At 48.5% G+C, this 278771-nt stretch overlaps 12 protein-coding genes, 2 long non-coding RNA genes and 6 other non-coding genes across 35 annotated transcripts; 6 read left to right on the top strand and 14 right to left on the bottom strand.

Moving 5' to 3' along the window:
- Window positions 1-9744: 9744 nt before the first annotated feature.
- Window positions 9745-12880, bottom strand: EPOP (elongin BC and polycomb repressive complex 2 associated protein). The gene has a single exon (XM_066364369.1). The coding sequence runs from the start codon at window positions 12437-12439 to the stop codon at window positions 11297-11299; it is 1143 nt and encodes a 380-aa protein (XP_066220466.1). The 5' UTR covers window positions 12440-12880; the 3' UTR covers window positions 9745-11296.
- A 25936-nt stretch (window positions 12881-38816) lies between these two features.
- Window positions 38817-40843, bottom strand: LOC136392282 (uncharacterized). 2 transcript variants are annotated; one of them, XM_066364368.1, is made up of 2 exons: window positions 39036-39462; window positions 38817-38939 (listed from the first exon to the last, which is right to left on the bottom strand). In XM_066364368.1, exons 1-2 carry the CDS (start codon window positions 39304-39306, stop codon window positions 38920-38922), a joined length of 291 nt encoding a protein of 96 aa, XP_066220465.1. In that variant the 5' UTR covers window positions 39307-39462; the 3' UTR covers window positions 38817-38919. The 2 variants fall into 2 exon arrangements, 1 of the variants encoding a protein (XP_066220465.1); XR_010748930.1 differs by lacking the exon at window positions 39036-39462 and adding an exon at window positions 39962-40843 and having other exon boundaries at window positions 38857-38939.
- MLLT6 (MLLT6, PHD finger containing) lies at window positions 39497-58942 on the top strand. Of its 3 annotated transcripts, none has more exons than XM_066364365.1 (20): window positions 39497-39653; window positions 40850-40929; window positions 41389-41443; window positions 41681-41790; window positions 42625-42728; window positions 42991-43084; window positions 45521-45691; window positions 46374-46472; window positions 49013-49226; window positions 49630-50244; window positions 50697-50878; window positions 51108-51216; window positions 52407-52473; window positions 52686-52831; window positions 53319-53516; window positions 53606-53694; window positions 54809-55158; window positions 55583-55673; window positions 56665-57021; window positions 57636-58942. In XM_066364365.1, the coding sequence occupies exons 1-20, from the start codon at window positions 39545-39547 to the stop codon at window positions 57675-57677; spliced, it is 3282 nt and encodes a 1093-aa protein (XP_066220462.1). In that variant the 5' UTR covers window positions 39497-39544; the 3' UTR covers window positions 57678-58942. The 3 variants fall into 3 exon arrangements, with proteins under 3 accessions (XP_066220462.1, XP_066220463.1, XP_066220461.1); XM_066364366.1 differs by having other exon boundaries at window positions 45518-45691; window positions 49013-49148; XM_066364364.1 differs by having other exon boundaries at window positions 45518-45691.
- A 257-nt stretch (window positions 58943-59199) lies between these two features.
- Window positions 59200-62128, bottom strand: LOC136392284 (uncharacterized). The gene is made up of 2 exons (XR_010748931.1): window positions 61946-62128; window positions 59200-59712 (listed from the first exon to the last, which is right to left on the bottom strand). It is a non-coding gene; the product is annotated as an uncharacterized lncRNA (long non-coding RNA).
- A 32-nt stretch (window positions 62129-62160) lies between these two features.
- Window positions 62161-65449, top strand: CISD3 (CDGSH iron sulfur domain 3). Its single transcript, XM_066364367.1, has 4 exons — window positions 62161-62377; window positions 62721-62756; window positions 63292-63411; window positions 65039-65449. Exons 1-4 carry the CDS (start codon window positions 62339-62341, stop codon window positions 65216-65218), a joined length of 375 nt encoding a protein of 124 aa, XP_066220464.1. The 5' UTR covers window positions 62161-62338; the 3' UTR covers window positions 65219-65449.
- A 209-nt stretch (window positions 65450-65658) lies between these two features.
- PCGF2 (polycomb group ring finger 2) lies at window positions 65659-77792 on the bottom strand. Of its 8 annotated transcripts, none has more exons than XM_066364356.1 (10): window positions 77764-77792; window positions 71034-71184; window positions 70357-70453; window positions 70027-70082; window positions 69652-69702; window positions 69318-69426; window positions 69103-69157; window positions 68926-69021; window positions 67864-67944; window positions 65659-67318 (listed from the first exon to the last, which is right to left on the bottom strand). In XM_066364356.1, exons 2-10 carry the CDS (start codon window positions 71143-71145, stop codon window positions 66941-66943), a joined length of 1035 nt encoding a protein of 344 aa, XP_066220453.1. In that variant the 5' UTR covers window positions 71146-71184; window positions 77764-77792; the 3' UTR covers window positions 65659-66940. The 8 variants fall into 8 exon arrangements, with proteins under 8 accessions (XP_066220453.1, XP_066220456.1, XP_066220458.1 ...); XM_066364359.1 differs by lacking the exon at window positions 77764-77792 and adding an exon at window positions 77445-77546; XM_066364361.1 differs by lacking the exon at window positions 77764-77792 and adding an exon at window positions 77013-77036.
- A 3636-nt stretch (window positions 77793-81428) lies between these two features.
- Window positions 81429-81502, bottom strand: TRNAN-GUU (transfer RNA asparagine (anticodon GUU)). Its single transcript has one exon. It is a non-coding gene; the product is annotated as a tRNA-Asn (tRNA).
- An 800-nt stretch (window positions 81503-82302) lies between these two features.
- On the top strand, window positions 82303-93579 carry PSMB3 (proteasome 20S subunit beta 3). Of its 2 annotated transcripts, none has more exons than XM_066364351.1 (6): window positions 82303-82420; window positions 82747-82931; window positions 86024-86131; window positions 90301-90478; window positions 92492-92586; window positions 93467-93579. In XM_066364351.1, exons 1-6 carry the CDS (start codon window positions 82418-82420, stop codon window positions 93513-93515), a joined length of 618 nt encoding a protein of 205 aa, XP_066220448.1. In that variant the 5' UTR covers window positions 82303-82417; the 3' UTR covers window positions 93516-93579. The 2 variants fall into 2 exon arrangements, with proteins under 2 accessions (XP_066220448.1, XP_066220446.1); XM_066364349.1 differs by lacking the exon at window positions 82303-82420 and adding an exon at window positions 82427-82567.
- Window positions 93580-94612: 1033 nt separating this feature from the next.
- On the bottom strand, window positions 94613-126904 carry PIP4K2B (phosphatidylinositol-5-phosphate 4-kinase type 2 beta). Of its 2 annotated transcripts, none has more exons than XM_066364346.1 (10): window positions 126626-126904; window positions 114621-114718; window positions 110593-110689; window positions 108103-108255; window positions 107140-107286; window positions 105691-105729; window positions 105053-105166; window positions 99786-100044; window positions 99194-99297; window positions 94613-98572 (listed from the first exon to the last, which is right to left on the bottom strand). In XM_066364346.1, the coding sequence occupies exons 1-10, from the start codon at window positions 126782-126784 to the stop codon at window positions 98492-98494; spliced, it is 1251 nt and encodes a 416-aa protein (XP_066220443.1). In that variant the 5' UTR covers window positions 126785-126904; the 3' UTR covers window positions 94613-98491. The 2 variants fall into 2 exon arrangements, with proteins under 2 accessions (XP_066220443.1, XP_066220444.1); XM_066364347.1 differs by lacking the exon at window positions 126626-126904 and adding an exon at window positions 126393-126526.
- Window positions 126905-127843: 939 nt separating this feature from the next.
- On the bottom strand, window positions 127844-147790 carry CWC25 (CWC25 spliceosome associated protein homolog). The gene is made up of 10 exons (XM_066364345.1): window positions 147632-147790; window positions 144087-144259; window positions 139786-140022; window positions 137302-137371; window positions 136476-136603; window positions 135780-135843; window positions 134614-134816; window positions 134136-134234; window positions 130489-130650; window positions 127844-129277 (listed from the first exon to the last, which is right to left on the bottom strand). The coding sequence occupies exons 1-10, from the start codon at window positions 147647-147649 to the stop codon at window positions 129163-129165; spliced, it is 1269 nt and encodes a 422-aa protein (XP_066220442.1). The 5' UTR covers window positions 147650-147790; the 3' UTR covers window positions 127844-129162.
- Window positions 147791-157078: 9288 nt separating this feature from the next.
- TRNAC-GCA (transfer RNA cysteine (anticodon GCA)) lies at window positions 157079-157150 on the bottom strand. The gene has a single exon. It is a non-coding gene; the product is annotated as a tRNA-Cys (tRNA).
- A 1219-nt stretch (window positions 157151-158369) lies between these two features.
- Window positions 158370-161459, bottom strand: SPMAP1 (sperm microtubule associated protein 1). The gene is made up of 3 exons (XM_066366393.1): window positions 161253-161459; window positions 159417-159516; window positions 158370-158538 (listed from the first exon to the last, which is right to left on the bottom strand). Exons 1-3 carry the CDS (start codon window positions 161457-161459, stop codon window positions 158375-158377), a joined length of 471 nt encoding a protein of 156 aa, XP_066222490.1. The 3' UTR covers window positions 158370-158374.
- A 4549-nt stretch (window positions 161460-166008) lies between these two features.
- RPL23 (ribosomal protein L23) lies at window positions 166009-174905 on the bottom strand. Of its 4 annotated transcripts, none has more exons than XM_066364343.1 (7): window positions 174835-174905; window positions 174161-174244; window positions 173735-173863; window positions 168252-168347; window positions 166471-166584; window positions 166253-166350; window positions 166009-166142 (listed from the first exon to the last, which is right to left on the bottom strand). In XM_066364343.1, exons 1-6 carry the CDS (start codon window positions 174845-174847, stop codon window positions 166268-166270), a joined length of 519 nt encoding a protein of 172 aa, XP_066220440.1. In that variant the 5' UTR covers window positions 174848-174905; the 3' UTR covers window positions 166009-166142; window positions 166253-166267. The 4 variants fall into 4 exon arrangements, with proteins under 4 accessions (XP_066220440.1, XP_066220439.1, XP_066220437.1 ...); XM_066364342.1 differs by having other exon boundaries at window positions 166265-166350; XM_066364340.1 differs by lacking the exon at window positions 166009-166142 and having other exon boundaries at window positions 166223-166350.
- Window positions 173994-174129, bottom strand: LOC136396108 (small nucleolar RNA SNORA21). Its single transcript, XR_010749527.1, has one exon. It is a non-coding gene; the product is annotated as a small nucleolar RNA SNORA21 (small nucleolar RNA).
- Window positions 174906-186956: 12051 nt separating the features above from the next.
- On the bottom strand, window positions 186957-187061 carry LOC136396544 (U6 spliceosomal RNA). Its single transcript, XR_010749815.1, has one exon. It is a non-coding gene; the product is annotated as a U6 spliceosomal RNA (small nuclear RNA).
- A 2050-nt stretch (window positions 187062-189111) lies between these two features.
- On the top strand, window positions 189112-189183 carry TRNAC-GCA (transfer RNA cysteine (anticodon GCA)). Its single transcript has one exon. It is a non-coding gene; the product is annotated as a tRNA-Cys (tRNA).
- Window positions 189184-190606: 1423 nt separating this feature from the next.
- On the bottom strand, window positions 190607-190678 carry TRNAC-GCA (transfer RNA cysteine (anticodon GCA)). The gene has a single exon. It is a non-coding gene; the product is annotated as a tRNA-Cys (tRNA).
- Window positions 190679-191356: 678 nt separating this feature from the next.
- LASP1 (LIM and SH3 protein 1) lies at window positions 191357-233530 on the top strand. Its single transcript, XM_066364338.1, has 7 exons — window positions 191357-191579; window positions 198803-198897; window positions 208602-208686; window positions 215309-215416; window positions 225748-225898; window positions 226494-226603; window positions 230492-233530. The coding sequence occupies exons 1-7, from the start codon at window positions 191511-191513 to the stop codon at window positions 230663-230665; spliced, it is 792 nt and encodes a 263-aa protein (XP_066220435.1). The 5' UTR covers window positions 191357-191510; the 3' UTR covers window positions 230666-233530.
- Window positions 233531-236004: 2474 nt separating this feature from the next.
- LOC136393749 (uncharacterized) lies at window positions 236005-237704 on the top strand. The gene is made up of 2 exons (XR_010749124.1): window positions 236005-236367; window positions 236960-237704. It is a non-coding gene; the product is annotated as an uncharacterized lncRNA (long non-coding RNA).
- Window positions 237705-245380: 7676 nt separating this feature from the next.
- FBXO47 (F-box protein 47) lies at window positions 245381-270552 on the bottom strand. The gene is made up of 10 exons (XM_066366391.1): window positions 270372-270552; window positions 269737-269907; window positions 265730-265806; window positions 262630-262707; window positions 256453-256561; window positions 252150-252326; window positions 249490-249636; window positions 248697-248839; window positions 246147-246306; window positions 245381-245493 (listed from the first exon to the last, which is right to left on the bottom strand). The coding sequence occupies exons 1-10, from the start codon at window positions 270550-270552 to the stop codon at window positions 245381-245383; spliced, it is 1356 nt and encodes a 451-aa protein (XP_066222488.1).
- Between the last annotated feature and the right edge of the window lie 8219 nt (window positions 270553-278771).

The following is a 278771-nucleotide window of genomic DNA, read 5'->3' as shown; positions in this document are numbered from 1 at the left end:
CCCCCAATCCCTGGCTTCCAACTGTCTTTGTATAGTTAACAGATTCATTCTCTCTGTCTTCCTTTTTTTTTATTATTTCTATTTATTGATTTGAGAGAGAGAGGAAAAAAACATATCGATTTGTTGTTCCACCTGTCCATTCATTCGTTGGTTGGTTCCTGTACGTGCCCCTGACCAGGGACGGAACCCAAACCCTGGCAGAGGGGGCCAACGCTCCAGCCAACCGAGCCACCCAGCCACAGCAGCAGACTCCTTCTTCCAGCCTCACAGCTAGGCAGTTCTCAGTCCTCTGCCCAACTCTCTCCCCTCCCCCACTGTATCCCTCACCTAGTCTCCCACTTCTCAGAGAACATGGAAGCTCTCTAGAAAGTACTTCTTCTCCCTGCTCCCACAGCTGCCAGCCCACCTGTCTCCCCTTTAATCCGCTCTTCTGCCTCATGTATGTACGCATGCGTGCGCATATGCGTGAGTCACAGCGTGCTTGTGAACACACAGCTTCTCCCTCTCCACCTGGTCCCAGCCCTGCCCCTTCTCATAGGCCTGCCTCCCTCCCTCATCCTTTTTCCAGGGTCTTCACCCCCTTTGTCTCCTCCAACTCCATTACACTCACCTTTTTTTTTTTTCTTTTTCATTTTTCTGAAGCTGGAAACAGGGAGTGACAGTCAGACAGACTCCCGCATGCGCCCGACCGGGATCCACCCGGCACGCCCACCAGGGGCGGTGCTCTGCCCCCCAGGGGGCGATGCTCTGCCCCCCAGGGGGCGATGCTCTGCCCATCCTGGGCGTCGCCATATTGCGACCAGAGCCACTCTAGCGCCTGAGGCAGAGGCCACAGAGCCATGCCCAGCGCCCGGGCCATCTTTTGCTCCAATGGAGCCTCGGCTGCGGGAGGGGAAGAGAGAGACAGAGAGGAAAGCGCGGCGGAGGGGTGGAGAAGCAAATGGGCGCTTCTCCTATGTGCCCTGGCCGGGAATCGAACCCGGGTCCTCCGCACGCTAGGCCGACGCTCTACCGCTGAGCCAACCGGCCAGGGCTACACTCACCTTTGATCTTGAGTTCCCTTCTAGGGCCTTCCCTGTTTCTCTTGCCTTCACACCCAAGTTCCTCAAAAAAGACGCCCGCGTGGGCTGTATCTACCTTTCTACCTCTGATTTCACCCTACGCCCCTGAAGGAGGGTCACTAGAATCACCAGTGACTTCCTAGTTAGTTTTCAAGGCCAAGGGACCTTCTTTATCCCCTATTTTATCTGACCCTTGTGCAACATCCAACACTGTCCCCGCTTGACCTTCCTGGATGCCTTCTCCTCCCTTGGTTCTCCTAACAGTTAGGATAACGTATATCAGGTTAATTTTTTTATTATTATATTGTATTTTAATTTTTTATCGTACTAGTTAGGCTAATAATTTTTGTTAAACTAATTAGTTTTATTAGTTGGGTTGTGTAGCTAAGTTGTATTAGATAAGCTAAACTCCTTAACAGAGAGCTCCAAATAAGACAGCGGCTTAAAGAACGGAAGGTTCTGCTTTCTCGTGTTCCCAGTGAACATTCCGGGTCAGCGGGGGCTCTGCCTGCACAGTCATTGGAAGGCCCAGGTTCCTTCCTTGGTGTTGCTGCACCGCCCCCTAGAACATTAGGCTTGGGGGGGGGGGCAGCCATGCAGGGCTCTAGCGCTGGAAGGGGAAAGGGGGTGTAAGTGGTATGTGTAGGGTCTCAAAGCTGAGCGGAAGGGCCCACATCACTTCCCCTGGGCATCCCACTGGTGGGAATGAAATCACACGGCCACAGCTGACTGTGAGGGAAGCTGGGGAGCGAGTCTACCTGGGCAGCCAGAGCACAGACTGGTGGACGACCAGCAGTGGTCACCAGGGTTCCACAGTGTCCCGCTACCTCCTGCCATTCCTCTCACCTTGGTAAATGTCACTCAGGATTCTATTCTTGGATTTCTTCTCACTCCTTCCGACACACATCCTTGGTCATTCCTGTCCAGTCATATGCTGATGACTCCACACTGCCCACCTCCAGCCTAGACCGCCCGCAGGCTGCGGACCCAGGGCCAAACGCTGGGGTTCCAGCCCCACTCCTCCTCTCCCTGAGAATTCATCAGCGAGGCTGGCGATTCTCCCTCACAAAGGCCTCGCCTCTCCCTCTCCCGGCCCTCGGCTCCTTGACCCTCACTGGTGCTCACAGCCTCCACCCCTCCGCCATACTTCACACCATCCCTCATTAGAATGCAGGGATTCAAGGCTCAGTCGTGAGCCCTCTCCTCTTCTCACCTTTTAATCTTTCCCAGAGCCCCACATCCAGCTCCCAATGTCCATTCCCCCAGACACCCAGCTGACTCTGATCTTCCCTCTTCTCTGAACATCAGACCCAAATAGCCACTTGGAGGCCTCATGGTCATCTCGGACTCTACATGTCCAAGTCTGAACTCAGGATGCTCCCCCTCCCCCCTTCCCAGACCACAGCATTTCCTGCCTCGTTATTAACCCAGTGTCTGAAGCCAGACTGCCAGGACTTCCTCTTCACCTCCCTCGCCCTCATCCCCCATCGAACCCTCACCATATTCGGTCAGTTGTACTTGCACCCACTTCACTCTGCTGTTGCAGCCCCACCCCTGAACCCATGCTTGGTCCATGACTGTAGCCTCCTCACCAATCTCCCCACATCTGCTTTTGTGCCCATTGTCCACGCTAATGCCACAGTGATGCTCTCCAAATCTGATCATCACAAGCCCTGCTTAAAGACCCCGCTGGCTTCCCGGTGCTGTCAGAACAAGCCAGAATCCTTCCCTTCATGCTGCAAGGTCCTGCCAGCTCCGCCCTCCCCTGCCTCCACCCAGCCTCTCTCCATGACTCCAGGCTCCAGGCTCCAGATCCCACACCAGGACCCACATCCACACTGTCCCCTCTGCCTGGAACAGTCCTCCCACCCTTCTCCTTGTTGTTAATTCCAAGCTCATCTTAAGCATCGCCTCCCCAGGGAAGCCTCTCCTGTTCTCCCTGCCCAGGTCTGCCCCTGGCACCGCCCCCAGGTCCTTGCATACCTCTCCCACCCAGAACTGCTTCAGCCATGTGGTTATTGATTACCATCACCCCCTCCACGGCCAGCTCCAGAGGGCCAGGACCCTACCTGTTTTGCTCGTCATTGTTTTGCTCGTCATTGTCTCTCAGTGCCTGGCACAAGGACTGGCACATAGTAGGGGCTCAATTAATATTTATTGAACAAATAATATACGCAAAGTTTATGGCCACCATAGTCTGGCTGGGTCATCCCTCAGGGGCTCCCCATTGCCTTCAGAATAAACTCCTTACACTGATATACAAGACCTTTTGTGATCTGGCCTCTGTATACCACATTTCTTATCATATGCACCCCGTTCTCTAGGCAGGGTCTGTGCCTTTGTGTCTAAGAGTCCCACTGACTGAAGCTTCGGTGCCTTTGCTCTGCCCTTTCTGTCCTGAGCACCTCCCAGGCCTTTCTCACTTCATGAACCCCTGCCTACCCTTCAAGACTCAACTCAGATATCTCCTCCTCTGGGAAGTCCTCCCAGATGCCCTCCCATGTTCTTCCCACATGCCCCATTGTTCCCTCAGCCTCACTGATTCCCATCTCTATTGTCACGCTGTAGTATGTCTGCTCATATGTCTCTCTTCCTTTCCGAGCTGTGTGCTCTGGGGAGACAAATGTGGGGTTTTAGTCATTTCTTATCTCCAGCCCTTAGCCCACTGTCCAGGACAGTTAATGCTTGAGTGTTCATTCTCCTCCTGTCTCTTCACTGCCCCTCCCCATTCCTTTAAAACTGTGCCACACAGCTTTATACATAAAGATGAAACCGGAAATGACCCAAGCATCCATAAAATGAAATACTACATGGTCATGAAAGAAAAAACCACTGTTACCTGCCACAGCAAGACGAATCCTTATGCATAAAGTAGAGGACAAAAGAAACCAGAGCCAGAAAAGTACCTTCCATTTACATGAAGGTCAAAACCAGGCAAAATGAATCTGTAGTGATGGAGGTGAGCATGGTGGCTACCTCCTGGTGAGGGGGACTGAGCGGAAGCGGGCCTGACGGAGCCCCCCAGAGAGCTGGCAATGTGGCTTACCTGGGCCTGGGTGCTGATCACACACGTCTGTGCCTGGTAAACATTAATCAAGCCAGACCTTTTGTGCACATTAAATAACATGACCTCTTTTTTTTTAATGCTATGATTTTTGCAATAAATCATCATGAATAACAAACTTCCTGTATCTGAGAGTCACTTCCTGCTACAGAGCCCCCACAATTTTGAGTAATAATTCTGAAGTGCAGAGAGGGTAAATCACTCAGCTAGAGTCACCCAACACATCTGTGGGAGTCCACACCCTAAGGGGAGGAGTGCAACTAAAGGCTTCCGAGGGGCAGGGTCTGAGCCCTTGTGTCTCTGGCACAAAGCTCTGTGACCTCCAAATATCAGGAGCTACCTCCTGCTCATAACCGACAGCAGCTGGGTTGGTGCTTAAAAGCACTAACTAAAGGCCCTGTTCTGTGCCTGTGTCAGCTTAACCTCTCTGCCCCTCAGCTTCCTTATCTACAAAATGGGGATAATAATAGTACTTTCCTCATAATGCTGTTCTGAAGATCAGATGAGTAACTGAGTATAAAGCACTTAGAACAGTGCCAGGCTCCAAGAAAGTGCCGTGTGTTTGCTATGATAAATGCTATTAGGGGAAAACTCAGTCAGACCGGAGTTAAACTTTGCTTCTCCACTGGCTGTGTGACCTCAGGCAAATCAATTAACCTCTCTGAATCTCCATTTCCTTGTCTATTAAACAGAGATAATAACAATTATCTATTGTTATTAAGGCACAATAATGCATGCAAAGCACCTAAGTCCTTGTGTGCAAGGAGCAGTCTCACACATCCCTCTAACCAAACTGGGCCCAGGGAGGTTGTTCAATTGCTTGGAAGAATTAATCCCTTTTCCACCCACCCTTCCCCTGCCCGGCATCCTCCTTCCAAGTACTAGCAGACAGCATCATCTAGTGGAAGGATCTGGAACTGCATACAGTCAAGTGCCATTGACCAAACCGCTGTGCAGTCCTTTAAATAAGCCTTTTAAATTACGTATGCACTCTGCACTGAACAAGTAACCGTTAGGTGCCTGCTGTGACAAGACACGGATCCAGGACCTAAATAAAATAAAGATATACAATATTACTTAGAGGAGTGCAAGAAAAAAGTTCCAAACAATTATTATCAATACCCTTTTTTTTTTCCATCTTAAATTATATAATACCATATAGAAGGACTTGGAAAACTGGCCAGTGTCTTCTTGGGAAGTTTTTACAATTTCAGAAGTTATTTTGAAGGGACCGTTTTGTGTCAATGACTCTCAGTTAAGGCCGAAGCAGTGAAATGAAGCTTAGGTCAGAAAGGGAGCCTGGCTTAGTTTGCCAGCTTCTCCGTGGAGGCAGAAGCAGAAATGTTTGGCTCTAAAGGCCATACTCTTCTACCACACTCCACTGCCCCGCCCCTGGTGTGTAGAGATCTAGAGGTCTTCATAAAAGAATAAAGGCAGTCTAGAGCATGATCACATCCAGCATACTTCATGGAAGAGATGGCATTTCAAATGGGCTTTGGAGAATGAAAGTAGAGAAAGGGGTGGGTGTGCAGGGGAGGAAGGGCATTCCAGCGTGATGGACCAAGTGGAGTATAGAGTGAAGGAGCAGGGACAGGCTAGACAGCCGAGTTAGGACCAAAGCATAGAGGGCTGAAAATGACAGGGCAAGGAGAATGCACCGAATAAAGTCAGGGGACCCACTGAGTAAGAAGGTAATCTTGAGGGGATCAAGAAGAAACCGAGTCCTGGCCGGGTAGCTCAGCTGGTTAAAGAGTCCTCCCTATGCCTGACCAGGTGGTGGCGCAGTGGATAGAGCGTCGGACTGGGATGCAGAAGGACCCAGGTTCTAGACCCTGAGGTCGCCAGCTTGAGCAAAGAGCTCACCAGCTTGGACCTGCTCACCAGCTTGGACCCAAGGTCGCTGGCTCCAGCAAGGGGTTGCTCGGTCTGCTGAAGGCTCGCGGTCAAGGCACATGTGAGAAAGCAATCAATGAACAACTAAGAAGTCGCAACGCACAACGAAAAACTAATGATTGATGCTTCTCATCTCTCTCTCCGTTCCTGTCTGTCTGTCCCTGTCTATCTCTGCCCATGTAAAAAAATAATATTAATAAATAAATAAAATTAATAAAGCCTTAAAAAATATTAAAAAAAAAAAAAAAGAGTCCTCCCTATGTGTCAGGGTTGAGGGTTTGATCCCCTGTCAGGACACATGCAGGAGTCAGCCAATGAGTGCATGGATGGGTGGAACAACATTGATGTTTCTCTCTCATCCTCTCTCTGTCTCTCTCTGTCTCTCTCTCTCTGAAATTCTGAAATTCATTAGTAAATAATTTTATTTGGAAAGAGAGAAAGAAAGAAAGAAAGTGAGAACGAAAGAGAGGGAGGGAGGGTGGGAAGGAGAAAGGGAAGGAGGGAGGGAGGAAGGAAGGGAAGGAGGAAGGAGAGGAGGAGAAAGAAAGAGAGAAAGAAAGAAGAAAGAAGAAAGAAAGAAAGAAAGAAAGAAAGAAAGAAAGAAGAAAGAAGAAAGAAGAAAGAAAGAAGAAAAAGAAAGAAAGGAACAAATAAAGAAAGAAAGAAAGAGAAAGAAAGAAGAAGAAAGAAAAAAAGAAAAAGAAAGAAAGAAAGAAAAAAGAAAGAAGAAGAAAGAAAGAGAAAGAAAGAAGAAAAAGAAAGAAAGAAGGAAAGAAAGAAAACAGAGATACAGAAACTAGTTAGGTGGCTAGTGCAATAATTCAGACTAGACTCCTGGGGGCTACACTATGATGAAGAGGATACAGGAGATACTGGTAAGATATGATGACATCAAGAAGATGGTGCAGCAGGCATCAGAGGGCCCTTCAAGGGCATCCTGGACTATATGGAGGACCAGGTTGTTTTCTGAAATTTTAACAGTGACACCCACACTTCCACCTCCAATCTTAGGCTGGCATTGCCCTCAGCAACCAAGCTCATTTCCTGGTTTGACAATAAATTTGGCTACAGCAACAGGGTGGTGAAGTTTATGGTCCATGTGGCCTCCAAGGAGTAAGAGCAAGAGGAAGAGAAGCCCTCAGATACTGGGTAATCCTTGCCCCAAATAGATTCTCCAACACACTGAGAATCTCCTGACCATGGTTTCCACCTCTGACCCCCTGAAGAAGGGAAGGGACTTAGCAGCCCTACCTTGTCATGAGCCATCAATAGAGTACATTATACCCAGAGGGAGGGGCAAGGCAAAAGGCAGTGGGATGCTCAGAAATATAGAAGCAGTGGGTCAAATGAGAGAGACCTGGATGAAAATTCCAGGGGCTGAGTCTTGGGGAAAGAATGGGGAGAAAAGCAGAGCTGTGACCAGAACACAGATATGATCCGGGGACTGATGTGGGCAGGGGTTGGAGACAACCAGCTTGGTTTTCCAGAAGGAAAATGAGTTGCCAGTATTCACCGGAGATATGAGACCAAAGCTCAGGAGAGGGGCTGGGCTGGAGGATGAGGAGGTAGGGACAGTCCTTTGGGAGTCACCTACCTATGCTAGCTGAAGGTTTGGGAGAGGAAGACAAAGAGAATCACCTGGGGAGACTTGGGCTGCAGGGTAGACACCCTCCGGATATCATTAAAGTCCCCTTTTTTACAGCTTCCGGAGGACAGAGGAGGAAGAGGACACACAGAAGACAGGAAAGGGACCTTAGAGAAAGAGGACCAGGCGACGTTGGTGACATCCAGCTATGCCATACGTCCTGGAGAGATCCAGGGGTCAGAACAGCAGGGAGGCAACCATTGGATTTGTGGTTGGAGGTTGTCATGAGTGACCCCGGAAAAAGCAGTTTCAGGGGGCAGAAGTCAAACCAGAAAGATTTAAGAGGCAAGAAGCAGAAGGTGTGGGGACAGCCGAGGCTCCCAGAAGGAGGGAGGCGTTAGTGAGCAGGGCTGGATTAGGGTGCGATTGGCCCCAAGACGCCTTGGGGACAAAATTTAAGGAGGCACTCACTCTCAGGCTTGTGCGGGTGGCCCTGATAAAGAGGGGCAGACACACGCCCCAAAGCTGTCAAGAAACAGAGGCCCATAAAGAGAGACCCTCTGGAACTAAAGGGAAGGAGATAGCCCTGTAGGAGAACTTAGAGACCCAGACAGAAGCCAAGTCCCTCGATCTCCAAAACACAGGCTGGCCAGTGGTAGAGGCTCCAACCTCGGAGGGCAGAGGGTGGGGGAGGGGCGGGTGGGAGGAACGATTCACATTGATAATTTGGGAACAGGGGCTAGGGACACCTGACCTGGAGGAGCCAGGAAAACACGGAGGGAGGGAGAAAGAGCTTCCTCGAACCCTCCTGGGGAGATGGAGCTTCCCTTCCCCCATCAGTGAGTATTGGGGGGAGGGGAGTTTTACCATCCTTGGGATCAACAACGAGTCCAATTCTACCTTTTCTCTGGGCTGCTCCAATTCAGGGAGACTTGTGGGCCCAACTCAAAGAGGCAGCTCCTTACACCAACCCAAAACTCGTTTTCTTCTCCCAGAAAGTATGGTAGGGCAATACCTTTCCGGGACTTACTTTCTGTAGTGGGCTGATGGTAGCACCCAAAAAGGTATGTCTGTGTCCTGACTCCCTTCCCTCCAGACCTGTGACTGTGACTTTATTTGGAACAAGGGTCTTTGCAAATGTAATTAAATTAAGGTTGCCAAAATGACGTCAAGCTGGATTATCCAGGAGCGCCCTAAATCCAATGACAAGTATCCTTATAAGAGACAGGAGAGGGGAAGGCCATGCGGAGAGGAGACAGAGAGCAGGGATGCGGCCACAGCCCAAGAAAAGTCTGTGCTCCCCTAAAGCTGGAAGAAGCCGGAAGGAATTCTCCCCTAGAACCTTCACAGCGACCATGGCCCTGCCAACAGCTTCATTTCAGACTCCTGTCCTCTAGAACTATGAGAGAATCAATTTCTACCATTTGAAGACATCAAGTTTGTGGCGATTTGTTATGGCAGCCCTAGGAAACCAATATAGTCCCTATTCTGTTAAATGACTGGAAAGTTCCTCGCATGCTTCCAGCCCTGAGCTCCTCCAGGTTAAACCTTTCAGCAAGGAGGGGAGTTCCAGGTCTAGCCAAAAGGTGTGTTTTTAACTCACAGTCCCAACCCCCTTCTCAGGTTGAGGTTTTTAATACGTTCACTTGAGCAAGGACAAGGGAAGCTGAATTAAGGGCCCACCTTCCACTCTCCAGAGAAGGAGAGTCCGAGAGAGTGTTTCATGACCCACTACCCCTCTTCTTTCACCCAAAGCTCCTGCCCAGGCTGGTCGAAAGGGCCAAAGCGGACCGGGCCACATTACTAAAAGCAGAGAGCTTTTCAAAAACAGGACTCAGCCTTTCTGACTTGTCCTTATGAATGAACGTCGCCCCCTCTTCACAGTGGCTCGCCCCACCCCTCATGTCTGCCTTCTTCCTCTGCCTTCCCCACTCTTGGGGGGCAGGACAAGAAGGATACCCCCGAAGCACAAGAGTGGAAAGCACTCTCCCGCCCTCCTCTCAGGACACAGCTGGGGGGGAGGGGAGGTCAGCAGGGTTCATAAAGGCCAGATGTTGAGGAGAAAGAAAGCAGTGCCCACCCACGCCCACCACCCCACCCCCACGCTCACCCCCAGAGGAAAATAAAATTAAAGGACACAGTTTTTAAAACGAACAAATTTTTTATGATCCAAAAACAGTTTTTCTCAAGAATCTGCTCTATGCAAACAATAACTTTTTACAAAGCGTTTTCACAGAAAAGGAGACAAGTCCTTCCCCAGTATCGTATGTGGGAATTGTTCCTCCCTCGCCCCGTCTTGGGGGAAAGGAGGGCATTACTCACTGGTGTGGAGAGAAGGGTCACTGGGTTCCCCTCACACCTCAACTTGGAATCTCCCTAAGACTTAACCTCCCCTGACCTCACCTGGGTGGAGAAAGCGACTCCACCCCTCCCTGACTCTAGGGGATCCTCCCAGCCGAGGGCGTGGTTCAGGCCTAGCTCTCCCCTCCCCCCCAACCCCAGAAAACAGAACCTCTGACCTCAAAACTAATCCCCTGGCCCTGCCCCCTTCGGATCCATCAGGTCCCTGACAACTCTCAAATGCTAGTAGTTAGGTGGGGGGAAACTGAAGGTACCACAGCCAAGTTCCCATCCAAACCCAAACTTTGCCCCTTCAAACCTCACTCACTGGACCTTGTGGTTAGGCCAGGAGCCCTTTCATTTATCCCTCCACAAAAAGCAGCTTGTCTTGTATCTCTCTACTCCTCAAGGGGTCTGAGTTTGGTGTCCAAAGAATGGACCCTTCTACCACCACCCCCTCCCGTCCATAAATCGGTGGAGAGGACCTCTAAAGGCAACTTGTTTGGTCTGATTTTATTGATTTCTTCCACCTTCCATTACTTTCCCTGGGACAGTGTCCAGCTCCTTCCCTTCTGGAGGGGAGGGGGTTCCCTCAGCCCCTCCCTTCCTAATAAGAGTAAACTGGGGAGGGGCTTGGTTTATTAAAGGGACTCCTCCTTTAGCCATCAGCAAACAGGAAAACTGAAGGAGGAAACTCCAAAACGACAAAAGAGAGAAAAGTTGGTGGCTGAGACTGAAGATCTCGCCAATTAGGGGTCTCTTGACTTGGGGACCCTTAGGAAGGGGGTGATAGTCCCCTTGCTCAAGCTGCCCCTCCCCCCCCTGAAGGCGGTGTGGTGCTTAGAGTGCTGGGGAAGGCCTGAGGGGAGTGAAGAGTTAAAGGCCTAGGTGGTGGGGGTGGGGGATGCCCCCAGGGAGCTGCCAATCACCTCCCCGCCCCCAATACAGCCCCCTCATCCCCGGCTCGCCCACAGAAACAACCGGTTTGTCCATCACCTAGGCCTCTCTCCATCTTTTTTTCCCCGTCTTGTCTTGGAACGGTAGCGTCCTTTGCTCCCCCAGAGATGATGGCAGTGCCCCCAGAGATCCGCGATGGAAGAGGGGAGGGGCTGGAATTTCTGTCATTAAGCCCTTTTCCGTTCAGCCTTCTCCTGACTCTGGCCCTTAGTTCTTCGCCAAAGGATGAGGGAGAGGGGGTGTCACCCAGTCTGTTAGGTGCTTGAAGATCACTGTCATTTGAGGTCCCGCTGACCACAGCCCATAAAACATAAAGGAGTCAGGCCAATGTGAGAAACCAGCCCTCAGTTTGGCTGTGACCCCAACTTTTCCCTCTTGACGGAAGAGGTTTCGTGCTCAGGGTTCCTCCAGGTTGAGCCCCCAGAATTTGACGCCGGGGGGCTCAGGGACAGCGGGACCTCCCATCTGCCACCTCCACAGCGGGTGGGCAGGCGGGGGCTTAGAGTCTCCCTGGAGGCGAAGCGAGGATGCCGGCCCTAAGTCTCCGTCCTCGCCCACGACCAGGGCCGGGGGGCAGGGGAAGCAGTCGAGGAGGCTGAAGGTGCTGGTGGTGGGGAGCGTCGGTGCAGGGCGGCGGGGCTGCGCGTTTCGGTGGGGGGGCGCCGGCCTTCGGCGTTTCTTGGCTGCTCCCCGGGTGGGCCCTTTTGCTGGCGGCCGCTCGGGCCCCCTGCGCAAGCTCGGAGTGTCGAGGGCGAAGCCCTTCGCATAACACCAAAGTTTCGACCGGCGGATCAGACGATCGAAATGTTCCTGGCGGAGGTTGCCGGGCGCGGCCGGAGCTCCGCTGGCCGTCGAGGGGCTAGTGGCGGGTGCCTCGGGGGCGGCTTGCGGGGGGGTTCCATCGACTGCGGCAGTCTGGTCGGGCAGGGGAGGCTCCGGCGCGGCCCCGGGCCCCGCGGGCTCGATGGAGAGGCCCGCAGGTGGCGGTGAAGGCCGGGAATCGGGCTCCCGATGCGGGCTGGCGGCGGCGGGGCCGGGCTGAGAATCGACACCCAGGGCTGGCCTAGGCGGAGTTGAGGCGGAGTTGGTCGGAGATTCCCGAGGGCTTCGGGGCGCCGGGCAACGGCCCGGAGGTCCGCCGGAGCGACAGCCGAAGTGCGGGAAACTGCCTCCGCCCTCTTCCTCCTCTCCGCGGCCCCGGCACACTGCGGCGTCGGCATCCTGGCCGGCCAGGGAGCTCGGAACGCTGGACCGCCCGGCCTGTCCCGCGAGGTGTTTCAGGCCATCAGGGGCCCAGCCGCCGGTGCACAGGGGGTCGCGAGGGCCCAGCAGCAACGGAGCCCGCGGCGCCGGCTCCCCAGGCCCCAGGCCCAACGAGGACGCCCGGGGTTTGGCAAGGGCGCAGAAGGCAAGGGCACGCAGGCACAGCGGAGAGAACTCCTGGGTCCCCAGGCGCGGCTTCCTGGGTGTGGGGGAGCAGGGCGACCCTCGCGGGGACCCCGGCACTGCGAGGCGGGGAGCGGGGCACAGAGTCTCCATGGAACCGCCTAGGGGGGTGCCCACTGAGGTGGCCCTGGTCCCAGAGGCGGGATGCCCCGGCTGCCCGAAGAGCCCACGGGCGAGGGGAACATCGCCCCCCCTCGACGGGGAGGTCTCTGCTCACGGGCGCCCCCGGCCCGCACCCCTGGGCCGCGAAGCTCTGGCTCCCTCCTCGATCTCGTCACGCGGCCCTCCCGGCGGCCGGACTCCTGGGTCCCTGTGAGTCCCTGCACGGTCGGCCGCCCTTCCTGCCGCCGCGTTTCTTGAGCAGCCCCGGCGGGAGCCCCTCTCGAGTAGCCAGAGCGCAGAGGCGGGGGAAACAAAGCGACCGGCGACCGCGGGAGGCGGGAAGGACCCCGGGCCCGGCACCCGGTGCCCGGGCCCAGGCGGCGGGGAGGGCGCCTTCCGCCCGCTCGGCTTCTTTCTTCCCCGCTGGCTCCCGGAGACCGCGTTATAGAGAACTGCCCCCTCGCTGCCCCAATACCAGCGCCGGGGCCGCGAGCCCGTCGCTGATTGGGCGGCACTGTCTGTGACGTTAGCCCGGACCCCACCCCTCCGGCGGCACCGCCCCCGTCCCCATTCCGCTCACAGACACACACACGTGGAACTGGCGCGACTGAGGCTGGGAGGGAGCGAAGGAAGGAGCGTGCGCGGGTGGGATCGCAAGGGGCGAAATGCGCCGCTGCACGTGGCCAGGTGACTCCCGGCATGTAGTCGTCGCAAAATAATTCCTTTTCCCCTTTGCACCCACGGTTTTCACATCTGTAAAATGGGAATGTTCGTATCTACCTTCTTGGGGCTACTTGAATGAAAATAGATGAATCTCAAAAACAATGTTTAGGGAAAAGATGAAATGAGGAGATGGTGGCTTACTAGCTTTGCACAGCAAGGACTCCTGCTGGCAGAGAATGTTCCAGTTCCGTATAACAGTGCCTGGTACACACAGTGGGCTCAAAAAATGTTGAATGAGTAGTTGGGAATTAAAAGTGTGCCAGGTGAACAAAGGAAAACATAAATTAAGCGACGGGGTATTATTACTCCACGGAAGACGATAGATGTTCTCAGTAACTTTTTTTCATTTCTCTAATGCAGTTTCTAAACGCCCTCCTGGCCAAATTCTGAATGGCTGCCTCTGCACCCCCGCTCGAATCCCAAGACTCTGCCCTCCAAGTCCTGAGCTGCGAAAATAGGTTGAGGAAGCCAGAGGAGGGGACACACGGAATCTTACTATTATCTCCCCCAAAAGTAAAGCTAAGAAAAAGTGAACCCCCAATTTAAAAAAATCCCCCTCATGGAGAACCACCTCTCCAATAGCACGGTCTATTTCCCTGCCCTGCTTCAGTTTCTGTGTAGCTTACTGTGATAGGAAAGCCTGAATGTATTTATTCTTTATTGTCTGTCTCTCCCATTAGTCTGGGAATGAACTGATGAGAACTTTGTTTTTATCACTACCACATTGTCACTCCCTAGAACCATGCCCAGAGGTAATAAGTGCTCAAAAAATATTTGTAAATGAATGAATGAATCCCCAGGATATTTCTCTCTGGATAAAAATCAGGTTATTGGAATATGGCTGCCTCCCATCCTCAGAAATATGAAGAGAGCTCAGTATGATGGCTTGGAGTGAAGGTGTGGAAGGAGGCTGAGGGGCTGTCACAAATAGAAATATCTCACTCTGGGGCTGGGGTAAGAGAGGATTCCTGTAAGGGGACAGATGATGTGGCTTACATCCTGGTCTTCCTGGCCTTGACAACAGGAAGCATTTTTTCCCCCAACATGTCATCAAATATTTGGGAGGAAAGGAATCAGTAAGGTCGATCTCGCCCCCTCCCTTTGCAGAGGCCAGAGGTAAAGAAAGGACCCAAGGCGGGGCTAGAGTTTCAAGAATAGGGGAGGGTGTTCTGTTGCTTGAAATTCTCACCCTCTAGCATCTTCTACAGGTTTCCAGGGTAGTTGTCATGAGGGGAGATCCTAGGGTTCTGTTGGTCTAGACTTCAGGGTTCCTAAGTGAACCAAAACCCTGACCCCGCTCCCCAAACACACACACACACACACACACACACACACACACACTAGGAAAGTTCTGGAAGGATGATGATTTTCACAGCTGTCTCTTCTGGAGGACAGTGCGGAGAACTCTTATCCTGAGCCAGCAATGCCTGCTTTCTTTTGCTGTGGGGCAGAGGGGCATCTGCTTTAACCCAACTCCACTCCAGCCTCTTTGCAGCTGCGAAGCCTGGGGAGGAGGCTTGAGCCTTACCTGCAGGAACCTGGACAATGCAAATCAATGGCTTCCTCCTTCTCCCACACCAAAAGCCACCACTCCCTCAAATCTGAGTTTGGAGGCTTTATTGGGAAACTTTACTATTGGGAACCCTTCCCTGGAGAAGGAATTCCCTTCACCCCACTGTCCCTTCTTTCCCTTCCTTGAATCAGGCGCCCCAGAATATATAGCCCAGACTGAAAAGCTCTTTGTGGCATAGAAGCACTTTGCAAACGGTAGGAATTGGTGTAATCATCTCCAGCTGAAAGGACTTAGATAATCAAACCTCAATTTTCAGAGCACTTGGATTGGGGGTGCCGTCTGTGCAACTCTGGGCAGGTCACCTAGACACTCTGAATCTCAATGTCTCTGTCAGTGGAAAGGGGATAACAGTAGCTGCCTCACAACACTGTCAGGACGGTAGAAACATGATGTGAGCGAGCTGGCTCCGCTGTTGCAATTCCCATTTCCTACGGTAGAGGACACTCGACCCCGTCCTTAGCTAGCGATGAGAAGGCAACAACACCCTTCTCAGGAACCCCTGAGATGTCACTTGAATGCTGGTTTCCAGCTGACATCTCCAGAATAAGGTATAGGAAAGGTCCTGAGGGACCTGGAAGCCAGCCCTTCCCTGTCCGTGGCCCATCTAAGCCTCTCCCAAAGGCCTGTGTTCAAGAATTTCCTGGAGGAAGAAGGCGCAACAGGGAACTGGTCTCAGAGGTCCAGCCCAATAATGACCTCTACAGCAATGACTACATTCCAGTCTATGGACTAAGAACTTTATGTTATTTAATCCCCATAACAATGTTATAAGATAGATACTACATTTTACAAATTTTACATACCATACCTAACCCAATGTTGGTGCCCAATTCAATGATTTTTTAATTAAATTTGCAGCTCTATGACGATCGCCACAATGCAGTTTTAGAACATATCCTAAGAGACTCCCATCCCCCCTTGCAGTAACTCCACATTCCTACCCCCAGCCCCCGGTGACTAATCTACTTTCTGTCTCTCTACATCTGCCTTTCCTGGACATGTCATAGAAGTGGAATCGCTCTATATGTGGTCTTTTGCATCTAACTTCTTTCAGAAAAGCATAATGTTTCTGAGGGTCATTCATGCTGCAGCAGGTATTAGTAGTCTGTCCCTTTTTATTGCTCAGTAGCAGCACCCCATGGTATGGATATACCACAGTTTGTTTATCTACTCACATTCGGGTTGTTTCTACTTTTCAGTTATTATAAATAATACTGTTATGAACTTCCAGGTCATGTGGTAAATTTGCATTTAACTTTTTTTTTTCTTTTTAGATTTTATTTATTTTAGAGAGGAGAAGGAGAAGGGGGAGAGGAGGAGCAGGAAGCATCAACTCCCATATGTGCCTTGACCAGGCAAGCCCAGGGTTTCAAACCAGCGACTTCAGCATTCCAGGTCAACACTTTATCCACTGCATCACCACGGGTCAGGCTGTGTTTAACTTTTGAATAAATAGCCAAATTGTTTTCTAAACTGGGTAAACCATTTTACATTTCACTAATATCTATATTATAAATGAAGAAAGTGAGACATGGCACTTTAAGTGATTTGCTTAAGGTAACACTGCTAGCAAGTGTCAGTGGCTGGACTCAACCCCAAGTCCGAAGTCCATACTCTTAACCAGAAGTCCGCCCCATGACAATGACAATGAATCTAAGAGGGAAACCATTTCTCGCCCAACCACACCGTAGCCACCACCATTTTACCTATCTTGCTTCTAGTATTCCCTAAATCAGACTCTATTCCAACTCAGAAGGGCTGCATCACACACACTTTGCTCTACCCCTTCTGGAAATTTGCACCCAGGGTAAATAGCTTAAGTTCTGGACTCAGATGGGTCTGTTCATCTCTCAGATTCATTGTTTTACCAACTATGTGATTTGGGGGCAAGTTACTTAACCTCTGCCTTAGTTTCCGCATTTGTAAAACAGCAATAGCATCTTCCTTCATGCCATTTAAAATAATTTATTATGTATAGTCAATAATATTGCAATAACTACTTAAGGTGCCAGGTGGATACTGGAAATATCAGGGGGACACTTTGTAAAGTACATGATTGTCTAACCACTATGCTGAACACTTGAAACTAATATAAAATAATATTGAATGTAAACTGTAATTAAAAATAAATTTTAAAGTTCTTTTTAAAATTTTTTTAATTTATTCACTTTTAGAGAAAGAGAAGAGAGAAAGAGAGAGAATAAGAGAGAGAGAAAAAGAGAAAGAAGGGGGAGGAGCAGGAAGGCTTGACCAGGAAAGCACAGGGTTTCAAACCGGCAACTTCAGTGTTTCAGGTCTATGCTTTATCCACCACAGGTCAGACCTAAAGTTCTTTCTTTAAAAAAAAGAAAAAAAAAGAAAGAAAAAAAAAAAGGCCCTGGCCGGTTGGCTCAGCGGTAGAGCATTGGCCTGGTGTACGGGGGACCCGGGTTTGATTCCCGGCCAGGGCACATAGGAGAAGCGCCCATTTGCTTCTCCACCCCCTCCCCCTCCTTCCTCTCTGTCTCTCTCTTCCCCTCCCGCAGCCGAGGCTCCATTGGAGCAAAGATGGCCCGGGCCCTGGGGATGGCTCCTTGGCCTCTGCCCCAGGCGCTAGAGTGGCTCTGGTCGCGGCAGAGCGACGCCCCAGAGGGGCAGAGCATCGCCCCCTGGTGGGCGTGCTGGGTGGATCCCGGTGGGGCGCATGCGGGAGTCTGTCGGACTGTCTCTCCCCATTTCCAGCTTCAATAAACAAAACAAAAAAAAAAAAGAAAAGGAAAGGAAAAAAAAGTTTATTTATTGATTTTCAAATCAGTTTGAAAGAGGAAGAGAGAGAGAGAGAGGGAGAGAGAGAGAGAGACACCAGGAACATAGATTGGTTCTTGTATGTGCCGTGACTGGGGATTGAACTGGCAACCTCTGTGCTTCAGGGCAATGCTCTAACCAACTGAGCTAACCGGCCAGGGCCCTAAAGTTCTTTTTAAAATGTTTATTATGGAAAATTCCAAACCTATACAAAAATAAAAGTAAGTAGAGGAGTATAATAAACACTGAGCTTCAACACTTATCAATTCATGGCCTATTTTGGTTTATCCTTATTACCACCCACTGTCTCCCCATTCCAATTTTTAAAAAATCAACTTTACTGAGGTATTATTTACACATTATTTTCTTGTGTGTGTGAGAGAGACAGAGAGGCAGAAACAGGAAGGGAGAGAGATGAGGAGCATCAACTTGTAGTTGCGGCACTTTAGTTGTTCATTGATTGCTTTCTCATATATGCCTTGTCGGGGGGAGGGGAGGCTCCAGCTAAGCCAGTGACTCCTTGCTCAAGCTAGCAACCTTGGGCTTCAAGCTGGCGACCTTTGGGCTCAAGCCAGCAACCATGGGATCATGTCGATTATCACGCACTCAAGCCAGTGACCCTGTACTCAAGCTGGCGAGCCTGCACTCAAGCTGGCAACCTCAGGGTTTTGAACCTGGGATCTCAGCCTCCCAGGTCGACACTCTATCCACTGTGCCACCATTGGTCAGGCCTGAGGTAGGATTTAAATACAATAAATGTACATTATTAGTATACAGTTCAAATAGTTTTCACAAATGAATATGCCTGTATAATCACCACAATTAAGATATAGAACATAACCCATATCATCTTGATTCAAATCCCAGACATCTCATTTCAATCTTAAATATATCAATACTTATTTCTACAAGATAAAAACTCTTTAAAAATGAACATAACTGCCTGACCAGTCAGTGGTGCAGTGGATAGAGCGTCGGATTGGGATGCAGAAGACCCAGATTCGAGACCCTGAGGTTGCCAGCTTGAGCATGGGCTCATCTGGTTTGAGCAAAGCTCACCAGCTTGGACCCAAGGTCGCTGGCTCGAGCAAGGCGTTACTCGGTCTGCTGAAGGCCCACAGTCAAGGCACATATGAGAATGCAATCAATGAACAACTCAGGCAAGGGTCCCCAAACTTTTTACACAGGGGGCCAGTTCACTGTCCCTCAGACCATTGGAGGGCCACCACATCCAGTGCTTCTCTCACTGACCACCAATGAAAGAGGTGCCCCTTCTGGAAGTGCAGGGGGGGGGGCGGATAAATGGCCTCAGGGGGCTGCATGAGGCCCGCGGGCAGGCCGTAGTTTGGGGATGCCTGAAGGTGTCACAATGAAAAACTGATGATTGATGCTTCTCATCTCTCTCTGTTCCTGTCTATCCCTCTCTCTCTCTGACTCTATCTGTAAAAAAAAAAAAAAAGAACATAACCTCAACGGTATTATCAAATCTAAAAGAATTAACAGTCATCTTTAACATCATCAAATAGCCAGTGTTCAAATTTCTAACTATTTAAAAACATATATATAGCTTTTAAATATTTTATTTATTGATTTTGCCTGACCAGACAGTGGCGCAGTACATAGAGCAGGGGTCCCCAAACTATGGTCCGCGGGCCACATGCGGCCCCCTGAGGCCATTTATCCGGCCCCCGCCACACTTCCGGAAGGGGTACCTCTTTCATTGGTGGTCAGTGAGAGGAGCATAGTTCCCATTGAAATACTGGTCAGTTGGTTGATTTAAATTTACTTGTTCTTTATTTTAAATATTGTATTTGTTCCCGTTTTGTTTTTTTTACTTTAAAATAAGATCTGTGCAGTGTGCATAGGGATTTGTTCATAGTTTTTTTTGTTGTTGTTGTTTTTGTTGTTGTTCATAGTTTTTTTTATAGACTGGCCCTCCAACAGTCTGAGGGACAGTGAACTGGCCCCCTGAGTAAAAAGTTTGGGGACTCCTGACATAGGGCATTGGCCTGGGACACAGAAGATTCAGGTTCAAAAGCCCAAGGTCACCAGCTTGAGCGCAGGGGCATCCGGCTTGAGTGCGGGCTCACCAGTTTGAGCACGGGGTCACTGGCTTAAGTGTGGGATATTAGACATGACCCCATGGTCGCTGGCTTGAGCCCAAAGGTCGCTAGCTTGAAGCCCAAGGTCGCTGGCTTGAGCAAGGGGTCACTTGGTCTGCTGTGGCTCCCCAGTCAAGGCACATATGAGAAAGCACTCAATGAATAACTAAGATGCTGCAACAAAAAATTGATACTTCTCATCTCTCTCCCTTCCTGTCTGTCTATCCCTATCTGTCCCCCTCTCTGTCTCTGTCTCTCTTGCAAAAAAAAGAAAAAGAAAAAGACTTTATTTCTTGATTTTAGAGACAGGAGAGAGAGAAGGGAGGGTAGCGAGGAGCGGGAAGCATCAACTTGTACTTGTTTCCTGTACATGTCTTGACCAGGCAAGCCCAGGGTTTCAAACCTGGCGACCTCAGCGTTCCAGGCCGACATGTTATCCCCTGTGCCACCACAGCTCAGGCTGTTGATATGTCTCTTAACTCTCTTTTAATCTGTACATTTCTCTTTTAACTCTCTTTTATTTCTCCTTGCAACTCATTTGTGAGGATACCAGACTATCATCCAGAATTTACTAATCACATCCCCAGGGTGTCATGTTATCAAGGAACGTTTATTCAACAATATTTACTAAGCATCTACTGTGTACAGGACTGCTGCATTTTGCACAAAAAAATACAGAACATATTTACACTAAAAATTATTTATTGTTTCTCTGTAATTCAAATGTAACTGGACATCCTGCAATTCATCTGGCAAACCTATCTATGTGCCTAGCTAGTGTTGGAGACACAGTGGTGAGCAAGACAGACAAACCTCCCACCCAGAAGTTTACATTCTAATACATTGGAGGAGCCAGGTAATATACAAGCAGACAGCATTTCTCCTGGGTATACTGTACAGGTTAAATGAGAAACCCATATGTTTAGCACCTACTCCATAGACGCCCTTGATAAGTGCAAGTGCTGTTGGTGGTATTAGCCTTTTCCTCTTCTGTTTTTTCCCTTTTCTCATCCTTGCTCCACATTCCCAGGAATTACTCCAGGCTTGCCCTCCTGCTACACTTCTTTCACATGTCTACGGTGAGTTCATTCACACATTTATCAACAGTCACTGAGCACCCACCTTGTAGCAAACCCCATTGCAGGCTCCAAGGACTCAGAAATGATGGAGAGATGCAGTCTGGTGGGAGAGATGGAAGGTACAGCTAATTTGAGAAGTAGCAACAGAGAATGACCACAGTCCAGGCAGGGTGACCTTGAGGAGGGAAGTCTTTTCAGAGAAGGTAATCTTCCACTTAGGTTCTAAGATAAACAGGCGTACACAAAGGAGGCATGCGAGAAGAATTCCTACTGAGGAGACGGTATGGGCAAGAGATGAGGTAAGCAAGCGCCGTCCTGTTGCTGCCAACCACCAGCCATCAACAGCCATCTGCTCCTGCTAAGTAGAGAGGATGCCCTGGCCTTGGTCCTGTCCCATCTGCCCTCTCAGAGACATTCCTTATCTCTCATTCATATCTCTTCTTTGAAAAGCCAAATCTTCCCTTGACCCTGTAGGCTCTAGCCCTCGTCTCTCCTCCCCTACCCGCAAGAGCTGTCTACACACTGTCTTCCTTTTCTCACTTCCCACTTACTCCTCAACCACTTCCATCTGCTTCCACCTCCACTATCACCAAAATAGCTCTTGCTGAGGTCCAAGAGGCCTCCGTCTCATCCAAACTGGCAGGCTCCTGTCAGCCCTCTGGTCTTGACCTCTCAACGCTGTCCCACATGATTTGGCCACTTCCTCTTTCTAGGAATTTTCTAGTCCCCCGCCTTCCAGACGCCGTGCTTTCCTAGCGTTCTCCTGCCCCGCTCTGTTCCCCCTCAGTCTTCAGCGCAGGCGCAGGCTCCCCTCCCCAGCCCAAACGTCAGGGTTCCTCAAGGCTCGGTCCAGAGCTTCTCCCTTCTCTCCTGAACATTCTCCTGCGCCCCTCCATGGAGGGGGGCTCGGCCTATACCTCTCCTCTCTGCTCTGATCAAGACACCTAACTGCCCACTCAGCTCCTATTTTGGGTATTTCATGATTGGATTTTTGTTTCTTTTTATTTATACATTTCAGAGAGACAGGGGGAGGAGCAGGAAGCATCAACTCCCATATGTGCCTTGACCAAGAAAGCCCAGGGTTTCCAACCGGCGACCTCAGTGTTCCAAGTCGATGCTTTTACCCACTGCGCCACCGCAGGTCAGGCCCATATGTGCCTTGACCCGGCAATGCAAGGGTTTCAAACCGGTGACCTCAGTGTTTCAGGTCAACACTCTATCACGCACCACCACAGGTCAGGCATATTTCAGGCATTTCAAAAGCCCAGCAAATCAAACTCAACCTGTTCTAAACCATCAGCGACCCTCTTCCTCATCTCTCTCCTGTGCTGTCTCACTTCCACCTCCCTGTGCCGTCCTCTCTCCCTTTAGCCACCCAGACCTCCTTTAGTGCCTAAAGCAACATCCATCCTCTCCCTCCGTTAGTGCATACTGTTCCTTCTGCCTGAACTCTCCTCCCTTCTCCTGTGCCTGGCCAACACCTGCTCCAATTCGGAGCTGCACTGAATCATTCCTGCCTTGGAGAAAACCTCTCCCACCTCTCCAGAGTGTGAGCAGGTCAGCCTCTCGTTATTCCCCTGGAGACCTGTGTACCTTCCTTCACAGCGTTCTCCCTCATTTGTCACCATTCGTATGTTAGTGTGATTAATCGAGTATTCATCTCTCGCCTACCACACTCCACGTTTCATGAAAAAAAGGATTACATTAGATTTTGCCTTAGCTCAGTGATGATGAGTACATAGGTGACACTGATATCCATATTTAAATATCTTATTTATTATGCACACTTAAAACTGAAAGAGTAGAGTAGTGAAATAAACCCATATGCCCATTACCTAGATGAGTAATTATATTAATAATTATTAACATGTCTACCGAGATATTTTCAAGTGATTGAGTTTTTATGACTATTCACTCCTAGATACTTCAAGAAGTTTTCTTACTATAATATTATAATCATACCTTACAAAATTAATTATTTCCTAAAATCATCTAATAACCAGCCTATATTCAAATTTCCCTAATTGTGCCCCTCCAAAATGCCTTTTATTTATTTATTTATTTATTTATTTATTTCTTTTGTAACAGAGACAGATAGGGACAGACAGACAGGAAGGGAGAGAGATGAGAAGCATCAATTCCTCGTTGCGGCACCTTAGTTTCTCATTGATTGCTTTCTCCTATGTGCCTTGACCAGGGGGCTACAGCAGACCAAGTGACCCTTGCAACCTTGGGCTCAAGTTGGTGACCCTGCGCTCAAGCTGATGAGCCTGCATTCAAGCCAGCAACCTCAAAGTTTTGAACCTGGGTCCTCTGTGTCACAATCCAACACTCTATCCACTGCACCACCACCTGGTAAGAAGCGTGGGATCATAGACATGACCCCATGGTCACTGGCTTGAGCACAAAGGTCATTGGCTTAAGCAAGGGGTCACTCGGTCTGCTGTAGCCCCCCCTACCCCGCCGCAGTCAAGGCACATAGGAGAAAGCAATCAATGAGAAACTAAGGTGCTGCCTGACTGGGTTGTGGCGCAGTGGATAGAGCATCGGACTGGGATGCGGAGGGCCCAGGTTCTAGACCCCGAGGTCGTCAGTTTGAGCATGGGCTCATCAGGTTTGAGCAAAGCTCACCAGCTTGGACCCAAGGTCACTGGCTTGAGCAAGGGGTTAGTTACTTGGTCTGCTGAAGGCCACGGTCAAGGTACATATGAGAAAGCAATCAGGCCCTGGTTGGTTGGCTCAGTGGTAGAACGTTGGCCTGGCGTGCGGAAGTCCCGGGTTCGATTCCCGGCCAGGGCACACAGGAGAGGTGCCCATCTGCTTCTCCACCCCTCCCCCTCTCCTTCCTCTCTGTGTCTCTCTTCCCCTCCCGCAGCCGAGGCTCCATTGGAGCAAAGATGGCCTGGGCGCTGGGGATGGCTCCTTGGCCTCTGCCCCAGGCGCTAGAGTGGCTCTGGTCGCGACAGAGCGACGCCCCGGAGGGGCAGAGCATCGCCCCCTGGTGGGCGTGCCAGGTGGGTCCTGGTCGGGCGCATGCGGGAGTCTGTCTGACTGTCTCTCCCCGTTTCTGCTTCAGAAAAATACAAAAAAAAAAGAAAGCAATCAATGACTAATTAAGGTGTTGCAATGAAAAACTGATGATTGGCCCTGGCTGGTTGGTTCAGTGGTGGAGCGTTGGCCTGGCAAGCAGGAGTCCCGGGTTCGATTCCCAGCCAGGGCACATAGGAGAAGCGCCCATCTGCTTCTCCACCCCTCCCCCTCTCCTTCCTCTCTGTCTCTCTCTTCCCCTCCCACAGCCAAGGCTCCATTGGAGCAAAGTTGGCCCGGGCGCTGGCCTCTGCCTCAGACACTAGAATGACTCTGGTTGCAACAGAGCAACGCCCCAGATGGGCAGAGCATAGCCCCCTGGTGGGCATGCCGGGTGGATTCCAGTCGGCGCATGCGGGAGTCTGTCTGATTGCCTCCCCGTTTCCAACTTCAGAAAAAATACAAAACAAGCAAACAAACAAACAAAAAACCTGATGATTGATGCTTCTCATCTCTCTCTGTTCCTGTCTGTCTGTCCCTATCTATCCCTCTCTCTGACTCTCTCTCTGTCTCCGTAAAAAAAAAGAAAGGGAAAAAAAAATTAAGGTGCTGCAACGAAGAATTGATGCTTCTCATCTCTCTCTCTTCCTTTCTGTCTATCCGTCTCTCTGTCTCTGTCGCGCACACACACACAAAAATTATTTTTTGGTTTTTAGAGAGTAGGGAGAGAGAGAAAAAGAGAGAGAGAGAAATTTCTATCTGTTCTATGAGTGTCCTGCAGGGATTGAACCCACAACCTCTGCACATCAGGGCGGCGCTCTAACCCATCAAGCCATCTGGCTAGGGCCCCAAATCCTTCTTTTGTAGTTTCAACCTGGATCTAAATAAGGTCTGCACATTGCATTTGGGCATATTTCTTTTTTTTTTTAAATTTTATTTATTCATTTTTAGAGAGGAAAGAGAGAGGGAGAGAGAGAGAGAAGGGGGGAGGAGCTGGAAGCATCAACTCCCATATGTGCCTTGACCAGGCAAGCCCAGGGTTTCGAACCGGTGACCTCAGCATTTCCAGGTTGACACTTTATCCACTGCGCCACCACAGGTCAGGCCACAATTGGGTATATTTCTAAGTCTCATTTAAATCTAGAATAACTTTTTCCCCTATGCCACTAAGTTGTTGAATTACTAATGTATTTTAAGTAAATTGCAGACATTATGTCCCACCTTCTAAATTTCTCTGATTGCTTCCTAGTTGTGTTGTTTATCCTGTATTTTCTGTAAACCGAAAATTAGATCTACAGGCTTGATTAAATGCAGATTGACTGGCACAAACACTTCATGGATGACGATGCTTCCTCCATGCCTGAGCTCCACCCGTTAGTGATGGGTGCTGATTGGGAGGCTCCCCTGAGGGCAGCTGACCCCTTTACAGAGAGGTTTCTTCCTTAAGGGCCAGTAAGTAATCCCTGCAGCTCTACTATGAAATGACTGTGTTTTTAATAGATGGATGGAGTAGGTCAAGGTGGCTGAACAGTGGTGAGGACGGTGGGCAGGAACCAGAACTCAAAGGGTCAAAGGCCTTGATAAGAAATTTGGGCTTGCCCTGGCCGGTTGGCTCAGCGGTAGAGCGTCGGCCTGGCGTGCGGGGGACCCGGGTTCGATTTCCGGCCAGGGCACATAGGAGAAGCGCCCATTTGCTTCTCCACCCCCCCCCCCCTTCCTCTCTGTCTCTCTCTCCTGCAGCCAAGGCTCCATTGGAGCAAAGATGGCCCCGGCGCTGGGGATGGCTCCTTGGCCTCTGCCCCAGGCGCTAGAGTGGCTCTGGTCTCAGCAGAGCGACGCCCCCTGGTGGGCAGAGCATCGCCCCTGGTGGGCGTGCTGGGTGGATCCCGGTTGGGCGCATGCGGGAGTCTGTCTGACTGCCTCTCCCCATTTCCAGCTTCAGAAAAATACCAAAAAAAAAAAAAAAAAAAGAAAAGAAAAGAAATTTGGGCTTTATCTTGTAGAATGGGGAATTACAGACCGCTTTTAAGCAAAGGAAATCACATGATCCCACTTGGCAAGGCGAACGGAGGGGAAGCATGAAGAGAACAGGGAACGAGCATTTCCTGAACGCTCAGCCTGAACCCAGCCTTCTGCTATGTGTTTGGCACACTAAATCTGAAAGAAATTTTCCCGGGCTTAAAAGAAGAATCCTGTTTTTCAGATGAGGAAAAGGGAGCCCCAAATTCTTCCAGTCACTCGCCCAGGGTCGCAGCAAAAGATGATGATGATCTACGGAAGACAGTGACCCTGTGTGGGCAGGTATTTGAGGCAGAATCAGCCATACTTGTAAGCGAGTGGCCTTGGGAGCGCAGGAAACGGGAGCCCTGGCTGAAGCTGACTCACGGGTGGTGGGATGCAGGAGACAAGCAGGTTGGAGGGGAGATAATGAGCTCAGGCTCCCAGCTGCCCAGATGTCTCCAAGCCACTCTCTTGAGTAATGACGTTTATAACATGACAATGTCTATAATTTGGCTTCCGGCATGACTCAATGATTAGCTTAAGTCCTCCCTCATTGGCATTTTGTTCAAAGCAAGGACACCCTTCCACTCATTCTGATGAGGTCTGTGTTCTGTGTTACAGGGCGAATGTGCTCCTGGAGCTGTGCGGTCTTGATCTTGGCTCAGGGGGGCCAGAGACTGAAATCACGGGTGGATGGGTTGTCTGTGCTCTCAGCTAGAGTCTGTCGGTCTCTGGGGGGTGGGCTCCCTGTCAGACAGAGAGCTGCCTGAGGGGGGAGTCCTGGAACTGCCCAGTCAATGCCCAGCGGGAGTGTGGTCCAGAGACTGGTTCCAGGAGCCACACGCAGGATACAGTGACAGCTGGGAGGCAGCTGCCGAGGTCAGCTACAAGGAGGCTTAGGGCAGAAAGAGGAATCAAGGAAACTTTTTAGATTTAAGAGGTGTTGACAAGATAGATTTTATGAGACTTGGTGGCTGATCGAGAGGTGTGAGGAGTGAGGAGATGAAGAGCTAAGTGGGACCCTCAGGTTTTATCTCTGGAGAGAATGGAGGCTATTAACTGAGGTGGGACCCTTGAGAGGAGGGCGGTCCAGGGATGGGGAGATGTTGAGTACAGTTTGGGTCTCAATGAGCCAAATCTAAGTGGGTGTGGTCTGAGGAGACCTGGCAAAGGAGTCCGGGCCTAGAGAGCAGATAAAACTAAGTCACAGACACACAGGTCAGGATAAAAACTGCAGGTGTGGGTGAGCTCTTCCAGAGAACGTCATGTGGATCCCAGTGACTCCTTTGGGATGGGCACGGGAACAGGACCCCAGCAAAGGCGGCTGAGAAATGTCAGAGAGTAAGACTGTGGGGAGGTCATGGGGATCAAATGCCATGGAGAGGTTAAGTAGGACAATGACCGAAAAGTTATTGGCCTTTGTGATTCTGAATGAACCAGTCAGGGGTCTAGGAAACTGACTCTGGCTTATTGGCAAAAACAGAGAAATGGGAGGGATCACCCGGAGGTAGAGCTGAAGAAGCAAACAGTATAGCTGTCTCTTAGCGAGACATGGAACAGGACAAGTATTCGACACCCACTGGCACTACTGGCCAAACCAGCAAGAGGGACCCCACCCGCCTCTCTTCTGGTTACCTGCTCCTCAGAGCAGAGAATGAAGGCATCAGATCGTCAAGACTTGGGCCGCATGCCCATATCTCAGTACCTGGCGCAAAAAGACAGAGGCTCAAAATTTCTTCTTTCAGTAAATATTTATTGAACATCTTGTATGTGCCGGACACAGATCTAGGCCCTTGAAAACAGTAACAGAATCCACAAAGATCCTTGTCTTTAGGGTCCTGACATTAGAGGAGAAAGACTGATAATAAACAACAGACATAATTATGTGAATAATGTAGAAGGTTAAGGACAAAGAAAAAGTACAAGGAAAACTGGAACAGTGTAAGAAAAGTATAAGGAGTGTGGGGGGAGGGCACAGCCTGCAACTGTGCATCGTGTGGTCAGGGAGAGCTCACTGAGAAGGCAGGCGCATGGCCGGTGTGCACAAGAAACAGCAGGGAAGCCAGTGGCTGCAGCACATGAGCGAGGGGAAGAGAGGGGAAGAGAGAAGGCCGGAGGGATTGGGGCAGCAGCTGGACAGGACCTTGTAGGCTCCCGTAAGGACTGAGGCTTCTCACTGAGTATAGTGGGAACTCTGGGAGGATTTGGACTCCAGGGGTGACTTGATCATCCCATAGTCTAATAGGATCTCTTTGGCCACTGTAGGGAAGAGATGGCAGGAGCAAAGATGGAGACGAGGAGACCAGTCAGGAGGCTACCACAATAACCCGGGGAGAGAATGATGGTGGAGATGGTGGAAGTCATCAGATTCCACAGGTTTTCTAAAGGCAGAGCTGGTAGGGTTTTTCTGACAGAGCAGATGTGGGTGAAGGATAAGAAATGATTCCAGATTTGGGTCCCAAACAACTGGAAAGATGGAGTTGCCATCAACTGAGTTGGGGAAGGCTGTGGGTGAGGCAGGTGGCACCACGGGTAGGGGTGGGGAGGAGAGGGTAGATCACCCAATGGGGCACTCCCCTGAAATAAGAACAGGACATTGGACAGCCACAACCTCCGAAAACATCCATGACTGGTGACCTTTGGCAGATTGGCTTCAGCGGGGGAACGGGGAGCCAGAGAGTAAACATGAGTCCAGCGCTTGGGATCTCCTGACTTACCAAGCAGAGCAGGGATGGGAGACAGAGGGACCCGGAGACAAGGCCAAGGGAGTGGCCTTTTGGATGGAGGTGGCCTGAGTCCGTTTGGAGGCTGCAGGGGAAGAGGAAAGTGAGGGAGAGGTTGCAGATGGGGATAGAGGAACTGCACAGGAGGGGGGAGAGATGGGTCCCAGCTGAAGCTTGGCTCAGGAAAGCTGAGGTTCAAGCTCAAGGTGAACAGAGGAAAGAACTGCAGATACGGTTTGACAGAAGAGGTGGAGGCTCAGACATCAGGTAGGTAAAAGGAGTCAGGCATGACCCCAGAATGTTGACTCCCACTCCCACCATCATCCTGAAGGCCTTCCACGTGACTGCTGAGTTCGGGTGTCTCATCGTCCCACCGCTCCAGCCCCGGGGCCCCACCTGGCCCCTGCCATGAGACCGTCCGCCGCGCCCGGAATCCTCGATGCTCTGAGCAGTTTCATACCTGAGTCCAGACCCACACAGCTCCTTTCTCTGCTTCCGCCTCAGGCCACCATTGGGAGACACTGCTCACATGCTGTCCCCGTCCCTCCCAGTCCCTCCATGCCCCAGCCCTGACTCCCTCCCCTGCTCCCCACCTGACCCCCCAACTCAACAATGGCTTTTCTTCCTGTTTCAGAAAGAAACTACAGTGCTGACTGAGAGAAGCCAAACACAAAAGAGAACATAGTGTAAGATTCCATTTTTCTAAAGTTCCAGAATCAGCAAGATGATTCTATTGTCATTTATAGTGATAGAAATCAGGTCAGTGTTGCCTGGAGCTGGGGCAAAGCAATGGGATAAGAGGGAACTTTCTGGGGAAATGGAAATGTTCTATATCTTGACTGGAGGTGGTGGTTACACTTGTCACACTTAAAATGTGTCTATTTTATTATATGCAAATAACATGAAAGAGTTTATTTTAAAATAGTGATAGGTGTTAACTAAACTTTATTTCAGTAATCATTTCACTATCTATACATAAATCAAATCATTATGTTGTACACCTTAAACTAATGCAATGTTATATGTCAATTATATGGCAATAAAATTGAAAAAATAAGAGAACTAAAAAAAACATTTAAGAGAAAATACATGCTATCAAGCAGACAAGTCCTACCCACAGATGTTCATCTGTTCCCATCCTTCACTTCCTCCCTTCTCACTGGGGGAAGCAGAACAGCCCCCTCTGGTCCACCCAAGCCCTGTGTTAGAGACTGTCTGAAAAATTTGGGGCCCCACCTCCTTGACCCTGCATCCTCCATCCTTGCTGTCCTGTCTCCCTCTAGCTCACAACCCAGCCCCTCAGAAGGTTGTCTAAATTCACACCATTTCCTCTCCTCCTGATGCAATCCACCCCTCCCCACCATGCTGAACCAGTCACCCCTCTCTGAGACATCTGCCCTGTGGACCACTCCTTCCTTCTTTCCTTCCTCCTCCCTGATTTCCCCGACACCACTTTTTCTGGGGGTCCCCCTGCATCCCTAGATAGTCCTTCTCATGCCCCTTCCCTGGCTTCTCTCCCTCTGCCCCCTCTTAAATGCAGGTGTTCCCTGGACCACTGGCCTTGGCCCATCTATTACTGACTCAAAGATATCTCTGAATATTTTTTTTAATATTTTATTTATTGATTTTTAGAGAGAGAGGAGTGAGAGAGAGAGGAAGAGAGAGAGAGAGAGAAGGGTGAGGAGCAGGAAGCATCAACTCCCATATGTGCCCTGACCATGGTTTCGAACCAGTGACCTCAGTGTTCCAGGTCAACGCTTCATCCCACTGCGCCACCACAGGTCAGGCCGTCTCTGAATATTTTTTTAGAGTATCAAGGATATGGCAGAAGAGGCAGACAGAATATTACACATGTTTCAAAAGCATCTTTACATTTTTTTAAAGTGATATTAATATCCAACTCTCTTCTGGGATAATCCACTGGACTTCAAATTCTGTATGCCCCAACCTGAACTCACCAACTCTCTCCCAATCATGATCCTCTTCCCTTCTTCAGGAGTCAGAAACTTGTCTAAGACAAAAAAACTTTGGAGTCACCCTCTCACTCCAAGACCACCAACTGTGAATTACCCTTCCTCTTGATTTTAGCCCCTGCACGTCCCCTCTCCATCTCCACTGACACTCCAGTCCAGGTCCTCTGCCTCACGCCCAGCGATGTTCCAGCATTCATCCATTCACTTGTTCATTCACTGACTGAGTATTAACTGAGTACCTACTACATGCCAGATGCTGACTCAGTGCTTCAGATACATCAGTGAACACAACACATATAAACACAGGCCTTACGCCTGACCTGTGGTGGTGCAGTGGATAAAGCATTTACCTTGAACGCTGAGGTTGCTGGTTCAAAACCCTAGGCTTGCCCAGTCAAGGCACATACAACAAGCAGTCAATGAACAACTAAAATGAAGCAACTATGAGTTAATACTTATTACTTTTTATTTATTTATTATTTATTTATTTTAGAGGAGAGAGAGAGAGAGAGAAGGGGGGGAGGAGCAGGAAGCATCAACTCCCATATGTGCCTTGACCAGGCAAGCCCAGGGTTTCAAACCGGCGACCTCAGCATTCCAGGTCAAGGCTTTATCCACTGCACCACCACAGGTCAGGCTCTTATTACTTTTTTTTTAATATTTACTTTAGTGATTCTAGAGAGAGGAAGGTAGAGAGTGAGAAAAAGACAGGAATATCGATCTGTTCCTGTATGTGCCCTGACCAAGGATAGAACTGGCCAACTCTGTGCTCCAGGGTAATGCCCCAACCAACCAAGCTATCTTGCCAGGGTGAGTTGATACTTCTTGAGCCACCCCCCACCCCATCTCTCCTCTCTCTGGAAAATCAATAAATATAACATGTTTAATTTTTTTAAAAATCCCTGCCCTATAAAACTTACATTCTAGCACTTGCAATACTTTCAGAAGTCGCCCGTATTCCACTTGAACGCTCTGACTGCCAACTCCACTGTGCCTACAGTGAACCTTGCGACATGGTCACCATTCAGCATCTTCCACAGGACCTCATGATCCTGGGATCAAGTCTGGGATAAAGAAGAGGTGCCCTGGCCCCTTCCCTCCCGTCTGCTCTCATCTCACCAGGCAGACTCTGGAGCTCCTTCTCCAGGGCTCCCTCTGCACGTGGCCCAACCCCCATTATAACACACATCACACTGTATACTGCAGTTTGCCTGTCCACCAGCCAGCCTTTCCTCTCCACCCCAACGCCTGCAGGGCTGCAATCGCTTTGATCCATTCTGCATCACCAGTGCCTGGCCCATTATCTGGCATGTAGTAGTGGTTAAAAAAATGGTGGTGGATTAAATAAAAGACAGTGAATTTGTAATAGTGTTAAATAGGGAGAGACTTGGGGAAAAAGAGAGTGAGTTTTGAACTAGCCCCAGACCAGCCCCCTTACCGATAATTTGGACTGACCCTGTGGTTAAAGGCAAGGTTCAGATCTGGCTTCTACACCTACTTACTGGCTGTGTTTTCTGAGGTTGTTTCCTTCCCCATATAATGGGAACAAGAATACAACCCATCTCAGTGTATTTTGGATGCTTAGTACAGAGCCTGGCATATCGATTCTCAAAAGGTGACCAACTTTTTTACAATGAAAAGGAGGACAAAAATAAATTGAAGAAAACAATGTCATAAGTTAAAGAAACATTTTATTCATTACAACAATAATACACTATAATATAATAATAAATGCATAATAAAAACATTTGTAATTTTTTTTTTTTTGTATTTTTCTGAAGCTGGAAACGGGGAGGCAGTCAGACAGACTCCTGCATGTGCCCGACCGGGATCCACCCGGCATGCCCACGGGGGTGGGGGGGATGCTCTGCCTGGGGCTTCGCTCTGTTGCGACCAGAGCCACTCTAGCACCTGGGGCAGAGGCCACAGAGCCATTCCCAGCGCCCGGGCCATCTTTTGCTCCAATGGAACCTGGGCTGGCTGCGGGAGGGGAAGAGAGAGACAGAGAGGAAGGAGAGGGGGAGGGGTGGAGAAGCAGATGGACGCCTCTCCTGTGTGCCCTGGCCGGGAATCGAACCCCGGACTTCCGCACGCCAGGCCGACGCTCTACCACTGAGCCAACCGGCCAGGGCCCCATTTGTAATATTTTATTGTAATTATGCTTACATGCCTATTAATTTTTAATAATAGTTATAATAAAAAAAGTACTCATTAGATACAAATACATCACATCACACACAATGGATTGACTCTGCATCGATCGAATACGGACATTTACAGATTAGTATTCCAATATCAAAAAAAAGGACATGTAGGGCCTGACCTGTGGTGGCACAGTGGATAAAGCGTCGACCTGGAAATGCTGAGGTCGCCGGTTTGAAACCCTGGGCTTGCCTGGTCAAGGTACATATGGGAGTTGATGCTTCCAGCTCCTCCCCCCCCTTCTCTCTCTCTCTGTCTCTCCCTCTCTCTCTCTCCCTCTGTCTCTCCCTCTCCTCTCTAAAATGAATAAATTTTTAAAAAAATTTTAAAAAAAAGGACATGTAGGAGGACACTTTTTGAGGGAGGACGGAACTTAAAAAAGGACTGTCCTCCCTAAAGGAGGATGATTGGTCACCTTAGTTCTCATCCAGAGTGAGCTATTATTGCTATTGTCATCATCCTCATCTTTATCCCCACCACTGGGGGCCATCCTTTCCTCCTGACCCTCCCACACCCCTAGGGCTGTTCCTCCCTTCCCATCTCCCAACCCATGTTTATCCCACTGCAGTTGCCTCCACCCCCACCAGTGCCTGGAACTTTCCAGGCTGTGGTCCCCAGGGACCTCCTCTTTGCAGAATCCTTTCCTCCCTTGACCTCTCAATGGCATGTGACCCTGGAATTGCTTCCTCCTTTTCAAATGAGGAGTCAGGGAGTGCTCTGACTTCATGATATGAAATCTCTTGCTTCTCAGGACAACTTCTGCCCCTATCACTCTGCATCTCTCCCGCCCAGGCTGCTCATCTAGAGCCAAACAACTGACTGCTTACTGAGTTCACCACCCCGTGTTCCACAGACACCTGATGTCAGCATGTCCAAAGCAGTTCCTTACCAGCTCTACCACCCACCCCCACTCCTGGGTTCTACTGGTAAGTGGACAAATAAGCCCACCCAGCAAACCTCTGGGTCTGCCTTGGCAAGCAATCCCTGTCCTGGTCTTAAGATGCCACCTTCTTAACATCCTCATACCCAGCTCTCCTCTCATTCCCTTTGCTTCTGCCAGAGTCAAACCCTCATCTCTCAACTGGACCCTTATAAATAAATCTCCTACCATTCATTATTCAAGTGGAGCTTGTTTAAAAAACTGGATCTCAGACCCCCCCACCCCAGACCTACTGAATCAGAATCTGCATTTTAACAAGACCCCCAGGGGATTCACATGCATCTTAAAGATTTAGAATTGCTATCCTAACCAATCTCCCAAACTCTAGCCTCTCTGCCACCCTAACCAATCCCATATTTAACAACCAATGGGCAACTATGGCTATGCATCCTTACTTAAAAGCCCTTAGTAGCCCTTAGTCCCCCACTGCCATCCAAACTTCTTAGCAAAATATCCAAGTTCCCCTTAAACTGGTTTTGCCTTACAGCAGCCATCCCCTAACCACCCCTCCTGCTCTCCTACTACAAAGACATCATGTAATTGACACAATGCACATGGCTTTAGAAAGGCGGCTTCTGATCTCATTTTCCTTCATCACAGATACAGATGAAATGCAACACAGTTATAGCAGTAAAAATTATGCACCAAAAGTGGGTGTTCCTGCTGCAGGATGTCAGGAGTTTGGCCATATCACTCACTTCTGCACTTATGAAGTGAAGCTTACGATATGCCTTTCTTCATATTTACCTTCAGTAGACACTTTGCTGTTTCCTACCTCTGTGCCTTTGAACATGCGCCCCATCCCCCAAGAATGCTCTTCTGCTCCTTATTTGCCTGCAGACCCTCCTTCACCCACTTGATCCCAGCTCAGGCCTTGCCTGACTCCGTAAACAGTTACTTCCTTCTTGTCAGCATCACTCTCAGAACTATCATAGAACTAGATCATCTTGAAGTTACTTCTTTATAGATATGCCACTCCCACCATCCCAGGTGCTAGCTGTGTATTCGCTATGGCCTGTCCATGATAATTCAGTGGTTTGTTGAAAGACTAAATAATACAACTTTTCAATTTCTGTCCTGATGGTAACTAAAACAAGAGGAATAAAGATTAGATTTCAGCCCTGACCAGTAGCTCAGCTGGTTAGAGCGTCATCCAAATTCACCAAGGTTGTGGGTTTGAACTCTGGTCAGGGCACGTACAAGAATGAAACAATAAATGCCTCAATAAGTGGAACAACAAAACAATTTCTCTCTCTCTAAAAAAATCAATCAATACAATTTTTTAAAAATTAGACTTCAGAAGGGACTGGTGGAAAAGAGGAACACAGCAGGGCATATGTGCTATTATTGATCTGTCATCCTGCAGCATGGAAATTTCCCCAGGAGTAGAGTCATCAAACACAGAATGTTAACTCCAAAGGGAATTTCAAGATCCTGTACCCAACCAAGTGCCAGAGAGGGCAACTGCTCTGCATAAGGTCACACAGCTGGCTAGCACAGCTGGGACTAGATTCCAGGTAGCTCTGGAAAAAGTTTGGGTAGATGGCTACCTGACACCATGAACAGCTTCCCTTTCTACTCATCTTAACTTCCTAAAGAGACTACCTGGGCTCACTCACAGCTCTTAAAACACCTGCTGGGTGGAGTTGCCAAAGCCGGGTAGACTGGAGGAGATTCAATTTCCCCCATTTTACGGATTGGCAAACCAAGGCAAGACTGTGTCACGCTGCTAGCTAATGGCAGAGGCAGATTTGACAGTAAGTACCACGCTTTTCTTGTAGAGAGAGAGAGAAAAAGAAACACCCACCCTCCTGCAGAGTCACTATTTACAATAATGATGACTGGGGCCTCCTGATGCCTGGGGAATCCCCTCACTCCCACCAGTTCCTCTTTAAGTTCAGCACCCATCCCACTTGCATAGGAAAGAACCAGTACACCCACCCTTGCACCCCAACTCGGCCTATTGGAGAGTCCACCTCCGAGTCATAACCTTTGACGGGGAAATCACCCTCACCTTTCCCCGTGCCAGGCACTTGACACTTGGTACTACGGTCTGCATTCTGAGAGGCGGAAACCGAGGATCACAAGGAATTATTAGCCCATAATCAAAGTCAGTAAGTGGCGAGGATGGATCTCAAACCCAGGTTTTTCTGAATCTAGGGCCCACCTTTATGTAATAGGCCATGCCAGGCACTCCCACGAAGTCAGGTAAACCACCTGAAGCCTCTTACGGCTGGGTTACTTCGGGAAAGTAACTTAACCTCTCTGGACATTCCCAAGGTCAGAAGCTTTGCTTTCGGGGAAGAAATCGGTATGCAAACGAGACGCAAACTAAATGCAAATCCACCGGCGCCAGCGCAGTCCTTGCTCCCAACACAGGGCTTTCTAATGAGAGGGCGCGTCTCCCGCCCCTGGAAACTGCGAAACCAAGCGCCGGCCGGCTAGCAGAAGCGAAACTTCAATACCCTTCAACCTCCCCCGCTTGGTTCTGGGAACCAGCGGCCCAGGCTTCGTGGAACCCGCGTCACGGCAGCTGTCCCGAGCCCCGGGACCGCCCCGACCACAGCCCGCAACCCCGGGCCGGGAGGTGCGGGGGCCGGCGCGGTCGGGCCCGAGAAGCAGAGCGATGCGCGTTTCCGCCCCGCTCAGCTCAGGCGGCGGCCGCGGCGGCCCCACAATCCCCTTCTGGCTCCGGGGACGGGCGGGGCGGGGCGGGGCGGGGCGGGCCGAGCGGGCGGAAATAATTTTCTGTTTGGTCCTCTCTGCCCTAGTCCCTTAGTCGCGGGACGCGCGGGATCCGCGAGGATGCCGGAGGCGGGAAGAGGGAGCGGGAACGCGCTGCCCTGGCATGCTTAGAGGGGCGGGGAGGGGGCGACCGGGGATTGAGCGCCTACTGTGTACTTTTAGCGCTTTACAAAAGGATTTTCGTTAAATCTTCCCTACGGCTCTTGCCAGAAGCAGGTAACGCCCCCATTTAAGAGGGACAGGCTGAGCCTCGGATAAGTCAAGTCACTCACTAGCCGAAAACTGCGCACCCAGTAACTGGGTGACACCCCAAATTAGCGCTCAGTTACACCAAGGAGAGCACGCCTTATTTGAACCACTTCTTGACTGAGTCCTGCTCTTGCTTTTTTTTCTTTTCTTTTTCTTTTTTTGATAGACATATAGTAAGTGCTCAAATATTGGAAGCTGTAGAATAAGTTTGACCACTCAGCCTTGGGAGTTTTCGCCACGAATCCAACTCAGCTCGTGGGGCACCGGGTTTACCCAGACCTCGGACAGGAACTTTTGCGATGGGCGGGCGGACGTCCGATTTCGACAGGCATTCGGCGAACAAGTGGTGACGGAGCCCCAGCCCTAGCGTGGGACAGATTAAGTTCAAATCCCGACTCTGCCTCTTTTAGGTTGTGTGACTTTAGGCAAGTCATTTTATTTGCTGGGGCCTCAGTTGCTCCATCTGTAAAATGAATATATTAATACGCACCCCCAACGAGGTGTGAAGAGTATTAAACGAAACAATGCTCCTAATACACTTACTAAACGCACAAGTATCGTCACACGTTCATCCCATAAATTTCGGGCAGTGCATCCGCACCGGATGAGGACCCGAGACAAAAGCTCCTCGGTCCCAGTTCCCATGTCGCCCACCCCTAGTTGTAGGGGCTAACGGCCCTTCGAGTGACCCTCATCCCGCGAAACCCCGAAACTACGGACATCTCGGCCGTCGTCGGTCCTGAAAGCAAATATTCAAATATTTCGAAACTGGCGAATGGGTAAGGCTGACATTTTTGCATTTAATTTTCTTGAAGTTTTATTCTTGTAAAGGTATTTTCCTGAGACTTTCCGTCTGTGTCTTGTTTAATTTTTCGTATGAGCGAAGCTCACAAAGCGGACCAAGAAACCCGCGCGTGGCAGTCCTCGCGGCGATCCCAATTTTGGACCCGCCTTCGATAATGCTCTGGCTTTTGGCCCCCTCCCCTAGGCATGGAAGCTGCAGAGACAAGCCTTTTCCCATCCCGCCCGTTTAGACAGAACCTCTTCGTCCTGGCAGCCCCCCGGAATTCCCATGTCCCTGCAAGAGCAAGGGAAGGTGGTGGCTGCAACCCAGAACTCGGCTTCCCCAACCTCCTCAAACTCCAGCCTTGCCGGATTAAGGGAGTAAAATCCTTGACGCCACAGGCCAGGTCAAGGACAAGTTCTCCCCGCCCTACTCCCCCCACTAAGGCGGGGATTTACCCCCCCCCCCTTCCCGGATGAAAGGTACTAAATAGACGCGAAGGGAGGGGTGGCGGCGGGCCCTGGCCCCTTGATGTTCCGGTTGAACAGGTGCTGGTGAAAAGGGGGCGGTCCCGGCGGAAGAGTCGGCCAGGGGGGCAGTGCGCGGAGGGGGGGGGGGCGACCTCCTCCACCCTCAGTCCCCTGCGGGTCTTCCCCTCTACTTTCTGTCTGCCCTTCCCCCGCAGGAAGCGTTCCTGGCCGACAGGTCTTTGAAGTGTCGCTGAAGACCCCCAGAGCTGCCTTCTCTCCTCCGCCACCGCACCTTCCAATGAGGGAGTGTGACCTTTGGTCCCTTTAGGCGTCCACCCTCTTTGGGAAGTTTGTGGGGGGTCAGATTTCATCTCCTTTGCTCACACCGGTCTTGGGGATGAAGCCTTCGGGCTGACACCCCCTCACTTCTTCCCAGATCCAATTTCAGGGGCTCTAATTCTTTGGGGTCCTGTGTGTGAGTTTATGTTGTGTGTCTGCGTGCCTTTGAGGTCAAGTGTAACTCGTCTGCGACTACTTCCGTAGGCGTGGGTCTCTAACTCGCGTGGGTCTCTAAGCGCGCTGTGGGACTGGACCTGGGGTTTGAATGTCCCTGAGTGGGGCAGGTGGTGTGAGTGGATGAGACTGTGAGTGAATTTGTGTGTCAGGGTGACTTGGTGTGCCTCTAAGGGTTATGAGTCTCTGTGCGTGCGGGGGTGTGTCTCCAGGAGCTGGACCGGAAGCTCCCCGAGGGCAGTAATACCTGTTTTGTTCGCAGCTCTACCCAGCTGCTGCACGCAGTAAACATTCAATAAATACTTGTTGAATGAATAAATGTCTGCTTGTTGGATGGAGTGTCTACTCTCCAGAATGGTCTCCGAAGAAAGTGCGCACGAGCGAAATCCAAAAAGCCCCCCCCCCCCCCAGCCACCAAGGAGCAAGTGACCCAAGTTGTTCCTGCTTCTTCTCGCTCCCCTTCCCCTGCTCTCCACTCCCGTTTGCTTGTGTTTGAAGAACAGCCGCAGAAACTAAGACCTGGGTGTACGATGCTGGAGAATCGGACCAGGGGCGGAGACCCAAGGGCAGACAGAGGGAGGACTCAGGGGCACCAACTGAGAACTACAGAGAGAAAGAACGAGAGACAATTAGTGTGGAGCGAGCAAGCGAAAAGCTCCCTACCAAGCCAGGCTTTGTTCCCTGAACCTAAGACTTTACCCGGCGGCGGGCGGCGGGCGGCGGGCGGGCCGGGAGCGAGCAAGCGGAGGCGCGCGGCCATGGCTGCCGCGGCCGGGCAGGGGGGCCGGGGGGGCGGCGCGTGAGCGGGCGGCGCGGGGCGGGCGCCCGCGATGTGCCACTCGGCGCCTCCCCCGCCGGGCCCGGGCTGCGCGGCGGCTGGGCGGCCCTGGTAGCAGGGCGCGCGGCGCGGAGCGGGCGAGTCCGGCGCGCGGGTCTCATTGTTGGGGGGCGGGGGGGCCCGTCGGGGCATGAGGGCGAGAGCACGGCGGGGGGGGCGGCCAGACCAAGCGAGCGAGGAGGAGGAGGAGGAGGACGCCGAGGAGGAGGAAGGAGGCAAAGAAAAGAAGCGGCGGCGGCGGCGGCGGCGGAGGAGGAGGAGGAGGAGGGAGCGAGGAGGCGCGCGGCCCCCCGCTCCCTCCCTCCCCCCCTGACCCCCGACCCCCGCCGGCCGGCCCCCCGCCCCAGCCCCGGAGGGAGCTCATGGGAGTATGAAGGAGATGGTAGGAGGCTGCTGCGTATGTTCGGACGAGAGGGGCTGGGCCGAAAACCCGCTGGTCTACTGTGATGGGCACGCGTGCAGCGTGGCTGTCCACCAAGGTACGGGGTGGCCCATGGGGGGCGGCGGGACCCGGGGGCGGCGCGCGCTGGGCGCCCTCGGCCGCGCCCTCCGGAGACCTCCCGGGGCTCGGGCGCCCCTCCCCCACCCCACCTGAAAGGAAGGGAGGCGTCGGGGGGTTCCTCCCGCCCTGTCCTGGAGGACCGGGTCAGGCATTGTTTTCTTGCCTATTGTTCCAGTCCCGCGCCCCCACCCCAAGTTGAGGGAGTTTGGAGACAGTCTAGGGGGCAATGAGTGCACTCTCCGCGCCCCGCACTGCCAGTGTCGGGGCTGTTAGGGGAATGTTTACCTTAGAGGTGTCCCCTCCTGGCTGGTTATTTTGGTCCCTGCTCTGGGAGGGAGAGGTCAAGGGAGAGTCATCCCCCCTCCCGCTTCCGGATACTGGGAGGAGCGTATTGGGAAGAGAGGAGAAGGGTCCCAGGGGAGAGGGGACTCCTAAGATCCTCCGGGTAAGAGCTGCGAGTAGGAGAGAGGTTGTGCAGGGGGCCGGAATCGAGAAGAGGGAGGTGTGGAGTTTCCCCCAGCAGCACATGGTTCTGGAGTTAACTCCTTAAGGAATCTTGCCGAGGGCGCAGGCTGGCATCTCCCGCCTGTCTGGCACAGCCAGCTGTCCACCCCCCCCCCTTCTTGGGAGAGCCCTTAATACTGTCGCTGTCTGCTCTTCCCGCCACTCTCCTATAGGTTACCTGTACTGCACCTGCCTTCAGCCTTGACTTTTGACCTCTATTATAGCTATAGGCAGAAAATGAGGTCCCTAGACCCCCAACTCTTTTGCCTCTTCCATTACTGGCCCTTTAAGAAATGCCCCCCCCCCCATAACAACAAAAACGTGTTTGACTATTGTAATGTCCCTCTCTTTTTCTCTATTCTGGATGATTTCCAGCAGAAGCTTTGCAGGTCCTGAAAGATTATGGGGGAGGGTCTTCTAGAGTTTAAGGTCAAGGACTCAGACTTCTTGCCCCTGCTTGGAGTGTTTGGCTGTGTGGTTGAAGGCTGGCCTACGCAGCTAGTAGGCATTCTCTGTGGTCCTGCTAGCTAGTGAGTGACTCCCAGACGGGGGAGCAGCCCCCCCTGCTGGAACTGGCTCTAGTCCTTTAACCTCACCCCCTTCCCCAGTTACTCTGGGAAAATCCACTGCTGACAGATTTGCTCCATGACTATCCTCCCCCACCCCTAGCTTGCTATGGCATCGTCCAGGTGCCCACGGGACCCTGGTTCTGCCGGAAATGTGAATCTCAGGAGCGAGCAGCCAGGGTGGTGAGTTTGAGATTTCCCTCCCCCCTTTCACCCATACACCTGAGCATCTCCTTGGTTAAGCTAGGGGACTCTGAGCTTGAGACTAGGGTGGGACTGTCACACAGGACTTCCTGTTTCCTGCACACCTATCACCAACCCCATCTCACTCTGCCCCACCTCAGGCAAGGGGCTCTTTATTTTTGTTTGCTTGTTTGTTTGAACTTTTTATTATGGAAAATTTCAAACCTGTATGAAAGTAAAGGGAATAAATACTGTTAGGAACCTCATGTTCCCGTCACCCTCTTCAACAATTACCAGCTTGTGGCCAGTACTGTTTCCTCTATACCCCAACTCATTCCCCCACAGACAGCTATCATTTCCTCCTGGGGCCTCTTGAATGTATTGGGGAGGGCAGGTGAGCAGATCCCCACTCCCTTTTGGAAAGGCCCCCTCAATCCCTGTGCCCCCTTGCATTGGCAGAGGTGTGAGCTGTGCCCACACAAAGACGGGGCATTGAAGAGGACTGACAATGGAGGTGAGGCGGGCCCTGAGCTCCAGGGCTCATCTGCTGAGGTCAGCAAGGCCCCCTGAGCAGGGTCTGGGAAGGCAGGAGTGTGTGTGTGGCGGGGGTGTGCTGATTTTCCTTTCCCCGGCTGGCATGGGGATCTGATGGGAAGGCCATGGAGGAGGGGACTGTCTGCAGTGCGGGTCTGTGAGGGGTCAGGGTCTCAGGCTTGTCATAGCAGCTGAGGCCTGCCCTACACTGCCCCAGGTTGGGCCCACGTGGTGTGTGCCCTGTACATCCCTGAGGTGCAGTTTGCCAACGTACTCACCATGGAGCCCATCGTGCTGCAGTATGTGCCTCATGATCGCTTCAACAAGGTCAGCGGTCCCTGCCATGCCCTCATACTAGTCCCCTCCCTAGCTGGGTCCCTCCACCTCTCTTTTCATCCAGTGTAACTTGATTCTATCCAACAGACACTTTCAGGGAACTCAGGAAGTGAGTAGGCACCTTCCACTGACAGATACGGTCAGGTTCTGGAATTCAAGTACTGCCAGAGGGTAGACCTTAGTAAGCAGTTCATTAGTTCATGCACTGAACACATTTTACTGAGTACCTATGTGTCAAACCCAGAGCAAGGTACCACCAGGCACTCAGTGTTCAGTATTGATCAACTCTACCCCATGGAATTCACACTCTTGTGTGGGAAGACTAAATATAATTAAATAGGCAAATAAAGTAGATGCAGTTTATGTTAAATGCTGTCAAGAAAACAAGGTACTGAAAGAATACCTTGTGTGGGGCTTTCTTTAAATAAAGTGGTGAAGGAAAGAGACAGTTAAGCTGAGACCTAGAGGATGAGGAGCCAGCCCTGTGGGGAGTGGGATTGCAGGTTCTCTGAGAATAAGCTCACCAGTGAGCAAGACAGACGCAAGACGCAGGACGGAGCTATCCATTATAGTAGCTGTCAGCCACACGTGGCTATGTAAATTAACTAAAATTAACTATTTAAAATTCAGCTCCTTGCCACATTTCAAGTGCTCAATAGCTCATGTGGTTCGTGGTCACTGTATTAGTGCAGTATAGAACATTTCTATAGCATCATCACAGACCGTTCTAGTGGATAGCACTAACCTAGGCCAATGGGGAGAGGGTGGAATTGAGGGGTATCTGAGGTGGAAGGGAGGAGGGGATGATTGTGGGGTGTCCTGCAGACATGTTACATCTGCGAGGAGCAGGGCCGGGAGAGCAAGGCAGCCTCGGGAGCCTGCATGACCTGTAATCGCCATGGATGTCGACAAGCTTTTCATGTCACCTGGTGAGACCCCTGCCTGCCCCCAAGCCTCCCACTCCAGGGTTCTCTGGGATCCCAGGCCAGCGGTACCAACTCTCTCCAAAGTTTGCCATAGATGGCCACTGGACAGGCTCATCCTAGCTGCTGTCCCTTTGGTGATCATGACAGTACTTTTCTTGGATGGCTTTGGCTTTGCCCAAGTGGGGTTCCAAGAGAGGCGGGTAGAAGGGAGGAGGCTGGTCTGGTTTGTGGCCACACCCTTCTCAGGCTGATCTCTCTTGATTAGTGCCCAAATGGCAGGCCTGCTGTGCGAGGAAGAAGTGCTAGAGGTTGACAATGTCAAGTACTGCGGCTACTGCAAATACCACTTCAGCAAGATGGTGAGTCTCATCTGCCAGGGCATAGATGGGTCAGTCAGCCATGGTTTAAAGGTTATGGGCTCTGGGCCAGGCTGGTGCCTGGTGCTGAGAAGACAGAGATAGGAGAAACCCCATCTCTGCCTTGAGGAGCTCTTCACTGAATGAAGAGTAAACTGAAGTATAGCCTGGAGGGTGTGAAGCCTAGTTAAACTGAGCAGCCCCTTCCAGAAGACAGAGCTCAGACCCTGCCTGTCGTCTGGCCGGCTTCAAGGAAGAGGCCGCACAGAAGCTGATAGAGGTGGGAATAATAAGAGCCACCATGTCTTGGTGGGGGGGCGTTGACTCTTTCTGGCGTCTGGACTAGGTTCCTTACTTGTGTTATTTTGTATGATCCTCCCAACCGCCCTGAGAACTAGATGTACTGTATTTTCCCATTTTAAGGATGATTAAACTAAGATCCAGCGAGGTGATACAACTTATCTTACAGTGTGTGTGGGATTCAGAATGGGCAGTCTGATCTGAAAGCTCCGTAGTCTGCCAAGCAAAGAGAGACAGGAACCCGACAGAGGGACAGGCACGGGCCAAGTCCTGAGAGGGGAAAGAGAAGTTTGTGAGCAGCAGAACAGGGTGTTCGGTGGGGACGAAGCAGAAAAGCTCAGGCATGGCCTGTGCTTCCTTCTGTCCCTGGCTTCAAGGAGCCAAGGAGAGGCTGGGGAAGGGGTATTCTCTCGTATTTGTGGGAAGACCTGCGGGTTCCAAGAGCCGTGGGGTGTCGTGCAGAGGTAGGCTGTGGCCTGACTGGGATTGCAGCTTGGACTTCACCCCCAGGCCAGAGGCTTGTAAGGCTGCTTGTAAGCGGGAGGGTAACACGATCAGATTTGTTTTTTAGGGAAGATTACCCTGGCAGGCACTGGAAAGCTGGATCCAAAGGCTGAGGCCAGCGGCTAGGGGACAGCTGCAGCAGGGGGGATGGAGGGATGAGGCCGAACTCCAGAGCATTTCTAGGTAGACTTGCCTATGTGTGGGGGTGGCTGAGGAAGAGGAGCTGAGGGGGGCATAGAGGATCAGGCTCTCAATCCTGGGTGAAGGGGGCTTGGGCACCTGGGGTGCTGTGAACAGGAGTGCACCAGGCTTGTGTAGCGTTCACACCTGTCTTGGTCCACCCCAAACAGTCCCAGTTTGTGTCTGTTGCCCTGGTGTACTTACTCATAGTTCCCCGCTTTCATTTTCAGCTGTGTCCTATTCTGGATTATAAGTTATATGGCCACCTTAGTGTTAGGGTTTGATAAGGACTTAGAACAAGGTAGGGAGCTTGGTTTGGTTTATAGAAGGTGCCAAGTGGGAATGTTTAGCTTTGGTAGCTGTCAGACACCCCTGCCCCCAGGGCAGGTGATAGTGCCAGTCCCAGGTATATAAGGCTGGGGCTAGAATCCCCAGGTGGGTTAAGGTGTGAAGGAAACTATGAATGGGAGAGTTTGAAGAGTTTGGCATGGTACCCTGGCTGGATAGCTCGGCTGATTAGAGTGTCCTTCCGATATGTAAAGGTTGTGGGGTTCAATCCTAGGTTAGGGCACATAACAGAAAGAGACTGATATTGCTGTCTCTCTTTCTCTCTTTGCCCCCTCTCTCTCTCTCCTTCTCTCTCTGAAATCAAGAAATTAAAAAAAAAAGTTTGGCATGGTAAGAGCAGTGCCCAAGGGAGCAATTGGGTCAGATGAGGTCTGAATTAGTCCTTGGGTTTAGCAATTGCAAGGTAGTGGGTGACCTTAGAGGGAGCAGCTGTAAGTCTGGGACAGATAGAGCCATGAGACTGGGCAGCGGGGAGTCTATTAGCAATGAGGGGAAGGAAGGAGCGGGCCCTGGCCGGGAGGAGAGGCAGCGTGAGGATCATTTGGGTTTCGCTGTGGATGCGTACCTCCCCCATTCAGGGCAGCAGTCCTTTGGGACAGAAGGGACCACTGTGTTTGGTGGAGGGGGGGGAGGTCAGGAACGAGGGTGAAGGGCTGATGGGTGGGGCAGTGTGTCTGGAGGGAAGGATGGGATGTGGAGCGCAGAGGAGCAGGGTCCCCGACAAGGGTCTCCCACACATCCTCCACCCCAGGAAAGGAGGCAGAGGTGGGTCCTGGCTCAGGCTGCCTGAGGTGGGCCAAGATGGCGCTAGAAAGAGGTAGGTGGAGAGCAAGGACCTGTGACCCAGTCCTACCTCTGCTGTGCCTTGCGTTGCGGCCAAAACACCCCTGTCTCTTCTGGGCCTCGGCTGTCAAGTTTGCACACTGGACGAGCCGGGGAAGCTCTAGGGAAGGCCCTTCTGTTGAGCAGAGCATCGCTGAGGCCGCAAGGCCCCCTTGGTGGGCAGGACATGGGGACTGGCCCCCAGGATCACTTGACCTTCAGGAACCTTTTTCTAAGCTAAGGAGAGGAGAGTTTGGCAACTCTTCTCACTTCTCTCCCCAGAAGACCTCCCGGCACACCGGTGGGGGAGGCGGAGGAGCAGGAGGCGGCGGAGGGGGAGGCAGCGGCACAGGGGGAGGCGGCGGTGGCTTCATCACGGGCCGGAGAAGCCGCTCTGCCTCGCCGTCCACCCAGCAGGAGAAGCACCCTTCCCACCATGAGAGGGGGCAGAAGAAGGTAAAAGTCTTCCCCCTCTACCTGTCTTGCCCATACTCACAAATTCACCCCTCTTTCAAGAAGCCACCACAAGGTGCCCCCAAGGCCTTGGGGCCTGCCCTCTTCTTCCTCCTGGGCCGTGGAGGCCTGGGAGGGGGCTGAGGAAGTGACATGTAAGGAACACAGAGGGTGAGGTGAGGGCCTGGCTTCCCTGGGGCTCTTGGTGTTTGTGTGGTTCCTCCAGTGTCCTCCCCTTGCCGTCAGTGTCCCCAAAGCACCCAGCACATGGCCCTGCACGTTTGCACGCATCTCCACGGTCTAACCTGTTGTCAGCCTGGTGTGTAAGTGTACATGCCTGCATCCCCTAGTGCCTCGTGTTAGTGGGCCTGGCTCCCATCCCTCTGCGCAGCTGCTCGGCCCCAGTGGACAGCCTCGCAAGTGTGCGCTCACCTGTGTGGTCCTGTGTGTCACTGGCATGACGACGGGATGGGCTGTTTTTAGCAGGCAGAGAGGATGAGGACCTGTTGGCTCTCGGAGGAACCTGCCGGAGCCACTCCTGTCCAGCCAGAGCCCCCAGTCTCTCGTAGGGGGAGACGATGTCCATGAGGCCCATCTCTGAGAGGGGTCCACTCCCCATGTGCACATGTCATCTTCACCTTAAATGCCCCCCAACACCAGGATCTGGTCACCTGTCCTTTTTCAGAGTCGAAAGGACAAGGAACGCCTTAAACAGAAGCACAAGAAGCGGCCTGAGTCACCCCCCAGCATCCTTACCCCAACTGTGGCCCCTACTGCTGACAAGGTATAGCTGCCCACACCCAGGAGGGACTGCCATGGCTGTGTGGGGTGGGGGCAGAGCGCGTGAGGGATCAGGGTGGGCCAGGGACCTGGGCACCCCCCACAGCTTCAGGTTAACATGCCTCTGCTCCCACCTCAACTCCTCTACTCCTCAGCCCTACCAATCACTTACCAACCAGGAGAGCAGGGGTGGGGAGGGGGTGCCGCCCTGCCTGCTGGCTGCCAGATGTTCACATCTGCCTCTGTCCAGACACAGGGCCTCACTCAGCACTGGGCTCTTGTCTGCAGGTACAGTATTCAGGTCAGTTCTCCAAGTTCTGGGGCCCATTCCCCAGAGATAGGTAAAGAGGACCCTCTCCCCCCTCCCCGTTCACTTCTCCCCCATGTCAGGAAGATGCCCATAGCCGGTGACCTAAGCAAAATCCTACTCTCTGCATGTTGGATGGGCTGAGAGTGTAGCCCTTGGCAGGCCCCTGACACTCATCCCAGGAGGGGCATGGCAGTCCTGTCTTTAGAAATGGGCAACATCTGGATAAGCAAATAGCAGGCCCTACTCGAGGCCAGGGAGTTGCTAATCCAAGCCAGAGCAGCCTCCTCTGCCCCTCCTTCCAGCCTGCCCTCCCCAGGAAAGGTGAACAGGGGCCTGGAGAAACGGCTTCCTCCTGTTGCCATTATTGCCCCATTCACCTCCACTACCTAAGGAGGTTGGCAGAGCCCTGGGCATCTTAGCTGAAGGCTCGGGTATCAGGTTTCTGAGAGGGGGGGGGGATGTTGCTGTGGCAACTGTCCCAGTAACAGTCTCCCTGCCCTGCTTCCCTGGACTCACCTGGAAAATCTTGTCATCTCTGCCCTCTGACCTTCCCTCAGGGCCTGCAGACAGGTGGAAAGAGAGGGCCAGAGATCTGGGAGTTCCCCAGTGCCTGGCTATTCCCTGGACATGGAGCATTCTGCCCATCCCCCTCCACCCACCCAAGCATTGCAGCTACCCCGCCCCCAACCCCTCTCCTCCCTTGCTCTCAGAACCACATCTGGCACCCTTCAGAACTCCAGCTGTTAAAAAGAACAAAGAGGAAGAGGAGACAAGGGCCGCCCCCAGGGAGGGCAGCACAGGGTGGCTCTCATTTCCCCATCCATTCTCCCTCTGGCATTTGTTGGTTTAGCAAACATTTACCTGGTCTCCAGCAGGAGGAAAAGCGCTGTCCCTGGCAGTAATATGGCCACATGCCAGCCTCTCTTCTAGAACAGGGGTGATCTAAGGGGTGTGTAGGGGTTAGCTCATTTAATTCTCAAAATAGTCCAATGAAGTAGGTATTTTATTAACCCCATTTAATAAATGAAGACACAGGTACAGAGGGGTTAAGTAACTTATTTGCCTCAAAGTGCACAGCTAGTAAGTAGTGGAGTCAAGATTTGAACCCATGCAGTCTGACTTGAAGGCCTGGACTCTTAAAAGACCACAGACACTGTCCCCAGTATATTATAGCGGCTGCAGCCATCAGAATCATTGTCATGATCGACCCCACACTATGTATCTGGCATTATGCTCCTCATAACTCTCCAAATAGGCATAATTAGCCCCATAAGGATACGGCAGCTCAGTGAGATTGAGACCGGCTACCTGAACGTAGCAGTGAAGGGCAGAGCCCGCCAGAGCCCATCCTCCAGCTCCTGCCCTCTTACCCTCCGAGAGATTACTAGGGGCCCCAGATACGGTGACAGTATATTTCAGTATAGTGTGGCAACTGTTGGCATGGCTAACGTGGGTACACAGTGCCCTGGAAATAAAGAGGATACCCCCCCCCCCCCCCCCGGTGTCCAGGGGAATTCTGAGCTGGATTTTGAAGGATGAGAAGTTTTCCGGGAGGAGTCAGAATAGGCTTTCCAGGCACAGGGCTCAGCACTGAAAGCTCAGGTTGCCTAGGATGGGCATGGAGTGGCCAGGGAATAGGGAATAGGGGTCAGCCAGGTGGCAGAGCTTGTGAGCAGGGAGGGAGCCATGGTGACTTAGGGCCCTAGGATGCCCCACTTCCTAGCATGAGTCCAGCCCTCTGAGGCACCTCGATTTTTTTTTTAATGTTCTATTGATTTTTTACAGATAGGAACATGTGTTCCTTTTTGTGCCCTGACCAGGGATGGAACCAGCAGCCTCTGTGCTCCGAGTTGATGTTCTAAACTAACCAACTGAGCTATCCAGCCAGGGCCCCCTGAGTATTTCTCAAGTGAATGAATGAACAGATGAGTTTATCAGTACAGACTCGGGAACTGTGTTCCTCTCCTCTACCTGAGGGGAAGGACAGACAGCTTCCGGGATTCCTGGTGCTCGCCTCTCCTCACCTCCAGAAGATGCACAGCTGCTTCCCCATCTCCCTGGTCTCAGGGCTCCCACCACCATCTCCCTACCTGGAAGTCCTTCCTGCAGCTAATTCTGCATTCTCCTAGTCGAGCCCCACATCCTGTGTGCTCCTGTTCCTTGGAAGACTCTCCCAAGTCTCCGTGAGCCCAGGCTCAGGCAGCTAGTCTCAGGCCTTCCTCTCCCTCCTTCAGGTCTCCTCCTCAGCTTCCTCCTCCCACCACGAGGCCAGCACTCAGGAGACCTCTGAGAGCAGCAGGGACTCAAAGGGGAAAAAGTCTTCCAGCCATAGTCTGAGTCACAAGGGGAAGAAGCTGAGCAGTGGGAAAGGTGTGAGCAGTTTCACCTCCGCCTCCTCCTCTTCCTCCTCCTCTTCTTCCTCCTCTGGGGGGCCCTTCCAGCCTGCAGGTGAGTCTGGGCAGGTGAGCCTCCTGGAGGAGGCTGCGAACCAGACAGCCTTTGGTCCTGAGCTTTCCTAGCAAGGGCCTTTGCATATTGGTTTGCATCTCATTTGCTTCTTAAATTGATTCAGGTTAAATATGGGGGATCCCCACCAAGTTACACTTCTCCAAACCCCTCAACCCTGTTGAGCTGGGGCTCTCCTCTGCTCCCATTTTGTCATAAGCAGGGAAGCTTGGGGAGCGGGTGTCACTCATCTTAGACACAGACAGTGGCAGAGCTGGGACAGGACACCAGGTTTCCCCATCGTCTGGCCAGAGCACCCCCTCCCACTAGTGCCCACTGGGACTGGGAGGGAGGGAGGGAGGGAGGGACCCGGGTCCCGCTGTAATTCCATTTTCCCTCTGTGCAGTTTCATCCCTGCAGAGCTCCCCGGACTTCTCTGCCTTCCCCAAGTTGGAGCAGCCTGAGGAGGACAAGTACTCCAAGCCCACAGCCCTCACACCTTCAGCGCCCCCCTCTCCCTCAGCCCCCGAGCCCCCCAAGGCTGACCTCTTTGAACAGAAGGTGGTCTTCTCTGGCTTTGGGCCCATCATGCGCTTCTCCACCACCACCTCCAGCTCAGGCCGGGCCCGGGCCCCATCCCCTGGGGACTATAAGTCTCCCCACGTCCCGGGGTCCGGGACCTCAGCAGGCTCCCACAAGCGGATGCCCACACTGAGCGCTGCCCCTGCACCTGCTGAAGAGACCCCAGAGACCAGCCTGAAGGAGAAGAAGCACAAAGCCAGCAAGAGGAGCAGACATGGGCCAGGCCGACCCAAGGGCAGCCGGACAGAAGAGGGCGCTGGGGCCTCAGCTGCTCCCTCCCTGCCTGGTGCCCAGCTGGCTGGCTTTACCGCCACTGCTGCCTCACCCTTCTCAGGAGGTTCCCTGGTCAGCTCTGGCCTGGGTGGTCTGGTCTCCCGCACCTTTGGGCCTTCCGGGAGCCTGCCCAGCCTGAGCCTGGAGTCCCCCCTGCTAGGGGCAGGTTAGTGACCCTTTGGAATGGAGGGCATCTGAGGGCTCAGCCAGTCAGTCTAGTAACAGGGCAGGGACATAAACATGCAGCTGGAAGGAGATGTGATAGAAACGACTCCAAAGGACAGAGATAAAGGATGGAAGTGGCAGTCATTTCTAAGATTCTCCCCCTTACCCGTCTTCTGCATGGTTGTAGTAGGAGAGATTAGGTTGTCAGGAGGACATAAAAAGCTTTGATTGGGGTATTAGAAAAGCTGGGAATTCCCCAGGCTGTGCCAGGCCAGGCAGTCTAAAAAGTAGTCATGCCAAGCAGAGATCACCCAGGCAAGAAGTGGCATCTTTGCAGGAAGATGGTTCGACTGTGTTCTCACCAGTGAGGTGAGAGGCTGCCCCGGCCACCTGACAGGAGGGGCTTGGCAGAGTGGTGACTGTCTGCTTCCCTCTGTGTTCTTGTACCTGTAGGCATCTACACCAGTAATAAGGACCCCATCTCCCATGGTGGTGGAATGCTGCGGGCTGTCTGCAGTACTCCCCTCTCTTCCAGCCTGCTGGGGCCACCAGGGACCTCTGCCTTGCCCCGGCTCACCCGCTCCCCATTCACCAGCACCCTCCCCTCCTCTTCTGCTTCTATTTCCACCACTCAGGTGAGGACTTACTCCTGGGCTCCTTCATCCCTGGGCAGGTGAGGGACAGGCTGCCAAAGACCCCAACTCTCCACGGGAACTTGAAATATTGGGTTTGATCACCAGGACGTCTCCCTCTCTCTGGTCCTTTCTCCTCCCCAGCACATCTGGTCCCCTCCACTCGGTAAACACAGTTGTGCCCTAGATCCATGAATAACCACCAGGCTGGACTCTACCTCCTTTCCCTCAGGTGTTTTCTCTGGCTGGCTCTACCTTTAGCCTCCCTTCTACCCACATCTTTGGAACCCCCATGGGTGTCATTAACCCCCTCCTTACCCAAGCTGAGAGCAGCCACACAGGTATGTGAATCTCTGATCCCATTCCCCTTTCTTCCCAAAGACTTAAGGGGCACCCATTACCCACATGTCACCCACACACACACACAAAAGATGGGAGGGCTTTCTGGCTGCCCCCTCCCTCTGGCTGTTGCCCACCCTGCAAAAAAAAAAAAAAAATGTTCACATACAACAAACTAGGGTATTCTTTCACATTAAAATCCGGTAAGGAGTTGGAGCAGGATAGGGAAGAATTACTACTGCTCCAGTTCACAGAAGGAGAAAGGCAGAGAGATTAATGTTTAAGGAAGTTCAAGTAGGGAAAGGCATAGCCTGAACTCAGATTCTGGTCCTCTGACTCCAAACCCGGTTCTCTTACCGCCCGCTGGCCTCTTAGTGAATCCTTGGGATTAGCGGTTACAGATATAAAAACGAGCTGGGAAACCTGCTCTCCGGGCATGTAAGAGTTAAAGGGGTGGGTCCGAAGCGCCCCACCCTCTCCCTGGAGAGTCTACCTAGCCCCAGGAAGCTGATTGGTTCAGAGACACCACCTGGCCCGCTGGGGTCGAGGCCTGCCTCCCAGCCACCAGTTCAGGTAGACCTTAAAGAGACTAAATCCCACTCCAGAATTAAAGACCCAACAGAATATGGTGACCCCCCCCCCACACCCAAATTGGAATTCTGTGTCCTAGCCAAGGGTTTTGCCATCTAATTTGTGAATTTATGAATATAAAAAGTCTTATAAATCATAATAGCTACAATTATTAAGGGCTTACAGCACGCAGCTTAACACTTCACATTTATTACCTTATTTTAATCCTCATAATCACTAAGGTTAATTTCAAGCCCAAATTCACAAAGCAAGTATCAGTATCAGTTACAAATTAAGCCCAGGACTGTCTAGACCCCAAATTTCTATAGCATTAAGCTTTCAGGAAAGAAATTGGAAGGTGGATCTAAAAGTAGCCAGGCAGCAGGATCTGCTTAGAGAAAAGGGAAAAGGCCAGATTCAAGGCTTTACTTCCCAGGGGGCTGGTTCTTTATTCCAGGGCTGCCAGCGCCTTCTGAGCTAGAACTGCTAGTCTGGGGTCGGGAGATCCTGGGGAACGGGGTCTTGCTAAAATTTTAGATCCCACACCCATTTAACCAGGCGGGGATCGGGAGGCCGACTGGCACCCATTCCCTTCTGATCCCTGCTCCCTTAACCTTCCAAGAGCCAGACCTCGAGGACTGCAGCTTCCGGTGTCGGGGGACCTCCCCCCAGGAGAGTCTCTCTTCCATGTGAGGGAGGGGGCAGCTTGGGGGAGGGCCTGGGAGCAGGGCTGGAGGGCCCCTCCGGGAGGAGGGGGCAGGAGGGGGCGGAGAAGCAGGCACCTGGAGAGGGTGGGGCCTAGAGGGGGAGGACTGGAACCCTGGGGTGGGGAAGGAGGAAGAGGGAGACTGGAGTGGGGGCGTGAGTTATGCCTGAACCCGGTGTTCCCTTCTGACCCCAGGTCCCCCATCAGCAGCCTCCCTGCACTCTTCGATCAGACGGCATCAGCGCCCTGTGGGGGCGGCCAGTTAGACCCAACGGCCCCCGGAACGACTAACATGGAGCAGCTGCTGGAAAAACAGGGCGATGGCGAGGCCGGTGTCAACAGTGAGGAAGGGTGGCTCAGGGTTGGGAGACCTACCTTAGAACCCCTATACTCGGTCACCCTTCTCCCTTAAATCCCCAAACGTCTTTAAGGTTCTGCCCCTTGGCCCTGCCCCAGTTTTAACTCCTTCCAATCTTTAACCCTTGCTGGACTGTGCCTGGCCCCTGGCCCCTGGCCCCGCACCCTCTGCACCCTGCCTTTGGCTTTACGGGACTTCTGGCCCATATTTAATTAAGCCCGAACTTCCGCCTGCCCCTTCTCTTTCAATGACAAGGCCTCAACCGGGCCTCAGACCCCGCCCCTGGTCCTCACACCTCTGGCTCCCCAAGTCCCGCCTTTATGCTCACCTGAGCCCCTTGCTTGCCCGCGTCTTCTTTTCTAGGTCTCATTTAGATTTCCTCCGCCAGGCCCCACCCTCTAAACCCCGCCCCCAGGCCTCGCCCCGCCTCTACAGGCTATTAGGTCTCAGGCACTCTCCTCTCTCTGCAGTCGTGGAGATGCTGAAGGCGCTGCATGCTCTGCAGAAAGAAAACCAGCGGCTTCAGGAGCAAATTCTGAGCCTGACGGCCAAGAAGGAGAGGCTGCAGATTCTCAACGTGCAGCTCTCTGTGCCCTTCCCCGCCCTGCCTGCCGTCCTGCCTGCTGCCAATGGCCCTGTCCCTGGGCCCTATGGCCTGCCTCCACAAGGTAAGGGAAGCCCACCCAGCCCGGGAGTGGGAACCTCTGCCGGGCGGTAGAAACTAGCCCCGACTTCATTCTTGACTCCCCTCCCTCAGCCGGTAGCAGCGATTCCTTGAGCACCAGCAAGAGCCCCCCCGGGAAGAACAGTCTCGGCCTGGACAACTCTCTGTCTACATCTTCGGAGGTGGGCACCACGGGGAGGGGCGCTGGTAAAGGGCAGGAGATGGGAGGCGCTAGGGCCTCCTGGTCCCACCTCCACCCTGCAGCTATTGGAGGCTGGGCAATGAAGTGATTGGCTGAGCAATGAGTTGACTGATCTATTCATTCCTTCATTAGATAAGGTAGTAATTATGGAGTGTCTACTTAGTGCCAGGTACTGGCAAAGCAATCAGTGAGCAAAACGGATACAGTCCTGATCCTGAAGATAGGCTAAATCCAGAAAAACAATCAATAATTACAAACGAGGGAAAAGTACTAAGATGAAAATAATATGAGGGCTGTAAGGAAGAATGGGGGTGGGATTCTTCTATAGATATAAATGATTAGGGAAGATTTCTGTGGGAAGGGTTTGTGAAAGGTTTATTACAGTGATTCACACAAAAGAATTCCTGTGTAATTGGTGGTAGATGGAGTAGCAGTGACTACTGTTAAGTTGTAGTAATTCTTTAAAATCAAGCAAACTAGTTTCTTGTTCTCTCTGCCACTTACTAACTGTGTGATGGGCAATAATAATCATCATAATAACTGATATTAATAGTACATCTGTCCTTTGTCATGTCCCGTGCTGCGGCTTTTAAAGCATTGTTTAGTCTTCATTATGGAATAGGTACTACTGTTACCTCTAACTGAGAGGTAAACTGAAGCAGAGACCCACCCAAGCCATTGAACTGTGGACATAGGGTTTGAACCTGAGCCTGTCACTCTGGTTGTCTGCACAGTTACTTAGCCTGTCTCAGTGGTTCACCTATAAAATGGGAATAATGAGATTGTGCAGGTCAAGCATGGACCGTGGGTCTGTTTTACTAGATGCTCACTACCGTCCCTGATGTTTAGTATTAAACAATGATGGCGAGGGGTGATGGGTCCCAGGAACTGACCTGTAAACGTGATTTGTGTCGACGCTTAGGATTCTTTGCCTTATTCCTTGAGCCTTGCTTCTTCCTCCTGGGTGGCTCTACCTGGGGGTGAAGTGGGGGTGGCTGTGCTCTATGAGAATGTTGGTGGGTGCTGGGCTGGGGGCCAGAAAGGTCTTGCTGGCCCCCTGCCCTCTGACCCGCCCCTTCCCCCTCCCTCCCCAGGACCCGCACTCAGGCTGCCCCAGCCGCAGCAGCTCGTCGCTGTCCTTCCACAGCACGCCCCCGCCGCTGCCCCTGCTTCAGCAGAGCCCTGCTACTCTCCCCCTGGCCCTGCCCGGGGCCCCCGCCCCACTCCCGCCTCAGCCACAGAACGGGCTAGGCCGGGCACCAGGGGCAGCAGGGCTGGGGGCTATGCCCATGGCTGAGGGGCTGTTGGGGGGGCTGGCGGGCAGTGGGGCCCTGCCCCTCAATGGGCTCCTGGGGGGGTTGAATGGGGCTGCTGCCCCCAACCCTGCAGGCTTGAGCCAGGCTGGTGGGGCCCCCACGCTGCAGCTGCCAGGTTGTCTCAACAGGTGAGGGAGAGCTCAGCCCAGGGGAGGGAATGGGGAGGCTGGCTCTGGGAGGGACTCTCCCCAAACGCCCAGAGTTCCCTGAAAGGAAGAACCACCTCCGATTTTACAGAATATAGAGTCTAGTCACCTCTTAGCCCCAGGCACTCCCCAGATGTTAGATATGAGTGCCCTCAGGATGGCAACTCTCTAGGATAAAACCGTCTATTTATTTCTTGTACCCCAGTCTAGGTTTTCCTTATGGGAAGTTCTTCCATCTAACTTACCTCCCACTGTACTCTCTGAGTCCAGTCTGTTTCTCTTTAGTCTTCTAAAGTTGCACATCCCCGCCTCTCCCCAGCTGGGTTTGAGGGAGTCTGGGAACCTGGGGGGCGGGGAGTGTTTCCCTGTCCCTTCTCATGGTCTGTGTTTTGTCCCCCTGCCTCAGCCTAACGGAGCAGCAGAGACATCTCCTGCAACAACAGGAACAGCAGCTCCAACAGCTCCAGCAACTACTTGCCTCCCCACAGCTGACCCCGGTAACGTCCTCCCTTCCCGGGCCACCCCGCCCAGCTCTGCCAGAAGGGGACATGTCAGAGGGCCTGGGCCCCCCTGCGGAGGAGGGCAGCCTCTGGCCAGGCTAGCATTGTACCCGTGGAACCGGAGCATCCCCTGTGGGACAAAGGGGATAGGGGCTGCTCTCAGGGCCCCCGAGGCATTGGGGCAGGAATGCCGTATGGCCCTGATCGCATCCTAGAGGGGGGCTAGAGGGTGGCAAGGCCTCAGTTACTGGCAGCTCCAATTCCAGCCCCAAGGATCTTTGTGGGTGGTAACTTCAGAGTCTGTATGGAGAGGTGGCTGAGCAGGTGACAGACACCCCTCAACCAGAGCAGCCCCTTTCGGGTCTGTCTGTCTTGTGTGTTGGGCTCTGCTAAGATTACTTTGGAGAAAAGGAGTTGTGCCTTTCAAAAAGGAGGAAACTGAAAATATATAAAAATATAATCATGTTTACATAAGAATCATTAGAGACACGAGAAACCGATTCAGCTGATCTGTAAGGGCTCAATGGAAACAGGTAGGAGCAAGATTTCCTAAGATAAACCTTGATAATATTATTTTGGTTTTCAGAACCCTTGAACATTCTTTGCCTACTCAAAGCAAAAATAAATGAATCTTAAATGAAAAAATAAAAAGATGGAGAGTTAAAAACTATTAACCTAGTTTATAGTGTTTTGCAGCTTAGGGTCTTACTGCCTCTGGGAGCATTTGTTGTTGTCATAGCAACTGAGGAACTGACTCACTGAGCAGGGTGGGGCCGGGGATGTTAAACACCCTGTGCTTGGCCAGTGTTGCCCACTTGATAATGTGCTACCACTTTCTTGTCTGGATAGGGAGACTTGAGTCCCAGAGTGGGGAGTTAGAGACAAGAGAATCTTGACTCCTTCCTCCCCTGTGATGGGATAGGGCCTGAGCCAAGCAGGGCAGCTGGCCTCAGGGACCACAGGCAATGAGCAGTCGGCCCACTTGCAGGAACACCAGACCGTTGTCTACCAGATGATCCAGCAGATCCAGCAGAAGCGGGAGCTGCAGCGGCTGCAGATGGCTGGGGGCTCCCAGCTGCCCATGGCCAGCCTGCTGGCAGGAAACTCCGCCCCGCTGCTGTCCGCGGGCACTCCTGGCCTGCTGCCCACAGCATCTGCCCCACCCTTGCTGCCTGCTGGGGCCCTGGTGGCTCCCTCTCTCGGCAACAACACAAGTCTCATGGCTGCAGCGGCCGCAGCCGCAGCAGTAGCAGCAGCGGGCGGCCCCCCGGTCCTGACTGCTCAGACCAACCCCTTCCTCAGCTTGTCAGGGGCCGACGGCAGTGGCGGCGGCTCCAAAGGAGGGGTGAGTCGGGTCTGGGGCTACCCTGTCTTCCTTCTCCGGGATGGGCAGAGGTCGAGCATCAGAAGGTACAGCATCTGATGCATCATCAGAAGAAGGAAGGAAGTATCCCCTAGCTCAGCAAGGTACCCCCTCCAGACCCCAGGGCCTCTGCTAGCGTATGGGGACCCTCCTCCTGCAGAGCCAAGAAAGGTGCACTCTGAGCATGGTCTAATAGTAGGACGACCAATTAGGAAACAGAGTTCCTCTGGGAAGACCAATTAGAAAAGGCCATTTCCTCTCTGAGTAGACAAATTAGAAAAGATGATGCTTTGGGTGGGCCATTTCCAGAAGGCCCTCCTTCCTTCCCCTGAGGGCATACAGACAGCACACGGTGTGGCTTTGGCTGGCGCATGCCCACTTAGCTAGGCACCATAGTGCAGGGCAACCCCCCCTCTACACACACGCAAACGCACACGCACGTAATTTTGGTACCCGTGAGAGCCCAGGCCAGGACCTTCAGCTGGGCTCCCTCACTGCATCCTACAAAAAGCTTTCTTGACCCAAGGGGTTGTTCTCAACTAGGTGTTAGGACTAGACCCCTCCCAAACCCCCAGCCTCCCTTCCTTTCTTTCCAGACTGCTGACAAAGGAGCCTCAGCCAACCAGGAAAAAGGTTAAAGCTACCCACACCCCTCCCGACCCCCAAAGTGGAGGGGGTCCTAGGCTGGAGCAGCACCTGCGCCCAGACACTGGAGAGGCCCAGCCCAGAGCACGTGCTGAGACCTGGGGAGTGTGGGGCACCCCTGGTGCTGAGGACTGAGACTGAGAGGGGAGCTCCTTCCATCTGTCCCCCTTCCCCTCTGCACAGACCCTTTGTGAGGGGCTCAGAGGAAGGACCGCCTCCACGACCACCTAGGAGCCGCTACCCTCAGCAAATATGTGGAGGTCCCCCAGAGAGCAGTGTGGGCCATGGCGTAAGTGGGGGGTTGGTTGGACCCACCACATAAAATGGATCAGCACTTGAGTAGGAACAAGTGGGGGACAAGGCCCTGGGCCTGCCCCTGCGCAGAAATCTGTTATGGAAGAAGGGGTGGCCCTACTGTACCTGCATTTTCTTCCCAACCTGGGCAGATGGCAGGAGGGATCCCTTGGACTGTTTCTCACCAGTTCCCTTCCCCTGTCCCCCAGCAAGGGTCACAAGCTGAGCTTGTAAAAGCCCACAGGCTAGGGGGTTAAGGACGGGACAGGATGGCCTCATACTCAGCCCAAGCCTCCGCAACTCGGGGGGAGCCCAGTGATGGGTTGGGAGAGGCTGGGGGAGGCCCAGCCCCCTGGGTGTCCAGCCCCTTTTTGCACTATTGGATTTAGGAGTGCCGAGGGTGGGGAGATGGAGCTAGTTGCCTGACTCGGAGAGCGTGTGCGTGTGCGTGTGCGTGTGCGTGTGTGTGTGTGTATGTGTGTGTGTATGTGTATGTACGTGTGTCTCCCCCTGGACCTGGGGCAGCTGAGGGCAGGGATAGGAGCAGTGCTCCGAGGGGGAGGGCTCCCAGCTCTTGTGTGCACCCTCCCCACCTCACCAACTTTGGTCCCTTTCTGGGGCATGAATGGTTAACAAAAACCAGAACAGTACTCCAATATTGGAGAGTAACTGGGGGCAGAGGGCTTTGAATCAGGGTAATATCCTGCCCTCCCTTCCCCAGATCCAACATGGTCTTGGTGCCCTCTCAGAGCTCCCCTCCCCCACTGATAGTTGGTCCTGCTTCCCTGGCACAAGGGGAGCCCCAGGGATTGGGGGACAGGGCAAGGGAGGGTAAAGTGCCACTTCCTTTAGTGAAGTCCCCCCTCCCAGAATTAGCCAACCCACTTCCCGCACCCTACCCCCATACCAACCAGGGGAGACTTAAGCTGACCTAACAACTGTCCCTTCACCCACCAGCTATTTCCCCTGGGGTATAGTGGGCAACGCTTAAATTCTCACCTTAAAGAGCCCCTGCCTGCCCATAGTCTTTGGTGGCAAAGGCCTAGGGGCCAGTGGGACAGCCAGAAGAGGGGCAAGGTTGAAGCCTGTGTCTGTGTTTCAGTTGCACTGGGGTTGGAGCCAGGAGAAGGCATTTCCAGCCTTCCCTGATGTTCATGTCTCGTCAGTTTCTTTGCATGTGTGGATTTTTTTGTGTGTGTGTTTCTGTTTGGGTTTTTGTTGTTGGTTGTTTTTTTTTTTTTTTAATAAAGAAAAGAAGATGTGTATATTTTTGGCAATGACAGAAACGTAGTGCAGATATATTTTTGCCTGTGCTGCTCAACTGGTTTTTTTCTGATACTGAAAATAATATTATTACTGTTGATAAGACTTTGTAAGATGTTAGGGAGCTGATAATGGAGGGGGGTGGGTGGGACTCCTTCAGAGGCAATTTCTTAGGCACTTGCAAGGGCTTGGTGGGAGGGGGGAGACCGTTGTGATGACCTCAGAAATACTCACTTTTTATTAATGCTAAATATCAGTTAGAAAGAAATGATAGAACTCAGCATTTTATTAATCTTCACCTATTAAGCTATCTAACTCCCTGCCCCCCAAATCACTGAAAAGAAAAATAACCATCAGAGATTCTTAGAAGAGTTGTTCGTTCACAACCACGCCCTTGTCCGAGGCCGACAGACTTAGAGCTGAAGTCAACTTCTGTTCTGGGTGGCAGGGAAGTAAATCCACCCAAGGCTGCTGTGGCAGAGAGAGAGAGAGAGAGAGAGAGAGGTCCAAACGATTTAGTGCACTGGAACCAAGGCCTCCTCCCTCCAGCACTGCAGGGTCTGGGGTCCTCATCTCCAAGAGCCTCTTGTTTTCCAGCTTTCCCCAGGCTGGCCAGGTGCAGCAGCAGGTAGTCAGGTTGGACTTGAATATGGGACCTAGGCTGGGCATGGATCCGTGCTGTCCCTCGAATTTGGGGGTAGGCAGGAGAGAGGTAGTACATTTTCATCTTTTAGGGAGCTTTATAATAAACATCTGGAGATCTTCAGGAAGGAGCAGGGTCCCAATGTGGGGAGATGGCCATACTGACCTAACCCTCTTCTCCCAGACTCAGCCCCGTTTTCCAGGATGAATTTGGGTGGGCAGTGGGAAGGGCTACAGATTTGTAGATTGCTCTGACTAGGGGAGGGGAAGGATGTGGTTTTCAGAGCGGAAGTGGAGTCTGAAAATGCGTGAGTGCAACTTCGTGTATCATCACCCTCCGCTTGGAGATGTGAGTGGGGTGTGCATGCACAGTGACTGTGGCCTTGAGGTCACAACTGGTACATGAATGTCAGAGCTGGAAGGGACCTGTTTTTAGGGGTCATCTGAGCCAGCTCCTCGCTTCAAAGGTGATACCTTCAAGCCTAAGGAGGGGCAGGGGTTCGGGCAGAGCCAGGAGCAGCCCTTAGGACCCTGGTGGCCTGGCTCTCTGCGCTCTCCCTTCACGGCACACCTCCACCTGGCTGGCTGGCTGTCCTTGTGTGTGTGACGTGTGGTATGAGTGCAGGGCTGTGCCAGGGTGCGAGGGCATCTGTGTAGCACTGTCTTAGCTCAGAGCTGATGGATCCTCTCCATAGACAATGACACTTTAAAGGTTGCTTTTAGAAAGTTTTTCCTTTGTGAGTTTTTTTCCCCTCAGGCTCCTGGGTCTGCTGCCTCCAGGTGTCCTTACCTTGAGGCTGGTGAGAGCACCCTGCCCTTCCAGTTCTGAGTTCTAGGGAAGTACTCCTCGAAAGGGCCTAGCAAGTGAGGGGAGCCAGAGCCAGAGGCCAGTTCTGAGAAAGGGTCATCTCCGCAGGTCCGCTTCCCAACTGGAAATGCAGACAGGAGTTCACAGGCGCAGGCTTCCCCTGCTAGCTTCCAGCATCTTCCTTGGTGTGTGGTAGGCCGGAGTTCGGGTTAGGCAGCTTACTCCCAGTTTTCCTTTATTCCAATTTAGTTTCTTGGGGAGAGGTGTCTGGAGGGATTCAGGTCACCTCAGTTGGGAATGTGGAGGGAGGTGGCACCCTGGCGCCCCCTAGTCACAGCACTCAGATTACAAGTGTCTAGCTCCGGGCCGCTCTGACTTGATCTACTGAAAAGTTGGGGGCAGAGGGGTGCCTTCATTGCCCGTTGTTCACTTCCTCCAGCCCAACCTGGGACTTAGGTGGCAGGACTGGAGACCCAAACCCTGGTTCACCCCACCCCCTTCCCATCCCAGCCTGTCTCAATGTAGCAGACTCTTCCTCGGGGGGCAGGGAGGGGAAGCCATGGTTTGCTAGCCCAGGGCTCTTTTTTCATTCTTTCTAAAACCTCCTTTATATCCTCAGCCCAAAAGACAATGCCCTCCCTACCACCTGCAAGCCTGGAATTGTGCATAACCCGGATCTTGTATCTTTGTATAACGGATGTTATTTGTACGAAGGGCAGTTCGTAAACAGCACTTGTTCTTTTAATAAAAGAATGTTTTGCAAAAAAAAAAAAAAAATCCAGAGACCCTGCTTTGTCTGGCGTTACTGAAGGGAAAGGGAGGTGGCCCGCCAATTGTGGGAGCCTTGGGGGAAGGGGGGGGAGATGGTCTATTACGTTTCTAAAAGTGCTCAGGCCTGACCTGTGGTGGCGCAATGGGATAAAGCGTCGACTGTTCGATACCCTGGGCTTGCCTGGTCAAGGCACAAACGGGAGTTCATGCTTCCTGCTCCTCCCCTTTCTCTCTCTCTTCTATGAAAATTGAATAAATTAAATCTTTAAAAATAAAAAATAAGAGCGCTCAGAATAGTAGTTCGGCAGAATGCACAAAATACCCAGGCTGCATATCCAACGCTCAGATACCTGTGTCGTGTCCCGCCCCCGCCCAACCGCCGCCGCCACCACCAAGGATGTGATGTATATATAGGCCGGGCTGACGGGAATCTGTTGAGAAAGAAGGTCCCTAGGTGATTAGATGTACCCGCCCTGCACTTACAGAAACAGTGTCTTAGACTCTGCAGGAGAAAACGGCTCCCAGGAGGGTCCCTGCTCACGCGCGGGGCCACGGTGGGGTGGGGCGGGGGCAGGGAGAGCAGGTAGGTAGACCAAAGGCGATGCTCTGCGGCCCACTCCGCAGACTTGCGGGTACCGAAGGCGGCGCCCGCAGAGCCCAGTCCACACGGTCAGGCACTCGGCTTGGCTTCCCGCGGTTGGGGCCGGACCGGACCACTCAGGTCTTCGGTCCCCATCCGCACGGAACTCCCGGCGTCTTCCGGGCCGAGGCGGGGCCGGCCGGCCCGCCGGGAGGCGGGGGTAAGCGGGAAGGTGACCCGGGCGCGGGGCGGAGCCGGCGCGGCGTGGCGTGGCGTGGCGTGGCGGCGGGGTCAGCATGGACCGAGTGAGCGCGCTCCTGCGACCAGTGGCCTGGGTGAGCATCCCTGCCGCGGCGCGGCGCGGCCCCTTTCTCTCCTCGCCCAACGGCTCTCCCAAGCTCCGTCCCGCCTGCCCCTCGGCTGAGCGTCCCCCTCCAGTCCCTTTGTCGCCTAGTGTTTTTCAGACCTCCCTGAGCGCCTGCTGCGTGCCAGCACCTCCCCAGCGGCCCCCCTTCCCTCTTGTGATCCCCTTCCCTCTTGTGATCCCATTTTCTCCTGCGCTCATAAGCGGTTGTCCCTTCCGTCCCAGATGACTTCCCTCTGGAAGTTCTCTTCTTTCCACTGACTCAATGTTTCTGATCCCAAACCACCGCCTGGTGATGACTTCGTGCCTTGCAGAAGCTGAACCAGAGCCGTGACATCTCTTCCTGGCTGGTAAGAACCCCGTTTCCCTTTCAATCTGCCCAAGTTTCCCAGGTCCAGAGAGCCCATAGGTAGAGTCCAGACAACAGAACCGAGGGTTGGCCCTGCTTCCGGGACTCCAGCCTGTGAATGCCTTGCCTGTAGCCACCTTCCAATGGCTCAGGAGAGGCAGGCTGGACCAGAGGGCACAGGGCAGGGAGCCAGGCTTCTGGGCTGGGAACAGCGGTGCCTGATAAACCAAGCCCCAGGTGCAGTTGGCCTGCTTAGGCTGGCAGGATTCTGGCCTTCCCCACCCTAGCACCTGGGTGGAGCCAGGGTTTGCAGAGAAGGCAGCTGGGCCCTCAAACCTGCGTGGCCTTGAAACCCTTCCCTATCTGGAGCTTCTTGTGTCCTAGGGAGAATATCCTTGCTGGGTGTTATCAGATCAGCCTCCTGCAGAGGAAGCTTGCCACAAGCTAGGGCCAGTGGGAATTGGGACAAGGCCATAAACAGGAAAGTGCTTCCAGGACCCAGGCTGACCCCAAGCCCCTCATCTTCCCCGCCACAGGCCAAATGGTTCCCCAAAACCCCAGCCAAGCCTGTGGTGGCCCTGAAAACACCCATCAAGGTGGAGCTAGTGGCAGGGAAAACCTACAGGTGGTGTGTGTGTGGCTGCAGCAAGAATCAGGTGAGAGATCCCTGTCCCCTCCCATTGACTTCTGACATCCTGGTTGGGAAAAATAGGGTGTCTTTTCTGGGAGCTCCCTCTCAAGAAAAAAAGACTCACTTGACCTGTGGTGGTGCAGTGGATAGAACCTCAACCTGGAGTGCTGAGGTTACTGGTTAGAAACCCTGTCTGGCCAAAGCAATTTGAGACGAGACTACCTATGTGTTGATGCTTCCCACTTCTCTCCACCCCTTTCCCCACGCCTTTCTCTCTCTCTCTAAAATCAATAAATAAAATCTTAAAAAAAAAAAGTTAAAGGACTAAAGGAGTGAAAGATAAGTATTTTTTTTAAAAAGAAAGAAAAATACTATCAGGTTGATGCCACCCATAGCCTTGAGCTCTGTTCGCTGCATCCGTCCTTTGAGATGAGCCCAGAAAGAGAGGAACCCAGTCACACAGCCAGGAGGGTGGAGCCCTGGGTTCTGAGCTTTGCTACTGGTGCTCCGTCCTCAGTGGCTTGAGTGGCTTGTTCCAGGCTCCTACTCTAAGCGAGAGGCCTGCCTGGCTCTCTCTTCCTCTCCCCTTGCTCCTAAGAAGCATCTGGGCCATCCCAGCCCTGGGACCCCAACATTGGGAAGACTCTGCTCAGCCCCGCTGCCCCCAAGTGCCCCTTCCCAGTGTCCTCTCCTGAAATCCATGCCTTTCGGTGTATGTGGCTTCCCCGGTTGCCTGCTGCAGGCAGCTGTCTTCTCCGCCTGGCTGCCCGCTCCCCTCACTCTCCCTTCTGCCCCAGGAGCCTTTAATCCAGTAGCAACCTGCTCCCTAGGAGCCGCCAGGGCCCCGTTCCCCGAGCTGAGCTCGGAACTGTTCCCCTCCAAGCAGTGTGGCTGCTGGCAGCAGCACGGCTTTGCCAGGTCTGACTTTGGGTAGGTTCTCCTGCGGGTGCAGCAGCCTCAGGGAATGCCAGCTAGAGTGGCGGCAGAGGCCTCCCTGCCTCATGCCCCTGAGGCCCAGAGGCTCTTTTTATTGGTATGTTGCCCTCATTCTCTTCCTACCCCACCCTGACCCCAAGGTCAAGAGGCCTACTAATAGCCAGTCATAGCACCTCTGCGGGCCTTGGTTCCGTTACCCAGTCTCTGCTTGAGCACCTCCTGGGCTCGACGGGGCATGTATGCTGGCACCAGGCTGCCAGGTCCCTCACTATGGGACATCCCCCTCCTCCCTGTGACCTCTACTCCCTGTAATATGCCCAGTTGTTCCCTGGGGCTCTGTGATGCACACAGGCTCCCTCCAACCCAGTTTTGGCCCAGGAATATGGGGAAGAAATGAATGTTATCAAACAAAAAACAAAAACAAAACATGAAAACCTATCAGTGTAAACTGCTGATACCTAAGGCCCCATCTCACCTTGAAAAGTCTGTCTTCGTGCCCTAGAGGCTAATGCTGTAATGACTCTCTGTATGTAAAGTGCATAATAAATGGTTATTTCCTAGGGACAGCTTGACTCTTAACTACCCTTGCATCACAGATGAGAGGTAAACTAGTGTCACCCAGGAGCCTGAGCCCTAACCACTGTGCACAACTCCTCCCAGACCTGCCCAGCCCCATTGGGTGGGGCCAGGTCTCTAACTTCTCTTTTCCTCACCAGCCTTTCTGTGACGGCTCCCACTTCTTCCAACACACTGGCCTCTCCCCACTCAAGTTCAAAGCCCAGGAGACCCGAAGAGTGGCCTTATGTACCTGCAAGGCCACCCAGAAGCCCCCGTACTGCGATGGCACGCACAGGAGTGAGAGGGTGCAGAAGGCAGAAGTGGGCTCCCCACTCTGAGCAGATGGCTGCTGCCCAGTTCCAGGCCTCTCTGACAGGCACCTCTTCGTGGGGAAGGAAAGTGAGTGCCACACTCCCAAAAGGGATCATCTGGAGACCCCAGTACCCGCAGTTGGCTTGTAAAGGACTTGCTCCCCATAACCTGAAGTCTTCAATCTGGGGCAGCCAGGAACAGTCCCTGGTTAAACACCTGCTGGTGGGGATGACATTAAACATGTCTGCCCATCCTGAGTGGTATTCTTGTGGTCCTTGGTGTGAGGCACAGGGCCTCCCCCCTGCTCTGGGGGTACCTGACTGGCCACAGAGCAGAGGCAGTTCAGGTTTATTACATATGGGGTTCCCCAAGGCAGGCTGAGCCCAGAGACAAGAGGCACAAGGAGGCGGCCAGGGGACCCACCCATCCTTTCCCTGTCCCGTCTGCCCCAAAGAACTAGAGGCTCTGAAGAGTATGCAGCATTTATTACGAAGCCAGGAGATACAAATGTCCCGGGGTAGGAGGGTCCAGTCATAGCACCTCAGACACAGGACGAAGCGTAAATACAGACAAACCTGCTGGGGGGACCCAACCCCAAACACCTAGGTTGTGACAGTCTTGCCTCCTCACCTCCTCCCCCACCTGATCTATGTACACAAAGCAAACAGGTGGGCAGGGACCTATTGGGGTCAGCCCATCACGGGGTGGTCCCCTGACCTCAGGATGGAGTTGAGGACAGAGCTTACAAGTGTCCGTCATCTTGTGCTTTCAGACGCCCGAGGCTCTTCCTCACTGGGCCACAGCTAGGGGTCCGGAGGGGACCGGACGGCTATTGGCCTCTGGCAGAATCTGGGGTCTGTGCTTGTCTGAGGTTAACCCCACTCCACCTCTCCACTCCAGGTCCCCAAGTGAGACTTGATCACCAGGCTTGCTGGTGAGGGTTCCTGGGTAGGGACAGAGGCACGGGCAGAAGGGGACGAAGCAGTTCACAACGCTAAAGCCACAGCAGAACTTCAAGGACCGAGGCCTCCCATGGCCTGAATCTTCTCTTCCACAAGAAAAATGATGCGAAGGCCACATACGCAGGAAAAAGAACAAAGAAAGGCAGAACTATCTATTCTTTGTACAAAGTTTCCACTGCAAGAGGAGACAAGAGAGATGCCATCTCCACTGCCCACTCATTCCTCAGAACCAGGGGACAAACTGTATTTGTAAAAGGCACTGTCTTAGCAAGTCTCTGGACATTCAACATGAGGGCGGGGGAGACCGACTGGTCAGGGCAGGACAGCAGCCAAGATGGGCAGAGAAAGAAGATAGACTCCATACAGTTCAAGTCGTGCCTAGAGCTTTGGGGGCGGGTGGGCTCCCCAACACCCCATCTGCCTTGGGAAGCGGAGGATGGGGCAGAGCTCTACTGAGCCTTAGGTGGTCCCTCCAGTCTACCTCCAGGCACCCCCAGGAAAGAGCAAATTATGCAAGACCCCATAAAAATGAACCCCCACCCCCACATACACACACACACAAAAAGTTTGTTTCCTGTGGCATTTAAATTAATCTGGTTGGTCCATAGAAAATAAGTATGTATATTTGGTTTTTCCTATGTACATATATATAGATTTATTTATAAAACCCTCCCCCCACCCCTAAGGTGGGAGGAGCTGGGAAAAATATAAGAGGTGGAAAAAAGAGCCCAGAAAAAAGAGGGGTGGAGAGGCATGGCTGGAAAAGGAGGGAGACGGTCCCTTTCCTCAAGTTAAGGGGGGCACAGGAGCTCCATTGACAGTCATCTTGCGCCCCCTGCTGGTTGAGGATGGTGTCTGCAGGCAGTTCGAGGTGCCCCCGTTGGTAGCTGTGGTGACCCCGCCGGCTGCTGAAGGGGGAGTGGGGGAGGTAGGGTGGGTGGCCGGGGGTCCATGGGAGCTGGGAGAGCCATGGGAGGGGGTGGCTGGGCTGGGCAGAGAGGAAGAGGTGGCCGGCAGGGTGGCAGGGCTGGGAGCCTTGTCGCTGACTGACTCACACTCTGACGCCCCACTGGTGTTGGTGCCCTCGGAGGGGGTGGGCGCTGTAGGCAAGGTGAGCCGCTTGCAGGCTGGCTGGACCCGGTACTTGAGGGGGAGAGGGCCGTTCTGCAGGGAAAGTGGGAGAGGAGAAGCAGGCATGGGGTGGGTGTCAGGAGAACGGCTAACTGAGCAGCCACCTACCTTCACCCCCTCGTGCCCAGAGGATGACAGGAAAGGGTCAAGCCTTGGAGAGAAAGACCCCGCAGAGTAGGAGGACAAAGGCAAAGCTTGACTGAGTGACTGTGCAGCAAGGCTGAGAGACAGGGCACATGAGACCCAAAAAACATGCCAACTGGAAGGGAGAGAGGGAGGCCAAGAGCAGAAAACAACATTTACTCCCCCACAGCCACCAGGTCAAAAAAAAGAGGTCAAGCCACCTCTTTCCTGACCCCACACAGGGGCATGTAATCTGCCCAAGGACACTTTTCTCCTGAGTGTGGGAGGTCATCAGTGAGAGGCAGCCCCGAGACCTAACTGGTAGGGTAGGCCACCCTGGACACGGCCAGCTCATGGGACAAGAGATGAACTGTGATTCGAACAGGGGGGCTCATGTGGTCACTGTGGGCACAGACCAATGCCAGACCTGCCGGGGTCCCTGCAGTCCTGCTCACCCGCCGCCAGGGGTAGATGTAGGCGATGTCCATGAGGGTGTAGTATTCCTTCAGGGGCTCATCCTCATAGAGAACCTCTACCTGCAGGAGGAGAGCGAGAACACTGTGGCCCTGGCCATCTGGCAAAGAGGATCCAAGCTGGGGGTCTTGCGGGGTGTGGGGGAACAGCGGCCCAAGTGGACTCTGGGGGTCCCTCATTACTCTGGGGTTTCGCGGTAGAGCTGATCCCCTATCAGAGCTGTCCCAACAGAACTGCAGACCACTAGGTAGAAAGGGATCCAGAAAAGATACCCACATCATTAACAACCCCCCGCCCCAGCCATCCACCCAGCCCTCTGGGTCCCCTTATGTCACCGGCAGGTCCCCCAGAGGAGCCAATGGGCAAAGAAAAGGCCCAGGTGAGAAGGATCTCCTGGAGCACTGGCTTTCACCCAGGCTGCACAGAATCACCCAGGGAGCTTTAAGGAATACCAATGCTTGGATCTCACGCCGAGATTGTTTTAGCTGAGAAGATATGAATGGAGTGTTAAAGTCCCCCACATGATTCTGCCATGCAGAGAAGTTTGGCATCCACTGTCCTAGACTCTTGAAACGCAGTGTGCTCTGTAGACCAAAAGCATTGGCAGCACCTGGAGGCTTGCTGGAAATGCAGAATCTATCAAATCAGGATCTGCATTTTAACAAGATCTCTAAGGGATCACAGACACACTCAAGTTTAAGAAGCAATGTCCTAGAGTTCTATTGGAATTTCAGACTAGCCTTCCCTCAGCCAGCAGGGCCCAGGTAAGACTGTTTTTGCCACAGTTCTGAGTGTGTAAGCATTCATGTGTGCGTACGCACACACCACCTGTTCTCATGTACCTATGCACACTGGTTTCAACAGATGCACACTGCCCCACCCTAATTCTGGTTTCAATTACCTTTCCACTTGGGCTCAATTACACAACCAGGTAGGCCCTTATTGACACCCAGCCAGACCTGAACAATGGCTGAGATGTACAGATTGTCAGACACACCCAACCACAGGCACTCAGTTTTTCAAAGGACCCAAGGGACTCTCACCTTGTACTTGCTGGGCACATCCATCTTGTTGCGGAGAAACTTGGCGAGATGCATGACGGTCATGGCTGCTGGACAGCGCAGGAAGCGCACCCCTGTCTGTCGAGGGAGAGGCACCTCAGGGCTGTGGTCCGCCTCTCCCAGCCCACACCCCACTCCTGGGCAGGCCCCAGCACTCACCTTTTCCTTGTCCCCATCCCCATTCTCCAGGGGGCCCTTCTTCTCCTCCCGATCCCTGAGGGGGGAGAATAAAGCTAGGGAGGCCCTGGTCCAGGCAGGATTCCCTAGTACACACATCCAGAAGGCCCTCCTCTCCAGGAGAATTGAACCATGGTGGGATAAGAGGTTACCCAGCCTAGGACCCCCCCCAAAAATCAGGTATATGACAGACTTGCCTGACAGCTTCATAGAACTCAATGGAGAGGCTGACAATCTCATCGTCACTCAGAGCCCCCTTCTCCTGTTCCAGGACTTCACCACGGTCCTCATTGGAGCCATTGGGGACTGCAAAAGGAGAGAACTCGGTGGGGCTGGCCTAGGACGGGAGAAAGGAGCCCCACCACAGACCCAAGATCTCGGAGCTCCGGGGTGAGCCTAGCCATCCTCTGGGCTGGGCAGGCAGCGTGGTGGTGCGTGGAGAAGGCCAGCCCGGTGCATCCAGCCCTCGTGGCCGGGCAGCACCACATACTACGTGGTCCCAGGCCTGGGAGCACACACACATGAACTCACCTTCCGTCAGGGGGTACGCTGCATAGAAGTCCCGCCGCCGTTTCATCTCATCTGAAAGAGAGAAGGAAACAGGATGAGGAGGGAACAAGAAGCTGGGAAATGGGAGGTGGTGGGCAGGAGGAAGGGTGTGTGGGCTACCTTTGTTTTTATTACTATTATTTTTAAAGAGATTACTTATTGATCTCAGAGAGAGGAGAGAGAGAGGAAGGCGGGGGGGGGGGTTTGCGGGCAGAAAGCCTTTCATAGGGAGTTGCTCATAGATGGTTGATTCTCACATGTGCCCCCACTGGGTAAACCCGGGGCCCCGAACCGGCAACCTCAGCCTTCCATGCCAACACCCCATCCACTGCGCCACCACGAGTCAGGCGTGGATACCTTTAAAAAGCCCAGGGACCAATTTGTAGACAATGTCTTGGAGGGTTTTGTCAGATCTGGAAAAAAACAAACATACAGGGCCCTATCAACACAGCTCTTACCCCAAACTCCCCAGCCAGGGACCCCACTCTCACCGCCCTGCCTGGGCCTCGCGCCCAGCACGGGGTCCTAGGAGACCTAGTCTTTACCCCTCCAGTACTTCTCGGCTAGATTCGACTGGAGAGAGGGAAGAGGCCCAGTGCTTCCCCACCTGCCCCCACCCTGGCTACAGGAACAAGGAGGGCTGAAGGACAGGGACGCGGCCCGGAGGACCCCAGGGGCCGGGCCCACCTGATACTCAGCAGCGGCCGGGTCTTATGGACCTGCACGTCACACATGGGGCAGTACTTGTTGGTCTCCAGGTAGCGCACGATGCAGGTTTTGCAGACTTGGGGGAGAGGGAAGGAGGAGGGGTCAGAGCCCCCTTCCTAACCAGGTCCAGCCCCACACCCTCCGTTCAAGTTCAGGTATCCCTTCTCCACCGTGTCCCAGCAGTTCAGGCCTATTCAGAGGGCCAACGTGATCCTGTTTTGCATAGAGGGCATCTGCGCCACATCCATCCTTGGGACAGGACAGGACGTGTGTGTGTGTGTGTGTGTGTGTGTGTGTCAGGCCAGTGTCATGTGTCATGTGTACGGTGAGCCCCCAATCCCAAATTCCTCTCATGAAGTACAAAACCATAGCCTGTTACACACCTCTCAGGGTCCTTAACCCCTTGCCCCCAAGCCCACAGTACACACCAGGGGCACTTGCATCTTCAGGGGGTGACGTTTCAGCCACAGAGATCTCAGATTAGAGTCCCTAAAATGACACTTCTGGGCTGAAACCTCTAGTCTCTCCTCCGAGCCATCTCTTTGTGACCTAGGGACTCCCACTGTCACAGGGACTTGTTCAATCTTCAGGGCAGTAACCCTCCAACCTGGGCAGAGGCTGCCCACCCTGAGAAGCAGCCCTCCCACCCAACTCACAGGAATGCAAGCACTCCACGATGGTCGTGGCGTCAATGAAGTACCCCCCACAGAGGGCACACATGAGGTGAGGGTTCAGCTCCGTGATTTTGATCCGTGTGGTCCGATGCATGATGCCACGGAGGGGGCTGGGGGACTGGGGAGTGTCACCCTGGGGAGTAAAAGTAGAATCAGAAACCCGGAGATCCAACATCCTCTCTGAGCCCAAGGCCCCTCCTCTCTGCCTTGGATTGGGTGCATGTAAGGATTTGGTTCTTTCTGGCCCCTTCTGGGTGTTTCCTGGGTGCCAGAGGCTCTGGAGATTCACATCATCTTGAGCAACAAGGTCAGGCCCCACTTCAGGAGCAGCAGGAAAGACTGAGGTTAGACCATAGGAAGTACTACCCAACTCTCCAGAGGATGTGAGGAGGCAGGAAAATGGAAGAGAACAGACTTTTAAAACATCTCCATAATCCCAATTCATATTCACTCAAGTGAGTGCTGGAAACTATGATGAAATTCAGATAAATAAGCCAGTGATCTGAACCTAAGGAAAATAAAAGAGAAAAAAATAAATTGTCCCTGCCCCTTCACCCCACTCTATACAGGTGCAAGGCCCCTGACTTGGTCTTTCTACTCCATCCTACCCTCCTTTCATTCCATCCACTCCTCCTCCAGGAAGCCTTCCTGGAAACACAAGCTGCTTTACATTTGAAGGGGCACCCCATCACTTGTCCTTCTGGCTCTGCACCCCGCCCCGGCCCCAGAGCAGCAATCTGGAAATCCAGCGTATGCTGACCATACAGGTCCCAGGCCTGGTGCTCACACAGGAAATAGTGAGGAGCACACAGCTCCACCTGTGCCCACAAGCACACGCATCCAGGGACCCGTCCCGCTGCACACACAGGAATTTCCTTCTGTGAGCACTGTCACCCACCATGTCCCGCCTGGCGACACCTCCTTTGTCACCTGTCATGGACTATCCAGCGACAGACAACAGGCTCTCAAAGAAGCCGGCCAAAGCCGGGCAGAAAGTTCCCTGTCCCCAGCCCACCTGAGCACCTGGCCAGGCTCTGGCAGGGTCTGGGGAGGTCAGGCAAAGCCCAGCTCTGGACTGGCTGATGTTTTTGCTTCTTAGATAAAAATCAAAGCTGCTCGGAGAAGCCACGGCCCCTCCCTTCTTCCTCTTTCCCAGAGTAAAAGCCCGAGGGGTGGAGCTTGGGAGGGTGGCCAAGCCCCAACGGCTCCTTTACAACATACACCCTTCTCTCCTTTCCAGAAACGTTTCTAAAGCCACCACATTGGGTTTTCTAGGACCAAAAATTCACCGCCGGGCTCAGCAGTTTCTATAGAGACCCCAGGATGAGTTTGGCCAGGACCCAAACAGCCAACAGAGGCTGGCTAGACACCTAAAGCGACAGAGAGACACTAAGGCCACACGTGGGAGAAACACCAGCTTGCAGGGCAGACAGAGGGGAACAAGCAGCCAGCCCAGCGAGCCAGTGGGGATGCAGCTGAGAGCTGCAGAGCTGTCCAGAGGAAAGGGGTTCCCGCTCCACACAGGGTGGCCTCCTTCAGCCTTCCCTGCACGGGTCCCCCCTTCACAATTATGTAGCAGGCTTGCTGGTGACTCCACTCTTTGGTCGTTTCCATAGTAACCTCGTTCCTGGCAAGATGCCCAAATATTATTACAACCATCCAGAGGAAAGAACAAACTCCAACTGGCCGTCTCACTGACTGTGTGTAATATTGGATGTGTACGTGTTGTCTAGGCCTCCAAAGGGACTTTGTATGACCGCTGTCCCGTGAGTGTGTCTGTGTCCAAAAGAATCTGTGGGCGTGTACAGCCAGAAACAAAACGTTTTGGGCTCAGATAATGCTGGGAGTCCAGGTTGCTACCAGTGAATGTCATACCCCCTTTTCTTTCTCTCGCTCCCTCACACACGATGTGTGTGCGTGCATGTGCGCGGCGCACACACACACTCGTAGGGCTTCACACTGCTTTAGCCACCTCATTCACACACCTGTGTTTTCAAACAGACACTTGCTCTTAAGAACTCCCATCCAGTTCCTGCCTGGCAGACAATGGCCTCAACCCACAGAAGCTCCCAGGCACATGGCCACGGCCCTCAGCCTCACTTCCTCAAGCACTTGTGAGCATTCAGACCCAGACTGTCCCTCAGGCTCTTTTCTAGACAAACGAGTGAAGGGAAGAGCTAAGGTGCTTACTGAAGGTATGAAATGTCCCTCCCTCTCCCCTTTAAGGAACGAGCCCCCTTGTGACACTCCCTGCTCCCCCCACTACTCCATCTCCAGAGCCTCAGACTCTTACCTCTGGGGCTGGGGAGAAGCCCTAGTTAGTTCTTTACCTGATTGTCATGGTTACATGTTCCCCCAAGCATGCCCTCCTCATCTCATCCCCCCCCAGGAAGCCTCAGGGCCCTACAACTGACACCCAATTCCTCCCCAGCCGCAACTGGCTGGTGTATTGTGAGAAGCAGAGGGAAGAGGGGAGACAGGTGGCTAGACAACCAGTATCATCACTTTAGGGAAGAGGCTGGGAGATGGGAACAGCCTGAGGAAGACAGGGAGGGAGAGACAAATCCAAAAAGCAGAAAAGGGAAACCAAAGGCCACTGGGAAGTAGCCTCTGAGGACTTCTGGGGCTCTAACAGGTCAGTCTCAACCATGTCCCCACAGTGGACCTGAGGACCACCTCCCACCCCGACTGCCTTCCCAGCTGGGGGCCAAGTCCTTCAGTGTCTTCTGTCCCCAAACCACTGTCTTAGCAAGGGCACAACAGTTGGTCAGCTCGTGCTTCTGGCCCTTGGGAAGCCCTGGTCTCGGCTACAGTGGCAGGAAAGGAGATAAATCTGCACCCAGCACCCAATTCCAGTCCTCTTTGCCACTCAAGCCTGGCATTGGTCTTCCCTTATCCTCAAAGTCTCCTACTGATGCCTGACCTGTGGTGGCGCAGTGGATAAGGCATCAACCTGGAAATGCTAAGGTCGCCGGTTCGAAACCCTGGGCTTGCCTGGTCAAGGCGCATATGGGAGTTGATGCTTCCAGCTCCTCCCCACCTTCTCTCTCTGTCTCTCTCTCCTCTCTGTCTCCCTCTCTGTCTCTCTCTCTCTCCCTTTCTCTCTCCTCTCTAAAATGAATAAATAAATAAATTAAAAAAAAAAAAAGTCTCCTACTGATAAAGACCACCCCCCCTCTTTGTTTTAACCAAGCTCTTTCTGGAAGTTCCCCAAGGGTTAGGCCTCTCTCGCTGTCAGTTTTTTCATTTCCTCTGCACGAACAGCAGTCTCTGCCAACTCAGAGGTCCCCCGCTTCTCTGGACGCTCAGTGACAGCACTCATGGCTCTGCCTTTCCGCCAAATGGGATTAGCCCAACTCCCTCACTAGAAATAGAAAGCCTCCAGGTCTTGGGAAATGTCACTCAAGGTCACATCCAGACATCTAGAACTGCAAAAGTAGAAGGGATCTTAGAAAGCATCTTGTCCAATCATTTCATTTGATAGATGAAGAAACTTAGAAAGTGACTTGTCTAAGGTCACGCAGCACCGCAATGACAGTGCTGGAACTAGAAACTGCCTGACTCCCGGTCCAGCGCTCTTTACACCCTGGCACCTAGGCCAAGCTCCTTACTAGTTTAAGAACCAATAAGCCTGACCTGTGGTGGCACAGTGGCTAAAGCATTGACCCGGAACCCTGAGGTCACCAGTCGGACGCCCTGGGCTTGCCAGGTCAAGGCACATACGAGAAGCAACTACTACTGTGAGTTGATGCTTCCTGCTCCCACCTCCTCTCTATCTCCAAAATCAATAAATAAAATCTTAAAAAAAAAAAAAAAAAAAAGAACCAATAAGTCTAGCCTGACCAGTGTTGGTGCAGTGGATAGAGCATCATGGGTCCCAGGTTCAAAACTCCTGGCTTGAGTGCAGGCTCACCAGCTTAAGTGTGAGATCATCAACACGACCCCATGGTCACTGGCTTGAGCCCAAGGTCACTGGCTTGAGCCCAAGGTCACTGGCTCAGCTGGAGTCTGTCATTGTCATCCGCCCCCAAGGCACGTATGAAAAGCAATTAATGAATAACTAAAGTGCCATAACTACAAGTTGGTGCTTCTCATCTCTGTCCCTTCCTCTCCCCGTCTCTCTCTCTCTCTCTCAAAAAACAAAAAACAATAAGCCTGGCCTGATTCCATCCAGGGAGAAGGTAGAAGGACTCCACTCCATGTTCCCTAGATCACTCAGTGAGTGAAGGGAGGGATCCAAGTCTGGCCACAACATAACCATCAGCACACATTCTCACCTTGAAGTACGCAGAGGGAGCAGGGGCCTCCTCCTGCTTCCATGGTACAGACAGAGAAACTGAGGCTGCACAGAAGCACAGTGAGCCAGAGTGCACTGTCAAGACTCGGATCCTAGTTTCCAGAAGTCCATTCCTCTTCCAACTACGTGGTGCAATCGTGCAAGCCCGTGTGTTTGTGCAGGGAAGAGGTACGTGGGGGTCCACCTGGAATCACTGTCAACCGCTCAGTGTTCCCTGATCTTTGGCCCTGGCACAAGGATCTACTCCCCCGCCAGCAGCATTGAAAAAGGCTTCTAGCCTCCTGAAGCTGGGCTCACTCTACCCTCCCCTAACCTCCTCCCAGCTTGCTAAGATCGAACAAAGACAAAAACCCAAAACATGCACACAGAACTACAACTACCAGATACACACATAGCCAGACACACCCCCTCCATCTCTCTCACACTCAAAACACACAAGGCCAGGCAGACACAACACACACATACATAGTCAGCCAAACAGATATTTGGCCAGACACACACACAGACACATCAGCCAGACACACCCCATCACACATACAGCCCCCCCAGACCCACATCTGCCAGATGCATAGCTGTCTCCACCCACATCATCTAGAAGCACACAGTCTGACATCCCTGGCTGAGACCAGAGATGCAAACACACACTAACCTTTTGTGTATCCCTGGTCCACCCAGTGTAAATTATAACCTAAGTCTTCTGGCAACAAAGACAGTGCAGCTCCTAACCTCCACTCTGGGGGTCAGAGATTGGAGGAGTGGGGTGGGCATCTGACCTGCACAAAGATATAACCTCATCCTGTCCAGGCTCTCTCCATTCCCATGGTAACAGCTCCATCCACCAAGATCTCTCAGGCAAGCCCAGGACAGCAGAGAGCTATCTTCCTGCCCACCCCCCCAAATTCTTCAACTTGAACCCCAGCTACACAGTATCTGGATCCTAAGTCCCAGGTCTGCTTCCTGCCTCATTCCAAAGATAGTTCTAAGACTGTAACCCCCAACTCTAAATGAAGAAACCCCTGGGAAAACCTCACCACCAAAAAACTGCAACAGAGCTGGCTTTACGCTTCTTTTCCAAGTCCCAACACCCTGGAACAGAGTGGAAGCGGGAGGAAGAAGAGAAAGTAGTTGTAGGAACAGATACAAACTACAAGAGGCCCAGAAAAGGAGACATCAGAATGGAGCGCGAGACAACCAAGGGACACCTACCCCCAGCCACAGGAAGCCCTGGACAGACTGTGGCAGCATGGGGTGGGGCTGGGGGGTAACTCTGAGAAACAAAGACCAGGGGCAAGCTCGGGGTAACACTTCCACAATATTTACAGGCAAATTTACCACCCCAGGCGTCCAGCCATCCGGAGCAATTCTGGGCAGATGGGGGCTTTGGGGGAGGGGGCGAGGCATGCCTGGGCCCAACGCGGAGACAGGAGGAGCAGGGATGTCCACTTACGGAGGGGTCCCATCCCCTCAGAACTAGCAGCAGGAGGGCCTGGGGAGGAAGGGGGCAGCCCGGCTCCCCAGTGGTAGAGGGGTCAGTAGGTCAGACCCCCACCTGCCTCCGCTGGTGATGGGGAATAGCGCGATAAATCTCCCCCGCATTTCCATTCTACCCATTCCGTCCCGGCTGCCCCCGGAGCCTGGGTCAGAGGATCAGGGACCCCAGTTACCAGGTGGCCGCTGCTATCTTCCCTAGAGCCAAACTTTCCGCGGGGCCCAAGGAGGGGTGTTCCGGAGAAAGAGGCTCTGCTTAGGTGGTTGGGGAGGAGGCGGGGCGCCCAGTGCAGGAATGGGGAGGTGGGGGGAGGGCCAGGCTGGGGGAGGTGCCCGAGAGGACCCGGACCCGGCAGGAAAGAGCGCCCTCCCTCGGCCCGCAGCAATCAAAAAAGCACGTCCCCTTATTCCCGGCCTCAAGTACTTGCACGTCTATGACGCCCGGGTGTCCACAGAAAAAGCAGAGAGCGACCCCTCCCCAGACCGAGGAGGGTAGTGGGGTAAAGCCAGGGCTTCTCAGGCTGTTGGGGTGCGATGGAAGGGCAGAGATCCACCCAACACGGAGCCCCAAAGCCTTTGTGGCTGCCTTGGTCCCTCCCCCTCGCTACCTCCGAAGCAGGTCTAGGAGGGGGCTGAGGCACAAAGAGGTGATGGTCGAGGGAGACGCCAAAGCGTTAAAAGGAGAATCCACTTCGGCCATCTTGGAAGGGAAAGAAGGGAAAAGGGGAGAGAAAAAAGGGAGAAAGGCGGACCGGGCGAGCTAGATCGGGGCTGGCGGGGGTGGGGCGCAGACGCGAGCAGCAGGCCCGGTTCGGAGCCTCCTCCTCCCACAGGGATGTGTAAAGGGGATGCACCAGCCCCCATCCAAATCCCCAGACGATTATGGGATAGTAGGAGAAAAGGCAAGGGCAGTCTGCGTCCGCTTACCTGGGTTCGGGGTCCGGTGGGTCTCGGGGAGGGGGGGATGGGAGGGAGGGAGGGAAGGGAGGGGAGGGGGAACCCAGCCGCGTCGCCCGCTCCGGCGGCAGGAGGGGAGAAACCTACGGTAAGAAAGGAGTTTGTGAAAGCGGCTTGGGGTGGAAGGGAGAGAGGGGAGGGGAAGGGAGGGGAGGGGAGGGGACACACAGGGGAGGGGAGGGACCGGGGCTGGGGGGGGGGGCACAAAATGGCTTTTTTTCTCCGGACTAGAGTAGGTCCCGCCCACTACTCACCCACGTGACCTCATTCCTTCAGGGTGTTTGCGGAGAGGGGCAGAGGAGGGGGGAAAGAGGCTAACTCAGTTGCCCCTCAACACGGAGTGGGCCCCCCAAAACTAGGACGTGACTTTACCCTTCCCAAACAGTCCCTGAACCTGGAGGATGAATCCTCTCCTCTGTTACCCTCTGCAACTCACCCCTCCCTCCCCAAAAATATGTGTTTGCCCCCCACTCCTTGACCCTGCGATCCCCGCCCCTAGCTGGGCTCTTAGAAAATGGTGAAATGAAGACTGGGCTATATGCAATGTGGTTGGCTTTGCAGTCCTCCAGCCTTGGCGAAAGGGCGCTCTGCCCGGGTGGGGGACCCGACGCCTCTTCGGACACACGTCCGGATTATTTTCATTCACTCTAAGTAACACTCCCTTAAAATTAATAACTGCATTTGGAACAGCGTGTCCTCCCCACACTCCTAGCCTCTCTTGGCGGCCGGATCACCGGCTCTAAAACGCAGCAACCGGGACCAAGCCGGGTAACCTCGTGGGGCAAACCGCCTGGGAACGCGGGGAAAGGCGGCAGGGGTAGGTTTCGTGGCGGGGGGCTTGGTCGCGGTGGCGAAGGCTGGCGCCCCGGACGTGGAGAAAAATTGAACGCAACCTGGGCCGGAAGAAAAGCTGGAGATCCCGAGCCCGGGACACAATCACCCGACCGAATGCGAAAGGCCTGAATAAACTAGAAAACCAGACGCGGGAGGTAGAAAGTGGGCCCGCGCTTTTTCCCGGCCTCGCGCTGGTTCCCGCATTTTTCGCCCAGGCGCGGGTCGCTCTCCGCGCTCTGCGCGGTTGGTGCGCCTCCTTCGTGGCGGCGGCGGCGGGAGGAGCCTGGCGAGCGTGGAGGTGGCGGGGAGCCGCCGAGTCCGACCGTTGCTCCCGGCTCCACCCCAGGGTTCGGGTTCCCGTCGCCGCTGGATCCCACCAACGGGAGAAAAACGAGGAGGGAGGCTTGGACAAGCCGGGAGGAGCGGCTGAGCGTGGCGCCGGGGAAGCTAATCGATACTACGTTCCGGCGACAACCGCGGGCCTGCCTCATTAAGACGGTCGATTCACTTATTCATTAGTCAAGATTTATTGGGGATCGTCACTGTGTCTGTCCCTTCAAAGAGCTCGATCATCCGGCCAGAAGCGCCATTAATCGCACTGACAGTGGCTGGCTCGAGTTAGGAAATAAGGAAACGAATCTTCGGCAGCTTCGGGCGCCTGCCTTCTCCACGCTTTCTCGCTCGCAGCCCCGGCCAGCCCGAAGCTTGGGCCCGCGGACTGCATGCTTTCACCCCTTGGGCGGCGACCAGCAGATCTGAGGACACTGACTGCCAAGTGAACCCAGCTTCAGCCTTCAGCCCGCACCGCCTGAATAGGGGCCGGGAGGAAGAGGAAGGAGAGAGAGAGAGAGAGAGAGAGAGAGAGAAAGATTTCCGCCCAGAGGGTGATAGTCTGAGAACCCGCGGGAAGAAGGACCGGGGGAGGATCTGGTCACCTGCTCCTGTGTTTGCATGCGGAGACCCGGAGTTCGCCACTCCCCTAGGAAAGGGGGCTCCTGGCGTAGACACGCCCACTGTCCCTAGGGCAAAGTGAGTCACCTGCATCTTGGATTCTGTCTAGGAAGACCCATGCATCCTTCTCTGTCCTGCAGTCGCTTTTCGGGGAAGAGAGCGCAACGGAGACTCCTGGTCTGCCACTCCTTACGAGCGAGAAGGTCCCAAGCAAGAGAAACCTGTAGGGTTTTCAGAATATCTCAATCTCACCCACGATCCTCACGGGCATCCAGGAGCTGCTATTGGGTTTGTGGGCATGTGGGGAGTCTCTGCTGCTATCTCCGTCTGAATCCCCACTGTGACTCTGATCCTGGGCTGCTGCTGGAAAGGACCACTGTGCTCACCTGGCGTCCATTCACTTGTTCCTCAGTTGTTCCAATCACCAGCAAACCCTAAGATGGAACAAGACCCCACTACCCACTAAAACTTTATTTTAATCATTTTTGTCCTAGGTAACAGGTCCCCATAACCCTCGCCTTTCTGGTTCAGCAGGAGAACCTTCTGACCCAACTCTCCCCACATCTGGATTTGTCTAGAGTCTGGAAAAAAGAAGCACCTGTGGTGTCAATGCAAGTACTGCCTAGGTACAGGGGACCTAAAGCTGATGAGCTGGGTTCCCCCCCCCCCCAGGGCACTCACAGGCCGATGGGGACAAATCCAGAGGGTTATACACCTTGTCCCATTAGCTTCCATGGCACTGTGTACCCTGTGGTTGCCCCCACCAGCTTTGTGAGAGCCTGGTAGGAATACATGAGCCTGGGCAGGGCTTTGAGAAAAGGCCTCCTTTGAGCCCAATCTTGAGAAGAGACCGGCTATTGAAGAGAATTGCTTGAGTCCTTTGCTTAGCTCTTTCATAAAAGTGGAGGCTTCTACCCTGCACCCTCTGATGCACCTCTGGCAGAGGTTAGATGCCAATGCTTCACCTCAGCCTTAGTTGCAGTATTTCACGTGGTCCTCTACCTGACAGCTACTCATCAGAAGAGTCATTGTGTCTGTCACAGACTAGAAGCTTCTAGTGGGCAGAAACCTGGAAATCTAAGTGCTTATTTTGGGCATATACCAAGAGCTACTGCCAGCACCAGATCCCCTTGAAGACGATGACAATGGTAGGAGCGAGGGACTCCTCTAATGATTTTATGACTGTCTTTACCTCTGTCCTTCACTTCTATAAAGGCAAGACCTGTGTCTCCCAAAAACAACGCCCTATGTCAGTTCCTGCTTATTTCTCAATCCCCCTCACTTATGTGTGTGTGTTTCCAGAAAAAAATTTTTTGTTGTTTTGTTGTTTTCCTTTTCCTGATGCTTCTCTTTTCCCTCTCTCCATTTCTTCTGAGTCTTCCTTCCACTCACCTTACCTATTTTCTCTGTCATAATCCCCTCTTTCTGTGTTTGTATATCATAGCTATGTTTTTCCTTTCTCACATTTCTTTTCATCCTTGTTTCTGCCTTTGTCTCTCGCGCTTTCTTCCCTTCCAATGTAATGTTTCGAGATTGTAACATCGACTGAGGCCGATAACGGAAAACTGTCCGACCTCCACTGCGAATTCATTCTTAGTCCTACGAAAAATGCAACCTGATAGGTATTACACAGTGAGACAAAAACCTCTGTCTGCTCTGCCTGCAATTCAGTTTGGAGGCGGAGCGGTGGAGAAAAGTGCCGGAGAAATTATCCCGTCATTGACTAAACAAATTTTCAATCACAATCACCCTCTGATTTGCCTCAGAAAAAGTATTTCTCTGTCATTTCAATACCAAATTTGGTTTTTCAGCAGTTGGGATAATTACACTTAGAAGGGAGGAAAAGAGAGCGTCCCTGGGTGGGCTCGAACCACCAACCTTTCGGTTAACAGCCGAACGCGCTAACCGATTGCGCCACAGAGACTGTGGTAGCCAACTGGGTGGCAGTAAGCCGAGTCAATAGGATTGAGCCTGCGACGAAACGCGTCAGGACAGAAACCTGGCAATGGTACACAAGAAATCGGACGCCGGAGAGAAAGAAAGGGAAGAGTCCCGACTCAGGGAGGGAAAATGGCACGATGCGATTGCCTCTCCTCCATCAGCTCTGAAGGGGTCAGCACCGGCTCCTCCGGATCTTAGATAAAGCTCTGAACGTCCCTTTTCAGCGACCTGAGACTTGGGGATACTTGAAGTCGACCTGCTGGGTGCACCTAAAGCAGAACAATTTTCCGCTTCCAAACCTACCGTTTGCAGCTGAACCTCCTGTTGCCCCTCCCCTTCACATTATGAAATATGCACTTAATGGGCGCCTCCTAAATACCAGGTACAGTTCTAGACCAGTTAATATCCAGAGCTTAGTTTTAGCACAGTACCTGGCACACAACAGATGTAAGGATTTTTGTAATAGATAAATGAAACAAGCTAGCATGAGTAATCAGCTCGACCCATACAGCTTGTGGATAAGCAACACTGTAGCGCTTCAGTTGGGGCTGCCGCCCTGTATCTAAGGCTTCAGTAACCCACGTGCAAGCACAACTGGTCCCTAACCTTCCCAGTCCTAAGACCCGGTCCGCCGCGATCCCAGCCTGCACCGCGACGCCAGGTTCTTCCGCACTCACAGTGACTTTTCACTTTCCGCATTCGCCGTCTTCTTTCTGTTTTCTCAATCAAACATCGTGCTGGTGACTGACAGCGGTGATCAGCCAATAGAAAGCCAAAACATTACGGAAAGGCCGGCCTTTCGGCCAATAGAGAGAAAACAATGAGAGTGGTTGAGCAGTGAGGGCCATAGCCGGTTTGCTGGAATTGGGGAGGTTGGAGGTGCTACTACATCGCAATCATGGTGAGATGGGGAGCGAGGAGAAGGGATACAGGGTGATTGAAAAACATGGAGGGGGTCATGGAAGGTTTAGGAGGCGGAGAGGGCCTTGTGGTCAACTGGAGGAAGCGACTCCGGTTTGAAGGGGAGCGCACCGCGGTGAGGACCATGGTGGGTGAATGCGACTCCTCGCGACTCCGTAGGGCTGATCGCAGAACTGAATGCGGGGCGTTCAGGCGTCTCCAGAATGGCGGACTGTGTGTACAGAAGCCTCCGGATCAGGGGTTGGGTCGGAGGCTATGGCTGCGTTTGGCCCCTCGCGCTAAGTCCTTCCACTCTGTCTGCTCCAGTCTATTATGTCCTATAACGGAGGGGCCGTCATGGCCATGAAGGGGAAGGACTGTGTGGCCATCGCTGCCGACCGGCGCTTCGGGATCCAGGCCCAGATGGTGACCACGGACTTCCAGAAGATCTTTCCCATGGGCGACCGGCTATACATCGGCCTTGCCGGGCTAGCCACCGACGTCCAGACTGTGTAAGTGTTGGGGGTCCCCGCCCACACCCAGGCCTGTTCATGGGCCAGCTTTGCCTGACCTCGTGCGTGGCCAGCTTCAATGAATTTGAGTCTTTGCGGGACAGCATAAGCAACACAAGTTGTATACTAACTAACATACCAGCGTTTACTCTTATGCCAGACTCTGTGGAAAGCACCTTACCTGCGTGGACTCATTTAATTGTCATGGCGCTGTCCTATTTTGCAGATCAAGGAACTGAGGATCTCCAACATGACAGCCAGAATCACACACAGGCCTCTCTGAAGCCAAAGACTGCACTTAGTACTTAGTCCCTGAAGAACTTGGGGTCTAGTTGGGAGACAGCAGGCATACAGAAAGATAACTGACCCATGATGAGCTGGTGCATATTAACTGCTAGATTAGTTATCTAGTTGGCAATGGTTCTATGATTTGAGATAAGGGAGAGTGATATGATCCAGGTGTAAGGGTTATGGTCCAAATGAAGTGGTGGTGATAGAAAAAGAAAGGAACCCTTTCTGAGAGTAGCCTTACTGGCTACTTGGATATTGTGAGGCCAAAGAATCACTCATTGAGGTTGGGTTCATGTCTTTTATCTTTTTCTAGTGTCTAGTTACCTGGCATGCAGCCAATCCAGAAATGTTTTAAGGACAATTTCTGTTTTGAGCATGTTACCTGAAATACAAGAATTAGGAGTTCTAGTTTTAGAGGGAGGTGATGACTTTGATTTTGACACTAATTTTTGAGGGGACAAGTAATGGCAAGTAGAAACATCTTGTGAGAAGTTGGGGTATGAAATTCTATCTCAGAGCTGGAGAGGCATCGGTAAGCTTTTAAATCTGTGGAAACTGATTCTGGAGAAACAAAACAGGGGAGAAAAACAAGCTGCAGTTCAAGAGCTGAACAGTATAATTAACAGGGATAAAAGAGGAGGCAGAGGAAAAGAATCAAGATAGGGTTTCAAGAGGGAAGGCATGGTCACAGGTAACAGATCCTGAAGGAAGCAGGTAGTCTAAGAAGCCGCACAGCTCCTGGACATTGTTCCTAGAAGGGTTCATTAATGTGGATGGCAGAAAATTTTCTTTCTCATCTATCTTAAAGCTTCCTAAGTCTCAAGAACATATAACTTAGAAATTCTTCCTGAATTCTTCCAACCAATGACAGCTTAGTGTTCCAGTCAGTGTGAAGGCCCCCATGAGCCTTCCTCTCTCCAGTCCCTGCTGTTTGCCTCACACCATTTCCTTTTCTTCAGGAGGTTTTTCTCACTAAGCTGCTTGCTCGTGGGCAGTAATTGCTAATTTTGTAAGATGGAGCTAAGGTTGTGTCTGAGGCTCTTGGTTCTGGTGGCCTGTGACTGCTTTGCTTCAGCAGGTGTGTATGGCATTAGTCTGCTCCCTGCAGGGGCCTATTCCTGGGCTCTCAGATGGCACTGGAGGAATTGTAGCCTGTTTTCTTTTTTCTTTTTTTTTTCACAGAGAGAGAGTCAGAGAGAGGGATAGACAGGGACAGACAGACAGGAATGGAGAGATGAGAAGCATCAATCATTAGTTTTTTGTTGCGCATTGCAACACCTTAGTTCATTTATTGCTTTCTCATACGTGCCTTGACCGCGGGCCTTCAACAGTAACCCCTTGCTCAAGCCAGCGACCTTGGGCTCAAGCTGGTGAGCTTTTGCTCAAACCAGATGAGCCCTCGCTCAAGCTGGTGACCTTGGGGTCTCGAACCTGGGTCTTCCGCATCCCAGTCCGACGCTCTTATCTGCTGCGCCACCACCCGGTCAGGCTGTAGCCTGTTTTCTTAGGCACCTTCCAATCCCTTAGTGTAGTAGCTGCAGCTTAAGACATATAAGACTTTGGCCCTGGCTGGTTGGCTCAGTGGTAGAGCGTTGGCCTGGTGTGCAGGAGTCCCGGGTTCGATTTCTGGCCAGGGCACACAGGAGAAGCGCCCATCTGCTTCTCCACCCTTCCCCCTCTCCTTCCTCTCTGTCTCTCTCTTCCCCTCCCGCAGCCAAGGCTCCATTGGAGCAAAGTTGGCCCGGGCGCTGAGGATGGCTCTGTGGCCTTTGCCTCAGGCACTAGAATGGCTCTGGTTGCAACAGAGCGACGCCCCAGATGGGCAGAGCATCGCCACCTGGTGGGCATGCCGGGTGGATCCCAGTCAGGCTCATGCGGGAGTCTGTCTGACTGCCTCCCTGTTTCCACTTCAGAAAAATACAAAAAAAAAAAAAAGACATATAAGACTTTGCAGTTTTCCAAGCACCTTGTCATATATCCATACATTCATTACTTCACCACCACATGGTTTATTTTTTCCCTCTTTTTTTTTTGTATTTTTCTGAAGTGAGAAGTCAGGAGCAACAGACAGACTCCCGCATGACCCAACCGGGATCCACCCAGCATGCCCACCAGGGGGGATGCTCTGCCCATCTAGGGCGTTGCTCTATTGCAACCGGAGCCATTCTAACGTCTGAGGCAGAGGCCATGGAGCCTTCCTCAGCGCCCGGACAACTTTGCTCCAATAGAGCCTTGGTTGTGGGAGGGGAAGAGAGAGAGAAAAAGGAGAGGGGGAGGGTTGGAGAAGCAGATGGACGCTTCTCCTGTGTGCCCTGGCCAGGAATCAAACCCAGACTTCCACACGCCGAGCCAACACTCTACCACTGAGCCACCCAGCCAGGGCTCTTATTTTTTTCCTCATTTTATGGATGGAAAAATTAAGTTGCAGGATGAAGGCTTAGCCCAGATATCAGCTCTCTCAGTTGTAAGCTGCCATGACTGAGTCAGTAGCATACTCCTGCTAGAAGTGTAGAAGGAAGGAGCTGTGCATTTTATTGTATATACAATAAATTATTTCTCAAAAAAGGGGGGGAATCCCCCCTCAAAAAATATGGGAATAAAGGTTAGTAGGACGGTGTGTTTACAGGTGTTGTGGGGGGCAAGTCCTGGAACATGGACATGAGGCTGGACTTCTGGTTAGAAAATCACAGGGAGGGGCTTAGAGGAGGCCTTTCAGGGGCGGAGACGTGTGTCCTGACCTCACAGATTGGATGCTAGCAGACATTCAGCAGTGACTTACTGATTTTTCTCCTCCTTCCAAGTGCCCAGCGCCTGAAGTTCCGACTAAACCTGTATGAGCTGAAGGAAGGTCGGCAGATCAAGCCTTACACCCTCATGAGCATGGTAGCCAACCTCTTATATGAGAAACGGTGAGTGAAAATATCGCACGTACTAGGATAGCATTTTATTCAAGGTTGTTTTGTAATAAGGATGAGATGCCATAGGAACTTAACTCTTGTATCAGTCTGTGGTACAGTTGGTTTCATTATACATCATTTTGCTTAAAGTCACAGAACCTATCTACAATATTAAGTGAGAACTTCCTGTATAGCCTGGGACTCAGAGAATCAGACACCTTTGATTGGCCAAGTAGGCATGTAGTATAGAGGGGTGCCCAGAAGAGGATCCCTCCTCATTCTGTCCTTTCTTATTTGCAAGACAATATTTTATGGGTCTGTTTTCTGTGGGTCTGACCACCAAATAGGAAAGAAACAACTACTTCAGAAGGTAGGGAATGCAAAGAGCAAATAAACTTGCTTCTAGGCAACAGATTTAACCATCCCCAGAGAGTGCCCTGCAGTCGCCCAGCCAGGAGCCACTCGTACTCCAAAGCTAATTCTGTGACGGAGATTCTCTGGAATAGCAGGGAACCTAGGAATTGGGTTGTTGATTTTTGTCCATTCTCTTTAAAGACTTTATGATGAGAAAAGAAGGGGTCTAACTTCAGAATTCATTGCAGAAGCTGGGATAGAATTGAAGAGGGAAGAAACCCATAGGTACTTTCCCCACCCACTCTGGGCAGAACTGGGTGGCAAGGAACCAAGTGGAGCTCTTTTTTTCTTTTTCTTCTCTTAAACTTTTTTTTTCTTGGTGGCAGAGACAAAGTCAGAGAGAGGGACAGATAGGCACAGACAGGAAGGGAGAGAGATGAGAAGCATCAATTCTTTGTTGCAGTTCCTTAGTTGTTCATTGATTGATTTCTCATATGTGCCTTGACTGGGTACTACAGTACACTGAGTGACTCCTTGCTCAAGTCAGTGACCTTGGGTTCAAGCTGGTGAGCTGTGCTCAAACCAGATGAGCCCGCGCTCAAGCTGGTGACCTCGGGGTCTCGAACCTCCAGGTTGTCCTCCACATCGTAGTCCAACGCTCTATCCACTGTGCCACCGCCTGGTCAGGCATCTCTTAAACTTTTTAGAACAGATTTTATAGAAAAGTTGCATGAGTACGCTTTTAAAACTAAGTCTTTGCCTATTTAGTATTAAAATGTTAAAACAAGCCCTGGCTGGTTGGCTAAGTGGATAGAGCATCGGCCTGGCATATGGACGTCCTGGGTTCAATCCCCAGTCAGGACACACAGGAGAAGAATCTACCATCTGCTTCTCTTCGCCTCCCTCAACCCCTCTCTCCCTCCTCCCCTCTTGCAGTCAGTGGCTCGATTGGATTGGTTTGAGCATCTGCTCTGGGTGCTGAGGATCTCTCGGTTGATTTGAATGTGGGCCCCAGACATAGGTTGCTGGGTGGATCCTGGTCAGGGTGCATGCAGGAGTCTGTCTCACTATCTCCCCTCCTCTCACTTAAAAAAAAAAAGTTAAAAAAGGATTACCTTTTTTGGGGGTGTAAGTTAATATCCTCAGATGTGAATTCTCTGCCATATGTGGTAACCACATTTATCAAAATCCCACATTGAGAAAGGCTTAATAGCCTGACCTGTGGTGGCGCAGTGCATAAAGCGTCAACCTGGAAATGCTGAAGTCGTCGGTTCAAAACCCTGGGCTTGCCTGGTCAAGGCACATATGGGAGTTGATGCTTCCAGCTCCTCCCCCCCTTCTCTCTCTCTGTCTCTCCCTCTCCTCTGTAAAATGAATAAATAAAAAAAAATTAAAAAAAAAAAAAGAGAAAGGCTTAACAGAAAATGTTTTAAACTGATTAATATGAAAAGGAGTCATAAAGTTAAAAACTTAACTCACATTAAAGTATACATTTAATAGTTCATGTTTATTGAAAATACAAGACATTGAGGCTAACCTGGAAAATTCTGGATTTTTACCTGCTATAGCCAGGAGCTTTCTCTATAAGCCCAACTAAATCATTGACTTTCCAGCAGGATAAGCTAATGCTGTGATTTGCAAAGTTGAGCAATGTGCCAACCCTTTTTAAAAGGACAGCTTCTCATTGACCCCAGAGAATCTATATAGGCACCTCTGTTTGTGAAAGACTGCCAGAAAGACTAAACACTGACCTTCAAGTGGTACCTGGTCAGGCAATCTAAGATATTCTTATACTATCTTTATTTTCAGTTTATTGAGAATAAATACAAAATTTTAGAAATTAAAAAAATTTTCTAACTGATTTTAGAGAGAGAGGAAGAGAGAAACATCGATTTATTATTGTTCCACTTATTTGTTCATTCACTGGTTGATTTTTATTTATTTATTTATTTTTATTGACTTTGGCGAGAGAGGAAGGTGGGGAAGAGACAGGACATCAAGCTATTCCTGTACATGCCCTGACCAAGGATCGAACCCCCAACCTTGGCATATTGGGATGATGCTGCAACCTACTCAGCTACTTGGCCAGGGCCCAAATTTTGAAATTTCTTACAGAAATTGATACCCAGGGATCTGTTTAAAAACACCAGATCGCCTGACCAGGCGGTGGCTCAGAGGATAGAGCGTCGGACTGGGATGTGGAGGACCCAGGTTCGAGACCCCGAGGTCGCCAGCTTGAGTGCTGCTCATCTGGCTTGAGCAAAGCTCACCAGCTTGGACCCAAGGTTGCTGGCTTAAGCAAGGGGTTACTCGGTCTGCTGAAGGCCCACGGTCAAGGCACATATGAGAAAGCAATCAATGAACAACTAAGATGTTTCAACAAAAAACTGATGATTGATGCTTCTCATCTTTCTCTGTTCCTGTCTGTCCCCATCTGTCCCTCTCTCTGACTCTTTCTGTCTCTGTAAAAAATAAAAAAAATAAATAAATAAAAACACCAGATCAAAGCACCTTACCCCAACTCCTTCCTCCCCCTAAAACTTACTTTTTTTTCTTTTTTTTTTTTTGCGAGACAGAGACAGAAATGAAGAAAGATGAGAAGCATCAAGTCATAGTTGCATTCCTTTAGTTGTTCATTGATTGCTTCTCATATGTGCCTTGACCAGAGGGCTCCAGCTTAGTCAGTGACCCCTTGCTCAAACCAGCAACCTTGGGCTCAGGCCAGGTCATGTTGATGATCCCACACTCAAGCCAGATGAGCCCACACTTAAGCTGGTGACCTCAGGGTTTCAAACCTAGGACTTTAATGTCCCAGGTTGACACTATACACTGTGCCACCACCAGTGACATCTAAAACTTAGTAGTTTAGAATTCTTTATAGAGCTATAACTTAAGGTCATTCTTATAAAAATTTCTGAGAGCCAATGTAAGACGTGGATTATTGCCTCTTTGTTTAGTTTTTATTGAGGATAGTAGCCATTAGTTTTCAAGTATTTTATATATAAAGATCCCGAAAATCGATTCTTCTCAGAGCTCAGAGTCTAAAACAAATTTCTGATGAGCTGCTAGTTTGTGTTGGTAGACAATGAGAATGAACCAGCCCACTGAGTATCATTTTTTGCTTTGCCTTCTAGGAACTCAGAACAAAACTTTGTGTTTAGTCTGAGTGTCTTATATCCTGTTTTAGTGGTTTCATTTTGTTTTTCAGTGTTTTTCTTACAAACTACCTCTTTTTTTTTTTTGAAAGGAGTAGAGGTATGGGATGTATGAACAGATGACTGAGAAGAGAGGGTCAGGGATGGAAGGATATGAAGGTAAATGTCATAGAAAAGAAGAAAAATTTTAGAGCACTGCCAGATCCTAGAAGAGGGAGAAAGTTCTTCACAGCCGGCCATGGGGAAAGAGGACCTTTTTTTTTTTGTGACAGAGAGATGGACAGACACAGGCAGGAAGGGAGAGAGATGAGAAGCATCAATTCTTCATTGCGGTATCTTAGTTGTTCATTGATTTATTTCTCATATGTGCCTTGATGGGGATGGGAGGGGCTACAGCAGAGCGAGTGACCCCACACTCAAGCTGATGAGCCCACGTTCAAGCCAGATGAGCCTGCGCTCAAGCTGGTGACCTTGGTGTTTTGAACCTGGGTCCTTTGTGTCCCAGTCCAATGCTCTACCCATTGTGCCACTGCCTGGTCAGGCTAAAGAGGACCTTCTTAAACAGGCCCTCTGTTTTCCTCCCCAAGTCTGGGCCAGGGCCTGCCTTAATAGGCTTGAACAGGAAAGTTTGTGTTCTTGACTTCCGGTTTCTCTCTGCTCCTGGCCCCACAGGTTTGGCCCCTACTACACTGAGCCAGTCATCGCTGGGTTGGACCCGAAGACTTTTAAGCCCTTCATTTGCTCTCTAGATCTCATTGGCTGCCCCATGGTGACCGATGACTTTGTGGTCAGTGGCACCTGTGCTGAACAAATGTATGGAATGTGCGAGTCCCTCTGGGAGCCCAACATGGTGAGTTGGTGGCATGCAGTGGGGCTGGGCTCTGAGACACCAGGAAAAGAATGTGTGTACCTTGCAGGTAATGGGGAGGATGGTGCAAGTCGGAGAAAAGCCACAGCTGTTGAGCCAGAAACTCCACCCGCCAGGGTCTCGGTATGGGCTGGGTGCTCTGGGGGAGAGCACCTTGTTGGGAGACCCCAGTCAGATACTCGCGACAACAAATAATTCCTCACATTGGGTTTCCAGGGTTTGCGCATTCGTTATCCAATAGGTGTAAGGGGTACATTTAGAGGCAGCTCGACAGAAGGGGCGCTGGAGCCAGGTTGTCGGGGTTGAAGACCAACTCCACTGACCACTCTGTTAGTTATGTTCTTGGGTAAGTCAGTTTACTTCTCTGCTCCCATTTCCTCGGCCTGTAAAGCGGGGATAATAATAGAGCCTACCTTATAAATGGAGGAGTGAGGGAAACTCACGAAAAGACTGGAACAGAGCCCGACAGTAGTGAGGGTGTCCGCCGTGCCAGCCGTCAGACTCTGGGGAGACCAGGTGGCCTGTCTTCAAGGGCTTCCTTCAGTCTGATGAAGCAAGGTGACACCCAGCTACCTCTGAAAATGCAGTTTGCTAGGAAGAGGAGGAAAGAAGGGCTGGTTGGCAGAAGGAGCAGCCTGTGTGAAGGTACAGGCGGGGCCCAGAGTGTGCAGAGACTGCGGAGGGGGGCTCTGGCGGCCGTGGGGTGCGGGGTGCAACGGTGACCCAGGATGAAGTTGGGATGAAACTTCAGAGTGCTGTGAAGGCTGGGCTGAGGAGTTTGAACTTTTTCTTTTGGTGTGGTGTCAAAAGCTGTAAGGACCCCAAGGGAACCAAAGGCCTGCAGATAGATGGGACAGGCTACGTGGTCACCAACAGGAGGCGCTCAAGTCCTGGCAAAGATTGTGGTAGTGGGTGGGCTGGGCGGCCAAAGGACTTGGTCATTTAAGTTTATTTTTTTTATTTTTTTCTTTACAGGGACAGAGAGAGAGTCAGAGAGAGGGATAGATAGGGACAGACAGGAACGGAGAGAGATGAGAAGCATCAATCATCAGTTTTTTGTTGCAACACCTTAGTTGTTCATTGATTGCTTTCTCATATGTGCCTTGACCGCGGGCCTTCAGCAGACCGAGTAACCCCTTGCTTGAGCCAGGGGCCTTGGATCCAAGCTGGTGAGCATTTTTTATTTTGCTCAAGCCAGATGAGCCCATGCTCAAGCTGGCGACCTCGGGGTCTTGAACCTGGGTCCTCCGCATCCCAGTCCAACGCTCTATCCACTGCGCCACCGCCTGGTCAGGCAGGACTTGGTCATTTAAAACTGGTGTGAGGGAGGTAGAGATACTGAGGACTCCTGAGTTTTCTTTTTCTTTTTCTTTTTTAAGATTTTATTTATTGTTTTACAGAGATGAGGGGGGTGGGGGTGAGAAGTAGTTGCTTCATTCAAGGTGTTCAGTGGTTGTTTGTGGTATGTGCCTTGACCAGGCAAGCCCAGGGCTTCGAACCGGTGACCTCAGTGTTATAGGTTGGCGCTCTATCTACTGCGCCACCACAGGCCAGGCAACTCCTGAGTTTTCTAGCTAACCCAGCAAAGATAGAGTGAAGAAGGAACAGGTTGAGGCAGAAATGTGTTGTCATGGCTGGACAGGTTGAGTTTCGAGGAACCTATGGGACACTTGGGGAGAGTCCATCAGACAGCTGACAAGCACATCGAGCCAGATTGGGAGTCCTCTCCCCATTTACAGGAGAGGAATTGATGCCATGTGACTCGTCCAAGGTCACACTGCTGATCAGTGGAAGAAGGAAGTACAGGGAGGGTACATAGAAGCTTGAATTTTCGCTTATATGATCCTGCTTCCTTCTGGTAAGAAGCTAAGGGGCTTTTCACTTCAGGCATTGGAGGGCCACAGTTAGGAACCTTCAGCTTAGAAAAAGAGTTAAGGAGCCAGACCAAGTTAAGGTCCGAGGTTCTGGGGATTAAAGGGCTTCTGCTGTTGGCAGGATCCAGAACACCTGTTTGAGACCATCTCACAAGCCATGCTGAATGCTGTGGACCGTGATGCAGTGTCGGGCATGGGAGTCATCGTCCATATCATGTGAGTATGAGCGGGCCGTCTGGAAGCTCTGCAGATGCTTCCTCTCCACTCCCGCACAAACACCCCATCTTCCAGTCCTCTGGGCAGGTGAGATAAGGCGTTTGTGGCTGGCCTGGGGTAGCAGAAATCCATGCTTCCCGAAGGGTGGCAGCTGGGAGCCTACCCAGACTCCCCTGGCCTCTGTCAGCTGAGGCTCCGTGACCGCAGGACTCTCCCCTTGTTCCCAATAGATATTTCTTTCTTTCCTGAGTGCCCGCAAAGTGTCCGGGACCTCTGTTTTGTGATGAGCCACAGCAGAGCTACTGCAGATGGATGGAAATACCCCCCTCCCCCAGCTCCCACTGGTGTGGCCGCCATGGCTGTGTGAAGGCCTGAGCTCTGGAAGCTGTTTCCAACCTCTAGCTGCTAACTGCATCCCTTTTTTCCTCTGAATTGTTTGAGGCTGTCACCAGGAACCCTACAAGATGAATAGGTGTCCTCCCAGCTGCTTTCCTTGGGTGCATCCCAGAATAAGTACTGGGACCCGTTCATTACGGGGAGCCTGCTTAATTACCATGAAAGACAGATTGGGACTGACACAGAATTTATCACCCCAGGGTTCTTTTATGTTCCTGGGGCAAAACCCATCACTGTCCTTCCTACGCTCCTTGTTCTCTAAGCCTGGGGGAGCACCTTCCCTTCTTTGGAAGGCTTCTCAGTCTAGCCCTGAGTTGCCTCAACTCCCGATGGTCCCTTCTATGGAAAGCCTTCGCCCAAGTGTCCCCATTCTCCCCTCCTCGCCACAGAGGAAGGCTAAGTTCATGTGCATGAGCAAGCCAGTTAGCCCTGGTAGCCAGTGCTTGTTCTGAAGTCTGGATGTTTTGATTTTCTCCGTCTGCAGTGAGAAGGACAAAATCACCACGAGGACACTGAAGGCCCGGATGGACTAAACCCCTGTTTCCAGAGCCCCCCCCCCCATTTTTTTTTAATAAAATAGTTTTTCTTTCACTCCTACTTCTTTGAGTCTTTTACCACAGATCTCTGTCCCCAGCTGGGCAGTGACAGCTCCTCGGGACAGCTCAGCCCGCGTGTCCCTGACTGGCAGCATGGCCACGCGCACCCCAGCAGAGATGATGTCCACATGGCACTGGAGTTCCTGCTGTGTGCTCGGCCCTGCACAGCGTGCTTCACACGGTCTGGAATTTAATCATCATGACTAAGGTAGCCGACGTCATCTGTGTTTAAGAGCAGTTAAATAACTTGCTCAGGACCTTTAATAAGAGGTAGCACGGTATGAACCCATGTTCCATTTGTTGACTTCAAAGCCTGGAATCCTTTTCACTCAACTCTCTTAGAAAACCCTTAAATCTTTCATTGTTTCAGGAAGAAATTTGGCCAAGTACCCACAGTACTTTCCTGTGGATTAGTGTTTCTTAACCTTGGCTGCACATTAGTCACCTGGGGAGCTTCTAAAACAGATACTTTGACCTCATCCCTTAAGATTCTTATTAATTGGCCTTTTAAAAGGGCCTGAGCACTGTCTTTTCTAAAAGTTCCCCAAATGCTTCTGCTCTGCAACCTGTAGTAGATGCCCTAATAACCAAGTGAGACGTGTGTATACCATAGTGGTTCCCAAATGTTAGCCTCCAGCAGGATCACTGGGAAGGCTTGTTAACAGTTTCTGACTCAGCTCTGCCCAGGGACCTGGCAGACAGTTTACAGTCTGATTCCCAGGTGCTTCTGACAGAGTCCACACTGAGAACCTGAGGGACAGTGAGGTGACTGGTTCAAAGGCAGGGAGAGCAGGTGTGTGGCCCCTGGCCAATGTCCACCCTCAGCGATGGCTGACAGACCAGCTCCAGTGCCCTGCCCTTAGCCGTGCTCATCAACCACATCTGAATGTGTGGCCAGAGTCTAGTTTTTCTCCAAACTTCAGCCATACATTGATTTAGCTCAGGCAGCTTCGGATACTGGGACCAAAACTTTCTAATTTTGAAAAGAGTATACGAAACATTAATTTCCAAAGGACTCACACATAACAGATGTGTACACAAAGCTTTCTGAATTTTATTTTCCTCGGGTTGGAGATTTTAACACGCATGCATTTTTAAAACAGTAACAGGGTCTCGAACTGTTCCGAGCAGACATTAGACAAGCACAGGGGACTGAAAATTTCTATTTAAAAAAATGGAAATTGCAGTGGGAAATGGAGAAGTCACACACATACGGTGGGGTGATAGTTTATCCTGCTCCCCCCAAAACAATCTGTACTTAATTCACATTTTTTTTTATTACAATGATCTGACCTGATACCTGGGTGTGCTGAGCAGCGCCGGGCCTTCCCCAAATGTTATTAGTTCCTACTTCTTCACAAAACGGCTCTGCGCAAGGGCAAGGGGCTCCTCTGGAAGGTTCCTCTCTAGCCTCCAAGGACTTCCGCACAACCACAGGAACGCTGTGTCTCCTCGTCCCTTTGAGGGTACTCTTCATAATGGCACGTCTCAGAGGAAGGCCAGGGCCATGTCGTTGCCCCCTGCTAGTGGCTGGTACGTTTGGGGGCATTTATTTGAATGTTTTCCCTTTGATTCCTGTGCTCAGAGTGGACTCTCCCTCCACATACTTCTACCAGAAGGAGGTGCCACAGGTCTAAGGCCAGAGCTAAGGGTTTAAACGCTTCCTGCCCCTCAGACTTGAGTAACTGAAACGCTGGGGAGTGCTGACGTTTTTTTCTCTCCCAAGTTGAACTGGTAAAAAGACGACTGGGGGGTGGGACTGGCTACTGAGAAAAGTCCTGGGTTTTTGGTCCACCTCCCCAGGGCAGACCTGGCAGACTGGAGAGGGAAAGTCACTAGGGCAGGAGGCTGTCACCTAAGCCCTGAGTACTACCAGGGGACCTGCGTAAGGCCTAACACGCAGGCAAGAAACAAGTGGAGTAGGAAGAGCTGCCTCTGGTGGGAATTTAGGGAGTGCCACTGAGAATAGCTATGGGGTGACTTGTGGCACCTGCCACGGTCCAGTAACCCCTGAGCAAGATAAAGAGACGGAGTACTGCCTCAGTCTGTGCTCCCAGAACGCTGGCTTCCCAGCCCTGTCCCCTGTCCCCTGCCCCCACTGTGGGGCACAGGAAGGAGCTTGCACTGGGACAGTAAGACTCAGTGGTTCAGGAACAGCAACAGGCCTGGTCTCTGCAGTTTTCAGATAACCCCTTGCTTTGGCTGGGAAGCCTGGGAGACCAGTGCTTAGCTGTAGACATTCAAGATGGGCAGGAGGGGAGAAGCTGTGACTGGTTAGGTGGTAGATGGATGGACGAGGAGACGAATCCCACCCCTCTCCCTCTCCAGACCTCACCCAGTCAGCCATGACCTATTCTTACACCTTTGTTCTTGGGAGACCCAAAATTATTCTAGGATGCCCTAAGGTTGTGATTCCATGGCTCCAAAGAGTGAAGTTGAGAGTCGTTACTTCCCTCACATGCCTTCTACTGTTCCGAAACATAATGGTGAGATTTGGGGGTCAAGTGGGGGCAGGCAGACAAAAGTTTGGAGATCAGTTCACTTTCTCTACATTCAGACTGCAAACCAAATATATCTTCATCATTATAAAAAGAAGAGAAAGAAAACTTGTATAAACCAGGATAAATAGCTTTTAAACATCTGAATGCCAAAGGAAGTAGAGGACCAAACCCAAGGTTTTGAAAATAGCACAGAGAATGACCTTTTTAAAAAAATCTAAAATTCACCAAACCACAGCTCAAATGTTCTGACCCAACCAACACTGGCAGAAACACAAAAGAGCATTTGAAATTGGATGCTACCTCTCAAAATGTAAACAATATACAAAAAAAAACAAAAAACCACAAAAACTCAATGTTAAAGAAGTTAGATACCTGGTAGCTCCTCTTTAACTGATAGGGTTGTGTTACACATTTCATACACATATGGCAACATGATCAGCAGACCAAGAGCAGGAAGCCAGTGGGAGGCCGAGGCCGTGGAAGCCTCCACAGCACAGCCTGCCAACCTTTGGAGATACTGGGCCTATGAGCAGATCCAAATTTTCATTCTTGATTAGAAGGTGGGGAAATCAAGTCCAAACATTATTCCTATATAATCCCTTCCTAAGTCAATTTTGTTTTCTCCATGAGCCACTTGGTTTCAAGTCCTTCTCCAAGTCACCTCATGGTCCTACTGCTGATGTTCAGAGCTATCTATGGCCCTTTCCTGGGCCAGGGCAGTCTGACCCATCTGCCTCTTCCAGAAGGGTCCCAGCAGCCCCAGAGGAGTCCAAGAATGCTGTCTTCATTCCTTCCTGACCTAAATGCTGTAAGAAGGGCACAGACACTGTGCTGGTTCCCACTCCAGAAGCTGAGCTCAGCCAGGTTCGGAGGGAGCCACAGGAAACCAATCCAGTCATTCAAAATGCTTCCACAAACTTTCTTCACATCTGTGCAGTTACCTACATGTTTTACCATATCTCATCCTAAATCCCCAGTTCCTGGTGAGGGTTGGGAAAATACAGGAATGTACCTTCCCCACGCAGGGCTGTTTTCTCTCCTAGCCAGACCAGACTGCTCTGATGTCATCACAGGGTGACACAGCTCCACTCTGAGGCCCGGATGGCAAGGCTCAGAAGTGAGAGGCGATTCTGAAGGAAGCTGCAGAGGGCCACTCCCGAGGAAGCCTATGGGTGGTAGGTCTGCTAAAAGTCTAGAAGGGAGCATCAAGGAAAAACAGCTCTGAGGCTGGGGCCAGGTCCACTCCCACCTCAAGCCTCCAAACTGGATTTCCTGGGCCACATGCTCAAGTGATCCAGAAACAACCTCAGACTTGGACACCACACTCCAAGGCCGGAGGCATCACTTCCTGCTGGCCATAATGTCCGGGTGACAAACCACAGGCACAGGGAGTCACATTACCATGGTAGCCCGGAGATCTGCCCCAGCTAAAAGCTCACCACAGGTGAGGGTGCCTTGGAAAAGATCAGAAGGAAGGAAGTAGAGAGCACTAGCCCTCATTTGATGCTCATCAGTTTCTGTGATTTCTCCAACGGGAAATAACCGTTTAAGCACAACGGTCCTTTCTAGTTCCTCTTGACCAAGTGGGAGGCAGGCTTTCTAGAGAAGACATCTGAACTCCAGGGGCCAAGAGAGCCCAGGGGCTCGAGTGATGATCATGGGGTTCTCTGAGAACCAGCTGTCCGAGAGCCCAGCAGCGGCCCCCACTCCTCACCATCCCATGAGGATGAACTCACTGCCCTCTGAGATCTTTGATTCTGATCCAAGGTGACGGCTGTTGAACTGGAGAGTTCCTTCAGGACAGCATTTAGATGAAGGAATCACTTGGAGCCAGAGAGGAAAGGTAAAAGAAGTTGTGCACAATACTTCATAAAATTAAAACGTTAACCCAGCAGGGATGAGTTGTCTGACCTCCTCTCCTCGGACATCAGAGCGCTTGGCTCCGAGAGGACCCTTGGCTGGTCTATAGGGCGCCTCTGTCATTGAAGGAGCTCAGGGCAGGGATAGGGAAGTGGACAGGGTGATGACATACATCATTAGAAAGAGCAAACCTGGAGCAACAACATTTCGGAAAAACCCAAATAAACCCAGTCCCATCTAGCCCCAAGGTATTTTAAAAGGCTACAAGGTAACAAAATGGAAACCCTTTTTTAACCTGGGTCAAATGGGAAAAACAACAAAAACAAAGGTAAGCAGGAGATGAGGCTACATCCTGTGAGCTCCTGCACACACAGCACATCCCCGCCTCCCTAGAAGCTCTTTCAGTGTCACAGGCTGCAATCTCACTGCTAAAGCCCTCCCCGGCCCCCTACTCTGCTCCCACCCTTCCCATCTAGCTCCAATACACCCTCTACCCCTTCCAATCCCAACCCCATATCTCCTTCTCTGGCTCTGGCTGAAGGCAGAAGGTCACTACGTCAGGATGTTGGACATGAACTCGTTGAAGCGTTTGGAGTACTGCTCAGGGTTCACAGTCGAGATCTCAGCCCCCGCCTGTAATATACAGAAGCCAAGTCAGGTCTCGCTCCTCGGCCCCCACCAGCAGGCTGCACCTGGGAGGGGCCTGGGCCTTCAGGAGCCTCTGGATCAGCACCAGAGCTGAAAACGACCCCTCAGACCAGGCAGGCCACCTTGAGAAGTGGTGGCTATGTCTCGAGATTTCCTGGCCCCCTCCTCTGATTCATAACCAGGGCTGCACCCGCTAAAATAGAGACAAGTGGTGGGGAAGTAGTAGAGAGACTCTGGATCTCTGTGGGAGCTGTCTTTTGGAGCGACTGAACTTGAAGTCCACAGGGAAATGGGCCTCGGGGGAGTGGTGTGGGCACGTAAACAAAGCTATTACTGGCGGTCAGCAAGATGTACGCAGGCCTAGCAGCCCCAGGGAAAGGCGCCAGAGGGCTTGGGAGTCTTGAGGGCTAGGGAACAAGGGAAAAGCAAGTTGGGCATATTACCCGGGGTGGAATATAGATGGCAGAGAGAAAACACCAGGCAGCAGGCAGGCTGCTCTTCCTGCTTCCTGCCCGGGGAGAGTGGGAAGGAGCATGTCCCCTACAGCAAGAGGCCCGAGTCTGAGGGCTCGCCCGCTCGGCCCAGCGGGAGACGGGGAGAACTCACCCCGTGTTTCACTGTCTTGGCAGCATGTGCAGCCTTCTTCTTAGTGTCATACGGTGTGAGGATATCAATGATGGCCATGAAGTAGACCTCCTTCTTGGGGGCACCTGGAGGGGAAGCAGGCAGTGGGGAGGGGGAGGTGGCAGGGACAGGAGCAGAAAGTAGCTGGGTCCACAACCTTTCAGATAGGAGATCCAGATTGAGCCCTATCATTTTGGATCTGAGGGAAGAAAATGACTAATGGAGTCCTTCACAGAAGCTGTCACAGCTCTTCTCTTACTTGGTCCTGCCAGCTCCCTGTGAGGTGGGTATGAGGGAATCAAGGTTTTCCATCCATAAACCAGAGAATCAGGACTCTGACATCCAGGACAAGCAGAAAGGGGGAGAAAGGCCTAACAAAAAGGACCCCAGGGCCAGGGCCCAGACAGTTACTGGTGATAACTCGGTTTGGGAGGGAGCCTGGAGGTAGAAAGAAACCAAAGGCAGCAATGAATAAAGGGGAGGCCCAGATACCCACAGGGACGTGCAAACAATGGGCCTGGGGCGGGGAGGGCGGGGCCACAGATGGGCAGGGCAGGCACAGGCTCCTACTTACTTTCATGGCTTTTCATGGCATAAACATCAACAGAGGGATCGAACTCCCCGGGACCGAAGAACCGAGGAAAGCTGAGCAGGTTGCCGGGGCTGTCCGGGGGGGTGCCGTAGGAGCAGAGCAGGCTGCTGCCCACTCCGTCGTTCTCATACTCCTCGTCCTCCGCCCGCTCCTCCACCTCCATCTCCTCCTGCTCAGCCCGGTCCACGTCGTGGATGCCCACCAGCAGACTGTAGTCCATGATCTTCAGCTGAGCCAGAAACTGGAGGAGGTACGGGAGAAGAGATGTAAGGAAGAGGTCATACAGGACATCTCAGTGCATCCAGAGAGGGGAGGAAAGGCCATCCTTTCAACTCAATTCTCCAATTCTGAAACACACAGAGAATAAGACGTCAGAGTCTCATGAGCCCTCGATGAGCCAGCCCTCAGTGAGGCATTAGGACTGAGCGGAGGAATGCAGGGAAGGGAGGGAGGCAGGCAGGAAGAGGCTGCGGGAGGAAAGGTAGAATAAGCACTGCAGGAGCGGGAACAGCCATGTGGTCCGGGACCGAGAGGCCACAGCAAGTGTGCAGCCAGACAACGGAATGCCACGCTCCGCGAGACGCTGCGAAGCTGGATCCAGCACAGCAGCGTCCCAAATCTTGGGCCTCCATCCGTTGAGTCCTCAATCCAATTTAGTGGGCTGGGACTAGGATTTTCTAAATTATTATTAAATACTATAACACAGGGGTCCCCAAACTTTTTACACAGGGGACCAGTTCACTGTCCCTCAGACCGTTGGAGGGCTGGACTATAAAAAAAACTATGAACAAATCCCTATGCACACTGCACATATCTTATTTTAAAGTAAAAAAACAAAACGGGAACAAATACAATATTTAAAATAAAGAACAAGTAAATTTAAATCAACAAACTGACCAGTATTTCAATGGGAACTATGGGCCTGCTTTTGGCTAATGAGATGGCAAATGTCCGGTTCCATATTTGTCACTGCTAGCCGGAACAAATGATATGACATGCTTCCGAAGCTGTGACGTGTACATCCCGCGTCACCGGAAGTAGTACTGTACGTGAGCGACGCCACGCTTTGCAGGACTGCCATATACAGTACTCCAGGAGCACTGACCACCAATGAAAGAGGTGCCTCTTCCAGAAGTGCGGCGGGGGTCAGATAAATGGCCTCAGTGGGTCGCAGGCGGCCACGGGCTGTAGTTTGGGGACCCCTGCTATAATAGAACTTAAAAATATGTACATGACACAAAGTAAAGGTCGATAGTATTTCAGTGTGTGTGTGTGTTTTGGGTTGTAAGGGAAAATGCACTCTTAACTGGGGATAAAAGGCAGTTTGGAAAACTATGCAATTTACCTCCTTTACCAATTAGGGTAAAAATAGGGAGAAAAAGAAAAGGAAATACTATACAAGAACGACAGAGCCAACCAACATCTCACCCCTCCCCTCAAAGTTGAGAGGCTGCGTGGTGCCGGGGGAATGCTGGTGCCCCCCCTCGCACTGTGGCTTCCCCTCGCAGAGCCTCCTCTTCTCATCTGTATATGAGTGTTGGGAGCAGAATGGTGCCCCAGCTCTCCTGACCTAGGACTCCATGACTTGGAGAAGAACAGAGTATGGAAATGAAACAGGGTGAAAATGGCCAGCCAGCATTCTGGTCTGGCTAATAGTGAGGCCACAGTCACTGGTCCAAATCCTCTGTGGACCAGCCAAGCAGCCACCAGCAGCCGCATGCCAGGCATTCTGCCATGGTCACAAACTGAGCCTGCAGCACTATGAAATTGTCCAACCGACCACTGTGACTAAGGAACGAGGAGGAGAACTGGAAGAGACCAGAGGGGCTCTACCCAGGCCCAGAAATCAACAAAAAGCACAGGAAGCCCTGATGACAGATCAGAGAATCTCCTTGGCAGAGAAAGGTGGGGGGCAGGGGGCACAGGGCACATTCCAAGCACCACTGGACAAAGCATTTTCAAGGCCCAGGGAGAAGGGCCAGGATCTCAGAAAATGGAGCGTCCATGAACCACATCTCCTCCTACCCACCTGAGGACATTTATAAAGCAACATGCAAGCAAAAATAAATGAACTGTGTAAACTGCCTTAAGTTCTTCTTAGAAGCAGAGTAGGGAGAAAGCGGTAAGGGAGGAGAAAGACTCACTGAACATCAGAATAAAGGCACAAACATGGTAGGGAATGCTTAAGGAAAAGCTTCCCAGAAAAAAAGAAGTTTGTAAAATCCATGGTCACAGCAGCATTATTCACAATGAAGCAACTCAAGTGTGATGGTTAATACCACGTGTCAACCTGACTGGGCCAGAGGTGTCCAGACATTTGATCAAATATTATTCTGAGTGTGTGATGGTGCTTATGGATTAATTAACATTTGAATCGGTACAGTGAGTAAAGCAGACTGTCCTCCCTAATGTGGGGGGGGGGAGTATCTAATCAATTGAAGGCCTGAACAGAATAAAGAGCCTGACTTTCCCGCGAGAGTAAAAGGGAACTTCCTCTGAGCCTGAACATCAATTTCTTCCTCTCTTCAGAGGCAGGCTGAAATAGCCACTCTTCCTGGGTCGAGCTGCTGGCCTCCAGACTAACACTATCAGCTCTCCCGGGTCTCTGGCCTGCCAGCTGTAGATGTTGAGACTTGTCAGCCGCCAAAATCATGTGGGCCAATTCCTTATAATAAATACCTATCCATCTATCAATCAATTTATCTCTCCACCTACCTGTACCGTATTGATTCTGTTTCTCTGGAGAACCTTACCTAATACACCAAACGCCCATTGGTGGACGCACAGGTAAACAGAACACACTGTGCTGCCAACACACACAGGGAGTGTCAGCCTTAAAAAGGAAGGCCATTCGGACACATGCTACCAGATGGATGAGCCCTCAAGACATTACAGTAAGTGAAATAAACCACACATAAAGAACAAATACTATATGATTCCACTCATATGAGGTCCCTAGGGCAGTCAATTTCAGAAAGACAAAAAAAAAGGTAAATGCCAGGGCCTAGGGAGGAGGGGAAAGGGGGAATTAATGCTTAATGGGTATAGACTTTTAGTTTGGGAAGAAGAAAAAGTTCTGGAGGTAGATGGTAGTGATGGTTGGACGATGTGAATGTACTTAATGGCACTGAAACGTACACTTGAAAAAGATAAGATGAGCCTGACCAGGCGGCGGCGCAGTGGATAGAGCATTGGACTGGGATGCCGAGGACCCAGGTTCGAGACCCCAAGGTCGCCAGCTTGAGTGCAGGCTCATCTGGTTTGAGCAAAGCTCACCAGCTTGGACCCAAGGTCACTGGCTCGAGCAAGGGGTTACTCGGTCTGCTGTAGCCCCGGGTCAAGGCACATACGAGAAAGCAATCAATGAACAACTAAGGTGTCACAATGAAAAACTGATGATTGATGCTTCTCATCTCTCTCCGTTTCTGTCTGTCCCTATCTATCCCTCTCTTGACTCTCTCTGTCCCTGTAAAAAAAAAAAAAAAAAAAAAAAAAAAGGGATAAGATGAGCCCTGCCCGGTGGCTCAGTTGGTTGGAGGGTCGTCCCAATGCAACAAGGTTGTAGGTTCAATCCCCACTTGGGACACATACAGGAATCAACCAGTGGGTGCATTAATGGATGGAACAACAAATCAATGTTTCTCTTTCTCGCTCCCTCTCACCCTTCCTCTCTATAATTAATAAATAATAAAAAAATTATTTTTAATTATTTTTAAAATGTTTTAAAACAGCTTGACTGGTGGTAGTGCAGCGGATAGAGCTTTGACCTGGGATTCTGAGAACCCAAGTTCAAAACCCTGAGGTCACAGGCTTGAGCACGAGCTCACCAGCTTCAGCACAGGGTCACCAGCTTGAACATGGAATCATTGATATGATCCTATCGTTGCTGGCTTGAGCCAACGGTCTCTGGCTTGAGGTAGGGGTCACTGGCTCAACTGGAGACACCCATCAAGGCATATATGAGAAGCAATCAATGAAAACTAAAGTGACATAACTACAAGCTGATGCTTCTCATCTCTCTCCCTTCCTGTCTGCTTCTCTCTCTCACTGAAAAAAAAAAAAGTTCAAAAAAATGGTTAAAATGGTAAATTTTGTTATACATATTTTACCATAATAAAAGAATAAATTAAAAAATTTTAATTTATAAGGTTTAGTTTTAATGAGCAGGCTCCCTAATTTATTTAAACAGAAGGAGACAGTGGTGGTCCGGATGCCACATTCACTATTTAACACCTGTCCTCCTCACAGCTTCTGCACAGAAAGTCCCACTCCATTCGGAACGTTACCAGGTAAGTAGAAAATCAGAGCCAGTAAAAGGCAAGGTTGGTGGATCTTACTGGCTGGTTTCCTGTCGCTCTAATGGCCGATGCCCCCTCCACTTGGGAACCGTCAGAAAAGAAGTTTGAGCCTGACCTGTGGTGGCGCAGTGGATGGAGCATCGACCTGGAGATGCTGAGGTCGCCGGTTCGAAATCCTGGTCTTGCCTGGTCAGGGCACATATGGGAGTTGATGCTTCCAGCTCCTCCCCCCTTCTCTCTCTCTGTCTCTCTCTCTCCTCTCTCTCCCTCTCTGTCTCTCTCTCTCTTTCCTCTCTAAAAATGAATAAATAAAATAAAAGAAAAGAAAAGAAAAGAAAAGAAGTTTGAAGGGGAGTAAAAAACATGTTGAAATAGACAAAGGAAAGCATTCCGAACTAAGGAAGGTTCAACTGGCACGAATTCTGCCCCCCAAATGGAATGTTCATTTATACTAGCTTTAGGTGCAAACAACTACCAACACTGCACAAATCATCACCGCCCTTCCTTTTGTCTACACTCTTGGAAAGCAGTGAATTCAAATTTTCTTTCTTTTAAGTGAGAGGAGAGATAGAAAGACTCCCTCATGTGCCATGACTGGTATCCACCTGGTGAGCCACATCTGGGGCTGATGCTCAAATTAATCAAGCTATCCACAGCGCCTGGGGCCAATGCTTGGAACAGCTGAGTTATCCTCAGCACCCAGGACCAACGCCCAGACCAACTGAGCAACTGACTGCAGGAAAGGAAGACAGAAAGAGAAAGGGAAGAGAAGCAGATGGTTGCTTTTCATGTGTGCCCTGACCAAGGCTCAAACCTGGGACTTCTGCACACCAGACCAACACTCTCTACTGACCCAACCAGGCAGGGCCTCAATTTTTTTTTTTAGAGGCTTCTGCCCTGGGGACAAGAGAGGGCCTGCTCAACCAAGGTGGAAACGAGGTTAATAAGTACCTCCACGTCCCGTTTCAGTTTCTCCAGGAAGTTCTTTTTACTCTCCTCTCCCACGTGCAGCTTCTGCCCTTCGTTGAGGAAGTCATTGTCTTTGAATGTTGGCAGGTCCTTGGCCTGGGAGATCAACAGCAGTGTTAGCGGGGCAGCCGGGTTCATTCACCCCAAGGATCCCTGCTGGGGCAGTGGCACAGAAAGGGGAAGGGTCTGTAGAGCAGACGGTCCACCTGCCAAAGCAACAGCTCCGCACAGGAGGCTGTCCCAGGCTTCGGGCAGGCAGCGATGGCGAACGTGGCATATGCTGGACAATGAGGATTGACCAAAGCCTGCCTTCCTGCTCAGCCCAGACTAGCTCAGGGCTCAGGCAGCCCCTCGCTGACTCCACCGGGACTACACCATGGACACTGCCAGTCCTCCAGGACTCTGAAGGACCGAACAAGGGCAGAGGCAAAAGTCTGGGGGCCAAGGCTGAGGCCGAGGCTAGGTAGGTAGGTGCTTAGTGACAGAGAGTACTGACAGACTGTACGTCTGGGCAGTGGACTAAGGGCTGTGATAAAGGAAGGGACAGGATGGCAGACAGGTAGGTGTTCAGCCTTCCAAGCAACCCACTCTACACTTGATGAGCACTGGTCCCAGCATACCTTCTCCTTGTCACTCGCTTCTCTGGCGACAGTAGAACCCTGAAAGGATAAGAGCCATCAGGAGAAGTCCAGCTGAGGCAAATTCCGCCGAGAAAGAAAACATGCACCAGTCTTTGGGGACAGGCAGCAAGTGCAGTGGAGTAGGCTGGTTAGAATCCTAGAGGGGCCAGGAGGCAGCAACTTGTTCACTTCCTCTGTGACAGACCGTTTACAGAGCTCTGACTACGTACAAGACACATGCTCAGGAAACAGGGCTGTACCATGAAACTCAGTGCCTGCCCTTAGGGAACCTTCCTTCTGACAGAGGATACAGGCATGAAGCAGTAGTGACACTATTAAATAATTCATTAATCACAATGGTGCTAAGCGGCAGGAGAGGAGACAGGACACTTTGCGAGCACCATGCACAGGGGAAGAGGCCTGGATTGGAGACAGGCAGTAGTCAAGGCCTGCTTCCAGGAACAGGTGAAATTTGAGCTGAGCTCAGAAGGGTAAGCAGGGCCCTGGCTGGTTGGCTCAGCAGTAGAGCGTCGGCCCAGCGTGTGAAAGTCCTGGGTTCGATTCCTGGCCAGGGCACACAGCAGAGACGCCCATCTGCTTCTCCACCCTTCCCCCTCTCCTTTATCTCTATCTCTCTCTTCCTCTCCCACAGCCAAGGCTCCATTGGAGCAAAGTTGGCCCAGACACTGAGGACGGCTCCATGGCCTCTGCCTCAGGCACTAGAATGGCTCCGGCCGCAACGGAGCAACGTCCCAGATGGGCAGAGTATTGCCCCCTAGTGAGCATGCCGGGTGGATGCTGTTCAGGCGCATGCGAGAGTCTGTTTCTCTGCCTCCCTGCTTCTCACTTCAGAAAAATACAAAAAAAGGAGGGGGGCAAGCAAGAAGTAATAGGTGGAGGAAGGTGGAGGTCAAGAAAAGGGCAGGAGTATTCCAGGCAGCCAATGTGACATGTCAGGGAGGAAGAGACCACAAACACCACGGGAGTGGACAGGAACCCAGTGCAGCTACAGCAGAGAAGGACAGGGAGTGTGAGGTGAATGAAGGCAGGACGTGAACAACAGAGCACTGTGGGCCACAGGCACAAGTGTTTTCTTTCAGTGTCTAGAAATGCACTTGTGCTGTCTGTCAGTCCATGGGGCCTGGACAGGTGCCAGCGTGCATGCCTCAGGACAGCCTGTCCCATACTGCTGCCCTCACTAAGTACATCCTGCTGACAGAAGTGAAAGAACATCAATTGTTACATAAATGGGGGCTTAAATAACCTACCGTCACTGTCACCTGGACTTCAAACAGCCTTTGGCCCATAAGAATTAGGTCTATCAACTCCAGAGTCACCTGTCTGCGCCAAACACATGTCTGGCTTTCCCACTACGTGACCGCTGGAGCCGTGGCCCTTGCACGTCTCGGGGAGAGAGCAGCCAGAGCTGGGAGACACACAGCCCTTTACCTTGAGGTCATACTTGCGGTGTACAGTGAGCCGATGGCTGAACACGTTCCTGGTGACCACCATGTAGGTCTCCACACCGTCCACGGTCAGGCGGTACATGCCCAGGAACTGTGGCAAAAGGGTGTTGCCATGACACTCCACTATGAACTAGGAAGGAAGGGAGAAAGGCTAAGGAACACGTGAAGGTGCCAGACGGAGGGGGCTCTCCTCAGGCTAAAACGCTCCCTGCCAGGGGACCTAAATAAGGTTATGTGAAGTCAGGGGTTCCTCAGACTTGCAGCAGGCAACAGCCACTGCCCCCAACTAGCATCGCAGGATAAGAGGCTGGCTTCACGTGACTGGGGTCCCACCACAGGACAGGCACTAATTTATATAGACCTTGCATCTCCTTGTGGCCTGAGTGAGACAGCCACAGGGCAGGAGCGGCTGCAGGGGCAGGCCTATGATCTGGTGGGAAAATAGTGGCTCCTACCTAAAGCTCCTCCCCACGTGCCCCAGGGTCCTCTGTTGTAATTCCCCAAAGAGCAGAGTGCCTTTCACCACTTCTCAGGTCCCCAGGCAAAGCCGGCAGCACTCAGACAATGCCACCGAGCTCCCCGCTCTTCTTCTGGACAGGTTCCAGACAAGTGGGGCAGAGCAATGGGAAGGAAAGCAACCCTGCGAGCCAATAGGCCGCTTTTAGAAGACACAAGGCAGGTGCCAGAGTGTGAAAACTTCCCAGCGCTGGCAAGAAACAGCTGCTCAACTGGGGCTGAGTCAGTAACATGCCTTCGTTTTTCCTATAAAATGTTCTCAAATAGGCACTTTTCCTCGCAGAAACGTGGTACTGGGGAGGGCCAAGAGCTTGCTTACACACAGGCACCTGCCATTACCGGGGGCAAGCTCACTCCAAGAGGCTTCCCTGGGGCTCGCTTCTCCCCTTCCCACCTGCCCCCTGCCGCCCAGGCTCGGGACTCACCATACCTGGTGGTACTTCTTTAAGATGTTGTGCATCTCGGCCACATCCTCACTGGACACAGTCTTGATGACAAAGCGCCGGTCATAGGTGGTGAGGAAACGAGTGCCACATCGGCCCTGGCTGTCACTGTTGATAGGAGCGCTGCGCGTCACTGAATTCTGATGGACCAAGACAAAAGCAGGCTGATCTTGGGAGGGAACAGGCCTCTTGACTTTTATTCTGAGTCTTCTTTCATGAGCCAGATTGCTCTACAGCCGATGACACTGAGAAGATGGGACCTGCCCCAGCCCTTTTCTCATGGGAAGTTCGTATCTCTCCCAAAAGTCTTCCTTAAAGAGAGACAAGCGTTGTTCCTAATCCTTGCCTGGGATGGAAGAGGATTTGCTATGGAATTTTCCTTTCATTCTGAGCCCAGACAGCTAGCTACCTCAGATGTTAGGGAACTGGGTTCTAATTCTGCCACTCACATGCGCTTTGACCCCTGGTGAGACATTTAACTTCTCTACTACTGAGTTTCCTCACCTGGATCACAAAGAGACCGAGATGATTTTCCCAGCCTTTTGAGGCGACAAAACAAAGCTTTGGAGAGAATTCAAGAAGTCTAGCATAAAGATGATGGGCCTGACCTGCAGTGGTGCAGTGGATAAAGCATCAACCTGGAGTGCTGAGGTTGCCAGCTGAAAACCCTGGGCTTGCCTGGGGTCAAGGCACATATGTGAAATACTCCATGAACAACTAAAGTGAAGCAACTATGATCTCGCTCCCTCTCTCTCTCAAATCAATAAATAAAATATTCTTTAAAAGAAGAAACAATAAACATAGTCATAAACCCTTGTACGCACCCCCTGATGCTAGAAACCCTCGCAAAGCAGGAAGTTGGTCCTCACTTCTCTGCCCAGCACCCCTCCCTTGACCCCCAACTCCTGCTTTTCTGTGCAGGGTTATGAGACAGTTCTGGGGAGCTTTCCTGGCTCTGTCCCTGCGCCTCATGAGGCCCCACTGCCATTAGGATCAGAGAGCTCCTCCGCAAGAGGAGCAGTAGGGAAGGTCTGACTCAGCCAAAGGGATGTGTACACCAGCAGACTCCGGGAGAAGGCCTTTGGCAGGCAAGGCAGGGAGGGTCCCTGCTCCCACGAAAACACGTGGTTACCTGCTCACAGAAATGTCTCCTCTCTAAGCTCTTTCCTCATCTCTTACCTAGCACCTGACTCTTTACCTTCACCTAATGCCTCCTCAGAAAAAGGGAGTACCACCTCCACGGGGGACCTGAAGTCTGAAGTAGTGAGAGGCTATCTAAACTAAAGGAGCGACCCCAAAACAGGGGATCCCACAAGGCTGAGCAGGCTACATGACTGAGGGCCTCACTTTCCTCGGCTGTTCCTTCTACCAGGATGCTTTAGGGGCCTCAAGGCCAGTGGGAGGTCTAGTTTTATCCCTCCCTCATTTTCAGGCAGCATTTTCTGATTCTCTAAATTAAGAAGTTTTCAGAAAGTCTCGGGCTCCAATCGGGTCATGATTTCATTTAGGATCTGGTCCTATCAGAGGGGTGGGAGACCCCCCAGTCCCTCTTAGACATTCCCGGTCATCCGAGTGCCTACACTCACACCTCCCACCCCCCTCTCCAGGACACCATCTCCGAGAGGCCTTCCACAGTGGAAGGGGAGGGAGACTCGCCCACCGGCTTGTCATAAACTTCTCTGGGAGAGGCTCACTGGGAGCAGGGTGGAGGGATTACTGTGTTTTAAAGGACTGGGGCATCCAGTTTAGATTTCACTAGGCTCTACACTCCTTTTCTCACCACAAGACAATTGAAAGTCAGCTATATTTCTTACTAAATGAGTGGGAGTTTCTCCCACCTTCACCACCAGGCTGTCCCAAGGGAAGAGGGTCCTGGGAAGGTGCTAGATGGAGAAATAACAGAAACCATAGCTATAAGTCAGACTATAATGTCCTGATATTGCGACCGATTCCTCCCAACAGTACAGAGTCCTCTGTGGCATTATCACCCCCAAAGAGGGCAGTTTCCCTGCCATGATTAGCCTCCTCCCAACATCAGGACAGGGGACAAGTTTAGGAGGTGGTATTCGTACCTGGCAAGAAGTTCCACTACCCTTGAAGCCTTCCTTGTCTAATGTCTTATCTGCTTTGAAAGGCCTTATCTCCTGCTGGCAACAATTTGCTCTCTTTTAAGTCCAACTACTAAGGAGAAGAGTTCTTCAGCCTAGACTAAGAATGTCAGACCAAGAGGAAGCAGCTCCCCCCACGTGGCTACCCCGCCCCCAGGAGAGCAGCCTGAGCCCGTAAGGCACCCTAAGAAGCACATCCAAGCCCCACCCTCCCTGAACCCACCAGCACAGAGGAGAAGGCTGCCTGGGCTGGAGACACAACAGGAAGACACAGCGCAAGAACAGCAGACACCTTTTCCTCTACTTGACCTGTGACTTCCTGACCCCCTCCACTTGCTAATCCCTCCAATTTTGCAAAGACACCCGTACCTGGTAATCCTGATCGTCAATCCCAAACCTTTCCCGAAGATTTCGAAACACCATGGGGCAGTACTCCTTAAACTTAAAGCGGCTGGGGAGGTTCTCCCTAGGGAAAAGCAGAGAAACGTCTTTGTGAACGTCTTCTTGCTCATCACAATTCTCACATCAGAGCTCTCAAAGTGCAGGCCACAGAGCTCTGGGGTCTACAATCTGCAGTGCTTGAAATGCAGGTTTCGAGGCTCCAGAACTCTGGAGGTGAGTCCAGAAAGCTTCATGTCTAACAAACACTCCGTGATTCTGAGCACATAGAAGTTTAAAAACTTTACATCCCTGCCCTGGCCGGTTGGCTCAGCGGTAGAGCGTCGGCCCGGTATGTGGAAGTCCCAGGTTTGATTCCCGGCCAGGGCACACAGGAGAAGTGCCCATCTGCTTCTCCACCCCTCCCCCTCTCCTTCCTCTCTGTCTCTCTCTTCCCCTTCCACAGCCAAGGCTCCATTGGAGCAAAGTTGGCCCGGGCGCTGAGGATGACTCCATGGCCTCTGCCTCAGGCACCAGAATGGCTCCGACTGCAGCGGAGCAGCTCCCCAGATGGGCCGAGCATCGCCCCCTGGTGGGCATGCTGGGTGGATCCCAGTCAGGTGCATGTGGGAGTCTGTCTATCTGCCTCTCCCCTGCTTCTAACTTTGGAAAAATACAAAATAAAAGAAAAACAACAACTTTACATCCCTTGTGTTCACACTTCAAAAAATTAATATAGCTGTATACTTTTGACTTGTGTATTTTTTCTAAGTGTATGGTATCTTTTCAAAATTGACATTAAAGATAAAAAGCCTTACCTTCCAGGAAGTGAGACTGAGTGTGGGCCCCGCTCCACAACGCAGTACACAACACAGCGAGTTCAGCTGTTGTAAAGTCAATGTCAGTCTGATGGCTAAAGGGGAGGGCCTTTTACAAGGGGGCCTTCCTGCTGGGGACGTTCCTATCAGAACATCCTGGCTACATCCAGGGAGCCCTGCCCTTGGCTTCCCCTGGAATGGAGAAGGAGGGTACTCAAAAACAGAAATCCTGCCCTGGCCGGTTGGCTCAGTGGTAGAGCGTCGGCCTGGCGTGCAGAGGTCCCGGGTTCGATTCCCGGCCAGGGCACACAGGCGAAGCGCCCATCTGCTTCTCTACCCCTCCCCCTCTCCTTCCTCTCTGTCTCTCTCTTCCTCTCCCACAGCGAGGCTCCATTGGAGCAAAGATGGCCCGGGCGCTGGGGATGGCTCCTTGGCCTCTGCCCCAGGCGCTGGAGTGGCTCTGGTCGCAACAGAGCGACGCCCCGAAGGGGCAGAGCATCGCCCCCTGGTGGGCAGAGCATCGCCCCTGGTGGGCGTGCCGGGTGGATCCCAGTTGGGTGCATGCGGAGTCTGTCTGACTGTCTCTCCCCGTTTCCAGCTTCAGAAAAATACAAAAAAAAAACCCCAAAAAAACAGAGATCCTCAGTCTGTTGACCGGGATCCAATCTTCTCAGGGAGCCTGCTGCCGGCACCAGCCTCTATCCTCCCACGCCTCAGTCAATCCACAGGCTCCCGGGAGGGGAGAGAATCCTTGAAGAGATGCCTCCTCCAAATCTTCCACACTGACAATAGTCACCCTGCTTGGGAACTCCCTTTCAGAAATATTTATGTCCCTCTGACTCCTCCAGGATGACAGAGTCCAAAAAAATCAAAAGCAGTGGCTTCCAACACTCAGATCTGGCCAACTACCATTTTGGTAAATAAAGTCTTATTGGCAAACTTTAAAATGTTAAATAAAAAGCAGTGCCCTCTTGTGAAGGCAGACTGGTCTGCCCCACTGTACCCGTCTTCTAGTAAATACTGCTGTAGTTTAATAACTAGAACATAACAGTCATTGGAAGGACAAAAGGAATAAGGAAAGATAAAAAAAAATAATAATAAGAGATTGGATGCTCTGCTTTAGGCCAAGATGTCAAGGTGATGGAACCTCACCAGAGGTCCTGGACCCTAAAATGGGCAGTGAAACAATGCCCACTTCCAGAGGCCTGACCTCTGGGGCAGAACAACCTCCTTTCTTGCCCCCAAGCTGAGGGCTGCCTCACCTTCCTTAGGTGGTATGATACTGTGATGTAGTAAGAAACATATATTTGGCTTTTGCTCCTGTTTTTGGCACAGAGCTCCTCAAACCCTTGGAAATTCCTAAGTGATAAGAGCAATAAAGGTATCTTTTGTTATTCATAACAAGCCCCTTTTGGCCCTGGCCGGTTGGCTCAGTGATAGAGCGTCGGCCTGGTGTGTGGATGTCCTGGGTTAGATTCCTGGTCAGGGCACACAGCAGCAGTGACCATCTATTTCTCCACTCCTTCCCCTCCCCTTCTCTTTCTCTTTCTCTCTTCTTCTCTCGCAGCCATGGCTCTATTGGTTCGAGCGCATCAGCTCTGGGTGCTGAGGATGGCTCTGTGGAGCCTCCTCCTCAGGTGCTAAAAATAGCTTGGTTGCAAGTATGGATGGCCCCAGATGGGCAGAACATCAGCCTCAGACAGAGGTTGCCGAGTGAATCCTGACAGGGGTGCATGTAAGAGTCTGTCTATCCATCCTCCTCTCACTTGAAAAAAGAAGAAAAAGGGGGAGGGGAAGCCCCTTTCAACAACACCTGAGTTTATGTCAGTGAGATGACTTTTGAAAAACCTCTAAGGATGGGTGCTGGTTGCCAGGGGAACCAACCAGGATTACAGGGTTAGAACTTTCAGTCACATACCCCTGCCCTTTAGGGAGGGGCAAGGGGCTGGAGGTTGAATCATTCAATGGCCAATCATTTAATTAACCTTGCATTCATAATAAAGCCTCCATAAAGACCCAAAAAGACTGCACTGTGGAGCATCCAGGCTGGTGCACACGGGAGAACACGGAAGCTCCGCACCCCTTCCCCACACCCTGCCCCATGCCTCTCGCTGTCTGGCTGTTCTCGAGTTGTCATCTTTTATAATAAACTGGTAATCTACTAAGTAAACTGCTGAAACAAACTAATTGGATCCAGGAGAGAAGATCATGGGAACCTCCAATCTACAGAGGTTGGTCAGAAGCACAGGTGACAACCTGGACTTGTGACTGTCATCTGAAGGGGGTGGGGAGGGGGCAGTCTTGCGGGACAGGGCCCTAATCCGTGGGACCTAATGCAAACTTGCAGTAGTGTGAGAGCAGAGGAGAAAACAGGAGAGATTTTCCTCTGTACAGGTGGCCACTCAGTGAGCGGCAGGCGGCTTTGAAGACAGCCTCTCCCAGCTTACAGTCTGAGATAGGCGGGGTGGCAAAGCCTGGCTGGGGAGGTGGTGGGGACTGTGGAACAGCGGAGCGCAGAACCAGCATTCAAATGCAGAAAAGAAGGGAGTGCAAGCAGCAAACAGTTCCTGGGTGCCCAGAGCAGGATGAAAAGCAAGGCCTCCAGAGGGCTCAGAGCAGGTCCCAACAGTGCCAGGGGAGGGGGCTGCTTCAACAAAGCCTCAGACAACCTTCAGACCCCAGTGTTAATCCAAGAAGCCACAATGAACAAAAGTGCGAAGAATTACTTTGGATAGCGCCTCGGACACCAGGCTCAGCCTGTTGTTCACACACCAGTTGGGAAGAAAAGAGCTTGGCTGCACCCCAAGCCAGGATCACGGCCGGCAGCTCCTTGCCTAAAACTAAGATCAAGATAGGACCACTGCTGTCAGCTTCATGCTAGATACCTCAGCTCCTGAGCAGCTCGCTTCTTCCTAAACTGGCCCTAGATGAATCACCCCGGGTTGAGCCCCACGCCCCAGGGGACACTGGAGGCAGGCTGATAAAGGAGTGAGATGACAAGACAACCGGGAGAGAGGCACACAATAAATCTCGCTGTCTGGCTGTTGTCGAGTTGTCATCTTTTCCAGCCAGTGATCCAGGCGTCGCTGTCACACCCCGCCAGGTGCTAGCTTGGCCCTACCTTACACAAGGTTTCAGAAGCTCTCTGCCTTGAGGGAAAGGATTGCCCACAAAACCTGAGCCCACTCATAGGCCACTTACTTATTGAAGAGATGATTATCCACCTTGATCTTGCTGTATGCTTTGAAGTCATCTGGCATTAGCATGACAGGGACAGGGACATTGCTCAACTCATTGATCTGTAAAGCAAGGGGAAAGTGAGGGTCTCAGTGAGGAAGCCACCTGCTTCAGAGACAATATGCTACAATGTGGATGCCACCATCTCACCAAAAACATGTCCATGGGCTCCCTCATCTTTATTACCGCTCTTCTCTTCAGGTAAGTTTCCAACCTCATCTCCACCTGCTGAAATTCTCCCCACTTGATGTGGTCCAGCTCAAAAGGCACCTCCTCCATGAAGCTTTCCATGGCTCTAGACCACAAATGTCCCTTCCCATCTTAGAAGTCCTGGTGTGTCCATCTTTGGCCATCTCACAGTCCCCTCATTGTAGTTAAAGTTTATAAACCTCATAAGCCGCTAGACTATAGCCCAGGCAGGGCCACGTTACTGATCTTTGTAAGCAAAGATTACCTAACTGATTTTTGGGGGCTCCAGGGTACTTGGCCCCATGATGTCCACATGGCAGGTACTATATAACTATTTGTCAAATGCAATGATAAATGGATCAATGAATGTCAGCCAACCTACGTGAGCAGGGAGGCTTTTGAATACCTTCATACAAATTGTGGGTCACTCAAGAATTCAGCTTTGGGCACAAAAAGAGCTGGGTGTAGAACTCTTTATCTCCAAAGTAAAGGATTAAAGTGAGAAGAGGTGGACATCTGACCACTGGCTAACTCTTACTCTCCTGATTAAAGCAGGGCCAGTTCTGAAGCTGTGCCTGGCCTCATGCTGACCTGGGGAGAAGCAGTAGGGTGCTTTGCTCCAATGGCAAACAAATCTCAGCGTCTTTCATCCCTCTTCAAGGAGCTGGAGCCTGGACAGGGAGCTGGCTTCCCATTGGCGCAGAACGGAGAGGGCAAATCCTGCCCTTTTCCATTCCCAGCTTGCCAATTAGTGGGCTAATTAGCCACAGATGTCCTCTCCCATCACAGTAGAGAATCTGACATTTGACTCTCAACCCTGCTGCCACTAATGCATTCAGGATTTTCAGAGGAAACCTTAGTCCTGACTTAATGGACAGGGGGTGGGAAAGCACAGCCGTGGGTCTCCCAGATGCTTTCCCCGCGAATCCTATCATCTCAGCGAGCCCCATGTGGCAGTGAGGGAATGACCTGGCCGTTAGGACTACTCCAGAAGCATAAATGGGGGGAAATGGCGTTTAATTTGCCGTCCCTTTTATGTTCCAAACCTTTTTTACTTAGAAGTATCAGAAGATAGCCCTGGCCGATTGGCTCAGTGGTAGAGCGTCGGCCGGGCGTGTGGAAGTTCTGGGTTCAATTCCCGGCCAGGGCACACAGGAGAAGCGCTCATCTGCTTCTCCAACCTTCCCCCTTTCCTTTCTCTCTATCTCTATATTCCCCTCCCGCAGCCGAGGCTCCATGGGAGCAAAGCTGGCCCAGGAACTGAGGACCGCTCCATGGCCTCTGCCTCAGGTGCTAGAATGGCTCCGGCTGCAGCGGAGCAACGCCCCAGAGAGGCCGAGCATCGCCCCCTGGTGGGCATGCCGGGTGGATTCGGTCAGGCACATGCAGGAGTCTGTCTGTCTGCTTCTCACTTCAGAAAAAATATCAAAAAATACAAAAAACAAAATAAAACAAAACAAAAAGAAGTATTAGAAGATAAAGGAAGTTCAAGTTAATGCAGTAACTGGGCTGAGTGATACCTTCCTGGAGATGGTGAAAAGCCCATGTGACACATGGAGAAGTTAAGGAAAGCACAGGAGCGTAGGCAGAGAGGGACAGTAGAGTAGTACTGTAAGTTGGCGGTGGGGCAGAGACCTGCTGGGATAAACTGACTAGCACAGACACACAAACAGGTATGAGTCCATTTATATGATATTCTAGAACAGGACTCTACAGTGAGAGAAATGCAGTAAAAGGTTGCCTGGGTTGGGGGGAAGCTAACTGTAAAGGAACCTGAGAGGTGTGACTCTAGGGTGATAGAATGTTCTATATATTGTCTGGAGTGATGATTAAATAGTAGATATATTATATTTGTGGAAATTCATCAAACTGTATACATAACATTTCTAGCATCTAGGTCTGTCATGCCTGCCACCGGCTAAAGGCCACACACACAGACACAGCCATGTCAGTTCCCATTCCAAGGGCTGCCCACATGGAACCTGATCGTGAAGTGTGTGCCTATGGAGGAAACCATTCCACTTCCTTGTTTTTCTGCCAACAGAAACAATTCATGGTAGCTGTCCCATTTCCTTTTTCCTGGCATATTAAGCTTGGCTCTGAGAGTTAAAGAAGTAGTTCATGATTCTTATACAATTCTGCCTTTTCTAGCTCTTATCATCATGCTAGGAAGAACGCACCCCTGGCTCAAAGAGTATGGTTTTCTATCAAACCGTTCTAGTATGTGCTACTAATTGATTCTGGGTAGTCTAATATCCAAGCTCAGAACCAAGGCCAGGACTTGATACTGCATAACTAGAAAAGACTAGAACATTTGCTTGAGAGGGGTCAACTGCCCCTTAGCCAGGATGAAATAGTCTAACAGGAGCTATTCAGGAATTGTATTCATCAATCCTCTGTGCAACTCTTAGTGCAGCGTAGTTTGAATGGTTGTTAAGTTGATCAGATGAAGCTCTCGCATCATCTCTATTCTTGACTATATAACCTAATAACAGGAAATTTCTAACGAGCTAATGTACAGTGAACAATCCATACAGCTGAACTATGTAGACTCACCCCTCGTTTCCACATGACCACATGTAGATGATTCACTCAAGGGATTAGCTGTACATTTTTTTTTTAGTTGTGCTAAATTTTATACCCTTCAAGAGTCCTATTCAATTTCAATTGAACATGCACTTACTGAAATACCTACTGCATGCTTTTGTGTAGGGAGGAGGGGGCAGTGGGGAAACGTGGCGCACTGTGCACACAAGAGTAGGAGGCATATCCTCTCGTCAGGGAGATGAGACATACCCACGGGACAGTGGAACTGGAAGTCAAGTAGTATACAAGTTAGTGAGAACAAAGGGACAGACACCAAGGACAGCTGATATTCAGAGTGTAGGTTAGTATGCTCAGAGAGTCAGCCTATCAGCCTTACGCAACAGGCTAGACACAGGGCACCTAGTGCCCCTCCTGCTATTGCCAAGAACACTTGACACTGGAAGAATCTATCAGATCTTGTTACACCCCTGCCTAAAAATCTTCCAGGGCTCCTCATGAACCTCAGAGTCAAGTCTTACTCCTTACCCTCGCTTTTAAGGTCTTTCCTGATTTGGCTCAGACTCTGCCAAACTTCTATTTAGTTCACTTCTACTCAATGTATTGAGGACCTTACTATCTGCCAGCACCGTGTCAAAGCTGGGGATACAAAAAATGAAAAGACCCTGTCTGTTTAACTGAGAAGACAGACAACAAGTAACGAATACAATGTGATGACTGCTGTAGTCGTGAATAAAGGGAGATGAAAAAATAGATTAAGAAATGACTGTGAGCCTGACCAGGTGGTGGTGCAGTGGATAAAGCATTGGACTTGGATGCAGAGGACCCAGGTTCGAGACCCCAAGGTCACCAGCTTGAGCATGGGCTCATTTGGTTTGAGCAAAGCTCACCAGCTTGGACCCAAGGTCGCTGGCTCAAGCAAGGGGTTATTCAGTCTGCTGAAGGCCCGCAGTCAAGGCACATATGAGAAAGCAATCAATGAACAACTAAGGTGTTGCAACGAAAAACTGATGATTGATGTTTCTTTCTCCGTTCCTGTCTGTCTGTCCCTATCTATCCCTCTCTCTGACTCTCTCTGCCTCTGTAAAAAAAAAAAAAAAAGAGAGAGAGAGAAATGACTGTGAGCCTGACCAGGTGGTGGTGCAGTGGATGGAGCATCGACCTGGAACGCTGAGGACCCAGGTTTGAAACCCTGAGGTCGCTGGCTTGAGCACAGACTCATCAGCTTGAGCACGGCTCACTGTCTTGAGTGCAAGGTTGCTGTCTTGAGCACAGGGTCAATGGCTTGAGTGCGGGATCATGGACATGACCTCATAATCACTGGCTTGAGTCCAAAGATTGCTAGCTTGAGCCCAACGTTGCTAGCTTGAACAAGGGGTCACTGGCTCAGCTGGAGCCCTCAGGTCAAGCACATATGAGAAAGCAATCAATGAACAACTAAATGCCGCAATGAAGAACTGATGCTTCTCATCTCTCTCCTTTTCTTGTTTCTGTCTCCCCCTCTCCCTCGCCTCTCACTAAAAAAAAAAGAAAGAAAGAAAAAAAAAAAGAAATGACTATGAGTAGGAGTGAGAGAGTTGGTTGCTAGAGGAAGTCCCAGAGAAATAAATGTGAGAAAGGCTTAGGATGGCAGTTCTAAAAAAAATGAGAGGAAGGGAATCTCCTCGATTGTGAGAACATCCGAACTAAGGCTCAAAGTTGTGAAAGTATATTGCCCATTTTAGGCACTGGGGGAGGGGAATCCATAGGTGGCAGGGTAGGACAGAGGTACTAAGAAGTGGAGGGGCTGTTGGTAGTCACAAAACAGCCACGGGATGTAAAGTACAGTACAGCACAGGGGATATAGTCAGTAACAATGTAATAACTATGTATGGTGCCAGCTAGGTGCCAGAAATATCAGGGGACCGCTTTGTAAAGTATGTGATTGTCTAACCACTATGCTGTATGCCTGAAACTAATATAAAATACTGAATGTAAACTGTAATTATATAAAAATTTAAAATAAAGTGGAGAGAGATAATACAGGAGAAACAGATGAATGCTCTAGCATATTCTCAGTGAATAAATAACAGCTGCTTTATTTATTGTGTCTGGTGCTTTATATTATTATGAATTATATGTCACATATATTCTGTTCTCTGCTATTATTTCTACACTTTAAATAGTCACATAAGGTAGTATTAATTTGATTTTGCAGAAGAGGGTCAGGTACCTTGTTCAAGGTCACACAGATAATATGTGCAGAGTGAGGATTTGCTCCCAGGTCTGTCTGGTGCCAAAACCTGGGCTCTTATATGGTGTTATCAACCCTTCTATGGACAGCCACCTTGACTAAGGCAGTGTTTCCCTTTCCTGGCCTCAGCCCTAATAACCTTCAGGGAAAGTGTTGTGCTTACTGTATAAAAAAGGAAAATAAAGCTCAGAGAGGAAAATCACTACTCAAAAGCTATACTCATAATACGGGGCAGAGCATGGATTTGAACTTAGGTTTGTCCACCATATGATAAATTTGGACTCGACGAGGCAGGCAATGGGAAGTCCTCCCAGGTTCAAATCTGGGAATTCATACGATCAGATGGGTGATACAGAAAAGTAATTCTGGAATAAAAATCAAATAAGGATTGAAAAGGGTAAAGATAATAAGCATCAGGACCATTTGTGGGGACAGTACAATAGCTCAGGTGATACACTGTGGCAGCAAGAACAGAAGAAAGAATAAAGCTAAGAGAACCATTCAAGATCTGGCGAAATGACACTTCCTCTGCCAGAGCCTCCTTGTCTTCCCGGGGTTGATTTCATGATTCATTCCTCTGGGTAGCTTTCTATTCTATATATGACATGTTTAATTTCTCCACTAGGCTGTGAGCCCCTACAAAGGAAGACTATCGCACCCATTATTTTGTTCCTGGCATGACTGACACACAGCAGTTGCTCAGTGATGATGGGTGGAGGGATGAACGGCTAGAAAAAAGAGACTGAAGGATGGCTAACATTAGGATAAAAACAAAAAGATACAGCAAAGCTGGTGTGACCATGCCGAAGGGTCACGATCTGGAGGATGAGAAAGAAGACTAACGTTAGCTATTCACACTATGACCAGACTGTAAAGAATTTTAAATGTCAGGGAGAGAATAAACTTTATTTGGTGGACAAAGGGGAGTGATTAAAAGTTTTGAAGCATGAATGGTTTCAGGAAGATGTGCCTTTCCTTTACTATCTATCATATTTCTGAGCTAACCTCCTTCACTTTCAGCAGAAGTGCACTTGTGGAATGCAAACTCATTCAAATGTCACACCAAATACAACATATTAGAATGCTAAGTTTGCTGTATCTCACATCATAGAAGTGGTTTCGGGATTATCCACACGATTAACTCCATGAGTCATTAGCATAAACAATGAGGAGGTCAGCCAAGCTGAATGAGGAACAAGTTAAAAGCAGAGAGTTCTATGCTGATCCTACTGGAGATGAAAATTCAGTCACCAGTTCTAGACTGGTGGCTTTCTGATTCCAGCAGCTTCCACTTCCCTGTGTGACCTTCACTGGAACTGTTACCCAGGAGGCATGGGCTGGGCATACAGGCTTCCTGACATGTCTCAGGATTCCATGGGTGACTCAGCAATGGGCTGGCCACCACTAAAATCATCTGTTACCTGCCACCATCAGAAAACATAATGCATTGGGAACCATACTCTCAAGACCAAGGAGCCCCAGAAAGACCTGAAACTCCAGAGAGGAAAAGGCAAGAACAGAGAGCCACAGGTGCCAACAAATTCGTTCCTGAGTTTAGGCCTCCTTTCTACACCTTGGTTTTCCTTCTCCTCCTGTTGAGTCCCCCTGCTCTCTATGAAGTGGGAAGGCCTGCTAAAGGACAGATTCATCCAAAGGCCTCACTAGAGCAGAAATCCTTACTAAAGATTTTTAAAGACACAGGGCAAGAGAAAAAAAGCGGGTAAAGGGGGTTCTGGGTCAGCATTAAGCAAAGAAAACGCATGGACAGGATGGGGGTGAAATGTGGGAGAGAAATAAGCAGACTTAAGAATGAATCTGTTCCTCACACCGTACACAGACATTAATGCAAAATGGCTTACAAACCTAAATGTAAGAGCTAAAACTGTAAGAGTTTTCCTTAGAAGAAAATGTACGAAAAAACCTTCGTCACCTTGGGTCAGGCAAAGCTTTCTTAAATATGACACCAAAAGCACAAACAAGCAAAGAAAATACATAAGTTAGACTTTAACAAAATTTAAAATTTGAGCTTCAAAAGAAAACATTAAGAAAGTGAAAAAGATAACTCAAAGAATGGGATAAAATATTTGCAACTCATGTATCTGATAAGGAGCTTGCATCCAGAATATATAAAGTACTCTTATAACTCAATAATAAAAAGATAAATAACCCAATTAAAAAATACAAAAAGTTTTTTTTAAATGCCCAAAGGGGCCCTGGCCGGTTGGCTCAGTGGTAGAGCGTTGGCCTGGCGTGCGGAAGTCCCAGGTTCGATTCCTGGCCAGGGCACACAGGAGAAGCGCCCATCTGCTTCTCCACCCCTCCCCCTCTCCTTCCTCTCTGTCTCTCTCTTCCCCTCCCGCAGCCAAGGCTCCACTGGAGCAAGGATAGCCTGAGCACTGGGGATGGCTCCAAGGCCTCCGCCTCAGGCGTTAGAATGGCTCTGGTCGCAACAGAGCGAATGGGCAGAGCATCGCCCCCTGGTGGGCGTGCCGGGTGGATCCCGGTCGGGTGCATGTGGGAGTCTGACTGCCTCCCTGTTTCCAGCTTCAGGAAACGAAAAAAAGAAAAGAAGAAAAAATGGCCAAAAGATTCTTATTTCTTTTTTAAAGGCTCTTAATAGATATTTCTCCAATGAAAATATACAAATGGCCAATAGGCACATGAAAAGATGCTCAACTTCACTATACCAAGAAAACACAAAATGAAATCACAATGAGGCCCTGGCCAGATGGCTCAATGGTAGAGCGTCGCCTGGCATGTGGATGTCCTGAGTTCGATTCCTCAGTCAGGGCACACAGAAGCACTCTCCATGTCTCCCCCCTTCCCCTTTTCTCTATCTCTCTCCCTCCAGCACATGGCTCCATTGGTTCAAGCACGTTGGCCCCAGGCACTGAGGATGGCACTGTGGAGCCTCCACCTCAGGTACTAAAAATAGCTTGGTTTCCAGTATGGCCCCAGATGAGCAAAGCGTCGGCCCCAGACAGGGATTGCTGGGTGGATCCGAGTTGGGGCACATGTGGGGAGTATGTCTCTCTATATTCCCTCCTCTTACTTGGAAAAGAAGTAAAAAACGAAAGCACAATAAGATAGCATTTCACACCCACCGAGATGGCTATTAAAAAAAAAAAAAAAAGACAGAGAGCTCTGGCCACATAGCTCAGCTGGTTAGAGCATCATCCTAATATGCCAAAGTTGCATGTTTGTTTGTTTGTTTTGTTTTTTTATTGTTGTTGTTTTTTCTGAAGTTGGAAACGGGGAGGCAGTCAGACAGACTCCCGCATGCGCCGGACCGGGACCCACCCGGCACGCCCACCAGGGGTGATGCTCTGCCCATCTGGGGTATTGCTCTGCCGCAATCAGAGCAAACTTTGCTCCAATGGAGCCTCGGCTGCGGGAGGGGAAGAGAGAGACAGAGAGGAAGGAGAGGGGGAGGGGTGGAGAAGCAGCTGAGCGCTTCTCCTATGTGCCCTGGCCGGGAATCGAACCCGGGACTCCCGCACGCCAGGCCGACGCTCTACCACTGAGCCAACCAGCCAGGGCCACATGTTTGGTCCCCAGTCAGGGCACATACAAGAGTCAACCAATGAATGCGCAAATAAGTGGAACAACAAATCGATGTTTCTCTGTCTCTCCCTTCCTCTCTCTAAAATCAATGTGTGTGTGTGTGTGTGTGTGTACATATACTATGTATATATTTTTAAGACAAATAATAACAAGTGTTGGCAAGGATGTGAAAAAACTGGTACGCCCCTACACACACACACACACTGCCGGTGAAAACGTAAAATGGTGCAGCTACTTTGAAGAACAAGGCTAGCAACTTCCCGAATGTTAACATAGTTACCATCAGCTGCTCCTATTCCTTCTGATCAACTGGGTGAGTCTTCACACACACCTGGTTCCTAAAATGGCCAACAGGTCATCAAGCCAGGTCTGTCTTTTCTGGTCTCCACACCTCTCTCAAAGGCTATCTCTTTCCTAACTCCAGGCTCTTTGAATTGTATTTCATCCATTAAAACACTGATTTCTTCTCTTTATCAGTTCTCCCATGACAGAGCCAAAGTATTCTGATTTTTGTCCGTTTCCTACCCAGTTTTCCTCCACCAAGTCCATGGACTGCATCTTTATCCATAAGAACAGCTCATGCGACGACACTGACCTCTCAAAGGCCTCTCTTTTCCAACCTAGCCGTAACTCAAACACCTCATGAGAGTAATTTTACTACAGATAAAGACATATCCATCCTTCATCTCTCACATACACCATCAGCCATAGACCATCATGGCCTAAACGCCTAAACTGGTGGGAAACTGAAGAATCAAAGAAAAGGTGATAACCGAAACCTCAGATTTGTAAAGCATTGCAACAGGGGGCTTCTGAATGAAGTAAGGTCATCTCCAAGAAATGCTAGCAATCCACTAAGAACAATGTGGTCCTGATCCCCAATGGTAAGACCTTTTTTTTTTTTTTTTTTTACAGAGACAGAGTCAGAGAGAGGGATAGACAGACAAGAACGGAGAGAGATGAGAAGCATCAATCATTAGTTTTTCGTTGAAACACCTTAGTTGTTCATTGATTGTTTTCTCATATGTGCCTTGACCGTGGGGCTACAGCTGACTGAGTAACCCCTTGCTTGAGCCAGCGACCTTGAGTCCAAGCTGGTGAGCTTTGCTCAAAGCAGATGAGCCCACACACAAGCTGGTGACTTCAGGGTCTCGAACCTGGGTCCTCCGCATCCCAATCCAATGCTCTATCCACTGCGCCATCGCTTGGTCAGGCAAGACTAGTGAGATTTTATACTCTTCTTCTGGGGAGATGCCTCCATCTCCCAAATGGGGACGTTTAAGTACCAGACCTTTTGCAAACTGAGTTGAAGCAATAAAACTTGGAACTGACTGACCTTGGAAGCTCAGCCTGTGCAGGGCAGTGGTGCCTGGAGCATTCCCCCTGAGGTGCTCGCTCATTATGTCCAGAGGCATGAGTCTTGCTTACAGTCAATGCCTTTCCAGCTAGCCCTCAAACTTTCTCAAAGTTAGCAAAGGAAAAGGGAGGACTGCTGAGTCCAACAGAGTAGGAACAACAGATACCTATCCTCCTGCCACTCAGAGGCTTCCACCTGATGCCCCCATTTGAGCAGGCTGATAACCACCTATCAGAAAACCAAGCACCACACACACTCCCGCGGACCGGCATGCACAGGAGCATATACTTGAGCATACATTCAGGTTCTCTAACAAGACCATAATTCCCCTGTCCTGGCACGTGGCTGAGAGATAGGACAAGGAATGTGAGGCAAAAAAAAAAAACAGGACCTGCCTCTCAAGCCCCACTGGCCAGCACAGCCCACAGTACTGGACAATGAACTGCATCTTTTGGTGTAATCACAACACAGCTAATTCTCCACCCGGGCCCTCCATTTCTTCATGTATAAAATAAGGGACCCAAGATCACTTTTAGCTAGCTGTAATAATATTCCTGACTCTTGGATCTTTCCCAGCTCTCTGCACAGACAGGGATGCTTTCTAGTGAGAAGCAGGCAGCAGAACAAAATCAAGGACTGACTTTTGGGCAGGGACACAGGGTTCACATTTTGATGACCCAGATTATGTTATCAAACGACTCCTGAGGCAGAAGGAACAGGCAAGAAACATCCCCCAGAGGTCTGGGCATTAAATCAGTGGTACTTTCTACCCTGGCCAACCCTCACATCAGTACTGAAAACAGTTAACTGCCCAAGACCAAGAAACCAACAAAGACCTCACCATACATAAGTGCTTTTCTGTATTAGATGTAAAGATCTAAAATCCTGGCTCAGACTATGGTTTATCAACCTCCAACCAAAGGCTCCTCTACCAAAGCAAAGCTAAGTCTTGCTGGCCCTGGGTCTTCCGTCATCATTTGGTCTTAAGGGCAATTTCAAATGCTCAGAAAAGTTAGGGGGATTAAAGAACTGAAATGCACAGCAAGCCATTAGCTTCCTCATTCCAAACTTTATTTGGTGAAGTTGGTTGTTTCAGGTCCTATTACTTATTCTGCTCATTCCTGGGGTAGGGACTCACAATGAAATGGTCAGAATGCAAGGGGCAAGTGGTTGGAAGAGAAGAAGAAAGACCCTAAACAAATAGGACATAAAGTCCACCAACTCAGACACTGGGCTGGGCCCCAACTTCCTGACAGGGACTGCTGGACAATCTCAAAGCACCCCAAGGATCCAGGGGACTGCTCTCTCTTCCTAACCACTACCCAGTATCACACTCTTTATGTCAATCCAACAGAGAGCTAAATAAATGAGAAGTCAAAGTCTTTGACATGAACACCATAGGAGAATGCAAGAAGACATTATTTCTACTATGAATAGTCCTTATAATCCAGCCTCACCTTCTATCAAATGGTTACATTCTCTCTTCTCCCTAACCCAGGAAGACACCCTTAAAGTGTCTGGTTCAAGGAAGCCTGAAATTCGCCAGTTGATACATCTTGATCAAGAAGAAAAAAACGAAACCCAGAAAGGACTTCCATAGCCACGGGTAAGGTGGTCTGTAGGATGGCAAACTTTGAGCAGCCACACCAACCAAACGCCCAGAAATAGTGGAACAGTCAAGCAGGCCAATGCCACTTGCCCTGTCAACTGGACAGTGAGCTGGCAGTGGGTTATAAAGAGGAAAAACACATGCAACACACGAGGTGGGATAAGAGAGAGGGGAGATGAAGACGATTCCACCGCACCCAGGCCTAGCCTCGGCGATCCAGGACACCCGAAGCGAGCATACCAGACGCAGGACGCCGGAGGGGCTGGAGGGAAGGAGAGGCGGCGACGGCATACCACGGAGACACCAGGCCTCGCGTGGCGCGCGAGGAGTGAACACCCGGCCGGGACGGCGTGCCAGGGTGGGGTGGGCGTGCAAGTGTCTTGGCGAGGGGGTTGCAGGCGTCACTGGCAGGGCCCGCGGGGCGAAGGCAGGGGGTGGCAGGGGGCGTGGGAGAGCGCGGGGGAGCTAGTTACCGTGTGGTTCACCCCCCACATCAGGACGCTGAGGATCGGCTCGCTGGCCCGGAATAGCTTCACTTTCTGGCACACGAAATGCTTCTTCTTGGTCTTGGTCTTGCTGGCGCTTAGCGGCGCCACCGCCACCGCCGTGGTGCTGGTGCAGTTGGACGACATGCCCGGGGAGGCGGCGGCGGCGGCGTAAGGGGGGGCGGCCGAGACGGCGCACAAGCCAGCGGCCCCAGGCCTCCCCCGGACCGATCCCCACCCCCGCTCCCTCACCGCGCCATGGTCGCGCCCGTCCCGTTACCTCCCCACCCCGCCCGGGTGGTTCCGTCCACCCCACGCTCCGCCCTCCCTGCCCCGCCCCCAGGGAGCCGGCCGGCCCGCTCCGCACCCCGCTCCAGGGCGTTGCCACCGCCCTGCAGTCTCCAGGCTCTCTCCTCCCTGCTGGAGTGGTACTGCCCGTCCCGGGGAGGCAGTGGCGCCCCGCCCGCCCCTCCTCCCCGGGCCTGAGGAGCCCGGCTGGCCTCCGCGCGCCTCAAAGCCTCGCGCCGGAGCGAGGAGGGGAGAAGGGCTGGGTGGGTCTCGCTGACTCCCGGGGGAGGGGCTCCCTGTCCGGGCCCCCAAAGCCAGGATTTGGCTCTTTCCCGCAACCTGACGTGCCAAGATGGCGGCGGCACCACCACATGGGAGGGGAGAAGGGGCGGGAATGCGAGGAGGGTGGGACGTACCATCCCCACCCCGGGGGAGAGAGGAGGAACAGAGCAAAGGGAAAAGGAAGTCCTGCCGGGAAAACCGAGGAACGCCCCCTCGCCCCACCCAAGCGTGGATCTTCCCACTCCCCAGGGCCTAGGGCGGTGCTCCACCCACGGGACACGCCCCTCTCCCCCAGGGCCAATGAGAGGAGCCGGCCGGGAGCCCTGGGTTTTATGAATGGGTTACGCACCCACCAACTCACCTGCTGCCCGGTCTTCTCCCGCCAACGGGTCAAGTTAAAGAGACTGCTGGCACCTTAATCACCTGTCCTACAGCAGTCATAATCGTCTTATTCTCTGGCTCACTTCATGAAATCCTTGAGTAAACTGCCCACTCTGTTACATAATTCCTTTCGGACCATGGATCTCCAGATATTTGACCCCAGTGACAGGTTAGTGTTCTGTACAGAAATCCGTAAATTTGGTTCTCACAACATAGTCGCTCTTTAAACAGTTAGAAAAGTAAATTTACCCTTTATTACAAAGTAACATAATAAAATACATAATTAACCCTAACATAGGGGAACAGGAAGAGATGAGTAAATGAATGACAAGTGTATGTTACTTTCTCTTTGGGGAAAAACTGCGTTTTAAATATTACAGTGCCTGGCATCATTACAAGCACTCAAAAATATAAATCCAAATTCATTTTAAGCAGAATTAGGAATTACCAGAAAAGGAACTAGCCCAGCTAATGTGTGGGTCAAGAGTGCCCAAGATCGAGTTCTTGAGTCAAATGAGGGCTTGTGGTGAAAGAACAGAAAAGGGAAAGGAGTAAAGACAGGAAATTGGTCCCATATGGTTTTGGTTTTTTTAATAAATGACTAAAAAATAGTAGCAAACAACTCCAAGAAATCTAGACTTATTGTAATAAGATCACTACATGATAAAAGGTAAGCCATGAAATAAACAGCTTCCATTTTCTTTTCTTTTAAGAGCCAGTGAGCATACTGGCAATTTGGTGCTGACTCATAAAATCATTTGACTACATCATTGCACTTCCCACATCAAAGACTAAGCAGTATAAAAGGATAGACACCCTAGGTCCTATCAATAAACCCAAGCCCCTCCTAAACTAGCTGGATTTGAGAGGGAAAAAAAAGCTGACCTGCCTTACTATATTACTCAATAACATACAATGTGGTTTCACTATACAGTCAAGTCACTTACAAACAACATATTGGAACAACATATTGGTTACAAAGGTAACTTTTTTTAAAAAAGCATGTAAAAATTACCATTTGTATATATACACACTATACTTTTAACAGTTTGAAAGAAGTCCAATGGTTCAGCAGTTCATGGAGGGATTTTTAAATATTTTCCCCTTTCAGATTCTGTCACTGCTTTGGCCCTGCCCCCACCTGACATCGTTCTGTCACAAATTTACTAAATCAAGTAAATGTTCATTTATTCCAGTAAACACAATCTACCTCAGAGACTCTAGAGAGTGAGATTTCTAAATGGTCCGGTATATGCTGAGGGGGTGGGATAGGCATAATCAGAATCACGACCACCGGGAGCAGCCTTCCAGAGCAGGAGTGCTGACACCTAGATGGTCCAGTGCCCCCACACTAAAAACACTCAAAACCCACTCTGCAAGAGTTGCTGAGGGTCCCATAAAGCACATCACACTAGTTCTCAAAGTAGCTGTTTCAGGAATCAATGGAGGAGAGTCACTTTGAACAGTGGTGTTTGACATCTGTGGAAGAAGTCACTTGAGCTCTTATAAAGAGAATTTTTAAGGGATTAGCAGTTTCCCTGGAAAATTCAGGAAAACCAGTGAAAGGATGGTTTTCATCTTTTCATGAAGTTCTTCTCCTGAGCTACTGAGGTTCTCTGTAGAGAGTAGATATTCCGCTTCACCCGATCCTCTAGGGAGGAGGTAGATGCACTCTCTAGCTTCATGCGGCTAGGGAGAGAAGACAAACGAATGTGACAAATATGTGTCAACTGGTCATCTAGCAAAATTAGAAGTAACAGGTTGCTTCTTTTTTACACAAGGCAGCTGTAAAAACACAAGTTCTTTTAAGTCTACACAGATTACTTTCGAGTGACTCCATTTGGAACTCAATTTTTTAAACTCGTTTCAAAGGGAACATTTATCTGTTTTGGACAAGTCAAATCTTCATTAGAAAAAGACTTCCTGAGCCATGAATTCTTGTTTAAAAGGAAGGCCAAGCCTGACCAGGTGGTGGCGCAGTGGATAGAGCGTCGGACTGGGATGCGGAAGGACCCAGGTTCGAGACCCCGAGGTCGCCAGCTTGAGCACAGGCTCATCTGGCTTGAGCAAAGAGCTCACCAGCTTAGACCCAAGGTCGCTGGCTCCAGCAGGGGGTTACTCGGTCTGCTGAAGGCCCGCGGTCAAGGCACATGTGAGAAAGCAATCAATGAACAACTAAGAAGTCACAACGCGCAATGAGAAACTGATGATTGATGCTTCTCATCTCTCTCCGTTCCTGTCTGTCCCTGTCTATCTCTGCCTCTGTAAAAAAAAAAAAAAAAAAGAAGGCCAAGGAGCCCTGGCAAGTTGGCTCAGCAGTAGAGTGTCGACCTGGTGTGTGGAAGTCCCGGGTTCAATTCCTGGTCAAGGCACACAGAAGAGACCACCTGCTTCTCCAACCCTCCCCCCTCCTCTCCTTTATCCCTTTCTTCCCCTCCCACAGCCATGGCTCGATTGAGCACATCGTCTCGCACACTGAGGAAAGCTCCATGGAGCCTCTGCCTCAGGCACTAAAAATAGTTTGGTCTTTGTTGCGAGCATGGCCCCAGATAGGCAGGCCCTAAATGGGGGTTGCCAGGTGGATCCCTGTCAGGGAACACGGGGAATCTGTCTATCTCCCCTCTTCTCATTTAGAAAAGAAGAAAAAAGAAAAAAGGAAGGCCAAGGAGATTCAATGAAAATACCAATTCACTTCTCTTCCTCTAAAATAAAAAACATCCTACTCTCTGGCCAGCTCTGGCCAGCAGCTGGGAGTGGTAATAAAGATGATCTGGAGACTGAGCTCCATGTTCTCCCTGCACAGACACAGAAACACTGGGAACACAATCAGTGAACCAGCTGCCCAACTGCCTGCTTGGCACCATCACCATGAAAGCTGGGCAGGAAGAAGATGCACTCACTGGATAAACTTCCTGTCCCGAGAGCCCAGCTTCTCCAGCCTCTGCTCTCGTTCATCATCCTTAGCGTGCTTCTTAAGAATGTTCAGTCTCTCTTCCTCCCGCCACTTGGCGTTTTCCATCATCTCTTGCCGTTTTCGCTCGAGTTCCTCTGATGAAAGCTTTCTGTTGAACACAAAAACCATCCTTTCAGGTCTACTCTACAAGCAAAAAAATGGAGTCACCAAAGGGAGAACAGAAATTAGGTAGGACTCCACGTTCTCCAGCTCACTGCTCTTTCCATGGATATGCCCAAACTATCATCAAACTCAGCATGAGTTTCCCTCCTTCCTAACATCTTGGTCAGTGGTTTCAGCCAGATTTCAAAGATGTTTAGTGAAAGATGCCACACCCTCATTCAATAATTTATAGAACAGAGGACTAAGTTATCCATGTGACTGTTGACATCTACCATCTACCCACCCACCGGAGATGCTTCGAATCCATGGACACAGTCTATGAATATACCACTTCAGGACTAAGTTAGAAGCCATGTGCCTAAAGAATTTAATTTGCCCTGGCCAGACAGCTCAACTGGTTAGAGTGTCATCCTAATATGCAAAGTTGTGAGTTTGATCACTGGTCCGGACACACACAGTAACAAATTGATGTTACTGTCTCTCACTCTCTCTAAAATCAACAAATTAAGGGGGGGAAAAAGAATTTAACTTAACCTCAGAAAGTAATAGCTGAGTCTTCTTTCTATCACTCACTGCAAATGAAGTTAGAGTAACATGTTGGTCATGAACCAGCTCAATCACTATTTAACAATGTCAGACACCCAAATCCATTGCTTCCAAATGGGTGTGATGTACAAATCCCCCTTTAAAAGGAAACATTATTGCCTGATCAGGCAGACACAAAAGAAAAAAAATTTTTTTAAATTCTCACAGGTCTTTGCAGAACTATTCCATGTCTCTCAATCTGAAAAATAATGATTAAATCGTGCTATGAAAGGATTTACAGCCATAATTTTTCTCTTTTTTTATTAATTTGCATCATCTTAGTTAAATAAAACAACCTCAACCACCTGGAACACCAAATCAAAACAAAGACATATCACAAAATCCATGCATTAAAGTTTCTGTGTTTTTACACCCAGAAGAGAGAGGTCTTGAGACCTCTAACTCATTTTAAATTATAAAGTTCAACAAAAACTCTAAGGGCAATAAGAAAGACTGACAGAGAAAGACAAGTTCACGTGACGGCAGACAGCAAAAGAGACAAAATCAAAGCGGGATCTCAGCACAGTCATGTACTGACCATAAGCCTTAAAATATAAAGATACAGGTCCTGGCCGGTTGGCTCAGTGGTAGAGCGTCAGCCTGGCGTGCGGGGGACCCGGGTTCGATTCCCGGCCAGGGCACATAGGAGAAGCGCCCATTTGCTTCTCCACCCCCCCCCCTTCCTCTCTGTCTCTCTCTTCCCCTCCCGCAGCCAAGGCTCCATTGGAGCAAAGATGGCCCGGGCGCTGGGGATGGCTCCTTGGCCTCTGCCCCAGGCACTAGAGTGCCTCTGGTTGCGGCAGAGCGACGCCCCGGAGGGGCAGAGCATCGCCCCCTGGTGGGCAGAGCGTCGCCCCTAGTGGGCGTGCTGGGTGGATCCCGGTGGGGTGCATGCGGGAGTCTGTCTGACTGTCTCTCCCCGTTTCCAGCTTCAGAAAAAAATAAAAATAAATAAATAAATAAATAAAGAAAATACAAAAATAAATATATATATATATAAAGGTACACACTCATGAGCATCCATCCGTAAGAGTGGCATGAATTACAGCACAGCTGAACAACTGACCCAGGGTCACCCGTAAAAGATTACATTACATGTAATACACTCTATCTGGGAAGGCACAGAAATATGTAACATTAACAGATTTTGGAAAGTTGTCAGTCAAATATAAACCTTTTAAAAAAGTTTGTTTCCTGGAAACTTAGAAAATCAGGCAATTAATAGTTAAAAAGGACCTTAGGGTTCACCTTTCTTCTAGGAATGTAGTGAATACAAGATGTTGACTCTCAGTGGTTCTCAATGTTAGCTGTACATCAGAACCACTAGTGAGCTTTAAAAATGTGGATGTCGCCTGACCAGGTGGTGGCGCAGTGGATAGAGCATTGGACTGCGATGCAGTGGACCCGGGTTCGGGACCCCGAGGTCGCCAGCTTGAGTGCGGGCTCATCTGGTTTGAGGAAAAAACCCACCAGCTTGAACCCAGGGTCGCTGGCTCCAGCAAGGGGTTACTCGGTCTGCTGAAGGCCCGCGGTCAAGGCACATGTGAGAGAGCAATCAATGAACAACTAAGGTGTTGCAACACGCAATGAAAAACTAATGATTGATGCTTCTCATCTCTCTCCGTTCCTGTTTGTCCCTGTCTATCCCTCTCTCTGACTCACTCTCTGTCTCTGTAAAAAATAAATAAATAAATAAATAAAAATTAAAAAAAAAAATAAAAAATGTGGATGTCTGGGCCCTGGCCGGTTGGCTCAGTGGTAGAGCGTCGGCCTGGCGTGCAAGAGTCCCAAGTTCGATTCCCGGCCAGGGCACACAGGAGAAGTGCCCATCTGCTTCTCCACCCTTCCCCCTCTTCCCCTCCTGCAGCCAAGGCTCCATTGGAGCAAAGTTGGCCCGGGCGCTGAGGATGGCTCTGTGGCTTCTGCCTCAGGCGCTAGAGTGGCTCTGGTCGCAACAGAGAGACGCCCTGGATGGGCAGAACATCGTCCCCTGGTGGGCGTGCCGGGTGGATCCCGGTCGGGCGCATGTGGGAGTCTGTCTGACTGCCTCCTCATTTCTGGCTTCGGAAAAATACAAAAAAAAAAAAAAAAAATGTGGATGTCTGGGCCCACCCCCAGAGACTATGATGTAACAGGGCTGGGATGTAGCCGGGTGATGGGAATTTTTTTAAGCTTTCCAGATGATTCTAATATGCAGCCAATTTGTTGGGGCAATAAAAGGAAGTTCACAAAAGTTGCTCATTTCATCCACAGTTCTACTAAGAGCAAGTGAAGACTCTTAGGGACAGCATTCCAAGGGCACAGCCTCAGGCCCCAGGGCTGCCTGCTTGTATTCTGTCTGACTCACTCCATAGCCAGATCAAACACAAAGCCGTCTTAGGGTGTCTGCCCTTAGGAAAGCACCCTGTTGACCTCACAGCTGATGACTCAAGAAAGGAACATTCTCTCAAGAAAAGCTTCTCTATGGAAATCTCGAGAATTAATATGCTTACAGATGTTGACAATTTGTCCTTTCAATGTGCCTCCCCGGTGAGGAGGCAGAGCAGACTGTTAAAAGTTGGCAAGAAGAGCCTGACCTGAGATGGCACAGTGGATAAAGCATTTACCTGGAATGCTGAGATAGCCAGTTTGAAACCCTGGGCTTGCCCAGTTAAGGCATATACGGGAAGCAATTACTAAGAGTTGATGCTTCCCACTTCTCCCCCATCTTTCTCTCTTTCTCTCTCCCTTCTATCCAAAAATCAATTTAAAAAAAAAGTTGACAAGAAGAATAAAAAAGGTTAGTTGGGCAAAACAGTGACATAGATTGTTCACTTGCCCCAGTTTGAACCACTCCTAGACTCAGGCGTGCAGGGTCGAAGCTTATCTGCTGGGCTCTCGACTCACCTGGTATATCCAGGTGCATGCCGCCTTTGGTAGACTTCTTTTTTAGGTGATGGGCTCTTAGTTCGGCCTCTCTCTCTCCGGTTTACCTTAGAGCTGTGCCTGTAACAGACACAGAGGGCAGAGAGGAGAAAAGCTTTTTAATACAAGGCTCTGATCATGTCCCTCAAACGACAGAAGACAAACTAACTGGGTTAGACTTATAATCCAAACTGAAGAAAATAGAGGCAGAAGAAGAAGAAAAACAAAGACATAAAGATACATAAGAGTTGATATTAAACTCACTCTAGAGATTCCAATTATATCCATATGTAGTTCTGGGGGGCCTGACCTTTACATTGAGGTGGAGGGAAATGATGTAAAGGGAATAACGAAGCAAAGACATTTGGAAAAATTAATGAACACGTATCACCAAAAGCACCATGCTGTGACCAGACCCCTGCATGCACAGGTTATTTCACAGTGAAATTCCCAGACTCACGGTTTGCTTGGCCTTGGGGACCGTGACCTTCTGCCCGGGGATCGAGATCTCCTGTCCCGGGACCCCACTTCTCTAGTGCTCTTCTTGCTGGCATGTCTGGGAGGTGAGGGGGAGGAGCTTCTGGACCTGGAGTGATGCTTCCACCCATGAACTCCCTTTGGCTCGGCCATCAAAGGACCCTGGCTATGGTCGGAGTCCCTGATCTATATCATCACGGAAAGGAAGAAAGGCTATTCATAGGAAAATCCAGCCGCTCAGGAGAAAATGCAGTGAAACAATAAAATGAATGAACACTGAGGTTCTATAAAGAGACAACTGGGTAAACCCATGCCCTCACAAAGAACCATACAAACTTAGGAAAGTTAAACTTCAGATACTTTAAAATAATATATCCGCCTGACCAGGCGGTGGCGCAGTGGATAGAGCGTCGGACTGGGATAAGGAAGACCCAGGTTCGAGACCCCGAGATTGCAAGCTTGAGCGCGGGCTCATCTGGTTTGAGCAAAGCTCACCAGCTTGGACCCAAGGTCACTGGCTCGAGCAAGGGATTACTCGGTCTGCTGAAGGCCCACAGTCAAGGCACATATGAGAAAGCAAGCAATGAACAACTAGTGTTGCAATGAAAAACTAATGATTGATGCTTCTCATCTCTCTCTGTTCCTGTCTGTCTGTCCCTCTCTCTGACTCTCTCTCTGTCTCTGTAAAATAAAAAATAAAATAATAATAATAATAATAATAAAATAATATATCCACCCAACCACTGAAATTGGCTTGGCTCGTCACTGCAGCCTAAGGCAGAACAAGAGAGCATGGAGGACAAGACCTAAGGTTAAACAAACTGAAGGCCAAGAAGGAATGCAGAGGGGTGTGCATTTGTCAAAAGTCATCAACCTGTACGTGTAAAATGCCTGCATTGCATGTAAATTATTTGCGGAGGGAGAGACAGGAGCCTAAATGCTCCACTGGGGGTTCAGCCTCTCTGCTCAGAGAGCCCTCAGCGCAGGGATAAGGCATGGGCCCGTTGCCCAGGAGCCCCCTCTTGGTTGTCCAAACTCCCTGCTGCCCACATGATGTCTGACTGGCTGCTAAAAATGCTCTATATCCGAAAAGGCTGTCAAATTGACAACTGGACAGTCCCACTCCCTTAGAGAAGCTCATGTCCTTACCTGTAAGCCATACCCAGGAACTCTGGATAAAACAGAGGAAGAATTTGCCATCTTCTTTTGAGATCTAAGAGATTAAAACACACATTCAGTGAGAAGGCAAATGCATAAAGGTCCAGTTTAAACCTCTGTGCTGAAATGTGCTTCCTGCTTCCCTGGCGACCTTTCCCACCTCCCAGCTATTACCTGGGAGTGGGTCTCTCTATCTGGACTGTCTGTGCTGGAAGATCCATCAGCAGAAATGTTTTTCCTGTGAAAAAGCGTGGGCCCAGCTTTGCAGCCCCAAAGCCTGAACACATTCTCCTCTCACCTCGTGCTGCTATTCCAGGGACTAAGCGTGAGTCAGCAGTGACAGTGCCAACTGCTCCCACAGAGGAGACATATAGAATGCACCCAGATGGGCCCATTAACGCATTGAAAAATAAAAAGCCTACATAAAACTTGCTTCAGTCTTGGAGGAATCACAGACTGAGAGGAAAGTCACATCCAGCATGTCTGACCATAGACCTATAGGGATTCGGGGTCATGCCAAGATCTCCGAGGATCCCTGGTGCTAGAGAGCAAGCCGGGCGAGGATGCGCTCTGCACCGAAAGCCCAGCATCTGGCAGCTCTGGCACGGAGTAGGAGTTCAGTTAGTGTCTGTGGAACGAATGCGTGAATGAGTCCGTGAGGAGGGAGGCCCGCCTCCACATGCTCACCTCCCCCAGCTGCGCTCATCCTCACTGCTGCAACGATCGCTGCTGGAGCTTCTGTGCTTATGTTTCTTGTGCTTCTTTTTCTTCTCCTTCTTTTTCTTCTTCTCCTTTTTTTCCAGGCTCATTTGCAACTAGAAAATGCCCAGATCATAACCAGTTCGAAGGGGACTGGGTTATGCACAAACCACCTGACTCCAAGCCTCTGGATCTACAGTGGGGGGTCAGGGGAGAGGGGGTGGGGGCAGGACATTATCAGAGCTTCCCTGTCAACAGGGGAAAGGTCTTAACTCTGGTTGTGCACACAAGCCCCCTAGACTAGTGAATAGAATCTGGTGGGTAGGGCTAGGAATTTGTGTTTTTAAACTGTCTCTGGATCCACTGCCTAGCAATTTCCATTATCAAAAGAACTCCAACTAATTGAAAGCAATTGGGGGCTGCAGGATTGATCTTTAAATTTTCCTTACCAAATGATCCAAACAACAATCCCATAATACATCACAGAAATGCTGACCGGGCCCTAGAGGCCTGCCACCTGATCTCCTGAACATAACGTATGAGCCTGCTTTCCACAGGCATATCCCATACCCCTCTTTTTCTGGAAAAATGACATCACATGGTACTTTCCCAACCAAAAGGTGTAAAAGAGGAAATCAAGCTTAATTAAACTCTATACACTAGGATTGAATAAAATCACCAGGAAAAGGTCTAAAAGACAAACATTTTTAAAGCCCTTCTGTTTTCCCTCCTATCATGTAAGAGTAAACAGAAAGAAGTTCTCGTGTTAAGTAGCTAAAAGATAATCCAGGTGTTTATTTGATGCACTACTTACCAATTCTTTAATTTTCTTCATTTTCACAGGATTATTCAATACCTCTCTTTTTTTCTCTTCTTCCTTCTTCCTAAAGAAACAAATTCATAAAAATAATAAGTTTCTTTTAGAAAGGAAATTAAGTCACTCATTCTGTTCTCCACAATTCTATAGTGTGTCCGTAAAGTCATGGTGCACTTCTGACCGGTCACAGGAAAGCAACAAAAGATGATAGAAATGTGAAATCTGCACCAAATAAAAGGAAAACCCTCCGTTTCTGTAGGATGATGTGGCAGCATGTGCGCATGCACAGATGATGATGTAACACCATGTATACAGCGGAGCAGCCCACAGCCATGCCAGTAGAGATGTGGATGGTACAGAGGAAAGTTCAGTGTGTTCTGTGACTCGCTAAATTCAAATCCGTGACCAAAGTGCACCGTGAATATCGGCGCATTTATAACGAAGCGCCGCCACATAGAAATAACATTACTCGGTGGGATAAGCAGTTGAAGGAAACCGGCAGTTTGGTGGAGAAACCCCGTTCTGGTAGGCCATCAGTCAGTGACGTGTCTGTAGAAGCTATACGGGATAGCTACCTAAGGAGCCCTAAAAAATCTGTGTGTGAGCCCACATTGAACTGCACTGAATAGGTATGAAATTGGGTGAGTTTTCCTTTTATTTGGTGCAGATTTCACATTTCTATTGTCTTTTGTTGCTTTCCTGTGACTGGTCAAAAGTGCACCATGTAGCGATCTTTTTTCGAAACACATACAGACAGGCCCTATGTTGAAATCTACAGGGTGTGGAAGCCACAAATCCTCCCCAAATTTGCATAAGGGTTTGAACATTGTGGGAAAGTCCACACTGGTTCGCTGTAGTGCAAGAGAGTCTAGTGTGTTTCTTTTTTTTTTGTTTTCCTCTTCATTGAATTTATTGAGGTGACACTGGTTAACAAAATTATACAGGTTTCAGGTGCACAACTCTACAAAACATCATCTGTACACTGGATTGTGTGTTCACCGCCCCAAGGTGTGTTTCTTGTTAGGCTTCACACTCAAGGCTTTCCAACTAGTCAAGTAAATAGATGCTGTGGAGAGAAAACTAGATAGAGGGTGACGGAGGACAATCTGACTCTGGGCGAGGGGTATGCAACATAATTTAATGACAAGATAACCTAGACATGTTTTCTTTGAATACATGTACCCTGATTTATTAATGTCATCCCATTAACATTAATAAAAATTTATTTAAAAAAAAAAATAGATGCTGTGGATCAGCTGGTTGCAACTTTCCAATACTACAGCCACTGTTTAGCATAATAACTGCCTGAGAAATAAAAAGAATGGATTCCTCTTTCAAGTAGTTGCATTCTTGGACCTGGCTGGAGGATAAATCGTTGACCCAACACAAAGAGGTTGTGAGTTTGATCCCTGATCAGGGCACGGACAAGAAGTAATCAATGAGTGCACAGTAGGTGGAACAAGTTGATACTTCTCTCCCTTTCCCTCTCTCTCTCTCTCTTTTAAATCAGTGGGAAAAATTTTTTTGTTTTTTTTAAAAAGAAGGAAATTGCACACTCATATATTGTTCATAAGTGAGTAAATTGGTCAACCTTTCTGGTGAACATTTGGCAACACTTATCACATACTTTTTGGTCTCACAAATTTGTTACTTAAGGAAATAAGCAAGGAAGGTCACTACAAAGGTGTTCATACCATAACAATGAAATCTGAAACAAGTTAGGGATCCAACAAGAGCATCTTAATAAATTATGGTGGACCAATACAATATAGACATAAAAATGGTATTACAGAAGCATAATTAGTGGCATAGAAAGATGTTCAATATATGTTCAGTATACATGATTAGGTGAAAAAGAGTAGTTTATGAAATAATATGCACCACATTGATAACATCAATATTCACAGCAGCATTATTCACAATAGCCAAGAGGTGGAAATAAGTCCATCTACAGATGAATGGATAAACAAAATGTATACAGTGAAATATTATTCAGCCTTAAATGAGGAAATTCTGACACCTGCTACAACATGAACAAACCTTGAAGACATTATGCTAAGTCAAAGAAACTAGTCACAAAAAGACAAAAAATTGTATGATGTCATTTACATGATGTTCCTGCAGTAGTCAAACTCATAAAAACAAAAAATAGAATAGTGGTGCCCAGGGAATGGGGGGAAGAGGAAATAGAGAGTTGTTTATTGGGTAGAGAGTCTCAGTTACAAGATGAAAAACTTCCACACACTGGTTGCATAACAATATGGACATGCTTTACAGTACTGAACACTTAAATGGTTAAGATGGTAAATTATGTTATGTATACCTCACTACAATTAATTTAGAAACTAACAGAACAGGAGACAAATCCTTTTATGAAATAGACAAAAACTAAGAAGAAACCAATTGTGAAGTGAGAGGCTATGTAATACCTCTACTCAACATCTCTGTAACAAAACCCCGTTCCTAGCCCCTCATCAGTACCTGATGATGAACAGTGGGTCCTCCCGGATCTTGCTGGCCATGTCAAGAAGGGAATTGGCTCCCGATGGGGCAAAGATAGAGCCGGGGAGGAGTCCTGTCTCAGAAGAACAGCCTGCCTCCTTCTCTTCCATCTTCTCAAAAACATATTTGTCGATGGGGCGTCCCAGCAAGTACTCATCACGGTTCACCATCCCACCAGGACCCTGGTACATCCAGTCTAATTTTTCTTCTTTTTTCCTAGTTCAAGAAAAAAAAAAGAAAATGTAGACTTCTTCAACCTACACACAAAACCTGAAGATGACGGAAAAATAAGCACAGCTGGTCAGAGCAGGACTCTCTCATTCTACAGGCACCTAGCATGGGTTTAGCACAGGACTCCACGTGGCACATGGGAAGAAATGGTGCTTGCTGACATGAAGCTTACCATTTAGCGGAGAGATCATATTCACCACCTAAAGTAATTTATGAGGAAAGTGTTCCTCAACCTGGGGCATGGATCTTTGCTCAGGGCCTCTAAAGTCTCTTCTACAAAGTCTTTATATTATCCTTTCATTTCGAAGATAGTCTAAAACAATAAGCATATTCTGGGTCACCTCATTACCAAGAACAATTTCAGTGACCACATATGCAGTTGTGTTCATTGTGTGCTTTGGTGCCTTTTTTTTTTTTTTTAAGTGAGAGGAGAGGAGATACAGAGATATGCACCCGACTGGGATCCACCCAGCAACCCCTGTCCAGGTCCAGAGCTCTGCACATTTGGGACCGCTGACAATCGAGCTATTTTTAACACCTGAGGTGGAGGCATCACAGAGCCATCCTCAGCACCCAGGGCCAACCCACTCAAATCAATCAAGCCAGGCTGCAGGGCAGAGAGAGAGAGAGAGAGAGAGAGAGAAAGAGAAAAGGGGGAGGAGGGGGGAGAAGCAGATGGTCGCTTCTCCTGTGTGCCCTGACCAGGAATCGAACCTGGGACTTCCACACACCGGGTTGATACTCTACTGCTGAGCCAACTGGCCAGGACTGTTTTGGTGCTTACTGTCATACTGGCACAAGCAGTAGTAATATTAGAGTTGAAGAGATCATGGAAAAAAGAGCAACAAACAGATAACTTAGTAAGAAAATTATGCTCTCAAGACAAAAGAGTGGGCCAAATTATGTCACAATATCATGCCAAACAAATAGTTCCCTGGGGTTCTGAGAAAAAGAAAGTGGTGAGAGGCCCTGGTCAGGTGGTTCAGTGAATAGAGCTTTGTCCCAGTGCACCAAGGTCATGGGCTCTATTCTTAGTCAGGGCATGTATAAGAAGCAACCAATGAGTGCACAACTAAATGGAACAACTAAGTAGAAAAATGAGTTGATGCTTCTTTCTCTCTCTCCCTCCCCACCAATGGAAAAATTAAAAAAAGAAAAAGTAGCCTGACCAGGCAGTGGTGCAGTGGGTAGAGCATCGGACTGGGATGCCGAGGACCCAGGTTCAAGACCCCAAGGTCACCAGCTTGAGCGTGGGCTCATCTGGTTTGAGCAAAGCTCACCAGCTTGGACCCAAGGTCGCTGGCTCAAGCAAGGGGTTACTTGGTCTGCTGAAGGCCTACAGTCAAGGCACATATGAGAAAGCAATCAATGAACAATGAAAAACTAATGATTGATACTTCTCATCTCTCTCACTTCCTGTCTGTCTGTCCTCTCTCTCTGTTTGTATCTGTTTCTGTAAATAAATAAATAAATAAGGATTGGTTTGAGAAATACTGTAGTCTATAATTAAGAACTGAGCCTGACCTGTGGTGGAGCAGTGGATAAGTTGTCCACCTGGAATGCTGAGATCATTGGTTTGAAACCCCGGGTGTGCCTGGTCAAGGCACATACGAGAAGCAATGACTATGAGTTCATGCTTCCTGCTCCTTCCCCTCCCTTTTCTCTCTCTCTTCCCCCTCTCTCTAAAAAAATCAATAAATAAAATCTTTAAAAAGAAAGAAAAGAAAAAGGAAAGGGAAGGGAAGGGAAGGGAAGGGAAGGGAAGGGAAGGGAAGGGAAGGGAAGAATTGTGGCGCTGTCCGGATAGCTCAGTCGGCGTTAGAGCATTGTCCAGTAGCACAGAGGTCACCAGTTCCATCCATGGTCCGAGCACACACAAGAACATATCAATGTTCCTGACTCTCTCTCTCTCTCCTTTCCACTCTCTCTAAAATCATAAACATTAAAAAGAAAAATAAAGAATTGATTGTGGGCCACTTGGGTGCAGGCTCTACCAGCTTGCCCAGCCACTACAGTCGAGATGGAGGAGTACGAGCAAGTGTAGTGCCCTGGTAAACGCGGGAAGAGAGTGGCGGGCCTTTACTATGAGCACCACAAGTGCTGGTGTCTGTCAAGCAATTAAAGGTTTGGCCATTCTCCAGTGGGAGTAAAACAGAGACTATAAAAGATATGGACTGCTATTAAAACCAGGCCTCCACAGCTGGGAGGTAGCTTAGTAGTTTGAGGAGGTCTGTTTTCCATGACTGACTGTAGTATGCTTCAAGCCAAGGGAAGAAAATCCCTGAATTCACCACAAGTGATGTCATAACAGGAGCCATACTGGCAGTAAGACTTGCAGTGCTGAAGTCATTTACTGGTTTGAAACCCTGGGCTTGCCTAGTCAAGGCACATTCAACAAGGAAGCAATGAACAACTAAAGTGAAGCAACTATGAGTTGATACTTTTTGTTCCTCCCCTCTCTTTCTACTCTCTCTGTAAAATAAATAAAATCTTTTTTTAAAAATTCTGAAACTCCATTTATTTTAAAACATATCAAATCTTATACTTACATCAAAATGGCCTCCTCCCCAATCCATTATTTTGAAAAAAATGTGATTGTTATCCTAAGTTCCATAATGCCATTCCCACAAATTGAAACTCTCACATGCACACACACAAACTTGAGTGTCACTAATCCTCTTGTCATGAAATTATTACAGAAAAGCTCTGTATATCCAATGGGGACACATGCTACACACCAGCCTGGGAACTTGCCCATAAGAACATAAACAATGATGCCTGACCAGGCGGTGGCGCAGTGGATAGAGCGTTGGACTGGGATGTGAAGGACCCAGGTTCCAGACCCCGAGGTTGTCAGCTTGAGCGCAGGCTCATCTTTTGCTTGAGCAAAATAAAAAATGCTCACCAGTTTAGATGACCCGAGGTCACTGGCTCATGCAAGGGGTTACTCGGTCTGCTGAAGGCCACAGTCAAGGCACATATGAGAAAGCAATCAATGAACAACTAAGGTGCTGCAATGAAAAACTGATGACTGATGCTTCTCATCTCTCTCCGTTCCTGTCTGTCTGTCCCTATCTGTCCCTCTCTCTGACTCTCTCTCTCTGTCCCTGTAAAGAAAAAAATTAAAAAATTTAAAAAAAAAGAAAAAAAAGAATGAAGAACATAAACAATGACAATGATAGTAGGTTATTCTATTTTAGTCTATCTGTAGCTTTTCTTCAATTCTGTTAGGAATGCACTACATAGTTTATGCTTTTTATTCTCAAAACACACTGCCCTGGCCAGAGAGCTCAGTTGGTTAGGGCAGTTAGAGCGTCATCCTGATACACAAAGCTTGCGGGTTTTCAATCTCTGGTCAGGGCACATACAGGAACAGATCCAATGTTCCCCTCTTTATCTCTCTTTCTCTCTTCCTCTTTCTCTAAAACCAGTCAATAAATAAATTGAAAAAACAAAACACACTTTACTCCCACCTGCTTTTACAAGATGGGGAGGGTATCTGCTGCTCCTATCCTATATCATACATGAGGAAACAGTAGAGTAAAATCGAGTGGGACTGCCCACAGTCCACAGCTTTGACTGACAGGCACACCATTCATGTCCTTCCATGGAACCTCAATGCCCCCCCCCAAAGTGAGCCTGCAACATATAAACAACCAGAAGAAGGCACGAGGCCTCGCCACACACTGAGAGGCAGGCAGTGGCAATCATCCTGTCATATTTGCCAGTCATCTACCATGACCTTGGCCTACACGAAGCCCTTTACATGTTACCTCATTTGATCTTCAACAACCTTAGAAACCAGAAACTCGCACTCTCCTGGGTCTACTGCGGTAACCAAGGCTCCCAAACTTGCACCCAGTTACATGGCTAGGCTAGTATATGCAAAACCAGCCTCAAACCCCGGGTCCGTCTAACTTCAAAACCCATGCTCTTAACCAGCTGCTGTGCAACAACTGAATGATGCACCTGCAGGCCAGTCCTGCAGTACCCTATACACCAGGACACCGCAGCCCACACTGCCCACCGCACCCCCAGCTCCTGCTTACTTGACAGCGCCAACGTCCTCTGCATAGCGCTGCATCTCCTCCCGGGCCCTCTCCTCCCGCAGCTCCCGCTGAAGCTCCTCAATCTTCTTCCGCTCAGCCTCATGCTTCTGCTCGGCCTTCCACACTTTCTCCACATTGCGGAGGGTCTGCGGGTGCCAGCTCTTCTTCAGATTCTGTGGGAATCGGAAGGAGAGAAAAAACAATTCAGGGAGTGTGTGGGTGTTAAGCATAACTGGCCCTCACCCACACCTCGACACCTTGATCATGCCAAGGCAGGCATAGGTAGGGGCAAGGCTTTCATTGTCTTTAACAATGACAGGGCTGGCACCCAATCATCTCTCACATGCCAAAGGGTTGTTGTTCAAGTGCATAAAGTTTCAGGATATAAAAGGCCCTTCCTGAATTCCCTTCAAACATACTGCTCACAAATATTAGGGGATATTTCGAAATAAATATGAAGCAATAAAAAAAAGAAAGCATTTAATTTTTTTCCTTTTTTTAAAGATTTTATTTTTATTCATTTTAGAGGGAGGGGCGGAGAGAGAGAGAGAGAGAGACAGAGACAGAGACAGATAGAAGGGGGAGGAGCAGGAGGCAGCAACTCCCATATGTTCCTTGACCAGGTAAGCCTAGGGTTTCGAACCGGCGACCTCAGCGTCCCAGGTTGACACCCTATCCACCGCGCCACCACAGGTCAGGCATTTGATTTTATTACACAAGAACATCAGCCTGACCAGGCGGTGGTGCAGTGGATAGAGCATCGGACTGGGATGTGGAGGATCCAGGTTCAAGACCCTGAGATCACCAGCTTGAGCGCAAGCTCATCTGGTTTGAGCAAAGCTCACCAGCTTGGACCCAAGGTCGCTAGCTCAAGCAAGGGGTTACTCGGTCTGCTGTAGCCCCACAGTCAAGGCACATATGAGAGGGCAATCAATGAACAACTAAGGTGTTGCAACAAAAAACTAATGATTGATGCTTCTCATCTCTCTCCGTTCCTGTCTGTCCCTATCTATCCCTCTCTCTGACTATCTCTGTAAAAAAAAAAAGACATCAGAAAAGCAAACGACAAGTCAAAGAAAGTTGTTAAATATGCAAAATGCAAAACTAACTTTTATTTCATTGGTGAAAATGCAATATAGCACATTGCACATTCCCTGATCCCCTAATTTTTGTGAGCAGTGTACTTTTAACCTGAAATGCATATGAGGCTGATTTCCATTGGCCGTGTCTGAAGTGAGGGTTGGTGATGACAATACATGAGGAACGGAGCAGGGAGATGGAAAGGTACAGAGTCTGAAAAGCAGCATTCACTCTTATGAATGCAACCTTCTTTTCCTTCAGTTCATTTAATCTGCCTTACACTTGTATGGTTTACAACCCCACCTAGTACCTCCTTCAACCTTCCTCCCCAGGAATCTCCGCTTGGTTCTGATCTCCCCTTCACCTTCAAGGAATGCTTCTTCTCCCCATCCTCCCCTAGAGCCACTTCTCCGGTTCAGCTTCCCAATCAGGGAAGATTTCCTGGAGAAAGTGACATCTAAGAACAATTATAAATTAGCCCAGTCATGTAGAAGAGGAGAGGAAGGAGTAAGATTTCCAAACAGAAGAAATGGCACACACAGGTGAAGGCCCAGGGATAAGAAAGAACACAGCACAAATAATTCACTGTGGCTGGAGATGGAGTATAAACTGATGGGGAAGGGGCTCAAGATGAAGCCAACTAAGAAAGAAACAGATTACCGTAGGTGCCTTACAAACCATGTTAAGGGGCTGGACTTACTCCATTGACAGTAGGAAACACTAAACAGTCATATGCAAGTGAGAGGCACGACTAGCAATCATGTGAAGAATGGACTGAAGAGGAAAAGGATTGAATACCAGCAGACCAGTGAAGAAGCTTATTTGTATTTATTTATTTATTTATTTATTTTCTATTTTTCTGAAGTTGGAAACGGGGAGGCAGTCAGACAGACTCCCGCATGCGCCCGACCGGGATGCACCCAGCATGCCCACCAAGGGGCGATGCTCTGCCCATCTTGGGGCGTCGCTCTGCCGCAATCAGAGCATTCTAGCGCCTGAGGCAGAGGCCACAGAGCCATCCTCAGTGCCTGGGCAAACTTTGCTCCAGTGGAGCCTTGGCTGCAGGAGGGGAAGAGAGAGACAGAGAGGAAGGAGAGGGGGAGGGGTGGAGAAGCAGATGGGCGCTTCTCCTGTGTGCCCTGGCTGGGAATCGAACCTGGGACTCCTGCATGCCAGGCCGACGCTCTACCACTGAGCCAACCGGCCAAGGCTCAATTTTTTATTTTATTTTTTTGTATTTTTCTGAAGCTGGAAACAGGGAGGCAGTCGGACAGACTCCCGCATGCGCCCGACCGGGATCCACCCGGCATGCCCACCAAGGGGCGATGCTCTGCCCATCTGGGGCGTTGCTCTGTTGCAACCAGAGCCATTCTAACGCCTGAGGCAGAGGCCACGGAGCCATCCTCAGTGCCCGGGCCATCTTTGCTCCAATGGAGCCTTGGCTGCGGGAGGGGAAGAGAGAGACAGAGAGGAAGGAGAAGGGGAGGGGTGGAGAAGCAGATGGGTGCTTCTCCTGTGTGCCCTGGCCAGGAATCGAACCCGGGACTCCTGCATGTCAGGCCGACGCTCTACCACTGAGCCAACTGGCCAGGGCTAACATCTGACAAATTTTAATACAGCCACTGGAACCTAGCCTGTGGTGGCACGGTGGTTCAAATCCCTGGGCTTGCCAAAGAAATGCACAGAATGCTTCTCATTCCCACCCACCCCCCTTCTCTAAAATCAATAAATAAATTCTTTAAAATATATACAGCTACTGGGCAGGTGACTAAATTGATCTATTTGCTGATTCAATTAACTGCACTCTCAAGAAGTTAGCATTTTCTGATCTTGCATCATGCTCTTGTGGGTCATTGCCCTATTTGGGGTATTAGGCCCCTACAAATGAACCATACTGTTTAAGAGAAATTACCACTTAATTTATATTAAGTGCTATAAATTCAGAAGAACGCTCTGATATTACAGATCAGAATACAACATTGAAGGAGAAACGGAAAAGGTGGACAGGAAGAGGGAATTCAGGCTTAAAATGGATCCCAGGGGACAGAAGACGGAGGCACAAATCATGCCAACTATAACCCAGGACATCCCTCTGAACTCCTAACTGAAGAAGTGCTATGTGTCCCAACACAAGACGTAAAAAATAGTGCTTGCGTGACCCGTCTCTGATATGTCTTCTTTCCTACCTTGATTCCAATCCCCGCCGCCCGGGTCTTCCTAGAATTTCCAGCCGGGAGGGCCCCCGCCAACAAACACACAAACAACACCTGCCAGCATTGGCGACACACCTGCCACACCTTCCCAAGTCTCGGCTCAGTCCCTCCGTGGCTTTAGGGATCCGTCCCCTCCCCTGAAAGCAAGGCTGCGTTGCCAACGTTACCCACTCCCATCCCCACCAATTTCCTTCCCCAGCCCTAGACCGATTCCAGCCGGAGTCCTCCCCAGCTGAGGCCTCCTTCACTTACCAGGTCTCCGCCTCCCATGACGGTGGAGACGTTTCCTCACTACCTAGAAGACTCAGGAAGGATCAAGAGGAAACGCAGAGAAATAGTTCAGGTGCGACCACCTTAGATCTGCTCTTCGGGGCCACCGGCTGCCACTTTCACTGCCGGGATCTAGAACTCACTTCCGGGAGGGCGTTCTATTTCCGCGACGGCGTCGCGAGGTGATGACGTTTTCACTCTGGTGGGGCAGAGTAGCAGTAACGTCACGTGTAGTTTCGTAGTCTGAGGCGGCTGTGGTGGTACGTTGTCTGCGGTCTCGTTTTGGACGCTTCGGGTTGGCACCATACCTGCTATCCCAAATTGTGTATCCCAACAGGCTCTGGTCGGTTACAATGCCAGTGGGCCTTGTCCAGCGGTTCGGTTGCCATGGCAACGTGCCATAGCGTGCACCTTCGGGCTCCACTCAGCGTCTCCCCGCAAGTTACTAACACGGACCAGCTTCGGCCGCCTCCCCGCAGGAAGTCACCCCCACACACACACACACACACACACACCTTGGTTTTCCAAACGGCTTTTCAAATCTGCACTTTCCTCAAACCTCGACGTAGCGCCAACTCCCTTAAGTCAGACCTACTTTACGGAGATAAGTAGAAACAATAAAACCGAAATTCCATCGGCAGCCCTTCACCAAACCTTTGGAATCGGCCAGCTTCCCCATTTCCTTTCCCTTAGTTTGCAGTGGAAGAGGCGTCCTTCCTATCTAAGCCTGGCGGTTCTTCCACTGGCTTCCATCCCTCACTTCTGGTATTACTCGATTTCTTCCTCTCTTCTGAATCTCCCTCACTATTGGCTTTTTTGTCATCAATATTTTAGATGCGTTCATTTTAAAGGCCCATCTTTCCCCCAGCTGCTGTCGTACTATTCTCCTCTCCTCTCTGTCTTAACCAAACTTAGAACGAGTTGTCTCCACTCAGGAGACAAGATGCCTCCACTTCATCTGCTTAATCTCACCCCTCCACTCAACTATTCTTCCCATGATCTTCAGTAATCCCCTGTATTTAAGTCAAATGGCACATTCATCCTCATCTGGATCACCCTGAGCCTTTGGTATTGAAGACCATTCTGCTTATGGAAATACTTTTTTTCCTCTACTTGACTCTCCCTAACAATCTCCAGATTTTCCTTTTCTTCTCTAGATCATTCTTGGGGAACATGATTATTTTTTCTTCATCCTGGATCTTAGGTTCTGTCTTAGGTCTTTTCACACGCATTGCTCTCCCTGGAAGACTTATCTACTCACAGGGCTTTCACTTATCTCTATGCTGATGAATCCCAAATTTATGATCTCCAGTCAAATCTCTTTCAAGCTCCAGGGTTTTAAGACTGGCTATTAGGCATTTTCAATGAATACCTGGAAAATACAAAAACTGAACTCATTATGTCCCCTATTCCTACTCCCCCAGTCCAGCTCTTTTCTCCCCTTTTACCAGCGCTTCTCTATGTAGACATCATTCTGGACCTCTCCCTCATCATAAGTGAATTGTATCAATAAAGCTTTTACTTAAAAGAAAATCAGTATCACCATAAACAGAATGGAAAATCAAATAGAATATTATTAAACACCAGCTAGATATATCTTCTCTCTTTAATTAAAAAAAAAAGAGGATTCAAGCCCTGCCCGGTTGGCTCAGTGGTAGAGCGTCAGCCTGGCGTGCAGGAGTCCCGGGTTCGATTCCCAGCCAGGGCACACAGGAGAAGTGCCCATCTGCTTCTCCACCCCTCCCCTTCTCCTTCCTCTCTGTCTCTCTCTTCCCCTCCCACAGCCAAGGCTCCATTGGAGCAAGGTTGGCCCGGGTGCTGAGGATGGCTCCGTGGCCTCTGCCTCAGGCGCTAGAATGGCTCTTTGTTGCAACAGAGCAACACCCCAGATGGGCAGAGCATCGTCCCCTGGTGGGCATGCCGGGTGGATCCCGGTTGGGCGCATGCGGGAGTTTGTCTGACTGCCTCCCTGTTTCCAGCTTCAGAAAAATACAAAAAAAAAGAGGATTCAGAAGTGTTAGAAGAGCTGACACCAAATAAAACTTTCGTTGAGTTATTCAGGAAGGAAAAAGTTTTGAAAAAGGAGTGATTTTTTTTTTTTTTTTTACAGAGACAGAGAGAGAGTCAGAGAGGGGATAGATAGGGACAGACAGGAACGGAGAGAGATGAGAAGCATCAATCATCAGTTTTTCGTTGCGACACCTTAGTTGTTCATTGATTGCTTTCTCATATGTGCCTTGACCGTGGGCCTTCAGCAGACCAAGTAACCCCTTGCTTGAGCCAGCGACCTTGAGTCCAAGCTGGTGAGTTTTTTGCTCAAACCAGATGAGCCAGCGCTCAAGCTGGCAACCTCGGGGTCTGGAACCTGAGTCCTTCGCATCCCAGTCCGACGCTCTTGCGCCACCGCATGGTCAGGCTGGAGTAATTTTTTCAGTCTGTGGTTCAGTGTCTTTTTTGTAACCTGTCTGCCAGCTGCTGTCAAATTGGGTATACCTGCAGTACCCATCCCACACTTGGGGAAACAGAGAAACAAAATGTGATCTGCAGTGCAGCCCTGGAGGGTGGCATGTTTAAGCAATTCTTATTGAGTGGCAAAGGAAGGGGCATAAAAGGATTTAAGACATCAATTTTGTACATTGTCTAACTAGACACAAACCTCTAAAACCGATATCAATTGGGTTTAACTAGTGTCTTATGGAAATTTCTGGGGGAAAACACTGAATTGAAACAGGGGGTCTAGCTGCTTTGTGGTGAAATACTCCACAGAGTTCTGACCCCCACCAGCCTACTCAAGATATTCCCGGTTCACTTATGACCTGTTCTTACCGTCTTGATACTGTAGCTGGGGCCCTATGAGAGTAAAAGGAAGGGAAGTTAGAAGAGAGAATTCCTCCTTCACACTTCAATGGTTAATTTGTACTAGATAATTTGCAAGAAGTTCAGCCGACTTTCCCGCAAAACCTTCCTCCGCAAAGCCAGGTAGAATTGGATCCAACTCCACCAGAGTGTCGTCCTGGCGCGCAGAGGTTGCAGTCCCTGGGTCAGGCTCACGTGAGAAGCAACCAATGAGTGCACAACTGAATGGAACAATGAGTTGACGCTTCTCTCTATCTAGCTCTCTCCCTCTCTCCCAGCCCCCTCTTCCTCTTACCCCTCCTCTTCTCCCCCCTTCCTCTCAATCTCAAATCAATGGTAAGAAAAGAAAAGAAAAGAAAAGAAAAGAAAAGAAATGATTTTTCCAAACTATGTCTCAAGCACTCAAGGAAAAGAAAGGTATTTTCAGACATGCAGGGACTCAAATATTTTACCTCCTATATATTCTTTCTCAGGAAGCTCCATAATATAAAGGAGGAAGCCAAGAAAAAGGAGGACAATGTCTAGGAAATAGAGAGACTCCAACACAGAGAAGGGTTGGGAATTCCTAATGCACCAGCTGGTGGCAGGGCTGAGCACCCTGAAGCAGAGGACGGAATGGGTCAGAAGGCTGCTTTGAAAAACTTCATTTGATAGGTTTGAACCACGCTGTTGAAAAATTTGAAAGTAATTGTCAACAGGCACAAAAAAATATGCAAATAAAACATGAGTTTGCCTGACCTATGGTGGCGCAGTGGATAAAGCCTTGACCTGGAACGCTGAGGTCGCGGGTTAGAAACTCTGGGCTTGCCTGGTCAAGGCACTATGGGAGTTGATGCTTCCTGCTCCACTGCCCCCTTCTCTCCCCTCTAAAATGAATAAAGTCTTTAAAAAATAAGATAATTATCGCCCTGGCCAGTTGGCTCAGTAGTAGAGCGTCGGCCTGGCATGCAGAAGTCCTGGGTTCGATTCCCGGCCAGGGCACACAGGAGAAGCGCCCATCTGCTTCTCCACCCCTCCCCCTCTCCTTCCTCTGTCTCTCTCTTCCCCTCCCGCAGCCGAGGCTCCATTGGAGCAAAGATGGCCCGGGCGCTGGGGATGGCTCCTTGGCCTCTGCCCCAGGCGCTAGAGTGGCTCTGGTCTCAACAGAGCGACGCCCCGAAGGGGCAGAGCATCGCCCCCTGGTGGGCGTGCCGGTGGATCCCGGTGGGCGCATGCGGGAGTCTGACTGTCTCTCCCCGTCTCCAGCTTCAGAAAAATATATAAAAAAATAATAATAATAATAATAATTATCTTCAAGAAAAAACATTCCAAGGAAGGCCTGACCAGGCAGTGGCGCAGTGGATAGAGCGTCGGACTGGGATGTGGAGGACCCAGGTTTGAGACTCCAAGGTCGCCAGCTTGAGTCCAGGCTCATCTGGCTTGTGCAAAAAGCTCACTAGCTTGGACCCAAGGTTGCTGGCTTGAGCAAGGGGTCACTTAGTTTGCTGAAGGTCCGCGGTCAAGGCACATATGAGAAAGCAATCAATGAACAGCTAAGGTGTCACAATGAAAAACTGATGATTGATGCTTCTCATCTCTTTCCGTTCCTGTCTATCCCTCTCTCTGACTCTCTCTCTCTGTCCCTGTAAACAAACAAACAAACAAACAAAAAACATTCCAAGGAAGGAAATACTATCATAGTATGTATAGATTCAGTCAATAATAAATAGTATTTATTTGATCATGATAATGTAGATGTATGTAATTGATTTAATACAAATATTTATCTAATTTTAGCAAATGGGAAATAAAGGGGTATAAGAATGCAAATCCTTGAGTGCTAGAAATGGAAATCAATGAATTGTTATGCTCTCTCCTTACAAATGGTTTCTTCAAGTAGGAAAATGGTGTTGTGGTGAGATATTCATTTTTGTGCTCAAACACTCCTCCAATTCTGGGGCAGTACCTCGTGTTGTCAAACTTCAGAGGCAACACTCCCTCCACCCCTACCTGTCATAAATCAGCGCACGTGTCAGGCTATGGCAGTCAATCAAATAATTTCACTTGACATTTTTTTTAACTCAACAAATTGTCTTGAAGATGCAAGTGCAGCTGGAACAATATATACAGTGTAGTGACAATGAAACCAGAAAAATGACCCACAAGTCCAACTGCCTGTTGCCATGAAAACCAATTACACAACATAGGCACTGATGAGAAGGAAAAAGGTTTATTCAAGAGCCAGCAGCCTAAGAAGATGGGGTGACCAGGGGTCTTTTCCTCCAAAACCCATCTTACTCTTTTGGTACAGGCAGGGTTTTGTTGTTGTTGTTGTTGTTTGTTGTTTTTTTTACAGAGACAGAGAGTCAGAGAGAGGGACAGACAGGGACAGACAGACAGGAATGGAGAGATGAGAAGCATCAATCATTAGTTTTTTGTTGCGCATTGCAACACCTTAATTGTTCATTGATTGCCTTCTCATACGTGCCTTGACCGCCGGCCTTCAGCAGACCGAGTAACCCCTTGCTTGAGCCAGCAACCTTGGGTCCAAGCTGGTAAGCTTTTGCTCAAACCAAATGAGCACTCGCTCAAGCTAGTGACCTTGGGGTCTCGAACCTGGGTCTTCTGCATCCCAGTCCGATGCTCTATTCACTGTGCCACCGCCCAGTCAGGCACAGGCAGGGGTTTTTATAAGGAGGGAAAAGGAGGGAGAATAAACAAAAAATAAAACAAAGGAATAAAAGAAGGGGGTTGAGAGTTCTTTGCTGAGGGGACTCAGCACAGTTTGTTCAGATATCTAGTTGAAGGTCACCAGGTCTCTCGGAGCTGGCATATCTGAAGGTCGGAGTCTGCTGCTTTGGTTGTTACAGGAACTGAAGCTAGCTGGGAACTTCTAAACTATAGCTATTGTTCTCTGCAGCCGGTGTCCACACATTCCCACATCAGGTTATCCTCTTGCCTTAGTGAGAATCAGAACTTCAGAACTGCAAGTCTCAGCATGGTAGATGTGAGGAGAAGGGGGGCAAGGCTGAGGTGGAGTCATACAGCTCCCGCTTGAAGGGGGGTGGAAGGCCAGAGACCGCCGCCGCCTTTGTGGTTATTTGCATGCAGGTTCTCATTGAATTTGGGCAGACGGTAATAAAACTGCAGAGCCAAGAAATGGTGGGCCATTACCTTTATTCTAGCCTTGCACTGGCAGGTGAGTAAATATACACACAGCGAGAAAACACTTCCTTATCCATTCAGAGCTCCCAAAGCCACTGACTTTATCCCAGTTTTCCTAGAATCAAAGGCCCCACCAGCTCAGTCCCCTCTCGTTCCCATCTCCTTCTCTCTGCACAAACTGGCTTCTCCTTCAGCACCCCGCCATCTTGGCTGCTTCTTCCCTCTCTGCAATAATGTGGCTTCTGCAAAAAAAAAATGGCCTCCTAGCTCCTCCTTCTTTACAAACTTTTTAAAAACTACCTGGGCCCACACAGACCCCTCCTCCAGAACACATTAGCATAACAAAACCCCTTCCCAAGCAGGAAGGCAACCAGCAGTATCACAGATCACATATCTGGGCAGCAGCCATTTTTTAACAAAGTGAGCATAAAAATCACATTTTATAAACTTATTTGCTCAACAGGGGGCAAGGCTGAGGTGGAATTATATAGATCCCACTGATGCTTATTCTTCTTTGCTCGGATGTTAACCCTTGATGTGCGACAGCCAAAGGGAAACAGGCCTTTCAACTGTAAGGAGAACTTGGCCAGAGGTGAAAGCACAGCATTGATTACATACTTTTTTTTTAAAGATTTATTTATTTATTTATTTAATATAGAGAGGGGAGAGAGAGAGAGAGAGAAGGGGGGAGGAGCAGGAAGCATCAACTCCATATGTGCCTTGACCAGGCAAGCCCAGGGTTTTGAACCGGCAACCTCAGCGTTTCCAGGTTGACGCTTTATTGATTACATACTTTTGATTTGTTACAGAATACATAACTGTGATCACTAAACTGGTGATATTAAATCGTGGTTATAAGAGCAATAAACTGGATTTTAACATTTTACAGACATTCATTTACAAGCTTACTTTGTTAGTTCATCCTTATTTAACTCTACTTTATGGCTAGTCAGACTAAAATCAGTAAATCAGTAATACAGCATGCTTATTCCCGGCTATGAGATTCCCGACTATGGGAGCACAGGGTTGGTGGCACCAATAGTGGATGAACACTTCCAAGGTTGGGATCTGAGCTGGATTTCCCTACTTGGCAGCCCCTCAGTTAACTGCTTTCTGAGTTAGGGTCTCCTGCTTTCCATCAACTCTGTCTCCACCATCCCTCCAATAGACTCCTTTTCTGCTTGAAGTGGCCAGAATGCAGAATGGCTATTTCTTCCATTCCCAGAACTAAGAAGAAAGTGTTCCTAACCCTGTAGAGAGGGGATTGTGCATTGATACAAGCAACAGGCTAATAATACTCTTCATGTCAGGCAGAAATAGCCCTTTAAACTGTAGAAAAGCTTCAGTTTAAAATCCTGTCTAGCCTGACCTGTGGTGGCGCAGTGGGATAAAGCGTCAACCTGGAATGTTGAGGTCGCCGGTTCAAAACCCTGGGCTTGCCCAGTCAAGGCACATATGGGAGTTGATGCTTCCTGCTCCTCCCCCCTTCTCTCTTTCTCTCTCTCCCCCTTTCTCTCTCTCTCTCTCTCTCTCTCTCTCTCATCTCTAAAATGAATAAAAATAAATAAATAAATAAATAAAATTCTGTCTAGCCCTGGCTGGCTGGCTCAGTGGTAGAGCATCAGCCCAGCGTGTGGATGTTCTGGGTTTGATTCCAGGCCAGGGGACACAAGTGTCCATCTGCTTCTCCACCCTTCTCTCTCTCCTTTCTCTCTGTCTCTCTCTTCACCTCCCGCAGCCAAGGCTCCATGGGAGCAAAAGTTGGCCTGGGCGCTGAGGAAGGCTCCATGGCCTCTATCTCAGGCACTAGAATGGCTCCGGTTGCAATAAAGCAATGCCCCAGATAGGCAGAGCATCGCCCCCTGGTGGGAGTGCCGGGTGGATCCCCATCGGACGCATGTGGGAGTTTGTCTCTCTGCCAACCTGCTTCTCACTTCAGAAAAATACAACAACAAAAAAAATCACGTCTGCCCTGGCCGGTTGGCTCAGTGGTAGAGCTTCGGCCTGGTGTGCGGAAGTCCTGGGTTCGATTCCTGACCAGGGCACATAGGAGAGGCGCCCATCTGCTTCTCCACCCCTCCCCCTCTCCTTCCTCTCTGTCTCTCTCTTCCCCTCCCGCAGCCAAGGCTCCATTGGAGCAAAAGATGGCCCGGGCACTGGGGATGGCTCCTTGGCCTCTGCCCCAGGCACTAGAGTGGCTCTGGTCACAACAGAGCGACACCCCGGATGGGCAGAGCATCGGCCCCTGGTGGGCAGAGCGTCGCCCCTGGTGGGCGTGCCGGGTGGATCCCGGTCGGGCGCATGCGGGAGTCTGTCTGACTGTCTCTCCCTGTTTCCAGCTTCAGAAAAAAAAAAAAAATACATATTATATGAACACCTTTATCTTTACTATCATACTTCAGATTGTTAAAAATTTGTGTTCAGCCTGACCAGGCAGTGGCGCAGTGGATAGAGCGTCGGACTGGGATGCGGAAGTACCCAGGTTCGAGACCCCGAGGTCGCGCGCGGGCTCATCTGGCTTGAGCAAAGAGCTCGCCAGCTTGGACCCAAGGTCGCTGGCTCCAGCAGGGGGTTACTCGGTCTGCTGAAGGCCCACGGTCAAGGCACATGTGAGAAAGCAATCAATGAACAACTAAGAAGTCGCAACGCGCAATGAGAAACTGATGATTGATGCTTCTCATCTCTCTCTGTCCCTGTCTATCTCTGCCTCTGTAAAAAAAAAAAAAAAAAAAAAAAAAAATTGTGTTCACAAATCTGACTTAATCTTTTTTTTTTTTTTGTATTTTTCTGAAGCTGGAAATGGGGAGAGACAGTCAGACAGACTCCCGCATGCGCCCGACCGGGATCCACCCAGCACGCCCACCAGGGGCGATGCTCTGCCCACCAGGGGGCGATGCTCTGCCCCTCCGGGGCGTCGCTCTGCTGTGACCAGAGCCACTCTAGCGCCTGGGGCAGAGGCCAAGGAGCCATCCCCAGCGCCCAGGCCATCCTTGCTCCAATGGAGCCTTGGCTGCGGGAGGGGAAGAGAGAGACAGAGAGGAAGGAGGGGGGGTGGAGAAGCAAATGGGCGCTTCTCCTGTGTGCCCTGGCCGGGAATTGAACCCGGGTCCCCTGCACGCCAGGCCGACGCTCTACCGCTGAGCCAACCGGCCAGGGCCATGACTTAATCTTAAATTTAGAATTTCCTAGGGATCATGTCTTTTTTTTTTTTTTTAACTTTTTTATTGAACTTATTGAGGTGACATACTATGGCTTAATTGATCCCAACAGATTTTCCAGGGTGTTCTCCTAACTGGTCATTTGGAATGTGGGGAAAACTAGTAGTATTTCAGGAGATGAGTTGAGAGTTCCTTGTTTTCCCCAGTAACTGTGTGGCTGGGAGTTAAGAGGTATTTATAGCACTTATAATAGGAGTGAAAAATAATGGGAAGGGGGCACCCGGATTTGAACCAGGGACCTCTTGAACTGCAGTCAAATGCTCTACCCCTGAGCTATACCCCCTGAACCTATTATGTTTGTCCGCCTTGTCCACTTGTGGTGACTCAATGTAATCAGGTTCCACCCACACTAGAGTACTGGCAGGCTCTGTGTTCCAAAGCCCCACCTTCTTTTGTATCCATCATCTGCTCTGGCTTCTGTACTGGCCACCAATAAACTGGGTTGGGGCCCTTGGAGAAAGAAAAACAACAACAACAAGAAACGGCCTGGAAACTAGCTGAAACGAAAACTGACAGCATTTGCAGAGAAAGTGTCCCCAAGCACAGTATTACTGTGTCTGAATCCTTCAGTATCACCCTGTTCATGCTCTGCCTCTTGATGAATTGAAAGTGGAAAGGAGAAGGAAAATATCCGGTTTTTTGGATGGGATGTCTCTCAGGAAATCCTTTTTAGGGCAGCCAGTGGCCAATCCCTGTGGCCGCACTGCTTGCTCCATTCTTTTTTTTTTCTTTTTTTTTTTTTTTTTCCATTTTTCTTAAGCTGGAAACAGGGAGAGACAGTCAGACAGACTCCCGCATGCGCCCGACCGGGATCCACCCGGCACACCCACCATGGGGCGACGCTCTGCCCACCAGGGGGCGATGCTCTGCCCATCCTGGGCGTCGCCATGTTGCAACCAGAGCCACTCTAGCGCCTGAGGCAGAGGCCACAGAGCCATCCCCAGCGCCCGGGCCATCTTTGCTCCAATGGAGCCTTGGCTGCGGGAGGGGAAGAGAGAGACAGAGAGGAAAGCGCGGCGGAGGGGTGGAGAAGCAAATGGGCGCTTCTCCTGTGTGCCCTGGCCGGGAATCGAACCCTGGTCCTCCGAACGCTAGGCCGACGCTCTACCGCTGAGCCAACCGGCCAGGGCTGCTTGCTCCATTCTTGATGGGAACAGTAGCCAGCTTCTGATCTGGTCCTGACGCCTGGGGAAGAGCTTTGTTGAGGGCTAGGTAAGGCAGTTCCTCCTTATCACACTGGCAAGGGAGAAGCGAGGCCTCTCAAGGATGGCACTCGTTGGCATGGGGTGGAAGGGAACAGGCCTGAAATGGATTTTCTCCTCTTACCTCCTCTCCGTTGGGGAGAGAAGCCGAAGATGGAGAAACTAGCTTGCCTACTTCCCCTACCTCAGGGAAGAAACAGCACACTAAGAGGCACAAATAATTTTTATATAGAATTACATTGAGAGTTCATCTAAACATCTGTCATAGAAATTCAGGTGGAGGAGTGTGAAGGGAAGAGCTGCTGTTAGAAGAGAGGGAAGTGGGTGACCTCTCCAAACACAGACGGGCGAGAGCGGAGGGCAGGGGTGTTCCTGCGGTAGCCAAACTGACCATTGAACCCCCTATTCATTCTCGCATCGGCGTTGGCATTGTAGTAGTCGTGCCCAGTCACCTGCTGGAAGGAATGCCCTTGGGGGTGGAGAGAGAGGCCTGAGCCTGCATTCAACCCCCTCTTGCTTTCTCCACTCCCACAGGGCTGGTGTTAGGATGCCAACCCCGCTACAGTCACTGTGCTCCCCGTGTCTAGCTGAACCCTCAATCTTCAAATGTCTTGAGCTTCTTGACTGAAAAGCCAAGGCTTGGTGAGGTCAAGGAGACAGGTGGCTTCCTAGAAACCCACCCTCACACCAGCAATAGCGTGCAGGAGGAGTGTGAATGGGACAGGAGGGTCAGAAACTTTCGGGCTTGGTGGATCTTGCCTCGCTCCTGGGAAAACTGAAAACATTATACCCTTGCCTCTGACCCATCTAGAGAAAATGGCTGAGTTCAGTTTGGCCAAATGGCATAATGGGTCATGTGACTAGAGTGCCACCAAAGGTTGGTGGAGTTGGGGTGGGAAGAGGGTTTACTCTGTCAGAAACACATTTCTCAACTCTCCCTTTCCTGTTGCTGCTTAACTGTGCCTGGCGAATGAGCAGGACACAGCCTGCTCAGAAGCAGTGAGAGCAATACAGCCTTTGGAGTTAGAAAAAGTGGAATTCTAATCCCAGCTCAGCCTTTCTCAGCAAATCACTTTAACTCCCTAGTGTCAGTTTCCCAGGTTGTAACATGGGGGTAGTGTGAGGATAAAAACCATCTGACATACAGCAGGTGCTCAATAACTAAATATAGGGAGTACTGCGACACCACTTGCGCATGTATAAGAAGAAAAGCTGGAGAATGAATCCCTGGCCCCCTTTCCCCCAACCAGGCCTCACTGCAGCCCAGTTTCTCTCTCTGAACTATGAGACGCTCGCCACTCTTCCTAGATGGGCCCATGGGGAGGCTGAGAGCAAGGTGGCACTTGCCTGCCCCTGCCCAGTTTCTCCTGTTGAGGTATTTCTGTCCTTGCCCGAAGATGTGGTAATAATCCACTATCCAGCCGTCCCTTCCTGTACCGCCACGATCCTGGGAGTGAAGAAGAACAGAGTAGACTGTCAGCCACCATGCTGAGAGATGCTCTGTGCAAACTCTCCTGAGGCTTGGTGAGTGGAGGGGGCAGAGGTCACAGACTGCGGTAACAGGGCCAAACAGATTAAATATATTTATGACCTACATTTCATCTTGGGGAGACGCTGCATAGCTTGGCACTTAAAAGGCTCAGTGTCTGCTGTCAGACAGGTTCCAATTCCAGCCTTGCAACTAACAAGACCTATGCCAATGACACAGCTTTCCTGGACCTCAATCTCATCAGTAAAGGAAGGTTGCTGTAAGATTTAAGTGAGATAGTTCAAGTACAGGGCCTGTGAGATAGTTCACGTACAGGTTCAATAGACATTATCTTCAGCTAAATGAAAATTATACCTACCACAAATGGTGGTTGTGACAATTACAAAATGGAACATAGGAAGTTTCAAAAGTGTGTACACCATATTCTTTTCTAGCTTTTAAATAGTCATTTTTCTCTTTTTACCCCCCAGACTTTAGCTCCTTCCTTCTGCCATAAAACTTACATAAGTAAACAGCAAGTATACACTCAAACATGGCACACAGATGTGTCTATATATACACATATGACACACATGTCATACTGAACACACATGACACTGAACATGCACACGAACACACAAACACCCAGGATCACGCAAAAAAAAACCCTACATCTGTTCACAGAATAATCCCCATTAGTCGTACTCATACCACTGTGATATCTATAAGCACAAAATTAGAGGCAAAAATGGTGAAAAAAATTGGAACCATTAGCAAATAGCCTTAGAATCTTTGGTCTTGGGGAAGTAGTCTGCTGGGGAGGGGTAATAGCCCCCAGGAGAGGCCTGGGGAAAAGGGAAACCCACAAGGTTTGGGAGGTTTGGGCTCTCCGGTCCTAGCAAGTGAGCCCCACTGCCACTATGATGTCACCGGAAAGAAGGTGTGGTGCTTCGTGGGTCTAAATAGTTCTTTGTCTTGTTCACTGAGGTCACATGGATCTTCATGCTTTCAGAGAATTTGCGGCGTGAGGTCACTCCAAAGGGCGGGTCCGTGACGTCAAAAAAACAATGAAACCGGCTTGCCAGAGGTGACTTTGAGCCCCGTTTCTTAGAGTTGCAGAAACCCAAAATGAGATTATTCTCAAATTCATGGGTGGAAGGTGACTCCGTGAGCCCAGTAAGCTCACGCTCAACACCTGGCACCCATCTCTGCCAGTTCCGGCGGTTCATTAAGAAAACTGAAGGGGCCTGACTTGTGGTGGCGCAGTCCTAAGGCATCCGAGACCTCAGGCTTGCCAGGTCAAGGCACAGAGGAGAAGCAACTATGAATTCCTCCCTTTGTCTCTCTCTCCTCTCTCTAAAATCAATAAATAAAATCGAAAGAAAGAAAGAGAGAGAGGACGAAAGAAAGAAAGAGAGAGAAAGAAAGAAAGAAAGAAAAGAAGAGAGAAAGAAGAGAAAGAAAGAAAGAGAGAGAAAGAAAGAAAGAAAGAGAAAAGAAGAGAGAAAGAAGAGAAAGAAAGGAGGGAAGGAAGGAAGGAAGGGAGGGAGGGAGGGAGGAAGGAAAGAAAACAGGAAACTGAAGGGGGTGTGAGTGTGAGATTGGGGAATCCTCCCTACGAGCGCTCGAGTCAGACACCAGGATTTGGGAAGTCGGCCCCTACCAGGGCCAACCTCTGCAGGCAGACGGTGGGGTGCTTTGGGGCGCTTCCATACCTGATCAGTTTTCCGCAAAATGGGCGGTACTACAGGGCTCCTGAAATACCGGCGGGTGTGGCAGTCCTGCTGTGCATTGTAAGGCGGAATCGCCGACCAGAGCTTGGGCCTCAAGTGCTCATAGGTGCGGGCCATGGTGCTCACGGCCACCCCATCCAAAATGAAGTTCTTCTCCAACCGCAGAGGACACTGGCTGAAGCGCGTCATCCCAACTACCGCAGCCTCCAAGTCCCTCCGTGGTGGGAGTGGTGGGCCGGATGGGCCCTAGGCGGGGGCTGCCTTGCGCATTGTTACGTGACATCAGGTCCCTGACCAGCGACACAAACCCTATTGTCCCGCATCCAAAGGGTAGGCTCTTAGGGCTGTAGGGGAAGTTGCTTGCGTGGGCCAGAGGAGAGGGATGACCAGGAGACCATGCAAGAGGAATGAGACTGAAGGGGAGAAAAGAGGATTACTGAACGTGGGTGGGCCTTGTGAGTGCAGTCGGGTGTCTCCTGTTTTCCAGGACGGTTCTCTGTTTCCACTTTATCATATACATTTTACCAATTCAGTCCAGTTGAAAATTTTGTACCCAGAATGGATCTGAAAGCGTTCAGATAGCATCTACTTCCAACTCTCATTTCACAAAACTGGAAGTTGAAGCTCAGAAACTTTAGAGTATTCCCTAAACCCATTTAATGGCAGACCCAGAATTAAGGTCTCCTATTTTCCAGTTAAGTCCACACAAAGCAATTTCCCCCTCCCCATCCTTTTTTTTTTTTTTTTTTTTGTATTTTTCTGAAGCTGGAAACGGGGAGGCAGTCAGACAGACTCCCGCATGCTCCCGACCGGGATCCACCCAGCATGCCCACCAGGGGACGATGCTCTGCCCATCTGGGGTGTTGCTCTGTTGCGAACAGAGCCATTCTAGCGCCTGAGGCAGAGGCCACAGAGCCATCCTCAGCGCCCGGGCAAACTTTGATCTAGTAGAGCCTTGGCTGCGAGAGGGGAAGAGAGAGACAGAGAGGAAGGAGAGGGGGAGGGGTGGAGAAGCAGATGGGCGCTTCTCCTGTGTGCCCTGGCCGGGAATCGAACCTGGGACTCCTGCACGCCAGGCCGACGCTCTACCACTGAGCCAACCAGCCAGGGCTCCCATCCATTCTTTTCATCAACTAGTATTCCTCTTTCTGTTAACCACCTTCCCCACCAAATAAAAAAACTAGATTACTAACATGTTTTTCCTCTGGCTAACTATATGTATATATATGATAGGATTCAGCAAAACGTGAACAACTTTCTTTAGTTATGACTACAGGTGATTTAAACATTTAATTTATTGATTTTAGAGAGGGAGGAAAGAAAAATCTATTTGTTGTTCCATGTATTTATGCATTCATTCATTTTTTGTTTTTTGTTTTTTTGACACCTTAGTTAATTGATTGCTTTCTCATATGTGCCTTGACCACGGGCCTTCAGCAGACCGAGTAACCCCTTGCTCAAGCCAGCGACCTTGGGTCCAAGCTGGGGAGCTTTTACTCAAGCCAGATGAACCCGCACTCAAACTGGTGACCTCAGGGTCTCAAACCTGGGTCCTCCGCATCCCAGTCTGACGCTCTATCCACTGCGCCACCGCCTGGTCAGGCTCATTGATTCTTGTATATGTCCTGACTAGGGACTGAACATGCAACCTTGGTGTTTTGGGATGATGTTCTTACCAACATAGCTACCTGGCTAGGGCCTATAGGTGATTTTTATTCCCTTCTTTTTTTATTTTTTTCTTTACAGGGACAGAGAGACTGAGAGAGAGGGATAGACAGGGACAGACAGACAGGAATGGAGAGATGAGAAGCATCAATCATTAGTTTTTCTTTGCGCGTTGCAACACCTTAACTGCTCATTGATTGCTTTCTCATACATGCCTTGACCGTGGGCCTTCAGGAGACCGAGTAACCCCTTGCTTGAGCCAGCAACCTTGGGCCCAAGCTGGTGAGCTTTGCTCAAACCAGATGAGCCCTCGCTCAAGCTGGCGACCTCGGGGTCTCGAACTTGGGTCCTCCGCATCCCAGTCCGACGTTCTATCCACTGTGCCACCACCCGGTCAGATTATTCCCTTCTTTATACATTTTACTTCCCAAATTTTCCCCTTGATTAAACTCATATATCAAACCACCTTATACAGACTGCTCACAATAGTTCTGAGGTGCTATTATCCACTATTATCCTAATTTTACAAGCTCAAGGAGGGATTCTTTTACTATTTTTACATAGACACAAGCATTAGAAAACAGTTGCATTATACCTATACACAAAAATTACTAATCCTGGCAATTCAATACTCAACATATTTAATCTCTTCACAATGACAGGAGAGCACCTCTAAGTCAAATCTGAAATTATGCAAACCTGTAGTTTGAGTCCATTCTATTAAACATTCAAAAGGACCTGGAGGCCTGACCTGTGGTGGCGCAGTGGATAAAGCGTCGACCTGGAAATGCTGAGGTCGCCAGTTCGAAACCCTGGGCTTACCTAGTCAAGGCACATATGGGAGTTGATGCTTCCAGCTCCTCCCCCCCCCCCTTCTTTCTCTCTCTCTCCTCTCTATCCCTCTTTGTCTCTCTGCTCTCTAAAAATGAATAAAATAAAAAAAATAAAAATTAAAAAAAGGACCTGGAAAACACATGGACACAAGAGGACAAGTGGAAAAAATGACAGGCCCCGACTTCCCACCTCAGATTTGATGCAGAAAGGTTAATATATCACACAACTGAATAAAAGCATTTTCAATGGAAGGCCTGGGGGCTTCTTGTCACAATAGATTTGAAATTCACCAAACTGGAGGATGCAGTAGCCAAGAAACCAAGTCTGCTTTAGAAACTTACAGATTTAATCTTCCTAAAACTAAGGCTGGCCCTGGCCGGTTCGCTCTGTGGTAGAGCGTCGGCCTGGCATGCAGAGTCCCGGGTTCGACTCCCGGCCAGGGCAAACAGGAGAGGCGCCCATCTGCTTCTCCACCCTCCCCTTCTCCTTCCTCTCTTCCCCACCTGCAGCCAAGGCTCCATTGGAGCAAAGTTGGCCCTGGCGCTGAGGATGGCTCTGTGGCCTCTGCCTCAGGTGCTAGAATGGTTCTGGTTGCAAGAGCATCGCCCCCTGGTGGGTGTACCGGGTAGATCCCGGTTGGGCGCATGCAGGAGTTTGTCTGCCTCCTCGTTTCCAACTTCAGAAAAGTACAAAAAAAAAAAAAAATGCAGACACTACTAAATCATCTTTCACAAGAGCAAATTGACATGGTATTTACCATTTGTCACGTTTAAAAAATATACTCATGGCCTGACCAGGTGGTGGCGCAGTGGCTAGAGGGTCGGACTAAGATGCAGAGGACCCAGGTTCGAGACCCCGAGGTCGCCAGTTTGAGCGCGGGCTCATCTGGTGTGAACAAAAGCTCACCAGCTTGAACCTAAGGTCGCTGGCTCCAGCAAGGGGTTACTCGGTCTGCTGAAGGCCGGCAGTCAAGGCACATATGAAAAAGCAATCAATGAACTAAGGTGTTGCAACACGCAATGAAAAACTAATGACTGATTCTCCTCCTCTCTCTCCGTTCCTGTCTGTCCCTATATATCCCTCTCTCTGATGCAGTCTCTGTAAAAAATGAAATTAAAAAAAAATTTCAATATAAAAATACTCATGTGCAAATTCCCCCTCAAAAAAACCTGAAAATGCAAGTGTATACAGTGTGTACCTGGTTCTTAGATCACTCCTTGGACTCTGAGCATGTGTAGAATCTGAGCACTCTCTACCTTACCTTGAATATTTTTCTAACCACATGCCACTTGCCTGGGGTAACCTGTCATCAAGCAGTACCGGCCATTTAAGAACTCTAAACCCCCAAATCTTTTATTTGTAGTGAGACAGAGGCAAGGAGAAAAGCATCAATTCTTCATTTTAGCACCTTAGTTATTGCTTTCTCCTGTGTCTTGACCAAGGGCTCCAGTTGAGCCAAGCAACCCTGGAGCTCCAAGCCAGAGACCATGGGGTCATGTCTTTTACAGTCCCATGCTCGAGCCTTGGGGTTTTGAAACCTTGGGGTTTCTCCATCTTAGGCCGACATTCTATCTACCATATCACTATCTGGTCAGGCAGTTACACATATATACACTCTTTTTTTGGTGGCAGAAACAGTCAGAGAGAGGGACAGACAGAAAGGGAGAGATGAGAAACATCAATTCTTTCTTGAGGCTCCTTAGTTGTTCATTGATTTCTCACATGTGCCTTGACCAGGGGGCTACAGCAGACCGAGTGACCCCTTGCTCGAGCCAGCAACCTTGGATCAAGCTGGTGAGCCTTGCTCAAACCAGATGACCCCATGCTCAAGCTGGCGACCTCAGGGTCTCGAACCTGGGTCCTCCACATCCCAGTTCAACGCTCTATCCACTGTGCCACTACCTGGTCAGGCACTGGGATTGAACCAGCAACCTCTGTGCTTAGACATGAACTGAGCTATCTGACTAGGGCCAAGTATCTATACTGCTCACAAAAATTAAGGGATATTTTAAAGTAAACATGAAGCTATAAAATAATCCCCTAATTTTTGTGAGAAGTATAGTTTTTATAGCAGAAATTGAGAAGTTCCAAATGTTCTGTATACTTACCAAAGTACAAGGACTCTTTATCTTTGTTTATATATACCCACAGAAAATTTGCAGTTTCCGTTTTACAAAGGAGGAAAGGGTTGAGTGGTGTCAAAAAGAGTGACATGTAGAAATGAATAAGAAGACAAGCATTCCAAGGAAATAATTTTTAATGGGCTTTTTCTTTATAAATACACTGACGAACATGCAATGCTGCCAGCATTCGATGCAAGCCTGGGCCACAAATCTGCACACTCCTTTGCAACTGGTCCCGTGATGGTAGAACCTGCATAAAAGAATGAGTTGTTGGTAAGATCACAGGGTCCTCCTTTACTTCTACTTCTAGACCCAAGAATTAAACCAGCCGAAATAATTTTTAATGGGCTTTTTCTTTACAAATATACTGACGAATCATGCAATGCTGCCAGCATTCGATGCAATCCTGGGCCACAAATCTGCACACTCCTTTGCAACTGGTCCCGTGATGGCAGAACCTGCATAAAAGAATGAGCTGTTGGTAAGATCAGAGGGTCCTCCTTTACTTGTACTCCTAGACCCAAGAATTAAACCAACCCATCTCAAAGATCTAAGGAACAATGTAGAGACTTTCATACCTTTCATCTCGCCTTTATTGTTTACTATGACCCCTGCATTATCTTCAAAATAAAGAAATACTCCATCTTTTCTCCGGTATGACTTTCGTTGTCGAATTACCACTGCTGGATGTACTGAAAAGGGAAAAGGGCAGAGTCATTACTCCGTCAGGTTCCAGTGACTCCACAAGAAAGCAGTTTACATGTCATCTAGCTCCCCAACATTTCCCATTTGGTCAGATGTATTTAGAAAAGTTGCTAAACAGCCTGGCCTGTGGTGGCACAGTGGATCAAGCGTCGACCTGGAATGCTGAGGTAGCCAGTTCAAAACCCTGGGCTTGCCTGGTCAAGGCACATATGGGAGTTGATGCTTCCTGCTCCTCCCCCCTTCTCTCTCTCCGTCTGTCTCTCTCTCTTCTCTAAAATAAATAAATAAATAAAAAATTTTAAAAATCCTCATTTTTTTTTAAAAAAAGAAAACTTGCCAAACATTTCCTATCCTTTTCCCCATTTCACTCAATAGGTGGGTAATGTCAAGATCCTAATATCGCCTGACCAGGCGGTGGTGCAGTGGATAGAGCGTCGGACTGGGATGCAGAGGACCCAGGTTCGAGACCCCACGGTCACCAGCTTGAGCGCAGGCTCATCTGGTTTGAGCAAAAGCTCACCAGCTTGGCCCTGGCTGGTTGGCTCAGCGGTAGAGCGTCAGCCCAGCATGCAGGAGTCCCGGGTTCGATTCCCGGCCAGGGCACACAGGAGAGGCGTCCATTTGCTTCTCCACCCCTCCCCCTCTCCTTCTTCTCTGTCTCTCTTCCCCTCCCGCAGCGAGGCTCCATTGGAGCAAAGATGGCCCGGGCGCTGGGAATGGCTCTGTGGCCTCTGCCTCAGGCGCTGGAATGGCTCTGGACGCAACAGAGCGATGCCCCAGAGGGCAGAGCATTGCCCCCTGGTGGGCATGCCGGGTGGATCCCGGTCGGGCGCATGCGGGAGTCTGTCTGACTACCTCTCCGTTTCCAGCTTCGGAAAAATGAAAAAAAAAAAAAAAAAAAAAAAAAGCTCACCAGCTTGAGGCCAAGGTCGCTGGCTCAAGCAAGGGGTTACTTGGTCTGCTGAAGGCCCGCGGTCAAGGCACATATGAAAAAGCAATCAATGAACAACTAAGGTCTTGCAACAAAAAACTGATGATTGATGCTTCTCATCTCTCTTCGTTCCTGTCTGTCTGACTCTCTCTGTCCCTGTTAAAAAAAAGGATCCCAATATCTCAGAACAGAGAATAACACTATCCTACTCCAGACTGAATAAGTGGAGGGGCCAAACTCTCAATTTATCAGTAGATATTAAAACTCCAAGAAAGTACATACCTTGATCTACAAATTACTGCTTCCAAGAATTTGTTCTATACCTTAGGTTTTATTTTTTTATTTTATTTTATTTTTTTTTACAGGGACAGAGAGAGGGATAGATAGGAACAGACAGATAGGAATGGAGAGAGATGAGAAGCATCAATCATCAGTTTTTCCTTGCGATACCTTAGTTATTCATTGATTGCTTTCTCATATGTGCCTTGACCGTGGGCCTTCAGCAGACCGAGTAACTCCTTGCTGGAGCCAGAGACCTTGGGTCCAAGCTGGTGAGCTTTTTGCTCAAACCAGATGAGCCCAAGCTCAAGCTGGCGACCTCGGGGTCTCGAACCTGGGTCCTTCTGCATCCCAAGCCGACGCTCTATCCACTGCGTCACTGCCTGGTCAGGCTATACTTTAGGTTTTATAAATATAAACTCATTTATACTCCAATGAACTTACCCAAAGAAAACCTGCAACTGTTGGTGTACATATGTACATACCCCCCCCCATGTGTATGGCCAGGATCTTGATCATACTGTGTCTTACCACAGATGCCTTTTTAAAACAGAATACAATTAAAAGTTTATTGTACAGCACTGAGGCCTTCATAATTTTTTTAAATCTTACTGATTTTACAGAGAAAGGAAAGAGCAAGAGAGTGAAAGAGACAGAAACATGATCTGTTTCTGTATATGCCCCAACTTGGGATCGAATCAGCAACGTTGGTGCTTTGGGACAATGCTCTAATCAACCGAGCTATCCAGCTAGGGTAATGTCTTCATAATTCACTAAGGATAAAGAAGGACTAGTTAATTTTTAAAAACCTGCACAAAATTTTCACTTTAACTAACCCAACACCAACTATGAAAATGGCCTGATTAAATAGTATTAATACACTATAGAAAGCCTGACCTGTGGTGGTGCAGTGGGTAAGGCGTTGACCTGGAACACTGAGGTCGCCGGTTGGAAACCCCAGGCTTGCCTGGTCAAAACACATATGAGAAGCAACTACTACAAGTAGATGCTTCCTAGTCCTCCCCCACCACCTTTTCTCTCTCTCTCTACTCTATCTAAAATCAATAAACATCTTAAAAAAACACACTATAAATATTACACCAAGTCCTTTAAAGACAACCATCTCAAATGTTATTTCTCAGCATGGGTGATGTTCATGGCATGGGACAGTGTGATCTTAAATCCTTGCAAAGCATCCCTGAAAGATCAGCATCTGTCATTTCCAAATTCAATAAATGCAATGTCATGCCTCTCAGGCACCAAACATGCTTCCTTGAAACCAGGGTAACTGATTGTCCCAGGAGAGCCCAAGCTCCACGTCAACCAGGTGTTCCTGATTTGACTTCCCCGTGCAGTGAGACACTGCTGCTCCCGTATCAGCGGGCCTGGTGGCCTCTTCGAGACTACTCTTGAGGCGGCTCTGAGGATTCTACTTATCAGTGCTGACACTAACTGCCACCGGAGGAAAAACACGAGACCTACACACAAGTTAGTTGCAAGAATCACACAGGCAGTTTATCACTCACAAATCCTTTTGGCATGCCTGGGTACAGCTTAAGGGGGCCCCGCAGGTGTGCTCCTCTAGGCTTTGGTCAGAGCTCAGAGTGGCATGGACCTCCTCCAAGTCAACATTGGAGTCTGGGGGACTACCTCAGCAGGGGGTGCCTCAGCTTTAGTATCTTTTCTGGCCAACACCTTGTAACAGGTGTCAATCTACAGAATTATCACCTCAAACCACCTTTTGGAGAGTTACATAAAGGGAGCCTTTTTAATGTAAATCTCCTGAAATGTCATATCAGCCACTTTTAAGATGTTCCTAGAGAAGCTTCTTGTTTATGTTAACTTGCAGTTATGACATCAAGCCATTCTTATCTATGTATAACTTCACACACACACTAACTGGGCCCTGCTTCAAAGTCAGAATCTGTTTATCACATCTGCACACACTATATTAATTCCTATCCAGACGGCATAACTTTTTTTAATTTCCTTAATTTAAGTATTATCTTAATTACTTTTATATACTTTCCATATTTTTATATTTCTATATATTTAATTACTGTAACATTGTATCACTACAACTTTGATTAAACAGCACGATAAGATTATCTCACAGCCCTGACCAGACAGCTCAGTTGTTAGAACATCATCCTGAAGTTGAGAGCTTGCTGGTTTGATCTCTGATCACATATGACAATCAATGAATGATTAAATTGAGCCTGACTGCCCCACCACCAGTCAGGCTCAAATGCCTTTCTATCTGCAAGGCACATATGCTGTTTTAATAAAGCAAAAATTTGGAATTAACCCTATTACATGGCACATGCACAGAAAGAATTATTTTAAATGATCATGTGTATCTGCAACTTTTAAAATATAGGACAATCATCTGTAAAGCAAGAAGAATGGGTTATGGGAAGGTAAGTGTCCCATTTACATAGGAAAGCTTACAAGCTAGTATATTTGTATCAAGTCAGGAAAGAAGGACATACAACCAAACAACAAGCAACAATCATCTCTTGGAAGGTCTAAGCATTGGTAATTAAAAACTCAATTTGTCTTTCTTGTGTAATTACTTTTTTTTTTTAAGAGAAAGACAGAGAGAGAGAGAGGAATGAGAAGCATCAGTTCTTCATTGCAGCACCTTAGCTGTTCTTTGATTGCTTTCTCATCCAAGGGGGCTACAGCTGAGCCAGTGACCCTTTGTTCAAGCCAAAGACTTTGGGCTTCAAGCCAGTGACCATGGGGTCATGTCTATGATCCCACACTCAAGCTGGTGACCTTGGGGTTTTAAACCTGGGTCCTCCGCATCCCAGGCTGATACTCTATCCACTGTGCAACTGCCTGGTCAGGCCTAAATAACTTTTTTTGTTTGTTTATTCAGTGGGAGGAGGGAAGGCAGAGACAGACTCCCACATGTGCCCTGACTGGGATTCACCCAGCAAACCTGCTAAGGGGCATTGCTCCGTTACTCAGCAACCCAGCTCTTCTTAAGGCTGAGGCAGAGGCCATGGAGCCATCCTCAGCACCGAGGGCCAACTCACTCTAATCGAGCCATGGCTGCAGGAGCAACCAATGAATACACAAATGGAACAACAAATGGCCTGACTAGTGGTTGCTCAGTGGACAGAGCATCTACCTGGGATACTGAGGTCCCAGGTTTGAAACCCTGAGGTTGCTGGCTTGAGCAAGGGGTCACTGGCTCGGCTAGAGCCCTCCCCCCAAAAGAACAACAAATGAATGCTTCTCTATCCCATCCTCTCTAAAAGCAACTGATATATACCTGACCTGTGGTGGCTCAGTGGATAAAGCATCGACCTGGAAATGCTGAGGTCGCCGGTTCAAAACCCTGGGCTTGCCTTGTCAAGGCATATATGGGAGTTGATGCTTCCAGCTCCTCCCCCCTTCTCTCTCTCTCTCTCCTTCTGTCTGTCTCTCTCCCCTCTCTAAAAATGAATAAATAAAATAAAAATTAAAAAAATTAAAAAAAAAAAAAAAAGTTTAAAAGCAACTGATATATAAAACAAAACAACATATTGTTGTTTCTCTCCTGTCTCTAAAGTTAAATTTTTTAATTGAGAGAGAGAGAGAGGACACTAGAATCAGTCACACCTTGATTTACATCTTGACTGACACTAGTTTAGAGACCTTGAACAAGTTAATCTTTTGGAGTTTAAGTTTTTCTCTTGTAAAATATGGATAATAATTACCATTACCACATTTGAGATCAAGACACTGGAAACACAGGGTTAAAAAAAAAAAATAAGGACAGGGAGCCTGGCTATTCTTTTTTTTTTTTTTTTTTTTACAGAGACAGAGAGAGAGTTTATCTCAGAAAGAGTATAGATAGGGACAGACAGACAGGAACAGAGAGAGATGAGAAGCATCAATTATTAGTTTTTCGTTGAGACACCTTAGTTGTTCACTGATTGCTTTCTCATATGTGCCTTGACCGTGGGGCTACAGCAGACCAAGTAACCCCTTGCTCGAGCTAGTGACCTTGGGTCCAAGCTGGTGAGCTTTGCTCAAACCAGATGAGCCCGCGCTCAAGCTGGTGACCTCTGGGGTCTCGAACCTGGGTCCTCCGCATCCCAGTCTGACCCTCTAGCCACTGCGCCACTGCCTGGTCAGGCCTGGCTATTCTTGAGCCAAGTTCTATCTGTGAACACAGACAGCCTTGGTCAAGTTTTTAAGAAGAACACACACTGGCCTGACCTGTGGTGGCGCAGTGAATAAAGCATTGACTTGGAATGCTGAGGTCGCTGGTTCAAATCCTGGGCTTGCCCGGTCAAGGCACATACAACAAGCAATCATTGAACAACTAAAGTGAAGCAACTATGACTTGATACTTCTTGTTCTCTCCCCTCCTCTCTATGTAAAATCAATAAATAAAAAATTTTAAAAAAACTTTACAAAGACGACACTGAGTGACAGATAACTAACATCATTGAGCACCTCCTGTGGGACCCTCCTTATAAACCATTAAAATTCTCAGAAATGAGCAGGTGCAGTAGTCATGTGGTGTTGGAGACCCCAAGCCAACAGGATCTTTGCAGTTTAGATTTTGGGGGAACAGAGGTATGGGGACCTGGCAGTAAGCTGACAGTCTGCCCAAACCCCCACCTCACTTGCTTGGTTGAGTTGTTTAAAGGCTAAGTTTTTCTCCACACCTCCATGTTAGCTGTGGTGCTGGATAGTTTGTACTCATCCTACCCCCCATGTTCCTCGGAGAGACTGGAGGCAGTTCTTTGGTTTGTGAAGATGTTATGTATGGTGGGGGTTTTCTGCACTTGGAAGAAATATTGGGTTGCCTTGGAAATGTGATCAGAGATATCACTGATTTGCTAATGACTCTCTCTGCCCTATAAATAAAGCAGGACTGGGATGGAGAAGCTCTCCTCCTGCCATCAGCTTGCAGAAGCCTCCTGATCTCATCCTATTTCTGTTTAAGCTTCTTTTCTTCATTCCGCATCCTTCTCCCTCAGGACCTGGAATTACTAGCCGCGCTGGTTTGCAGCAAAGTGGTAAGGTATCAATCTCATAAACTCTCACAAATGAAGCTAGCAGATAAATAAGTCCACACAAATGCAGGATTCCAGACCTCCAGTCCTGCCCCTTTCCACGTTTGTGCATCACATGTTAAATCTAAGGTGAGGGGAAGCAGTCATTTAGCAGAAACAAGGATCTACGAAGACATTAATAGAGTTGGAAATTCAGAACTTTTTTTAGAACCACAGTGTACTTTGTTCGGTCCCACAACTGACTGCGACCCACAGCGATGGCCATTTGCTCGGCCCTTCCCTGACAGCTCCCTAGGCCACAGATCAGATAAACCAAGTGTTCTGAAAGAAAAGCCTGTCCAGTTGCATACCATCCCAGTCTACGTACTGATTATTCAATGCTTAGCCACAATGTTACTTACTCCTTGCCTAACAAGCCCTCAAAAGGATATTAAAGGTGAACAAAGTAAGATTTCTGACCAAAAAGCTAAAAATAGGGGTGGGGAGAGGCATATGCAGGCCTATAAGAAGTAACTGTGACATGCCGCTGAGACCTGCCACATTTGTAAGAGACGGCCAGGCTGTCCCAGGAAAAGCAAGACCTCCCAGGGCAGAGACAAACTAAACAGGCACACAAGAAAAATTCAGGAGCTGAAAAGTGCACCAAGCATCAAAAGCGCTAAAGCCAAACAAGACATCACAAGTCAAAAGTGCTCTGAGGCTCCCTCCTTGAATTCACATATCTTGTGGGAAAACTTTTGGGGAGTAACCCACGATTAAGCAATGAGCAAGCAGCTCTCTGTTTTTCTCTCGGAAGAGATCAAAGGAAATCAAGCTTTAAAAGGCCCTGAGAAGGGTAAATTATTGTTCCATTTTTCAACAAAGGCAGAAATCTTCCAACTGTCCACTAAGCGCTACTGTACTCACCCTTCTTTCTGAGTTCTGGTTTGCCTTTTTTGACTGTGGCCATCACCATGTCACCCACACCAGCAGCAGGAAGTCTGTTCAGTCGTCCCTTGATCCCCTTCACAGAGATGATATATAGATTTTTGGCTCCTATAAAAAAAAAGCAAGCAGAATTGACTTGGGAGGAGGGGTACCTATGAAGCAGCTCCGCTGGTGTTAACACTTCCCTAACACCTCCAAAGCCTCTCCCTCAACTCACACCACCCCCAAAAGTGGAACACCCTGTCACACCACCGATTGAAGCAAAACAACACGACACGCTGCTGCTTCACCCAAAAGCGGTGTTTTTACTTTGCCCTTTCTTGACGGCTCAGTGAGTCATTAGCAAAAGACTCAATGAGTGCTTTAAAAAGGGGTAGCTCGGCGGGGTGCACGCCAAAGTCCCACCTGTGTTGTCAGCACAGTTGATCACGGCTCCTACCGGAAGACCCAGGGATATCCGGAATTTCGCACCTGAGGACCCACCGCGTCCTGTGGGTAGGAAGGAAACCAGAAAAGAAGTCACTGTACTGTCATGGTTGGAGTTCCCTTAACATTCTCAGGCTCTAAATTCATTCGCCTATGTTTCGGAAACGGTATACGGCAGATTCGTTCTCTCGGGCTTCACTCACTCCTTTCCCGACGTGTCAACCAGTTCTCAGGGCCAAGAGCCAATTTCTCACTATAACCACTTTCACGTTGAGATTAAGGGGCCTGTACGACTCAATCCTCACTCCAGCTTTTGCACCAAGGAGTTCTTCCTGCAAAGCTGGGGGCCGCACAAGTCGCCCACTTAGCGACCTCACTCAGTCCAGCTTCAACCGCATAACCGCGGTGCTAAGAGTGGAGCGATCTCGTGGGGTTCGGTCTGGAATCATGTCCGGATCCTGCCAGCTCAACTCCCCAGGTCCCCCCACCGCCACCTTCGGGGACCCACTCAGTTACTCTCGTGATACTCCTCCTCACCCCCTCCGGCTCGGACGAGAGCAAAGTGTCCCAGCTGCCCATGGCCGCCGCCCCTAGGGAGGCCAGCAGCCACCACACGGCAGATGGCGGAGGATAAACCAGAGTCAAAACCTCACCTCGCTTCGACATCTTGAACGCGCCGGAAAAAGAAAGAAAGGAAGTAGTTACAAAGGATGCTGGGATATGAACAGTCACGCCCCGCCCATTGTCGTCACGTGACCTGGGGTTTGCTCCTCGCAACTCTTCCCTTAGGGCTCTGTTCAATTACATAATAAAGCTGGAAGTGGGCAGTTACGGAGTTGAAGGCTGTGGAAGCGAGTGAAAGCTCGGTTCTGTTTACGAGCTCGAACGTAGTTGAGAACGCAGGAACATTCGTTAATTTACCCAACAACCTTTTTTGAGCACTTAGTGCTGCCAGGGACCTCGCTGAGTACTAGGTTAAGAAATGATTAAAACATCTGTGCTGTGCAGGGTCCCCAAAGAGCACAGGGCGTGGGAGAGGTAGGCAGAAGACGCTAAATGCTTTCTTTAGGATGTGATATAATTGAGAAGTACCGTTCTAGCACTACAGATAATTCCACATATGTGTGCCTGGTCCCATACCCATGTGTATTTTAGATAACTTGTTTTATTAATTACCCCATTCACAGTTTCAACCTCCTCCACTCCACTGCTTTCTTTTTATGTCAATACTATACTCATTTAAATATTGAGTGGCAACTTTATGCCAGATACTGTCCTGGGCATACATGATTAGACTACATCAGGCAACAAAATAAATCAACATTCTTGTCCTTATGGAGCTCACTACTGGCTGGCAGTGAAGGTGGATATTAGACACTGAACAATGAATACAGTGATTGCAAATATATAGTATGTTAGATAGTGTTAAGTATTATGAAAAGAAATAAAAGAGCAACATAAGAGGCATCAGGAAGTTGGAGGAGGGACAGATTGCAATTTAAAATAGAGTCAAAATGTCTCCAAGGCTTTAGGCGTGAGCAAGTGGAAGATGACATTGGCATTAACCAAGATGGAAAAAGTTATGGGAGGAACAGGTTTGTGGGGTAAGCGTAGGAGTTTAATTTTGGACATGTTGAGTTCGATGTTTAGACAACAAAAGGAGATTCAAATAGCAAGTTAGATATAGTAGGCTGGAATTCTGGAGAGGAGATATAATTGTGGGAGTTGTCAGCATATAGGTTTACTTAAAGCTATGCTAGATAATGAGATTACAAAGAAGAGTATGTAACAAGATCATGAATATTCTGGAACACTTCAGCATTAAGAAGTCTATAAATCTACAAATTTATAAATCTCTTCTTTTTTTTTTTTGTATTTTTTCTGAAGCTGGAAACGGGGAGAGACAGACTCCCGCATGCGCCTGACTGGGATCCACCCGGCACGCCCACCAGGGGCGAAGCTCTGCCCACCAGGGGGCGATGCTCTGCCCCTCCGGGGCGTCGCTCTGCCGCGACCAGAGCCACTCTAGCGCCTGGGGCAGAGGCCAAGGAGCCATCCCCAGCGCCCGGGCCATCTTTGCTCCAATGGAGCCTTGGCTGCGGGAGGGGAAGAGAGAGACAGAGAGGAAGGGGGGGGGTGGAGAAGCAAATGGGCGCTTCGCCTATGTGCCCTGGCATCGAACCCGGGTCCCCCGCACGCCAGGCGGACGCTCTACTGCTGAGCCAACCGGCCAGGGCCAAATCTCTTTAACACTCTTAAAATGCCTTCACTTGATCCTTCCAGATTTTCTAGCTATTAATTATTCTGTCTCCTTCACTTCTCAACCAAATTCTATGTATTTCTAACCATATAATTTCCTTACTAGATTTGTCTCTCTTGATAAATGGAACCACCATCCATCCGGGTGTCCATCTAAGACATCTAAGCTCTTTTCAGTTTGCCTTCTAAATGCTCAAATCTATCCACTTCTCTCCATCTCCTCTACTACCACTCTGCTCTAAGCCACTTCCACCTCTTGTTTAAACTACCTTTTTTTTTTTTTTTTTTTGCATTTTCCCGAAGCCAGAAACAGGGAGGCAGTCAGACAGACTCCGGCATGTGCCCGACTGGGATCCACCTGGCATGCCCACCAGGGGGCGATGCTCTGCCCATCCGGGGTGTCGCTTTGTTGCGACCAGAGCCATTCTAGCGCCTGAGGCAGAGGCCACAGAGCCATCCTCAGCACCCGGGCCAACTTTGATCCAATGGAGCCTTGGCTGTGAGAGGGGAAGAGAGAGACAGAGAGGAAGGAGAGGGAGAGGGGGAGGGGTGGAGAAGCAGATGGGCACTTCTCCTGTGTGCCCTGGCTGGGAATCAAACCCGGGACTCCTGCACGCCAGGCCGATGCTCTACCACTGAGCCAACCGGCCAGGGTAAACTACTTTTGAGGCCTCCTAACATATCTTCCGGCCTCGTGCTCTGCAGGGTTGGCTTTTTAGTCCCAGATACTGTCCATGTTCCTGAATACCCATAGGCTTCCCATATGCTTTTAGAGGCTGCTAATATGGGGGTCGGGGGAGATTCCTCTAATAAAAACATTTAAGCCAGTGTTTCCCAACCTTTTTTGTGCCATGCCCCACCTTAACCTTTCTAAAATTTTTATGTCCTCCCCATGTAACATACATAATTTTTAACATTAAAAAATTGATTTGGCCTGACCTGTGGTGGCATAGTGGATAAAGCGTCAACCTGGAAACACTGAGGTTGCCGGTTCAAAACCCTGGCTTGCCTGGTCAAGGCACATATGAGAGTTGATGCTTCCAGCTCCTCCCCCTTCTCTCTCTCTCTCTCTCTCTCTCTCTCTCTCTCTCTCCGCCCCTCCTCTCTAAAAAGAATTTAAAAAAATTGATTTGTTCACTTAATAAACATAAATGATAGGTTCTAGGAAGAAATCACTATGAAATTGTTAACAAAACACAGTAAGTAAAATTTCAAAACATATAATGAAAAACAGAAATTTAAATTCCAAATAATTTTAATACAGATTTTTCTATATTAATTTATTATTTTAATTTAGTGTGATCCTTGCGCTTGATGCTTGCTGCACAGAGATTTTATATTAGGTTCCAATTTGGTTAGCTTTAGTCTCAAGTCTCCATGTTGTGTTATATCCAGCCGATTTCTTTTTTTTTTACCAGTAAATCATTTACAGCACTAAATCCACATTCAGCTAAAAATGAAGATGGAAACGGTAGCAATAGTTTTCTTGCACATTTGGTTGAATTTGGGTATTTGATTTCTGTTTCCTCACAAAGCCATGCCATCGCTCCTTTGATATTAAATAAAGCTTTAACTGACTCATCATTTTGCAATTCTGCGAGTTCTTCTTGATACTACATATTTGATATATCAGACAAATCCACTAACATTGGCTGCATCATCCATGTTGGGAAATCAATTTGTTTTAAATCAGAAAATCTTTCTTTTAAATCAGCCGATAGAATATTCAAATGATTGACAATAACAAGTAAAGCGGTATCAGTTACTTCACATTTTTTGGAGCCAATGAAACTGTTTAAAGTTTTTGTTGTTAATGTTTCTGACATAACTCAATATTGGTAATGAAACCAAATATCTTTGCTTTTGCATCGACAAGAGTTTTATTTGTTCCTTGAAGTTGCTTATTTAATATATTTAGTTTTTCAAAGATATCGGCTAAATAACTCACAAATACTTTACCATCTATTGTTAACAGATACTTCATTTCAGGTTTGTCGCTTAAAAAATCACTAAGAGTATCAAACAGTTCCATAAATCTTTTCAAACAGTTTCCTTTAGATAGCCATCTTACTTCAGTATGAAGTAAAAGTCTCACATGGTCTTCATTTTGTTCTTCACAAAATAGCTTGAAAAGACGCTCACATTTGGCACTAGCTTTAATAGCATTAACACACTTTATTACTGTATGTAATACTTCATTCAGAACAGGCGAGGTGTTTTTAGCTACCAAGTTTTCCCTATGAATAACACAATGCACAAGAATCATTTCTGGATTCACATCTTTCATCAATTTTAAGCAGCCATTTTTCTTGCCCATCATATTGGGAGCACCATCTGCAGCACAAGATGTTATATTTTTCATTGGTATATCATTGACATCTAAGTAGTTTTTTTAGCTTATATATATCTTTGGAGGTAGTGGTGCTTTCTAATCTTTTACAGAACAACATTTCTTCAGCAAAATGTCCTTTATCAATATATCTTACGTAAGTTATCAATACTGCCTCACTGTCTCTCAAAGTTGATTCATCCATTTGCAAGGAGAATTTTCTTGTTTTCAGCTTTTCAATAAGTTGTTTTTCAATATCCTCACTCATTTCATCTATTCTTCTGCTAACAGTATTGTCACTGAGTGGCATAGCTTTTACATCTTTGTCATCTTTTTCAAGAACCGTTTTAAGAAATGCTGATATTGACGGTTTTATTAAATTCTCTCCTATAGTGTGATTTTCTCCAGTTTTAGTGATGAATAAAGAAATTTGATAACTAGCCTCAAGAACACGATTATTAGTTGAAGTATGAGCAGTAAATAGAGACTTTAATGTTCTTTTTACAAAATTTTTCTTTAAAGTTTTAAAGTAACTCAAATCTGAATTAATATGAGCACTATGTTTCGCCTTCAAATGCGCCTCAAGACGACCTCGTTTCATTGATTCGTTGGTCAAGCATTGCTGGCATAAAAGACAAAAAGGAATCCGCTCATCATGAACAGCGGGTATGAACCCAAATTTTAAATATTCTCCGAATATTGACGAGTTTTTTTCTTGCTTGCACCACTCATTTTACTATGGGCTATAAGAAATAAAAATAAGATCAATTAAAAACTAATATTAAAATATGTGTTAAAATATATTCAATGTGACATAGAGTAAACGTATACTAAAAATTCATATTTATTTAAATGTATATAACACATTTACTACACTACCACCGCAAATCAAAAGGTATCTATATTTTTTCCACTTGATAAAATTTTCTGGAAAGTTATGCTTCTAAAATTAAAATTGTCGTGCATGCACTATTATAGCCCCAATAATATTTATAAAATATTAGTGCTTTCTAGCCCCGATGCAAGAAGTACTTAATAAAGAGTTTAATATTGATAAAAATAAAATCAAATACTTACCAATTATATCTATACAATATATATATGTATATTTACTAAATCAATGAGCTTTTACAACAGTTTTGACTGACACTTATTTCAAATTAACACCAACTGAATGATGTGAAACACTACAGAAGTTGTGATGGGCCAATTAGGTGAGAATAACTGTGTTGTTTAGCGAGTTTTTAAAACGTCCGGGGTTCCCTGCGGCAGAGGGCACGCTCCGCGGTGAACCCAGGACGAAGTTTACTTGACGACGCCAATCACCCAGTTGATATTTTGGTCTCGTCAAACGAAATTATACTTAATAATTATTTACCGCAATTATTTAAGAATTGCATTTTTTGTCAAATTTGGCACCGACATCTAGCATTGCATTTAAATGGCCCGGGGCGAAAGAGTTCAAGTCGTGTCGAGTCCATTTTCAAATTGCCCCCCTTAACTATCGAATTGCCCCCCTGTGGGGCATGGGCCCCACGTTGTGAAACACCGCTCTAAATGGTCTGGCTGTAATCCCTCATTGTTTAAAATCCTGTTGGCGCCTGACCAGGTGGAGACCCTGAGTTCTTCAGCTTGAACGCGGGTTCATCTGGTTTCAGTGAAACTCACCATCTTGGACCCAAGGTCGCTGGCTGGAGCAAGGGGCTTCTCGGTCTGCTGTAGTCTCACAGTCAAGGCACATATGAGAAAGCAATCAATGAACAACTAAGATGTTGCAACGTAAAACTGATGATTGATGCTTCTTATCTCTCTCCATTCCTGTCTGTCTGTCCCTATCTATCCCTCGCTCTGACTCTCTCTCTGTCTCTGTAAAAAAAATAAAATCCTGTTGGCGCCTGGCCTGTGGTGATGCAGTGGATGGAGTGTTGACCTGGAATGCTGAGGTCTCTGGTTCAGGACCTCAGGCTTGCCGGGTCAGTGCACATATGGGAGGCAACTATCATGAGTTGATGCTTCTTGTTCCTTCCCACCTTTCTCTCTAGAATCAATAAATCTTGCCTGACCGGGTGGTGGCGCAGTGGATAGAGCGTCGGACTGGGATGCAGAGGACCCAGGTTCGAGACCCTGAAGTCACCAGCTTGAGCCCAAGGTCGCTGGCTCCAGCAAGGGGTTACTTGGTCTGCTGAAGGCCTGCGGTCAAGGCACGTATGAGAGAGCAATCAATGAACAATTAAGGTGTCGCAATGCGCAACAAAAAACTAATGATTGATGCCTCTCATCTCTTCGTCCCTCTCTCTGACTCTCTCTCTGTCTCTGTAAAAAAAAAAAAAAAAAAGTAAAATCAATAAATCTTAAAAACAACAACAACAACAAAACCCAGTTGACCTTCTAGTGCTTATGAAGTCCAAGGTCGCTAGCACAGCACTAGAGCCTTGCCTGAAATGATTTATCTGTTCCCTGGTCTCATCTCCTGTCACCTTGCCTCTTATACTTTCCACTCCAACAATACCAAACTGCTTAGGACTTATGAACTCTTTCTTGCTTTATTTACTACTTATTTTTCAAAACTCTGTTCAAATATTATCTTTTTCCTGTGCCATCTCACAACCCCAACATTCTCTGCCCTGGGCCACCTCTTTACCTAGAGCACTAGTTCTCAAATATTTTAATCTGGAGACTACTTTACATTCTTAAATTATTGAGGCTTCCAAAATGTTTTTATTTTACATAGGTTATATCTACTGACACCAGATTAGAAATTAAAATTAGGAATGTTTAATTATTTGTTAATTCTTTTAAGATAATAAGCCAGAAAAATAACTATTTTCTAAAAACAATAATAATTTAATGAGAAAAATGACTTTGCAAGTACAATGCTTTTGGAAATCCTGTTAATATCTGGCTTAATGAAAGATAGCTGGATTTTCATGTTTGCAAATTTAAAATATGATATCAAAAAATAAAATATGATATCATGCATCATGTACCCTCTGGAGAGCTCCATGTATGCTCAGGAAAGAACATGAATGAAACAGGTAAATAATGTGTTATGAAACTGTCCCTTTTTCCTATTAGAAAGGGTCTCAGAAATCCCTACACATTTGTGAACCACTGACCTAAAAGAACATCTAAAGAGATATGGATATCACATTGGATAGTAACCCCTTTATTTGCAAATCAAACTGATACTGGAATGTAAAATCTACTTTGGTGTATTAGTTTTGTTTTGTTTTTAATCTCCAGAACACATGGCAGAATAAAGATACTTGGTTAATGTTACCATTATTACTTACCATCTTGATGGGTGGTAAACCTTAAAAGTGAGGCCACCAGGGGGCTCTTGGATTTGAACCAGGGACCTCTGGATGTGCAAATATTCTACCCTTGGGCTATATACCCTTTGTGGGATGGTTGAGATTACAGTTAACTGTAGTTTACTGACCAGACATCACTGTAGCTGATTAACAAAAGTTTGGCATTTATGATCAACTGTTTCAGGTTACTTGGAGTGATAATAAAGAACTAAGAAAAGAAAGCAGAGGCAATTAGGACCCAAGTTCTGGGAGAAAAGAGCGATGTCTGCTTTGACCATGCTTGAAGGTCCTTTGGGTGTGCGTAAGGGGCTTCTTCTTCATTAACTACAGCCTTTTCTACCTCCGGCATCTGGGAATTCTTCACAAGTAATTTCCATCCTTCCTGTCTGTAACCTGAGCTGCAGCCGAGTACTTTGCACGTGAAAGGAAGTGCTTCCCTTGTCTTTCCCAAGACCTTCTTTGCTCCTCCTGTACTACAGGAACCTCTGTCTCCATTCTCTCTAGCATCTCTAGTCACTTTTTTTTTTTTTTTTCTAGTCACTTCTTCCTCCTTGGCTCCTTCAAATATCAGCCAGCTTCCCCTAAATTAAAAAAAAAAAAAATCCTTCCTTTAGCTGTGATTGCCTGTGCATTTCTTCTTTCTCATTACCAATTTTTTTTTTTTTTTTTTAGATTTTATTAATTAATTTTAGAGAGAAGAGAGAGAAGGGGGAGAGGAGCAGGAAGCATTAACTCCCATATGTGCCTTGACCAGGCAAGCCCAGGGTTTTCTTTTTCTTTCTTTTTTTTTTACAGAGACAGAGAGAGATTCAGAGAGAGAGGATAGACAGGGATGGAGAGATGAGAAGCATCATCATCAGTTTTTCGTTGTGCATTGCGACACCTTAGTTGTTCATTGATTGCTTTCTCATACGTGCCTTGACCACAGGCCTTCAGCAGATTGAGTAACTTCTTGCTCGAGCCAGCGACCTTGGGTCCAAGCTGGTGAGCTTTTGCTCAAACCAGATGAGCCCACACTCAAGCTGGTGACCTCGGGGTCTTGAACCTGGGTCCTTGGCATCCCAGTCCAATGCTCTATCCACTGCACCACCGCCTGGTCAGGCAAGCCCAGGGTTTTGAACCTGTGACCTCAGCGTTCCAGGTTGACACTTTATCCACTGTACCACCACAGGTCAGGCTCAATTTTATTTTTTATGTTTTTTATTTTTATTTTTTGTATTTTTCTGAAGCTGGAAACAGGGAGGCAGTCAGACAGACTCCTGCATGCGCCCGACCGGGATCCACCCGGCACGCCCATCAGGGGGCGATGCTCTGCCCATCCGGGGCGTCGCTCTGTTGCGACCAGAGCCATTCTAGCGCCTGAGGCAGAGGCCACAGAGCCATCCCCAGCGCCCGGGCCATCTTTGCTCCAATGGAGCCTTGGCTGCGGGAGGGGAAGAGAGAGACAGAGAGGAAGGAGAGGGGAAGGGGTGGAGAAGCAGATGGGCGCTTCTCCTGTGTGCCCTGGCCGGGAATCGAACCCGGGACTTCCGCACGCCAGGCCGACGCTCTACCACTGAGCCAACTGGCCAGGGCCTGCCTGGGTTCTTGCTGCCAGTTTTAAGGAAGGTTGTCTGTACTTCATTTTTCTCATTATCAACTACCTGTCTCTGCAGTTCTGCTACTCTCTGCATTTGATCTGTCAGTTACTTTCCCTCCTTTGGTGTATATGCACCGTATATTGCTTCTCCAGGTAGACTGTAAGTTTCTCGAAGGTAGGATCATGTTGCATTCTTTTTTGGATTCACAGTCGTTGGCACAGTATCTGGTTTACTAAAAGCCCTGAGTTGTACTTGCTGGTGAACTGCAATACTAATTAAACTGAGCTATCTGATTACACCAAACCTGTACCCAAAGCAGCTGAATGTTGAATGTTGTTGAAACAAAGCTTACAAGCCTGTGTAACTCCTACAGTTTCAGACAAGCTCTCCATCCAGTACTCCTACGCCACTGACTGACTAGGTTCACATTGTCACTCACCAAAATGACTGTTTCACATACTTTCTCCTGTCTCAAACCTTCCACATCTTATCTCTCTTAGCTGAGGGGCTTTACTCTTCCTTTGGAAGAAAATGAGAATCAGTCAGGAGCAGTGGTATGCTGGTAAATGGCCAACAACAGGCTTGGCTGGCGGCAGCGGGGGGTGGGGGGACACGAAGACACCCGATTTCCCAAGGTGCAAATGCTCCCACGTGCTGATTTGAAGCTACCAAAGAGATGTCAACTGGCTTAAAAATTCCTGAAAACTTAACCATTGGTTCTTACTAGCTGGTATAAGCTGAACTGAGCACACTTCTGGAATCAACTACCTCCTTCACCAACTACCAACTCCCAATTCTATTTCCAACTCAGACATCTCTCTGAATTTCAGAATTAACTGGGTCCCCAACTGCATGCTTAACATCTCCTCTTAAATTTCTATGGGGTAACTCAAATTGAACATGCTGACCCCATACTAGAATGTGAAGTCCATGAGGGTAGGAAGCTGTACTTTATTACTTTCTGTGTGTTTTAAAAAGAAACTCTCCTGCCTGACTAGGCAGTGGTGCAGTGGATAGAGCATCGGACTGGGATGTAGAAGACCCAGGTTTGAGACCCCCAAGGTCCCCAGCTTGAGTGCGGACTCATCTAGTTTGAGCAAAGCTCACCAGCTTGGAACCAAGGTCGCTGGCTTGAGCAAGGGGTTACTCGGTCTGCTGAAGGCTCATGGTCAAGGCACATATGAGAAAGCAATCAATGAACAACTAAGGTGTCACAATGAAAAACTAATGATTTTTTTTTTTTTTTTGTATTTTTCTGAAGCTGGAAACGGGGAGGCAGTCAGACAGACTCCCACATGCACCCAACCGGGATCCACCCAGCATGCCCACCAGGGGGCGACACTTCGCCCATCCGGGGCATCGCTCTGTCACGACCAGAGCCACTCTAGCGCCTGCGGCAGAGGCCAAGGAGCCATCCCCAGCGCCCGGGCCATCTTTTGCTTCAATGGAGCCTCGGCTGCGGGAGGGGAAGAGAGAGACAGAGAGAAAGGAGAGGGAGAGGGGTGGAGAAGCAGATGGGCACCTCTCCTGTGTGCCCTGGCCGGGAATCGAACCTGGGACTTCCGCACGCCAGGCCGACGCTCTACCACTGAGCCAACCGACCAGGGCCGAAAAACTAATGATTGATGCTTCTCATCTCTCTCCGTTCCTATCTGTCCCTATCTACCCCTCTCTCTGACTCTCTTTGTGTCTCTGTAAAAAGAAACTCTTGATTTTTTTTTTAGACGTACTCATTTCCCAGCCTTATTTCAGGAAACCACATCACAATCCACCCAGATAGTAAAGACTAAAATATAAAAGTCATTCTTGATTCTTTTCATCCCCTCACTCTCCCCAAGCCATCTAACGTACAGGAAGTGTGTGGCTCCCCAGCCATGGCCAATCCAGATGCTGGCACTCTGCTCCAGCTCTATCATTCCTACTGTGGTAGGCTGAATAATGGACCTCCATATATGTCCACATCCCAATCCCCTGTGAATATGCTACCTTACGTGATAAAAGGCACTTTGCAGATGTGATTAAGTTAAGGATCTTGAGATGGGGAGATTATCTTGGATTATCTGGGTGAGCCAATGTAATCACAGGGTCCTAATAGAATGGAGGCAGGATGATCAGAGTCAGAGACAGAGAAGTGTAAGAGTGGAAAGAGAGAGCAGAGGGTGAGAAGATGCTACCTTCCTGGCTTTGTAGATGGAAGAAGGAACCATGAGTGAATAAATGCAGGTGGAGAAACTGCAAAAGTCAAGGAGACTGATTCTCTCCTAAAACCTCCAGAAGGACTGCCAGCATGCCAACACTTTGATTTGAGCCCAGTGACGTTCATCTTGGAATTCTGACCTCCAGAACTGTAAGATAATATATGTATGTTGCTTTAAGCAGATTAAGTTTGTGGTACTTTGTTACAGCAGCAATGGGAAACTAATACACCACTATAGTAAGACATAATCACCATCTCTTGTCTGCACTATTGCAATAGAATCCTAACCTGTCTCTCTATGTCCACTCTTTCTTTTTTTTTATAGTGATGAGAATGCTTAACATGAGATCTACCCCCTTAAGAGATGTTGAAATGTATAATACAATATTGTGAACTGTAGGCACAGTGTTGTACAGCAGATTCCTAAAAACTTATTCATCTTGCATAATCGAAACTTTATACCCCTTGATTTGCAACTCTCCATTTCTCTCTCTTCACCCCTGGCAGCCACTGTTCAACTCTCTGCTTCTGTGAAACTGACTGTTTTAGATACCTCATATAAGTGGAATAATGCAGTATTTGACCCTTTATGATTGGCTTATTTCATGTTGTATAACGTGCCATGTCACATATTGGAAGATTTCCTTCTTTTTAAGGCTGAACAATATTCTATTGTATATATTCTCTATGTAAGTTCTTGACTTCTTGTAAATCTTTTTTTTTTTTTTTTAAATAAAAGACTATTTAATTCTTCAAAAATCTAAAAGCAGCCTGACCTGTGGTGGCGCAGTGGATCAAGCATTGACCTGGAATGCTGAGGTCGCCAGTTCAAAACCCTGGGCATGCCTGGTCAAGGCACATATGGGAGTTGATGCTTCCTGCTCCTCCCCCCTTCACTTTCTATCTCTCTCTCTGTCTCTCTTCTCTAAAATGAATAAATAAATAAAAATAATTAAAAAAAAAAAAGGAATCTAAAAGCAGACCAAATGTGTTTTGCTGTGAACACTTTGTAGAGATGAAGTGAAGCAGGGGTTGGGTTTAAAATTTTTAGACAAAGAATCAATGCTGCGACGGCAGGGGAAAGAATACAAGAATAAAAAACATGGGAAGCTTCATGAATTTGCATGTCATCCTTGGGTGGGGGCCATGATTATCTCCCCTGTACCATTCCAATTGTAGAATATGGCCTGCTGAAGTGAGCACTTTATAAATCTTTCCCACGAGTGTGAGTGATGATTTCAAATTCCTCTGCTAAAAACTGGCTGTTGCTGGTTTTTCATCCATTTGGAGTAAAATCGAAACTCCTTACCTTGCTGCACAAGGCCCTCCAGTTCTCTTGAATCACTTTCTGCTTGCCCACCTTTCTCTAGCCACTCTGGCTGCAGGGCCTTTGTAGTTGCCATTTCCTCTATCTCAGGGGGCGGGAACCTTTGTGGCTGAGAGAGCCATGAACACCACATATTTAAAATGTAATTCCGTGAGAGCCATACACCGACCCGTGTACCTTAAGCATTATCCAATAAAAATTTGGTGTTGTCCCGGAGGACAGCTGTGATTGGCTCCAGCCACCCGCAACCATGAACATGAGCGGTAGGAAATGAATGGATTGTAATACATGAGAATGTTTTATATTTTTAACATTATTTTTTTTTATTAAAGATTTGTCTGCGAGCCAGATGCAGCCATCAAAATAGCTACATCTGGCTTGTGAGCCATAGGTTCCTGACTCCTGCTCTATCTGAAATGCCCTCCCCCCTGTTCAGGTCTGAACTCCAAAATCACCTGCACAGAAAGTTCTTCCATGGTTCTCCAACCTTATATAGACCTCCTTGTACCTTCCTAACACTGTATCTTTTTTAAAATTTATTTTACTATTTCTCTTATCATTACTGGACATTTCCTTGTTTATTCACTTGTGCATTTGTTTCTAGTCTGTCTCCATTAGATTTATTTATTTATTTGTTTTAATTAATTAATTTATTTATTTTAGAGAGGAGAGAGTGAGAGTGAGAGAGAGAAAGGAGGAGGAGCAAGAAGCATCAAGTCCTATATGTGCCTAGACCAGGCAAGCCCAAGGTTTTGAACTGGTGACCTCAGCATTCTAGGTCAACGCTTTATCCACTGCGCCACTACAGGTCAGGCTAGATTTTTTTTGACAGAGACAGAGAGTCAGAGAGAGGGATAGATAGGAACAGACAGACAGGAACGAAGAGAGATGAGAAGCATCAATCATTAGTTTTTCGTTGTGACACCTTAGTTGTTCATTGATTGCTTTCTTATATGTGCTTGCTCAAGCCAGCGACCTTAGGTCCAAGCCGGTGAACTTTTGCTCAAACCAGATGAGCCCGTGCTCAAGCTGGCGACCTCAGGGTCTCGAACCTGGGTCCTCTGCATCCCAGTGCAATGTTCTATCCACTGAGCAAAGTTGGCCCGGGCGCTGAGGATGGATCTGGGGCCTCTGCCTCAGGTGCTACATAGGCTCTGGTTGCAACAGAGCAACGCCCCAGATGGGCAGAGCATCGCCCCCTGGTGGGCGTGCTGGGTGGATCCTGTTCGGGCGCATGTGGGAGTCTGTCTGATTGCCTCCCCGTTTCCAACTTCAGAAAAATACAAAAAAAAAAGAGCTCAGTTACTGAGCAATGGAGCAACATTCCAGATGGGCAGAGCATCGCCCCCTAGTGGGCTTGCTGGATGGATCCTGGTCCTGGTGCATGAGGGAGTCTGTCTCTTTGTCTCCTATCCTCTCACTGAATAAAAAAAATAAACATTCAGTAAGAGTCAGAACCTTTGTGTCTTTCTATTATAATTATGTTCTGTACCGAGAGTGGGGCACATAGTAATTGTTCCCATAAAAAGGAGGAGCCACTAGAGAGCATAGCCTGGGAAAGTCTCTCAGAGGAGACATGTCTGTATTCTTTTATCCAGTTTCTCAAGAGGTCGTTCTCTCACTTCAAGTAAACTAGTGTGTGGGATTATGGATAAAGAATTTAGCTTAGAAAAGGAGGATTGGTACCTATGTTCACATATTTTCAAAGGGCCATATTTTCAGTTGGTCTTTTAATTTTGTTCCTTATTATAAGTAAATATTTTTGAGGTTTTTGTTTGTTTGTTTGTTTGTTTTGTGGGAATCATAAGTAAATTTAATATCAGTTAGCAGGAAGTACCTAATGAACCTTTTGAACTCATAAACAATTTCAGTACAAAAATTTAGGATTGGTGTAAAAATAATTTACCAAGCGGTTGTCAGCACAGGGGGTATAGCTCAGTAGTAGAGCATTTGACTGCAGATCAAGAGGTCCCTGGTTCAAATCTGGATGCTCTCTCATATACTCATGTTTTCTCAGTCACTGGGATGTACTTCAGAATAATTCCATTGTCTTGAGGGTTCCACCGCCCTGCATACTCTCTGGAATAACGCAAAGCCCTTCCCAAGAGATGGTGAAAGGAAGCGATGAGACGGTTAATGAGCTATTGGCCTTGGAGATGGGTGGGGCAATGCCATTTTGCCTAGCTCATGGTCTGACCCGGATAGGAGAACAATCCAAGTTCAGTAGATTTACATAATTGCAAAGTTGAACAAGACACATGCAGATATAAGAGAAAAGGTGAAAAGTGGAAAGCTTTCTTCTTCATCTTAGCTCAAAGAAAAGCCTTTGGTTTGATAACCTACAGGTGGCACGTTTGAGGCCTGGTGTCCACGAAAGGGTGGAAAGTTGGTGGCATCTAGGGTCTGGGCTTTGCCCATGTCAGACACATCTCCCAGTAATGTGAACCGTGGGGAAAAATGCGCCAGAGTATACCCCCGGGGCCTTGAGGGATGACACAACCAGATTCCTGGTTTAAAATATCACAGCTGCCCCTTGACCCAAGAAGCGTGTCTGTTCCTTTCTCCTTTATTTTTCCTTTTTTGGGGCAAAACCTAGTCGAAGGGGATGCCCTTGCTCCCTGTTCACATTTACTATTTTCCTCAGGCTTAGCAGTGACACTGTCAGTGACTAAACCAACAAATATCTGTCCCCACCGCTAGGTTATGAAATTCAACAGCCTTGTATTAATTACTAGTTTAGTGGTTCTTAAAGAGTGGGTCCTCTGACCAGTAGCATTGGCATCACCTAGGAACTTGTCACAAATGTAAATTCTTGGGATCCCACTCCAGGCCTACTGAATCAGAAACGAGGTGTTTTAACAAGCCCTCCAGGTAATTCTGATACACACTCAGTTTGAGAACCACCGCATTAGTTTATGCCAGTTTGCATCAGGAAGTAACTTTATTTTCGTAAATAAAAATTAGTTTATGGGTGTTCATTGGGCATTGTACGTTCTCTAAAGTGCTTTGACTCTCCCTATACCTGTGCCATGAACAATAGGGAAGGGTGAGCACAGCATGTTCATGTCACCGGTAATAAAGAAAGCTTAAGTTGGAGTAAGGCGGTGTCTGCGGGTTTCTTTCTCTCGACATATCACACTCCCGTCGGAAACAGAGCACCAGCTTGGGGTATTCTGTCCCCGGAACTCGCGGCCACGGAAATCCCGATACTTCTGGTGCCAGTAATTGTGACTGCGCAGCTTTTGTACCTGATTTGTGCGCATATCCACAGAATCGAAAGCATTCCGCGAGGGCTGAAGAAAGTGGAAAGAATTTTTGCAAAACCTATTCTGTTCTCTTTTAATCTAAGACCCAATGTTAAAATGAAAGAGTCAAAATGGATGGGACTATGTTGGTTAGAGAGGGAAGAAAAACTGCCAAGGGGGCACCCGGATTTGAACCAGGGACCTCTTGATCTGCAGTCAAATGCTCTACCACTGAGCTATACCCCCGCGCTGCTACAGTGCCTGGCGACGGTTCTTTGGTTACTAGGCCACCGCTACACCGAAGGAGGAAATGAGGCGAAGTGGAAAACGAGGGTGCCCGAATCCGGGGATCCCGGGAAAGCTTCACCGCAGACGCCGGGAGAGCTAGACCCGGCTGCAGGCGTTGAGAACAGGCGGCAGGGACGGGTTCCGCCCTAAGTGGCAAAGGATAGGAGGCGGAAGAGAGGCTAACCGAGGGGCGGGGCAGGGGGTTCCCATTCTGTCCGTTGATTCATGCCAGGTACTCATGGGTACAAAGGAAAGTCCCTAAATTTGGTGAATCTGATCGGGCCTTCAGGAGTGTTCCAACCCCACCCTCGACAGATGCGAGAGGTCTGCCCGTCTCCCGCAACCCGGGAGCCCCAGATGTTCGATCAGACCGGCTCCATGCCGCTTTCAGCGCGGGAAGGGATCTGGGCACAGCGGGCGTCTTTCCAGGGCTCCGCCAGTTAGGAAGCACCCGGGCGCCAAGGCCCCTCGGGGCTCACTTAGGCGCGCATCCCCGGCCAGCCCGCCCCGGAACTCGCCCCCGCGCAGCCCCAAGTCTCCCGGAGAGCGCGCCTGGCCGCGCGCGCTCCTACCCGCCGCTCGTCCCCGCCCCGGTGCAGCCCCTCCTCCCCGCTGTGTTTATTAGGGGAAGGAGGGCGGAGGCGGAGGCCAGTTCCCTAGCTCCAGCCGCCGCCGCCGCCGCCGCCACCGCTGACTGTAGTTGCAGTCGCGGCCGTCTCCCGCCAGCTCGCTCTGGGGAAAGAGAGCGCGCGCAAGCTCGGGTGTCCCCGCCCCAGCCTTTCCCGGAGCCATGAATCCCAATTGCGCCCGGTGCGGCAAGATCGTGTACCCCACGGAGAAGGTGAACTGCCTGGATAAGGTGAGCCCCGGGACCAGGAGACGCGCCTTTGCCATCCATTCCCGAGCAGTGCTCCAGACTGGAGGAAGAGAGGAGAGGGGCCGGGTCTGTGCCGCCTCATCCCCGCGGTCCCAGCAGGAGGGAGGGGAGGGCGGTGTCTTGGGGTGTTGGGGACAGACCCCAGTCTGAAGCCAGGAGATCCGAGGCGAGGCAAGGAGTCCACGCGTGGCGGGCAGCCACTATTTGAGAAGAGTCGGCTCTGTACCCGGGGGTTGAGAGAACGAAAGAGGGGTAGGGAGGCCAGGCCACGGGGTGGGGGCTGGGGGAAGGTTAGGGGTGCAGTCCCACCCCCTAGGCCGGGGAGAGTGAGAGAGACGGCCGCTCCCTCTCCCCGCCGCCCGGAGCGCCAAGTAGGCGGAAGCTCGGGGCTCTGGGGGAGGGGGCGGCGGGGGGGCGGGGCAGAGGCTGGGGGGCCCAGCGAAACTGGCCGCTCGGACCGCGAATGGCTGGGGATCCTGGCCTGGAGACTGGGGGCGGGGGCTATCAACCGGCGAGTGTTGCATCTGGTGAACTGGCCTACGGATAAGGACCTGAGCCCCTTTGAGAGACCCCCGCTTTTGGACGATCTGTAGTCCCTCTGATGGTTCAGCTTTTGATGGACCGCCGGTTAATAGCAGCTTCCCAGCCCCCACCTCAAATTAGAGGCTAACTCGCTGTGCTGGGCTACCTAGCCTGAGTAGGGCGGGGCCGGTTGCTGGAGTAGGGTGGGTGGGGGGTGCTTCGCAGAGATCTCCTGAAATTGTGCACAGAGCTTGAGATCGGCTTGTAGAACAAAGAGCTAACTTTTCAAAGCAGGTTTACCCAATGGAGGGTGGGGTTGGCTGAGTTCAGGGCAAGACAAGAAAAGGGGGAGGTGTTTGGGGGAGGGGAGGATGGCCTTCTGGAAATTCACTGTCCCCGGGGCCTATGGATTTATCACCCCCCCCCCCCCCATGCTGGACTTGTTCATCTGGTTGCCATTATACTTTTGGAGGGGGGGGTGAAGAGTAGAATTGGTGTTTCCAGCAGTTTGGGGTAGGATCCGTCCTCTCTTAAGCTCCCTTAGATTCTGAGGCAAAATCGGCCCCTGCTTGGCGTCCCATCCCAACCTGGAAGAGGGGCCTCTGTGATTTTGTACCCTTCCTCATCCTGCCTGAAGCTGGTTCCAAGTTCAAATACTCCCTCTTTCTCTTTGAATTGGCAGAGGTGGGGAACATGGGATGGAAGAGGGGTGCAGAGCCCTGGGACCAAGTTCATTGGCCACTTGAAGCCATATTTTCTCCCGGAAAGGACAGTTCATTCAATACTTGTTGTCTCTCCCCTTCCCCTTGGGGTTGGAGCTTCCTCAGTGACCTTTGGCCTCTGAGTCAGGGTAAGATGGTAGGAGGGTTCCAAGGTTCTGAAATACTTTTGAACTTGCTCTTGGAGGAAAGGGGCACATGAGGCTGCTGCTCTTTCACTGTCTCTCCTGGGCTGGACCAGACAGGAGAGGAGGGCCATACCAGGAACACAAAGGATGTGGGTGCCGACCTTCTGGTGACTATGCCAACCTTTGGAGGGCAGGACTTGAGTGGAGGCACTAACTGAAGAACTATCTGCCCTTGCACCCCGATGATTTTACCCTTCCCTGGTTGTAGGGACTTGGGCCTCTATAACTTGAGTTTTCTGTCCTCTCCTTCTCCCTAGTCATGAGTTGGGAATAGGCTTGGGGAACCTGTACCCATATAAGGCAGAAACAGTATATGATGGAAAGATGCTACCCTGAGTTGGGAGACATGGTCCTCATTGCAGGTGTTCTCCCACCAGCTTTATGAGTGGCGCTAGGCCTCAGTATTCACCATCTGTCAGATGGGGGTGATGATGTCATTTCCTTGGAGGTAGGGCAGTTCACTGAAGTGCCCTGAGGGGGTGTGGTATAGGCTCTGTACTCCCTACCTTTTTGGGATACTCTATCTAGCCCCACACCTAGCTCCCCTCAGAGGCAGATTAAGATTGGTTGAGGCCCTGAGTGCAGAACAAAATATTGGGACCCTTAACAAAAACAGAGAGACAGGGAAAATAAAAATACATGTTAACCATATTTTTAAATAAATAAAAAATGTTATGTACTAGTAATGTTAAAATTGCACATATGAAACCAAACTTGGTGTCATTAGAAAGAAATGTAAAGTTGGGGATTTGCGGGGCCCTTCAGAAGTTGGGGCCCAGGGCGCATGCCTGGTGCACCTGCCGTTAAATTCGCCTCTGGCTCCCCTTGTAAAGAACTTTGGTGCTGTGTGTCCGAGGGGAGGAAAGCAGGGATCCTGCCAGGTACCCTCCCCAGCTGTTCTCTGGCTCTAGATGGAGAGGACAGTCAGGTGGAGGTTGCCTGGGGAAGTGGGGATTGGTGATTCCTCCCTGTTAGAGTTTTTCCTATAGGAGGAGGTCCTAGGGAGACCTCCTCACCCCCTGCTCTGAGCAGGAGGCCTGGACTATCCAGGTGTCAGATCTCTACCTCCTAACCGCCTCAAGGCAGTAAGGACTGGAACTTCCTACTGGGGAACTGGTGCCACAAGGGCTGAGACCTGAGAGGAGGAACATTCAGTCCCACAGGCAAGATTGCTAACCAACTTCCCAAGGTTTTCCATTTACAATAGGAGAGAGTCAAATTAGACCCACCCTGCTCACTACAATTTCCCTATGGCAGTTAGCCCACAGTCTGACCCAAAGCACAGGCTGTGTCCTTGGTGTTAACCTTTTCTCCTTCCTGAGCCTTATCTCCCAAAGGCTTAGGTGGTGTAAAGGCCATGTCACCTCTGACGGTCACCCTGCCCCCGACCTGCAGCACTCAGCTGCTCAGCATGCTGGATAAGTTTGTATTGCTGATGACGGTGTTTGAGGAAGGAGATAGAGATTTCCTTCCCCAGAGGACTTCTGGGATTAGAATTGGGGGAGAAACAGGGTGACCTCATATTTGTCATTCACTGGACAAATATTTATTGAGTACCTACTTTGTGCCAGGCGCTCTGAAGGGCTGCGGCAAGGCCTCTGGGGCTGTATCTCAGGTGTCCTCAACATTCTGAGAGAGGTGGATTTTTTTCCTTCCAGCCCCTGGAAGGAAGCATTTGTATTTGGGGACTTGTGTTGTCAAGAATCTTGCCCTGCCCCTCCCCCGGACTAGTTTTCCAGGGCTCCTGAAAACAGGTGGAGACATTCATCCTGGAAGGGTAGAGGAATGGTGGGTGCCAGTTTCCCTGGAATCCCCATTAAGAGGGTTCCCCACCTCTGGTTGTCTGAGCTGCCCCCTAACCTGCTCTCTCACTCCCATAGGGGGCAGTAAGATAGAAGGAGGTGGGCTGGGCACAAAAAAAGATAAGTCCTTGCAGCTGTGGTGCCCCATGTTCCTAGCTAAAGCTGAGAGTACCCCACGATCACCTTGTGGCCATTCATTCATAGCAGCTACTACTTACTGCGGCGTGCCAAGCTCAGCCTTCATAGCAGCCTCACGCAACAGCTGTGGTTGCTCCTGTAAATGATGAACCCCATGAATGGAGGCTCAGACAGTCGTGTGGCTCATTCGCCTCTAAACTAGAGCTGGAATTCCAATCTCAAATTCTTTGTACTCAGCTGTTCTGCCTGTTATGTTTGCGAAAAGTTACTTTTATTTACACTATCTCATTAGTGTCCATAGTGGTGCCGCCCCATCCTGACCCTGGCCTGAGGAATCCTCTGGGCCTGGGCTCTTGCCAGAAGCTGGTGTACTAGACATAATCATCTCCCCCTGAGAATTTGTGGAGGTGCAGCCAAGGTCTATGACTTTAAGCCAGCGGCCCAGGTGGGCTATTGAACTGGGTTGGTTACCCAACTAGGGTGGGGCTGGTGTTGCCCCTGGAGAAGGGAGAAACTGTGACCCTGGGCTAAAGGAAGAGAGAGGAAGGTCTCATACTCCAACCCTGAGTCACAGCCACCCCAGGCAGCCTGGGTGCAGAGGGCGAGATGCCAGGCTGCAGGCACAGTGACCTGAAGCTGGCTACATCTCCGTCACTCGGAGCTGGGAGCAGTGCTTCCCCCACCTCCACAATGATTACAGAGAGATAGGAGCTGGCCCAAGCCTTGCCCAAGTGTGGGAGATCTTGCTTCTGCCCCATCCGCCTCTGTCCGCCTTTCTGCAGGCAAGGGAGATTTGAGGGCAGAGCTGGAGCCTGGAGGATGGCTGAGAGGCTTATAGTAGACACCAGAGGTCTGTTTTTTCGTGAAAGGGAAACTGAACTTTTAGGGCAATGGGAAGGATTAGAGTTGCCTGCCCAGAGGTGTACTTTGCTCCCGATCCTGAGTTCCCTGTCCCGAGGCTCTGGAATGCTTCTCTGAATTCTTGCTGGGGCCTTTAAGGACTTAGGGAGCAGGGGAAGAAGTAGCCAGAGAGGGTCATTGTGGAGTTGTATTGACTTATTTCCCCGACTGTGTTGTTCACCAGACCTGATTGAGACAGGGGTGGGGTTTGGGGGGGCACCTGGTCCAGTCTTGGCCCACAGGGGCTGTTGAATGACCCGCCATATTCTGTCCTCCCTGCTCTCCACTTTCCTACTGTGAAGGGGGGACACAGTAATGGGAGCTGCTGGATTTTCCTGCACCTTGGAGCCCTCCTTCAGAGAGTGAGGAAAGTGACCTGAGGCAGCTAGCTTGGAGCACGAGTCATCTTCCTTCCAGCACCCCTGTGGGACCCTGTTTTAGTTCCACTTTACAGCTGCGAGACAGAGTTTAGCGGTTACCCTGAGCGCACTCAGATCACCTGTGCTTTTAGTTTTCTGCTCCCGAGTGCCCTGTAAGGGAACGGAGGACTACCGCCCCAGACTCTAGTGGGTCTCCCTGAAGGCAAGGGGTCTCTGGGGTGAGGCGGGGAAGAGCTACTGCTAGAAACGGTGCCGTCCCCGCATTAGGGATTCACCTCCAAATGGCAGCTGGGAGGGGTGTTGTGGAACCCCTGGATTGAGTGTTGACCCTGTACCCCCTGCCTGGTCGGTATACCCTGCCCTTCTTCCCAAGACGCTGGCTCCAGGGTGGGATCCTGGCCATCTGCTAGGGTGGGGTGTCGGTCTCCTTCCCTTTGTCTCTCCCAGATCAATCAGGAGGCAGCTTTGGAGGTCCCCAGCCCTAGGACAGTGCTTATTCCTGCAGATGTGTGTGTGAAAGTGGGTCATGGTCTGGATTCCAGAGAATGTTTTTCCTGGCAGGCCCCTGCGGGGTGTGGGGAGGCGGGGGCCCAAGCAGGGGCATGTGCAACTAAGCAGGCAGAGGCCAGCGGACCGGGTGGTAACAGGACTGGGGCGCTTTGCCAGTGCCTCCCAGGCATTGGGGGAGGGAGAGGGACTGCCACTTTGGGGGCTGATGGGGGCAGGGACTTTCTCGTTTCCTGGTGGGTTGTAAGTGTTGGGATTTTATACCATGAGTCTGGGCTGGGCTTTGGGATGGGCCCCAGTTGGGGTGGGGGGCCAAGCTTAGACCAGACATCTCTTTGCTTCCAGACTTCCAGCTGGCCTTCTTCCCAAAACAGTGGTTCTCGAATCACTTCGTGTACTAGTCTACCACTGGTGGTTCCTTTGGCTCTCCTTCACGGGGAAGTACCTGTTAGATGCCAGCTACCCCTGAATTGCCCCATGGTCTCTCATTGAACTGGGCCAGGGTGTGTGGGGGGGTAATCCAACATCCCAGCTTCCTTTTGTTTAGTCCCCTCTTCCAAAGTGTCCCAAAAGCACCCTTGGCAGGGAAACCCATTTTGAAAAGCATTGTCGTGGGGGAGACAATGGCTTCTGGCCTCCTTCCTTGAGGGGTCAGGAGGTCTCCCTTGACTGCCGGGAGATGGGGCAGAGTCAGGCCAGTCGGGTCACCCAGGCAGCCTGGATTCTGGGGTCCTGAAAGTTGGACTCCTGGTCAGTGCAGATCCCAGGTTCGTGTCTTTGCATGGGTTTGCCCCAGTGTCAACATTTTTTTTTCTTTTAATTTTTTAAAAATGTTTATTTTATTGATTTTAGAGAGAGGAAGAGGCAGGAACTTCAATCTGTTCCTGTATGTGTGCTGGCTGGGAATCAAACTGGCAACCTCTGCATTTCCAGACGATGCTCTAACCAACTGAGCCCCCGGCCAGGTCCCATCAACATTTCTTAGGATGGGGCCACTTCTTTTGCATTCTCTCCCCTTCCCTCCTGTTCCCTCCCATTGGCCATGCTGGATTGGTCCTGGTGGCCCTGTTGTGGGCCTCTTGGCTTCACTGGAGTCTCACCTGTCACTTGTTGTCACCCACATTGTAGCTGTGGCTGGGCACAGTGAAGCCCCGCCTGCACCACCCCCTCCAGTACGCGTCTCTGCGCCCTTTGCTTTGCTGAGGTTCCTATCTGCTGTGCCCGGCAGCTAACATTTGGGTACTTAGAGGTGCCAGGTGCTGTGCTGAGGGCTTTGCGGGTGAGTTCTCATTTAATCCTCAACTGTGCCAGGAGGGACAGGTATCATTTCCATCCTACAGACCTGGAAATGACTCCGAGGTGTGGGCCCTGACCAAGGTCACATAGCTAGTCGGGGTGGAGCTTTGATGCTCACTATGGGGTTTCCTTTCCGAAGCTTTTAAGCAGAGCTCTTCGGGGGGCCTGAGGAGGGGTGCTCGGGGTGCTCTCCTACTGAGGGAGGGCGAGGGGAGGGAGAGAGGGTATGGGCGGCATCAGAGCTGGGGCCCTGGCTGTGGAAGCTAGGGGTGCCTGGGTGTTGAGCCTGCAGTTAGGGGTGGGCCCTCCTCCTACTCTCCCTCTCTAGGCCTGGTCAAGGCTGAGGAGCTGCCCCTCATGTTCAATTCGGCAGCGGCTTCTTAGCAACCCTGGTACAGCTTTGCATAAGCAATGAGGCTTCTGCAGCTTGGTGACAGCAGGCGTGGTCTGGGGAGGTGGAGACAACCTTTTGGGGACAGCTCGCCACTACTCTTACTGGCCTCTTCCCCACTCACCCTACGTGTCTGCCCTTCTCCCTTCCTTACAGCTTAAATGGCTGATTGGTGGGGAGTGGGGAAAGGGGGGGATGTCATCAGCTGCCAGAGCCTGTGACCTGAGATGTCCCTAGCTCACTGGGGGTGATTCTATATTCAAGTCCCCTGGATGGAGCAGAAGCGGTTCTTCCTAGAGCCTGAGCCCCCTTCCTGAAGTCCTGGTATCTGATGGGTGTCCTCCCTCTGCCTCTGTCCCCAGTTCTGGCATAAAGCATGCTTCCATTGCGAGACCTGCAAGATGACACTCAACATGAAGAACTACAAGGGCTACGAGAAGAAGCCCTACTGCAACGCGTGAGTCCTGCCTCGGATGGGATGGGGCAGGGCGGGGTGGGTCTCTGGGCTCCCTCCTGCCTCTCAGCTGGACGAAGCGGAGGGCTCTTGTTTCCATTTCACAGAAAAGGAATCAGGCTTGGGGAAGGGAAGGGACTTTCTCAGGATGACTCGTCTAGTGAGAGGCTAGTTCAAACGCAGTAAAACGCGCGTGCCTTCTCCACTGCGCCGTGCTGTGACGGAGGGGTCTAGTGTGGCCTTTCCAGGAAAAGTGACCTGCCCTGTTTCTGCCCAGTTGTGTTCTCTGTGTCTCCTTTCCTCATTTCTCTCCCAGTAAGAGCAGTTAACTATTTTCATCTCTGACATCCCCCCTACCAGAGAGCCTGAGCACTAGGCGTTGGGGTCCTCCTTTCTGGCATTAATTTCTTTTTTTTGTATGTGAAAGTGATAGAGACAGAGAGAGGAAAAGATAGGGACAGACAGACAGAAAGGGAGAGAGATGAGAAGTATCAGTCCTTTGTTGTGGCACCTTGGTTATTCATTGATTTCTTTTCATATGTGCCTTGACTGGGGGAGGGAGGGCTACAGCAGAGTGAGTGACCTCTTGCTCAAGCCAGTGACCTTGGGCTTCAAGCCAACGACCTTTGGGCTCAAGCCAGCGACCGTGGGGTCATGTCTATGGTGCTCAAGCCAGATGAACCCGCGCTCAAGCCGGATGAACCCGCGCTCAAGCCAGCGACCTTGGGGTTTCTTTCCTTTTTTTTTCTGAAGTGAGAAGTGGGGAGGCAGAGAGACAGATTCCCACATGTGCCCAACTGAGATCCACCCGGCGTGCCCACCAGGAGGCTATGCGCTGCTCATCTGGGGTGTTGCTCTGGTGTAATTGGAGCCACTCTAGCGCCTGAGGCAGAGGCCATGGAACCCTTCTCAGTGTCTGGGCCAACTTTGCTCCAGTGGAGCCTTGGCTGCAGGAGAGGGAGAGAGAGACAGAGAGGAAGGAGAAGGGGAAGGATGGAGTAGCAGATGGGCGCTTCTCCTGTGTGCCCTGACTGGGAATCAAACCCAGAACTTCCACTCGCCAGGCTGACACTCTACTGCGGAGCTAGCCGGCCAGGGTGACCTCGGGGTTTCGAACCTGGGTACTCTGCATTCCAATCCAACACTCTATCCACTGCGCCATGGCCTGGTCAGGCACAATTCATTTCTTGAGAAGTGGGGACAGCAGGAAGGGATGGCCTGGCCCCGGGCAGAGCTCTTCCCGCTCTGGCGAGGGAGGCTGTGGAGACTGTCACTCTTTTCCAGTGGAGTTGGCTTGGGCTCTCTTCTTTCTGCACTGGGACCTGCAGCCTGGCCTGCTGTGAAGACATGGGTAGGGTAGGGTCCGCCAGCCGTGCTGTTTCAGAGAGCACACTTCCCACCTTCAGGTTGACCTGGTGTGCATGGCGCAAGTGTGAAAACTCTGTGCAAACTCAGGCGGGTCTGGCGCACATGCGGGATCTCCTAGCCGTCCTGCTAGGTAGGGGCTTCAGAGGGTCAAGCCACTTCAAGTAGGCGGCAAGGTCAGTATTCAAAACAATTCAGCATCTAACTTGAGTCTGTTTTTTTATTGTGTGTTTTTTTAATTCCCAGCCAGGAGGCTCTTGTTGCTAAAGTGTACCCAGGAGGGGGATTTGGGACTTGTCTGAGAGTTGGGGTCTTAAACCCCTTTACAAGGCTGCCTCTCCCTTTTTGCACCCCCAGTCCTCTAGTCATACCACTGCCTCATCTTCTTGGTGGGTTGTTTTTTTTTCATTCATTAGGGATATATTGCCCCTCGGCTGCTACATGCCAACAACCTATGCCAGGTGCTGAGAAAACAGATTTTTTGATAAACTCTTATACTCAAGAAGCAGCGTGTGTGTTGTCCCTTCTGGAAGGGCTTGGGACATGGGGACCAGGGATCGTTGGCTGGGGTAGAGAGAGGGTCTCTCTCTTCCTTCAGCTGCTCCTTCTCTCCTATTAACTTACTCTGGTCCTCTTCCCCCCAGCTCTTCCCGCCCCCCAAGGGAAATGGGACATTCTTCGAATTCTTAAGGGCTCACACAAGCCCTGATTCTGTGCCACTTCCTCCCTCTGTTGGGGAGTGGGGTGGGGTTCTCTACAAAGCCAGAGGCTGGGGCAGTGTTAACCTCTTGATTGCTGGGCCCCTTCAGGCCTGATTCTGGGCACTTTGGGGACAGCTTCTGACCCTTAACCCTCCAGGCAGAAAACTGGCTGAGCCCTGAAGCCAGTGGGTGGCGGGGCCCAGCGCTTCTTCCCAGCTCTTCCCCAGGACTGCAGTAGCCTAGAATTCAGTGAGCACTGGGAGTTGGAGAAAGAAGTCAGAGGCGTGTCCTTGTTTTCCCTGTATTTTCTCAGCCTAGTGCCAAAGTCCCAGCTTACTTTTTCGCCCTCTTCTGGGATGGGTTGCGGTGGGTGGGGGAGCTCCTTGCATTGGTTGGAGGGCTGCAGAGGAGGCAGAAGAGGAAGCACCCCTCTCTGGGTGCTACTTCCAACCTGCCTGGGCAGAGGTTCCCTATTGGTCTCCTGGCCCCGAGCCAGAGGGCAGGTTGACTCCTCTCCGTTCCCGTAGCCTTTGCAGTCTTGGCCTGTGCCATGCCCAGGTGGCCTCTGGCCCAGCTGGGATGTTCCCTGGGTCAGACAAGACTTTGGGGTTTTGCGGGCCAGTTGTGTTTCACTCTGGCTAGAGGAGCAGCCTTGCCTGAGGCATTCACACCCCCTTAGCCAGCTTCTGCTGAGCATTTGTTCCATGCCTGCTGTCCACACCTGGAATTCCCAGGATGAAACCAGATGCAGGCCCAGCCTGCCAGGTGTGTCCTGTAGACCTCTCTGAGCCTCGGTTTCCCCATGGGTAAAACTCCTTAGCCTGGGACGCTGACCCAGAGACCGAAGGATACTGAGTATATGCTCTGCGCCAGGTAGTATGCTATGGCCACTCTCATTCCGGCCTGTTTTCTTCCTGCCTCTGGCCCCATCATCCAGCGACGTTCCGGTTCCGAATCCTGGGGTGTCCAGGATGTCCTGGCCTTGCTTTGCGGACCAGGCCTGGCTTCCTTCTCAGCGGCACCTCCTACTCAGAACTCAGAGAGCTCAGAACTGAGAGAGGCAGGTGGTCTCTGCTGGCACTGTGCCAGGGAGTTGGGCCCACCCAGGGAGTGAGTGTGAGTGTAGTGTGCAGGGCGGCCTCCACAGTCTGCTTGTCTTCGGCTAGTCCCTGAGCCAGGATCTCACAGGGGGGGTGTGTGTCAAGAGAAAAATCTGTCTGTCGTCCCTCAGTGACATCTCAAGACTGAAGTACTGGAAAGTGACTGTAAGCAGCCAAAAGGCCTTTTCTGTTTCTCTCCTTACACCAGACTTGCTTTAGGGTGAGGTGTGGGGCAGAACGCAGGCCAGAGCTCACAGCTGGGTGGTGGGGACCCCCATGAACTTGCGCTGACACATGCGCCTGGTGCATTTCCAGACACACTTGCTGCCGGATGCGGAGCTGGAGAGAAACGCCAGGGAGGTCGGCTGCGTAGGGTGCGTTTGTGTTCACACTTCCCGGACCATAGCCACCCAGACGTCGCTATGGCAGGGTAGAGGCGCCCGTGCCTGTTGTGTTTAGCGCGGTAGCCAGCAGCGGAAGAACCAGTGAATTGAATTCTTTTTTGAACCTTCTTTCTAGTTTGCTTAGAGGGAAATTTATACTCTTGGTTATTTGTTTTGTAAACTACATTTCCTGAAAGTGGGGCGGTCCTGTCCACAGGACCAACCTGCTGCTTTGCTTTCATGCAAATAGTCTAGGAGTCTGGAGGTCAGGGTGGGGGGTGGGGAGAAATGTGCTGTTCTCTCCTGCTTGGGTGCCATGACTCAGTGGGGACGGCAGACCTGGGTGCAATTGCAGGCCAGGAAGGGAGCCAGTGTTTGGGTGTCAGATGCCGAGTGGATGTGGACCCAGGAAGGAAGGGTGCTGTGTCTTTCCGCCATTCTCCGACTGCGGATAGGGTATCCGGGGTTCATCCTTCAGTTTCCTTGATCCGTGGGGCGAGGGGCTAAGGCGGATGGAGATGTACAAGGGACTCGGGTCCTGCCCCTTCCTCAGAGAGTAGGGCGGGCCTGTGCTGGTGGAGCTGGCTGCTCGAAGCGTCTGGGGATTCTAGCAGACTGTCTCAGATCCCAGCTGCTCTTAGGGGATGGGGCAGTGGTAGGCAAATGCAGGTTTGGGGGGCCTGGGCTGATAGCTCAGTTGGTTAGAGCGTCATCCTGATATGCAGAGGTTGCCTGTTCAATCCCTGGTCAGGCCACATACAGAAACAGATGGACGTTTCTGTCTCTCTTAAAATCAATCAATAGATTAACATTAACCAAAATATCCAGGTCTGGGACTTTCCCTCCTCCCCAGAATTTTGTGCCTGTGACGGGACCCGGGGGATCAGATGTTTTCGGGAGCCAGGGTAGCACCAGGCATGGGAGGGGGTGTGTTGTGTGTTGGGGACAGGGGAAGCACGCTCAAAGGGGCGTCTGCAGTGGCCAAATGCGGCCTCCAGGCAGCCCCCTTACTTCATTCTCAACCCCAAATCTTTGTACTCACAGATGTCAGGGCCGTAAGGTTCCTAATACCTATTTCATAATACCGTTTCATAGATGAGGAAACTGAGGCCCAGTGTTTCTATGCCTTGTCCAACTTGGCAGAATCATTTCTTTTTATGTATTGCCATCAGGAGCAATAGCTGGCTTTGATTTTATAGTTTGTCTCCAACCCCTAAGGGCTGGTAAGTTCTTCTTCAGTCTAGCCTTGATCTTTTTTGGCTACTCATTATTTTTCTCTGGCCACACAATGCCTCCTTGTTGCTTCCTATCCCTGCCACTTCAGCCCGAGGCTGGGGGGGGGGGCTGGTGAGAAAGTGGGTTAGTTAGAAGGGAGCCCTCCCTGCCCCATGGGCAGTGTTCCCAGCAGGGGCCCAGCAGCTCCTTCCAGAGGCAGGATGTTGGGACTGCCCCCCCCACCCCTTTTGGTAAAACCAAAGGCTCCTTGTTGCTTTTATTGATGTATTTTTGTTCTTCCTTAAACAAAAAGCTGTGGTTTTTGAATGAGTCTGAGGCTTGAAGAGGCGAGGTTGCGTGCAGAAGGGGGCGCTGGGCTTTCAGGTTCTCTGGTCTGTTTTTATTCTGTCTCTGGAACACAGCTAGTGGCAGGACTGGGGGTGGGGCTCTGCCCCCTACAAGTTGTCCCTGTTCCCAGTAAGCCTGTAAGCAGGAGCCTAGCAATTTTTCTACATCCTCCCAGTCCTCAGGGATAACCCAGCTCCTGGGGCAGAGGCCCCTCCTCCTGCATCCCCACAGGTCATTTTTTGGACTCTCAAGACACCTGCTTTAGAAAAGTTATAAGGAGAAGGCAGCTTCTTACTGGGGGTGGCTGAGGGACCCCAGCGGGTCTCATCATGGCCAAGCTTAGGAATAGGTTGCGTTTGAAAGACGAATTGCTTTCTCCTCCACCCAGCCTGCCAGGCACCCTTTCCCTAGAGGACTGAGAGCTAGGAGTGGACTGGGGTCCACCTGCGAGAGAGATGTCAGCTTGCCCTTATCCGGCTGGGTAGCTGTGGTGGAGGGGACAGTGCATTCGTTGGTCAAAGTCTCCTGCTTGACACTGAACCTCAGTTTCTTTATCTCTACAATGGGCACATTCACAACCCTTGCCTTTTCTAGTCCATAGCCTTGTGGCAGATTTTAGCAGGCAAAATGCACAGGACACAGCCTATCAAGAAATCACTTTGTGTGCCTGTAAGCTCTCTTGGAGGCTTAGGCTACTACTAACAGCAGCCTGGTGTCCCTGCCCCGTCTCTGTTCTTGCCCTCGTGGCTGCTAGGTCCCTTTCCCTGTTCTGCAGACTCTGACCTGTCCTGTCCTGTGTGCTCTCCATGCCTCTCTTCCGCAGAGCAGCGGATACTGCTCTGAGGGTGGAGAGGGGCGTTGCAGAGGGCCCACTGCTAGGAATGATTAACAGGGAAGCTGGCCCACGAAGGGACAAAGAGCAGCTGTGCTCCAGACCCAGCTCCAGGCCAGGGTTAGGACGCCTGGTTCTCCCTACCCCGGCCCCTTGTTCCCCCACCACGGCCCAGTCTGTTGGTGGGGCTGGGGTTCCCGTGGGGTCACTAGCTGGGGGCGGGTGGCCCCTCTTCTGTCTCAGTGCCCACAATGTCATACACACATGTCCATTCATCTCGACGGGGATGTGAGGGGTAGCGGGAGGGCACAGCTTCAACCTGAACATAGAGAGGGAGGGAAAAGGTAAAATTCCCAGCAGTTGTTTCTGGAAGGAGGTCAGATTGGTTGGAGCCCTTGCCATGGCAGTGGTGCTGGTGGGGGAGGGGCAGAGCACTGATGCTGCCGCGTCTGCCCCTCTAGAAATAAATCGGCGGCACCTGTCCTCTTCACCTGACTTGTCTAAGGGTCCTGCAGACAGCCTGCTGGCTTTGCCCTCTTGGGTTCTCTGCAGTGGAGGACACCCTTGCTGTCTGTGTCCTCCCCACCCCCACAGACCCTCTCTCTCTCTCTGCTCTCCCTGCTCTCCTGCCTGGAGCTGAGGATGAGGTTGCCATGGGAACCTGAAGCACAGTGAGCAGGGGAAGGGAAAGGCAGGGTTGTCAAGCCAGGGCTGGGGGTTGTGGGGAGCGGACAGGGTTGACCCAGCCAGAGGATTTCAACGCAAGCTGCATGACTGTTTCTTCCTCTGGCCTGGGGTTGGGGTTTAGGAGGTCGGGGCAGGAGACGGGGAGCGGCAGCTCCTCGTCAATCTGGTTAATCTGTTGCAGGATTAAAATCCCTTTCCTTCCCCTGTCACGTTAAGCGGAGTCAACAGCTAGGCTGGTTCTCTGATGGGGTTAGTGTTCTGGTTGTGAGGCTGCTGAGACTGGGGGTGACATATGACTCCAGAGAGGAGGCAATACAAACGAACCCCACCCAGAGGTACTTGCGGCACGTTAAGGGGCTCCTGAGACCCCTCTGGTAGAGTGTGGGAGGTGTCTGGTTGTAGCCTGTATTGCGCGCTGTCACGTGCGGACCTGCCGGCCTCGGTGTCTAGGAGACGCCCCTCGCTGCAGAAGGCTCATCTATACATTTATCGTGTGTGAGGAATAATGTAGTGTGTGGAGGAGCCTCGGGACTGCGGGTGGGGGTGCACGTCGGGTGCACAAGTCTAGCTGTCCTTGGGTCACTGGACACTCCGTTATAACCGTGTGTGTATACTCAGGCAAACGGGAAACCCCGGGTTGCAGACTGGCTGGCATGCACATGTGTTTGCTGAGCCTGCCAGCTACCCTTCCCCACCAAGTGCCAACCAGGGCCATCTTCTCAGAATTGACCTTTCAAGTTCTGGGCCAGAGCTGCCCTGGAGGTATCCTCGGTTCCCCTGCGTTAGGACCTAACTTCCCTCTGTTCTGTGAGTCTGTACTTACAGGTGCTCTCCTGACCACACCCCCGCCCTATGATGCCGTCAGAATGACTCTTATTTGGTGGGAGGGTCTTCCCTGAAAGGACCTCAGGGCCAGCCGGTTCCACTGGAGAGCTCACTTAGATCCCTCCTGCTGTTCTCTTTCTAGCCTCTGGGAACAGACTCCCAGTTGATCTTCCCTTTCCCTGGAACTGCTCTGGAATTTTGAATGGCGCTCCTCAGTGGTGGGTGGCTCTGGTTTCGTGGAACTGGGCCAAGTCTGGAGACTGGACCCACAGCCTCAGCCCCACATCCATCCACAGGCCATGCCAGCTGCAGGCACCTGTGTTTACTTTTCAGTCTCCTCTCTTTCCTCCCTCTGCTGAGGCAGCTGCGGGCCGGTGCTGTCCTGGGAGGTAGGACCCAGGAGGGGCAGTGGAGGCTATTGGTTAGGACGCAGCTAGAATCATTTAAGTTCAAGATAATGAAGCTAGCCCAGAGGAAAAAGGATTTGCCAGTCATCCAGGGAGTCAGTGGCGGGGCCAGAGTCTAGCACTGTGCCCCTCTCCCTTGGTTGAGTTCTCCAGACCCCAAGCCCTGGTCTTCACTGTGGGAATTCTTGTGTTCGCCAGCAGCCGTGGCTAGGTGTGTTAGGGTGGCTGGAGAGTGTGCCAGGCTTGGTGAGGGCACAGAAACTGGAGGACCGCTCATGCCCAGCTCCAGGGCACATCAGCTGACTGGGGTGGAGCATGCCCGCAAAGGGGCAATCCTTCTCTCACCTAGGGGACAGCCTGTGAATCTGGAATCTGCTGGTACGCGCGGTTGTGGTGGGGTGTGGTCACCCAGGGCTGAAAATGACCAGATTGGGCTCCTGCTTAGAGAAGCCACCCACCAGTCCCTGAAATAGTTGGGGCCCAAGCAGATCCCTAGCCATCTCTCATGCTAGCACATGTATACAAACCACAGTGACTCAGGACTGCTTCTCCTTTAGCTGGTTTGCTGGGGACTTTGTGATGACCCAGTGGGATATAGGAGACCCGAGTTCTAGTCCCGACTCAGCTTCAGTGCCTAGTGTAATAGTCGCTTATTTAACAAATATTTATTGAATACCAGGTATTATTCTAGGAGCGTGGGATAAATCGATGAACAAAAGAGATGCCCCCAAACAGTAGCAATAATGACAACAAAAACCCTCACCTCATAGAGAAATAGTGGGGAGAGAAGTTCATTATGAAGTCACTACGTGCTAAGTATTTGGTGCCAACACACTACTTCCTCTTCTGGGAAATGAGAGGGTTGGGCCCGATGGTCTGAGAGGTCCCTGCGGCCTGGGTTCTGAGGGCTTCCCTGGCACCTGCCACCTCCGAGCCAGTCCTCTTTCTGGGAGACAAGACTCTGGTCTGTCTAGTGTTGGAGGACTGAAGGGTCTGGGTCAGGGTGCTGGGTCCTGGGGAGGGTGTCTGGGTGCCAGCCTGGATGCGAGCACTTCCTGGCCTTGTGCCTCGGCCACATTGCTTAACCTCTCTGACCCTCAGTTATGTCACCTGTCAAAGGAGGACAATAGGGTGCTTGTGAGGATTTGATGAAGGAAAGCATGTATGTCCTTAGCTGGGGCCAACGTCAACCATTGTTACAGTGTTTTCTATCATCCGAGGGTGACCTCTCTTCTGGCATCATCCTGATCTCTTGCCCACACTCCAGTTAAGCGGGACCTTGTTAGCCCTTTGATATACCACTCTAGATGTGTGTTCGTTCCTCTCACCGCCTCCTCAGGAAGCCCCCTGGATATGTGTTCCCTTTTCCCCTTTATTTCTGTCTCCATATCTCTCCTGCCCTTCCTCTCCTTGGTTGATCCCCATTTCTGGTCTTAGCTGGAAGCTTTGTCCTGACCCCATCCTCATCTTCTCCCCAGTCTGGCCCAGCCCCCTTGAGTTCCCTGGTTGGTAGACTAAGGCATGGATTATCCCCGAACAGGGGTGATCTGAAACCCTCCGTGTGTCCCCGTGGCCTCCCTGTGGCTCAGGACAGTTCTCCTGGTCCGCCAGCCACTCAGGCCTGCGTGTCTCCCAGGTCCGCTCAGGCTGAGTCTCAGAGACACTTGCCTCCCCCTGGGTGGGTGGTGGACGCTGTGGTCCCGCTCCTGGGGCAGGGGCGGGGGCAGGAACAGCCCATGGATATGAGGAGGTTGCCTGGAGAGAGTCTGGGGTCTGTGAGAAGCCTAGAGGTCTAGCCTGCTCTTTCCCCAGAGTGACCCCCACTTATTTTTTCTGTCCTGCAGACACTACCCCAAGCAGTCCTTCACCATGGTGGCCGACACCCCAGAAAACCTCCGCCTCAAGCAACAAAGTGAGCTGCAGAGTCAGGTGAGGGGGCGGCTGGGGCCGGGGGGAGCGAGGGCTGTCGTAACCTATTCGTTTGGCAAGGGCTCCTTCCCCCTTGGGTTACTCAGCAAGGCCAAGGTGCTGACATCCTAGGACTCGCCTTGTCTCCCTGCCTTCAACCCTGTACTCAGTTACTTCATATTTCCGGACTTGATCAAAGGACTGGGCGAGAGCATGCCCCGCTTCTTACCTAGAGTGGGTTGGAGAGGTATGGGTGTCTGATTCTCTCTGCTCTGGGAAGTTTCACGTGGGGCCCCTAGAGCCCACCACCTCTGGACAGCTGTCCCCCTCCTTCTCCTCTCCACTCGCCCTCACTGTCAAAGCAAGGGAGTGCACCTCTCCGGGCTCACGCCGGTCTGAGGTTACACAGCCCACGCTTGGGAGCCATGTCCCCCCACACCTCCTGTGCCCCTCCAAAGGGACAGGCTCCAAAGGGGTCTTTGGCCAGAGGGCTTGTCTGCCTTTGTTTCCTGAGCACCCGCTGTGTGGGGAGTGGTGCATGCCGGGTAGTGTAGAAGGAGAGGGGGTTTCTGTCCCAGGGAGAGCTCAGTCTCCAGGGGACACTGAGGAACAAGAGCCCTGAGAAAGAACAGCTGACCCTGCCTGGGGGCCTGGGAGGGCTTCTGGGACAAACCTGGCCTGGATTCTGGGTGGTTGAGTAAAGACCCCTTGGGGAGCTGAACTAAGTGGGCAGGGTGCCCAGGGCCAGGAAAATATTATAGAGGGTCCACCTGGGCTGCAGAGGGGACCTCTCCTGCTCCCTTGAATGAGACTCCTGCTGCGTGATGTTGACATGACCGCTGGGTCCCTGTCTCCCAGTAGGTCTCGTGAGGGAGAACCAGCCCTGCACTGTCGAGGGCTTTATGTGCATTCTCTCATTTAATCGTCCCCACACCCTGGCAGGAAGGTGCTGTTTTCCCATTGTACAGATGAGGAAACTGATGCTCAGAGACATTAAGGAACTTGATAACATCATACAGGTAGTAGTAATAGAGGTAATAACAATATTAATAGCCAGTGTATGGAGTACTTAATGCTCTGGGTATATTTAGCTTATTTGGTCTTCACAACAGCCCCGTGTAGTTGGCAGGATTGTTCCCATTTTGCAGAAGAGGAAATAGATGCCAGTTTGTCTAACTCTCGAGACTTGTGATCTTTCCGGTTTTCTGCCACGCTCCCAGAGGAGCACTCTCTACCTGGAAACCTGCTGGTGAGAACTTCGTAGCTTAGCAAGTGCTTTGAGTTACTTGGCCTCATTTATCCTTGACCGTACTCTGGGGGTCCGACGAGGAGACCAAGGCTGAGAGAGGCACTGGCCTTTGGCTGTGACTCACATGCTAAGTGAGGAGTGAGGGTCTGGCATCTGGCCCTGACTCTTTCGCTCAGGAGTACAGTGACCTTGACCATGTGCAGCCCAGGGGGGGCACTCAGTGACAGAAGTGGGGGAAGCTGGTTTGGTCTGTGGCAGCAGCTCATACCTGCCAGCCCAGCCCCCACTAGGGGAGCCGGAGAGGACACCAGCCCCCTGCCTGCTGAAGAGGGCCGGATGGGCCAGCTGGCAGGAAGAGGGGCTGAGACAGCCCTGGAGCCTGGGCCTGGTCTGCTCAGGGAAGATTCTGGCCAGACCCCAGCCAGGATCTGTCTACTTCCCCAGACTCCCATCCTATAGGGGGTCCCCAGGGGCCAGAGGTGGAGGGGGCGTCACGGGGCGTGCAGGCCAGACCACTGTGGGGCGGCCTGTGCTCAGCCCGCAGCTCGAGAGGGGCAGTCAGAACCCCGAGGACCTGGAGGAAGGGGTGCGGGAGGGGACAGCGGGTAACGGTGCACGCTCGGGCAGAGGCGGGAGCCACGGACGTGCGTCCATCCTCTCAGGAGGAGAAATTCAAACCGGACTGATGCCCTCAGCCTTTGTTGCTCTCACAAAAGCTCGGCTGCCTGTCTTTTTGTCCCTGGAACCTGATCCCCGAGGGGCACCGCCTGCTCCCCAGGGGCCCTCCTGGGTCACCCTCTGGGCTCAGGCAGGCCAGGGGAATCAGGAGCATGCAGGACTCTCCGTTAGGGCCTCACTGAGAGCCAGACCTTGACCCCACTAGAGCCTCACAGCCAGCTGGTGAAGGCACTCTTGTCAACCCCACCGTACAGGGGGGGACGCTGAGGTTCACAGAGGCCATGCTGCTTACCCCGATGCAGATTTCAAGCCCTTTGCCCTCAGCAGTTCTGTCTCCTGCTGCGGCCCCCAGCCCCCTGCTCTCAGCCCAGATGCACCAGCCACCAGATGGGACTGGACGACTTGTGAGAGTGCCCTGGGTTGGGTCCCAGGAACCTGTGTTTTGACCGCCTTGGTGATTCTGGTGAACACTTCTGACATAATTTGAGAAGCTTAGAGCTGGGTGGCAGGTCAGGTAGAACTAGGACCCGAGATCACTCTTTCCCCTGTGCCGGGTGTAAGCCACTGTGTCCGGTGTGAGCCGTGGGAATCAGGACTTTGCATTGAGAGCATCGCTCTAATGGCCTGTGGTCGGGCTCCTCGGGCTGGGGCTGGGGCTGGGGCTGGCTGAGGTGGAGGCAGGACCTGCCCTCTTTGCAGGCCTAGTTCTGTCTCCCTCCGCCTCCCCCAGCTGTGTGGTCTGAGCCTGGCCGCCTGGCTTTTTTTCTTCCCAGGTAAAACGGGGCCAGCAAACCCCAGTTGCCTAGAGGTCGGGGGCTGGGCTGGCTGCTCTGAGGCTTGGAAGGGCTGAGCTGGCCTGGCTGGGGGTGGTGACAGGTTCTGGTTCCTGTGGCCAGGGTGGGGGCAGGGCCGGCTGTAACCGCCTGTGGCTGGCGGGAAGGGAAGTGGGAGTCTCCTGCCTCCCCGGCCCCACCCCACCAGGGTGTCAGCTGGTCCTTTTCCAGGGTCCCTTCCTGGGCTTGCATGCTCTGTCTCACCCCTTCTCTGTCGTTTGGAAGCTTGCCTGTGCTATTTCGACTTTGTTTTCTCATCTCCAGATTGGTTCCCCGAGTGGTACTTTGGGTGTCTGGGACACCTGGAGCCCCCCCTGCAGGGAAGGGGACTGCAGGGCTGACCAGAAATGACCCTCTGGGTGGTCCTGACCAGGCCCGGCTGAGGCAGGGAACTGGCAGCTGGGCCCCAGCGCCCGCCCCTGTGGCTCTCCCCACCCTCAGCACAGGCTGAATAGAGGCAGTATCTCCGGGGTGGGGCCGAGCTGGGGGTGTCTGCGGCCTCCTGAGCCCAGGCAGAAGTGCACAGAGAATGTCTCTTTCATGTTTTCCCTTCCAGTCTCAACTCCGGGATGCAGCCCAGCCCGGGACTGCCAGAGGGGTCAGGGGAGCCCCATGCCCGCCCTGGGGCAAGGGCCCCCCCCCTTATCTTGGATCCTGGGAGCAGACATCATACCCCGGGCGCTCTTACTTGCGCTGACTTGCCAGAGGTTAAGTCAGGGATCTACCTCTGCTAGCTATGTGACCTTGGGCAAGTTCTAGAGTCTCTGAGTTTGAGTGCTTTCATCTGTAAAATGGGGATTCCTCCTTCCACAGGTTGCTGTGAGGATGTTTGTATGTTTCAGGCATTTTGAACAATTCCTGTATAGACAGGTCCTTACCCTTTTATCTTGGATCCTGGTACAGAGTCAGCACTCAGTAGATGTTTTTGCTATTACTGCTGTCCTGGGAAGGAGAGGACATGGAGCTTGGGCATTTGTGAAGCTGAGGCACAGACACAGTGAGCTTCTGATGACAGCTTCCAGCCCTGACCTTCATGTCTATTTCAAGCCTGATTTCGTTTTTAAGTCATGATCTTTCCTCTCACGTTGGGTCAGTAAGGCGGTTATTTTCCAAATGGTGTTGCTTTGCCTGTTTGTTTGGAAATTTGCGTCTACGTTCAATTCATTTGTCGTTTACTCAACGGATATTTATTTGGACCTACTGGTTTCTGCGATAAGTGATGAACAAGATAGATCCTGGGAGAATGATTAATAAATGTACAGATAAAAAGTAGAGTTTTCATAGGTGGTGGTGGTTGGAGATTGAGGAGCCCCAGGCCTGGTCCTGGCCTTGCCTTGGGAGTTTGCAGGATGGGAGGCCCAGGCGAAGAATCATCCGGCTACAGCACTGAGGGACCCTACCAACAACTGGGTTGAGTGACCTTGGACAGGTCCTTTCCCTCCTTAGAGACCCTTGTCACATCCTGGTGCGCCAGCCCAGATGAGGGTGAACACTCCTGCTTGGGCGGTAAGGAGCCCTGAAAGAGGGGCTCCAGGCAGGACCCCTCCCACACTCCTGGCTCCCCACTTTTGACCTGTCACCCACTCCAGCACCAAATAGCCTCTCCGAGAATCTTTCCCACCTTGATTCTCCATAGTTAAGGCCTGTAGGTACTTAAAAAATGGTCACAAATGCCAGAGCTGGGAGGGCTTTTAGAGGTCAGCTAGCTAGCCCTTCTTGGCAGGGGTCCCAGAGAGGGGCACTGACTTGCCTAGGGACCCACAACAGGTGGTGCTGAGCCCAGGCCTCGGTCGTTTCTCAGCCCGGACTCCATCCTAGCCTCGCCTCCTCGGGACCCCCTGTGCCTGGAGTAAATGAATTATCCTTCCCCAGCAGGGAGGGAGGGGCAGTTCCTGAGCCTGGGAACCCACTGATGTCATCACAGTGTTGCCACGGCCATTATTCCCCTGGATTAGGGGCCTGACCCTTGCCAGGCCAGGAAGCAGAGGAAGGGGGAGTGGTCTGGCACTCGTTCAGCACTTGAACGTTGACAAAGCACTTTCACAGCTCCCGTATCAGTATGTGGTGAGCCCTGCTGTGTGCTCCGTGGTGCGGCGTGGTGGCTCCTGTAGAGAGACAGCCTGAAATCTGCACCACTGATTGGAATGAGTGGTGTTATTATCCCCATTTTACAGATTTGTAAACTGAGGCCCAAGAGGTTAACCATTTGCCCAAGGTCACTTAGCAAGCAGGAGGCTGAGCCTGTGTTGATACCAGCTCCCTCTGGCACTTTGCCCATGCTTGGGGATAGGAAGCCCCCTCCCCATGATTCCTGTGACAGCCCTTTTACAGGTGAGGAAACTGAGGTCAGAGGGCTTAGATTTGGGGCTTCTGTATCTGGAGCCACATTTTCCTGACTCTTAAGTGCCTTACCTATCTTGATGCCTTCTTCTCAAAGGGTTTCCCCTTCCTGCCCCAACACTAAGAGTCACCATGCTGGCCCAGGCCTCCCTGGATGGGCCGATGCCGGACGGTTCTGGGCCCTTGGGGTGCACTGGTCCCTTTATCCACTGTGTTAACTTCCCGTCTGATGGGAACTAGCACGTCCAGGCCTTTGTTTTTAGTCTGGATCCAAACAAAGGCGTTTCTGGAACCTTTTAGGAAGAAGCCCATGGATGGATGAGCTGGGGCTCCAGGGGACAAACAAGGACTCCTGACCCCTGGGGGGTGTGCAGAGGAACTGACAGGTGTGGCCATGGCTGCCTACATGTGTGTTGTTTGATGGGTCCTAGTACACTAGACACTGTGGCCAGATGGTTCCATGCCTGGGAGCTGCCTGGACTTGTCATCCTGGAAACTCCCAAGGTCTTGTGCCGTATGTCCTGGGCTGACCTGCTTTCAGGACAGTGCAGCCCCCCTGGAGGAAATCCAGGCAGCTGGTGGGGTTTGGGACAGCTGGCTGAGAGGAACACAGTGAAGTCTCTGGAAGCCAAGGAACAGTTCTGTGTTCCATGGGCATTTTCAGCTTCCATTCTGTTCTTTAAACCCCCAGGGGAGGACAAGATAATACTCATTTTTTCATTTCTTGAGTGCTTGGGAAGTCCTTTCTGCTGTCTAACTTGAATCCCTCTATTTGAGAATCCACGGACTTCTCAGAAGACGAGGGCAGTGATGGGGTGGTAGCGTTTTCCCCAGAGCCCAGAACCCTGTTCTGCAGTTCTGTCTGTCCCCAACCAATTCCTTCTTCTCCTATGGTACCAACATCAGGAGCTGGCCTGGCAGGCTCCAGGAAGCCACCAGGGCCTATCAAAGGCTCATTGATTGAGTCTTCCGAGTGGCTGTCTCCTCACCCTCCTTTCTGGGCACCGACTTTGTCCCTTGGCACAGCCCTCCCTTAGCTGGTCACTTAAAAACTCCCCAGGGCTCTGGGCGGGTAGGGCCACATCCTGGCTAGGCGCAGGCTTTGGAGCTCTGGAAGGAGCCCTTTCCTGTGGCTTCCTGGCAGGCCGGGCTGGCAGAAAAGGGTGGGGAGGCAGGCCGCTGAGGCTTTGAATCTTGGTGACTCTGGACATTTGCTGCTAAGCTGTGTGACCTTGGGCATCGGACTGTGAGTCTTTTGTGGTTCAGTTCCTTATCTAAAATAGAGATAATAATAATACATGGTAAGATTTAGCTGAGATAATTCATGTAAAGCACTTGGCCCTCAGAGTGCACTGCACTAAATACATATTAATGGCTTATCATTTTTACCTTGATACTTTTTGGTTAAGGCTTCTGCTTTGAGTTGGGGGTGCGGTGGATGTCACTACAGGGGGAGTCAGGCCGGGATCTGTCTCCTCGCTGGTTGCTGCCTCGGAGGTAGACCTCGCTTGATTCTAGTCCCTCTCCCCTCTGGGTCCTCCAGGTGCGCTACAAGGAGGAGTTTGAGAAGAACAAAGGCAAAGGCTTCAGCGTGGTGGCCGACACACCCGAACTCCAGAGAATCAAGAAGACCCAGGACCAGATCAGTAATGTAAGCACCCCTGTCCCTGTGGCTGCACACTGACCTGCTGCCCTTCCTTGCTGTCCCCTCCCTGCTGGGCTGACAGACATGAAGGAGGCCCCTGGGTGGGCTTGGCCGATGGCTGCGTGAGCATAGGGAAGGGAAGGGAAGGGAAAGGAAGGGAGGGGAAGGGAAAGATTGGGTTTGGGGTTCCCAGATGCCTCTCGTGGTGGACCCCAAATTCTCCCTTTGCGCCCCTCTGCCCACGTAGCACACTTCCGCCTTCAAAGGGCTGCACTTTAGGGGAATGCAGGGAGGGCCTGTGGGCTCAATCACCCTCACTCTCTTTGAAGTGTTGTGGGTTTTCTCCTGGCTGTGGTGGGTGTTAGGGTCCAGGCTGGCTGTTTTGTCTGAGCACAAAGGTCAAAACTTCAAAACTGGGTGGCAGGGATGGGGAGGGGCCAGCCTCCCTTGTCTGCCTTTGGGTGCTGACATTGCAGTCATTTCCGCTCTCCCTCAGCTTCCTCCCCCACCTTGGCCTGTTCTTCCTTCCTGTGTAAAAACCCCAGTGGCGTTGCCTGCTGGCCCTGTACCCCCGGCCTGGGCCCTCCTGGGCTCAGGATGGTCAGCAGTATCTGGCTGTGGCAAGGCTGAGCGAGGAGCATGGATAGTGGATCAATGGGCCCTCTGGGCTCTATGGCCAGAGACTAGACCTCAGTTTCCTGTTTGGCTGAGCTATAGACCTGTGTGGCCCTGGGCTTGTGAGGAGGCTGCCCCTGGGGCTTTGGGCCTGTGGGGTTGGAGCACTGCTGTGAGTCACAGCGTGGAGTCCGGGTTGCAGAGCGCTGGCTGCTCTCTGCACAGCGGTGGGTGCACCGGGTGTGGGGGCACAGCCACAGGAAGTGGCCAGCCAGCTGGGCCGGCAGATTCTACAAATGAAGGACTGCACGATCAGCCGTCTTCACGTCTGGAACGGGAAGGGATCCGTGCATTGCCCATCGTCACTCTGGGCTGAGGGACTGGAGATGGAGGTTTTCAGGTGGCCCAGCCGGCATCCACTCCTGGGCTCCCGCTCCCTCTACCTGGCCCCTTGTCAGGACACTCTGAGAGGTTGGCCGGGTCGTGCTTGGAGTGGGCTCCTACAGTGGCTCAGGTGGCTTTCAGAGGCCAGGGCCCAAGCCTGGAGGACCAGCCGTACCCAGGACCATGGCTTTCAAACTTTGACATTTCATACCGTGAAACTGAATCCTGCAAACAGGCCTGTGTATTGATTTAGACTAGAAAACAGTGGAAACTTTCACGAACGAGCCCTTGCTACTGGAGGGCATTCAGATATTTTCTATTTTGAAAAGGTGCTGGTAGCAGACCTCACTGAACGGTTCTCACAACTAGGTTGTTGACCTGCAATTTAAAATTTGAGGCTTGGGGAAATATAGGGCTTCCCTGGGCTAGGAGGGCGTCCCTCCCAGGGCTCTAATTCCACACCCTCCCCCAAAAAAAGTCTGTCTCCTGTTGCTTCCTTACAAGTTAGGACCTAGCCAAGGTAAAGAAGAGGGAAAGCAGGTCTGTCTCAGCCCACCAGAGGAACGGGAGGGAGGGGAAGCCCTAGGTAATGGGGGAAAGCCGGAAAGGCTCACAAAGCTGGAATCTTGACTCTGCAGCCTCTTTAGGTTTTCATTGTGAAGACTCTTGTCTTTTATCATTGATGCTTGTTTTCTGTCTATAGCCCTAATCCCCGAATACCTTTGCTCATTGCTTCCAGCCTGTGGGTTTGAACCGGGTTGGGTGGGGGTGGGGGTGAGGGTGGGGGTAACGACAAGCAACCCAGTCATTCCTACCTCCCCTCTGGAAGGCGTCCAGAATACTCTACACTCAGACTAGAGCTCCTGTTCTTCTTCCCTCCCTCCACCCACCAGTTATTGGAGGTGTTACTGTCTGAGGAGTCCTGGTAACAGAGCTCACTGTGGCCAAGACATTCACACCTAAGGAGATAACTATCTTATCATTAGCCACAGGGCTGCACTTAGCTGATTGTCTTGTGCTCTGAGGTGGGGGAAGTGAGTTGAACCTGACCTGGTTCTGCTTTTGCAGCTTTAGCTGGGGCCTGTGAGGTGTGACCACAAAGCTGGAAGACTCTTGGTTTTAGTGAATGCAATTAGAGTGTGTCAAATGTGGGTCTCCCATTAACTGTACTGGATTCATTGGGGAGGGTTTATAGAAAATGCAGGTTCGCAGTTCTCCTCCCCAGGATGCATGAACCAGCATCTCTAGGAGTAGGGTCCAGGAACCAGTGCTTTGTTTTGGTTTTTTGTTTTTAAGGAAGAAGAGGGGAGATAGTGAGACAGACTCCTGCATGTGCCCCAACCAGGACCTACCTGGCAGAGTGTCTGGGGCTGATGCTCATGTAGTGAGCTATTTTTAGCACTTGAGGCTGAGGTGCTATCCTCAGTGCCTGGTACCATGCTCCAACCAATCAAGCTATTGGCTGTAGGAGGGAGAGAAGGGGGAGAGAAGCAGATAGTCGCTTCTCTTGTGTGTGCCCTGACCAGGAATCGAACCCAGGACATCCATACACTGGGCTGATGCTCTATCCACTGAGCAAACCGGTCAGGACCAGAACCAGCATTTTAAACACAGTCCTTAGGGTGCTTTGGTGCTCACTGAAGTTTGAGAACTCTCACCTAAGAGTCTGAAAAAGCTTCAACAAGTCCTAAATCAGAGGGTGCCAGGCCTGGCTACATTCCATAACTCCAAGGGAACTTAAACCATGCTTAGAGCCATTGTTAACTTGTCCCACATCACGGAGAGTTTTGGGAAAGGTGGTGTTTTAGAGCCACACCTTTTGTTTTGTCTCCAAAATAGTATTCCTATATATAGCTTGTCCTCAGTTGCCAGGTCAGCACCCAGCGACTCCTAGCTGTTTGCAGAGGTCGGGCCATCTTGCATAGAGATGATTTACCTCCTTGAGGGATATGCTGCAGACTAGAGGGTTTACCAGTGAGAGCATTTAAAAAAAAAGTGTCTGGTCCTCCCAGGTGAGGTTCCAGTGCTTTGGATGTGTGGTCAGTCCTCCATCCTGCTGAAAGGCAAGGTGGTGAGGTGGGAAGAGCCAGTGGGGGCAGAAACCCGGCTTTCATGGGGTTGGGCAGGCCTCGCTGAACCTCAGTTTCCTCATCGGTAAAAACGGGGACTATGGGCCCTACTTTATAGTTGAAATGGAAATGTCACGTGCTTGGCATTTGGTAGATATTGTCTATTATTACTTTAAAGGCAGATCTATTTGCTTCCTACATTGTGGTTAAGGGACACAGAGTAAAGTTTGACTGAAAAGCTGGGCCATTGTCTAGTACGGAGATTGTGGAAAAATTTAGGGCAAGGTACTAGTAAGTTACACATCAGGTAAGTAATTGTGTCTTCATTAAAGGCATCTAAAGCAGTGGTCCCCAACCGTTTTTGGGCCACGGACTGGTTTAATGTCAGAAAATATTTTCACAACCAGCCTTTAGGGTGGGATGGATAAATATATCACGTGACTGAGACAAGAGTCAAGAGTGAGTCTTAGACGGATGTAACAGGGAATCTGGTCATTTTTTAAAAATAAAACATCGTTCAGACTTAAATATAAATAAAATGGAAACAATGTAAGTTATTTATTCTTTCTCTGCGGACCGGTACCAAATGGCCCACAGACTGGTACTAGTCCGCGGCCCAGAGGTTGGGGACCACTGATCTAAAGGGTTGAGAGGCCAGGGCTGCATGCTGTGGGATGAGATTTATCCTTTCAGAATCTTGGCCTTTAGTCATGAACTCTAATGGCTATATGGATGGGAAACATTAACCCCCCTTTGAAGCCACTGCCTTCAAGTAGGGAAGCTATACTTTTTATTTATCTACATATTTACTTATATATTGATTTTTTTTTTTAAGTGAGAGGAGAGGAGATAGTGAGATAGACTCATGCATGTGCCCAACTGGGATCCACCTGGCAATCCCTGTCTGGGGCTGATGCTCGAATCAGTTGAGCTGTTTTTAGTGCCTGAGGCTGGTGTGTTTGTACCAACCAAGCTGTCCTCAGTGCCTGGGGCCAATGCTCAAACCAGTCCAATCAAGCCACTGGCTGTGGGCAGGGGTGGGGGGCGTATGAGAGAGAAGGGGGAGAGGGAAGGAAAAGAAGCAGATGGTCGTTTTCCTGTGTGCCCTGACCGGGAATCAAACTCAGAGACTCCATACGCCAGGCTGAACACTGGGCTGATATCTTATCCACTGAGCCAACCAGCTAGGGCCTATATTGGTTTGTTTTTTATTTTGTTTTGTGTTTGTGACAGAGACAGAGAGAGGGACAGACAGGGACAGACAGACAGGAAGGGAGAGAGATGAAGCATCAATTCTTTGTTGCAGCACCCTAGTTGCTCATTGACTGCGTTCTCATATGTGCCTTGACCGGGGGCTATAACAGAGTGAGTGACCCCTTGCTTAAGCCAGCGACCTTGAGGCTCAAGCCAGTGACCATGGGATCATGTCTATGATCCCACACTCAAGCCAGTGACCCTGTGCTCAAGTCGGTGACCTCAGGGTTTCAAACCTGGGTCCTCAGCATCCCAGGCCGACGCTTTATTCACTGCTACCACCTGATCAGGCTTATATCACATTTTATTGATTCTGGTGTTGGTATAGAGTTGAGTCATTTCCATCTTTATTTGCCTTTTTTTAAAAATTTTTTACAGAGACAGTCAGAGAGAGGGATAGATAGACACGAACGGAGAGAGATAAGAAGCATCAATCATTAGTTTTTCGTTGCATGTTGCAACACCTTAGTTGTTCATTGATTTTCTCATATGTGCCTTGACCGCGGGCCTTCAACAGACCGAGTAACCCTTTGCTGGAGCCAGTGACCTTGGGTTCAAGCTAGTGGGCTTTTTGCTCAAACCAGATGAGCCCGCACTCAAGCTGGCGACCTCGGGGTCTCGAACCTGGGTCCTCTGCATCCCAGTCTGATGCTCTATCCACTGCGCCACCGCCTGGTCAGGCCATTTCCATCTAATATATAGCTTGATGCAAGATGCTCCCCAGGCCTCTCCCAGCATGCTCCTGGGCATACTCCTCAAGCCTCACCAACCATGCCCTCTGGCCCTCTCCCAGCATGCTGCCCCGTATACTCCGCAGGCCTCACCAACCATGCCCTCTGGCCCTCTCCCAGCATGCTCCCGGGCATACTCCCCAGGCCTCGCCAACCATGCCCTCTGGCCCTCTCCCAGCATGCTGCCAGGCATACTCTGCAGGCCTCGCCAACCATGCCCTCTGGCCCTCTCCTAGTGTGCTCCCCCACTCTCTTCCAAAGTAAAATAAATAATTAATAAAGACATCCTCATTCATATTTCTTAGTGTTAGCGTGGAATTGCTGGGTCTTAGAGTGTGCATTCCTTCAGCCTTACCAGATACTGTTGAACTGGTTTCCAAGCAGCTGTCCTGGTTTACTCTCAGCAGTGATGAGACTGCCCGTTGCACTGTATCGTTAGACTTGTTTGTTTTAACCATTTGATTGCGTATAGTGGTATCTCATTGTGGTTTTAACTCACATTTCTCTGATTACTAATGAGATTGAGCATAGATGTCTTTTTTTTTTTTTTTTTTTTAAAGAACAAAATATTGTTAGTCTCTAACAGGGAGCTGTATTAGTGGTCATTGACAACTAAGGATCTGATGTTGAAACTGGATTCTGACATCCCCATCTGTAAAATAGGGGTGATAATATGCATTTTTTCTTGGACTGGCTGAGAGAAGGAAATGAAGAAAGCATATAGGGGCACAAAATAGGCCCTCAACAAATGGGAGACCTTATAAAAATAGACCCTGGCTAGTGAGTTGATTGTTCCATTCAAAGGCTGATGCTCCCTCGTTTTAGCCATGATGTAGAAGCATGTGAGAGCAGCGTATGGAGTCAGACCTTTGTTTTTTACCACAATGGGGGGGGGGGGGGGGCTCAGAAAAGAAAGAGAACATCAAGTAGCAGAGAAAGTGTATTTGCTTTAGTTTTGAAATGGACCCTCAATTAGTCATTCTGCAGTCCTGGCTAGCAGGGGCCTGGATGAGGGGGCAAGGTCCTTAGGCCTGAGCCCCTCAACCCCTGGCATTTGGATGTCATGGGCACAGTTAGAGCATTGTGCCTTTCCACCAGGGCCCAGGACAGTTCTTTAGCTGGGGCTCTGCTGACATTTCTGAACTTACGGTGATCCCCATTTGAAGCTCTTAGATCAGAACTTTGCTAAGCTTGGAGCAGGGCTAAGCCAGGCCCTTGGAGTCTAGAAAATATTTCTTTCCCTTTCGGATGTGCTAATGCCCTTTAATGTGCCCATTCGCATCTCAAACCGTTAGCTTCATCAGAAGTATAACTCAGTTTCCTGGTTTGCTGGGGGTGGGGGAGAGAGAGGAGGTCAAGAGCCAGTATAGGACATTTTATGCGGTGGGCCCAGGCAGAAGGGACCTGCGGCCTCACTCTCCTCAGCCCAGCGCCTCCTCTGTGCTGCTTTCCCGCACGTCCATGCCTGGTGTCCTCTTCTCTCAGAGTTAGGGTGACCTGTGGTCACCATCCCTTTTGAGAATGAGAGGGCTGCTATTCGTATTTATTCTAGAACAGGAGGCATGAACCAGGACTAGGGGCAGACATGGGTATATGGTCGCCCTTCTCCATACCTGTCCTCTGGCAGGGCCTGTCCAGCTGTGACCGTATCCTTATGTCACCAGCCTCACCTCTTACTGAGTAATGAAAGCTCTGCCTCGGGAAGTCATTTAACTTCTGATCCTCATTTTCCTCTTCTGTAAAGTCAGAATTAAGGTGTATCTGTCCGACTTATCCTTTAGAGTGACTGTGGTAAGGGCCAGAGGAGGTAATGTGCAGAGCGCCTTTATGAACTTTAAGGTGGAGAGTTGAGCAAGTGTGAAGGTTATTAATGATAATAATATCAAGTGGTACCTGCGTTGGTGCGGGAAGCGGGTTCTTTCTTTTTTAAAAAATTTTCTCATTGGTTGGAGATAGAGAAGAAGGAAGAAAGGGAAGCATCAACTCATTTTCCACTTAGTTTTTCCATTTAGTTTGTACATTCATTGATCGCACGTTCCCTGACCAACCTCAGCATGCTGGGATGATGCTCTGCCCACTGAGCCATCCGGCCAGGGCCTGCGGTGGTTTTTTTTAAGGAGTAAGAGCAAGTCCACCGGCCACTTGTGAAACACACACATCAGCTCCAGTTTCATTGGGTTCCTACAGCTGGTCAAGAGCCTTAGGACCACCGTGGTGTCATTCACAGATGAGAAAACCGAGGCCCAGAGGGAAGGGACTCTCCCAGGCTCATGAACAAGCAAAGGACTGGTGATCTTTCAGGGATGAGGCGTGAGAGGGATGCTGCAACCCGTGATGAAGGGCGAGTCTGCAGGACACTGACAGGGGACAGATGCAGGTCCTGGCTCAGACAGGAGCTGGGATCAGGCACACACTGCTTCCCAGGGCTCTCTGTTACCCTTCCACTCACGCCGACATCACACCCAGAGAAGGGGGCTGTCGCCCAGGGACACCTATCCCCTTAGCCCACCTCCTGGCGCCCTCAGGGTCCATGCAGGCCTCTGTTCACCTTCACGGATGCAGTTTCTCTCCCCTGGTCACCAGCTCCTGAACTGGCCTCTTTTCATTAATAGAAAGTAAACACGGGAAGCTGACCTTTTCCACTCCCAGGGCAAAAGTCAGAAGAGCAGTTGACTTGTGAGCCTGCAGGCCTCAGAAGGGGTGATCCCTCTTCTTGTTCCCCCTACCCATCCCTGGATGGGGATCACTGAGGCAGTGAGGTTGGGGGAGACTTACCTTCTGTCCTTGTCTTAGGAATCTGAGAGCAAGGCACAGGTCCTGTGTCTGAGAACTTCACCCTGGGTGCCCTTCTGAGAGGGAATTGGGAGAGCTGATAGGTTTTCAGTTTGGCCAGGGCTGCCTCCTCCCCCTCAGGAATAGGGTCAGCCTATTATTTCATCGATTGGGCTGTGGGTCCCTGCTTGGGGACGTAGGGAAAGGGCTGGAAGAGGAGGGGGCTGGCCCTGACCCACTCCTAAGCAAGGCACTCTCGGCCTCCAGACTGGTCGGTCCTGAGCTTTGCTGCTGCCAGGCCGTCCTCCTGGCCCAGGCTGCAGTGAGAAACCAGCATTTGAGCCAGCAGAAGGGTGCAGGTGTGCCCAGTGGGCCACACCCGCAGACCTTTAGCCCAGGTAATAATAGGTAAGCCCTGCCTGCCTGGTCAAGTGTTAACTCTTGTCCTCCCTGCACAGCTGATGCCAAGGGCAGGGGGCGGGGGGAGTGAAGGCAGCAGAGAACGTGGGAGTAGATGACCAGAGGGGCTACCCCGGGCTGGACAGCTCATCAGGCCTTGGCCAGAGGGTCCAGGGCACAGGGTCGCTGGTTCCTTCTGCTCCGCGACACAGGGCAGGTTTTGCTCGCCTCCTTGCCCAACCCCATATTCCCCTGGGAGAGTCCCACGGCTGGATCCTAGGGAACAGGAAGTGAAAACCAGCTTTCAGTGAGAGTTCAGGGCCTTGGCCTGCCTGGGACAGGACCCGTTTTTCTCAGTGTCCTGCTTTCCGAGTTTCCTCTGGGGGTAAGGGGACACTAGTCTCTCACTCTTTGTCCCACTTCCTCCCCACACCCAGGCCAGCCCAGCGCTCCCGGAACACTCAAACCAGGGGCCTTAGCATCTTCCCTTGGTTGCTCTTCTCTCCATCACTCTCCTCTCTGCACAAAAAGGCTGATAGACCCAAGGAAGGGGTCTGCAAGGGGGGTGTGGGCCCTGAGAGCGCAGGGAGAACTCCGTAGAGCTCCTGGCTCTGCTTCTCTCTCGTCTCGTCCTTTTTTTATTTATATGTTTTTGTGTGAGTTTTACAATGTACTTTCCGTATTTATAAAGTGATACTTATATGTAATTTACAAAATAGACATAGTTTGGGAGGATTCCACTAAAACATTTTACATGTTGCAGTCCAAGTATTTGGGCAAGCAGAGGTCAGCAAACTTTTCCTGTAAAGGGCCAGAGAGTGAATATTTTAGGCGTCGTGGGGCCATTCGGCTTCTGTGCCCGCTGCTCAGCTCTGCGACCACACAATGAAAGCAGCCACACGTAATAGGGAAACGAATGGATGCAGCTGTGTTCCAAGAAAACTTTTATTTCTAGACGCTGAAATTTGCATTTCATAGAAAAGTCATGTATCACAAAATATTATTCCTCTTGGACTCCTCCATTCACCCCCCCCCCCCATTTTAAAAAGTGAAGTAATCTTATCTCCCGGGCCCTGAGCGAACAGGCTGTGGGGCACTTGGACCGGTTCGCCAACCTCTGCTCTAGATCGCTGCTCTCAAACCTGCTTCAGGCTCTCCTGGGAAGCTTGTGAAAACACACAGCCCAGAACCCCAGCCCTGACTGGATTTTCTGGAAGGCCCTAGGACTTACATTCTAACAGGCGGCCCAGATGGGTTGGAAGCTTGTCGTCGGAAGAGCAGATTTTAAGCAGGTCTCCAGCATCTTGGCGTGTTCAGTTTGGCCCACTCTTGTGAGTGCTGGGGGTGACTTCTCCAGGCCTCATTTTGCCCAGTTTTGGAATCTGACCAGAGACGGAATCTCTCTCCCAGGGAACGTCCAGCCTGACATTACTTGTCCCCAAAGGCTGAGGTCCTCAGCAGAGCATTCTTCGACTCTGGCCTCCACTGCTCATGCCTACAAGAGGCAGAATCACCTACTGAATAAGAACACTGGTTCTGGAATTCGTGTGCTCTCGGGCAACTCACTTTGCCTGTCAGTGTCTTAGTGTCCTTCTTGCCTGTCCAAGGGGGACTGTAATATATGCCCTCGGAGGTGCTGACAGGTCAAATGAGCCGTGACGTGGAACACCTAGCACAGAGCCAGGCACCTAGTAAGTGCTTAATAAACAGAGTCGCTGCTGTTGCTGCTATTGCTGCTCTTGACCTGCATGGAAGCAGGGCAGAAGCGGGGCAGCCCCAGCCCCGGCCACAGGGATGTGGAAACGACCACTCGCGTTTGTCTGGTGCTTTAGTTTGCATGGCCCTTTCCATCCCTCATCCCATTGCATCCTCCAGCTATGCCTGGGTGCCTAGGGTAGATGCCGATGTCCCATTTTATAGAGGTGCAAACTGAGACCTGGCAAGGTTATGTAGCTTGTCCAGGGGCACACAGCTGGTGCATCCTCCAGAGAACCTGGCTCTCTGCCTGGAGACCTCAGGGAGTCTCTCCTACGTAGCGATCTTGAGTGACAATGGGAAGGAGCTTACGTTGGTTTTTTGTGGGTCTTTTATCTAGTGCTTTCTGCCCCTGCAGATAAAATACCACGAGGAGTTTGAGAAGAGCCGCATGGGCCCCAGCGGGGGTGAGGGCATGGAGCCTGAGCGCCGAGATTCCCAGGACAGCAGCAGCTACCGGAGACCCCATGAGCAGCAGCAGCCTCACCATATCCCAACCAGCGCCCCAGGTGAGCATGAGCCCTGTGGGAGTGGAGGACCTGAGGCAGGCCAGCTACGGGGTGGGGAGAAGCCTCATTTACATATGCGCGCGCGCACCTCCCCTCCCACACACACAGAGGCACACTCTGTCAGGTCCTAGCCCCACCGAAGGCATGAACACCAGGGGTGGGGGTGCTGTGCTGGGTCCCCAGCATGATGAGGGGAGGCTCAACCTCTGCTATAGAATATGCAGCACCACCTGACCTGTGGTGGCGCAGTGGATAAAGCGTTGACCTGGAATGCTGAGGTCGCTGGTTCAAAACCCTGGGCTTGTCCAGTCAAGACACTTACGGGAGTTGATGCTTCCTGCTCTTCCCCCCCTTTCTCTTTCTCTTTCTCTCTCTTTCTCTCTCACTCTCCTCTCTAAAATGAATAAAATAAAATTAAAAAAGAAAAAACTATTAAAAAGAAGAATACACAGCACCTGCGAGTGTGTACACATAGACATTGCCTTTGAGACGTGGGGGTTGAGCAGGGCTAAGGGGGCTTTAGGAGAAAGGGTGGGGGCCTTGGGAGGGGTTGGATTTGGCCAGTTTCTGAGCCCTGTCTCCTGCCATCTTCCAGTTTACCAGCAGCCGCAGCAGCAGCAGCAGCAGGCGGCCCCATCCTATGGCGGCTACAAGGAGCCCGCAGCCCCAGCCTCCATACAGCGCAGCGCCCCAGGCGGGGGCGGGGTGAGTGGCCTGACCGGAGGGGACAGATGGGAGGTTGAGCATCACAGGAGTGAGGCCCATGGCCCTAGGTCTTAGATTCTTCTTAGAAACCCTTCCAGGAGACCTGGCTTTCCCTGACTTTTGACCCCAGTTTCCATGTCATCTACAGGCGATAGCGATCTCAGCCTCTAGAGCAGAGAGGAAGTGTGGGTGGAGCCCGGGGCTGGGATTGGGGCCTTGTGTTCCAGTTCTGCCCCCATCCAGGTTTTCTTAATCTAGCCCTTGGAGCCCCTTTTTGCTTGGGGCTTCCCAGACCTGGGCCCTGCTCCCCACTCTTCATGAGGACGACCCCGCCTCCCCTGCCTGCAGATCTCAGCTCACCCCTGTCTCTGAGAGGCTCTCCTAAACCATCTCGTGTCAAGTGGGTCTCCCTTGACATTTCCATCACGCCACCCCAGCAGTGTCCTTGCAGTGGTTTTCAGACCTTTTAGACTTGGGGACCAGTGAAAATAGAATTATTTCGGGCACCGTTAAGGCAGAAATCACCCTGAGCATGAGTGAATTCCAACTAAGATCACTGGGTTTATAATCACACAACATCAGGGTGGTTAACTCTTTCGCAGACCAGCGTAAAGTTTCTGGTGGACCAGTCTGCCGACTGGCGGTTGAGAAACTCTGCTTTAGAACACCCTTTCAGCTTAAAACAGTGCTGTGTTTATGAACTTCTGTCTGAGCCCCCTGCTCCAGACTTGAAACTCTATGCAGTTCACTTACTCTGAGCCAGGCTCAGAGCGGGCACTTGTCAACTTCGCTGAATAAGCGAACCAGCAAAGTAGGAAGTGACGCCTTCTTACCAGTTCTTGGAGTTGAAATTCTGATCTCTTAAGTCCTGCTACACACAGGCGTGACGGAGCCACGCTTGCTCAGCTACTCTGTGCTGACTGCCTAGAATTTCAGAGTAGCACATGTAGGAGCTGGAAGGATAACACTTAGAGAAATAAAGTAGCCAGTCCTTCACATACTAAGCATGTCCTTGGACAGGAGGGATTTGGCTCTGAATAAAAGACCACCTCCTTACCCTTGTGGAGCTTACATTCTAGTCCGAGAGACAAACAAGAAAGCACTAAGTGTTGTAAAGTAACCAGCAAGTTCCACAGAGACACCAAGGTCGGTTACAGAAGAAATTTTAGAAGGGAGCTTTATTGCCGGCAACATGTACAGGGCATAGCAAACCCAAATCATGCAGCCATGAACACAGTTCTGAGGCTGCTTTTTTTTTTTTTTTTTTTTTTTTCTGAAGTTGGAAACGGGGAGGCAGTCAGACAGACTCCCGCATGCGCCCGACCGGGATCCACCCGGCATGCCCACCAGGGGTCGATGCTCTGCCCATCTGGGGTGTTGCTCTGTTGCAACCAGAGCCATTCTAGCGCCTGAGGCAGAGGCCACAGAGCCATCCTCAGCGCCCGGGCCAACTTTGCTCCAATGGAGCCTTGGCTGCGGGAGAGGAAGAGAGAGAGAGAGAGAGAGAGAGAGGAAGGAGAGGGGGAGGGGTGGAGGAGCAGATGGACGCTTCTCCTGTGTGCCCTGGGATTCCTGCACGCCAGGCCGATGCTCTACCACTGAGCCAACTGGCCAGGGCTCTGAGGTTGCTTTTAAAGGCAAAAAAATCACATACTGGTTGGGGGGAAAAGGAGGGGGAGCATGGAACAAAAGTCATTGATCTTACTAACAATAGCTCATTGAATTTTGTTACAACATCTATCTCTAGGATCTATCAAAAGGAAAAACATTTTTACACACTAAGACCATAAGATAACACAGTAGTGATAAATGTTTTACATACCTGGCAAAGACATTCCCAAACATTCTAGGATTTACAACCTATCCCTGTTGCCACAGTAGTGAGAAATGTTTAGTTTAGGATGAGGAGAGAAGCTAAATGAAGTTACTTTTGCTAAGAGTGTTGGGATTAGCTTATTAGGAAGTCTAAAGCTAGTCCCCGCTTGCTTAGTTTACAAGTTTTGCACATACAAAGAAGTTCAAAATGATGATTATTACAAAGCATATAAAATGTTACAGAATACAGGTTTTTCATGGGGGGGGGTTGAACTCGTGACCCCTTTGTCTAGAGGTATATGTCACTCTCATGACTCCAGCATGGGAGGGTGAGTCAGGATTAGTGTAGGAATTTTTAATTAAGGTACGTGAACATTGTTTCCTAAAGGCTTTTAAGAAAATAGAAGAGGAAGGGGTTTTCAGATAGGTTCTATCTTCTTAGCTCTGTCTAGCAGGTGGCGCCAGTCTTTCCAGAGAACTATAGGAAGTAGTTTGACTGTACCTAGCTGACTCAGTTGCCTCTGCAAGTTCTTCTCCTTGTTTTTTTTCTCCCTCAGGAGGGGTAAGGGGGCCTGACTCTTCCTTTTAAAATACTAATGCTAACAGTTTTTCAGTTCCTTGGCACTTTATCACATAAGTAGATATATAACAAAAGGTCAGATAGTGGTTATGAAGAAAAAAACAGCAGTGTAAAAGGAGAGAGAGCAGCAAAGTCCTCAATAAAGTAAAGAAGTGAATGGTCCAGGAGCCCAGCAAGTACAAAGGCCCTGAGGCAGGAATATGCTAGGGAAGTTCAAGGACCAGCAGGAAGGCTAAGGGGACTACAGAGGGGAAGAGGGTAGGAAATGAGGTAAGATCATGCAGGGACTTTTGGGCCATAGGAAGGCCTTTGAACTATGCAGAGTGAGGGGTTTGACCTGTTTTTAAAAGATAGCTCTAGTCTTTGTATTGAAAAGAGGCAGTTGAAAGTTGAGAGTGGAAACAGGGAGAAGAGTTAGGAGGCTGTTGCAAAATGCAGGTATGGATGGTGGCTACTCAGCCCAAAAGATAGAGGCAGGGGTGATGATGATAAAGGAAACCAAGGTCATCTTGTAAGGGCTGGGATTTCTCATCCCACAGATTTGGGGGCTAATGGAGTAGGTTTCTGTTGCTTGGGGGGGGGGGGGGAAGTGTTTGAAATTTAGTACTAAAGAGGATGGGGGACCTTTGAAGGATTTAAAGCCAGGAAGTAACATGATCAACCTTGCATTTTGAAATGTTCCCCTGAAATCACAATTGATGAACAGTTGGAGGGGGCAGACCAGAGGCCGGAAACAGGTCTGAGCAGGGGTCCTGGCAGTGGGGTGGACAGTGAATACGGGAGGCTCCTGAGGGGCTCACCAGCCCTGGACCAGTTGGCACTTGGGCCCCGCTGCTGGCCCATGCAGACCCCAGGGCCTGGCCTGGGGGACCACAAACGCTGAGCTGACCCCCCCGAGGTAAACTGATGTCAAGGGCAGGAAGGTCAGAGTACATTAGCGTCTCGCCCACCTCCAAGACCACAGTTGGATGTCAGGGGCTTCTATTGGACATTTCCTAGAGCTTTAGCATAAGACTTTGGCTGAGGTTGCGAGGTGGAAATCTCTTGTGTCACCTGGAGACTTTTCTCCCAAGACTAGGTCTTTGTCCTGAACTTGGGAGTAAAGCCAGACTTATCACAGCTTCCAAAGAACAAGGCTGTTGCTTATAATAATACAGATGACAGCGTACAGGGCATATCATATTTTGAAACACTTAACTGGCATCATGTCCGTCGGACCTTACGGCATTCCTGTTCTGAGAGGTGGAGCATGGCCATTGTAACCTCAGTCCCTGTCTTGTGCCTGCCTCGTAGTAGATGCCAAATTCATTGGATGCTCTCAGAAAGTGAGACACAGAGGTGAGGAAATTCAAGGCAGAGCCCAGCCCTTCCCTGTCTCCCAGTCCTCAGCTTACTACTCACCTGGGCTCTGCTCAGAGTCCCAGACAATTAGCAAGGAAGATGGGGGCCCCGGGGAGCTGGGCCCTGGGCTGACTGTGTCCCCACCCCTGCAGAAGCGGTACCGCGCTGTCTATGACTACAGCGCCGCCGATGAAGATGAGGTCTCCTTCCAGGATGGGGACACCATCGTCAACGTGCAGCAGATCGATGATGGGTGGATGTACGGGACCGTGGAGCGCACCGGTGACACAGGGATGCTGCCAGCCAACTACGTGGAGGCTATCTGAGCCCACCGGGCCCCGCCCCACCCCATCCTTCTTCAGTGCATTCCATGGCATCACATCCGTCCTGGACGTGACCTGTCCACCCTTCAGTGTCTCTGTGTTTTTAAATCTGCGACAGCTTGTTTCTTCCCACCCTCCTCCAGCTTTTGCAGACTGAAGCCTCGTTCTGCCACTTCTGCGGGCTCCTTCCTCTGGCAGGTTTTCCCCTTGACCAACTTCTCGGTTCTCTCTCTGGATGGAGCAGGTGTGGACCTTTCTGGGGGAGGCTGTGGCCCATGGGGCTGGTCTGGAATGGGAGACCCATCGTCTCCCAGGCCTCTGCCTTCTCTATTTTCGGCTCCCTCAGAGCCTCCTGCCCATCTCTTCACACACCCGAACATTCCAGGGTGGGGCTCACCCCAGCCCCCCCCGGACTCCCGGGGGAGAGGGTTCTTACATTGCCAGGAGTGGGGCCCCCCCGTCGTGGCCCTGGGATGCGGATGGGCAGGGGCCGGCCAGGCTCCAGTGAGAGGGCTTTGCTTCTCAAAGATGGGGCTGCTGGCCCTCCGAGGGGTCCCCTCACCACCCGCTCCCCTTCTCAAAGACGACAAAGGAGGGCAGCGTTCCCACTTTGGAGTTCATTCGTCCTCCCCACACGTGGCCCTCCTCACACTGTGATTTTGCTCTTCGGCCCACGCAGACCCAGTGTGGGCTAGGAGCTCCCCAGGAAGCATGGCTTAGGTCGAGTTCTGGCCTTTCTTTTAGGGACAGCTGCAGGAAGGAAGGGAACAGGGTGTTCTCTCCCGTAGCCCTTTGCCCCCTAACTCCCACCCCCTACCTCCAGGGACCCTGGCTTGCTTGCTTAGCTGGAAGCCGTGGTCCTAAAAAGTGGGGCAAGGAAGCCTCAGGCCTCTTGTCCTTGGAGGCCCAGCCCTCCGAGATCTGGGCTGGGTGGGCCACTCCTTACCCCTCATGGGAAGATGGCCTCCCCTTCCCGGCCTGCCTCCAAGTGGACCAGAACTGTGCAAAGCCACAGGACCCTCAGTATCTCCAGGACTTAGCATGTGGGGAAAGGAGCGTGTGTCTGTAGGTGTGTCAGCTAGTGTGAGCATGAGTGTGAGCACGAGTGAAGGGGCAGGGTGAGGCCTTCAGGAATCTCTGGGCTCATGTGAGGGTGACATTTTCCTCAAAACTCATAATGAAGGGGGTGGAGAGGTCCTAGGGAAGAGAGGTTCCTTATGTTTCTTTGGAATGAAAATTCCTCCCTCTGTCCCCAGATGAAGGAAGCCCACCCGCCCCTCTCGCAGTGTGCGGGCAGGACTAAGGGGACGCCTAGAGATTGGTGGGCGCTGGCAGAGCCTGCTGGGGTGGGGTGGGGTGGGGGAAGGCTTCGTGGCTCCAGGCATATTCTTCCCCTAAGTCTGACCTGCGCTGCAGAGTAGGGGCCAGAGGACCCTGTGTTACCCACATTGTGGGTGCCTTATCTGGGGGCTCTTCACCCCAGGCCTCTTCCTTACTTACCTAAAGCCCCCTTGAGTTGTTGGGAGAGGGCCAAGGCTACAAAACTGGAAGCACAGACCCTGGGACAAAGAAGGGAATGATGGTGCTATCTCCAAGTCCCTTCTGTCTCACACAAGTGGCTGTGACACTTGCCTGGTTTTATTCATCTCTGGGCTTGCTTGTCACCCTCCGGGTCCTCCCTGCCATTTTCACCCTGAGTCCACTCAGACCCCGTTGTTGACATCTTTGCATCCTTGTACCCTGCGGTGGTGGGCTGCAGGCATAGTCAAGAAGTCCTCACTGCTTGTGCGTTAAGTTGGGAATACTCACCCCAAGTCGGAGAGCTGAGTAAGTGACTGCAGGGCAGGGGGAGCCTCTGCCCAGCCGGCCCCTTTTCCTGCTCGGCTGCAGCCGGGTGAGGGCAGAGGGAGGGGCTCATACTGGGCAATTTGGGGAATGAGAACGTGATTGGAAGCCTCGGGAGAGGCACTGGGCCATTTCATTTCCTCTTGATCTCAAAGCACAACATGGGTTCTGGGGCCAAAGGTCAGAGACACATCCTGTTGGAGGACCTGCGGTTGGGAGGGTGGTGAGGGTGGAGGAGGGCCTGGAGGAGCAAGAAATAGCCTTTTCACTCAGCTTAATTTTCCTCCCAAAGCAAGTCAAGCTGGTCACTGGAATTTTGCTGCCAGGCCCTCTGCTCCTCCCATCCTAAAAATAGGGGACCTTTTCTTATACACCCCCAGACAGAGGACAAACTGTCACACTGGTGCTGAGGGACTCAAGGGTTGCTGGGAGTCCTTGTTCCTTTCCAGAACCATCCATCCCTAGAAGAGCACAGAACCTGGGGGCTGGGCTGAGACCCTGGTCTCTTACAGTTCACAGAGGTCTTTAGCCAATACCCCAGAAAAGAAAATACATCAACGGTAGAATGTGAATATGTTAGTGGACCAATTATAAAGAATAAGCCCAAAGCCCAACGTTGAGAAAAGTGGATTTTCTCAACACTGTTTCCTGTTTTCTTGTGTCCCCCCAGGGAAAACTATTGCTTAATTTCTGCCTCCCCCCCCCCCCCTTCACATAAGCACTTTTGGGCCTTTTATTTTAATAGCTGGAAAAAAGAAAATACCACCCCACAAACCTGTATTTAAAAAGAAACAAATGACCATGTGAAATTTGCCTCTGTCCAAACATTTCATCTGTGTGTGTGAAGCCATCATTCATCTTTTTATATGGGGTGGTTGTCTCTTCTTGGTCTGTTTGGTCCCCTCCCTCGTGGGCTTGTGCTTGGGATCAAATCCTTCTGGCCTGTTATGATTCTGAACATTTGACTTGGACCACAAGTGAGTCTTTCTGGTGACTCAAATAAAAGTATAATTTTTACCTGCGGACTTTGTTTTCTCTCTGGCTCTGACATGCTGCTGTATGTGTGTGTTCCATGTTTGGGGGCGTTGGCCTGTCACACTCCTGGGAGCCCTGCTCACCCTTCCATGAGAGAGACCAGTTTGGAAACTGTCAGCCTACAGAGGTAATGTGCCTTGGGCGTCCTCTTTGTTGAGAACTCCCCACCAGTCTGCTCCTGGCACATCGATCTACCCAATTTGGTGACATTCCCAGAAACTTCCCTGAGTTCCCGTCTTCTCTGCACCTGGCTCCCCACTAGCCAGTGCACACACAGGGCAGGTAATGGGTCTAATTCATTTTTAATCCCCAGTGCTTGCCCAAGGCCAGCACAGAGCTAGCTGCTCGACAAATATTTGCTGAATGAATAATGAGCAGCCGGCGGGCAGTTTTAGCTCCTGCCTGCACATAGTGGGGACTCAGTACACACTTGAGCAATGAGATGACAGTGGGACTTGGACAGTCTGCAGTGAGATAAGACAGGGATGAAGCCATCTGTTAGGCTGACAATCCAAAGCAGTATTCACAATGCCTTACAGATGTGGTCTTGAACACATTTTTATTCTTTAGCCCTGTGAGAGAAGTAACTACTGCAATGTCCATCTTATAGACAGGCTTCACTGAAACCCCGAAAAGCAGTGTTTTGGCAGAAGTCACAGCTGGTCTGGAGGTCTGAGGACCCCCTGTGTGATGCTTATGGGCTCATGCTACCTTGCTAGGGTGGGCTGTGTACCCATGCCCTTTGCACGTTTCTCTTGAGTGCTCTGTTCCAGGTGCCCTGGGTGTAACCTCTGACCAGAAGGCCAAGTGGCCTCCTCTCTTCTGCCGGGTTGGGAAGAGAGTAGTGGTAGAGAAGGAACCCAGATCCTCTGGCCTTGGCTCAGTGTCACCAGTGAGCCTCATAACCAGCTGTTATGTGGAGAGGGGCATTTCCCACTTGGGGATCACAATGAAGGCATTCTCTAGCTTCAGAATAACAGCGGGGTGGAGAGGAAAAGGGCTTTGCCAAACTGAGCCTGAATTGAGCTTTCCTAATCAAGGAAATGATGGTAATCAGGAGAATGACAAGTGGAGTCAGCAGGGCTGAGCCGTGTGGGAGTGTCAGAGGCGGTGCTGGGTGGGATAATTAAAGACGATACTGACACCTGCTTCTCCAAGGCGCGGAGGAGCAGCTGCCTAATATTTCCCCGCTAGAAGGGAATGAGTTAGTGACGCCTGCCTCCCATACGCCTTCCTGCTTGTGTCATGGAGCCACAGTCCCCCTCCCAGGAGGCTTCATTCACCTGAGCAATGGGAGGGGGTGGGGAGGCAGTCAGTCTGCTTAGGAGGGAGTCAGCGTTCTGCCTCCTGGGGATGGGACAATAGGAGGAGTTTCCAGACCCCCTTCTAAAGTTGCCTAAGTTCCTGAGACCCTAGCATGGGGAGAGTTACCAATGCTTCACCCCCCAGGCCCTTCAAAATAATTATTTAGGGGTGGAGCCATGGACAGTAGGCCTCAAAGATGTCACAGAAAGTTTTTAAAATTCAATAGGAAATAACAAATACATAAAAAGGTATGCAAGCATACAATTCATAACCAAGTACCTGCTACCCAGCTTAAAAAAAATAAAATATCCATTTTATTTTCCTTTCCCCTCAGAAGAAGCCACTTGAATTTGCATTTCTAGACACTCTTACTGCACAGGGATGGGCCTGAGAATTCTTTAGTGCCCGCTCTGAGTGTAACACCACAAGGAGCTCTCTGAATAGGATACAAAAGAGAACAAGAACATAGGTAGTGACCACAGAGACAAGAAACAGAGGAGGAGAGACCTCTGGTGCTCACAGTGTAAACAGAGTGATCTGAGCAAAATGCCTCACAACCTGAGCCGTGCAGATAGGACCCAGGGGCATTTCAGACCAAGAAAGTGGGCCAGTCCAGGGCGAGAGAACAATATAGACTCTGGGGTGCACGAGTCTAGATTTGAATCTTGATCTGTTTCGTTCCCAGTGAAATATTAAGCAAGTTCCTGACCATCTCTGAGCCTCAGCACCACGTGTGCAATATCTGGCACAGTCTAGAAATCCTGTGTCAGCTCCATGCCTGAGATGCCGGCCGAGTCTCACATGAGACCTTTGTCCGTGGCCTTCCGTAACAGGGCTATCACAACTTGCCAATGGCCCACCCAACTCCCAACCATGATTTCTCGGACATAATATGCTGGGGATGTATGAGAAGAAAAGGAAGAATGGCGGTCGGGAAGAGTTATTCCTAAGGGATCTGGACAGAGATCAGATCTCCTCCTACGTCCCTATCATGCAGACTCCATGTAGATACAAAGGGGCGGGATTGGGTTCCTAGGGAGAAATTGAGCCTCTCCAGTTCAGCCTGGCCTCAATGGAGTTCCTTGGTTACCCGCTCCCGAGCTTTATGATTGGTTGGCTGTGATCTGTGGCGGGAGGAGGGAAGTAAGCAGCTGATGGAGCTGCTGCATCCTTTAGTCTCCGACCCTGGAAGGGGGAGGGGGAGAATGAGGGCCGAGCAGTGGAGGGAGGAGGGAGCCATTTCTCTCCACTGACGGCAACCTCAGCTCACAGCTCACATTTCCCTGGAATCCAGAGGCCTCCTCTGCCAAGGACTCCATAATGTTGGATATTTTCATCCTGATGTTTTTTGCCATCATTGGCCTGGTCGTTCTCTCCTACATTATCTATCTGCTCTAGTGGCCTGCAGCTGCGGCGGGAGCCCACTGGAAAACAGCTCAGGGGGGATGGATGAAGCTGACTGGCCGAACATCCTGCTTGCTGACGCACCGGAGGATTTTTGCTTCTGGTCATTATTTCGGGTATTGATTCAAAACCAAAATTAAAAGAGATCTCGTTTTTCTATTTTTTTTTCCCCTTCAGCTGTATTGATGTAGCATTTCTTAGACCACTCTGAAAAGAGTAAGAAATGCCAACTTCTTTCTCTGAGACCTAATTTAAAATATGTTTCTGTTTTTTAAATGAAAAGTGAAACTCATATTGTGAAGGATTTTTAGGTAGAATGGGCTGGGAGTGGTGTGCATGGTGGGAGGGACTATATAATTTTGTAGTGTTTTTCTTCAAGTTGCTCAAACTTCAAGTTGTCCATTCTCTCCTGGTAATTAAAGGTAAAAACACATCATTATATGCCAGCAGAGTGGTTTACAATTATGCTTGCATAACTGCATTAATTAGTGACTCATTCTCACTTGAGGATGAGATAGGAAATGAAATTTACTTGGGAGTGGGGTTTTGTGGGGTGATGTCCATTCTTTCCCAACTGTGGGGTTTGGCGGAAAGGAGAGAAGAACTCCTATTTCTTTTCTTAGTCTCCAGAGACTGAGACCAGTACTAGGATCTAAGACCTTTACTGCTGTTCGCTTCTGAGCCTTCTTGTTTCTGTGTTTCCCACAGCTCCTGGTCTCCAGTCCAACAAGAGGCCTCTTATCAACAGCAGCAGTCCTGCTGCCCAGCAGACCTCTTCCAGAGCCTTCCGGATATGGTTAACCCTTGTCAAGCAAGGGGCTTTTTGAACTCAAAGGCTGAGGCACTCGTCTGGGACATCAGGAATTCGAGGGCAAGGCTGGCAGGTGCTGCGTGCATTTGAGCTGTAAATGGACGGTGTTGAGAAAGAACACAGAGAGCTAAAGTGTAGACTCATTAAAATCATCATGGAGAACTTCTCAAAATTCACGTTGATAGCCTTTCCTTAGGTCTTCCTTCACACGATATTTCTTTGTATGCCCAAGAGTACGTTGTTTCTATTTTTATCTCATTATCACTCTGTCTTTATAGATTGCCAATCTGGGGTTGTGTGGTTTCCCCTGTCTTAGTCTCTAGCCAGAAGGAACTTGTCATTTGAGTTTTAAGATTTATTTTCCCCTTGCCTACCACATGTGTTCCAGCTTCTCATTTAAGGAGAGAAACAGTTATATAGTCCTCATTCTTTGTGCCTGGCTGAGTTATAAATTATTGAAACAAGATGACTATATATATCTTGTTTGGGGAAAATCTCTCACCCCAAAATAAATGTTTTTTAAATTGTCAAATATTCCTTTTCTGGAAAAAAAACTTTTCAACATATTTTCTGTCCAATTAAGGTTGAAGTAACCATATATTTTGGGGTCCAGTGAAGTCTTGGACCCTAAATATGTGGTATCTATTCCTTTAAAAAATCCATCATAATTGTTCGACATTTGATTTTCTGGTTTAAAAATAAAGAAAGATGGACTAGCCCTGGCCGGTTGGCTCAGCGGTAGAGCGTCGGCCTAGCGTGCGGAGGACCCGGGTTCGATTCCTGGCCAGGGCACATAGGAGAAGCGCCCATTTGCTTCTCCACCCCTCCGCCGCGCTTTCCTCTCTGTCTCTCTCTTCCCCTCCCGCAGCCAAGGCTCCATTGGAGCAAAGATGGCCCGGGCGCTGGGCATGGCTCTGTGGCCTCTGTCTCAGGCGCTAGAGTGGCTCTGGTTGCAATATGGCGACGCCCAGGATGGGCAGAGCATCGCCCCCTGGGGGGCAGAGCACCGCCCCTGGTGGGCGTGCCGGGTGGATCCCGGTCGGGCGCATGCGGGAGTCTGTCTGACTGTCTCTCCCTGTTTCCAGCTTCAGAAAAATGAAAAAAAAAAAAAAAAAAAAAAAAAAAAAAAAAAAAAAAATAAAGATGGACTTAATAGTTTTTATTTATAACATTGTGTTCAATTTCCATGCTTTAAAAAGATGTAAAATTGAGGCAGTATAATAAAACGTCACAATTAAAATGAAAAACTTTCATTTTAGAATTCTGGCCAAGAATAACACTGTTCTAGAAGCTTTGTCTTGGCAACAAATTATATGACCTTCAATAAGTCACTGAACCTTTCAGGGATTCACTTTCTTTATTCTGACAAATGAAAGGGATGGACTAGAAAATTGTTAATATCCTTTTCCATTTTAAAATTCTACAATTCTAGGATGTATTATCTTTGGAAAATACACCTTTGAGAACAGAATAGTTATTAGTAGTCCACTCTTCTGCTCTTCCCAAATAACATTTTATGATGAAAACTCATCTGCAAAACTCTTTTTTTTTTTTTTTTTGGCACATTGTAAGGAGAAAATTACTATTTATTTACCCCAAACATATATCAGTGATATTTTGCCTAAGCTGCTTAGGGAATATTAATAAATGCAATATTGCTTGGTAGTGTGTAATAAAAAGAGGTAATGTGACAGGTACACTAACACAAAAAGCATGATTCTGAACATTAATACATTCAGGGATGGTTTTCAGTTACCTGTAGAGTCCTTGACATGACATTTCCCAGTAAAACATTCCTCTGACTCTTTGGCATAGCTTTGTGTTTCAAACTAAAAGTTTCTTCTTCAAGTCAAGATAGCAGCTCTATATCTTTACTTAGGTAATTAGGGCAAGTGTCAGTATTTTGGAGGGGTCCAAGTAACACAGGTAATTATTGTGGTGTAGATCTTCATAGTATAGTCTCTAACCTAGCTCAGTCTGAAGTCTTATATGTGGTCAAGGCTCTACAGTCTATATCCATACAAAGAAGAAAGGACTAATCAATTCATTGAAAACAATTAGTCAATTTCAGTTATACACCAGTGAGATATACCACTAGCTCTGGGTACAATATAAAGACAGAAAGATTACCCATATTTTCAGTTACTTATGAAACAATTACATTTTGGAGGAAATTTTATGACTTTGTGCCTATATCTAAGCTATAATACTGAGTTTATAAAGGCATTTTACAGTGTTTAGATAATTTAAAATTTTTTTCACATTTAAACTATTTATATATTGGCATCCTAAAACCTAATAAAACACTGGAGTAAAGTTACTTCTGGAATATAAGGTTTTGTATAAATTTTACAAATCTGCATCATAAGGCAATCATGTCCTACAAAATGGGGATTGTATTTGGCCCACATCAATGTAGTAAAAACATCTCTAAATAATTATAGATTACTTAGAAAAAACTTAATGTGTCATAATGCTAACAATCATTACACTAATACCTGCTCTCTTGATTAAAATAAGAGATTTGTATGGGAAAGTCATATTATATTTTATTTCAGGAGAAAAGAGGATATAATTTGGGAAACAGTTAAATAATGGAAAGATAAATGTTACAAAGTTAGAAACACCTAAGACTCCTTGCTCTGGGTAAATGGAATCAAATCCAAACTTTCTGAGTTTGAAACTTAACATGACATAATTTGTTAAATTTCAGGAAATTTTTTTGCTATTAAAAAGCTTAAAATTAGCATTATTCCAACATCAGAGTCCCTTAAGAGTACATTTTAATTTAAATTATTCAAAAATAGCCCTGGTAGGATAGCTCGGTTAGAGTATCATGCTGAAGTTCAGAAGTTGCTGGTTTGATCCCTGGTCAGGGCACATTCAGAACAGATCAATGTTCTTGTCTCCTGCTCTGTCCCTTCCTCTCTCTTAAATCAATAAAATAAACATTTAAAGTATTAAAAAATAATAGGAATTTCCTTTAATAAAGTTCTAAAGAATAGTAAAGTGGAAAATTGTCTTTATAATTTTCATGCTTTGCCTTTATCAACTTCCAAATGTTTGCTAAGCCTAGAATTGCCTCTTCTAAGTTAGTTTCGCTCCATCTATTTATTTTATTTTTTTTATTTATTTTTAGAGAGAGAGAGCAAGACAGGCAGGAAGGGAGATGAGAAGCATCAACTCATAGTTGCGGCACCTTAGTTGTTTATTGATTGCTTTCTCATATGTGCCTTGACTGGGGGGCTACAGCCAAGCCAGTGACCCCTTGCTCAAGCCAGCAACCCCATGCTCAAGCTGGCGACCTCAGGGTTTTGAACCTGGGTCCTCTGCATCCCAGGCCAACGCTCTATCAACTGTGCAGCTGTCTGGTCAGGCTGCTCCATCTATTTTAAACAAAAATAAAATCAAAGTCATATATAAAAGGGGAAATAGAAAAATCCATTGATACAACTTCCATTATAAACTCAAACACATTAAGAAATAGTTAACAACTTCTTTGTTCTTAGAAAAACACTGTAACATCTTGTCATGGGAAATTGCAGGTAATATACAATACTTAATACATATTTTGTTTTTTGAAACTAGTGTTAAACATTGATAATTGTAGCATGTCTATTTTAGCAGCAATTGAAGTAGTAATTGGTTGGGAATTTAGTTTCCAAATTAAATAGCAGAATATTATAGAACACTGTTCTACTTACAGATTATTATACAATTTATGAGTTGTTGCTAGTAAATGAAATTATTTAATTTATATGCTCTAATATTAAGTATAAATATATAATACATAAATATATAGCTAATTGCAACATTATTTTGTTAAGATATTTTATATTTTGATCATGGTAGAGCTATAATTAATAGCTTAAATAAAAATAACTTCCTCGCCTGACCAGGCTGTGGCGCAGTGGGTAGAGCATCGGACTGGGATGTGGAGGACCTAGGTTCAAGACCTCAAGGTTGCCAGCTTGAGCATGGGCTCATTTGGTTTGCGCAAGGCTCATCAGCATATGAGAAATCAATCAATGAACTAGGGAACCACAATGAAGAACTGATGTTTTTCATCTCTCTCCCTTCCTGTCTGTCTGTCCCTATCTGTTCCTCTCTCTGACTCTGTCTCTGTCACAAAAAAAAAACACACAAACAAAAACAAACTTACTCCACAAGAAATAATTTTTTTTTTCTTTTTTCTTTTTTGTATTTTTCTGAAGCTGGAAACGGGGAGGCAGTCAGACAAACTCCCACACGCGCCCGACCGGGATCCACCCGGCACGCCCACCAGGGGGCGATGCTCTGCCCATCTGGGGCGTCGCTTTGTTGCGACCAGAGCCACTCTAGTGCCTGAGGCAGAGGCCACAGAGCCATCCTCAGCGCCCGGGCCATCTTTGCTCCAGTGGAGCCTTGGCTGCGGGAGGGGAAGAGAGAGACAGAGAGGAAGGAGAGGGGGAGGGGTGGAGAAGCAGATGGGTGCTTCTCCTGTGTGCCCTGGCCGGGAATCGAACCTGGGACTTCCGCACGCCAGGCCGATGCTCTACCACTGAGCCTACCGGCCTGGGCCACAAGAAATAACTTAAAGGAATTACACATTCAATGATTTGCATAATGACAGACTCTACAAACTAGAACTGTTTCTAATTTTTATTTTATTGATATGAATAAATAACAAATTAAATAAAATTAGCAAATATTAAATATTTAAATATCAGACATTGACATTTTACCATAAACATAATATAATACTTTAAAAATAACACCTATTTTTCAGTTTTGTGCACTTTAAAGAAAGTAGTGATCTTAGAATGCCTACAAGTTTTTTTTTAATTTAAAAGGCTTTTTTTAAATTTAAAAGTTAAACTAAGTTTTTTTCTTTTTTTAAGTCTCGTTACTTGAGGAATTCTCGGTAGTTATATTTGCTTCCTTGATTAAAAAAAGAAAAAAAATATGTTCTTAGTCCTTTGGCACTTTTTTTTTAACCTAAAGAAGAGTGTCCAATACAACTATCTTTGAGGTCATCTTTCCTATTTTAGTGATGTCTCAGTAAACTAAAGGAAACTTTGTCCACAACCTGATTTCTTACAGGTTCCACAGCTACCTGCTAGTGGAATTGGTAAAGAAGTTACATTGCTAGTAAGGTATCCAATAACATAGTAGCAGCTTTGTGGTTTTTTGCCCTTCACAATATTTACTGACATAAAAATCTATAATTATATAATTCAGTACTATTCACTTAAAGAGGTTAACTCAGGTAATAACCATGCAAAGAGGTTAATGTTTGTTTTCTTAGGACATAAGAGGGTTTCTCCAGTTGCATCTTCTGCTGGGCGCCTAACACTTGCTCTAATCTCCAAAGGTGAATAATAATCCTGGCAATAAAATCTTTGTTATTAACAGAACAACTGGAAGCATGAACTAAGTCAACTAAGTGGATGGGAAAGGTGTGAAATAGGTGCCTTTTGTTTATGCGATAGAGAGCAGCCTTGACCTCTTAAATACCTGAAAGGCTTCCCAAACATAGTAATTTACTGCCTGCATTGTGAAAATAATAAAGTTGAGGAATCAGAAGGGCACGAGAAGGAATTATCTAAAAAAAATGTTAAGAATAGATATTTTATGGTTTTATAACATACAGAGTATTTACAAGATATAAACTTTATATTAGTTTCTAAGAAAAATAACCATTTGTTTGTTAATAGTACTATTATGGTGTTGTGTGTGTGTGTGTTTAGAAACAACAGTAGAGATAAATATATAGGAGTAAAAATTATCCTACAAATCAAAGTCAAAAGAGACTGAGGAAAGCACTATCAAAAGGAAATAAAATCTAGACATCCATGTAAATCTTCTACTTCAGAAAAAGGTACAGGATAAACGATCTGACCCACTAGTAGTTTACGCTGTTATGTTATTATGACTGTACTAGAGTTAGAATGGAGTCTCCTAATGTTTTTAGGCTATTCATTTTGCAAATGCTCCTTTTTTTGTGGTAATATGATTGCATATACAATCACTTAATTATCAATATTAATGATAACATATGCTTTTGGAAGTTAGTCTGCCATTTTAAAATTTAATACCACACTTTATTCCTAATGACAAATGTATTCAGCAAAAGACTGGACTGCTGAACTGAGGAAACTGCAAATTTAGTCTCAAATGTTATTTTTTTCTATTAATAACTGAATGAAAAAATTTTCAGTTTACTTTTTATTGGAAGCAAGATGATATCATTTATCTACTGCACCCAAATAATGAATCAGATTTTTTATGTTACAAATTTCTGGGGAGGGTAAGATAATAATCTCACAATTATCAAGAATAATACAACCATATTTTAAAAATTTATAGCAGCAGTCATGTCAGTTCAAGTCTATGATGAGATTCAAAATCCAGGTCAACAATCTTTAAATTAAACCATTCTTCTTTTGTAAACTTTCTGAAAATAACTGCTGTAGAGACTTGGATAATTCAAGGAATGCGAGGAAACTCCACAATGCCAAACTGCTTATTTAATAGAATAAAACTTAACATCTATCTAGTAAAATATTTAAAATATTCACTATTTATATTAAAATTTTTATTTTTCCTTCATTTTTCTTCTATTTCCCCAAATAATCTAATAGAATATATTCTCAACCTGGAATCACTAGTGTTTTGATAAGTGAATGGACTAATTTTCCAAAGCATAAATGAGGAAAAGAATGAGAGAGAAAAGAAAAAGCTAATTAAGGTGTTGTTTTGTACTCTGGTATCTGCCAACTTTTAATCTTCATAATTTAGTTGTGAATTGAAGGAAGAAAATGAAATTGAGAGGAAGAAAATGAAACCATGAAGGATAAAAGCAAGGACTTTGTTTTTTGCATAAATATGCAAATGTTAAACTCTGGAGAAAGAATTCCTGCTACTGATGGAATTACATTTGGACAATCCATCACAGAAAGGCAGTTAATTTCTGACCCTCTACAACAGAAAATTAAGTGCTTATGCTACTGAAATATTGTAAAACCTTATCACAATTTACCTTTTTTCCCACTATTTTCACTCTTCCTCAACTCTATTAAATCCTTTCATAAGTCCCTGTTGCCAAATACTTGAGAATTTCCCACAATTTATACCCTACTTCCATGGGTAATTTCTATATCTTCTAATGTTTCTTCCCTTTTTCAGATTGAAAAGTCAGGGGTTTAGGAAAAGAAAGCCAGCCTCTGAAAAGAGTAGGAAGGGCTGTGTCTTCAGCAGGAGTAAAGTGATCAAACCCAGGGAGAAGAAAACAGGAGATCCAGGAGGGCTCCAGCATTATCTCAGCCCTGTCAGGCACTATTTATTTTCTACCAAAACAGTAAACGTGGGGTGTCAGATGGTAGTCAGACTGAAACAGTCCTGGAGTCTCTTGAAATTAATTTACTTTAGTGAAGAAAAACCCTGCTGATTGGCTGCTCTAACCATCCATGCATGCTTCCAGTTTCCTGCAAGTTCTACTCTTTAGGATAGGGAGAAAAGCTTTAGGAAGAAGTGCAAATTATTTGTGCACATTGTTCTGGCAGCAGAATAAGTACTTAACTTTCATTTTACATTTTCCCTTATTTGCAACATTTTACTCTATTCCCCAGGAAATAAAAGATGATTTGTATTAAAACAATATATATCCCTTTCTATTGATAGAATTTTTGTATGTATGATTTGTCTTAAAGAAGGAAATATATGTTTGTGTATATACATACATACATACATACATATATAGATACATGTATACCCATACACACATACTTCGTTTGGTTTCTGATGTTAGTTCATACAAAATGTGAACAAAATATAATGTTCTTTGTAACCATTTTCCAAGAAAGTGGTAAAAAATGAGATTTATATCTGCATATTCCAAAACATCAGATTGCACACTTTCACAAAACATTCTAGACTATGTCTACATAACCTAAGCAAAGTGAACATACATACTGTTAAAAGAATTTGGGTCTGTTTAACTATAAAACAAACTTTTCTCTTGCTACAAAGAGTTACACATATAGGTTGGCTGACCCAGATTCTTAAGACTCTAATGTTCCATTTAGTTTGGTGTTAGGTTTACCAAAGTCTGGAGAGGCACAGCTTGTTTTACAGAGAAATCTCAATATATTCTAGGGTTTGCTTGTAATTTTTATATTAATAATGGTCTAAACAGTTGCCACTAAAATTCTATGCAACTTTAGAATTACTTAGGTGATAAAAAGTCCCTCGGTGCAATTCTTTGATTGTAGAAAAGGAGCATTCTTCTCATTGTTAGTTCAGTGAGGTAGTCTCTAAATGCAAGGCTTTCTGAGTATTTAGGTAGAAAGAGAATTCACAGTCAAATACAGGACTTCCTTATGGAAATTAGCCTGAGCATGCACGAGATGGAATAAATTCAAAAAGTTTCTGTCCTCTTCATCACGATCTCCTATATGCCATACACAGGAATTAACAGTGGGAGAAAAAATGGCAGTTAAGTTTTAAAATATATGAACTGTTTTAAAACATAAGATGTTCTAATTTCTCCTACTAATATGTAACAAAACTAGTTAGTGATCTTTATTAAGTCAGATATTAGCCATTGAAATCATGGAATTCTATAAGAGCACTGAATTACAAGTTAGAAGAAAAGGATGCTGGTCCATGTTTTACTGCTTCTAACTTTATGACCTAAGGCAAGTCGGATAATTGCTCTAAGCTTTAGTTTTCTCATCTCTAAAATAGGGTTATTATGTTGGCTACCTAATAAAGCTGTAAAAATATATATTAAAACTATAAATATAGGATATTATTATGATTAGGATAGTTGATAAGTAAGCAAGTAAAAACTTTTTGCTGTGCAAAATTGAAATTGGTTCCTTTCAGAGCAGACTCTTGAACTTTGTTTTCCATTAAAACCAATACGAGATTTAGAAAGAGACAATACCAGGAACTAAATATACCTCATGGAAAAACAAACAAAAATGTCTACTCCTTCTATTTTTAATTTAGAAATAAAAGTGTATACAGAATTATTCCTGTCTTAAGTGGAGACTAAATGCATTTTATTCACACCTGTGCACCATCTACATGCATACTCACCAGACATAACTGAGTGCAGCATTTCCATTGTAACCCACGCAAATGCATTTGCCACATCCTGCAGGAAATTAGTTTTTTCCACTGAAGAGTTAAAGACTTTACAGACTTTTTGCATCATTTGAACTGCCCAATCCATGCAGTATAGTTCTTTCTCACACACCTGATTTAGACATACAAAGTATTATGATAAATCTTCATGTAAAGAAAGCTATAGAATTAGAAAATTGTATTAACTAGGATGGTTTATGATTTTACATAATTTATTACACATGAAATTATATTGAGTCTATAAGTGGGAAATATTTTTATATCTAACACTCCTTTCCTTTTAAATGGTATAGTTTTAGTGGAAAATGTATGACATAAATATTGCTCAAGCCAGTGAGCTGTGCTCAAACCAGATGAGCCCCGCATTCAAGCCAGAGACCTCTGGGTTTCAAACCTGGTCCTCTGTGTCCCAGTCTGATGCTCTATCCATTGCACCATCACCTGGTCAGGCTGTTTACTAATATTTTAAATGGCCAATTTAACTCACACAGCCAAATAATATACAACAAGGGGATAAACTTTATAGTAATGTAACTCAATAGTGTTAATCTGACAGGAAAGATTCATTGACTTCTTATGTGTAAGGCATGGTACAGGCACTATGTAAGAAGCAAATGACATAGTCCTGGATTTCAAAGAATCTGCAATCTGTTTTGGGAGATGACTTATCCACACATAAAATGGCTTAAGAACACTAGTAAATCAAGATAAAGAGAAGACAAATTTGAGGCAATTTAGGAAAAATTAATGGCCAGAGCTGAGATGGTAATCAGGAAAGGCTTTCTGGAGAAGGTTTATTCACCCCATTCTGTTTCTTCCTCTCCGTTCTGTTTGCCATAGTGCTGCCAAAGTGACCTTTTAAAAACTTGAAACTGAGCCTAACCCATGGTGGTACAGCAGATAAAGTGTCAACCTGCAATGCTGAGGTCGCTGGTTCAAAACCCTGGGCTTGCCTGGTCAAAGCACACATGGTTGTTGATGCTTCTTGTTCCTCCCCTCCTTCTTTCTCTATCTCTCTCTCCCCCTTTCCCCCCTCCCTCTTTCTCTCATGAATTAATGAATGAATAAAAACTTGAAACTGATCATGTCTCTCCTTTTTCTAAATCTTTTCAGCAGTTCCCTATTGGAGGATACATTCAAACTCACAGAAAATTTACAAGGCTCTTCATTACTTGGCCTCCCCTTGCTGTCTTGCCTCACCTCCTTTTTCCTCTTCCACACATTTTACCCCTCAGAAATAATACTATACTGTTTACAGTCCTGTGAATATAGTCATGCAATTCCATTTCTCTCTCTTTTAGAGGGAATCTGCTTAATGATTAAAAAAATATATTGAAAATAGTTAATTTAGTAGCTTTATTCACATTTTTAAAAGAGCCACAGAGATTTCATTCATGTTTTAAGCAGTTGAGTTGGTAATGACCCAGTCTCCATTTCATAGGAAATGGATTACGTTCAATTCCTCACAACAGCCAGCTGGAAGATGATTCCCTTCCTTTTGAGGTATTGGTTGAGCTGGTATCTGTGATGGTAGACAAATAAATGATTTGCTCTCTCTAGCTGGCTAGTGAATCTCTATTCATTTTTAAAAATGACTTTGGGCCTGACCTGTGGTGGTGCAGTAGATAAAGCATCGACCTGGCACACTGGGGTCGCCAATTCAAAGCCCTGGGCTTGCCTGGCCAAGGCACACATGGGAGTTGATGCTTCCTGCTCCTCCCCCCTTCTCTCTCTCTTCTCTAAAATGAATAAATAAAGTCTTTAAAAATTTTTTAAAAATAAAATGAAAATGACTTTGGATTGGGAAAACCCTCTCTGTACACTATACTCACCCAATATTGGCTCCTCTTTGCTACCTCTTGTATTTTTTTGTACCTATATTTTTGCATGTATCTCACTGAATTAATTTATATATACCTTGATATCTCTTAAGAGACTACAAGGAGCTTTCAGTCAGAGAATTGTCCTATTAATTTCCATAGTCCCAGAATCTCACACAATGTATGGCCCATAGTAAAAATTCAATTTGTGTTAAATGAATGAATATTAAATATATTTAAAGGTTTCTTTTTGAAAAAGATTTTCTCTATAAAAAGTAGAGAGAAAAGTATAATGAACGCCCTGTATCCACATTCAGCTTACCAATCTTGTTTAACCTTCACCTCCATTCACTACATCCTCTCCCTCTGCCCGCTGATTATTCTGAGCAAATCAAATGAAGTACTTCATTGTTTAACAGAATTTTTAAAAAATGACTATAACATGGCAGACTGTATAATGACAATCTAGACATAAAGTGGGAAGAGGTTAATACTGGGAATAATTCCAAATATGATAGTTTATTACATATTATTGACAATTTTTAAGTATATATATAATATATACTTATATATTATTCTTTCAAAATATTTTTTACATATTTCAGTTCCTTTATGGCAGCTCCCTGGCAGGTCAACTATAATGTTAAACAACTTGTTACAGAAATATTTATTTTTTACTTACCAAAGCCAAAAAGACTACCAGTCTTGCCAGTTCACTGGACCGTCCATTCACAGCTTTACTAGCCATGAAAGTGAAACAGATGTTGTTCCCACTTAGGATTAGGAGACGTGCATTATTTTCCAGAAGCCACTCACGAGGAACCACTTTTATTAGAGAAAGAACAGTTATTTAATGAGAAATTGCACAATGGCTATAGTAAACATCATTAATTACATGCAATATTACATCACTTCATTGGAAATACAATTAGTGCCAAGGGAAAAGCTTAGAAAAAATGCTTTAATTTTTCAATTACAGCATTTAACTGGAGACAGGGTTTACTGCCATGTCACGGCAGCTCTTAAAATGTTTTAGTAATGTAGTCAAAGCATTTTTCCTATACATAGATCAATAAGCAAGGTGGCCTAACCCTGTGAAAGGAAATCTTGAAAACTTCAGCATCTAAAGGATTATGCATAATTGGGAAAAATTGTTTCACCTCTGCCACACTGTTTGGAGAGGGTTTCTTCTTACATAACCTAGGAAGGTTCTGAGAACTTGCAAAATGGGAATAAATTATGATGCTTTCAAATAATAATGGTAATAAATATATATTTATAACATTCACAATTGAAGGAAAGTGAGTAGATTCTATGCATTCTCTTCAAACAATGCTAAATTCTTTAACTATTTTAGAGCATTTAATGATTTCCAATAGGCAAGTCATTTGTTACCAGTAGAATTACCCTTATAACTTTATAACTGTATTCTAATAATAAATTTGTTACTCTGTGTGATAAAAATATTATTTTACCTGATAGTTCATCTATAAGTCTGATAACATCATCTGCAGTCCACTCTTTGATGCCTGTGTTATATAGTAATTTAATGGCATTAGCCAAACATTTCAAACTGGAGTCATCTGTAGGTTCTTCTATCATTTTCTGCCAAACCACTTGTCCTGAATAATTGAAACAAAAATTAGGTTATGACGGAATAGTTGGCTTTGTGATAAAGATTTCATAAATTATTTTGCCTGACCAGGTGGTGATACAGTGGATAGAGCGTTGACCTGGGACACTGAGGACCCGGGTTCGGAACCTCAAGGTCACCGACTTGAGTGTGGGATCATAGACATGACCCCATGGTTGCTGGCTTGAGCCCAAAGGTTGCTGGTCTGAAGCCTAAGGTCACTGGTTTGACCAAGGGGTCACTGGCTCAGCTAGAGCCCTCTGGTCAATGCATGTAAAAGAAGCAATCAATGAGCAACTAAAGTGCCCCAATTATAAGCTGATGCTTCTTACTCTCCCTTCCTGTCTATCTGTCCCTTTCTATCTCTCTCTCAAAAAACAAACAAACAAAAAAACAGAAACAAAAACAAAAAAAAATTCATGGATTGTTTAAAAAGGAAATTGGATTGCATAAAGAAATTTATAAATTCATAATGAAAGTCACTTCTAATAACAGTATAAATTTGAAGGTCTCTGATGTGATGAAGCACAGCAACACTAGCTAAATGAAGTAAAGGAAAGGTAGTTTTACTAAGCAGAATACTTATTCTAGTTCAAAGATAATGCTACCCCTGTAACAGAAATTGGAATAAATGAGTAATGTAATCTTACAGAAATAAAATAAAATCTGAAAAAGAACATACTATATTTAAGGATCTTCCAAACATTTATATCAGAACAGAGTAGTCCAGTCAATTTTTTAAAGTTCAGTCAATTTTTGATTATTTACCTATGGCCAATTTTCTTTGTGAATTACACAACAGAATTTTATTCCAGATTGGCTTTTTTTTTTTTCTTTTTTTTTTTTTTTTGTATTTTTCTGAAGCTGGAAACGGGGAGAGACAGTCAGACAGCCCGACCGGGATCCACCCGGCACGCCCACCAGGGGCGACTGCTCTGCCCACCAGGGGGCAATGCTCTGCCCCTCCGGGGCGTCGCTCTGCCGAGACCAGAGCCACTCTAGCGCCTGGGGCAGAGGCCAAAGAGCCATCCCCAGCGCCAGGGCCATCTTTGCCCCAATGGAGCCTTGGCTGCGGGAGGGGAAGAGAGAGACAGAGAGGAAGAAGGGGGGGGGGTGAGAAGCAAATGGGCGCTTCTCCTATGTGCCCTGGCTGGGAATTGAACCCGGGTCCCCCGCACGCCAGACCGACGCTCTACCGCTGAGCCAACCGGCCAGGGCCTCCAGATTGGCTTCTTTAAAGGATTTTTTTCTTTTCTTTTTAAAATTTAAGTAAGAGGAGGGAAGATAGAGAGACAGACTTCTGCATGTGCCCTTACCAGGATCCACCCGGCAACCCCTGTCTGGGGCTGATGCTCAGCCCATCTAGTGCCAATGCTTGCAACTGAATTATTTTTAGTGCTTGAGGCAGAGGCTCCACAGAGCCATGCTCAGTGCCTGGGGCCAACGTGCTTGAACCAATCAAGCCATGGGCTGCAGGAGGGGAGGAGGAAAGAGAGAGGAGTGGGAAGGGTGGAGAAGCAGATGGTCGCTTCTCCAGTGTGCCCTGACCGGTAATCGAACCTGGGACATCTGTATGCTGAGCTGATGCTCTACCACTGAGCCAACTACCCAGGGCTGATTTTTTTCTTTTCTTTTTTTTTTCTTTTATTAATTTTTAGAGAGGAGAGAGAGTGAACGAGAGAGAGAGAGAGAGAGAGAGAGAGAGAGAGAGAGAAGGGGGAGGGAGGAGCAGGAAGCATCAACTCCCATATGTGCCTTGACCAGGCAAGCCTTGATTTTTTTCTTATTTTAATTTTTTTCATTGATTTGAGAGAGAGAGGGGAAGAGGGAGGAAGGGAGAGAGAGAGAGAAGCATCAACTTGTTCCACTTAGGTGTTCCACTCAGTTGTTCCATTTAGTTGTGCACTCACTGGTTGCTTCTTGTGTGTGCCCAGACTGAGGATCAAACCCATGACCTTGGAGCACTGGAACTGCACTCCATCCATGGAGCCACCGGCCAGGGCCAGATTGACTTCTTGATGCTATTCAATGTACTTTAAACTGGTTACCTCCTGACATTAGGTAATATGAACCAAAGAACTGCATGCTAATTTTAACATTAATCTAAAACTTAATTAGAAAGGCAAAAGGTTGCAAAAAAAATCATAGTATGCACCCAGAGTTAAGTAAAACATCAATTCCAACTACTACTTTGATTTACTGGCACTATTGCTCCCCTCCAGCAGCAAACGTAATCTTGAATTAAGATAATGTTTAAAAATGAAAAGTGGCTATTTTAGGTAAAGAGATGATGGGAATATATTTGGTAATGGCCTTCAGGGAACAATTTCTGTCTTGAAGGTTAAGTTATGCACAAGTTAATGTTATATAAATCTATGAAATCATGAAACATTTTAGTCATTAGGCATGATGAAACTGAGCAGGTACAAAGAGATATGCTTCCTAAAGAAAAAGTAATTAACCAGTTTTGTAACATATGTTGCTAAAAAAACAGATGCTCACCATCTTGAGGAGATATTGGTCCAAAGATGATATACAGTAATTTTGCCTGGTACACTATTGGCCATGGTTTTAATATACGTGTCAGCCAAAATGCAGAATCATGTCTGTGTGTCCAGTGATCAAGCAGGACATTTCTACAGAACAGTCTGATCCTTAACTCCAGTTTTCTGGCATTTCCTATAAAGAAAAAGACTTGTAAATCATTCTTCTTAGGAAGGTTGATGTGCATAATAGATAGGTCAAAGACATTAACATGTTTTGTATTGAAAGTATTACTAATGTATCTCTATAAAAATTTTAGATTAGCATGGGATCATTTTTAAACAGCTTTATTGAGATATAATTTATATACCATACAATTTGCCCACTTAAAGTGTACAATTCAATGATTTTTAGTATATTCATAAGATATGTGCAGTCATCACAATTTTAGAACATCTGATCACCTCAGAAAGAAATCCTGGGTCATATGGTAACTCTATATTTAATCATTTGAGGAATTTGCTAAAGTGCTTTCTAAAGTGGCTGAACCACTTTACATTTCCACCAATGTATGAGGGTTGAAATTTCTCCATATTCTCACCAACACCTGTTATCTGACTTTTTTTTAAAGATTTATTTATTTATTTATTCATTTTTAGAGAGACAGGAAAGAGAGAGAAAGGGGGGAGGAGCAGGAAGCATCAACTCCCATATGTGCCTTGACCAGGCAAGCCTAGGGTTTTGAACCAGCGACCTCAGCAGACTAGGTCAACGCTTTATCCCAGTGGTTCTCAACCTGTGGGTCACGACGCCGGCGGGGGTTGAACGACCAAAACACAGGGGTCGCCTAAAGCTGCTTTATCCACTGTGCCACCACAGGTCAGGCATATCTGACTTTGATTCTAGCCACCCTAGTAAGTATGAAGTGGTATTGCATGTTTTTTAACAGCTTTATTAAAATATGTGTAATTTATATACCATACAATTTATCCACTTAAAGTGTATAAATTAATAATTTTTTTATTATATTATGTTACTAATATTTAAAATTATGGTATTTTTAAATATTGCTATTTTTGCTATTTCATAAATTTTGCTATTTCAACTACTTTTAAAGTATACAGCTTAGGAGCATCAATTACATTCACAATGTTGTTCAACCATCACCACTGTTTATTTCTAAAATTTTTCATCATCTCAAACAGAAACTCTGTAACCATTATGCAATAACACTCCTCTTCCTCCACTTCCTGATAACCTCTAATCTACATTCTGTTTTTGTGAATCTGCCTGTTTTAGGTACCTCATATAAGTGGAATCAGGCACTATTTGTTCTTTTGTGTCTGACTTATTTCACTTAGCATAATGTTTTCAAAGTGTATCCATGACGTAGCACATATCAGAACTTTACTCCCTTTCATGGCTGAATAATATTCCATTGTATGTATATACTGCATTTAGTTGATTAACATTTTTTGTTTCTTCTTTTTGGTTATTGCAAATAATGCTGCAATGAATACTGGCACACAAAAATCTGTCCAAGTCCCTGCTCTCAATTCCCTTAGGTATATATTTAGAAGTGGAATTGCTGAGGCATATGATAATTCTGTGTTTAACTTTTTGAGAAATGGCTAAACTTTTTCATAGTAGCAGCACCACTTTACATTTTTACACCATTTATATTTGTAGATAAGTGTAAATGGAGTCTACCAATGATCAAAGGCCACATGCAAATAAATATCCCCTGATGTGTTATGCCAAATAACCCAGACATTTAAAAGAGAGATTACTGTGGGCCTGAAGAGATCAGGAAAGACTTTATAGAGGAGGTAGGGCAAATTGCATCCTAAAGGATTAGAAGGAAAAATAGTATTTCAGGGAAAAAAAAGAGATCCAACCTGCAACCCTGGTGCATCGGGATGATGCTCCAAACAACTGAGCTACCCAGCCAAGGCATCACAATTTTATAAGATCTACCGGAAAGTTCTGTCCGTTTTTGGAATAAAACAAAATACAAATTTTTCTTACCATCAATAAACTTTATTAAATAATATAATTGCCATTATTATTAATGATTTCTTGCCAGCGTGAGGGCAATTTGTATACCCCATTTTTGAAAAATGTTTTATCTTTTTTTTTTTTTTTTGTATTTTTCTGAAGCTGGAAATGGGGAGAGACAGTCAGACAGACTCCCATATGCGCCCAACCGGGATCCACCCGGCATGCCCACCAGGGGGCGACGCTCTGCCCCTCCAGGGTGTCGCTCTGTTGCGACCAGAGCCACTCTAACGCCTGGGGCAGAGGCCAAGGAGCCATCCCCAGCGCCCGGGCCATCCTCGCTCCAATGGAGCCTCGGCTGCGGGAGGGGAAGAGAGAGACAGAGAGGAAGGAGAGGGGAGGGGTGGAGAAGCAGATGGGCGCCTCTCCTGTGTGCCCTGGCTGGGAATTGAACCCGGGACTTCTGCACGCCAGGCCGACGCTCTACCACTGAGCCAACCGGCCAGGGCCAAAAAATGTTTTATCTTTTGATGCGAAAAATTGAACCAGTGCTTGTTTGATATCTTCTTCATTTTTGAATTTTTTGCCCTTCAAAAAATTTTGTAAGGACAAAAACAAGTGATAGTCGGAGGGTGCTAAGTCTGGGGAATATGGTGGATGCGACAGAATTTCCCAACCTAGTTCTGCAATTTTTTGACGAGTCCCCAAAGCAGCAGGTGGCCTGGCGTTATCATGATGCAGTATGATGTTCTTCCTATTGAACATCGCCGACCTCTTTTCTTGGACTGCTGTCTTTAAATTATCCAGTTGCTGACAATACTTCTCCGAATTGAGCTTTTCGTTCGGTTTTAAAAGCTCATAATGTATTGGTCCTCGAATGTCCAACCATATACACAACATTCTCTTATTCAGAGTCAAATTTGGTTTAGAGGTGGAAGGGCTAGGTTTTCCGGGTTTACAATATGCCCTTTTCCTTACGATGTTTTCGTAGGTAATCTACTTTTCATCCCCAGTTATCATCCAGTTCAAGAAGGGCTCGATTTTGTTTCGAGCAAGCAGAGATGTGCATAAGACAACTCGATCATCCAAATTCTTCTGACTTAATTCATGTGGCACCTATCTTGAATATTTCCACACCAATCCTATCTTCCGAATATGGTCTGAAATGGTTTGCTGAGCTGAATTAAGCCTTTCTACAATCTCTGATGTTGTCAGAAAAGGATCTTGCTCCAACATGGTCTTAACAACATCATCATCATCGAACAAAGATGGTTGCTCAGAACGTGGCTTATCAGAAAGGTCAAAATCACCTGTTTCGAATTTTTCAAACCATCTTCTGCATGTCCTATCAGAAACTGTACCTTCACCAAACACTTTCAATAAATTTCTACATGCTTCTGTAGCATTTCTTCTTTGTTGAAATTTGTAAAAGTTACAGTGGCGTAAATGAACTTTATCAGTAGCCATGGGTACACTATCGCTTCACACATAAGACTAATGTGAATCAACTTTGTTTTAGTTAATTTGCTATGTCAGTATGTATACATTAAGTGATAAAAATAGAGAGGCAGGCCCTGGCTGGTTGGCTCAGTGGTAGAGCGTTGGCCCGGCGTGCAGGAGTCCCGGGTTCGATTCCCGGCCAGGGCACACAGGAGAAGCGCCCATCTGCTTCTCCACCCCTCCCCCTCTCCTTCCTCTGCCTCTCTCTTCCCCTCCTGCAGCCAAGGCTCCATTGGAGCAAAGTTGGCCCGGGCGCTGAGGATGGCTCTGTGGTCTCTGCCTCAGGCACTAGAATGGCTCTGGTCGCAACAGAGCGATGCCCCAGATGGGCAGAGCATATTTAATTATCCACCCTGGTGGGCGTGCCGGCTGGATCCTGGTCAGGCACATGCGGGAGTCTGTCTGACTGCCTCCCTGTTTCCAACTTCAGAAAAAAAAAAAATAGAGAGGCACACATGCGCCAAATAAACATGTGCTTACATGTGGAAACTTGTTGTGATAGAAATGGACAGAATTTTCCGGTAGATCTTTTATGTATTTATTTTTAAGTGTATATTTTGGGTTTCTCTTTGGCACATCTCCTATGTAGCACACATATTTTAAAAAAAATACTGATTGATTTTAGAGAGAGGAAGAGGGAGAGAGACAGATAGAAACATCAATCTGTTCCTGTGCATATCCTGACTAGGAGTTGAGCCTGCAACCTCCACTGAGCCACTTGGCCAGAAACACCACAATTTATTTTTAAATACACTTTTGAATCGTACTTTTTTTTTCTACTTTAATTTCTGTATAATGTTATTTCTGAATTGTAGTTCTTTACCTGGTTTGCTGAAGACAATCGTCTGTATTCTGTGAGAAAAATTAGTCAGTTCACACAGGAAGTTAAAAACACGACCGCACTCGAGTTCATCCCAACCTGCCGTTAGGGTCTAAAGAGAATAAAAATAAAGGAAACATTGCAGATGTTCAGACTATCAAATCAAAACATAAGTCACTATTGCCTTATGAGCACATGACTGTTGTAGCATATGATTCAGGTGAGGTATAATTTTTATCCACTATGGAACTGTTGAAATAAGAAATTTTACATAAACAAAATAAGAAATGCTCCAAATCCAGTTTCTTTTATGTTGTAAAGGGAGTATGTTTTCAAAGAACTAAATGAGCTCAGACAGTGTAAGGAAAATAACCAAGGCCCAAACCCTAGTATACAGCTTTAGACACCTGACTCACAAGCATACTATAGCTATCATTTATGATATTGTTTACAAATGATAATGAATCTCATTTTAATGTGACAATTATGAGCATTCATGACATTTGGATGTAAACAAGCAAAAAATATTTTTTAGGAGAAAATTTATTTTTTTTTTGAGCAAATCGCAACATACAGTTAAATAGATATGAAAAGGAAATTCAAATGGCATATCACTATATAGTTTACCCTTGAATAATATGTTTGAATTATGCAGTATTTTTGCAGTGTATATGGAGTCTACCAGTGATCAAAGGCCATATGCAAATATGTACTAAACTTTATGCAGGTTTTTTTTCCAACAAATACCTCTACTGTTTTCATTGTGAGGTTAGGAGTACACAGATATGGAGAGCTGACTATTTGCATTTATCTATGCCATTTTATGTAGGGGACTTAGCATCCACGCATTTTGGTATCCATGTGGGATCCTGGAACCAATCCACCTCTATACCAAGACAACTTAAATTTTGGGGAAGTCAAAAGTTATACATAGAGAGCAGCCTATGATGGCCAATGTGCAGGATCGGGTGTTGGATGATGAGAAGATGATTCTGGATCACCTGTAGCTCCAAGAAGGTTGCTGAGGGCCAGTCAAAAGCAGGGACTCCCACTGGTCTTTGCCAGTTTCTGGCCTGTGAGTTCCAGGGCTGGTACATCCAGCAGCCAGATAGAGAGCATCAGCTCAAGACCTAACAACCATAGTTAGAGTGGTATCATAAGGAAAGGCTCCTCACACCTGACCCAGCTAAGGCATAGAAAACATTGTCACAAACAGAAAAAAGAGCAGTAGCAGCAGACAAGTAGCCCACAGTGGATTACAAACAGCTGAAACCATCCCAGGAATTAGAAATTACACAACTGAAAGCTGGAGTCAAACAACACCAACTGTATACTCAGCTACACAAACAACATATTTGAAGGAGCAGTCTATATTGAGACAAAATGGGAAGACAGGGAAGTGCAATTCAAATGAATCAACTAGAGGAATTCCCAGAAAAAGAATCGAATGAAATGGAAATAACTAAGATGCTGGATGCAGAGTTTAGAATAATGATTGTGAGGATGCTCAAGGATCTTAGAGCAACCATAGATAGACAACATGAGCACCTAAACAATGAGATATCTGGCATCAAAAAGGACATTGAAATCATAAAAAAGGATCAGACAGAAATGATAAACACAATATCAGAAATGAAGACTACACTACAAGGAATGAAAAGCAGGCGGGATGAGAAAGAGGATCAAATCAGCAATTTAGAGGACAAGATAAGCAAAAGCACGAAAGCAGAACAGCAAAAGAAAAGGAGGATCAAAATGTCTGAGAAAACTCTAAGAGAGTTCTGTTACAATAGGAAATGAAACAACATCTGCATCATAGGGGTTCCTGAAGGAGAAGAGAAAGAACAAGGAATAGAGAACCTGATTGAAGAAATCATAGCTGAAAATGTCCCGAAATTGATGCAGGAAAAAGTCACACAAGTTCAAGAAGCACAAAGAATCCCATTAAAAAGGAACCCAAATAAACCTAAACGAAGACACATCATAATTAAAAAACCAAAACTAAGAAATAAAGAAAGAATACTAAAAGCTGCAAGAAAAAAGCAGTCAATCACCTACAAAGGAGACCCCAAAAGGATGACATCCAACTTCTCAACAAAAACACTTGAGGCGAGAAGGGAGTGGCAAGAAATATTCAAATTAATGCAGAACAAGATCCTACAACCAAGACTTCTTTATCCAGCAAGGCTATCTTTAAAATGGAGAAATAAAAAGCTTCCCGTACAAAAAAACAACAACAACCCTCAAGGAATTTATTACAACCAAACCAATGATGTAAGAAATGTTAAGGGTCCTGTTGTAAACAGAACAAGGGGTGGGGTGGGGAATCTAGTAAAGAGGAATATAGATTTGATTTTAGAAATGCATCCAAATTGAAAAAAAAGAAGTAAAACTATCATTATTTGCTGATGTTATGATACTGTACATAGAAAACCCTAAAGTCTCAGTAAAAAAACTACTGGACCTAATAAATGAATTCAGCAAGGTGGCAGGATATAAAATTAATATTCAAAAACCAGTGGCATTTTTATACACCAACAATGAACTGTCTGAAAGAGAAATTAAGAAAACAATCCCCTTCACTACTGCAACAACAAAGAAAGTACCTAGCTGTAAATTTAACCAAGGAGGTTAAAGACTTGTACTCAGAAAATTATAAAACATTGATAAGAGAAATCAAGGAACATAATTGAATCAAAAATGGGCAAAAGAAATGAATAGACACTTCAAAGAGGACATTCAGATGGCCAATAGGCAAAAGAAAAAATGTTCAACATCACTAATCATTAGAGAAATGCAAATTAAAACCACAATGAGATATCACCTCACACCAGTCAGAATGACACATTAACAAAACAAAACATAGTAAGTGCTGGTGAGGATGTGGAGTAAAGGGAATACTCTTGCACTGCTGGTGGGAATGCAGACTGGTGCAACCACTGTGGAAAATGGTATGGAGATTCCTCAAAAAATTAAAAATGGAACTGCCTTTTGACCCAGCCATCCCACTTTTAGGAATATATACTAAGAACATCAAATCACTGATTCAAAACAAGAAATGCACCCCCATGTTTATGGCAGCATTGTTTACAATAATGAACATCTGGATACAGCCCAAGTGTCCTTCAGTGGACGAGTGGATTAAAAAGCTGTACTACATATACACATGGAGTACTATGGGGCCATGAAAAAGAAGAAAATACTACCTTTTGCAACAACATGGATGGACCTGGAAACTATTATGTTAAGTGACATAAGCCAGGCAAGAAATAAAAATATCATATGACTTCACTCATATGAGGAATCCAATGAACAATGTGAACTGAGGAACAGAATAGAAGCAGAGGAGGAATCAAAGGGACCAGTGGGCAAGCAGACAGAGGGAAAGGGGATGAGAGGATGAGATCAGAGAAGGGAAAGAGCTTGGTGAAATTATATGTACATAACAGCATTATAGAGAGAAGAGCAAATCCTGGAGGAAAGCGGAGAGGGTGTTGGGGGAGGGGACAAGAAGGATGTTGAGGGGAATTTGGGGGTGTGGGAGGATGTATTCGGTGGGACACTTGAATCTATGTAAACACAATAAATTTAAATCAATAAAAAAAAAGTTATACATAGATTTTCAACTGTGCATAGGTTGGTGCCCTTAACCTCTATGTTGTTTAAGGGTCAACTATAATTAAATATTGAAAAAGTTGATAAATCACACAAATTTTTCTTAAAATTGTTGACTTGGATTTCAGCAGTATAGAAATTAATCTTATTATCTCTGGAAGGACATACAAGAAACTGCTAACTTAGGTTAATTCTGCTAAAGGGTACTCAGTGGATAAGGGACAAGCCTTGGAGGGAGATTTACTTTTCATTTTATATCATTTTGTACCTTTTGAATTTAACATAAATGCATGTGCTCATATTACCTGTCCCAAAGAAATTTTTAAGAAAGCAAAAGTCTATCTTGGAAGAGGTCTAGTCGGAGGGCCTATGCCCCTGGAATCAGTTGGTGGCTGGCAAGTGAGGATATAAGCAAGATTGTTGTAAGACTGTTGTAAACCTCAAAAGACTATTGTAAGTTTTAAATAAGTACATGTAAATTGTTTAGAATGGTATATCAATAACACATTATTAATACTGAATAACATTAAATTATGACATTACCTTCTTTTATTATTTTCTTTCACAATAAAAGTTTTGTCAAAAATGTTCTTAAAGCCCTGGCCAGTTGGCTCAGTGGTAGAGCATCGGCCTGGCGTGCAGGAGTCCCGGGTTCAATTCCTGGCCAGGGCACACAGGAGAAGTGCCCATCTGCTTCTCCACCCCTCCCCCTCTTCTTCCTCTCTGTCTCTCTTCCCCTCCCGAAGCCAAGGTTCCATTGGAGCAAGGTTGGCCCGGGTGCTGAGGATGGCTCCGTGGCCTCCACCTCAGGTGCTAGAATGGCCCTGGTTGCAGCAGAGTGACGCCTCAGATGGGCAGAGCATCACCCCCTGGTGGGCATGCCGGGTGGATCCCGGTTGGGTGCATGCAGGAGTCTGTCTGACTGCTTCCCCATTTCCAACTTCAGAAAAATACAAAAAAAAAAAAAAAAGTTTTTAAAATCATACAGCTGATTTTTTCTTTTTTCTAGTTCTATTGAGATATCACTTCTTAGGTTTCATTTCTTTTTTTAATTTTTAATTTTTATTTATTTATTCATTTTAGAGGGGAGAGACAGAGAGAGAGAGAAAGGGGGGAGGAGCAGGAAGCATCAACTCCCATATGTGTCTTGACCAGGCAAGCTCAGGGTTTTGAACCGGTGACCTCAGCATTCCAGGTTGACGCTTTATCCACTGCGTCACCACAGGTCAGGCAGGTTTCATTTCTTTAACCCTGCCAGTAAGTCTCCTTTTAGGGCTTGCAGCAGATGACCAACCACAAAGGAATGTCTGATGTCACAAGCTGAGAAGTCCTGGCAAACTTCCATAAAAGACAATCCTTTGTACAGCAGCCAATTAAATGATGCCCGCGACCCTTCTCACTCCTCCTCCCCAAAACCCTTAAAACCCGGTCCACAGGCTGTGCCTGGTGTGTGACTCTCTCTTACAAGTCAGCCCGGCAGGGTTCCTTTCTTCCTAAAAACCTGTTACTCTGGTCTTTTCGGACTTCCATGGATTCTAATATCACTGACATATAACATTGTATAAGTTAATGGTATACAACATAGTGATTTATATATGTACATATTGCAAAATGATAGATGTAAAAGGTTCGTTACATCTAACACCTCCCAGAGTTACAATTTCTCTCATATAGTTGACTTCTAAAATCACATCTTAAATAACTCACCCTTAAAACTCATTATACACACATACCTCACCCCACATTATTTCTAGTCTTTTCAATGGTGGTTAGAAACTTCAAAGACATTGATATAGAGCAAATAAATGTTAAACATTTCTTTTTTTTTTTTTTTGTGCCAGAGACAGAGAGAGACAGAGAGAGTCAAAGAGAGAGACAGACAGACAGGAAGGGAGAGAGATGAGAAGCACCAATTCTTCGTTGTAGCAGCTTAGTTGTTCATTGATTGCTTTCTCATATGTGCCTTGACTGAGGGTCTACAGCAGACTGAGTGACCTCTTGCTTAAGCCAGTGACCTTGGGTCCAAGCTGGTGAGCTTTGCTCAAACCAGATGAGCCCGTGCTCAAGCTGGCGACCTCGGGGTCTCGAACCTGGGTCCTCGGCATCCCAGTCCGACGTTTTATCCACTGTGCCACTGCCTGGTCAGGCTAAATATTTCTTAACAGTGAGAAATCGAAGAAGAAGCTCCGAGGTGGTAAACATTATTAGATTAACACATTCTCAAATATTTACAAATTTATTTTGTTCTTTTTTAGATTATTATTACTTTTATTAACCCAGGGACTACATGCTCTACATATCAACAGTTCAAAAACATTCCTTTTCTTCTTTCATTAAAAATAATATACCTGCCTGACCTGTGGTGGCGCAGTGGGTAAAGCGTCTACTTGGAATGCTGGGGTCACCGGTTCGAAACCCTGGGCTTGTCTGGTCATGGCACATATGGGAGTTGATGCTTCCTGCTCCTCCCACTTCTCTCTCTCTCTCTCTCTGTCTCTCCCTCCCTCCCTCCCCTCTTTCTGAAGTAACAAATAAATAAAGTATTTTTTAAAAAAAATAATGTACCTGTAAAAACATGCCATAGCATGATAATCCTAAACACTGCATAGGAGCTGCACAGCCACTGAATTTAAAACAGGAAACCTGTAAAGAAAATGACTATTAATTCCTCTTTTTCAGTAGAACTGTACAATGATTAGACTTTTTAATTTATTTTTATATTTATTTATTTATTTATTAATTTTTTAGTGAGAGAGAGAGAGAGAGAGGAAAGGAAAGAGATGAGAAGCATCAACTCGTAGTTGTGGTGCTTTAGTTGTTCATTGATTGCTTCTCATACGTGCATTGACCAGGGGGCTCCAGTTGAGCCAGTGACCCCTTGCTAAAACTTGGGTTCAAGCCAGTGACCATGGGCCTTGAACCAGCCACCTTGGAATCATGTCGATGATCCCACACTCAAGCCAGCCACCCCGCATTCAAGCCAAATGAGCCCATACTCAAGCCAGTGACTTCAGGGTTTTGCACCTGGGACCTCAGCGTCCCAGGTTGATGCTCTATCTACTGTGTCACTACCGGTCAGGTTGACATTCAAATTTAATGGAAATATGCAGGATTTTTTTCAGTATTAACTGAAAACATTTAAAATAACTAACTAATTAAGCATTGTTATATAGGTGGGGAACAAAAGAAATATAAAACAAATGCTGCCTTCAAGGAGCTCACAATTTACTTAGAAGAATAAGATATATACATGTGGAAGAAAAAGATAACACACGCCTGACTAGGTGGTGGCACAGTGGATAGAGTGTCGAACTGGACACAGAGGACCCAGGTTCAAAATCCCCGAGTGAGCTCATCTGGCTTGAGCACAGGCTCATCCAGTTTGAGCGCAGGGTCGCTGGCTTGCGTGTGGAATCATAGAAATAACCCCAATTGTCACTGGCTTGAGCCCAAAGGTCGCTGGCTTGAGCAAGGGGTCATTCGCTTTGCTGGAGCCCCCTGGGTCAAGGAACATATGAAAAAGCAATCAATGATAACTAAGGAACCGTAATGAGAACTGATGCTTCTCAACTCTCTCACCTTCTGTCTGTCTGTCTCTATCTATCCCTCTCTCTGTCTCTGTCTCTTTGCCTCTGTCACACACACACACAAAAAGATATACATGTGAAGTAATTTTGATAATTTAGGTTAGAATATGTATAAATGTTAAAATGACCAAAAAATACTGTATCAGATACTATTAAAGCAGGTAAATGATAAATTTGGAAATGATCAAAAAAGGCTTATGAAGGATGTGAAATAAGCAATTTTTTTTCTTTTTCTTTTATGAGAGTGAGAGAAAAAGAGAGAGAGACAGAGATAAGAAGGGAGATGAGAAGCATCAACTTGTAGTTGTGGCACTTTAGTTGTTCATGGATTGCTTCTCGAATGTGCCTTGACAAGGGGCCTCTAGATGAGCCGTTGACCCCTTGCTCAAGCCAGCAATCTTAGGCTCCAAGCCAGTGACCTTTGGGTTCAAGCCAGTATCTTTGGGATCATGTTGATAATTCTGCACTCAAGCCAGTGACCTTGGGCTCCAAGCCAGTGACTTTTGGGTTCCAGTCAGTATCTTTGGGATCATGTTGATAATTCTGCACTCAAGCCAGTGACCTTGGGGTTTGGAGCCTGAGATCTCAGTGTCCTAGGATGACGTTCTATCCACTGTACCACCACCAGTCAGGCAGCAATGTCTTAAAGTAGAATTCAGATATAACAAATGGAAAGGATTGGTGAGGGCAAACTTGTATTAAAGGAGGAATAAAAAAGATTATTTGGGAAGAAAGATATGACCAACTTAACTAAGCTCAAAATAATATGAAGTACAGCTGCATTGTCAGGGAGAACCTAAAAACCAGCTATGGACTTTGGACCTTATCTTGCTGAAACTGAGTAGCCAATGAAAAAATTTTAAGCAAGAAAATTAACTTCTTGATGAAAGTGATGCTTTAGGAAGAAAAACCTTGATTCAGTGTGCAGAATGTCTTGGGGACTGGAGAAATGGATGGCAGAAAGATCATCTGGGAAGCTGTTGCAATAATATAGACCTGAATTCAATGCAAATATTGGCATGAAGGAAACTAGTGCATCAGAATTTGTCTGCATACTATTGAGTGTAAAACTGAGCCACCAGTGTTGTACATATGTTTGGGTTTGAATAATAAAACTCATTTTCATACGCAGTGATTATGCCCAACACATTGGTACATATTTCCAAATCATAAATTATCACCCTGACTTGGCTGGTTAGAGCATTGTCCCAATTCACAAAAGTTGCCGGTTTGATCCCTGGTCAGGGCACATACAGAAACAGAACAATGTTTCTCTCTCGGTCTCCCTTCCTCTCTCTAACATCAATAAATAATTTTTTAAAAATCACAAATTATCATAAAAGGGTTGTCATTTCATGTATTAAAATACTTTCTTATATCTTTGTATATTTAAACAATAAGATTGTAACATTCAGAAATTATTCCATTTTAATAAAATATCTAAATCACCACTTTAAAACATCCACATGAGCCTGACCAGGATGTGGCACAGTGAATAAATAGAGCGTCGGCCTGGGACGCAGAGAACCCCAGGTTCAAAACCCCGAGGTCACCGGCCTGAGCATGGGTCCTGGCTTGAGCATGGATCATAGACATGACCCCATGGTCGTTGGCTTGAAGCCCAAGGTCGCTGGCTTGGCTACAGCCCCCCGTCAAGGCACATATAAGAAAGCATTCAATGAACAACTAAGGTGCCGCAACAAAGAATTGATGCTTCTCATCTCTCTCCCTTCCTGTCTGTCCCTGTCTCTGTTGCTAAAAAACAAAATTAAAAAAACATCCACGTGACTCCCAGATGGGGCAAAAATACCTTTATACTCTGATAAATCTAATAAACTTAAATGATATATTTAGTTATATATAAAAAGTATTTTAAAATAAGTAAAACACTACTACATTTTGGTGTTTTATAACCTTTGAGTACTTGGTAAAGTATTAGATTATAATCAATCAATTTTTTTAGTACTAATTCATGAAGTTCCACTTATTAAATATATGCCTTTAATTAGTATAAGACAATGATAAAATATATTTACTAGAAATCAAGATTGTGAACTAATTCAAAAGTATGATCTTACTTCTGCAAGAATCTTGTGAATGTACTTTAGTCTTTCCTTTGTGGGTAGCAGCAACGTACATCTTTTAAATAGTAAACCTGAAGTAAAAAACAAACAAACATGAAAAAACGGTTATAACAATGCAATCAATTAAAACATCTCTATAAAGCATAGCATAATGTTTCCTGAAAGTCAAGAATGGTATACCATAGTGGACTGTGAGTTGATATGTTTTTTTTTTTTAGATTTTATTTGTTCATTTTGAAGAGAGGAGAGAAAGAGACAGAGAGAGAGAAGGGGGGGGGGAGCAGGAAGCATCAACTCCCATATGTGCCTTGACCAGGCAAGCCCAGGGTTTTGAACCGGCGACCTCAGCATTCCAGGTTGATGCTTTTATCCATTGCGCCACCACAGGCCAGGCTTGATATGGTTTTTAAGAGGAAGTTTGGGCGGGTGTAAAACATTTATATGTTGATTACAAAGTGACTGATGTCTACGTAAGGGGGACTGGCATAAAATCTTACAAAATTTTGTGAAATTGATACTATAGAATATAGAAAGGTTTTATTTTATTAAAATGTATATTTTATTGATTTGAGAGAGAGACAGGACCATTGATCTATTCTTATATATGCCCTGACTGGGGATCTAACTGGCAACTTCTGTACTTTGGGACAATGCTCTAACCAACTGAGCTATCCAGCCAGGGAAGATATGGAAAAGTTTTTAATTATTTAGATTTTAAAAGATACAATATAACAAGACACAAAATACACCAGGGAAACTTACATTGTCTTTATTCCATAGAAAACATATTACAGTATCTCTTGAAATTAATCTCATGTCCATAAAGAAAAATGTTTTGAATTGTTAAATGCAAAACATGGAAAGAATGGGAGAAGAGATTTTGTATTACTTTCTTAAAATAAAAAAAATTAAAATCATAAATCCTTAAAATTTCAGAAGTTAAAATCATTTTTGCTCAGAAAAATATCCAATTTGGATGAAATATCTATTTCTTCCTTCAAAGATATCTTTTTATGGGGCTTGCATGTTAAGAATGTATAGAATTTTGTGTTCAGGTATTTTAAAAAGAAAAAAACCCTTCAATTTCCCAGTGAGATATGTAACTTCAACTACAGTGACAGGAAGTGAATGATTTATTTCTTCTAACTTTAAGTGGTCTGTTTTCCTAAAATGGCAATACATTGTTAACATTCCTATGAAGGCAAATGTCCTCAAATTAAAAATAAGATATATGGCAGGAAATATATACCTGAATATCATAACTTTCTTCAGTTTTTATCTTCTCTGCATTTACTTTTTATCATAATACAACTACTACTTTATCTAATTCTGTAGCATATATCGGGAATCTAATTTATTTTTAGAAGTTGCTGTGTTTGGGCAACACATGACCAGAATTGAATTTTAAACACAAACCCTCCCTATTTTTGTACATAAAAAGACATTTTCAGTGTTTGGCTCTTAGGCTGAGTTCTTTTCCTATCATATTTTGGCATCCAATCCCATGGCACATCATGGCTGGGGAATTGTAAGCTATCACTGTTATGTTGGTTGCCTTTTCTAACGTAAAACTCCTATTTTTAAGGGTTGCAATTTAACATAAAAACCAATACTGGCTGACTTATTTATTTATTTATTTTTAACACAGGTGCTCTGCTATACCCTTTAGAGGCCAACTTCTTTAATTTCTTCCAATTAAAATAGAGTCAGATGTAATGTTCTTTCCACACAGGCCATCTGCTCTGTTTTGTGTGAAGAAGCAAATTAAAATTTATAATATTCAAAGAGGAGGATTCTGAAAATGTTATTTTAATGTCTGAAAATAAGAACAGATCAGATAGGAATAGCAACATGAGAAAATGGTAAATACATCAAACATTTACTCAAAGAATCAGTCATAATCCAGTTGTCTGCATCAAAATTAAATGTAAGGTTGAAATCATTACATGAATAAAATTGTTTTAAAAGCTAGCTATTAAGATCAATACCCATTTGTATTTTTAACTGACTTATCCATATAATTGTCTTAATGCTTTTAGTTTGTTTGTTTAAGCAACTGAGCTTTGGTCAGGGAAAAGAAATTCTTTCAGATCAAAACCAAAGAATTTAGCCCTCGCTGGGTAGCTCTGTTGGTTACAGCATTGTCCCAATACACAAAGGTTGTGGTTTGATCCCAAGTCAGGGAACACATAGGAACAGATCAATGTTTCGGTCTCTGTCTCTTTTTCTCTAAAATCAGTGAATTAAAAAAAAACCCAAAGAATAAATCTTTTACTCAACCAAGCACCACTTCTTCTGCAACTAATGTTTGAAAAAAGTATTTACAATAACAAGTAACAAAATTTAACTATACATTCTATTATTGACTTTACTAAGCCTAATCATAAATATTGAAGTCAATAATATTGTAATCAAATTATATACTGTTCATCTAGTCTTATTAAATGTAATTTTCAGATAGTTTTATATAGACTTATTTTAGTATTTTACTTATTTTTAAGATTTTATGTATTGATTTTTAGAGAGAGGAGAGAGAGAGAGAAAGTTGGGGGAGAAGCAGGAAGCATCAACTCATAGTAGTTGTTTCCTATATGTGCCTTGGCTGGGCAGGCCTAGGGTTTCAAATCAGCGACTTCAACATTCCAGGTCAAAGCTTTATCAACTCTGCTACTACAGGTCAGCCTTATTTTATTTTCTTAAAACTAGGTATCCTTGGACTACCAAAAGGTAATATTCGGTTAACTTGTATGCCTTTATTTAAATCTCAAAATCACTTTGATACTTGGTTTTATTGTCATGCATTAATTATGAAGTGATTTCACAATTAAATTGGTGTCATTAGTCAAGTCAAAATTAGAATTTTAGTTCAGCACTCTTAGGAAGAATAAAATCAATAAATGGGGTGAAAGACCAATGAATACAAATCATGTTAAAAAAGATTATACACATTTTGTTTGATAAGGCTAACAAAGTTATTAGTAAATGTGAACAGTGCTTTAAAAAAAAAGAAAAACATTGTTTCTGATAAAAGAGTAAGCCATCTTCCACAATAATGTGTTTAGATTTCTTTTCTATTTTAAGGACCAAATTATATTTTTAAGGGAAAAGAGTATAAAGATAAAACTCATTAGGTCCACAGGAAATAAAACACAGAAAAATATCAATTTCCTACACTGGTAAACCACCTAGAAAATAAGCATAGGTGACAGTGTATCCACATGCAATCACAAGGCTGACACTTTAAAGTGCATTCTCTCATCTTTAAAGCTAAATGTAAAGGACTGTTGTTAAGGGAATGTCCTCACATTGAACAGTTACAAGCATCATAAAAATAGGCACATATTAGGAAATACTCCATTTCCCGTGGGTTTTACAGAATTGTATGTAAAATCCCTTAATTAAGTATAGTTATGTTTTTATAAGTTGCTGAGTTTTTTAAAAAAATTGATTTTGGAGAGAGAGGGGGAAGGGGCGAGGGGGAGAGAGGAGGAGAGAGAAAGAGAGAGACAGAGAGAAACATTGATGTTTCTGTATATGCCCTGACTGGAGGTTGAACCTGCAATCTTTGTGTCTCAGGACAACACTAACCAATTGAGCTATCTCATCAGGGCTTATGCATGGTTCTTTACTTGTTACAATTCTTTTTGTGTGTGTGTGTGTGTGTGGCAGAGACAGAGAGAGTCAGAGAGAAGGACAGATAGGGACAGACAGGAAGGGAGAGAGATGAGAAACATCAATTCTTCGTTGCGGCTCCTTAGTTGTTCATTGCTTGATTTCTCATATATGTCTGGGGGGGGGAGGGCGGCTACAGTAGACCGAGTGACCCCTTGCTCGAGCCAGCGACCTTGGGCTCACGCTGGTGAGCCTTGCTCAAACCAGATGAGCCCGCGCTCAAGCTGGCGACCTCGGGGTCAAACCTGAGTCCTCCACATCCCAGTCCCACGCTCTATCCACTGCGCCATCGCCTGGTCAGGCGTTACAATTCTTATTACATACATTACCTAGAGATCTGTAGTGTTCAAATATAGCAGTGTCTTGTTTCTTGTCAGGTAGCACAAGGTTATGAAAGTTCTGTAGTAAAAGTCTTTTGCTCCCTGATGAGGTTGAGATATAATTAATAATGTGCTGGCTGACTGCTTTGGACACCATGCTTAGCATGCTGATATCTTTCACTACCAAAGGAAAAATATATACATATATATGAATGGTTTAAATACAAGAACATCACTGTTAGTACAATGTCATAACTTATGTTAGTTCATTGATAGTAATATTAAATAATAGTACAAATAATGAGGAAAATCTTAAAATTGTTTTAAATCCAGTGCTCAATAAATTAGAAACATTTTGGAATGTAACAAACTACCATGTCATTATAATTAGAAACATGCTTAAAGAGTTTGAGTACTTTTTCATTGTATCCCTTACCTAACAACGATGAAACTTTAGAAAAGAAACTTATATATAATTTTATTAACCAATGTCACTTCAATAGATTCAATAATTTTTTTTAAAGAAAATAAAATTAATGTGAACACTATTAATTCTTGCAGGGCTAAAGATGACAAACAAGTTCTTGGGAAAAATAAAAATATTTGAGTGTTTATGTAGGTTTCTCATAGTTCCCAAAACTCACCTGACAAACATTTTAGGATTATTTGGAATATTTCCAATGGCAAGGCTTTAAAATTTCCAAGCGTTGATGAGGGCTGAGAACCCGAGTCAAGGGTGTTGGAAACATAATTGGATCGACGATTACTACGTCTGTATTTCTGGTTGGGTATCAAAGTGAAATTGGTATTTATTCTCGATGCCATCGTTTTTCTTATCTCGTGAATTGATCCTGGTTAGAAAAACAAGGTACAAGAGACAATGAAAAAAAGAAAATTATAGGATGAAGAGCTGTTTTTTGTTTTTTTTTAATGAAGAGGTTGATACTTTGATGGGAAATAGCCGTTTCTCTATATTTATAAAATTTTTAAATATGACGTCCAATTTATGAGTTCCCACCAGTAGAGTCTATTATTCATGTCAGCATGATATGAAATGTTAAAAAATATACAATACTTTTCCTTTTAGCCAAATATTCTAGATAAAGAATTTTAGTAGAAAATGAGAATGTATTTGGATGAAATATATTCTAAGGAAAAAATGTGCAAAAACATTTTTTGTAAAAATTTTAAAAAGATTTAACACAAAAGAAACGCATATAATAAATTCAATACATTCAGTATCTGTCAATTCATATGTTGCTTTTATAATCTTTATATTTAAAAAATTAAAAATTTGAAAAAAAATTGAATAAAATTTTGTAGTTATGTTTTTCTGTTTCTTTAAAACTGAGCACTGACACCTTTTGTTAGAAACAATAAAAACAAAAAGATAAAAAATGGAGACTTTTTTAAAAAATGGAAACTTTATATGTAGAGCTTTTAAAGTTTTACTAGCTCTAAGAGATTAAGAAAGTTGCATTATTATCAATTATGTGCTAACATGCAAATAAGCAGTGAAATCAAAGTCTTATCAAATTAATGACTTAAATAAATAAATAATAATTTTCCTTCAATTTCACTTTTGGTTAATACTGTAACAGTTATTAATAAGTTTTAGGAAGGGCTTAACTTGATTTCTTAGAGGGAACATTAAAATCACTGATAATTTACTTATACTAAACAATATTCTTTTTAAAAAGGTACTATTCATCACATACAGTGACACTGTCACTAGTGCTCCAGAAAACTGTCATATATACATGTGTGTTTGTGTGTATACACGCACATAACAACTCCATTCTAAAGCTCCCTACTTCTGAAGTAACAACTAAGACCTATATCTGACTAAAATCCATCTTCCCCTTTTGTTAGAAAATTGCTAAAATCACATTGTTATTTATTCATTTAAAAAGATTACATATTAACTTACATCAACTTAAAATCAGTTACACATTTGAACACATGGCCAAATTTAGTGCTTAATTCATTAAGCATGCAGTGAACCTTCTTTATTTGCTTCAGTATTCAATGGCCATTTAAGTTAGTAGATATTTTAAAAATCATCGTTAAAATTACAATACAAGTAACATGTGCATTGTCAAAAAATGTTTCCAAAATGTAGCAAAAGAAAAACAAGATTAAACTTTGCCTATAAACGTTTTGGTTTATATCATTCCAGAATTTTATGAATATATCTCTTTTTAACCACAAAGCAAGGGGGAGCATGGTTCATACTATTTTTGTGATCTTTTTCAATTATAATTAAAATTGCAATTTCTTTCCAGGCTCATAGATACACTTCTACAAGTAATATATTTTAAGGGCTGCATATAGTTTCACCAAATGGAATAGTCTTTCATTTATTTAGTCCACGAGGGTTTTTCCCCCTCACAGGAGGTATTTTAAAGCATTTTCATTATTATCAGATATAAAGCAGGCCCAGCCTTTGCTTCTCTGAGGAACTTTGTCAAGAGGGACGGGGGTGGGCTTGTGGGATCCTCAGAGGTTCACCGACAGCTGGTACACAGGGGACTTCGGTGTGTCAACCACTGAGTTGATATATATTTAAACCTCTGAGAGGGGTGAAAACACAGTACCCCAAATCTTTGAATAATTCAAGTCTCTTTTTTACAGTTTCTTATTTTCCTCTCAGACCTGATGGTGTTGGGGGGAGACAGCAGGCTTTCACGGAACTGTTAGAGGGGTGATCCCACACGACGGCCGTGTCCCTCCCACCCCTCCCGAGAAGGAGAATCCCCCACGGAAGAAAGGGCGGCCGCGCACGGTTTCCGAGCTGCACTCGGTTTCCGAGCCGCGGCCGGCCCGCTCGTTTCTGTCTGCGGAAGGCTTCGAGCGCCCCCTGGGATGAAAAATCCCCCCCTGAGAAAAACCGTCCCTCAGCAACTCGCCGGCAGGCATTTCGATTTTCTTTGAACCTAAAGTAAAAAACCACTTGGAAGAGACCTGCCCCATCTGCTTAGGGATATTAGCCCAAAACATCTCCAAAGAGGTAAACGAAGGAGGCCATGGACCTGGCTAACCGAACCACCGAACCTCCGAACCAGACTGGGATGCATTTTTCACCCTCCGCAGTTCATCGCAAGTTGAAACTACCTCAAGAAAATATTGGGGAAACAAATCTCTTTTTACCACAGATTGTGACAGTTTTCCGGCTAAACCATTAAAGGAGGATGGGATTTAGTTGTTTTGTCCCACCACAATCAAATTTCTTCGTGTTTTTTGTCTTTGTTTTTTTAAAAAAAAAATCTCCTCAAGATTTTCCCGCCAGGAAGAGAGACGCTCCGGCTGCGGCCCGCTCGCGAGCCTCGCTCCCACCTCCCAGGAGTCCCGGGCGACTCGTGACCACTTTCGAATTCTCCCAGGAGCCCCAGCGGGAAGGAGGCCCCGCCCCCTCCGGAGTCACAACCCCCCTGGCTCCCGGAGTGCCCTCCTGCGTGCTGGAGCCGGAACCCAGGCCAAACGCGCTCTTTGCTCCCAGCCGGACACCGGAAGGGTCGTTTGAATCTGGGGGAGGGGAGGGCACAAAGGAAGAACTCCAACCTGGCGGCCCACGGATCAGCTCTAAATCAGTTCCTTTCCTTTCAACCTAGATTTGAATCGGGTTTTTACATTTTTTCTCCAGCCCCGCCGCAGTAGGCTGTTACACGAGCTTTCATCCAAACTTCTGTTGGAAAAAACCCTCCAAACATGCTGTGTGAAACCTACCTGTGTGCCTAGACTCGGTTGAAGATGAGTGCCTCCAGCCTCTCAAGATGGAGTCCAAAACTTCGGCAGGGTCGCTCAGTTGATTAGGGTGTCATTCCCTAGGCCAGGGTTGCAGGTTGATTCCTGGTCAGGGCACATGCAAGAACCAACCAATAAAAGCATGAATAAATGGAACAACAAATAATTCTATCTCTGTAAAATGGAGTCCAAGACAAATCTGACTAATCTCTCTAGTTTGGCACTCTTCCTGTGAAGATTAAATTCTCAATAATTTATTCACTCATTCAGTAGCTATTTATTGAACCCTGCTCTGCATCAGTCACTGGAGTAGGTCCTAATGATACAACAGAAAAAAAGACACAAAGTTTCCTGTTTTAATGGAGTTTATTGGGAAAGATAGAACAAAGAGACAAAATAAACTACAGAGGGAGAGCAATGTCATGGAGGAAATAAGGCATCAGAAAAGAAGGTAAGGGGGGCGGGCTCTGTGCCTACTTTAGATGGACAGGTCAAGAAGGTCCCTTTGATGAGGTTACATTTAATTTGAAAACTAATAGATGGGAAGGGACCTGTCAGGATAAGGGGTGGTGGATGGGAGCAGGGAACGGCGGGAAAGATTTGGGTATGGTCTAGGAATTTGCAAGGCTGGCTGGCTGAGTTTAGTGAGCAACCAGGAGAGTGGCATCATGGAGACAGATTCTGGAGAGCTAGGCACAGACAGGGATATGGAGGACCTTAAAGGCCTAAAAGAGGGCCATGTTAGGACCCCTGTAGGCCTTTATATACTCTTGCTTTTGGGGATCCACTCCACATTATATTCAACAAAATACTATGTACCCATATCCCTCAGTAAAATAAAAAATATAAACTATTTAAAAGTTGAGTTAAAATTTAGGATTAGTTGACATATTGTTATGTAGTCACAAACATTTATTAATTTTGATTTTGTAGGGTTTTTTTTGGAGTTAGTTCTTTTTTTCCCTTCTTTCTCAAACACTTATTATAGGTCCTTGACAAGGTCTCAGCCCCTAGGCAGTGAGCCAGGAATGAAATGTCTAGTGTATACAAAGATCCTGAGAGTTGAGAAGTTTAGATTTTATTCAAAGTGCCATGGAAAGTCATTGAGTTTTAGCAGAGTGATATGATCTAATTTACATCAGTGAAAGATAGCTCTAGCTTTTATGTGGAGAATGAATGAAGCAGGTAGGTGTGGAAGAGGTGCGATCTGTTAGGATGTTTTTGCAGGACTAGGGTGATGGCCTTGAAGACATAGATTTGAGAGGAAGGAGAAGGGGAAGGGTGGAGAAGGGAAGGGTGGAGAAGCAGATGGGCGCTTCTCCTGTGAGCCCTGGCCAGGAATTGAACCCGGGACTTCCACACGCCAGGCCGACGCTCTACCACTGAGCCTGCCGGACATTGTTGAAAACTCTTTGATATATTTTCTTCCTCATGGAATCTTCCTTGGGCAATAAATATAGCTCTATATCATTCTTTTTACTGGTTACATAGTGTTTCACTATAAAGATACAAATTTGTTTAATTGATTCTTCATCATTTAATTGTTTCCAGTTTTTTGCTACTTAATGCTGTAAGGAACATTATGTATATTCATCTTAGGATAATCTTTTCTAAAGTTAATTTCTGGTTTTAAGAGTATATCACTTAAAATTGGGATAGGCAACAAGTGATAGAAAACTCCAAACTACAGTAACTTAAACAAGATAGAAGTTTATTTTTCTCACATAAACAAAGTGATAAGCCATCAGAACTGGTGTGGCAGCTCTGCAATCATCTGGAACCCAGGCTCCTTCTACCTGTTGCTCCACAACTTCAACCTGTGGCTTCCATCTGATAGCCCAGGGATGCTGCTGGAGCTCAAGCCATCATCCTCACATTTCAGGAAGGAGGAAGGGAGGAGGAAGTCTTCCTTCCCACACTTCAAATATCTTTACTTTGACATGGATTTGTCCAGAACTTAATAACATGGTCACTCCTAACTGGGAAATAATTCAGAAGGCCTTGGGCTCAGCTGAAAAATAGAAGGTTTAATTACTGTATAAGAAAGGAAAAGCAGGCTATGCCTGGTGGCTCAGTGGATAGAGCCTTGGTCAGGGCACATATGAGGAGCAACCAATGAGTGTACAACTAAATAGAACAACTAAGTGGAACAATGAATAGATACTTATCGCTCTCTTTCTCCCTTCTTCTCTCTCTCAAATCAATGGGGAAAAAAAGAGCAGATATCAAGAAACAAGGGCAGTATCTGTACAAAATGTAAGCACGTTTCCCATATTTGGTACATTTTGCTTTCTGGTTCCTCCCCTTAATCAGCAGTTTTTATTTATTTATTTATTTACTTATTTATTTATATTTACTTATTCATTTTAGAGATGAGAGAGAGAGAGAGAGAGAGAAGGGGGGGAGGAGCAGGAAGCATCAACTCCCATATGTGCCTTGATTAGGCGAGCCCAGAGTTTCAAACGAGCGACCTCAGTGTTCCAGGTTGATGCTTGATCCACTGCACTACCACAGGTCAGGCCAATCAGCAGTTTTTAAATGTCTAAATTAATCCAACAACAGCCTAAACCAATTTCTTGTTTCTTTTTTTTTTAGAGAGAGAAGTGTGTGTGTGTGTGTGGGGGGGGGGTGAGAAGCATCAACTCATAGTAGTAGCTTCTCATTTGTGCCTTGACCAGGCAAGCCCAGGGGTTCGAACCGGCGACATCAGTTGACACTTTATCCATTGCACCACCACAGCTCAGGCTCCCGTTGGTTCTTGATACAGAAGACACACAATTGGGTTATAGCTTTTTTTAAAAACTAAAACAATTTTAATAGAATTTTTCTTTCCAGAAACACTAATAAATGAAACAAGGAATTTTGTAAAATGTGGTTCTGAACAAGTCAGAGTAAGAAGTAAATGTATTCTTGACTTTCACCTCCTCAAAACAGAGGCTACGTTCTGTTCCTCGGCCTTGGAAACAAGGTGGTGAACAGTCTGTAAGCAACTTCGGGCAGGTGGTTGCCAAAGTGAAGCTGAAGCTGTTGAGCATGGACACCTCTTAAAAGAATCTGGGAGAAGCTGACCAAAGGATCCAGATCTAAATCATAAGAACCGATGGATAGAAAGGTGAAGCGGCTACTCCCGAGCATCAGTGCCCTGGGGCCCGGCCCTGCCCCCAGCTCACCCGTTCTACGCTTCCCAAGCACCTGCTGATGCCCTGCTCCAGGGGAGACTTTTAGAGCAGTGGTTCTCAACTTTCTTCATCTTCTGGCACACATAAACCAATTACTAAAATTCTGTGGCACACCAAAGAATATATTTTTTTGCCGATCTGATAAAAGTAAAAATAGGTATAATTTTGATTGATTCACCTTGGACAGCTAGTGTTGTGTTTGCCGTTGTCATTATTTTATTTGACAATCTAAGAGGAAAATGGTCAGTGTCATGACTAAGTGGTCAGGTATTCCATGTTTTAAAAATTCTTGCGGCACACCGATAGAAAATCGCTGTTTCAGAGGTTTGGTGTGCAGGGAGCTTTTTGTGTGGACAAGGGAAGCACAGACTCCGCTCTGGGTATTTTAAGGCTTGGAGTCAAAGTATCTTTCTAACATGGCTAGGCACAGTCCAGGTGTCACATGGCCTGTCTTCAGTTTGTTCTAATTCCTCACCACCATTTATAGACCTTTGCTGTGTCATCATAATCTCATCTAATGTCCATCCTAATGTATGATTCATATTTTGTGCCTGGAAACAGTCCCTGTATTTAACAATAATACCTACATATGAAACAACCCACTCTTATAACTTATATGGTCACAAAACATAAATGATTTTCTGTAGATCAAGAAAATATTTTGTTTTGTTTATGTTATTTTATTGGTGTGAAAGAGAGGAAGGGAGAAAGCCAGAGAGAGAGGCCGAAACATCGATCTATTCCTTCCTGACCAGGGACTGAACCTGCAACCTCTGCACTTTGGGATGATGCTCTTACCAATTGAGCTATCTGATCAGGGCTCAAGCAAATGTTTTTAACCATAATTGTCATGATCAAATTCACATCCAGGCCCTGGCCAGTTGGCTCAGTGGTAGAGCGTAGGCCTGGCGTGCAGGAGTCCCAGGGTTCAATTCCCAGCCAGGGCACACAGGAGAAGTGCTCATCTGCTTCTCCACCCCTCCCCCTCTCCTTCCTCTCTGTCTCTCTCTTCCCCTCCTGCAGTCAAGGCTCCATTGGAGCAAAGTTGGCCTGGGCGCTGAGGATGGTTCTGTGGCCTCTGCCTCAGGTGCTAGAATGGCTCTGGTTGCAACAGAGCGACACCCCAGATGGGCAGAGCATCGCCTCCTGGTGGGCATGCCGGGTGGATCCTGGTGGGGCGCATGTGGGAATCTGTCTGACTGCCTCCCTGTTTCCAACTTCAGAAAATTCACACCCAGAATCTCCAAGATAAGTAAATAATAATAATAAAAAAAGCACTCTTACAGAACTGCTCTTGGGGAAACTCCATTTGTCAAGTGCCACTGAGGGCATATTTTGCTAAACTGCAGCTTCAGGAATTTTGCTTGGAAAGTCTGTCAAAGTAGAACATAGTTATCTTTTGGATGAGCAGAAAAGAAAGACTTGTGGCAACCAGAAAGTTTTAAGATCTTACAAGTTGTGTAACATGGACGTGCAGAAACCTTTAAGTGTTCCCAGGATGCAAAGTTGGAGCTGAAATGTGATATTAAACCAGCAGCCATCTTTTGAGGACAAAGCTGGTACCTGGATACACACGACAGCTTCAGGACACTTAGCTTGTGGGACATAGCTTGTGAGTCTTGTCCCCTATTGTGGCATAATCTTATTAGGTGTGACTTTCACAAAAGAGTCATAATGTTCTGTTAGTTTGGTATTGAGGATTTGCTCATGCTCCTCGCAAATTTTATCTTAACAGTCTTTTAAGAGATGCTCACAGTGTTCCAACTTGTCCGAGGGAAAAAGTGGGCAGGTCCTTCTTCATCCAGGAGGAACCTGGAAGCACTAGGTGTGGGGAGTGCTGAGCAGTGAGGCTGCCGTCCCCAGATACAAGCTTCATTCTGATTAAGAACTTCTAAAGGTCTGCATCTCTGATAACGACTGTATTCTTGTTTTATGGTCTGAAAAGCTTGCTCCGGAGTTGAAAGGTGTTGCTCGCTGTCGGACGGGAGGGGCTGTTGCAGAGTTGGTGTTAGGTGGGCACGTGAATCCGCGGCAGGGGCTCCACACGGCGTTGCGGGGCTTGAGGCTCGGAGAATCCGGGCTCAGCAGCGCCGCCTGGAACTCCATGGGCCGCTTCAGCGT

The sequence above is a fragment of the Saccopteryx leptura genome, chromosome 2 (genome assembly GCF_036850995.1).
Source record: "Saccopteryx leptura isolate mSacLep1 chromosome 2, mSacLep1_pri_phased_curated, whole genome shotgun sequence".
Classification (NCBI taxonomy): domain Eukaryota; kingdom Metazoa; phylum Chordata; class Mammalia; order Chiroptera; family Emballonuridae; genus Saccopteryx; species Saccopteryx leptura.
This window is presented reverse-complemented; position numbering and strand designations above follow the sequence as displayed.

What these genes read in the sequence shown, in the direction of transcription:
- EPOP (XM_066364369.1), bottom strand. Translation starts at nt 12,439, where the DNA reads ATGGAGACTCTGTGCCCCGCTCCCCGCCTCGCAGTGCCGGGGTCCCCG.
- LOC136392282 (XM_066364368.1), bottom strand. Translation starts at nt 39,306, where the DNA reads ATGCCCCGACGGGCCCCCCCGCCCCCCAACAATGAGACCCGCGCGCCG. An exon ending in CGCCCGCCGCCCGCCGCCGG is followed by an intron (nt 38,940 to 39,035) that starts GTAAAGTCTTAG and finishes TTCTCTCTGTAG; the next exon opens with TTCTCAGTTGGTGCCCCTGA.
- MLLT6 (XM_066364364.1), top strand. Translation starts at nt 39,545, where the DNA reads ATGAAGGAGATGGTAGGAGGCTGCTGCGTATGTTCGGACGAGAGGGGC. An exon ending in GAAGAGGACTGACAATGGAG is followed by an intron (nt 41,444 to 41,680) that starts GTGAGGCGGGCC and finishes ACACTGCCCCAG; the next exon opens with GTTGGGCCCACGTGGTGTGT. An exon ending in GCGGCGGCTCCAAAGGAGGG is followed by an intron (nt 57,022 to 57,635) that starts GTGAGTCGGGTC and finishes CTTTCTTTCCAG; the next exon opens with ACTGCTGACAAAGGAGCCTC.
- CISD3 (XM_066364367.1), top strand. Translation starts at nt 62,339, where the DNA reads ATGGACCGAGTGAGCGCGCTCCTGCGACCAGTGGCCTGG. An exon ending in TCCTGCGACCAGTGGCCTGG is followed by an intron (nt 62,378 to 62,720) that starts GTGAGCATCCCT and finishes CGTGCCTTGCAG; the next exon opens with AAGCTGAACCAGAGCCGTGA. An exon ending in GTGACATCTCTTCCTGGCTG is followed by an intron (nt 62,757 to 63,291) that starts GTAAGAACCCCG and finishes TCCCCGCCACAG; the next exon opens with GCCAAATGGTTCCCCAAAAC.
- PCGF2 (XM_066364353.1), bottom strand. Translation starts at nt 71,496, where the DNA reads ATGAATTGGGATTATGGAGATGTTTTAAAAGTCTGTTCTCTTCCATTT. An exon ending in GGTCCCTGGGCTTTTTAAAG is followed by an intron (nt 69,703 to 70,026) that starts GTATCCACGCCT and finishes TCTCTCTTTCAG; the next exon opens with ATGAGATGAAACGGCGGCGG. An exon ending in GGGATGGGGACAAGGAAAAG is followed by an intron (nt 69,022 to 69,102) that starts GTGAGTGCTGGG and finishes CTCCCTCGACAG; the next exon opens with ACAGGGGTGCGCTTCCTGCG.
- PSMB3 (XM_066364349.1), top strand. Translation starts at nt 82,466, where the DNA reads ATGGAGGGGGTCATGGAAGGTTTAGGAGGCGGAGAGGGCCTTGTGGTC. An exon ending in GCCACCGACGTCCAGACTGT is followed by an intron (nt 82,932 to 86,023) that starts GTAAGTGTTGGG and finishes CCTCCTTCCAAG; the next exon opens with TGCCCAGCGCCTGAAGTTCC. An exon ending in GGAGTCATCGTCCATATCAT is followed by an intron (nt 92,587 to 93,466) that starts GTGAGTATGAGC and finishes CTCCGTCTGCAG; the next exon opens with TGAGAAGGACAAAATCACCA.
- PIP4K2B (XM_066364346.1), bottom strand. Translation starts at nt 126,784, where the DNA reads ATGTCGTCCAACTGCACCAGCACCACGGCGGTGGCGGTGGCGCCGCTA. An exon ending in GATAATCATCTCTTCAATAA is followed by an intron (nt 110,690 to 114,620) that starts GTAAGTGGCCTA and finishes GCTTTTCCCTAG; the next exon opens with GGAGAACCTCCCCAGCCGCT. An exon ending in TCTTAAAGAAGTACCACCAG is followed by an intron (nt 107,287 to 108,102) that starts GTATGGTGAGTC and finishes CTTCCTTCCTAG; the next exon opens with TTCATAGTGGAGTGTCATGG.
- CWC25 (XM_066364345.1), bottom strand. An exon ending in GACCCACTGTTCATCATCAG is followed by an intron (nt 137,372 to 139,785) that starts GTACTGATGAGG and finishes TTGTTTCTTTAG; the next exon opens with GAAGAAGGAAGAAGAGAAAA. An exon ending in GATGAGCGCAGCTGGGGGAG is followed by an intron (nt 135,844 to 136,475) that starts GTGAGCATGTGG and finishes TTAATCTCTTAG; the next exon opens with ATCTCAAAAGAAGATGGCAA.
- SPMAP1 (XM_066366393.1), bottom strand. Translation starts at nt 161,459, where the DNA reads ATGACGCGCTTCAGCCAGTGTCCTCTGCGGTTGGAGAAGAACTTCATT. An exon ending in TTTTGCGGAAAACTGATCAG is followed by an intron (nt 159,517 to 161,252) that starts GTATGGAAGCGC and finishes CTTCACTCCCAG; the next exon opens with GATCGTGGCGGTACAGGAAG. An exon ending in GAGAAACTGGGCAGGGGCAG is followed by an intron (nt 158,539 to 159,416) that starts GCAAGTGCCACC and finishes TCCACCCCCAAG; the next exon opens with GGCATTCCTTCCAGCAGGTG.
- RPL23 (XM_066364343.1), bottom strand. An exon ending in ACCAGAACTCAGAAAGAAGG is followed by an intron (nt 168,348 to 173,734) that starts GTGAGTACAGTA and finishes TGTTTTAAAAAG; the next exon opens with GCATCTGTGGTAAGACACAG. An exon ending in CAGTTGCAGGTTTTCTTTGG is followed by an intron (nt 166,585 to 168,251) that starts GTAAGTTCATTG and finishes TTCCCTTTTCAG; the next exon opens with TACATCCAGCAGTGGTAATT.
- LASP1 (XM_066364338.1), top strand. Translation starts at nt 191,511, where the DNA reads ATGAATCCCAATTGCGCCCGGTGCGGCAAGATCGTGTACCCCACGGAG. An exon ending in AAGAAGCCCTACTGCAACGC is followed by an intron (nt 198,898 to 208,601) that starts GTGAGTCCTGCC and finishes TCTGTCCTGCAG; the next exon opens with ACACTACCCCAAGCAGTCCT. An exon ending in GCGCCCCAGGCGGGGGCGGG is followed by an intron (nt 226,604 to 230,491) that starts GTGAGTGGCCTG and finishes CCACCCCTGCAG; the next exon opens with AAGCGGTACCGCGCTGTCTA.
- FBXO47 (XM_066366391.1), bottom strand. Translation starts at nt 270,552, where the DNA reads ATGGCATCGAGAATAAATACCAATTTCACTTTGATACCCAACCAGAAA. An exon ending in GATTGTCTTCAGCAAACCAG is followed by an intron (nt 252,327 to 256,452) that starts GTAAAGAACTAC and finishes TTTTCTTTATAG; the next exon opens with GAAATGCCAGAAAACTGGAG. An exon ending in ACCAATATCTCCTCAAGATG is followed by an intron (nt 249,637 to 252,149) that starts GTGAGCATCTGT and finishes TCAATTATTCAG; the next exon opens with GACAAGTGGTTTGGCAGAAA.